The sequence below is a fragment of the Parasteatoda tepidariorum genome, chromosome 1 (genome assembly GCF_982258835.1).
Source record: "Parasteatoda tepidariorum strain Cologne lab strain chromosome 1, Ptep-v5.0, whole genome shotgun sequence".
Classification (NCBI taxonomy): Eukaryota; Metazoa; Arthropoda; class Arachnida; order Araneae; family Theridiidae; genus Parasteatoda; species Parasteatoda tepidariorum.
In genome coordinates, this window is record NC_141755.1 from 11,571,922 (window position 1) to 11,815,714 (window position 243,793).

The window sequence follows — 243,793 nt, forward strand, 5'->3', positions numbered from 1 at the left end:
ATTCTGTTTCAGCTGGTTTAAACGGCACCCGCTTTCCACCAAGTTGACCCAACTTCGAATCCCAGCTATGGCTAGCTGTTAAGATCTTTGTCCCCGTCTAGAACTGACAACATTGCTGATGTAAAATGTAAACGGATATGTAAATATAGATTGATCATGGGTATCCCATGAACCCATGATCCATCTGCCTAACCCATGATCCATCTACTTAACCCATGATCCATCTACCTTACTCTCGAGCTAACCGTGGGAGGTTTTTGTGGAAATTTGCTATTCATTTAACGCAAATGTAGGTTACTGTCATCAAAAAGTCCACCAAGAAGGTTAGTTTTCCTGCTAATGCTTGATCCAGGCATTCCTCTTAGGGTCTTCTGGGTTGGATTCAAAATTACATGGCTAGGGAGTTGAACTTTGATAATAGTTGTAAAAGTAAACAATGAGTCAGCTGTTCAACACCGGTCATGAAATACGAAATAAAATAAAATGAAAATAAAATGATTTAAAATAAAATAAAATAAATTTCTTGTAGAGGCCAGGTAACGATTGAAATGGACATTTAAATCGAAAGTTGGCGATGTAGTAGGGATTTGAGCACCTTCATTAGTCGAGAAAGTGTTCTAAATTTCTATTACAAGATTCTAACCTGAAAAACATGAAAGCTAGTTGGGAAAAAATGCAGTACGAGTAAGTTATAAGGTTAACACAATAGTTTTTTTATCTGTAAAAGAACTTTTATTTTTGAAGGTTACATTAGTATGGCGAAACAGTTTTATAAATTAAAATTAGAAAAACTGAAAACCTAGAGTAAAGTTTAAAATATATTACTGTTTTTAAATAAAAATTAAAATATTAAATTTGTAGTTAAATTAAAAACTTCCACTAGGATTTTTAAAACCAACAATATTTCGACGAAATATTTGTCTGTGTTTATATATAGAAGCACTATGATAACCAGGTATGTTTCTTTATTTTTTCGTTTGCAAAAGCCATTTTTATTGCAAAATACGATAATATAGTCTTAGGGACTGCTATCATCAGGGTAACTGAAGTTATTTAAATAGTGTTTGTTATAAAATTTTTCTGTTAAGTAGCAATAATTTTTTTATGTCAACTAATCCAACTTGATATTAATATACTATCTATGAGATGCAATGCTATGAAACAAAACTAGAAAAATCAACTATTTTAAGACTTAACTATTTTTTTCAAGCTCTATTCCCGATAAAAATTTTTAATTGGGCATCCCTCTTATTTTGGTGATTATTTCCTATGAATATTTGATCGAGATCGAAATAATAAAAAAAAAATGGAGGATGTACAGTCAAAGTTCGAAGGTACTGTACCCAATCCAAGAAGCATCTTCTTCCATGCTCTAATCATATTATATTATTAAAAGCTGGTTTATTTTTTTATCGGCATGGAACTTTTCTTCTTCATAATATTTAATAACTCATAAGAATATGTAATTTATGAAAATATGTAAAAAAAAAATTTTGTGATATATAATAAGGACATATAATACTAATATATAAAAATAATATATAATAATAATTTATAGTAATAATATATAATAACAATATATAATAACAATATATAATAATTATGTATAATAATTATATATATTCTTTTCCCGTATAATTTATAAAAATTAATCCTCATTATCTGGAAAATAAACGTTTGGACAAAATCAAAATTATCAATTTTATTAAAAAGGATAAAATTACGTTTGAACATCATAACTGAGGTCAATTTAAGGTTGGCAGGACAATCAGAAATTAATCTTGGATAGGATTTTCATAAATACGGTACTATGACATTTCTGGCATAAATTAATGAATATATTTTGACAAATAAATTCATAAATTTCATGCATAATGGACAAAACAAAACCACCGAATCACCCTGAGATGTACTTACAAGGTTTATTTTGATCAAAGTGCATGTGCATTGCATTAATTTTCTGGGTCTCAGTTTGAGGGCTAAAATAAATATTTTTCAGCCTCCAAAAAAATGCTGTGATGTTTACATTTGCAAACTATTATTTAGGCTGCCATTACAGATTAATTATATTTTCGAGTTTATCGAGTTATATATTTCGAGTATATTTTCGAGATTTTAGTTTAAATTTAGTATGCCAATATATTTATAATAAGATTTGAAAGTGTTGGTTGTAGAAACATTTGTACCTCAAAATCATTACCTTTGGTTAAGATCTATTCTATTATGTTTTCTTTTTCTAAGTTATATCATTGACTGCTATTATGAAGAAACAACTAAGTTTTCGTTGAAAAGTCAAATCAAAAATAAACTAGTTATTAAATTTGAAAATTTTTTGAAGCTTTTAAATAACATAAAATAATTAATCACTGTAATTTTCATGTGAGAAAAAATTACATTTCTCTTTTAGTACTTGCCTAAAATCCCGTCGACCATTTTCGACAAAATCAAACTTTTGCGCCAAACAATAGAATTTTTTGCCAACACCTGAAGCTCATATGCAAAATATGTGGCTATTCTAATAACGTTTTCAATTAAGAAAGCTTTTATGTTTTTAAAATATAATGAGTTTAAAGTATCACGTTTTTCAGCAAACGAACTGAGCCACAAATATTTTAATCGTAAAAAACATTAACTTCAATATAATTTTTTTTAAAGTTTCTTTTTTTTCGTTTTAGTTCTCTTTAAATATGGACTAGTTATAATATGAAACGATTTGGGGTTAATTTTGACGGAATTAGCGCCAACTTTCCTGGTTAATAAGATTTTACGTCACATATGTACCTCTCTCTCTTTTTTTTCACCTAAAATATCACTAAAATATCTTAAAGCTAAATTTTTATAAAACGTTTTAACTTTTTTTAAAACCTATTTGATTGTAATAAAAATTTGAACATGCTCGTCAAGAGTGGAGACCAATGCTTAATAAATTAAGGTGTAAAGAAAAATGTCCAATTTGCTCCGTTCTGCTTAGGAAACAAGATTTATTGTCACCAAAATATCTAAAATTAGCAACAAAGATCATCAATAGATGACGCTGATCAGCGAAAGAACTATAAAACAACATTTTCTGTCTTATTTTTATATTTTATTTACTTATTTATTTATATTTTTTTTGAAATTATTGTCGCATAAAAAATTAAAAGCTATCGGGAAAAAATAGTTACATTTAATTGCGCCCGGTGACTTTACATTCGTGATATAATCGTGTGCGTCGGCGACATGAAAAAGTACTAAATATTTCTTGCCAAAAAATAACTACAGGCATTCAAATTTCTCAAACACTTATCGAAGTATTACTATTGGATAAAAGTACTCAGACAGCAAAAAGCTTACAATTCAACACGCAAGACGTTTCTATAAAATATTACCTCACATTCATCACGTTAAATAATAAGTCTCATGTCTTTTTGATTATATATTTCTACTAGTTATATTATGTATACTAGTTGTTTGATTTTATCTTCCTAGTATATGGTGCATAAATAAAGCTACTTGAAAAAAGATTTCTCCCTTTGAGAATTGCTTGCATGAAAACATTCATACTTATATTTTATTCAAAAAGGTGAACTTTTCGAAATGAAATATTCTGTTTTAGATTTAAGTATTTGTCTTTAAATTAATGTATAAGTCACATAAAAGGACACCCTAAATAACTTTCAATCTATTGATTGGGTTTTCACTGAGTTGGGACTCAAACCTAGTGGTTAAAAGGTTGACCTTAAATATGCAAATCATTTAACACAGGCGATATTTCAAGTTACGAAATCAGACACAAAAGCGTACTTTCTCTGAATAAACATACCTTATTTCGACGGATTCCGATTCCATATTCTCAAAATATAAGGGGGAGCCGCAATCTGGAAAATAGGGGCACTATAGTTCGGTCAGGACAGCAGTCGAAAGTTTGAATCCTTTAATGTTAATTTTTACATAATTTTAAATAAGGTAATTTTATACTGCAAAATACAAAATTGGAATAAAATTGGTTGTATAGCTCCTGGGAAATCATGTTTCAAATATACGATTTTTGGAAAATTCAATATTCTACGGATTTTGTCCAAACTTCGTATTTTGCCACAAGAAGTTACATTCTTTAAAATAATGCTAGAAATTTTATGCCTTTCAACTAAAATTTTTTTCAACTATTATCACTTAAAAAATAATAAAAAATAAGTATTTTATTTGCATGAAGTTATATTTGGATAAAAGAATTTTATGATAGTGTGCAAAAAGTTTTCAATTGGCTTCAAAAATTCTCATCGATAAGGTGAAATACGCAAAAAGTAGAATTAAATTACATTTAAAATCAAAAAGAATTTACTTTTATTTCATTCTCATGATTAATCAAAAAAGTTTTTTCACATAAGTCGTTCTATTACAAACTAAGAGCCATCTATTCTTTGAGTTTCTTCATTACTACTGCAGTAGATTCTAGTTTGAAAGCGGACAGCTTATTTAAATGGGCCACGGTTATAAATATCAGATTTACATTTGTGACTTTGTCAGACCCTCCCAAATTAAATTGAGACGAAGGAGTGCCAGTATTGCATCGGTCATAGACTACCCTTATTTCAGACAAAAATTATTCATTGCACTTGTGTGGCACTAATGGTGGTACGTAATCGTCACCATTAATATATAATTTAGGATCCTTATAAAAAATGAAGTCAAAAGAGTACACACAAATTATTATTTTAATATGGAAAAACAAAAATAAAATTTAACTAATCGCTTCTAAGGAAAGAGGGATTGAAAACATCAAAACCGGTGTGATTGTCTAACGAAATTTGAAAGAGTTCTGAATAATCAACTTTCAACTCCTTTCTGTTACCTTCAGCATCAGACACGTTTTGATCTTTTAATTTTTCTTCTCCTCAGTAGTGATTCGTGGGATAATATCATTTTTATCTTTCCCTTGCTTGTACATTATCTTGCGACTTTGTGTTCTTTTTTTACATTATTTTTGCCAAGCTTTCTAAATATATATATTAAGAGTTATTTGATACGGAATAAGTTGTATGTATTTCCTTAAATATCTATTCATGTATAACATGTGTTTTTTAGATGCATGTATATCATGAGTTTTTTAGAATCATATATATAACGTTATACGATTTTGCCACCGTTTCTTTAATTCTGATAGTTTTGAGTTTAAAACATCAGCTTATTCAATAGGGTCATTCAGCTTTTGTTACAATTCGTATGCAAGACTTGCAGTAATAGCCCATTTCTGGTGAACTGCATCAATTCGGGTGAAATGCGTATGCATCCGTGAAAATTTATCAGACTTGCGTGAATTAAAATAAAAGATTTTGTAAAAACTCGTAAGTTAAAAACGCTAACGTGCTGGAATATCATCTTAACTTCGACCACAAAACCAAAACAAACATTTACAATGAACTTGGATGTTATGGAAGTTAAACTGTTTCAGAAAAATTTGAAAAATTAAAAAGAAATATATTCTATTTAAATTAGAAATATGTAATTCTGAGAAAAATATTTAATTCCGTATAGAAAAAGTGCAATTAGATAACCATAATTTTAATCTAAGACCAATAATTTCTTTTATTAAATTAACCAATTGTAAAATCACATGATTCATTTTAGCATTTCTGTAATAACGAATTATCATTTTGTGTTGGCGTTCTTCTTGTTTCTTTATCTTCATCATGTCCATACTGTTAATTAAGGTAGGTTTGAACAGAAAACAGCTTTTAACAGCTAAGATTAACGTACTTGTAGCTGTGTAAAGCCATGCCAACAAAACGTACACAAACAAAAGTAGGATCTAGAAAAAAGCTACCTTGTGTAGTTACTTTAAATCTTACCTAGAAGAATATATGGAATCTCAAGTAAATTTGCGAAATATCCCAAATAATGCAACTTATTTCCGACTATTGTTTTGACACAAAAAAAAAATTCTTTCAGAAATGTTTATTTTGAATTTTCCGATACCGCTATTGAAATTGTGTTAAATTACTATTATGTTAAATTATTATGTTGTCAAAATTATTGTGATCTATTAATTGTGCACAGAAGCGTGAACAAACTTACGGCTCCAAGCATTTGCGAATTTTTTTTAAAGAATAAAAGTTTCCTAGTCAAACATTGTTCTTATTTAATATTCATACTCGCAATTTGTTTTCATTGTATCCACTGGAGAAACTAAAAATAAATTCCGCGATAAATATTCTTATCCGAATAATTTCGCGAAAGGTATAATGTCTTCTCTTTACGAGTTAAAATAGATAAAGAAGCATTCTCTTTTGTGTCTTAATTTTAAGATTTCTACAAGTATTTAAATGAGGATAAAACAGTTTTGATTAAAATTTTTCCTCCTCTGGTATAATTAAGATTCCTTGATAATGGTCGGAACGAGCAAAAATAAGTACTTTAATTATTTGTCGACCTATAACAAAAAGGTATCGTCAGTACCTTGGTTTTACTTTATTCTTTTATTCATAAAAAAAGGAAAAAAGTGTTTGATCTGATGTTTTGTCGAGTATAGTAAGACTTATGACATTGATGTTTTTTTTAATTACAAATTTATGAATAGCGATAAAAATTTAAAAAGTAAAATAAACATTTTAAAATTTGCGTTTTCCAAGTAGATTAAAAAGTAGAAAAGGATTCTATTTTTGTCAGTCCTAAAATAGAAAACGTGGGATGCATCAGATTTGGAAAAGGGGTGTGGGGAATTTCTCAGAAAATGATAAAATTATTATGATGAGTAATAAAAGTTGTTTGGAAAGTGATGAGTACTACGTTTTTCTATTAGGTGTTACAAATATTGTCCTCTTAAAAAATATAGGTAGTTTTTGAAAATCTTCCATATAATTATCTTCTTCCCTTTAGTCTTGTATCAATTCGTTTGTTTACGCTCTTAAATTTCGGATTATAAATTTGTATCTATCACTTTGAAAGTATTTGTAAATTGTTTGAGAAAAACAGATCTACTTAAATTTTGATTATTCCAGCTAATAAAAAAGGCATTCGACAATAAATTACATTTGGAGACAAAATGACGACATGAACTCCGTTATTTGGCATTTAGAAGCGATTGAAACTTGAAATGTCATAAAGGCAAAGAGATTCATATGCTATTTACTAAACTAATCCACCCATATGCTATTACCAAACCTATATATATATATATATATATATATATATATATATATATATATATATATATATATATATATATATATATATATATATATATATATATATATATATATATATATATATATATATATATATATATATATATATATATATATATATATATATATATATATATATATATATATATATATATATATATATATATATATATATATATATATATATATATATATATATATATATATATATATATATATATATATATATATAAAATCCCCAAAAAGTAAAGTGAATAAAAGCTCTAAAACTTTTTATATTAATAGAAATATGTAATGGCATTATAAAGAAAGTATATGTCCTATAAATTATACTTAATATTCAAATTAATTAATTTTTTAAATAATTAATTTATAATTAAGTAATTAATTTAATAAATAAATAAATTAATTTAATAAATTAATTTATTAATTTTTTAATCTATTTTTCAAATTAATTAATAAGTAAATTAATTATTTTCACTATTTAAAAAGTGAGGGAATGACACTAATAGTGAAGGAATGATATTTTATTTTAATACATGTTTTTATCTAAGTTACATCTACCTAAAGTTTGAAAATGATAACATACTAAGTATATCTAATATTTATTATAATTTAGTCTTATATATTTAATAGTTTTTACAGGTTTGGGAAATAAAATTGGCTGGCACGATTGAACAAAAAAAAATTTGATAATATACTCATCTTGAATCATTCCCTCACTTCAGCGTCATTCCTTCACTTTATACACTAGTGAGGGAATGACGAATTCAATAAAATTTAAAAATAACAGTTAGGCCTAATTAATTTCTGAAGTCAATCACATACAATTATATTCATACAAGAAAGCAACATATAATTATCCACTTTCTAGATGAAGTTGTATTTTATTTTACTCTAAAAAATGACATGAGGGAATGACAAATGTAAAAAATTTTACCTGGTTTGATTCATTCAAATTTATTCCACAGCAAAGCTTCTTTAAGTTGAAGATGGAAACATACTGCAATTTTGTTCTATGATGCCAGTTGTTAACTTCTGAAGTTTTTATTAAAATATTTTTATTCTAAGAAGATTGCAGGTGATAAGAACATTGTTGTGAGGGAATGACGCGAAACACTGGGGACAAAGTTTAAAATAGTGCTGTGTTAATATTTTTATCAGAAATTAAATTTAAAATTGATTTTCTGAATTCCATATTTCAGTATTCTGAAATAAAAAACACGAATTTGTGAAATTTTTTTATTTATTTCAGAAACAATTTTTTTCTTTTTTTAAATCAGCAGTGGGGACAAGTGAGGGAATGACATATTGGTATATTTTAATTACCTAAAATAAATAAAAAATAAAAATTGATAATTTTATTTTTATTCTTTTGTTAGCTTGCATTCTGAAGGACACTTTCCCTGAATTTTTTTTTTTTCGTAAGCCGTAAAACAAACATAAAATATACTGGGGACATGAAAATGACTGTTTTTGTGAGAATGACCCATATATATATATATATATATATATATATATATATATATATATATATATATATATATATATATATATAGCGCTAGTCCTTCAATTTTAAGCTGCTTCTCAATATGGAAGGAATAGTTGACTTTCTTTTGAAGGTTCAGAAAGATAGGAAATTCATCTTAGTCCCATCACTAATGTTTTTATGATAAAGTACTATGTGCTTGAGTTTCCTTTCTTTGATATTTTTTAGATGTTTAATGGCTTTTGCCCGGTATTCCCCTCATTGATTTAAGAAATTGTAATCACCAAAACTGGAAATACATTTACCTGGTATTCCTTACACTGATGCTCTTTTAGGTGCAAGGGCCATTGCCCGATATTTCTAAAAACTGAAATTTTTTTTTTCTAATCTAAATTGTGTGAAATTAGTAACCAGCTCCGAAGAAAAAATTATTCGAATTATCTAAGAAAAATGAATGACTGCAATAATTTAAAATAAAATTTGATACAGAAAGTACGGAATTTGAAATTGAGTCGAAAATGCACTTTGCTATTAGAAATGTGATATTAATGAAGAAATGTGATAGATTGCTCATTTCCAAAATTCTGTAATCGGAGATAAGTTCAACCTCCTGGATTTATTTCGGGAAACATGCCGACATGCATCACCTATTATTTCCCACTTGCAATAAGTATGGATCAGTCCACTCTTCAAGAGTGGCAACTTGAAATTGAAGCACTAGCGCTGCATGCTTGCTGTTTCGTAATCTTGAATCTCATATGTCTTTTGGAGATTTATGATACATTTTGAAAATTTATGGTCAGAATCTCCTTCAATGCATTGCAATTCCACAAAGTTTACTTGCATGTAACTATCTCGTTTATTTCGTTTGAATCTGTTATCTGTGGATTAGTACAGATCCTTTTATTCGCTAAGCTGCTTTCCTGTTTAAGCTTATCTTTGGTATCTTAAGATAGAGTGATCAGAGGAATAACGATGTCCCGTGAAAAATCATACGTGGATTCTTATTTTGTTTATCTAAATTCGATAAAAATTGCTTTTGTACTAACCGAATTATTGTATTTAAATAAAGAACATAGAATAGAAACAAAACCTTTTTTCACTATACTGCACCGTAAAGAAACAAGTTACTTCCTCCACGTTGTACTAATTGTGGATGCTACCTTTTTATTCAGGGCGACATTGTAGTTAACAGTATATTTAACCGGTTAAGAGATAACTCTATATTTCAAACTTACTGTCATATCTATAAAGAACTTAACCTTCTTTTAAAGAATCGTGATTCACCGTTAAATGTTTTATTTAAAATCTCTTTTAATCCATCATAATTCTAACCATAGATTAAACTATTTTATCAGTATGTTTCCGTTCTAAGAAAGAAGGAAGCATCTCCTTTACACTTTGATTGGAGATACTATCTTCTCTATCCTTCCTTATCATCTTTATATTTTATAATTTACTTTTTTTTCCATGCTTACATTTATTGTAAAACATACCATCATGCATAAACCCCCAATTACTATTCAATATTCACCCATTTGTTTTTTGAGACATTTTGCTAAACTTTGTTTTAAATTCTACTCCTCCAGATGTTAACCAAACAAAGAAAAATTATCTTAACTGCTATACTAAATGTGCTTATGCGTTTACCAAGTTTTTGAATTATATTTTTTTTAACAAGTCTTAGTAATTTTTAACTTTATTACAGCAGATAAAATTGTTTGAAAACGCAAATTGGAGAGGCCGTTTCTAGCTTTTTTTCTTGAGGGCTTTATGCAGTAATTGCTATCGCTAGAATGTTTGCCTTGGGACACAGTTAACCAAGAAACCGAGATCTTTATATGTACATAAGTTATTATGTTAGGCATTCCCAAAATATATTTTCTTCTATCCACGTAGCTAAGAAATTTATCTTTGTCATTATGAATGTTACGAGGGGAAAATAGATTGCCACACCACTGTTACCCGATCCGGAAAATCATTTTCCTAGTTTCGAGTGTTGAGGAAACGCCCGGGGCGACAAGCGCCATAAAAATTAAACAGTCCGTTACGAGCGTTCCAGAAAATACTTTTGGGGAGAAGGGACACTCCAGAAAATATTCCTTTTCCTTCCTTCGATTTCAGAATCTCATAAAAGAGGCGGTTCGATGGGAAGTTGAGTTGTTCCTCCGATAAGAGGGACTCTGTCAGCAGCGCGTAGGAAAGGGAATATATATATTTTTTTCTTTTGTTAAAGAATTCCTGGAATTTTCCTATCTTTGGGATGAAAGCTATCGAATAGAAACAGGAATTTCAAAGTCAAATACAAGACTTATTGCACACTCATTGTGGGAGATGGGTGTAGACTGGGGGTAGACCTTGGAATTCGCTATAGGCTGTAGGTATGGAGTGAGAAATAAAGAAAAAGAATGAGCTCTAAGTATTCAGATTTGAATTTTAGAGCTATCATACTGGGAAAAATGCAATAAAGTAGGAAGAGAAGCGAAATCATCTAGGTTTTTAAAGTGTCGGATTTTTATGAGGAAAGGGTAAAGATATGTGACATTGAAAGCTGTTTTTCGCTCAAGTATATAATTTGCACAATGTATGAGGTAACATTGTCTAAAGGTTTCATTTCCAGAAATTTATATTCATTTTATTTTTCATTTTAAAACAATTGAGATAAGACCACAATTTCCACGGAAGAATGGTTTATGTCTAATATTTTAAGATGGCGCTTTTCGAGTTTTTGGGAGATCTTGGATATAAGTTTTGAAATGCATGACTTTCAACAAAAAAAAATTATTATAGGTGTTAAGAAAATTCGGAATTTGATAAAAAGGATATGCCATGTATTTCAAATAATATTGATAATTTGCTGAAATTTGGATAGGCATGTTGGTCTTTATGTTTTATTTAAATATTCAGAGGCATGCCTGTTGCACAGTATAACACAAACTCAGATAAACAAGTTAGTAGTTTGTCCGAATAAAATACTAAGAAGGATACAAAAAGCCAGATGGTTTACAAGAAACGACACAATACACCACGACCTCAAAATAGATGCAACGGACAAACATATAGCTAAAATAAATATAAAATTCTATGAAAAAGCCACCACTTCTTCTGCAGCAAATTTCAATGAAATATTCTTATATGAAAATTTAACTGAAGAAAATAACATCAGACCAATATCAGCAGACTATTTTAGTGATGCATCATATTTCCGACATCAATATTATTTACATAACCTCATTTTCACCATACCAGCTGAGCTCAAGTTATACCTCCTATTTTTGCATTATAGTTTTATCACCCTTCTGCATATAATTACACATTCAGAACTCAATGATCCACATGAATACTGCTTTACTTCATTTGCATTCCACCACTTCATCAAAATACTACAAGTTTTAAGTTAAAGATGAATATGAAAAGGGTCGCTAGCGGCCTCAGGTGTCCAGATGTTTAATACAGTTCGGTTCAGACTGTTGCACCTGTTCAAGCGATGGCTCATGAGATCTGTCCTGTCCCTGAACTAAACAACCTACTCAGATAAGTAGCAAGGTTTAATCAGGTAATGCAGTACTAAATAAGATTCAAATGTAAGTGGACATCGAATCATTATTATTGATATGCTCACTTATATCATTAAAAGAACAAGTTTATGATTAAAGTTTGAAATATGCTCTAGTATTTAGTTCTTCAACTGCGGGTACTTTATTTTAAGACATTTGTAGTATTGTGTGACATGTTACAAAGAGGGTGAAAGTGTGATACTTAGTGGAAAAATGAAGTAGGGGATCAAAAATATTGAGAAAAAAAAGTGTGGTATCATTTAAGAACAACCACTTAACCAATTTCAGACTACTATTTTTAAAAAGGAAATCTTTTTTAGACATGTTTAAAATACCCTTGTAAATTTTTTTAGTTAATTTAGCCTAATTTGATATTTATTAGTGTAAGTTACCACTTCAGCTATTAATTAATTGAATCACCCAATTAGATACATAATTGAGCCACCAGTCTTTACCATTTTGAAAAATGTTTCTATCAACGTTAGCTCTTGTAGGGAAAATATTAATTGGTAGACAGGAGTGTATTTATTTACCCTAGGCAAATTGAAAAATTGATAAATCACTTTGCAAAGATCGTCACCTTCTTGCAAGGCACCAGGCTATTTGAAAAAGTGTTCATTAATTTTTAATCTGCCTGATATTTTAGCCTATATATGCCTTTGGGTAAAATTTATTTCATAATCGTCGTTGAACAGCCTACCCAATATTGGGTTTACGACTATCAATGTTCAACTTCGTAGCTTTGTAATTTTGAACCCAGTCCAGAAGACAAGGGAACTCTTGGATCAAGTATTAGAAGAAATTTGCCCTCGGGGTGAACTTTTGTTGAAATTAACCCGAATTTGCTTTACGCGGAGAGGAAAACCATGAAAACCTCCCACGATTAGCCTGATGGCAAGAGGACTCCTATGATTCGTCTGCCAGTGAAAATATTTTACGCCAGCACTGTGATCAGTGTAAGCCGAGTGCGGAATTAGAATCTCCCGGTCATCACAGGGATTCGAACCAGGTTCACAATGAAACGTGAGCGCTCTGTCTCCTGAACCACCACGGTTCGTTTGGGTTAATTAAAAAATGTGAGAAGAATTACTCAATCAGACTAAATTTATTAAGACTTATCGAAACAAACCTCTAACTACCGAAAATAAATCATGTCAATTCATAAAAGAATGATGGATATTTTAATTAGATATTTTTTGAAATGGATTTGAAACGTATACACGCAGGACAGTAATTGCGCAACACTCTATTTTTGACAAAATAATTGCATATAATTTAAAATCTGTTACTCGAGCAATAATAAATACATGATAAACCAAAACATGCAGTGTCAAAACTGTTTAGTTCGCGGAGCACTAAATCACTTAGTAAAAAGAAATACAAAATCAATGTGCTTTTCTCAGAACCGTTTTTAACGGATAAATTAGTGTCGTATCTAACCTTAGAACAGAGGACTATTTCCTGGGATTTTCCGTTCTCCGTCGATACTGATAACGAAAAATGACTTTAATCCTGATTGATTATGCGGACGGTGATCTATTAAAAGTAGCGTCTGCAAATCACTTAAAAATGGGTGGTTTAAAAGAGAAGAAAGAGAGTTCTTTTTTAGTTTTATGAGGTTAATAATGCTAAAAATAGCCGATCGTAAAGCAGATTAAAAATGGCGAATCCTTCTGATGTATAGCTTTTAAATGATCGGATGTGTCTGCTTCTTTTGTTGGTTAAGTGTATTGATAGAGAATATTAAACTTTCTCTCGATATTAAGTTATAAAGGATGTAAAGTTATATGCAATACCATTTATCATTCTATTCAGCGATTGATATATTATTTTTGACGAAAAATTTCTGTCCCATTTAATTTGGTTGGTGTATTTTTTATTGGGTAAATGTATTTTTCGAAACACTGTTGATTGCTGTCTAATTTTTCAAATTATAAGACTATTGAATAGATGTTTTTGAGATAGTATAAAAGAGCTTTGAAACTTCATATGAAAGTTTTAAAAAACTTATTATTAACAGCGCGTTTAATATGATGCGCAATTACGTAATACAATATGCATCATTTCAGAGGTCTTACTTAAATCTATTTTCTCATATGCTCGCCAAACTTTTGGGTGCATTTTTGTTGACACTGTGATAGTTTCTGCAAGTCCATCTCATACCAGCTCCCTACTATGTCCTTGAGAAAGTGTTGAACTTCATCTTTTAGTTTGTCAAAAAAAAAAAAAGAATTATTTTCCATCCAAATTTTCTTTCAAATTAAGGCATACGTGATAGTCCAGACTATGAGGTGAGTGTCTGATGACGGTACACTGAAACTGTCTTACACTGTTAAAATTTTCCTTCTAAAATTACGGTAATATAACTGGCAGCTGTCTGTCCATCCGATTTACCATAAAGTTTACGGAAAAGAAAATTTTTTTCCTTTATGGTATTATAACCATTTACAAAAATATCGTTATAAACCCATGAATACAAAACGGTTTTTTAACCAGTTACAACTAGCATTTTTTAAAAACGTAATCATTTTTAAACTAGACATAGAAGCTCGACTTTTCGTAAGTTAATGGTCATTGCCGGACACCGGGAATTCTTCACGTGTTGAACGGAATGGAGAAAATATTGTAGTGTCAACACTAGGACTCGAACTCCAGTTCTGATGGTCATGAGACTGACCGATGAGCCCGCTCGGCTATGAAATGTACGCAGTAGCGAAGAACTAAGTAGCTTCACAAGGTGTTTCTAGTTGGTAGGATTAAATTCTGGTTGTTTAACCGTATTAGGTGAAAGCAGTTAATAAACAGTTTTTCTTAAACTTAACAGTTTGATTACCATTTCATTTATGGTTATTTGACAGTGTTGATTAAATGCGGAAAAATAGCCGTGCAATCAATTGTTATTTAACCATTTCTTCCGAGAAATTTCTAACAGTGTAGGAAAGCAACAGTTTAATTCGTGAAAAGTGGGTGATCGTTGTCCTGGGGAATGCCACTCATTGCCCAGATTTCCCTTGTGTTTTAAAATGTTTACCTGAAACTCCATTGATTTACCAGTGTTTCCCCGTATCTTTCAGCGTTTATAATAGTTCTGGTTACTGCTATATAGCCTATTTCCACTTTGCTGGATTCTTTTTTCTTCTGCTCCGAGGAGGAAAGAAGGAGGGGAAACGTTTTGTCAAGGACATGGGGGAAAGTTAGTATGAGATGAAAAACGTTCAACCTTGATAATTCAATTAATATTATACAAAAAATAAATGGATTTTTGCGTTTCGTACTTTTGGAATTGCCTTCGTACTTATCTATATTCGTGAAGAAGAGGCGTTTTTTGCTTCTCAATCCTGTTTAAATTTGGCAGATTATTTTAACTCATTGTGTTAAAATTATTTAGAAGCTAAAATTATAACTCGCAAGTATAAAACGAAACCTTTCTTTTTTGTAAAACGAGAAATTGCTAATGTTCGCTACAATGTTTTCGTATTTATAGTTCAATTTATGTCTAGTTTTAATAAAATTATCGTCTTCCAAGTTTTAAAGATCTCTTCAAATCCATTCTTAGAAAACCTGGGTACAAATTTGATTCGAAGGAATACAAATATGCTGCTTTCTAAGAATATTTTTGCATAAAATCTTTCTAACCTAATAGTCGATAATTGTATTAAAACTAAATTAAAGCTATTTCACTGTCTTTAAAACTTTTTTTGATTCTTTGAACGAAGTTTTTAAAATATATTATCAGAATTTTCGACCAGCTGCTCTAAAATGCAAAATGAATAGCTAAAAAAAGCTTTTTTTGCATAAAATATTAACTACTTTCCACCACATCTTTTCACTTTTTATCTTTGCCATCCCTTAACTATTTCCACTATGGGGACTAGATAAGCATTTCGAACAAGTTCTTTTACCCAAGTTAAATGGAAACAGTTCCATCACATAGACGAGAGAATTCTTAAGAACTACTTGATTCTCCACATTTTCTTTGGAGTTTACTTTTATCCCATTGAAAAACTTAAACCACGTCTTACGAACGTAAATTCTTTTTTTCTTTTTAAATAAAAAACTTTATCAAGTTCGTCACTTGTAAACCATATTTAGACAGCTTTTTAAGAACAATATTTCTGGAAATTTTTAAAACTTGGTAATCAACAATTAAATGGAAACTAAATTATTATTAATTGTTTTACTAATTAATTATTATTAATTGCTGTAAACTAAATCCAAACTTCTTTTGACTATTGGTACGAATTATTTGAAATACAACCTAAGAATTTTCAACCAACTAATTTAAAATGTTAAAGCGGACTAATTTAAAATCTAAAACGAAGTTTCTACGAAGGATTATTAACTACTTTATGGGACATCATTCCATTTTTAATCTTAGTTTTTCCTAAACTATTCCACGATGCGGATTTGATAAAACATTTCGAACGAGTTCCTTCTCACAAGTTAAATTTAAACAATTCCATCACATAGACAATAGAGTCCTTAAAACCTATTCCATTCTCTTCAGATTTTAGAGTTTATTTTTATTCTATTAAAAAAACTAAGAGCACGCTTTACGAATATGAATTTCTTTTAATCAAAAAGTGATAAAATTCGTCGCTAGTAAAACATATTTATACAGCTTTCTAAGAACACCTCTTTTGGAAATTCTTAAAACTCAGGAATCAACAATGAGATTGAAACTAAATTAAAACTATTTCATTATTTCTAAAATTCTTTTGATTCTTGCTACGAAGTCTTTAAAATATATCATCGGAATTTTCTACCAACTAATTTAAATTGTAAAACGGATAGCTGAAACGAAGTTTCTGAGACAAAAGAATATATTAACTACTTCTACGACATCATTTCATTTTTTTATCTTGGTTTTTCCTAAACTATTTCCACGATGCGGACTCGATAAAACATTTCGAACGAGTTCTTTCTCACAAGTTAAATTGAAACAATTCCATCACATAGACGATAGAGTCCTTAAAAACTACTCCATTCTCTTCATTTCCTTTAGAAAAAGAAAAGGATAAGATTTCCTATTATCTTTCGACACTTTCAGTACTTTTTTTTTCTCTTCTTGCAGCTACACAATTTATTTTCTGAAAATGCGGTTGAAGAACATGAAAGATAGAATAAAATATAATGGGTATAAGACAGGACATAATTTCAAGCATGGCGCCTTACTATCTCATGTTTTGGTAAAATTCCAACTCAGATCTTAGAGATTTATTTCTATCTATTGTAAGGCTTGTTTCAACTTGCCACAATTTTTCAGATACAGAAAGGTATTGATTATGGTGTGACAATTTTGGCGACGAAAAACTTTTTGAACTAGTTTTGTGTTTTAGATTCTAAGACAAACAGACTTGCTTGGTATGCTTCAAATATCAACCATGAAGTACCATTAATTTAAAATAATATATCGTTCTTAAAAGAAAGAATTATAGCTTTCTTTTATAAGAAACTTGTATGTAATATATATTCTTGAACTAGTTTGTTCAAAGAGTTCTAAAAATAAGTTTTAGATAAGTTTCGCTGCAGACAAGTTTTTGAGTTTTAGAATTTTGTAAGTTAGAAGCACACTAACTATCATTATAAGTTTCTTCTAGTCTAGTTATTTCCAGTTGAAAGAAAGCACTTATTTTTTTTTTAGAATTTTAGTTTTCATCCTGCATACACTAATTAAGAATTCATTATTGGTCGATAATTTCTTTATAACACATATTTAAATCTTTTGATGGTTGAATATAATTTGTAATAATGTCTCATAATTTGACACAGCACGTCACATTGGGATAACGTTACATAGGAACCTTACGTTACATAAGTTAGCTATAAAATCGTTTAAAAAGTCTCTGAAATCTTTATATTTTGTCTTTGAAACATAAGAATGTTTAATTTTCCGCATTCAATGCATTATTATTTCCCAAATGCTTCTTATAGGTTTGTTAATTATTTCAAAATATATCAGAATTTTAATGATAATGTCTCAAATAATTTATTAAAAATAAAATTAAAGAAAACTATTTCTGAAATAAAAATTCTAGAAATATGCATAAAATAACATTCCAGAAATATTTCTATAACATTTATGAAATATTTCTAAAACATTTCTGAAATATTTCTGAAATAACATCCCAGAAATACTTCTAAAATTATCATCCTGGAGATATTTCTGAAATAGCATCGCAGAAAATTTGCTATAAAATGAACGTCCAAGAAATATTTCATTGTCAACCAAAATCACGCGATTACTTAACTCATTTATAACATATTTGAGACGTTTTCTTCTGTGTGCAGTATTGTGAAGATTTTGAAGGTATCAAGTTACATTATCTTATATATCATTCTGTTACAGAGTGTCATATTCAAAACCGTCTGCACTCTATCCCAAAAGCAAATATAAGCGAACATAGCCTCCTTTTTTTACTCTAATTTTGATTTTTTAAACCTTGGATAGGAGGGACATATTTCATAGCTTAAAATATTTTCTACATTAATTAATTAACAGATTTTTAGTGGATTCTTTAGACCTAAGAGATTGAGTCTAAACACGTAAAAATTCGAGTGTTTATTTAAAACTTATCAGTTGTTTAAAAAAAGTTGGCTTTAATTGTTTATTCGAAGTATAATTGTTTTTTGTTCCTCACAAAAATATTTTCAACAGTGTAGAAATTCATTTTAAAAGTTTTTCCCGGAATTTATTTAACTGGACAGTTTTTATTTATTTATTTATTTTGGTAATCGTTTGGTTGTTAGTTGCGAAAACAATGCTTGGTGTTACTAATTGAAAGATTCTGGTATTATTATTGTTTAGTAAGAGAGACTACAATTTATATTTCTAATTAAATCTTTAGTATTCTATTGAATTAATTACAATAGTAATTTTTGAAATTTTTGAAACCACAAAAGTTGATCTATGTGGTTTCACTTGCAGGAATAAAAAATTTATTCAACTCGTAATATGTTCGAATTATTAAAGCGCTCACCTTCCAAACAGATGATACAGGTTCGAATACTGCTCCAGACTGACGTAAAATATATCCAGTGGTAGAAATGTCATAGGCATCATGTTATCGTGTTTACCATGAAATGTTTTCCTCTCTATATAAGCCGAATGCGGGTTAGTTTCCGAAAAGCTATTTTTCCCCAATAGTCGATCTCGGAATTATTTCGTCCTAAAATTTGCGTTCAAAACTACAAGGCTACAGAGCTGTACAGTGGATAAAAAATAAAATAAGAACAGAACATCCTGAATCGAATTCGATCAAGTGATAAATCTCTACAGCCGCAATCTGGGAAGTGTGGTCAGGAGATTGGTCCAAAAGGACCTTTTATGGACCCTTATATCGCTACAATTTAACTTTTTGCGTATTTTGCTATATCTCGAGAAATTTTTGATCGAATCGAAAAATTTCCGCATACAATTACAAATTCGTTTATCCAAAACTAATTTGTTACAAAAAATAAATATTTAATGTGCATTTATTATTTTTTATTACATTATTTAATAACAGTCGAAAATGTTCTGAATTGAATATATATATATATATATATATATATATATATATATATATATATATATATATATATATATATATATATATATATATATATATATATATATATATATATATATATATATATATATATATATATATATATATATATATATATATATATATATATATACAGTGTGGCTGGGTGGCGCAGTTGGTTTGTCGTCGGCCTTCTGAGCCCAAGTCTGCGGGTTCGATCCCCGGCCCAGACACCGGATTTTTGGGATGCAGAAAATCCTCAGCGGCCATGTCGTATGATTATGCGGCATGTAAAAGATCCCTGGAGTGCCTTATTGGCTCTTGGCATTTCCGGCAAAATTAAATTCCTAGTGCACTTTAGCATCCAAATAGAGTCTCGGTGCTGCCATCTAGTGTGGCAGAAACTAGACGTCCAAATTAACATGACCAACGGTATCTCATCCATTGTGATGGTCCTGAAAGAGTGGATACCACCTCTGGAGAACGCACTAGGTCTGCTTATCGGCAAGACCGATTGTGCAGCTCATTGGGAAAATATATATATATATATATATATATATATATATATATATATATATATATATATATATATATATATATATACAGGGTTATTCATAATTCCCTCCCGGTTCCGAAGTGTTATAGCAAAAAAAAAAAAAAAAGACGAATATGAAAAAAAGAAACATATGGAATTATTCCGAAACTATTCAAGTTCTACTTACATACGGCATACTCACACGGCATACATCAATGCGATAGTCTAGTTCCTGCCCGGAGGGAATTATGAATAGCCCTGTATATCTCTTACAACATGCGATAGACAAAAAGGTCATTCTATTTTGTTTCGCTTTTTTTTTTTTTTTTTTTTTTTTTTTTCAAATAGCGAAGAGATGACGTTAGTTTATAATAATTGCTCATCCTGTAAAACTAAACAACAGAATCAATAAAATATCAAATAAGTGGATGTCCTAAATGGAATTATTAGTTAAATTGGCTTTAAAACCTAACTTTAACTTTTTGATGATGTAAAAGCTGCGTCTCCATAGCTACTAACATTTGTTGTGCTTTTCACAAAATTTTTGAATGTTTTTTTTTTTTTTTTGCTCTAACGTTTCTGAAACATTTCATCATCGCCTTTTAAACTTGACTAACTCCTGCTTTTAAGTAATTAATTAAGGAAAGGGGGGAAATTGCTTTTTTTAAGTTAAGATTTGGATTTAGTGTGGGTACCTGAAATTTGCCCTTTGCCTTTGTGTGAGTTTCAGCTGCCATCTTGAATTTACTGGGGAGGGGTAGAGGAAGTAAAAAAAAAAGAAACTTGAACTCAAGTATTAATATAAAATTGTTCATATTTTCGTTGATCCTTATGATTATTGTAGTTTCACCGAATTGCAACTTCTTAATTTTTGCTTGTTTTGAATGAAATATAAATGAGTTAATTTCAATTGTTTATATTTTCTTCGATCCTAATGATTATTTTAGTTTCATCGAATTGCAACTTCTTAATTTTTGCTTGTTTTGAATGAAATATAAATGAGTTAATTTCAATGAATTTTTTTACTCCCTCAATTATTGTTACTCAATGAACAAAACATATGTATAAAAATGCACATTATGTGACAAATTCAGCTGTAAAAGTTTGAATTTGTGGGAAATTTTAAGCTTAAAAGCATGAACACGACGCTTTATTTTTCTACTTCTGTACATTACATAAAAATTCACAGTTTTAAAAGGGAACAATGATATAACAAATAACATTTAATACTCATAAATCTAAATAACTTTCCAGAAAAAAAAGGGAAATTTTTTTTCTCACAAAAATGTCTCAGTTTCTAGCTTCAAGAGATTTTAAGTGAAAAATATTTTATACTACATTTATTCTAAACTCAAAAATATATCGACTCACTATACAAACATTTTTACTACAGAATTTATCTTTCTTCAACTGATACTTAGAATACTATTAAAATTCTGAAACAGCACTTTTGACACTTATAAAATTCTGAAACAAACGTTCACGGTTTTGAAAACATCATAACTTATATCGCATTGAAATTCCCAGTAAACCTAGAACAGAAGCATTTTGTTCTTTTTCTGAAACTTTTTTTGAAATATTCAGACTTGATCAAAATGAGCCATCTTTTCCCCCGTTTACAGAGAACACCGAGAGAGGTGCGCTGTTGCCCCGGTAACCGAATCCCGGATACGCCTTCCAACCTTATGACGTCGGAGGCAGACCACGTGCGCAACAGCTCAAACACCCCACTCTTCTTCTCCCGAAAACCCCCGGGAAAAACCTAAAAGGAAATATCACCAGAAAGCCATGTTTACAAGCTCCCGAAAAGATCTCTCTTAAAAACGAGAATACAATCCATTTTTTTTCATGGTTTTTCCACTCAAATCATAACAGAAGTCATTCATCATGTTTGGAGAAAGGGGGCCAGGTCCCCGAACGACATCTTTTCCTGTTTTGGCAATGGCGTGAGGACAAGACAATGCTTGAAAAATAGCAGATGTTTTTCCCCCAAGACGTCCACCGGATCAGGAGAAAGCTGTTGACGTCTACCTTAAATTGGTTAATTCGTTTGCAGGTAAGAAGTCACCTGATTTGCAATTTTATATTTTGAGTGGAACTTTAATCCACTTCAACAAAGTTAGGGACACCTGCACTTGCCAGATGCAACAGTTCTGTGATAAGTTAAATAGGATGTCCTTGTTTTCCGAAAAGTAAACATGGCACTAATTTCTGAAGGTTTCATGTTTTGAAGTAGAAATTAAAGAATAGCATTTTTTTTCCAGATAAGACTATTTCTATATTATTTGCGAAAAGTAAATATGTTAATTTAAAAATACTCCACAATAATTGAAAAGTTGGGATGTTTTAAATGCAAGTTAAATGAAATAAAAAAAAGTATCCCAAATCATTACTGTGTTGGAAATTACAAAATTTTCTTTGAAAATCGATGTTATCACACACTAAAAAAAAGTATAGACAAAACTACCAGAATACGGTAGAATCTACAGTGTTTCTGGCTTTATGGGAACACTTAGAAGCCCTGTACTTTTTGCCAGAACACTTTGGTAATTATTTTGATAAAATAAACACTAAACTATGATTTCATAATATGTGATAAAATATGGTCATTTTCTCCTGAAACCTTGAGGCACTGAACTATCATTGTGAAAAAAAATAGGGTTCGAATCCCAGTGGCGGTTTGTAGCCCATCGGGTTTAGATTGATGGGTGCAAGCTAGTTTGGAGAGAAAAGGCTACTTGCGTGCAGCACTGACCACAAGCATGTCGCAGGTCATGGAATTGTGAAGCTTTAACCTCTATGACCCGGCCCATAACGGGTTGCTGATGTTTTACTTTACTTTAGATAACCGTAAAAACCATTTATTTGGTTAAGTTGTTTTTCAGTTTTGTATTTTTTGCTAAATGTGTGATAGTAAGAAGCCTAATTTAAAAAGCCAAAAATTCTGGTTTACTGTTACCATATGAATGGAAAAATTATTAAATGAATGGTTTAAGTGCCATATATTTTGCTTTTAATAACTAAAAGTATCGTTTGCTTTTACACAAATGTCATTAACATACTGTACGGTAATTTTGCCAGAATTTTTTTTTTCACCGTGATGAAATATTTATCTAATTTCCTTTTAAAATTGTAATACTTTTTTGTAGAATTTTTTCCATAGAAATCCTTGTAACATGCAAAAAGAAAAATTGTATACTTTTTGAACAAATTCTAATCAAAATGAAATTTTTGTTGTTGTTTTATTTGAAAAAAATAGTCTGATTTTTTTAATACCTTAACATTAAAAAATAACATCCTCAAATAATTCAATTTAAGGATATGACAACCTTCAGAATAAGCCTACTTAGGTTTCGATTAATTAAGGTAAACTTATTTTACTATCTGTAAATAAATTTATTATTGTTTACAAAAATTATTACCAGAACAATTTAAATACAACTTAATGTGTCGAAGCGTTTTAAATAAATCGTGAAATTTTTACTGATGATCGAAGAAAATAAAACAAGCGTTAAATAAAGTTATGTGCTGAATGCGCTGCTTTTTAAGTTATTATAATAAATGCTTAATTGTTCTTATTATAGTAAGCATTTAATTGTACTTATTATAGTAAGCATTCAATTGAACTTATTATAGTAACTACTTAATTGTACTCGGAATGAAAAAAGTATAATACGTTTGATTCGCTTTCTTAAATTTGAACTGATTGCAATAATTTGTAACCTAGATTAAAGAATAGTGTAATAGAATTGATATGTTCATGAAAAAGTGCTAAAACAGTAAAATCGTTTAGAAATTTATTCAAATTAACTTAATTATTTTTTCTTGCGAAGAGTGTGTCAAGTCTTTTTTTCAAATTTTTCAAGAAATAAAATCACGTGAATTAAAATGAAACACGAAACTATTTGCTGTGCAAGAAAGCAATTAATTAATATTTTTAGGGGAAATTTCGGAAAAAATCCTCATGAAATATGAATTATTATTTCGTCCGGAACAACTAGTTTTTTGTTTTGTTTCTTTGCCATGTATGTCTTATTTCCCTTTGTCTTCTGCATGTTTGATTTCTACCATGCAAATTTTTTGCTGCAATTACTAGTTGCTTCATAGGTAATCATCAACCATAGAATTGTAAAGGTGTAAAGTATGTAATATTTAAATGGATTCATAATGATATTATGAGTTTATTTAAATACTATAGATTAAAGTGGTTACACATCAAACTTATTTCAAATTATAGCACAAAATTATTCAATTTGAATAGTCTCTGGTTAAATTTTACAGATCACTTGACCTTATTATCGTAATATGAGGCGAGCATTTGAATTGTTGCCATTTGAATCAATTAATTACATGCTTTGTGCAATTGGGTACATTGGGAAAACTCAAAATTTTGCACTACGTACCCAACTGCGCAAAATGCTATGATCCCAAACAACAAAAAGCTTCTAAAAATTAAGATAATGATAAGTTATAATTTTTAAAACTCTATTGCAGTTATAGTGACTCAGTTTAAAGTTAAATTATTCAAATTGAAGAACTGAACATTCGCTATGCCTACTCATAACTTTAGAAAATTACATTCTTAAATTCTAATTTATATAAGCCTTAGAGAAATAAAATCTGAAATTCGCATTTTGGATAAATAAGTAATATTTGGCTAGCAAAAGAAGCTTAAAGTTACTCGTATAATGTAACATTCAGAAATAAATAAGGTTAAGATTTAAAAGTTTTGCAAATCAAAATTTTAGAGGAAAAAAAATATGAAGAAACATTTATAGGGATCATACGAGATTTAAGTTAGAATAAAATTTAAGTGTTATGATATATAAAAAACTTCGAGAAAAAGTATGGATTGTTTTCTGTATTCTGAGCGATTTTATGGGGCAAGAAAAGTCTAACTACTTGTAATCTATATACAAAATCTATATACAAAAGAAATTTAAACATGACTGTCTATTATTTAGTCGAAAAAAATTCACCCGTGATCTAATTCTCAAAAAGGGTATATGATGACAACTCTATGCTGTTAGCTTATTATACTATTTGTACTATTTTGTAAATACTAGAAAAGTAAGATTCGAAATTGCTTGAAAAAATACTTTTATACTACTTGCAAAGGTACTTTAACTGTTGCGGATAAATATGATTGTAATCTTTCAGAAAAAACTCAGAAAAAAAATCCACGGATAAAAAATTTTGATCAAATTACCGTACTGTATACTAATACGATTTTTGGTAAAAAAAACAGTATAATTGTGGTTAATAAAACCGAAATATACGTTATTTAAATCATTCATTTGGTAATGTTTTTGTTCATATTGTAACGGTTTACTGGGCATTCTCCCTTTCAAATTTATAGCTCTTAGTACCATACATTTCTTTTAAAATACAAAGCTAAGAAATAAATTTTCGAATAAATGGTTTTTATGCCATTCTTTAAGGAATCATGATAAAATTTTACAAATTTACAACATTCACCAAATTTTATCACGTATTATAAAGCTACCTTTCATTGTTAATGTTACCAAAAAACCATTACCCGAATGCTTCGGTAAAAATTACAGAGCTTTTTGGTGTCCAGATGGAGCCAGAAACACGTTAAAATTTACCTTATTTTGGTAGTTTTGACCATACTTTTTTTGGTGTAAAGAAATCCAAAGTAAAAGAGTTCCAGGGAGAAATTTATTTTAGTTTTACTTGTAACTCTATAAAAACTGCATTCATGCTCTTTCATAAAAAAAAATATACAGTATTATGATAAAAAAAAACTTTGAGGTTAAAAAATGTTTAACGTTTTAATAACAGTTGTTATGAATAGTTTATATTAAATTGAAGAATTGAATTTAACAAAAAGATAATTTGAAAAGAAGACACATAGTAAAGTTTATTTACTGCTATGTGTAATAAAACATAAACTATAAAAACACATGCGGTGGATAACTTTTAAAATCTGTACCACACTTTTTAATTACTGCAATTTTAACTTTTAATTATTTTAATTTTTAATTTTTCACGACTTTTTTATCTGTGAAAGCTTTCATTCGCTTCAGAGTAGTTAAAATACACTGTTTCCAGCAATGAAGGAAGTATTCACTGAAATAAACTGTTTAATTTATGCAAATATAGGGTTTAGAGGAGATTTGCTTTAATATTTATGGGGGCAGGAAACCTTGAATTCTTTTTTAAATATGCATTCAAATTCACCTAACTAAAAAATCAGAAATATTTGAAAAATATTTAAATTTTTTTAAAAATTTAAAGCCGAAAATTAAAAACAAAAATACTATAGATAAAAAATAAATATTTAAATTCCTATTACACTTTGAAAGAAAAATAAACATATTGCCCTTATTTCAAAATATTTGCAATTCAAGCTTTAAATCATGCATGACAATTGATATAACATTTGCTTTTGATGTTTTAATTACCACCAATTTTTTTTAAATATATATTTTTTGAAAAAAGGGGCGTGTTGTGCACAGAAAATTTTACATAATATTGCAATATACAGATGAATTATTATCTCACCAATGATTTTACTTAAAATTTGACATGCAAGATATTTTATATATGTTTTGTTGATATAAAAAATTTATTTTGGCCTCTCATACAAGTATCGTGTAACATAAATATCGTATAACATAAAATAGAATCGTAAAATATATTTTAAATATCAGAAACAAAGGTACTCATCTTCGAAACTCTAAAACCTGCTTTTTTACAAAAAACATGTTTTAAAGTTTGTGTAAGTCAGCTAATAAGGAATTAAAGATAGTCTTTTTTCCTTACAGTGAATTCAACGAAAATTTGACTTGAAAATATTAAAATTGTTCGAATACTATTTCTAATAAAAAAGAAATTTCAAAGTGTTCCTGTAAATATGAGTTAATATCTTGCCTGTTATCACCCTCAAATTCAAAAATATTTTAATTCCAAAAACACTCTTATACTAATGTTTGCATAAATGGCGCTTCTTTTTCTTTGGTTTACTCTCACAGGAAAAGATGTTAAACAAGAGTGCCATAATTTTTTGTCGCCAAATATTTCCCAAACTAATATAATGTGTGAAAAGTTTGTTCGCGTTTACTTAACTTCGGTTATGCCGATATTTGTTCTTTTAGTGTACCGTTTTCGCATTAAGAACAATGCCAAGCTATGGGAAGCCACTTAGTTTTTGGATTTTAAAGTATTTGAGAGATAACCTGGATTAACTACTAAAGAACATTGTATACTCACGCTTTTGAATGCACAGCAAATAATATGTAAACCTCATTCAGATTTATCATAAATTCAATTATGTTTATCCAGATTTTCCTAAATCACGTATTTAAATTTTTTATTTTGAAATATATACGTATGTATATATATATATATATATATATATATATATATATATATATATATATATATATATATATATATATATATATATATATATATATATATATATATATATATATATATATATATATATATATATATATATATATATATATATATATATATATATATATATATATATATATATATATATATATATATATATATATATATATATATATATATATATATATATATATATATATATATATATATATATATAGATAGATATAGATATATATAGATATATATATATGTATGTATATATATATGTATGTATATATATATGTATGTATATATATATATATATATATATATATATATATATATATATATATATATATATATATATATATATATATATATATATATATATATATATATATATATATATATATATATATATATATATATATATATATATATATATATATATATATATATATATATTTAGCCAGAATGTTATTATCGTACACTGCGGGGAAAATTTATCAAAATTTTCTTTCCCTGTGATTAATTTGAGTTAGCAAAAAAGCATTTGTATATAAAGATGTTATACTTTTATGTTTAAATATAAGCCAAACCATATAGCACGCGTTGTATCATTTAAGAAACGCTAAAAAAATAATTGATTCCCAGTATCTTTAGCTATACAATAGTTTGCAAGGTACAAACTATTTTAATACATCATATTTTTTATTGCAGGAAAATGAATAACGAAACAAATTTACGAGTGTGCACAATCATAATCTCAAAATAATTAACTTTTACTCCTTTTTTAACTCTTAAATACTTTTTTCGGAGTACAAATAACGGACATCTGGGGTAAAAAAGAGTAACCCACATTTTTGTAGTTTACTGGTATACAGATTTAGATTTTTGAGTAAATTCTATGTACAATTAATTTCAAATTTGAAAACTTATCGTTAAATATTTGCTGCTTGTTAATTTCTGAATATTAATTGCACGAGATGAAAGCACTTTTAATTATTTACAGTAAGGAAGGAAAGTTTTGATAAGTTTTATTACTTTTTATTCAAATTCTTAAATTATTTTGTAGTAATTGATTGTAAAATTCAAGTCTTAATACAATCATTAGTAAATGAGTGAATCCTAAGAAATTTGACACAACTCAGATGACGCGGTCAATGTCTAGTCTGGTACTTTCCTAATTTGGTACTTTCCTAGTTTGGTACTTTTTTAGACAGGAAAAGGAAGCATTCTTAACATTAAGAAAAGCCTCTTGTGTACTTATAATTTATAGAAATCGACAGCATTTAGTGTTTAGAAAGTTTCATCAATTAAATTTAAAATTTCAAAATATCAAAATTGATCAAATTTAAATTTCAAGTCCCCCCACATTTTTGATTAAAAATTGTTGTTTAGATATTGAATATAAGTGTTGGTTCATATTTCAATTGATATAAAAACCTTCTGCAATCGTGTAAAAAAGTAAAATTTAATTTTAACAATGAGCAAAAAAAAGTATGGCCAAATCTACCAGAATATGGTTTCTGGCTCCAAGGAAACACTAAAAATTACATTTTGGTGAAATTGGCATACAAATTAAGAATGAAATGTTGTTTTAAAATCTGCGTTAAAATTTGGTAAATGTGGTAAACTTGAAAAATAAATCATACTACCTTAGAGCATGGCATAAACACCTTTATTCGTTTAATATTAAATTTTTTTATGCGAAATGTGTGGTAATAAGAACTATAATTTTGAAAACCTAAATTTCCGGTAAACCCTTACCAAGTAAATGGTTTAAATACCGTATATTTTGATTTTATTACCAGAATTACGTTTTTTTGTCAGAAATGTTCTCTACGATGCAATACGGTAATTTTACCAGAATTTTTGTCTCTTTGAAGATAAGACAAATTAGGGGTAAACAATTATTAGTGCTTCTTTTAGACGTATTTTTTTTCTGACAAACCATACATGTTACCCTTTTCTCTATTTATGTAAATTCTCTCGTTTGAAAAAGTTTTCAAATAATTCATTTTTTTTCTGCATCTTAAGATTAAATGGTCTGTAAGACAATTTCATTGCCGGAAATATTTACACTCTGATTATTCCCGGGCATATTGCCAACATCTATTGTCTTTTAAATGTAGGGTAAGACAATAAGAAAATTCTAAGTGATAAATGGTTTGGAAATTTCTTTGTAGGGCTTGTCATTGTGTTATTGAGCTCATCTTTCTAAAAGTTTCATTGAGGTCGCTTATAAGTATTTACCAGCCAATTTAATAATTTTACTAACTATTCAAAAGGGTTTCGAACTCCAAATAATATATATATTATATATATATATATATATACTTCAGTTCTGTTTTGAACCCTAGCTGTGTTAAATACAGTCTTCAAATTCGTTAGAAAATTAAAGAAATTTTCAATGGGGAAGAAGCATTGAGAGCATTTTAGATGTCATTTCAACTTGAGGGTTCTCATAACCTGTGTGGTCCAGATAAAAAAATCAAAGGTTACCGCTGTCCGAGTTATTTCAGGAGAGCAGTATCATTTTCTCTCCTTTCTTTATAAAGAGCAAGGTGTCTGGAGAAAGATTGATTCTTCAGTAGTGAAATAGCTAAACACTATTTTTAGTTATGAATAAGGCAAAAATTTACATGCTTTAAAAATGGTGAAAAGTTGAAATTTTTCCCCTTGCAATTTAAAGCAGAAAAAGTTTTTTTTTTCTTCAAATTTAGAAAAAGTAGTGTCCTGTTTGAAGAGATAGAAAATAACGTCTCAGGGCCAAAATGACTGTCCCTGTCCGGTTACTAGAGTGTCCGCTTTACGGAGAATGTACATAATGGTCTAGTCATAGAAGATTCCCGGGGAATTAAAAACATGTCAGTATTGAAAGGCGTCCGTTTTGCAGGAAAGTCCTTAACAGAATGTTTCACTGTATATATATATATACTGAAAATAAAAAAAATTATTTCCTATGTTTTACGAGAGATATTTCTCATTGCTTATTTTGGTGCGTGCAATATTAAAAAGCACTCCTTTTGCCGATATAATCGTATGAGCTGATGAAGACATTTTATCTTTTCATTGTTTCTTTTTTGTTTTAACTTATATATATATATATATATATATATATATATATATATATATATACTCTCGCATATACACCCGTGAAAGAGTATGACATAGAATATACTATGTCATACTCTTTCATAATTTCATTTTTTAATTAAAATGAGGCAATATCCCGATAATGTTGTAAGAATTAAATATAAATTGTAAGAAAAATATAGACAGGGAAATTTAATGGGTATTTCTTTTTTCGTATTTGTATTTTCTACATTACATGGATTTAAAGATCGAAAGTGTCTCATAAACTTTGTTTTATTGCATTAGCTGTAATGAAATGTTTATTACTTCAAATCAATATTTTAATTTTTAAGTAAAAGATATTATGTTGAAAGTATTGTAAAATTTAAATTTGTCTTAGAAAGAGATTGGCATGAATAAAGAGATAACGGGTATCCCTTTTTACTTGTTTATGTTTTTACATTAGAAAGAAACAATATCATCACAGGATTCTAAGACTTAAGTTTAAATTGTAAATAACATAGACATGAAAAAGTGGATAACGAATTTTTCTTTTATGTTTGTATTTTTACATTCTATGAACAAAGAGATCAAAATTTTCGAGTATAATTTATTTGTTTTATTGTATTATCTGTATTAAAAGGCTTTTTTTTTCTTCAAATAAATTTTATTGAAAAAAGACGTTAAACCGAAAATGCTGTAAAAATTAAATAGAAATTGTAAAAAAAACAAAACATTGACGTGAAAAAAAAGTGATATTGGGTATAGCTATTGGATTGGGTATGGTTATAGACATTGGATAAAAAAAATAATATTGGGTTTGGGGCTTTTCATACGTGGTTATATTTTTATATTAGAAAGCGACGTTTTCCCTTAAATGATGTAAAACTTATCAATATTCATTTAATAAACTTTTGATAGAAATTGAAATAATGACGAATTTGATTATTATTCATTTTACAAGCAGAGAAATTAAATTCATCAGCATTTTTATGCCACTCACAATTTATTTAATAAAAAATATTATTACACAAAGTATACCAATAATTGATGTTATAAGTAAATTAATTAAATTTAATAAATTTCATATTCTTTTAGTTGCATAGTATTTTTTTTTACTTTCTATAAATAATACTTTTGAAAGAATAAATTGTTTAATATTTTTTTTTTTACTTTAAGAAGATTGCTTTTAATTAGTTTAGTTAATAAAAGACAGTTTCTCAGAGAAAAGAGTGGTTATGAAAGATTATTACAAAACTATTCGATAAATAGGGCAAATATTTTTAATATTTAATTATAAATTCCTTGAGAAATTCGTCAGATCTTTTAAAATTGAAATTGCCTGCTCTTTTTTAATTTTAGTAATACATGATAAAATTTAAGAATATTTGGTGGTATTAAAGCTGATTAACCTTACCTCGTGTGTAAAGTTTAATTAAAATTGAAAAGTTAAACAAAAGTACAGCAGACATTCTTTTAAATTTCTTTTAAAAAAACGCAGCTATTTTTTTATTTCCTAGTTTTACATTTTATTTTTCGACTTCTTGGCGTGTCCAAAAACCAACTCTTAGAAATGTTTTCAAAAACTCCAAATACCTGAAAAGAAATCCCTGATTTTATAAGATGCATTACTATTGTAAAATCTATATTAGATTTAAATTTAAAGACGTTTTTCATACTTCAATATCTATAAATCAATAAAAATATTATCGATTAATAAATTGTTACAAAATAGCTCCAAAACTTTTTAAAAACAGCTGAATCGAATTACCGAAGGATACATTTTAACCGTTTTCAAATTTTCTTAACTTTGTGGCAATGTAAAAAATTTTGTTCAGTTTACACATATTAAAATATAGAAATTCTAAAATAACTACAAATTCCTTTCTCCCTCCCCCCCCCCCCAAAAAAAAAAAACACTAAGAGAGAGAACAAGTGACTGGTGCTTGGAATAAAGAGAGATGGGTAAATGTAATAACGTGCTTACCTTATTTGATGAACATAGTGATCTGAATATATTTGAACATATTTGAAAAAATCCATGATCTGAACATATTTGAAAAAACATGCACATAAATATCATTGTAAATATTTTTAATGATATTTGTGTCGTATTTGACACAACGTATCAACCATTTTACAATAGCAGGAGGAAAATAAATTTAATAAACTTTTAAAATGTAGAAACATTATACTAAGTATAACTATAATTTCTTTTGAATATTAAAGAATTATATGCTATAGTTGGATTCGAATATTGTAAACATTATCATTAAATTAATTAAAACGATTTTGTCTCGACTGCGTATAATGTTAAAGCTCACAACTGTCCTGCTATTCTTGCTAATGATTCGGAAGATTTTGATTGTACTTTCGTCTTTCCTCTCATAAATGTTAATTAGAGCCCCAAATTGTAGTAAAAATTTATCTTACATCTTATAAAGAAAGAGAGCTAGTGTTGTACTTACAATAGACCACCTATATCTTGATCCAGTGTATTAGGGCCACTTCACAGAGACATTTTGCATACAAAATGTGTGTGTCTGCATTTTTCATTTCATTTTTGACAATGATGTTAAAGCTATGCATGAGGGGGGGGGTCACAACAGAATATCCTACAAAATTGAATTCTTTATTATGAATATAAAAGCTTGCCCCTTTTTTTTATTTCCGAGAGAAAGTAAAGTTAAACAATAATATCGGTTAAGTTCTATTTCTTTCCGGTGTTTAAAATATGATGGGATGATTTGATTCTTAATGGCAGAGTCTCTACATTTCTTTAAGATCGATATGCGAATAGTTATATCAGCGGATGTTGAAAAGGTACTCATTTTCAAAGGACGCCGTTCTGCCAAATGGCTTTGCTGCACATTCAAAAACGTATTTTATTTTAGTATGCAGCTGATTTGTTTCATCTAATCATTAAAACACTTGTTCGACTTCAGTAAATAAATTTCAGTGTCGTAAATTTAAAGCAACATAAATTTTTTACAATAATATTATTAGCACCATGACTAAAATAAAATTTAGATGATTATGTTTTGAACAGAGTGGTCTTTATGTGGCTTGAAATTTAATTTATATATAGCCCACGTTTCTCGCTTTTTTGTTGCAAAAATAATTCTCAATATAGTGACAATAAAGAAGGGTTAATATTACTTATTAATATATTTTTTTATCGTAAATATTTTCCTCCACACTATGTTGCGTTTATTTTGTTTGTTTGCTACCAATCATTATAAATGTGTTGCTACTAATCAGAGTAAGTTTTTTACTAGTTCATGAGAATGCATAGTTGAAGAATCTTTATGCCATGAAAATTTTGATTTTGCAATTTTTTTTTCATGAGTGATATAACATAATTAAAAAAAGGATATATATATATACACTACCTTACGAAGACGCAAAATAACCTTCAGTTTTTGACATTTTTTAAAAATTTCTCAAGAAATACTTAAATAATTATTTTGTAACTTTAGAGTTGTTTAGTTCATGCAACGTTTTATACTTAGATATTAGATATAAAACTTCCAGAGGCTTGGGAGACCTACAATAAATTACAACCGAAAACAAGTATTTTTGAACACCCTATGCCCGAAAATTAAGCAATAAGCTTATATCAATTACTTAAAATTTTATTTTCAATAACTGCATAAAATTTCGTGAAACTAGCATAAATATTTCTATGGATATGAACATTTTTATGAAAAACTTATTTCTTTTTCTTTTGTTTTGCTGTATGTACTACGTATTGCTTTTGCTGTAACTTGCAGAATATTTAATGGAATTAAGCAAATTTTTTTTATTTAACTTAAAGTTAATTACACAATGATTGATTAAATATTTTAAAAAAATTCGCTAAAAACTGCACAAGATATGAGTATTTAAAGTAGTTTTTTTTTATCCTGCACAAGAGCAGAAAATTTTCGTCAGAATTATTTTCTTCATAATTTTGTAGTGAATCGTATTTGGCCACTAACGAAAATGCTTGATTTAAATATCTAAAAAATTTAAAAAGTTTCAGGAAATTTTCTAAATAGTTTTTGCACTTTTTAAAAGAAAGCTTAAAACGATAAAGGGCATTCCACAAATTTCATTTTGTACTATTAAACAATATTTATTAAAAATGAGATATGAACAAACGATGCACTCTTAATTCCATAGAGGAACCCTAACTCCATGAGAAAAACTGCACTAAGTTTTAAATAAGACTTCCTACTAGTTTCTCAACAATTAAATAATTTTGATTTTAAAATTAAAATACTTGTTGAAAAGTTAACTATATATTGGTATCATTCTTCCAACTTTGCTTATTTCTTCAACAATCAAGAACTTTTAAGTAAATAAAGAAAAGATGCAAAACAACAATGATTGTTTCATTGTTCTCTATTACAATTTAATTAATTAAGAAAATATATTCGTTATTGTTTTAATTTCCCCATAGTCAGACAGTACAAATTAGTTTTTAGCAGATGTATTAAATCTTTTATGTTATCAGCAAAACTCATGCACGAACGTTAAATGAAAATGGCAGAAAAAAGAAACTTGAATAAATCTTCATCATCTGAAAATTCTGGTGATGAACTGAATCTGACAGATGATAACATCACATCTGAAAAAGATTTCATGGATGCTGTAGCTGTAGGGTTTGATGCAAATGTGCCCGAATTAAGCAGGGAAATTTCTGAAATAATTCATGGTATCATACACGAAACTGAAGTCCAACAAGAGGTTGCTACTAATGAAATTGAAGTTATAGAAATCTCGTCTGCCAGGTTGTACATAATTATTTGAGTTGGTCACTGCACAAATCGATTAAGGCTGTTTTTCGAAGGCTCCGTCGTAATATGAAATGATACTTTTATGAGAATAATATGCTATTTTTATAACAGCTGTTGAGTTTGCAACTGTTACTCATGACTGTTAGGTCAAGTTTAGTCTATCTAAAGCCAGCGCTGTCTACGCTTATTTTGAAAATGGCTCAAAACTTTCGATATGGAGAAAGGCCACATTTTTGTGAAAATGAAAAGCGTTTGTGGTTTAATTTTTTTAAATATTTTAAAACTTACTCCAATGCTCCCTTACTGATTCCAATGCTCCTTTAAAACTGAGAATAAAATAGCAATTTTTTAGTGTGGTGAAAAAATGTCTCCAAATCAGCGCTTTTTAAAACAGTTTAGTAACTTTTGAAATATTTAAGTTATTTGTCTGTTTTAAGCCCAGATAATATGCCAGTGAGAATATTTATATAGTTTAAAATCATCGCATTGCTTCAAGTGTAAGGCACTTAAACTATGGCTTTTTTTTATTTTCCTTGACGACAAAGCTTCGAAAAACAGAATTAACTCCGAATGACAAAATGAGGAGAAATGCAATGAAAAAATATATACTTTTTTCCCCAATTTTATTTTACTATATAAATTCAAATATACATTGTAGAATATGTAAATACAGGCATATCTTTCAGCTAAGGGTTTATAAGCATTTTAATAAATAGCAAATTATTAATCCGCTGTAATGTTACAATTTGTATATGACTGGGGATATTTGCTGATAATTATTCATAAAACTGAATTTTTCCGTTCGGTTGAGACATTATGGCATAGTGGTAAAGACACTGAGCTGTTAATGTAGACGTTTGACGTTCCAGACGATTTAAAATTGTCCCCCAGTGGCTGCTGGAAGATTACTAAGTTTCAGGTCAATGGTACCAGTTAGTCCTGGCAGTAATAGTAGCTAGTGCGCTGACATTTATGTTGCTGGTAATCTTTTTCACCATCTTGCTATTGGTCTCAAAATTGTGGAGTCTCATCTTCCATGATCTTTTCAATCACCAACTGGCTTTTGCGGTGAAACTTAACTTGTTTTTGTCGTCTCTGCAATAACTTTTTATTTGCGATTTATTCATCATTAATGTAAAACCTTTTTTCGTCAATTTAATTTGTTCACAAATTTTTGTAGTAATCGTAAGGTGACCAGGCGTCCTCAAATCTTTTAAACTGCCCTCGAGTTTATTTGATTGCCCTCAAAAACTGATTAAAGTGTAACATCGGGAGCCCCTCTGATATTTGGCGATTTGAAAGCATGCTTACATATATATATATATATATATATATATATATATGAAAATAAACCAAGAACCAATCACATAACGGTAAATAAAAATTGTGGTAACCCGATGCTGACTTCATTAAAAGCAGAGAAAGCAAGAACAGAATATAATGGTAACCAGAAGCTCTGTTACTGCAAAATTTTACAAAAATTTGTCGCCAAACCAAGGGGCCCCGATCCAACACTTTAACTCACAAACTTCTAAGTTCTTAAGAACAGAAAGTGTTCTCTAATTTTAGCAAGTGTCTTCAAATTCCTCGAATTTTACCGAAAGCACGTAATATTTTATTTGATATGCAGTTAAATATATATCTAAAAAATAATTATTAACAAATGTAAATTAATATTTTTCATAAATATATTGATGACCTTAAATCGTTGATTAGTCCTCAAACATGGTTTACAAATCTGGTCACCTTAAGTAATCATGATTAACATAGGGGGAATGGATTTTATAAGGTTTATCATGCACCTGCTTTTTTTCCTTTGTTTTACTTTTAGGACATTTTAAAAGCTGTTCTATATATCTCCAACTTAATCGTCTAAAATTGCTATGGGTTTTCTTATAGTAATTGCGTTATGGTCTGAATTGTCATTGTAATTGCGCTTTAATTAAATGAAGTGGGTTTTGCCTCTTTTTGAACTTTATTCAGTACATTTTAAGCTAATTTACTGGAGACCTTATAATGGTTACTTTTCTGTTTACCACTGAATTTTTTAAAGGTTTGTCTTGAAAGTTTTTTTTTCACTGTAATTAATAGTGATATATTAAATAGTAATTAGTGATATGCGTGATAATAGTAAATAGTGAAATAACATTAAATAGTGATATATTATTTGCATGGATTTTTCTTGAAAGCAACGAAATTCAACATCTCTTTACCACCTATTGCTACTCTGAGTTTAAATTAATTAAATGTTATAATAAAAATGGCTTCAGAAACTAATTATTTATTATTCAATTGCAAAAATATTCCGTTTCGTAGAATTATTCGTTATTATTTATAATATTATTAGGCATATGAAAAGTTTTGTATACATCAAATACTTTTATATTGAAGTTTTAAGTATTTCAAAAAGTGCAACAAATTAATGTATGCAGTTTAAGGCTCATTTACCTAAATTGTTTTATTATTTTCTAAATATTTGTAATTAATCATGAAATAAGAGCATTTAGGGTACTTTGAAAAGAGTCTGATATCTCAGATTAATAAGTACATTAATGTTTTGTTTTAAAATATATTTCTAATGTTATATCGATTTCAACTGCATAATACTACCATAAATATTTCAGCGAGTAGCTCAAAATATGTAGTTATGGTTACAGAAATTTCGAACTGAAATATTTAGGACAAATTTCCATTAATTTCCAATGTTTCATTGATATTTCTATGATACTATATAACTCCCTTTTACGCAGAATTTCAATTAAACATATTTTTTATGCTTTTTCATAATTTGATATTATCTTGGTCGAAATACTAGAAAAATGTTGTATTTAGTGTTTTAATAATTTTTGATTAGGAAATACAGCATGAAACACGTTTTTTTTTTGCGTTAAAGGAAAAATCTACCGATTGTGACTCACTTACAATCAATAATTTTTCATATTTTCACTTACAGTTATTTAGATGCACTTAATCATCATTGAAATTTCTTTTATTTACAAAATCAATTATTCATAAATTCTTGAATAAAAATGAAAAATTATTTTTTTCCAACTATTTTTTGATGATTTTTATATTTTAGTACAAACATAATTCCGATAATCCAACAGATTTTTTAGTAACTATTAAAGTGATTTTTTTAATTAAAAAATACTAAAATTTACTTTTGTTTGTAATTAGAGCTTCAGAAAAAAATATATATAAGGGGCACCGGTGTCTCATTTGCGACGAAGAGATAATTAGTTTCTATTAATAAAATTGAGATTATATATAATTATTTATAAAATGTAAGTTGCTGATAATTATTTCTACAACACATAAATTTTTTTTTTATATGCATCATGCAGGTTTTCGGAAATTTTCTAAGTGTTTTAAAAACTGTACCAATGTATTATTTAATCGCTATCCTTTCACTTTATCGTGTCAAAATTCAAAATGTTTTTTAATTAAAAGGAGGTTATCGTGGTTTGTTTTAAGGTATCAATATAAAATTTATACATTCATTAGTGTTTTTATCAAGCACTGTTTCAGCGTAGACTCAAACTTTTATTTTTGCTTTAGAAAACTGTTCATTTATTAACTATAATATAAAATTTCTTATTAAATTAGATATTAAATAAAATATATTCGTGTTATTTTTTTTTCTTACATCGTGTGTATTTTGGATAGTAAGATTTCAATGTAAAAAAAGGTTTGAAAATAAGCTTTTTTTTTCAATCACGTTTTCATAATAAAAGCAGTTTTAAAAACATATATTTTTGGCTAAACTAAGTTTTCATAGAAAAATATGATTTAAAAGCATATTTAAATATTTATTCATTTTAAAATCAAATTTTATAAACACTGCATTTATCCGTGAGTAGCTAAAATTTCCAAGTAGTATTTTCTTTGTATTGTAATGGAATTAAATAAGATTAACATAATTAAAGAAGGATATCAATCACAATAGAATATGAAATAAAATTTCTTTAATAATGAAACAAAATCTAATTTTTTTTCAAAAATGCTAAATTACAACACTATTTTAAATTTAGAAATTACAACAGAAAATTAATGAATTACAAAATCGTCAAAGAAACTTTTGTCTTTCTAATATTAGCATTTAAAATACAAGAAATTTTATTTTGAATAAAGTATAGTAACAACATACATGGGTTCAATTAATACTTTTATGAGTTGTTTTTCTTCGTTGTTAAATTTTTAACCTATGATAATTTTATAGAATCTACTTGCATAAAAATAGAAAATAAAGCCATTTAGGGAGAAAGTTATTGTGCAAAAAAGCTCTAAAAAATAGGAAGGAAAAACAATTTTTTTGTATAAATATACAAGGTTTTTTAATAAAAAAAAAATGATAAAAAATATTTCATTATAAAACGTAATATTATATTTTATAGCAATTGTGAGTTGCGAACTAGTGCTACTTAAAATAGTGAATGCTAATTAATGCCTGCATAGTCACCATTTTTATGCAAATATCTTCCGTAAAGAAACGTAAAATTTCTAAAGTCAAAATTAAAATCTTTTGAAAGTGACTGAACCATGAAATCATTGTTTTTTTTAAGCATTTCATGAATATCAAAGTTTGCTCCCTCGGGTAAGACATTTTAATTTTTGAAGAAAAAATGTCGAACTCTATGGTCAAGGTGGGATTTAAAGAGAAGTTGTTTAAAAAAAAAATCCTACCTAATTTTGCGCGTCATTTACTTCGTCGCACAAAGTCTTAAATAAATATTTTATAGTGCGAAATTTTTCTCCTTGAAGATGACGATTACACAAAACAAATCAAAATAATTATTGAAACAAATGCATTGATCGTAAAGGATGGATCATTGTAAAAAGGATTTCTAAAAATTGATGAAAAATGTGTCAAAATAGATCCGAAACAAATAATAATCGAATTTGAAAATCCTTTGTTTTCAAAATTGAAGCAGCATATATTCATTTTTGAGCTAAAGTCTTAGTCTCGAAAGTTATAGGAATTTAGAAATGTGTTAGAGAGATGTTCGTTGGCTGCTGGCAAGATTATAACCAAAGACCTTCGGGTTCATACAAGGACGCTATAACCACTGTTATAGTACAACCCAGTCCCGGGAGAGTTAGGAAGATTTATATACTGGACGTCACAATGTCACTTTATGTCATACTAATTTACAATTCCAATGGTATAAGGGTTGCAAATATTTATATACTGGACTCCACAATGTCACTTTATGTCATACTAATTTACAATTTCAATGGTATAAGGGTTGCAAATTGAAAAATAGGGTCCTAATAGCACTAAGCTTGAGATAGATCAAGAGATCTGTAATTTAAACTTAACTTTTTGCTTATTTCGTTATATTTTAGAAGCATTTAAGCAGATGGAATAAATAAAGCTCCCTAACTTTTCCTGGCCTGATTTGTTCAACTATGGTTGCTAGAGCGTCCAACTGCAAACCCGGAGGTCCTTGGCTCGAATCCTGCCAGCAGTCAACGAACATCCTTTTCACACATTTCTCCCTCCACTTCTTTTCTGAGACTATGCACTTTTCTCGAAAATAAATATCACTTTTGAATACATGGAGTTTCCGAATTCGACTATTATTAAATTCAAAGATCTCTTGATTTTTGCTCAATTTTGAAAAACTCTTTTTGACAGTAATTATATCATTCAATGAATTTTTAATTTTTGACTTAAGGTGAACTCTTCTTTTAAGTTAATTACTCCATATGTCATTCATGTCATGGAATTACGACGCGAAATCTTATGTTTTAATTATATGTTGACGTGCGCCTTCCATGTTTTAATTTTGCACTTAACTTTTAAGTAAGTTAAAATTACTTTTAATTAAGTGACACAGAAGCTTTTAAATAAAATATGAGGTGATTTCACATTTAATTTCCCTTTATGAAAATCTCTCAGGATTGATTTGGATGGAATGAGATTTTAACTGCAGTTAATTGTGATTTGTATGATTGTTTAAAATTGTTTTTTATTAATTTATATAAAACAGGTGATGAGATTTAAATCATTCAAAAATAAGTGCGTTTAAAAGTATGGTCTTTTTAAATGTTGGCACTATTATTAGTCCATATATTGTGAAAAAACGGGTTCAAAAATAATTGTAGTATAGTCATATAGTATAAGTGGATACAAAAAAAGATGAGTAATATGATATGTATACCAGTTCCTCAGATCATAGATAAGGTTCTGCGCGTATTGTGTTTGAAACCCTTTTTTTTCCTTTACACATTTGAGCAATAATATATTTAGGAATGCAATAAATCCCACTATAGGATTGCAGAAATCCCGCAATGATTCACAGCATTTCTGCTATTAAAGTAACTGAATTTTCTCGAAAGATTTAAATGAAAAGAAAAATCTTTCTTTAAATCTCATATAATATTTAATATGATTGCTGTGGTCCTATATATTTGCTGTAAGCTAGCAGATCCAAAAAAAGCTATTTAAAGAGAAACATCTAAATTGTTTTCATTTTTACGACACGCACTTGCTGTAGCGCTGCAGCTAACTTATTGTAATTCATTTGTGTCTTTTGAATGATCAGCAATATTTCGTCAACCATTTTTAGTGCTTCTATAAAATATATTTTTTATGATTCAAAATCAATTGTTTCTTAATGAAAGAAGCTATTTTAACCAGAGAGTATTCTTCATCTATCCTAAGAAACAAGCAAACCCTACAGGAAGTCTTGCTGTTTTCTTCTGACGTGATACCAGTACGCGACTATTTTTTTTCTCCAGTCTTACCTCTTTAATACATTATTCCATTGAATTATGCGTGATGGATCCTCAGGGAGTTTAAGTTTAAACATCTTAATTTCAGAATGCAAGTTACTTCTTCCAGTGCAAGTTACTTCTCATAGTGCAGCCAAAAGCCTCCATTTTGCAAACGAATATTTCGACATCGAAAACAAATAATTATATTAAAAAATAAGTCGAAAAATGATATTAAAAATAGAAATCAATATAAGCGAATCTTCTATCGGAAGTTGATACAACTTCTGCAAATACTGTCCCTTATCCCTGAGATCGTGAAACATGGTCGAGACTAAAATCAATATGATTCAATAAGTAAGGTATTTAGTAAGCGATTACGTATTTTGAAGCAAATTGTCATAGCTTAATAGATTAAGCGATCAGACACAAGGCTAAATATACATCGACTAAGTTTTAATATTTAAGATACTTCAATCTATATTAAAGATACTTCATTCTATCGCAGCCCTCAAGATGACAGTGAAGGTACGCCATCAGAAAGTCTTGATAACATAAAGATTATTTATGAGTTTCCGGATGAAGATTGTGAAGCGCAGCCATGTTTAGACTTGCCAGGAAGCAGTGACAGCATTGAACATTCAAGCCACAAGGAGACTGAGCCAAAGGCCACAGAATCAAGAAACTTTTCAAGCCAAGCTGAATGTGACAACGTTTTTGAAAAGGAAGCTAACTTTATTTCGCCCGACTCAAGCTCAAACGGCTCTGAGTTCGATGAACCAGATAGTCAAATGAGTTTAGAAATAATTGTTCATAATCACGCAATGGGTTACGTATCACCTGATGGATCTGTTTGCTGCTGTTCAAGCGGTAATCTAGCGGATGTTGAGGACAATATAGAATGCTCCAGAAGTGTTTCAGAACATCCAAACCTCCTCGCCGAGAACGAAAGAAATCCAGTAATAAACAATACCTCTAGTACTTGCAATATATCAGAATCGAGTGAGCCAGAATTAATGGGATTAGCTGCTAAGAAAGAACAAGAAACTCAAAAGCATTCCAATTCATCGAAAGAAATATATACACCAGTTGTCTTATCAGACAATATTCAAACGCCGGATCCTTCACCAATGCCATCAACAAGTAAGCACGAATGGAACAGGTTTGACAATTCTGTGGACACCAACAACAGAAGAAAAATAAGATCTGATGTTGCAAGAAACAAAAAACGACAATGTCGCGTTTGTAAGAAGAAGCTAGATTTGACAGCAATAACCTGTCGCTGTGGTGGACTGTTTTGTGCCAAACACAGATATGACAGAGAACATGGTTGCACATTTGACTATAAGTCTATGGGAGCAGAGAAAATACGCAAGGAAAACCCTAAAGTAACTGCTGAAAAAGTTACTAAGTTATAAACACGAAGAAGAATAAAATTAAATTTAGTTAGTTTACTTGGCAATGCAAAATACTTTTTAAGGAAAAGGTTTCAAAATGGACTAAAATTTTAAAGAATCTTTATATTTTTACACATCCCTACAGTTGTTTTTAATTTTATGTATGATGTAAAATATTTTGAGAAGTTACTTTCATTATTTTTTTTAACATTATTTTCGTCGAATTTATTTTTAGTTATTTCGCAGAAATTCATATTCTTATGAACCTGATCACTAAGTTCAAGTCACCATAAATTCTCTAATTTTAAAGTTTCGAAAAATATGAGAGGGATTGACGTATTTAAATCTTTCAGGGGGAGCATAGAATTTATATGGAATTATTTTCAGATTGCCCTAGATGATTGGAGAAGTGAAAAATGATCCCAATTCCATTTTATTTCCATAGTGTGAGTGACATTATGAATGGAGGGGATATGCATATCGATTATTGTTAAGATTTGGAGGGGAAAGTAAGGTTAAAAGGAATTTTCGAAATTTCGGGAAAAAGAAATGCATTTGAGTAACAATTTTTCTTCGTGAACTTTTGTACCATTTCTATATATATTCTTTGATTGCTCTCGTTCTTAGCTGGCTGATCGTGGTGAGGTTATCTATCTTCATACAATTTCTTGTGCCAGAAAAAAAACATTAGCTCTTAAGTGGTGTTTTTTTACCATACTGTGCCTATAGCTTTAAAATTGAAAAAGAACTAATTTCTCTTTTGAAGAAAAAATAAATTTAGAAAGCACGGATGAGAAGGTTTTCGTCCTGGCACTACATTGCTCTATCTGTAACTTTATTTTTTTTAAATATTTCTTTTAATTATGCTTTAAAAAAACTTCCAATCGATTCAACTTGTATATTGACGTGACTTTTATTTACACTTTTTGAAGCAAGTTTAGAAATAGAATATTCGATTCTCATCCTAGAAAATTGCATAGATAACAACTGTGGTCAGTTAGTCAAATTTTCATTTTGTGATATAGCCAAGTTAACTGTTAACCGAGCTTATAGTCAAGATGTAAACATTTTCCTCAAAAAAGTCATTTGCTCTGAATATAAACAAAAACCTGCGTGCGAAGAAGTTTTTACTTATCAGGCCTGTAATTAACAAACATTCAAAACCAAACATTTAAAAGGCTCCATCCTATCCCTGTAGCATATTTGCAATATCGTGATCAAAGATCTGTTGATATGGTGCTATTGAATCCTTTCCGCTATTATAAAGAGAAGATAGAAGTTTTCTCTTTTAGACAATAACAATTTTGAATGTGTAGATTTATTCAACTTGTAGTCCTTACCCTAGTATACTTATTTGATATTTAACATCTGAGCATTTAATTACAAAATTTTTCAAAGAAAGTTCAAATAACGTTAGTCATATTCTCTTTACTCCCGCTACCTTTAAAAACTTTCTAGTTCCGAAAAAAAAAATATCTATATGGGTGATTCTTTTAAAACATGACAATTCGGACCAAAAAATTTCTTCAAATTTAAAGTCTTCAAAATAATCTAAATTTTTTTTTGAATACTTCTTTAGTTACATTTATTAATATCTTACAGACAGCAGTGTAATTTATTGACATTTGCTCTAGAAAAAAATATTAAATAGAAATTCACCAAATCTTGAATGCCAGGAAAATGACTTATTAGCTGAGAAGTTTAAAAAACAGCCATTTTAAGTTAATAATGAGTAACCTTAAGCCTTTATGTTAGATGGACCATAAATTGATTAAATTAATTCTTTTTATCCACTGTAGAAAGAATCAATTTTTTTTGTTGTTGCTGATATGTACAGAATAAAATTGTGTATAATAATCAATCATTAAATAAATAAATAACTGATTACATCCAACCATATTACAATCATACATAAACTTGGTATTAGGTTAATATTTGCTTTTCCTCCTTACAGTATTATTTTAATTTTATAATCGTCGTTGAACAGCCGACCAAATTTTGCGTTTACGTCTTCTATTGTTCAGCTCCGTAGCCTTGTGATTTGAAAGCAATCTAGAAGACAAGTGAATTCCTAGATCAAGTATTGGGAGAAATTAGCCTTAGTGGAGGATTTTTTGATGAAAGTATCCTTTATTTGCTTTACATGCAGAGGAAAACCACGAAAACCTTCCATGGTTATCCTACCGGCAAGGGGACTCGATCCCACGATCCGTCTACTACTGAGGATATTTTATGTCAGCACTGTGGTCAGTGCAAGCCGGATGCGGAATTCGTATCCACCAGCAATCACTGGTATTCGAACACGGTTCATCTTATTGGAAGGCGAACTCTCTATCCCCTGAACCATCACAGCTCCGAGCATGCAACTGTCATTTGTTTTAACGGCATGTTTAAATGCAATTAAATTAAATTATTAAATAAAATTTGTCTAAAATATAAACAATCAACGTCCACCCCAGTGGTCTGCGATAAAATTATCAGACGTTGACCGGTGTGTGGCGATCAAAGGGTTGGGGAACACTGGTATAGTGAGTCCACACTTTCCTGCAGGAGAAAAATTAAAAAGAATGAAAGCATGGACAAACACTGCTAAAAGTGAAAATGCTAAAAATAAAAACCCTCCGTACTTTGCATAACCTTATGAATTCTGATTTTTTGAATGTGTGTTCTATTCTCTGCAAAACTATTTTAAAGGGAAAATAACTTTATTTTGAGGAGAAATATCTTTAACTCATTTTTGGACGGAAAAAAATTGCAATTTCTGTAAGAAAAAGTGAACAAACTTTGCGCAAAATACTGATAGAGAGTTACAGAAAATAATATATTTAACTATATTTAAAAAATGCGTAAATGTCTCTTTTTTTAAGAAAATAAGCAGAATAACAGACAATTAGACCACAAAGTGTTACTTTTATTATGTTTTATATAAATTACTAGGAGGCTTCGCCCCCTGCTCGCTGACGCTCGCCAAACCCCCGGAACTGCTTTCGCAGTTCATTTCGGATTGCTTCGCAATCCGATGCTCACTTTGCTCGCTCATTGGATACGTTCTTAACGCTTAGCTTTTGTATACTTTTTTGAACACTGAAGTTCCGAAAACTTTTCACTGTAGAAAATTCTAAACCTGTGCATTTCAATATTAATTTGAAAATGCAAACAGTTCACATATTTTTCTTAATCACACTATTCTAAATATTTCAGTTGCTGAGAAAAGTAACTTTTGTAAGTTTTGTTTTAAAGTCTTTCCCACCAGAGGGCTAAAACCATGTGTTGTAAAACAACATGAAATAGTACTGAACGCCGGATGTAAAGCATCGGCTTCGATGAAGATAATTTTGTGAGAATTTTTTTGATAATTCGGTGAAAATTCACCCGATTAGACATATGATATGCTCACTACGTGCTCTTGCGCGCCGAAGCCAATCAATTAAAAATGAAAACTGTTGCCAACGCGAGAAAAGAAATATCATCGGTTTTATTGATACATACGTATTAGCGTTTTGTATAATATAGATATTAAAAATTTGAACTTATTAAAATATTACTACTGCATCAACACTGTATTCAAATAAAAGCCAAATATTCAAATATTAGTCAACATTGGATATTTTAATTAACGTAAAAAAATTAAAATTTCTACAATAAACAGAGTTTTTCATCTTACAACTAGAATTATTAATATTTTGGATAAGCTCAGTGAAAGAAAGATTAATTTGATGTTTTATTTCGAATTCAGGAAAGAAACTATGTTTGGGTGCAAAAAATAATTAGATTAGCATAATGAATTTATTAAAACACGCTTTTTCGAAAATTAAGTTTAGGCGTGGCGAAAAAAAGCTACAATGAGTAAATTTTTAAATTTATAATCACCAACGAGGCTTTATTTCTGTTAAATAAAGTATTAACGACCAATTATATTGAGTGTTTGCGTTGCAAGTAGAAATTAATGATAGAAATAAAGAGAATTAAATTTTTATCAATGTTTCTCTTGGGATTTCTGAAATAATGGATTTATTGATTTGTGTGTTTACTGTTCGAATCTAGGATTTATTGTTTTGAAAAAAAAATAACGTTGCCTTAAGTAAGAGTGCTTATAAATGTAATTAAATGAAGCTACTGAATAAATCACAAAAATTCCAATTAGAATTTTTATTATTTATTTTAAAATGTATGTGCAGTTAAGATTTATGAATATGGATTGTGTGTTTGGTACACAATTTTCGGAAAAAGCTGTTGTTTATTTCAGAATAATCATCTCAGAACTCTCTTTAGTCAAATTCCTTTCTTTCTTTTTTAAAAGTATTTGCTGTAAACATTTGTGAATAGAGGTTAAATATTTGGGGAAAACTGCTGTTAATTTCAGAACAGCCAATTCAATTCTACAGTAATTCATTTTTTTTCCTTGAGGCCAATCAAGATTAACGGTATGATGCATACAACTTGCACCTCTCTATATTAAAAAATCGTAAAAGCCACCTGTGAAGATATTTCGGGTGTTCAAATTAACATTACATTTTGTTTTATTGCCTAAAATTTTTTAAAGAAATAGATACTTGAAATTAATAAAGCGTGTGAAAAAACGTACAATGTAATTGTAAATTCACTGTTAGAATTTTCACTCTGAAATTACGGTAAAATAACCGACAGCTGTATTTCCATCCAATTAAACAAAATAGAGAACATTTTTTACCATTACGGTTTTGAAACCGTTTACTACTAGTAGGGTTAAAAAATCATGAATGTAAATCCTTTACGGATTCTTAACCATTTACAACGAGCATGGTTTTAAAACCGTAAATAAGAAGATAAACTGGACATTGAAGCCACGATTTTGGATAGGTAATGGACATTGGAGTTAGGCTGTGGTTGAGTTGTGTTTTATCAAATGAGTCGTGGAATTAGGTTTAATTAGCTTACCTGGTTGTTTCACCTATCATGTGAGACGGGAAATACTTCATTTTTTTGTATTAAACAGCTTCACACATAGATAGCGCACATAGATAGCGATGCTGCCATCTATGGTTGATGAGAGTATCGTATTATAATAGTCTAGGGTCACAAATAGGGAAGTGCAAAACAATGGAAACTGTGTGTATTGAAGGGAATGAAATTGAAGGGAACGCTTGTACACGAATCCCGGTTTTGTCGGTCCTCAGAGTGTTAGGTTAGCCTTCTCAGCTATACTACGTACCCAGCTGCATGGAACTAATTGGCTTCATTAGGTGGTCCTAGTTGGTTCAATAAAATTCTGGCTGTTTAACCGTATTCAGTGAAAGTAGTTAATAAACTGTTTTTCACATAGTTAACTTTTTGAATACCATCTTATTAATGGTTATTTGACTTTTGTTTGAATATGGTAAAATAACACTTAATTAAATTGTATTTAACCATTTTTTCTGAGAAATTTCTATCAGTGTTAAACTTGTTGGAAAAAATATCATACCCCGCTCTGGTTACCCGACGACCTGCACGCAAGCTTTAATTTGCAAACATCAGCATGATATTATTTATTAATCGGTTAAATTTTCTTCATCTACATTCTAGTTTTTTCTTCTTCTTTTATACGAAAACAAATATAATTTTGTTCTTATAAGTCTGGTACAATTTTATATAAGAGAGAAATATCGAACTTTGTTTTAAGTATTGTGTGAATTATTTCTTAATAACTTACGTCGCGAATCTAAGTATTGTCGAAATGCCAAACAGTTTTGGACGATGTGGGAGCATATGTTTCTTAAAAAAGAACATTGAACTACAGTAGGGAACCGATTATCTGGAACGATCGGGACCATCTCTATTCCGAATAACTGATTTTTCCGGTTTTCTGAATCGCTACAAAAAGCCGTTTTTTTTATTGTTAATCCAAACTAAAAAAAAATAATAAAAAAAATTGGAAATAATCTTAAAAAGAAGGAAAAACGATGAAGTAATACACTAATGATTATTTCCAAAATGATGGTTAGGTAAACATCTCTCAAAAAAGAAAGAAAAATCCTAAAATCTTATGAGGAAAAAAAAATTTTTTTTTTAAACGACGGGAAAATTTATCGAATTTTGTTCCGGTTTTTTGGTTTTCCGGTTTTCTGATTTCCGGATAACGGGCTCTGTACTGCTATGTTTCAGTACCTGAAGAGCGAGCGCAGCTATCTATAAGGGACTCCGAATACTGTCTCGGGGAGTGAAGAGTTGTGGATGGTGGGCTACATTGAAAATATAAAACATCAGTTTTAATACCTTATATTTATTATTTATTTTTAGGCAAAACTTTCTATTGTAAAATCTGTTGTTTGGTAACTTTAAACTTAATAAATATTGTTATTAACGATTTAATCAATTAAGATATTAATTAAAGCAATAGGATTAAAGACTGGAGTTTTTTTCTTCCTAAAATTGAAACGAAATGCATAAAGTGCTCGATCTTGCGATCTAAATGCATAAACAATGTCGCGATAGTTAAGTGTGGCAACAATTAAATGAAAAAAATATAAAACTATGCACATTTTATTTACAAGATAGTAAGAATTTTAGTAGACAGACATATTGTAATATCAGGCCTTCTTTATTTACGAGATACTATTTGATTTCCTTTTATGGTTAGGTTAGCCTTAAAAATTACATTTCAAAATAAATGTGTCCTCAAACCCAAATATGCTATTTACATTTCACCCTTTTTTTCGAAAAAAATTAATTATAAAGTGTATTTTTTTCGTTACTTCTTTTAATTTCATTACCTTTTTTATGTCACTTTTTTTTTTAATTACGTTGCTTCATTTTCTGCTATTTTTTTTTCTCGTCGGCTGCTTTATTTCGGCATTTTTATTAGATTTGATGCATTATGCTTTGCCTACGAATATAACTTGTGCTAGGGGCTTATGGCCCCTGGCTCACTATCGCTTGTGTCCACCCCCGGTAAAGCTTTAACAGCTCGTTTCGGATCGCTTTGAGCGCTCACCAGGTACTAAAACAAAGTAGTTTAGTACTCTTTTTTAGGCAATATACATAGACTGACATTTAGATAATATTCAGTCAATAAACTTATATGTCCTTAGTTATTGAAAGCAATTATTCACACAATTGTTAAAATAAATATGGAAAATATACTGACGTACACTGCCCTGCAATATAGGAAGAGACACTTTGAGATTTGACAATTTTTTAAAATTTCTTAAGAAATACTTAAAGGATTATTTTACAGTTTAGAGATGTTTAGTTCGTGCAATTTTTCATACTTAGCAATAAGATTTTAAGCTTTTAGTTGTTTGGGAGACCAACAAGAAACTACGAAAGAAAACAAGTATTTTTGAGCACCTTATGCCAGAAAAATTAGCAATAAGCTTGTAACTTGTATCGATTACTTTAATTATTAATTGGAATAATTGTGTAAAATTTCGCAAACCTTGACTACATATTTATAGGTATATGGACATTTTTATAAAAAACTAATTTTTTTACCTTACGTTTTTTTTCCACAGCTTAATAAATAATCAATGGAATTAAACAATATTTTTGGATCAATTTAAACTTAATAATAAAATTATTTATTACAATTTTAAAAAAAATCGTTAAAAACTGCGTAAGATTTAAACTTAAGTTAGCTCTTTTATACTGCGCATGATCAGAAGAAAATTTAAAAATAATTTTTCTTAATTTTGTAGTGAATACTTTAAAATTTAAAATGTTTCAAGAAATTTTTAAATAGTTTTTGTACTTTTTAAAAGAAAGCTCAGTACTATCTGGGGTTTTCTACAAATTCTATTTTGTTTCATTGAACAAAACTTAACAACAAATAATAATAACTTACAATAATCACCGGAAACCAAAATGTGATGGTACGAGGAAAAAAGCATACTTTTATGGGGGATGATCCCTCATAATGCCAGTCCCATATTTAATAAATCTGGTTTAATAGTGCAAAATGAAATTTTGGGAAAACCCCTGATCGTTTGGAGCTTTCTTTAAAAAGCAGAAAAATTACTTAGAAAGTTACTTGAAACTTTTTAAGATATTTATTTCAAAGTTTTTTTTATTAGTCGCCAAATACGATTTACTAAAAATCTTAGACAAATTATTTTGTTTTAACATGACCAGTATAAAAGAATTACCTAAACTACTTATATCTTGCACAGTTTTTAACGATTTTTTTAAAATTTTAAATAAATAATTTTGTAATTAATTTCAAATTGCTCCAAAAATATTGTTTGATTAAATCGAATATTTATAAAGTTATAAAAAAAACGCAAGGGAAAAAAAATTAGTTTCTTAAATAAAAGTCCAGATCTCCATAAATATTTACTCTATATTTACGAAATTTTCTGCAGTTATTAAAAATAACAACTAAAGTAACCGATACAAGGTACAAGCTTATTGCTTAATTTTCTGGCATAGGTTGTTCAAAAATACTTATCTTCTTTTGTAATTTATTGTCAGTCTCCCAATTCTCTCAAAGCTTTAAATTTTATTGCTAAATATCAAAAATCACACGAATTTAACATCTCTAATGTTATGAAATAATCCTTCCAGCATTTCGTGAGAAATTAAAAAAAAATTCAGAAACTCAAGGTGTTTCTTCCGTTGCAGTCGGATAATATACATACTGTCTCACTGAGTAAAAATAAATTCTTTCATAAAATAAATTTAGACCAAAAAAAAAACTTATCTTATTTTTAAATAATATTATGCAACTTATAACTTGCAACTTACAACGGATTCATGGTAGATATCAAAAACTTAAATTTAGCTCAATATTTATATGTTTTTTCCTTTATATATTTTTGTCTCTAAAAAAATAAAAATTGCCTGCAATTGTTTACAATCGGGAGTTCTTCCTGCGTTTGGCTATTTGAAAATGAACCAAGATATATGAAAACACACATATAGCGCTAAACAAAAGTTGGGGTAACACGAAGGTGACGTCATTAAATAACATGGTTAGGCAAAATCATTACACCTAGAGCCCCTGAATTAGACTAGTATAGTAATAATCCTAGTATAGTAGTCTTAATTACAGCAACTAAATCATCATTGGACACTTTGCAATGAAAAATGTCTATGCTGATGCTTAATATCCGTCTGTAGTAACTAACAAACTAAGCGTTAGCATCAGCATATCTTTTCTAATATAGGTTTGTATGATATTATTTGTAAAAAATATATATAAATAGGCAGGCTATACGATAAGCAGAGAGCTCGCCGCACTTAACTATACTCAATACTCAATAAATAGATAGGTTTTGTTTCCATCTTTTTACTACTTTGCTCTTTCAAACTTTATTGCTCAGTTAGTTTTATTAGTTATTTTGGTTGCATTTAAAATTAGTCAAATAAAAATAGTTGATAAAACTTATGACCTGCATTTGTACTATAACATTACAATAAGTAAACGATGTTAACTTCATCGATGCTTTAACATCAAACGATGTTACATAAAATGTGTCATATATATCCCAAATACTTTAATATAACACCCGTTTTATATTCCTTATCAGTTTCTTTCCATAAAAAAATCTATGCTATTTTTAATGGAGCTATGACGCTGTCGGTGCCACTGTTAAAAAATAAATCCAGCCTTTTTTGCGAGGTTACATTAAAAACTTATTAATAGAAATTATAGAAATTTTGATCGTAGCTTTGAATTATATAGTTGATAAATTTTCAGTGCATCATATATTTTTACAAAGCATAGTTACGAATTTCAAAATTCATCAAAATTAAATTTATTTAATCGAATTTCGAAGTTTTGTTTTTTAGAGATCCATGCAGATTTTTATCAATAAAACATTTTAAATTTATTCTACGATTTTTTTTCTTCAAAAAAATATTTTATTATCTTGCAAATTTTTAAACTGTTTTTGAAAAAAAAAATCATTTTAAATCTGAAACATTTAGCCAAGGAAAATTTTTAAGTTTATCACATTTATAATGCATATAGAAGTTAGGATGGAGTGACAACTCCAAACCAAACATATTTCCCGTAACATCTTGAAACATTCATTATGATCGCTCATCATTGATTCATCCCATAGTTTATTGGTTACCACCTACCGTCATGGGAAGAGATAGATAATGTATAAACAAGGAAATTTGTTTCTGTTCCAGCTAAAGTGGACGGTGAAAATGGTTTTATCCATCAAGAGGGCTGGTTTATCGAATTCGGCAGATGTTGTTTGCTTATCAGAAAAGGAGCACTTTACTTTATCGATATTTCATAGACATTTCCAAGAGAAACCTCCTGTCTTTTATTCTTCCTTATAACCATGTGACATTTTCGCTATTCAGTGACAGTCATTGTAGGAAGAGCCAAAGCGATATAAAAAAATAAAAAAAAGGAAACATGTACCAGCAGGATGAGAAAAAAGAAAGAACGTAAACCTAAGTGCCCGTGTCCGTGGTGTGTATTTTATGAGTACATAAAAAAGGGATACAGATACAAATAAAGGAAAATATCTTAGTTTCAAGTCATAGGATAATTTGAAAGATATCATTATCTGAGAAACTAAGGGTAAATGCTTGTTGCTCGCTTCTACATCATTTTTATGGTGTATAATAAACTGCACTGTAAATTTCTGAAACGTGCAAGAACATAATATCGTTAATGGCACTGGTTATCAAATGGTGTACCGCAGACTCCTAAGGTTCCGTAAATTGGGACTTTTTTTAATACTTCGTTTGGGACTTTTTTTTAAAAACTATAATAGGTTGTTTATTTAACATTATGGTTATTTTTTTGAAATTAAATTATTTGTGTAAAATTGCAATAAAAAGAAAGATCAAATTTCAGAATATTATTTTTCATAATAACAATATATTCGATAAATTACAAAGAGGATTGTATTACAAATTATTGTAGGAAATTACAAATGATTGTATCAGTATTTCTTATCAAACTTTGAAATTCAAAATAAAATAAATTCAAGAATAAAAATTATTTTTCTCTGATAAGCATTCTCAGAATTTATAACAATTATTTTTTGGAAGCCATAATTCAGGTAATTCTAATCAATTTCTTTTTTTACTGTAAGAGCTAGTTGACTTAACTTAGACAGCAAAAACATCAGACTTAAATACAGTAGCTGCTGCAGACTTGAGAACTCAAATGCCTAACGTAAAACCTAATTTTGAAGTTGTTGAGTTTTTATTGTTCAATTGTTGAAGCAATTTATTTTTATTGTTTGTAAGGAATTTATAACAATTTATTGTACCTAATTTATTGAAGTAATGAAATAATTTTGTTCACATTAAATATTTCTGAATTAATTTGGAGTTTTTCTTTTAGTTCGATCATTTTCTATGAAAGCTATTGAACGTTTTTTAAAAGTCAGGGTTCGGTCAAAAGAAGTTCGATCATTAAGGGTTCAGCAGCTGACAAAATATGGGAACCGCTGGTTTAAGGTATCCGACTGGATGAAAATCGGAAATTTCGATTTTTTTTCTTCTTCTTATTGCCCATATTTGAAATTTAGTTCGTTTTCTAAAACCTTTTAAAATTTTGATCTCCAGTACTTAGAAAAGAAATTTTTAATCGTATGGTGACAGACGAAATCGAAACCGGAAAACCGGAAATTAACTCCTAAAACCGAAACTAAAACGTTTCAGTCTTCTTCTTCTTTTTTCTTTCTTTCTTTTTTTTTTTTGTCTTGCTTTGAGTAATTTAATCCTTATTTATTTGAAGAAAAATTTTTTTTGACAAATAAAATTCATTTTTATAAGTTAATTTTCGACTTGTTAATTTCTTTTGTCAAAATTCTCTTACAGTTTAGTAGTATTTTCTTGCATTTTAAATGCATTATCCGAGTAACGTGGATTTTGAGAAAATCTCTTTACAGCATAAGATGGAAATAGAATTCTTCGCAAATTTTTTCTTCTTTTTTTTTCGAATTTTTTAAATGTCAGCGATGTTTCGAACTAAAAGCTAAGGCATAAGCGCGAATTCGTTATTTTTTTATCAAGCTTTAAGCAAGAATATTAAGCAAGAGTTATGTAAGCAAGAATCAAAAGTTCAGTATTAAACAATGTATTTAGTTTGATTTTATAGTTCTTTTTAAGATATTTGCGTAAAACACAGGTAATTTCATTACGGATTCAGAAAGAAATATTTTGAAATTTATGAATTTCAATTTATTGTAGAGCTGTTAGTTCGACAGGAAAAATTTGTGGTTTTTAAGCTCAAAATTGCCATTATTTTGATAAGTATTTTATTAATTTTTAATCTTTCATTTATAATTTTAGCAAAACCTGCTTACCAAGCATAAAATTAAAGTTTAAATTCAGCCTTTTTTGAAAAAGAGTTACGTCGAAATCAGTCGAATTCAATATATTGTATTAATATATTTAAGAAATTTAAAATTGTACGATGTTGAAACAAGTTATCGTACAAATCAAACTTGTCACTTATTATACTACGTTATATGGTTCAATTTGAGCAGGAACATATCTTAATTTAACACCTTATTAAACAACAAATTTGTACTATAATATGACTCAAAAGTATAGATATTGAAGCTCAACGTTGACACAGTTCCTTCGACATATTCTTTCTTACAAGCATGAATGAATAATTCGTAATTATAAATTGGGAAACTTCATTTACTTTCAAAGAATCAAATACTTTACTTTTGTTTCCATCTACGCTAATTCATTTATGATTTGTTTTATTCGATAGCCTGATATCATTTCATCTGTTAAAGTAAAGTGTTTTGTTCTTTAGTAAAAAACGTAGTCGCATCGAGGCTGCAGTTGACAAAATCGAATTTAGATTTTGTAGAAACTTAATAAGGCACTTTTAAATGAGTTTTTCACCAGATAATAAGTTATACTAAATACTTCACCGTTCTATTAACTATTTCGAGGCAAAATAAAGATTATCAGAGTTGTTCGAAGTTAAAGGCAGTATTTTTTATGTTTTTAAACTTAGTCTACTGTTCTTTGATATATCTGATTTCTTGATATGTGCTATGATCATTATAGCATAATGTTTCATAACAATCAGATATAAATACTAATTAATACATTATATTTGAAATATTTAATTTTTTTGAACTTTAAAATAAAACGTATACAACTCAAAAAATTCTAAATTTAGCAAAATGTAAAAAAAAAAAAAACATCGCTAAATGTATATACACTCTCTATTAAATATTATATTTTCTTACTATGCATATACTATTTTTATATATTGTATATGTTGCGGTTAAAGTAATAAATAATGTTATAAATGAGGTTATTATTAATACAAACCGGTCAATATTTATAATAACAGGTTCTTTTGGTCATAGTGAGAAATAAAAAGGGGGGATTTCTGGGACGTGATTAATCTGTGGTAGAATAATCGCCAAGTCTTGGCAACTTCCGGGCAGAGAGCCGCGAGAAAATAAAAATAAAAAACATCACAGTCAGGAATCAACTTGAAGGGTATAGCTACCACCAGGCAAACATCTGCAAGTTATTTTTTCAGTTTAAAACCATTTTGGTCCCTTAGCGATAGCAGTTGGTGTGGCAGATCACGATACGGAAATACCACAATAAAAACGCAAAAGAATGACATGGTCTAAACTTCATTGGTTATTTTTTAATAATTACCAGTTAATGGTGATTAATTCACTTAAATTATTCACTTTCACCGGCTTACTAGGTAATTATTAGTATTGACCGGTTAGTATTAATAATAACCGATTATTCACATTGACCGTAACATATACACACTCACATACTCGCTAACATATTTCCCACTAAGTTGACTATTTTTTAAAATTTCTAAAATTTCTAAATTTTTTTGAATTAATTTTTTCAAAAATTGAGAAAGGTAGAAAAGTATTTTTCTTTTCGGCAGGTACTAAACTTCCGTATTTATATATATATATGTATATATATATATATATATAAATAAATTTCTTGCATAAAATACAGTGTTTGAAACAGTTTTTTAAATATTTAATTATTTCTTGAAATTTCATTCTCAAAATTATTGTTTTAAAACAAATACTAATACTATAATTTCTTCTTTTAAGTGAAATTTGTTTAGTATTTCCTTATTTCTCTTTGTAACAAAGGATATAACGTGATATTTTGAAGCAAAACATGAGAAAATTACCGAAAAAGTGCTTAAAATTGCGACGATTTTCGAGTTAGTTGGAATTAAGGGGTAGAAACTCGTATTAAAAGTTCACAAATAAAACGGTTCTTTCAGCACATCAAATTTCTGCTCTGTAGTTGGGTTTCCGTGGGCTTCAGAGTGCCTTGCGTAATATTGTGTACTATAATTTTAACAGTTAATATTTCGAGGAGTAATAATCAAACATACTCTCTTAACATTTTTCTGTATATCCCATGTTTTGAAATGCTTAATTTGTATTGAACTGAGATTTTATCGGATGGGAATTTTTAATAATAATTCTCATTCTTACAGATGACGCTCTGTGCAGTGATGTATTATTATTTAACATTAAGATTCCATTCTGACATTGTAACGTTAACATTATTCTTCGTTACTGTTATTATCTATATTTTCCTTTTATAAAGCACTTTGTTATAACTTATGCAACTCACTCATCTTATATGGATTAACAAAGATACGAATTTACGAATGAATGAATGAATAACCATTGAGATCGTGATTATCGTTTTTCACATCCCATACTCTGCACCTAAGTCTTATAGTTACTTTGCTGCAAAACAAAATTTAAAAGCTTCAAAACACTCTAAGTTGAACACTCTAGCTATAAAACGAACACTCTAGCACAAGTAAAGTTGAACACTCTAACGATTTTTTAATATTGCGAAAAAGCAAACAATATTTAATGGATTCATTTTCAACTTAATAGTGCTGTATGTTGGTTGCGTCACATTTAAGCACTTATGTGATTATTGAAATGCGTAAATTGATTTCCCTTTTTAATAATCTCATTTTAATACGTGAATTGTAAATTTTTCCTTGAAAAAATGAACAAGGTGTTATATATTTCAAAAACGTAGTAAAAATATCTCATTAAATATCTTAATATTCATGAAAAATACAATCAAAATATATTCTCCTAGAAAGGAGCATGTGCCCTTTACTACTTTTTCATTTGATAACTTTAGTGTTTCTAAGGGCGGAGTATTGAAATCGAAATTTTCTTCCCTATTTCCTGACTATCTAGTGAGCTCAAATCTCTACTGGAACTCTGAACCAAAATGTAACGTAATTTATAATCTTTTGCTGATTGCTACAATTGTAATTTATCACCATTTTATGAACAAAAATACTTATCAATAAAATGTCGATTGCTTTCTAACTTATTTTAGAGCTCTAATTTCAACTTCAGTTCTGTGTTTGATGTCAGCATAAATACAGTTCTTTTTAAATGATGCAAGCAAAATTTACTGACGCAAGCAATTTACAAGATAAGCAAAACTAGCAGATATTTAACTGAAAAGCACAAGGAAATAATAAAATAAAATGTAATAAAAAAATACCCGCTTTCAAATGAATTGAAAAGAAGAAAGCAGTTGTATTTTTTTGAAACTAAGTACGAAAAGCGTAGGAAATCAATTTCAATCACTATCGAAAATCATTCGAATGTGATGTGATCGAATAGCCGATATAAAAACACCATTTTAATTTTTTTTTAAATTTGTCCCATTCCCCTTGCTGTCAGGCTCACCGTGGAAGGTTTTCGTGGTCTTCCTCACCATGTAACGCGAATGCGGGTTAGTTCCATCAAAAATTCCTGCACGAAGGCAAATTTCTCCCAATACTTGTTCCCTTGTCTTCTGGATTGGGTTCAAAATTACAAGGCTGCGGAGTTGAACATTAGTAGTCGTAAGCCCAAAAATTGGGTCGGCTGTTCAACGACGGTTATAAAAAAATAAATTGTTCCATTATTTTATCTAGGGATTAAAGAGAAAAACAGATCTGTAAAATATCAGCTTTCTCCAAAAAATAATGTTCTGTTGTATTAAAGATCTATTCAAAATCTCGACTAAATACCCAAATATTTCGCAATTTTCCCGTAAGAATGGATTCTCATAAAGAAGCGTGTGTTTTTTTTATTCTCAATAAATTGCAGCGGTTGGACGAAAGAAAAACAGAAAAGAAAAAGGCTGTAAACCAATTACCCAAGATTGGCATTCAGCCATACAACTCAACCCTTTCTAATCGGGTTACGGCTTGGGGGCCTCCTACTACGCGCAGGGAATTGTTTTCCTTAATTTATTGTCCTAGAGTTGGTGATTGTGAAAATGGCACCTGTATTAGTTGCCTTCTTTGTTTATTGCGATCAGATGAGAAAGGTATGCTAAGGGTTTCTCTGTTGTGAAATCGATATTATCGATAGCATACCTATAATAGAATAAAAGTTTCTTTTGAAACGACCCATTCCTTATTTGTTGGTATATTTTTCTGGTTATTATATATTTGATGCTTTGAAAGAAATGCAATTTATTAACTGTAAAAAAGGTTTGTTTTAATTGTAAGAGTACTGAGCAGAAATAAATAGATTAACCTTAACATAAAAAAAAATAATTTCGAAAAATAAAATGATTGAAAATTTCTATCGAAAATTGATTTTTTAAGCAAGCTAAGAAGCTGAAATATTTATTTAGTTTTACATGTATCAAAAGTTTACAAAAGAAATGACTGAAAACAATTATTTAGAAGAATCAGAAAATATCGGACGCTAACATAGTTTTACGAAGCTCTTTCACCAAGAAAAATAGAAAAGCCACAGCTTAAGTAACCTTACACTTGAAGCAAAGATATAATCTGAGTATTAAAAAGGATATATAACTAAAATGTTTTCAAAATTATTGAACATTTAAAAAATCGCCAATTTGGCTCAAAATTTCCACCTAGATGAAAATAATGGAAAATTGCTGTCCATTTTCAGTTTCATTTTATTTATTTCATTTTATTTTATTGTTTATTTTCAGTTTTAGCAAATTTTTATGAGCTTAAATAATGTAGCATTGGAGCAAGTTTTTTAATATTAAAAATTTTGACCACAAACGCTTTTCCTTCTCTATAATGGCAATTTGGCCAGTTTCAAATTAAATAGATAGGCTAAACTTGACTTAACAGCAATGAGTAACTGTTGCAAACTCACAGCAGTTAGGAAAATAGCCAATCATTTGCTAAAAAGCATAGTTTCATATGACGACGAAATCTTCGAAAAACGCCTTAATAATAAAAAACTTATTAACGCTATTTTTTTTAAAATTTTTGCAGAGAAAATGATTGTTTATAAATTAATTAGCTTGGAAAATGTAAAATATTCAACTGCCATTTCAAAGCTTGATTTGTAGAAACTTTTTCTACCAGATATTAATTATTGGTTTATTTAACACCTTACTTGTCTAATAATTTTGAAGAAAACGTTCATAACGTTTTTAACGTTATGTTTAATTTTTAGCTTGAAATAATGATGAATTCTGACATATAATTTGAAATTTACTATCTCTAAACACATTACTGATAATCTGGTACTGACATCTGATGTATAGATTGAAAAGTAAACATAATGAAGGCATAAGGAATAAATTGTTTTCATATCATTGGTGCGTTACTTTTCGACAATTCAGCCTGGTAATATCAAAGGCACGAGAAATAGGGGGCAAAGCTTTACCACATCATTTTGATGGGAGTGAAAGGGAAGGGGCTAACTAATTATCTTTTCCTGAAAACTTATAGTTTCAAGATAGATATGGTTTTGAAATAACCAAATTATTGTTTATAATTTTCATGAAAGTAGTTATTTTTTCTAATCATTTTTCAAATAAATTAAAAGGCGTTGAATTTCATTTGTGAAAATTATTTAGTCTCACGGATTTATATTCTTCGGGTAAACATGGGTGAAGTTTACGCACTAAAGTGCTTTATTTTGTTTACTTCTTTAAATGCTACTGCCTTGGTTCAGAGCACCATTTTATTTCATTCGGAGCATCAATGGCCCTGGAATTGGCACAGAAGAGCGGATTCTGACACTAGAGATTTAAAATCAAATAATTATTTGTAATTATCCAATTTTTTCCTTTCACAACACTCTTAATATACTTTTATACTAAAAGAAAAAGAAAGTTAAAAGAGAAACAGGATTATAGAATGCAAATAACTAACTTTTATATTTGTCCAAAAAATTTAAGTGGCAATATTTCGGTAGATTATACTTTTTTAATATACTTTAGATGGAGAAATTTTTTTAAATAAAATTACAGTATTGTATGGTAGTAACTTTTCTGTTAAGAAAAATTATTTTAATTAATAAAATTAAAAGTATACATTATTTAAATAATTCATTTCATAATTTTTCCCTTCAAATGGGATCTATTTATTTCAAATTGTAGTCTTTCAAATTAAACTTCTTATTATCATACATATAGTAAAATATTCAAGACTGAAAAGTAAATTCAACTGAATGGATGGATTTCATGCCATGCTCTAAGGTATCGTGACAAAATTATCAAATTTTAATTCGTTTATCTAATATTATCTCATATTATTAAACTATATATTACTGTTAATGTTACCGAAAAACCATTACCCAAATTCCTCGGTAAAAATGAACGAGCTCTTTGGTGTTCAGAGTCAGAAACACGGTAAATTTGGGCCATATTTTGACTTTACTTTTTTCTCTATAATTATGAAATGTTAAAAAAAAAGCTATTAATAAAATATCTTGTTTTGATGATTTATTATTATAATTTTTTAATTTTTTTATTTTTAATGGCGGGCACTTGGAACTATTGTCCATTGGCCACAGAACTGCTAACTCTCTTTTCGTTACCCAGTGGGCACCTGTGGCGAAGCCACGGCGGTGGAGCAGCGTCGCCCACGTCACACTACCACAACCCGTTTATAGGGCGGGTCGCATTTACACACAAAGGAGGAAGGACATAGAACACAGATAAAGAGAAAGAAACATCCATGCCTTGCCCGGGATTGGAACCAAGAACCTTTCTGATGCAAGGACAGTTCCCTGCCCCCTACACAGGCCGGTCGGCCGATTTATTATTAGACTACAGAGTTTTTCTACATATTTTTTTGGAGAAGCATTCTAAAAACTCTGGTTGGTATTTTGATTAGATGCCAATAGAAAAGGAGTTAAGTGATAAGTTTGAGTTATTTAGTTTCAGAGTTTCTTTAAAGTTGGAGTTAGTAGCAAAACTCAAAATATTTTGAATAATTTTTAAATCATTTCTTCTGATATAAATTTTCTTTTTTAGTTAATTTCTATTTCAATGTCATCCCCGCAATTTATTCCTCATTTTTCTCAGGTTTAGATGAATTTTTACGAAAAAAAAAGAAGGATTGAATGTATTGCAGAAAATTTCCTAATTATCTAAAATGTTTTCATTAAATTTATTCATTTTTATACCCCTAATAATATCTTTGAAACTTTAAACTTTTTGAAAAGTGCGCAGAATAATTCTCCGATAAACATCAAGCTTGAGAGGGAAAAAAATGAAAAAACTGACACGAGCGCGTAGAACTGGGACAGGAAAATACTATTTTGAATTGATAAAGGTAAACGCAAAAGAATATAAAATAAAATGACTTTAAATCACGTGTCTGTTCGTGACTAAAAGCAATAAAGTGCGCATGAAAATTTTTACTTCAAAACTCTGCAATGAAAAAAAAAGTCCTCTTTTCAGATTCGAATTGCTTTCTAACTTTTCGAACGGTGAAAAGTATAAAATAGTTTTATTAGCTTGTTTACACCGAGAATCGGGATCAATACAAAGCTAAATAAAATGGGACTAGATTCCTTTTTTTATCACTTCTACTTGTAAACAAACTGCCTTATTATTTGAAACCAATAAATTCATTGTGAAAAAATATATATATAGTGAGTTGTATAACAAGCTTGCCATCACTTGTCGTTTTAGTATTGGAATCAAACAATACTAAGTTTCAGTTTTACATTTTTTATAACAACGGACGCGAGTAAAAAACCCGATAAAAATAGTATCATAAATACAAAATAAAGATTTTCAAAATATTTCTTTTTTTGTAACTGATCAGATTAGTAGATGCAATAGAGCTGAAAATTCATAAAAAATTTATATTTTTCGAAAAGATTGACTTAGTTTAAAATTTACATGAAGTTCAAACACGTTTTATTTCGAACTTCTTTTTAAAAGAAAGGAATATTACTGCCAATAAGAATGCTGCTGTATCTAATATAGAATGTCTCATGCGAGTCTTTCTGTATTAATTCATAGCTTGAAATAGATTATCTTATTAATATTACGACGAAGAAAACGTTCTTTCACAAAAGCCATAAAACCTCAATATTCCAATTAAAATATTGTTTTCTGAAGTATAATGGGTAATAATTCTTGAAAATATTCTCATCAGGAAAATCCTAAAAATTCCCTGCAGTCTTTATAGTGTCATTTATTTTGTTAAAACGAATCGAGATTGGTTGAATTTTTCCCTATTGAATGACGTTCGACTATGTTGGGGAAGATCTTTTCCCTTTCAGAATCTCTAAATTTAAGACAGGAAGTAGGGGAATCCTTTCCATAAAGAATTTTCCTTAAATTGCTAAATAAAACTTAAAGAAACCAATATTTGTGTTGCCTTTTTCAAAAACTTGTCGTTTTCAGAAATAAAATATTTTTTATCTCTTATGTATTTTTAAAATTATATTTTCAAAAAAGAGGGGACGTAAAAATAATTTTTGTGTAGTTGGTCTTTTTATCTAGGACATATAGAATTTAGAAAACTTCTGAAATTATTTTCTAACATACTGAAGAAGTTCTAATTCAAGATCAATTTGATATCATTGATATTGAGATTAACAGAAACCCGAACAGTGAATCACAATGTGATTAGACAATATATTATTTTAAGGTTTAAATGGAAAAAAAAAGCTGTTATTTATATCAAAATTTTAAAAACTACCTTTTTTTTCCAAGAAAACTTAAAAGGACAAAATAATTCTATTTTTGTCTCACCTAAAATGAAAAAAGTAGGAAGCATTACTAAGATATGGGGAAAATTTTCCCTGTTGTTGTTGACGTATGCCTGTTTAGGCAGAGGGGGGTGCGATTGTTCTTGTTTTCCAGTGGCGCCATCTATGGCCAAGAATTCGACTTCTGCCACACCATACGTCGCACTCGTTTATAGGGCGGACCCATTCATTCATCCGCAGATCGTAATTTTGACCTGAATCAGAGAACGATCGATCTCCAATCCAGTATCCCCAGAGGTATTGACTTGTTATGAGAACATGGAGGACTTTTGCGACTCGACAGATTAAACGTGCATCAGTCACTTTACTACACGGGGAGTCTCCGGCCTTCGGGGTTCGAACCCACGAACTCTCGGACGTGTGACCAGTGCCCTACTGACCAGGCTATCCCGGCCTATTTTTCCTTGTTGAAGGATTTTTAATCGGAAGTTGATCCTACGTTTTTCGTTAGCTAGCAAGAAATTTTTAAACGTAGTTTAAAAATTTCTTAGCTTTTTTTTCTTGGTGATTTGGAAGCGATTGAAACATGAAGTGTCCTAATGCGCAGAAACTCGTATTTTGAATGATCTCTCTAGTCGGACAATGGTCAGAAATTTGATTGCAATATTCCGTTGTTTCAAACACGAAAGATATGATAAACACAAATATGAATTTTGACAGTGCTGATTTTAAAAATTAATAATTGATTGAAAAGATTATTATTGCATAAAAATTCTAAAAACTAAATTTTTTCAAGAAAACTTAAAAAGATAAAATAATGCTATCTTTGACACACCTGAAATATAAAACGCAGGGACCATAATTTTACCATATTCTGGTAGTTTTTACTTTACTTTTTTTCTCGGTGTAGAATGGGATAATTTTTTTTCGCAGAATCACAGGAAGATTATTTCAGGATTTTCAAATTGTTTAGGAAATTGCATAGTCATGGAAAAAAGTGGGAAAATCTGGTTTTGAAATCCAACTCGCTTAGTAACGTAAAAAACAGGAGAAAAATGTTTTGTTTTTTCTGGAGAAAAAAAATTAAAAATTTTAATAATATCGTGCACAAAGCTATTCAATTAAACTGTAGAGTAATTCTAGGGAGAAAAAAATATTTAAATCTCTTTAGTTGATTTTAATTATGACTAATCTGCTTAATGGTAGCAAATCGTCATAAAAAAAGATGTATTTTTGTCTCACAAATATACAATTTTCTTAACGCCGCATTGAGTTAAAAATTGGGAAGACTGTTTTTAATCTAATGGTGAGTGGGAATGGGTGAATGAAAAATAAAATGACAGTGATGAATTGCTCCCAAAATGAGAAAAAGACGAAGTAAAAGCGCCTCCTTGAACTTCAAGGATGCTTCTTGGACCCCAGAAAGGAACAATTTTTTTCTCGCCAAGAATAAAATTTTCTGCGTCCCAGAAAACACGCCCAATTCAGAAGCCAAGAGACAGAAATGATCGATGTTCGAATGGCGAAGGAATGGATAAAAAAAAAATTCTTACTTATTTCTTAATATCTGTCGCTTGCTACACATAGAGGAGAGGAGAGCCAAAGAAAAAAGATCTTATGGAGAAGAGAATTCTTATTTCACACTTGATGTATCACGCAATGGGAGAAATATTCGGAATGATCGGCGATCATGATTCACAATTGCAGGATGTCAGCAGTTATGATCCAAATCACATGATTCGTAACTCATGTACAAGATAAAGAGAAAGAACTTGTTAAATGATTGAGTGCTTTGCTCATCGAATTTCAGAAGCAATTTGTTTAAGAGATTTTTTTGTTTGTTTTTGTTTGGAGATGAGTACTAAGAAGGAGGAGTGACAATGGCCACGTGTTCAAAATTCTGAAATATGGCCATACATAATCTTTTAGTCAAAAATTATTTTGCACATTCAATGAACAATAATTTGAATGCTTGTATGAAACAAGTTTTGAAATGACCAGGAAAGTTTTTCCCTCTGAAAACATATTTGCAAATTTTATAAGCCTCTTAATTTACTTAAACCTTATTTTGGCCTTAATTAAACAGAGCTTTAACATATTACATTAACCACAACTAAATAACTAATATTTTGCTCCATAACTTACACACGATCTTTTTTAGCAATGCCAAAGGTTTCTACCAAACATTTCTAATGTGAACAAAATGGGCAAAGTCCAGTTGATTCAAATTTGGAAAGTAAGGAGATGATCATTTTTATCCTATCAGAATGTCACAAAACTGTGCTAAACAACATTCTAGAGAGCCTCTAGCTCTGTTTGTTGGTGTAGATAAAGCTGGAAGATCTATTTATGTTCCAACAAGAGCTTTTTTGACCATAGAAGAAATATTATGTATTACGAAAGAGCGGTGATGGCTCAGGGGATTGAGTTTTTACCTTCCATGATTGGTGAACAGGGTTCGAATCTCAGCGATGGCTGATCGATACGAATTCCTCATCCGGTTTGTACCTACCACAGTGCTGACGTAAAATATCCTCTGTGGTAGATGGATCATGGGTTAGAGTTCCTTTGCCGTCAGGCTATTCGTGGGAGTTTTTCATGGTTTTCCACTCCATGTAACGCAAATGCGGGTTATTTCCATCAAAAAAAGTCCTCCACGAAGCCAAATTTCTTCCAATACTTTAATCAGGAGTTCTGGATTGTCTTCTGATTTGGCTTCAAAATGACAAGGTCATGGCGTTGAACATTAGTAGTCGTTAACTGATAATTCGGTCGGCTGTTCAACGACGGTTATAAAATAAAATTAAATAAAATAGATTACGAAAGAAATATTTAGTTCAAATTATTGGTTAAGCTATTTCTTACTACTCTGTTAATATACTTTTAAATTCTGACAGTAGCAAAACTTATATACATTTAAATTCTGAAAGCCAGCAAAAAAGAAGCTCAGGTGCTTTTTTTATAATTTGATAAAAACTCTGGTCACTCACATGGATTAGATATTTTTCAATGCTCTGACATATTTTTATTTAAATATAAATAGTCTAATGTTTAGTCTTTTCCTAAAATTTTTAGTTATTTACAGAGCATTAGGTAATAATCACCCATAATATACATTTGCCCACAAAAGTCTTAAGTAAAACTAAATATAGTATGTTTTTTATTTAAAATGTAGCAAAATAATGTTCTATTTATAAACTTCCTTAGTATGTTTATCAGGAAGAAACAAAGTCAGCACTTTAAAAAACACTTTAAATCAAATACAATTTTCATATCAGTCCGGTATTAAATGAATGGTATTCAACAATTATAATTTCGTTTTCAGCGGTTTTTGTAAATTAAAGTAGTATTGAATGAATTTATTTATAATTATAATATTTACTTATAATACAATTTTAACTAATCAGTATCGGTTTTGTATATTTAATTACTGAATCCTAATCTTAATTTTATATGCATACCATGAACTTAATGTTAAAATTTTTTTGTAGAATTTTTGCATGGCGTAGAATACGAAAAAAAAAGAGGAATATTTAATTGAACTAGGTGCAAACATTTTATCCAAAGCAGATTATATTTATGATTAAATAGCAAGAAGATTAAAAATTCCAATATCAAGTGAATTATATATGTTGGCTCCATTAAAAACAATGGGAAAAAACTCGACAAAAAAAAGCACGGGAGGTAAAAAAAGCCTCCCATAGGTTAACCAAAACTCTTTGCGCGCTAGTGTATATTTTCAGAACACATGGAAGTCTATTAAGAAAACACATTAGGTGTCTTAAATGTACATTTAAACTAAGAAGAGCCAAAAATGCTATAGAAATCTGACAAATCATAAGAGAGGCAGGTGAGATAGTGTAACATTGATACCTTTCTGATTGCTGATGAAACTTGGAAATTGCAATTCGATAACCGCACAATAAACTAAAGAATTTCATTGCATGCATGCAAATTGTGGTAAATTTCACCAAAAACGCTAGACTGAAGAATTTGATAGTGTGGCTTATCATTATCCATATTAAAGATGGGGATTAAAAACATCAGATACACAATATTTTGTTCTTGTTCACAACCATACATAATTAGAGGAATCTATTTGTAGTATTCTGTTTTATATTCTGGTAATTGGTTTTCTCCGCTATTTTTTTTTTTTTTTATAAAGGGGAAGTATAAGTTAAGTATTGGAGTTATCTTTGAAAACAAATTGAAATGTTTCTACTTTATATTTTGGTAGTTGATTTGACATGCTATTTTTCTATAAAAAAAGATAGAGGGAATTCATGTTATTTTTGTGTAAGTTAAGAATTGGGGTTTTCTTTGAAAACAAATTGAATTATTTCTATTTTATATTCTGGTCTCAGATTTTCCCTGTTATTTTTCTATAAAGCGAAGTATAAGTTAAGTACTGGTGTTCTCTTTGAAAACAAATTGAAATATTTCTTATATTCTGATAGTTGATTTCCCTGTTATTTTTAGATAAAGTTAAGTATAAGTTAAGTATTGGGGTTCTCCTTGAAAACAAATTGAAATATTTCTGTTTTATATTCCGGTAGTTGATTTTTCATGTTATTTTTCTATAAAGAAGAGTATTAGTTAAGCATTTCAATCCCCTTTGAAAACAAATTAAAATATTTTAACATTTAAAATCAAAGGATTATCTAAAACATAACTTTTACCCATCAATGCAACGTACTTTCTAACATATGAATATTTTAGTAAGTACAAAATTTCAATATCTAAAACCTCTAATTGCGCCCTACTCCAGTACACTTAAATTCTTAATTATTCATTAAAATATGCTTATGAATCTCAAGTTACAACTTGAACAGAGAGTTTGAAAATATTCTCTATCATATGGCCAGACATATTAAACTAAATTGTAATCCGTGTGTAAGAAGTTCGATCCGCTACAGTCCTGGTAACTTTTATGGCCTCCATATTTCAAAAGCACCGTCTAAGTTTAGGCGTAAAGAATAAATCTACTTGTACATCTCGCTTGCTTTATGAAACGCTTTTCATTTAATGAACTTTATAAAGCTCTCTTTATTTCGCATTAAAAACATAAATTCTGAATAGGAGTATACGATGTTATAGAATGTATTGTCAAGCAAGCGAAATTGCGGCTAAGCAATAAAATCTTTGTAAAAATTGGAAGTGATTTTTCAATGTTAGTACAAAATGTTAATTTAAAAAGAAAAATTATAGCTATTCATTTTATTAATTGTGGCTAATAATTCGAAATTGAGAGATCTATAATGAAAATTTATTAACATAATTTAACTTATACTTTTTATTGATATACTTTTTATTGATTTAAATTTTTCATACTCTTATACTTTTTATTGATGTACTTTTTTATTGATGTACTTTATATTGATATACTTTTTAATTGATATACCTTATTATTTGATATACTTTTTATTGATATACTTTTTATTGATATACTTTTATTGATATACCTTTTTATTTGATATACTTTTTATTGATATACTTTTAATTGATTTAAATTATTCATACTCTTATACTTTTTACTGATGTACTTTATAATATACTTTTTTATTGACATACCTTTTTATTTGATATACTTTTCATTGATATACTTTTTATTGACACACCATTTTATTTGATATACTTTTTATTGATACACTTTTTATTTGCTGCAGCTTATACTCTTGTGCTAATAAATATTTTTTTATTAAGACGGCGAATTTGCAAGTCATAAGGGAACTAATGAAATACAATTTAGAAATAATGATTTAAAGCATAGAAATGTTCATGCATTAATAAATATTATACTCAAAATTCACAATAACCTGTAGGACTAATTTGTTTGCCCTAAACATCAGAGCATTTTTTTCACGTTGATTTACATTTTGTCTTCAGAGAAAACGGTGTTGAGTTAAATAACATCCTTGAAAAAGCAATCCTTTTAATAACAGACTCCTAATTCTTTTTTTTTTTTTTGTCATAACAAGTAATAAATTTTATTATCTATTGATAATATAAACATGATTAGAGTTGATAAAAATAAATTTCCTATTCCTTCAGTGTTTTAGATATTTAAGCTTAATAAATTTCTTTTCCTTAATTAACGAGAAGACCGTAACAGCTACTTTTAAGTAACATGTTTCGGCTAAATTTGTAAAAAGGAACATCTAGCGCATATATCTGTTCCAGAATAGCATATTGTGTCCGTGGTATATTTTATCAATTTTTGTTCTTTCTCTTGAACTGACGTTGAAGTACCTAATATGTAACATGGAAAAAAGTTGTTTATCCATGTTTTTATTTATTGAAATATCTCAGGTAGACACAGTTATTAACAAGCAATACAGAAAATCTTCGAAAGCCCATAATATATGAGATGAAGAAATTAGTTTGTTTTTTATTATTTTTAAACATATAAAAATATATAAAAATATATAAAAAAATATATAAAATTTTGATATATAAAAAATAGTACAAGTATGAAATTAGAAAAATAAGAACTTTCACCAAATACTTTTTAACAGTTCTTTGAAAGTAACGAGTAACTTACGGAACAGGTGCAGTTGTAAGCAAATGATATAAAATACCTGTAACAAAATATTTTTTTAGTCAACTCTAATCAATTTTCTTTTCCTTTCAGATGTGAGAAGGGTTGGTTGTGATGTTGGGAGGTGCGGCTGATTTGTTCATTTCGGAGAGAGACCCATACCATCAGCTAGATACAGAAGCCAGTTTCGAGCAAGTGGTCGAGGCTGTTGTCATTTTCGTCATCTGCTTTGCCATAGTCGTGACTAACGTCCTCATCATATGGGCAGTAGCATCATCTCCTAGTCCCAAAGAAGCCATAGATTTTTATGTGCTTTCCGTTGCTGTTGCAGACTTATTATGTGGAGTATTCATTGTGCCCCTTTCAATTTACCCTGCACTTGTTAAAGAATGGGTTTGTATAATATGCATCTATATCTTAATGAAAATACAAAGTGGTTTATAAAATGAGTGGAAATTCCAGATGTTCCATTATGATATTAATTTCTATTAGTTCACTTTAACTATTAATCAAAGATCCCATTCTTTTTTCTTAATCTTACAATTAGATTAAGAAATAAGAATGGGTTAATAATTAAGAAATAAGAATGGGTCTTATGTGCTTTCTGTTGATGTTTAAGACTTATTATGAGGAGTATTTATTGTGTCCCTTTCAATTTACCCTGCACTTGTTAAAGAATGGGTTTGTATAATATGCATCTATATCTTAATGAAAATACAAAGTGGTTTATAAAATGAGTGGAAATTCCAGATGTTCCATTATGATATTAATTTCTATTAGTTCATTTTAACTATTAATCAAAGATTCCATTCCTATTTCTTAATCTTACAATCTTATATCATGTAAATAAAATAAGTCTTGAAAATTGAACACTACATTGGCTTCAGTTAATAATTAAGTTACAGGAGTCCACTCTGTGAATAGTTTTTGCATGTGATTTTTATTTAAGTTTTTACTTCGTCGTTTTATTAAACCACTTTGTTAAGTCATTTTGTTACGTACAATACGAAAATGAATATATTTTACAATTAACATTATCATGATTCTAATGAATGATGATTCTTTTGAATGATAATGTGTCTATCATTATGTTGTATTAAAATAAAAGATGTTTTTTTTTCGATAAAATATAAACATTGTCATTTGTAGAACCGGGTAAGTCATATTAAACTAGCTACTGTAAGTCTATTTTAAACCCCAAATTTTAAATTAGAATATGGATTACTTCTTATTCTTTCTGATGGTAGTATTTCACTCTAATGTTTCTTATTAATGATAATGTGTGTGCCTCTCTTTACGTTGTATTAAAGTAAAAGATGTTTTTTTTGGACAAAATATAAACATTTTAAGATGTAGAGCCGGGTAAGTCATATTAAACTAATTACTATTGTTTATTTTTAAACCGAAGCTTTAAATTAGGATGGGGATTATTTCTTACTCTTTTGGATGGTAATATTTCACTATAAGGTTTCTTTTTTAATGATAATGTGTTTTCATTATGTTGTATTAAAATAAAGGATGCTTTTTTTTCTTTTTGACAAAATATAAATATTTTAACATGTAGGGAAGGTGAAGTCAGATTAAACAAGCTCACATTATCTCCTTTTAATCTGAACTTTTAAATTAAGTTAGGGATCACTTTTTTGTTGTTGAAGAACTGGCACCATTGGAGATAGTTCAGCGATATGTTGCTCATGTTCATCATATGATTCACAGTTCTGCGACATGTTGCTCATATTGCATCCATAGTTTAAGCGAGACAACGATTTTTGTTTCATTACTTCTTGTTTAACGGGACTATCTGTAACTCACACTGTAATTGTCTCTACTTAATTAAATAATAAATATCTGATTTCTAAAGTTCATTTTTTCTTTTTCCAGGTATATGGTGATTTAGTATGCCGCTTAACGGGTTTTTTAGGACTAACGCTGTGGTCAGTGTGTCTTTATACATTTATGTGGATATCAGTTGACAGGTACCTTGCAATAAGGAAACCACTGCGTTACGATGTCATACAGACCAGGACCAGATGCCAGTGTTGGATGGTATTCACATGGCTCACGTCGTTATTTCTCTGCAGCCCTCCGCTCCTGGGATTTTCAAAAGGACGCTTCTATGGGGATGGTTACATATGCATGCTGGACCTTGGTAACATGATTCCTTACAGCATTACTCTCGCTGTCCTTGTTCTAGCTCCAAGTATACTTACCATCTCTTATACTTATTTCTATATCTTGAGCACCATGTACAGATTGAGAAAGTGCTTGACCAAAGAGGAACGTGATTATGCGACTGCGGTGAGTGAAAACTTGTCCAACCCTGACCACCTTATGTCCTTCGTTCTGATATTACTGTTCTGGATCACGTGGATGCCATGGTTCATTTTTCGTATAGTTGAGATTGTCCTTTCAACTACAGATGAATACCATGCCTTGCATTTCTGGCTTCTGTGGCTAGGTATCACAGACTGCATCTGGAAGTTTTTCGTATACATTACCATGAGCCCGAAATTCAGGCTCTGTCTCAAACGATTATGTCTCTCCATGTGTTGTCGCGCTCCCACCAGGCAGCCGCTAATTGTTTAAAAATTGTGTTATCTTATTTTAATTACTTGATTTTGGTCGAAACAAAGTTTAAGAAACTGTTGATTTGAAAAAGAAAGTCAAAGATTTTAAAATTTGTTGACAAGTTTTGGGAAAACCTATCTCACAACTTTATTTTTTTTTAAAAGAAATATTCACGGAGAAAACAATTATGGTAAAATTACTGTAGTGTATGATAATAACAAATCTAATGTGTGAAAAAATCTGTTATCTGTAGTGAAAAAAAATCGATTTTGTAGAAACAAAAATATGCGGTACTTAAACAAATCATTTCGTCCATTCATATTATAACAATTTACCGGAAATTCTGATTCTTAAAATTATAGCTCTTATTACCACACATTTAGTAAAAAAATACAAAAATGAAAAGTAAATTTTATGTTATGCTCTAACCATGATAAAATTACCAAACTTTACCACATTTACCAAATTAGAACACATACTATAATGCGTTATTTTATTGTTAATTTTACTAAAATCGCTACCAAAGAGAAAATTACCTAACGTTTTGGTTTCCCTTATAGTGATATAATTTTACCACATTCTGGTAGCTTTTACCATACTTTTTTTCTCTTTGATGATTGTCCAAAGTAAGACATTTACTGCTAACATTTTGCTGGGTTTTTTTGTACATAGCTCTTATGCATACAATTAGTTTGAAATTTACATTATTGTATTAAGTAATACATAAAATTTGTAACAAAAAAAAAACATAATTTCTGACCGAGAAATACTTGTCAACATTTAAATGCAATTAATAAGATTAAAATGATTTGCTAAATAAATTTATCTGTTTCACAAATAAAATCAATTTTAATGAATTCATTTGCTGCCATACATGTTCTACAACACTTTGTTTCGACCAGAAATTATTTAACTAAACCGAGTATTTCTTTTTACACCGTAAATCAACTCTTACCACCTTCTGCAGTAATTATACATTACAGCATCATATAAAACGAGTAGTGTACTTAAAAGTTTAGCTTTCTATTCGCATTTAACTTAAAATATAACAAATAAAATCGCTGTAAACAAAAAATTATAGTTTACTATTAGTTCTCAAGCACAAATCTGGAAAACAAAGACATATGTTCAAATTTTAAATGCAATTCCATTATTTTCTCCTGTTTCATAATGTTTTAAGCCAATCTGATCATAAAAAGATCTTATTTAATTTAATTTTTAAAGTTATTAAGTTCTTATTTAATTTTATGAAAATAAATTTACAAAAACAAATCGAAATTAAAATAATTTAAAATATTTTTTGTTGTGACACACCGTGTTCTTATTTTTCAAGTGAATAATCCTAGTGAAAACTCAGAATAAGTCATGTTTAACAATAAGTCATGTTCTAAATAACGACAACCCATCCATGTTAAACAGATCATTTTTACTTTTTAAAAAAAAATGAGGAAAAAAATGTATAAAAGGGACACCAGTGTCCCATGTGAGTCAAAGGGTGAAAGCTTTATGTTTCCTCAGTATTTATTCTTATTTACTCAAACAATTCACTTAATAAAATATAAAATATTAATTAAAGGTAATTTTCTTTTTCTCTAAATATTTTTTTCAAGGAATATTTTCTAGTAATTTGTAACTAAGCAATAGTTTTTCAAAGATATCTTCTTTTTTATTTTTGTTGTAGTGAAAAATGCATATCTATAATAATTAAAGTATTTAACAAAAGTGCAAAAACATACATCGAATCAAAATGAAACATATCTTACTTAAAAGTAAAAAAAAAAAAGAAAAAAAAAACTGCAGTGTCGCGTGTTGAGAGAAATACTCGGTTGACGATTTCGGCTCAATGCACAGTTGATACCTGTGCCGCCTGGATTGATGTTGTGTACTTGACGTATGGATAGCCTTAGTCACTGCAAAGTATTCAACGATAATTCCAGTTTTATACATTTCGCGATATATAGTTATATTTCTTATTCATTTTTTGACTGAACATTGTATTTTGATACAGTCATATATTGTATGATTTTTCAATTAGATACATGCATAACTTTTTTGAGGACAAATACGTGAGATAAAAGTACTAAGTAATATAGAAATTACAAATTATTTTTCTTCAATTCAAGAAGTAAAATTAATATAGTTAAATTTTATGAGCAGAGTATGGAAAAGAAATTTCCAATATAAATCTATCTTATAAATAAAATAAAATAAATCTTAATCGTTTTATATTGTATAATTTGTATTTGTAAGAAAATTTATTTTATAATAATCCTCATATAAAGAATTGTGTGATTCAATTAAATTTTAAAATGCACTCAGTTTTCTTCATGCCGAACATTGCAAACTGATTTTTATCGATTTTCAATTTTTTTAAACAATGAGTCACTATCACAGTTATATCAAATTTAATTACTTACAAGAGGGCAAAAGCAATAACAGTTGACTATTCCATGAGTGAAATAGCAAAAAAAAGTAATTGAATAAAATTGGAAATATTAAAATCGGAAGTGTTAAAATTAAAATGCAATTTTAGTTTTACCTTTCATGTTTCATCAAAATTTCATACTTAATTTACAAAAATTTATTAACTTCAGTTTTAGAAAGCTTCTATTTCTATGAGTTTTCCAATTGTTATCTAAATGGAACGCAAACTTTTGATATTTAATGAAACTCATCTTTTGCATAATTCTACACAAAAACTACCTATCAAACCATTATTTGATTTGCAGATATTAAAAACTCTACTTAAAGAATTTCGGGGAATATTCTGTTACATAATTTCTTTTAATCTAAAATATAAGTTTTGTATTTAGTTATTATCTCTTAATATATACTTTCATATATATTATTATACACTTATAAGTAATTCATAATTTCATTTGAGTAAAAAACAATAATCCGAAAGTTAATTAATTACAAAAAAATCTAATCGGATTGCTCCGAATTTCATCGGACTTCGGGACTTTACAGGTGTTACCATAGAGTTATACTCCATGGGTGTTACAGTAAAAGCCCGAAGTCTTGTAAATCCTAGGTTTTATCCATAAAATCTAACTTTTACCAAAGTGGTCTGGTACTAGTTCAAATCATACTTTAATATGATTCCAATTCGGCCTCTTAAAAAGCTTTTACGGTAAAACTTAGGAGTTATGTAGGCACTTTGGTTTTACCAGTTTAAACCTAGAATTTACCAGGTTTTTATAGTAAGACATGCTTGACATACGAGATTTTGGATTTAGTTTTATACTTAATTAACTCATCCAAGACAAGACTGGAACAAATAATTATGACGATTTTCTTTTTAAATGGTATTTATCTTTTGTGTTCAAACAGTAATTCAATAAATATTTTTATCAATTAAACTTCTTGAATTGAAGAATAAAAATAAATAAAATTCGAAATCATTTTCAAAACAACATCATCTTAAAAGTAGCTTCATACTCGGTAACGAATTAGAAACTTTTTGGAAAAATTAGAATTTATTTTTTTGCAGACGACTTCTTTTATATTAAATTGGTAATGAAACTCAGAGAAGCTTTGATAAAGCTTAAAACGAAATCTAGAGCTTCGTTAGGGTTAGCTATTTATACGTAAGCCATGCAAAGTACAGAAAACCGAGCTAAGCCAAATTAGGTAGCCACATTTAAACAATCAATTCATCATCTCATTCACGACAATCTTAAGTCATTTTTTATTATTATTCAGGGATTTTTAAATTCCCTCTTAGAAAAACTCTTTACACAAAATGAGAAGCTTTTACATTAGGAAAACAAAATAAATTTTTGTGGCTCTTAAGTAAATTTCCTCTAAAGATAAGCCAAAATGTTCGCTTATTGATAAATCTAGCATCAATATTCCTTTTGCGATAACAAAATAGCTTCAACGTTTGTTTAATAGCAAAATGATTGACGTTTTAAAAGCTTATTGATTTCCTGATTGATAATTTGGCGAGTTTCAAATTTTATGCCAATCAGACGTGTGATTGAACAAAAATATTTTGATTGTAGAATATAACTATGATAATATATAGATAAATTTAAAAATTAATTTAGATATATGAATATTTCAATGAAATGTCCAGAAATGAAAATGAGGAAAAAGCGACACATTAAAATTGAGAAATTTCTTACTGTACAGCAAGGATAGAGTGTCTGAGGCAAAAACGAAAGCTACTTCATTTTCGAATGAATTTCACCTCGTTTTTAACATTCAATGCAGAATTTATTCTAGCAAAAGTCTAGAATAGATCAAATTTAAATAAAAATTCTCTATACTGAACATTTATTTTAACTAAAGTCGAATAATGCTTCTCTTTGTAAACTCAGATGCAATTTTTCTAAACAAATTGATCAGTAAATTATTTTAGCTACTTTCAGCTCTGAATGTATCATAAATCTACTACCAAGTTATTTAAAATGCACCTTTACTCATTAAAGTACGCTAAATAGTATTATTTTTTTAAAGAAATTTATTTTTCATTTAATATATTTACCGTTCAAAAAGAAACGTTTCGTATTAAATAAACTATAGAAGCTTCATTTCTGCAATGATCTCGAATCAGAATCAATAACTAGATAATTATTTAAATTAATACATAAATAAAAATAAGATTAAATAATAAGAGCATTGCCACAAAGGCAATCAGATTCCATGAAACCTAAAGTAAATTTAATGGTGATTGCAATATTCAATATGGGAGAAAGAAAAATCAAATTATGTTTTATAAGAAGAAGAAATAAATGAACAAAAAATGGCAAAATATATTTATAAACCACGTTTTCTTAAGTCTATTTAAAAAGAATCGATTTTCTTTTGTGTGTGTTACACTAACTAATATCATTTAGAAGTATTTGAATTATTAGAATTGAAAACTTTTAATAAATTTAGAACTATTTTTTTCTTTCAATATTGGGAAAATTAACTTTTAATAATGTTTAAGCTAATAAATGTAGTACCATAATAATATAAAATAATAGAGTTACAACAATATTCAAAACTAAATATCAAGTTTAAATATGCATTATTAAGCAACACGTTTAAAAGTGCAATAAATATCTAAGTAACTCTAAGGTAAGTTGGTTTTAAATGTAATTTCTGCTAAAAGTTTGTTTAATATCTTGAATTACTAAACACTTCAGTATAATTTTGTATTAAATTAGTTGATTATTGATTATTATATATATATTGATATTTAATATTATATATCTATTGATATTTGACGTCAGAATTTTTCGCAGCTTTATTTATATTTCTTTAAAAGTGTCTGAGTTATAAAATTTAAATTTCAAATTCAATTTAAATTGAATCATATACTGTTTTGTTCTCAGTTTCATCACAGATATTAATACTTTTTAAAAGAAATACTGACATGACTCAGCTTACTTGCTAACAGAGCTAAGCGAATAAATATGTAATGTTACTTGTTGTTAGAAATGAAATCCTTTCATATTCCATTTAATTAAAAAAAAATTTAAACAGATTTTTTATAGTTTTTAATTTCTTAGAACTCTTGTTGTATAACTCTTCTGTGAGCATTTTTTGTTTGTGAGATAAGAACAATGTGTAGTTTAGTTCCAAAGCTTTGGCCATTTAATTTGAGTAAAAATGTACCAGTCTCACACACCTTGTATATGCTGAATGTGTGTTTTGTGTATATGTGTTGTTCAATGTTGCTTTGGCTTGATAAAAATGGTAACATATTGCGCCAAAATCTCGAAAGTGCAACGAAGCTGTTAAGTTTTGCCTTACTGGAGAGAATTTAATAAAGCGAATGAAGGCATTCTGATATCAAAAGAGAACAATTAACTGATATCGTGCTAAATAAGGAAGTGCTCAAATGAAATTCGCCGCATACTGCTCGCATATGCAGATATGTAACCGAGGTGTGAAATTTGTATTGTTGTTATGTGAATGTTTCAGGTATACAACCCTAGTTATTTGGAAGTAGACTAAGCACCCTCCTATTTTATTTTAAACAAAATTTTTAAAAAATAACTAAATAATTAAAAGATATTTTGACTGGTTTTCAACAGGGCACGCAGAATTTATCGTCCAAAATTGTCTTAAAATGTCAAAAAGTTTCCGATACCGTTTAAAAGTGTATTTAAATGTCTAAAATTCAAAAAATAGCTATCAGACTTATAACTTCAAAATATCATTATGCCCTTATTGCACGTAAAAAATGTATATCTAATTTTATTTTGCATTGATATTTAGTTTTTATTAATTATTTAGCACTAATTAAAGTTTCACAATTCATTCTATTTTCAAAATTATGTTAATGAAGTTTAAAATATATGTTTATACGAAGATATATTGCGTAAATTGAAGTAAAGTTTACAAAAATTAGAACTTTAAAGTTTATTATAGCTTTGGATAACTGGAAAAAAGTAGCAGTTTATTTTTAAATGTATTTCAAGGAAAGCTACCAAATAAAAATTACAATTTAATTATCCTTTTAAGATTTTATTAATTTTATAACTGTTTTATTGTGCAAATAAATTTATATTGCACTATCCAATTGGACAGTTTATGACAGGAAGAACAAAAACATTTTTTTTTTCAATTCTTTTTTACTGTATATATTTAAAAACATGGATCAAAATTTAATAATAGTTAAATCAAAAAGTTGTTAATTTTGTATTATAGTTTGTTACTTTCTCAGTACTTTTGTACAGCTAAAATGAAAATTCTAGAAAGTCTTACTACGAAGAGAAGAATTCTGGACTGTTAGCAAGCAAATTTTGGGCAGCTTTAAGGCAGTTTTGGACATAATTTTTACAGTGGATTTTATCATCGTGATCAAAATTTTGCGAACACTGTTTAAAACGGTTTCATCTAAACTAAATACGTTTCTTAGTTTTCTGGAAATGAAAGAACTATTAAAATAAATTTTAAAATCAATTAAAAATTGTTTTAAATTTATATACATATAACCTTTACAAACACATTTTTAAAAACCATAACAATTACAGTAACCTCGTTCAAGTTTTATTATACACACTGGAAAAATGGAGACAATCGATTTAAACATTTCACATAAATAAAACTCAATCAATATTTGAACAAAACACTCATCAAGAAATTTTTTGTCTAACGCAAAACTAAAACAACATTTCGGTGGATATTATTCTAAGAGCTTTATTGCTGAATAAGTCTTTAAAGTTTAAAGAAAATAAAAATAAAACCTAAAAACAGAAATATTAATCATTATGATATGCTTTAATACATAGTCATTTTAATATTGCAAAAATATATAGAAATTCATAATCTTGACAATTCTTAGAGAATTTGATTTTTAAGTTGAAAAAAAAAGCGAATTTGTTGTCATTTAAATTTTTTTTTTATAGTTAAAAATTAACCCTACAATAATCAATACAAATAGGAGAGTAAGTATAATTATCAGCAATTTCGTTGTAGGGGAGAGAAAATTTTGAAAAACTTCCATATAATGAGTTTTTGATGCAGATGAAAAACGACTTCATACAGAGACAATTTTGTTGACAATGTACGAGATTAGAGTTTCATAAACGATAGATAGCGACTCGAAATAGCTTTGTGTATCAACGTGGGATCGCGCAAACACTTATTTTTGACGAAATAAGATATAAAAAATAGTTTTAAAAAAATGCAGAAAAGTAAGAAAAATTAATAATCCGGAAAAACTAAAGGGGAAAGTAAGAGCTTGAAAATTTTGAAAGCTATTAACGTTTTTTCATCATTAATTAACAGATAAAATTTAAATTTATAAATATCTCCTTTTCTTACGAAAGCTCTAAAATTTCTGTTTCTATTTATTAGTCTATTAGTTTCTTCACTAAAACTTTGTTTTTCATCATTAATTAATAGTTATGATAATTTAATTCAATAAATTTCTCCTTTTTCTCAGAAAAATTCTAAAATTTCTGTTTTTAATCAAGATTAATAGTTTCTTCACTAAAGTTTTGCGTTTTGCGGATAAAATTCTTTAAAAAGAAGAGTTGTTTTCTTAGCTCAGCTTTAGATTTTTACCATTTTTTCTTAAAATTTTGCTTTAAAATTTACTTTTTTTAAATGAATTTTTTTCTTCTTCCCATTATTAAAGAATTTCTAATTCAGGGTCTGTTTAAGTACTGAAATTTAAAACTGAAAATCCTCATTGTTTATTGAACTGAGAAAAATTTGACGAAACTAATCAAAACGAAAAACTGAATGAATAAAAACGAAGAATTTAAATGAACAAATAGTTATAAAAGAGCAACACTCTTTAACAGACAATATTTTAGAATCCACTACCGCTCATAAATTTCAATGCACCCATTTTCTTTCAATATTTCAAATTCACAAAATATTAAACCCTGTCATGGATTTAGCACTTTATTCAAGCAGAGAATCATAATATATATATATATATATATATATATATATATATATATATATATATATATATATATATATATATATATATATATATATATATATATATATATATATATATATATATATATATATATATATGCATATATATATATGCATATATATATATGCATATTATATATATATATATATATATATATATATGCATATATATATATATATATATATATATATATATATATATAATATATATATATATATATATATATATATATATATATATATATATATATATATATATATATATATATATGCATATATATATGCATATATATATATATATATATATATATATATATATATATATATATATATATATATATATATATATATATATATATATATATATATATATATATGCATATATATATGCATATATATATATATATATATATATATATATATATATATATATATATATATATATATATATATATATATATATATATATATATATATATATATATAAATTTCATTTTTCATCAACAATTATGGAAAATTATGTTACGGATATGCAGTTTTGAAAAATTACAATAGTATTTCACACAGCACTTTTCAAATCAAAATAGCTAAATTCTTTATTCAAGAAATTTATTTCCATAATAATCATTTGAAAAGTTTTTTTCTGTTCCTTTTTAAACAGCTACATAAAACAACTAAGGTGGCAAATTAAACTGTCGTACATAAAATCTAATTAAAGATTATTAATGATAAAACGATAAAAGAATTTCATTCGTCTTATTAAATATTTAAAAAAATCAAAATAAAGTAGTCTTATAATGGTTAATAGGTAAACAATTGCTTTAATTTTTTGAGGGGTGTGTTGAAATTAATGAGCATAAGTGTAGAAACATTAGTTTCTGATAAAGATTTTGCACGTGAGATTGAATCCCAAGTAAAAGTAAAATCGAGAATACTAATTTAGATAACAGCTTGTAACACTACTTAAAAATTAAATTTGGAAACTTCATTTTAGGAATTTACCAGAGTTGCTATGATAAATAAGTACAAGGAAATATTCTATTAATTTGAAAAACCATTATGATTATAACATTATGTAACTAATGATAGATAGCTGATATATTAAATCAGACACTTGTCATAAACTATAAAGTTTTGCTGAAGTCAAATTGCTGAATTCTACATTATGTGAAAGAAAGAACCAAAGTTCGAGATTGTGCGTGTCAATCAATTTTTGTACTGTTAATCTGTCTATAAATAATATAACGTGCCTGATATTTTTGTGAGCCAATATTTTATACGTCGAGTATTGTTGTTATACATACTATGTGTTTCCTTCGTTGTACAAATTAGATTGCTTTCCAACTATTCGTTTGATTTGGGGACACCAGATTTCCCATTGTGATTTCTAATTCTATAAATAAGTGTGAGAGTAAGCTGATACTTTAAATTGACTATATTTTTACTCTCATAATTTCAGTACAAAAAGAGAAAATTGTATTGATTTGAACTATTTTTTTAAAATCTGAAAAACATAATTAACTACTGTAAGAATCAATAGTATCTTTACAGATTAATTTATGTTTCGTAAGACTGGTAATTTTAAAAAAGTACTAATTAAAATAATACAAATTCTAATAGTGATTTTAATTCTCGTGCTCTTTTATTTAATTAATTTGTATTTATTAGTTCAAAGAATTTATCAACATTAGTTTGAAGAAAAATTTATAGCATTAAAGTAATCAAATAATAAAGTGACATACACACTGCTTTTCTTTTTAAACAAAAAATATATAACGAACTTAAGCAAATGATGTTTTAAAGAGGAATTTTAGATGTTATACGGTTTATGAGGTAAAGAACACAGCCTCTGATAGTTCATCCTTCTGTTGCTCTGATTATGATAAAAGTAAATTAAAAAAGATTCTTCTCAAGTCTCATGTATGTATACATTATTTTTCATAAAGTTAATTGAAGAATATGTTAAGACTTCATTTAAATAGTTTACCAACACCACTTTCGTTAATTTCTGGATATAAAACCTTAAGATGGTTTTCCGAAGCTCTGTCGTCAAATAAGCTTCAGTTTAAGTGTCTTACACTTCAAACAAAGCGATGATTTTGAACTATATATATCATCTTACTGTGAAGAATTATCTTAGGTTTAGAACAGAGAAATAATTTAAATGTTTTAAAAGTCATTAAACTTTTGCCAATTTGCCAAAAAAATGCCAATTTGGCGACATTTTTCCATCGAGATGAAAATTGGCAAAATAACTGCCTTATTTTCCAGTTCTGAAAATTCTCATGAGCCCAGATAATGCAGCATTGGTAACATAAGTTTTTAAATGCTACAAAACTTAGACATCATACGCTTTTCATTATCAGGGAACTGTTTGCTTTCTTCTACCTTAACTCACAACAGTTATGATAATAGAATATTTTACGCAAAACCAACAGGATTTGATGTAACGACGGAGCTTTCGAAAAACAACCTTAAAAGTCTAATACTGTTCTTCCTATCTCGTCTGATTTCTGGTGTCGTCTGCTAGGCAAAGAAATTAAGCTGTAGTTGTACTAATTCTAATATATGATGCAAATGATTTGAAGGAACACGAAAACTAGGCTAATTCCATATTTTTTTTAATAAGTGGAGTTGCCAAATATTCAAAAGCTTTCACATTTCTGAAGTTATAACTTAATTTCTCACTCGAGTAAGATTTTCAAACATTGACTAATTCTATTTTCAACGTTTTGTAAACGTGGTGCTAAAATACATAGAAGTTTAATCTTCCTTTTCAAATGTTTACAAATAGAAAAATACAAATTAAAATCAACATTGAACAATAAATAAAAATTTAGTTATTAAAATACATAACATTCAAACCTGCATTTTGATTAAGATATTTTATGATAGTGACAATAATTGGGAGGCAATCTTTGATGTTAGTGTTCAGTATATGTCTTAGCTGATACAATAATAAATAGAGGCAGTTCTGAAATAAGAAGCGTGTTTGTTTGTGAACCATTTGCTGTTATATTCAATGATTTTTGACGGCCCAAATTCACAATAAGCTTGTTTCGTAAATAATATGAATGAATATTTTTGTAAGCTTTTTGTTATCCACACATGCATTTTACAGTAAAACAGGAGCTACTTTTATTGATACAAGCGGTCACAGAACCGCTTTATTCCAATGTAAATTGGTTCTTTTAAGTCCCATTTCGTATGATTGAATTCATTTTAAAATTATTTATTAATTCTTGAACAAAAATTATTTTAACTGTGAGAAAAGTGTAAATCATTTATAAATGGTCATTTAAAAATAGTTTAATGGTGATTTGGGTCATAGTATACAGTTCATAAATGAAATGGCATTGTTGTTTGTGAATTTGTGGAAAAATTGATTATTTGTAAATGTTGATAGTGTTATTGGAAAAAGGAGAAATAGTAAGAAAAAAAATATGTTATATAAAATTATCACCAGTTGGATGTGCACTGTTGTAATAAAACTATTGATTATTTATGTTTCTTATATTATTTTTCTATGATTATAATTTTCAGTAAGTTAAAAGTTTTTGTCGCATTCACATTTTCTACAAGAAATATAGCCTTCAAATTTTTAATAACTAACAACTTCTTGCTAAAGAATATAGAATAGCTCAAAAAAAACTTTTATGCATCTTATTCTACTTAAAAAAAAAAAAATCATAGGAAATATATATGTTTTATTACACAAATGGTTCTAAGCCATTTACAAAATCATTCCCTAAATATAAATTTTCGCTTATGAATAAAAAAATTATTCTGCAGCAAAGGTTATAAGTTACGTAAATTTTGAAAGTTAAATATATTTAGTATAGAAAACGTGAAATTATCATGCATCTTAAAATAACTATAACGACGTAAACTCAAGTATAGCCTTTAGGATATTCCGTTTAGAAACCAAATCTATTCCTTATAGATAATGCGATTACAAAATTTTCATACACTTTAAAACAAAGAGATAATCCGTTAAATCAAGGATTTCGCTTGAAAGCTTAACATATTCTATTCCAGAATATGAGATTGAAAATTATGATATACTACTTTTTATGATCTATATTAATGAGTATATGGGAAAGAATATAAAGAATTCAGTTTTACAATTGTTATCAATATAAATTAAATAAATTATAATCTCTTATAAATTAAAGATTGGGTAAAAATAAAATTAAGATATATAGTGAAAACTTCTAAGTTATTTACATAAGTCAATATCTCGAATTTATTCAACAAGTTCCTGAGTATGATCAAGTAAATCTCAAATCCAGTACTAATCTTAATAGTAGTTATAAAACCAATTGGAGGAAAAAAACACAAAATCGTATATTCCACAATAGTAGTTTCCTCTGGCATAACACTGCAGACAATATATTGTTTTTTATGCTTTATGTAAAAAAAAAGATTAATTAGCTTTTAGTTTTCTCATCTTACTCGCAAAAAAGCATACCAAATAGATTTGGCAAATGCCAAATTAGAATATTGCCGAATCTTACATTTTTTTATTCACTCGTACACCTAGTACTTTTTTCTACATATCTTCGTTTCAAGTGTCTAAGTCTTATAGATTTTGCAAACACCACCAAATGTAACGTAAAGAATGAATAAGTGAGAAACATTTGCAAAAATAGCTCATAAAATAGCAACAACTTCCGAACAAATTGGAATTATGAAAAAAACTTTGTGTTAAGTTCATAAACAAATATGGTCCCTTGAACAGGGCAAATTTTAACTCTGTAGTTGCATAGAGCAGCCCTAATGGGTTTTTTCCCATTACAAGTTTAACAGCTATTAATTTTTGAACGTTAATTTCATTTATTCCATTGTACTCTCTGTACATTTTTTAAATACCTTTTTAATTTCAAATTTTCAAATCTTATAGTTTTTGCGCAGCAAAACAAAATGTAATGGATTAATATAGTTTTTACACAATTAAAATAACGACAGATGTAATTCAATAATTGTTACTGACATAATAATTGACTAATAATTGATAATTGAATAATACTGACATAATAGTTAATTGACAGATGTAATTCAATAATTGTTACTTTCTTAATATAATTCCAAGCTCTGATAGTCTGTTACAATGTTCTATTAGACATTCATTTCTCATAACTAATTAAAAACCTAAACTACAATTACTACCGTAATTTTAAATTATAAAATAATTTCTCTGAAAAATTTTCAACTCAAATCAATAATAAAACAAAAATATAAATGACTTAAAATACTTCAAATGAAGTTCAAAATAGCAATAAAGTAGATAAGTACATTAAAAACTAGCAGGCTGAATTCTTAAAGTTCATCAATCTTAATAAAACAAGTTTATGAACTATTATCGTTTGCACTGTTATGAACTATTATCGTTTGGTCTAGGAAAAAAAAAGGTGAAATATTGAGTTAAAAATGAAATGAAAAAAAAAAGGATTGTTCAATTAACAGTTTAAAAAAAGAAAGTATTTTTAAAATTGTCTTCATGTGAATCCTCCCCCTCCACTACCCCCCAAAAAATAAACATATTTTCAAACTATTTATAGAATATTAAGGAGATTTCTTTCAAATTCTGTAGCATACATATATGTAGTAAAAAAAGTTCATACACTATAATTCAAAATCATTGTATAAGTGTCATAATATTAAATATTATTTATATAAAAATAATTTTTAGCAAACGAGTATTATAATGATATGTGACAGTTCTGGTTATGCATGGTTCTGTGAAGAATTAAGTCTGGAGAGTTGCTGCAAAATTTAAAAACGGAAAAATTATATACCACAACAAAAAGTTTGTATGGCTTACTTTTATTAATTTCTTCTTTTTTTCATATTTACAGAATAAATACTTTCAAAGATATTTAAATATATAATATATAAATAGGACACAACCACAATTAAAACAAAATCTATACCAACATTTAATGTATGTAAATAGCATACATAAAAAAGAAAGAAACAAAACTAAAAATGTGTTTTGATTTAGAGAGCTAAATAAAACAAACAAAAACTATATAATTGTAAAACAGATCTAAATAACACATCTTGACCAATACATTGCTATACAAAAACAAAGTTTATTTTCATTTGTATTATAAAATAAGCAATGTAAAGTGAATAAACATGAAAAAAACTAAAGTGCATACACAGAAATATTAACATAATTAAGATAAATGATTTAAACTAAACAAATCTAAAGATGCAATTAAAACAAATTAAAAGCAAATGTTAGAAATCTAAAGTAAAAATGAACTAATGAATAAAGATGAAATAGAATTTAATATAAATAATCTATCATTTTCAAAGGTATTTAAACATATACAATTTTTTTAAAGCAATTAAAGCAAAATATTTAAAGATTGCAATTTACAAACAGATTTTTATAAATTTTAACATCAAGATAGACACTAATTTCTAACATACACACATTCCAAAAATACTTTTGAATTGAAGCTCATGTTTAATTCAATGCTTCATAAAAAAATTTTGTATACACTGCTGCTGAAACTGCTATAGATTATAACATATATAGAACATTAAAATAAAATCTGAATAGAGATAATGACATTGATGTGTGCTGCAGTTGAACTGATTTTTATTGATCAAAGAAATTCATTCAAAAATAAGGTTTTATGTAAGGCCAGCTTTCAGCAACTTTCATAAATGCTTGAAAATATTTCTTTATGATTTACATATACTGAATTATTTTACCTTACATAAACTGAAAAAAGTTTCGCAAAATTTAAATTATTGTCCTACATTCAAAGGAAAAAAAAAAGTTTTTTTTTGAGTAGGAATAAATAACAGATAAAAAGCACACATAAAATTAATCTGACACTGCTTTAAGCTATTTTCATTCGTATTATAAATTACTTCCTTTTATTTGTATTTTTCAAAATCCATTATACACCATTATGAAAAATATTATTTCAGAATTTTTTTTTTTTTTTTAAAGCAGTTTGTAATATCTTTCATCAGTAATAACTACATTAGTCTTGAGGAAAAATATTCATTTGCTTCATTGAAAATACAAAAATTACTAAAAAACTATATACATATATAATTTTCCATACATGAAGACAGTTACTAGCATAAACATATAATTTTAAGTTTGATTGAAAAAGTAGGAGACTAAATTGAAAAGAAAAAAATGCGAACAAGAGTACATTTTTACAACAATATTATAATATTTAAATAATGTCATGCCACATAAATTAAATATTAAGCACATGGACAGTTTTAAACCAATCAAATCAAAGAAGTTTTATAATTTTTTAATTTATTCACTTTTGTTACATAATAGAAGAGTCAAAAAATAAATATTACCAAAAATCTATCAATATTAGAAGTAAAGGTCATTATAATATTGATTTTCCTAATTATTTCATTCTATCATCAAATAATGCAAAAAAACTAACAGGGTGGATAATACTTTCGACATGTTTAGATTAAAAAAAGAGCAACAATTCGACAAATAAGGCGCTTAGTGTAAAAACTAGATAAGTATCAATTTTGCAAAAAACAAAAAAATAATAACAATAATATTAATGTATAATAGCTGCTTTGACTTGTGAAAGAGCCAGACTCAATGGTAAAATCAATCCTCAATTATGTGGCAAAATAATATAGGGACACAACTATATCAACCTATTCTCTATTCTAATTTCAAAAAAGAGAATAGATTGTTCTGTGTACCAAAAATTCCAAATTAAGTCTCGAAAATTAACAGACTAGAAATGGATGTTTATAACATCATTGGATGTAAGTATTTTTATCGAACAAATACTTTTGTATAAAAATACATTATAGTATTTTAACTGTGTGGTTTAACTACGCAAAAACCAGCTCATTAGAAAAATTGTATTTGCCAATTAGAATATATATAATTAAAGTAAAAATATTTTTAATTAATAAGAAACGAGAATTTGATGTTAACATTAAAATTAATTGAATGCATAAAATAAGCTAACTTAACCATAAAAAGAATATAACTGTCATGGAATCCTATAAACATACTACAGAATTCAATACTTGAAGCTCAAATCAAAATTACTATAGGTTTTATATGAAATCAAATGAAGTTAATTTAAAAAACGTATTATAGTAGTTATACTAGATAGCTGGACATATTACTTTAAAATGTATAAAACTGATTATGCACAATATGGCAAGAATTTCTTCAATAGATTCTAAATTAGTAATATTTTTATTTTATTGATATAAGAAATAAAATGTTTCTCAAATTATTTTCATGAGAGTCATAGAAACCAAAAATACAAACAAATAGGTACATATTAAATTCAAATTAACATAAATAAAAATGTATTTACTAAGAGAATACTGAAATAAGATTAAGAGTACTTAGAAAATCTGTTTCAGCCATTAAAAAGCATCAAAATAGCAAAAGTATACATAGGAAACTAAAAACGGATCAGTTTTCAACGTATGTTCAATACATTGTTAACATTGCTATTAATTTTAAAAAGTTAAAGTTAATCCGTTCAAATTTTAATATTTTACTTCACATTATGCATAAATACTGTTTAGCATAAAAATAAATTTAAAAAAGCAAAAGAAAGTTGCTCTACCACAGACAGACAGTAACACATTTCAAGCTCAGACCATTATACTAGATATAATAAATAGTCTAAATATTAAGTATTATTATAAATAAGTTAGCACATTATTATTTAAGTACATTAATTATAAAAATACCATTACTAGTTTAAGCATGATATTTTTTTTTATTTAATTTAATACACGTTCTCTGATTTTTATATAAATTTAAAATAGTTAACTTCAAATAAACAATTTGTCATATAAAAGATACAATTGATTTGCTCATATTTACATGGAAATAGGTAGTAGCAATATTAAGATTTAAAAAGAATTCAGGCACTAACACTTTTGATCTTGTAACTATTTAATAAAATTCAGAAATTTTTTTTGCATGCACAGCAACAAGCATTCATACAACAAATGCTTAGTTACTGAGGCAAATTTATAAGATAACTTTCCTAATGTGCAGAATTTCTCTGTTGATTGACACAAAAAAGTCTGTTATGCATGAAAAAAAACTGAGTTTGTGATTGCTAATTTAACATTTTGCCTTAAAGGCAGCATTCACATAAACCATACATTTTTATAGTTTTCAATTTTGTGTCGTACACCAGCTATCTCAAAAATGATTGATTTGAAAAAAGAATTATTTAAAGAAAAATAATATATATATATATAGAGAGAGAGTGATGACGTTGTTAACTGGAAAAATATGGAACAATATTTTCAATCTATCCCCATTGAAATATATGCAGGAAATCTGTTAATGTTGTCCTCAAACTGTACTACATGGTGTCGATGTTTGAAAACATTGCATAGTTTTTCCTATCAACAAAACCATCTGTTAATGAAATTTGTAACTTATTTTAGAAATGTGTCGAAAGAAATTTCCTAAGCAAAACATCGCAGACCATACATTTACATCTAATTCCATTTCATTTTCCATGATAATGATTTTCCAAACTATTGAACTATTGATTACTTTCAACCAAAAAAAAAATTATACACAGACACGTGTCCCAATCAACCACAGAAAAATAAAATAAAATAATAGAAAAGTAAAAAAGACAGGGAGAGGGAAGCTTATCAGCATAGTTGGCAAGTTGTTGCACCCTCCAAAAATTCAGAAATTTTTTTATGGAAACTAGTTTTTTCTTTTCAAATGTTACTGAACTCAGTAAAAATTATAAAAAATCTCATATGAAGACAGATTTTAAATGACACAGAATAAATTTCTTGAAAACTAATTTTCAACACAAATGGAGTTTTTGACAGAAGCTCCATGCAATACTTAGAAGTTTCTATTCAAGCTACACTCGGACTGTGCAAGTTTTGCACAGAGAAGAAACTTAGACTTATTAAAAATAAATTAATGAAAGTAATTTAATTATTAATTTGCTTTCAGCAACATTTTTATTCCCTGAAGAGAAATAAATATAGCTTCAAAAAAGACCTCTAACTTTAAAATAGTTTAATCTAATACATATAACAATTTAAATATTAACTTTACACAAAAATTTAAACTGAAACAATTATTACATTTATTCTTCACGATTAATTAATATGTATACATTTAAATCAAGAGAGTAATTTTTATTAAAAATGCTTTCCTATAACAAAAAGCTACAGCAAGATAAGGAAGACAGTATCAATAAAGCAATATAAAAAGCTTTGGGAACTATTAAGTAGAAATTTTAATTTTGGCACTCATAAATTTGTTAACTAAAGGACGGGTGTTTCCTTGAGCACAATTTTAATGGTTAACTGGATCAAAAAAGTTCTACTAATATAGAACAATTAAAAATTATGATTGAAAATACAGAAAGAAAAGCATTTATATTGAAACTATGTAATATTTCAATGGGAAAAAAATGCAGAAAATTTAATAGGAAATTATTTTCCTTAGAATCCTTAAAAAGTATTTTAAGAATTTAAATTAATAACATTACACAACACTTATATTTAAATATAAATAAAAAGAAGAAAGTGTGTAAATATATCAGATCAGAGTTACCTGCAACTATATCAGAAAAAGAAATTAAAATAAAAACATGTAAAAGTTCTCACTGAAAAAAAAATAAAAAATACATGTGCGTTTATACAAAATATGTTGAATGAGAATGGTAACTTTTTAAAATATCGATTCAATAAATTAAATCATTACTGTACATTTCTAGTTCTTAGCCTATCTGAGTATACACGGAGGGTTAAAACTTGTTATTAGCTGAAGAGAAAAAAAAAGTTTTTTTTGCAACAATTTAAAAAAAAAAAAAAAAAAAAAAAAAAAAAAGATGATCAAATTAATATTAATGAAAGTATGGATCCATGCATGCCAATTACAAAAGATGAAATTTTTTTTACTGCTATGGAATTAGAATTTGACAGTGAAAGATAGCTAAGACTTTTTTTTTCTGTCAATAAAAAGGTAGAAATAATTTTTTCCCTTTTTATTTGCAATTTTTAGGTAAAATGAGTTTAATAGTAGTGCAGGCATAAAAAGTAAAAGATAATAACTAATGCTATAAATAATTACATACATTTTTCAAATTAATATAAAATTTTCAAGTATTCAACATTGTTTTTAGATCAAAATAAACTGTAGTAATCAAATTAATAACAAAAATCACGATTAAATAAATTGAATATATATGTAAGATAATATACACCAAGTTTGGATTCACACTCAGACGGCATTACATGCATTGATTTAAATAAGCTCAGCAATTTTAGGAATTCTTAATTTACCAATTTTTCCTAGTTAAATAAGTTAATAATTCAGTGCAACTGCTAAATTCAACATGTAATTTTTAACATAAATCAATCAGCTCAAATTTGGAAAGCAACTTGAACAAGCTCAATTTTCAGTAAAAAAAAACTAAACTCAGTGGCACGACAGCCCATAGAGGGCCAGGGCCTACTGTGTCCACCTCAGTTTTCTTCACCTTGGGCTCTGGGGTGCAGGAACAGATGTTCGGGTTAGGTGGTCAACTGAATGCGGAACCCCCAGTGTTTAGTTCCCAAGCATGCTTGGTACTCATTTATCAACCCACTGATGGGATGAAAGGCTGAGTCCACCTTGCCCGGCCCGAGGATCGAACCCAGGACCTGTGACACGGGAGCGTGAAGCGCTACCACTCAGCCACCAGGTGTCTTAATTTTCATTAGCTAAGCTGATAAAAGTCAGCTCAAGTTCTTTTTTTTTTCTTTTTTTTGAATTAGGCAATTGGACTTATTTTACTGGATCTCAGTAATATTTATAAAAAATATATTTCTTTATTAATTTTGCAATTCAAACAGTAAATATTTTTACAAACAGCAACAGAATTTAATACAAACAGCAATTTGGCTAGACCAATATCATTAAAAAATATTTTTTAATCCAAACCCTTATGTAAAATAACTTTAGTTTTGCTAAAATTAATCTAAAATTTGTAGATGATAGTGCTGAAATTTAAATGCTAATATAACATAGAATCCACATTGCTAGCTAAAACACTTTTCACAATACAGTTTCATCAAAAAATGTCGGTCAAAAACGGACAGTTTTAAAAAATATATATGTAGACTGTATATACCAATGTATAAGTAAACCCCTATTTTTGATAGCGAGATAGCAGATCAACTGGTCAACTAAGTCAAGTGTACAGTCGACCTCTGGAAAAAAAAGATGAAAAGTTCTAAAATGAGATATATATTATAATCTGTGCATATATATAGATATATATACATAAGTTTATGTTAAAAACATTAAATTACTCTTTAATAAATTATCTTAATTTTCCATATTCTTAAATTTTTTCTGAGAAAAATTCAAAGTATTGCTCAAAAAAACCTTTGTAAAGAAAATATGAAGAGAGAAAATGCAAAATTAATTGCATATAACATATTAAAAATAGTTTTGAAGGGGATAAACTGATACAGAGTTATTCATATCTATCTCATGGTTTATAATGCATGGGTTTGAAAAGCCAACTGATGCACCGGTATATACGGTAATTGCAGTAATAATTAAGTGAATGAAAATGCATATAACAGTCAATAGAAGAATTTCAAAAAGCAACCAATCAATTTATTGACTAATAATCTATTAGTCTTGTAAACGTGTTCTTTAACACGAGAAATTAATACCAATAAGCGAAACTAATTTATAAGGGTGATTTAACATTGGGCAAAATATAAAAAACAACCTTCTTGTATTAGAGATTTATAAACCATGTAGAGTCTTTTGCAAACCGAAGAGAATTTATAAACTATGAGAAATTTAATATTTCAGAAAAGACTAACGATCTACATTAAAGCAAAACTTTTACGGACATAATAAAATGTTTTGAGTAATGCAAATAGTAGTTATAGCATGTCATTTTACAATGCTTAGTTATTCTTTGATTTAAAAAAAAAACTTTTTTAAAAACTTATTTATATAAATAAATTGGTTAATAATTTCAGTGCAAAAATAATCACATCTAAATGTAGTACTACCAGAACAAGATTTAAATCCTAAACACAGAAAATATAAACCAAACTTTCAAAATACATCAGTTTTCTATAAGTATCTGCTAAAAAAATGATTTTTCGAGACATAAAAAGCCTATTATCAAAACATACCAGATATCATTAAACAGATTACATTATAATAAAATAATTTTTTTAGCTAGATAAAGGCGACTAAAACAATTCATTCCCTGAAACAGTTCAGGCTAGAAAAAAAATTCCTTTTATAGAATTGTACAAACATGACTTTGAATTGGCTTTTCATCTGCCTTGATCACTTCACCTTTTTTCTTGCCAACAATGGCAGCTGAATTGCCATGACATGAATAGGCATAACTTTTCCTGCTTTCACCAAGACTTAAATAATTCAAAGGACGAGATTTGTTTTGTCTTTCTTTGAACAGTACTAAAGCAGTGTCTTCATACCGTTGTCTGATTTCATACAAATTTTCAAAAACCCCAGCACTTTTTGATTTACTCATTGAAGGATTAGATTTATTCATTTATGTAGTGCTAGAAAAGAAAATTACATTAATGTGAAGGAATAAAAGTAAATATAGACAAGCGATAAAAATACAACTGATTGTAAGAAAGATTTAAATATAAAATAAATAGGAATCTTAGCATAATTACAAGGCAAATACTGTACAGTCTCATAAAAGGCATATTTTAATTGTTTCATGAAATGTTGACTAATTAAGTGCATTTTAATGTAAAAATGATAATTTAAAACAATTCTGATTCTGAAACTTTATACAAAATAATTATAAAAATCAAAAATAAATTATTAATAGTCCTCACCCTAAAATAAGAGAATAAATTGCAGATTCAATATTAAAAAAGGCTGAGAATTAGTGACATTCCATTTAATATAATTTCATTCCACAACTGAACCTTTAAATGAAAGATTATACAGAAATGATTCTATAGGAAAAGAAGTCCAAATTTCATTAACCCCTTAACACTCGGTTAATTTTCAAGAAAACGGTCATAAAAGTACTAATTTTTTTTCTGACATCCAAACATCTTGTTGCTGACATCTAGTTTAAAATAAACTAACTATCTACAATTACCTTAAAAATATCCTGGTACTGCCATCTGGTGTGTAAAATGAAAGATAAAATATTTTACGGGCAAAAGAAATGAATTAGTTTTATTCTTATTGGTGTGTTACTACTGAACACTCCAGCCTGGAAATATGACGGGAGCGAGAAATAGAGGACGAAACCTCACCTCGTCATTTTCACGGGAGCGAGAAGGATGGGGTTAATGTACTACCAGTTCTAAAGACAAAATGAAAAAATAAATTAAATGAAGAGCTCATAGGCAAATTTTAACCCTCCCTGGCACAGTGTGTTCAATCTAGTAATACTAGTTCTAAAAATAATACAAACCATTAGAAACATTTAACTAATTGTTTTTAAACCTACAGTTTTTAGCAATCACTATTTTATTAGCAGTACTGAAATTGTAACTTTACTTTAAAGCAATGCTTAACGTCGCACTTGTTAGCATGGTAATTGCCAGTCAAGTATGGGTGGTAATGCATAACATATCATTGAAAAGTGCTAAATGATAAAAATAAATTTCCTTTTTTGGCAACCATTTTATTTTTTAAAATTCTTAATAAGATTTTTAATTAACAAAGTGTTACTGCCAGGAGAGATCAAGGCTACCAACTTATGCATAACATATCATTGCATAACATATGCATAATAATGTATGCAAAACATATCATTGAAAAGTGCTAAATGATAAAAATAAATTTCCTTTTTTGGCAACCATTTTATTTTTTAAAATTCTTAATAAGATTTTTAATTAACAAAGTGTTACTGCCAGGAGAGATCAAGGCTACCAACTTTCTACGGTTTTTGGTAAAGATTTTTTTTAGGGGTTTCAAAGTTTATGTTTTAATTTTCGTTTTGAAAATTTAATTTAAAGTTATTTCTACACCATGACATGTCAATGATTCAAAAGTTTATATGAAACACAGCTTTGTTCCAGTTTTTTTACATGTTTCCTTCCAGCTGATGATTGGTGGTATGCTGTATCTATCATTAAAAAGCGATAATCCATAAAAAATAAAATCAATGCTAAATTATATTTTTTTAGCAACCATTTTAGTTTAGAAAATTCACAGTAAGTTTGCTTCAACAATTAATATGTTATTGTCAAGAGAAAATATTTTATTTTCTGTAAAAATAGTAGGATGATAATATGCATCTTACTACCACTTTATCTGTTTTATCAACCCAAACTACTAGGAAATAATTTCATCACACGTAGGCGCAGGATTGGTAGCGAAAGAGCCAATATGTTGCACGAAAAGAATTTCAAGCAAAATTTGCTGTTTCGGAAATAGTTCATTAATGGTCAATATTGGGATAACCAGAAATGATTCAATTTAAATCTAGTTTTCGAAAAACATTAAAACATTTGATAATTACATTATAATGACAGAGAAGACTGTAGTAGAAGCAATTTTCGAGTATACGGTAGTGTGCAGATTGAGAACTGAACATTCTCGGCAAGCCCAATCAAATTTATAATAAAAATCCAAATTTGTGAAAAATTTGCCAAAATACTGCTATTTATATAAGTCAAGATGGTTTTACATGTACTTGGTCTGATCGGTAGGAGTTGTTAAGAAACCCTAAGTATAAACAGCTATTTGAGGTCAGTTCTGAATTGCTTGAATAGCATTGCTGGTTAAATGAGTAAAAGCTGTACAGCACTTTCATTTCATTTCAACTTCCAGAGGAGGCAGTGCTGTTCCTTAAACAGTACATTTTAAGTGCATTTAAGGATCAAAAGTCAGATTTTCACACAAATGGAACTTCTTAACCCAACATATGACTATATTACCTTGGCTAAAATTAGTGGCAATTTCAGTGTTTTAATCGAAAATTCAAAACTTCGATTCAATACTTCTCTTAGAAGATGTTATTTTATTTGAAAACTTGTTTGTATATGTCATGTCCATTTGGATTGGTCACTTACATTTATATTACGGTTACATTTATAGGGAGGTATTACATTTTGCTTTGAAAAAGGTTGAAAAGCAAAGCACTCTCATGAATAAAGTCAATATTTCAATATTACAAATGTGTAATACTGAAATAAAAGTGTCAAAGATTGTTTTACTTTTCAGTCATGCTAGCAGATTTTAAGAAAACATGAGACAGACTTAGCTATACTGACAACTAATGAAAATGAACTATGTATTCAAAGTAAAGAAATTGCACAGTCTTATAAACTAAACAGATGCAAAAACTGAAAAAAAAGAAGGAAAAAAACAAAATAAGAAAAGGAGGGAACATTAATGAGCCTCCAAGTAGTCAGATTTGTATAAAAATTTTTTAAGGGAATGCTATATAGCAGAATTGCTATAATATCTGTCTTAAACTCAGGGGTGCTAAGTCTTTATCAGATGAAGCCTGAAAGAAAGAAAAATAATTAGCTTTTAGGATTAATTAGTTATAATCCCAATTAACAAATCATTCATCCTAACTGGTACTTCTGTACAGTACTGAAATAATTGTCTATTGTTGTAATTTGGTTTTTGTTGTTTTAATTTATGGTTCATTTTAAACTAACATTTAATGTATTTTGGAATATTTTGCTATTATCACTAATCATTTTTTTAATAAAAATAATGATATAAATTAGATCGTATAGTAATTGGAATAACTACTTACTAAAAGTATAATTTGCATTATGTGTAAATGAAACAAAATTTCTGAAAAAAACTTAATATTGAAATATATTACGCTGTGATTTAACGATAAAAAAAACCCGTTTCATTTCTCACGTTTAATATCAATTACCATTCTCTGACGTGCTCATGCAGGCCAGCCACCTGCCTCAAGATCAATTAACAATATTAATCGGTTTAGCCATGTTGCAATTTGGATTAGAATTAATTATAAATTAATCTGCTCTGCACAATCTAATAAAATGAAGATAGATTTAGAGGAATTATAACTAATCCTTGAGGTTTAGGGTATCAAACTGCACGTGCACTATCGATTATTCATAATTACAAAAAATAGTATGAAACATAGTCAATAATGAAAGACTAATTAATATTTTAAATAACAATGTATTAAAACAGAAAAATCTTGACTACATGTAAAAAATACATACACAAACAAATTCTACTTAAACAATAGTTAGAATACATTAGATATTCATAATTTCGGTGCTGCACCTACTAAAAAATAATTTTAACTATTTTGACAAATTATTTTTTGAAACCATTTAGTATGTGAACAAAATTTGGCTGGGTTAAAAAAAAAGTATCACGCATGTAGTTTTAAATGAATGGAGTAATTATTATTTTATGAACATAGTTCAAGTTATATTATACGATTATAATAATTTTATATATTAATTACTTTAAGGCACATTGCTAAGCAATAAAAAAAAATTTACATTTAAAGTTCGGTTAAACAAAATTGTAGTCATCGGCTGCCCGGATCCAGTAAGGCTGATAGACCATTTTTAGGCCAAAGCGTTCCGACCTAAAAGAGATATTCAGCTATCTGAAATGTAGAAATTCAACTGACTGACCACACGCTTCACGTCGAAAATTCAAAAACAGAGGGGGGGGGGGAATTCATTGAAAGGTTCTCGTACTGATACGTCACTCCTCTTCAGCCATTTACCGCCTGCTAGGAAATTATCATTTGTGAAGGGATTTCTAGAAAGAGAAATTCGCTTACTTAAAAAAGAGAAATTCACTTACATGCGACCCCGCCATCAGCCAATGTTACAAAACAGATTAAAAATATTAAAAGAAATTAAAATACTTATTTACAATTCAAATATTGGTCTGTGATGTCTCTATTTTATTTTTTTTAATGTGCCGAAAATTAATATAAAACACTATTTTATGAATCCATTCATTTGTGCATCAAACTTTAATATTTTTTCTTTGTTTAACGAACTCAATTCCTCTTTAAATTAATAAAAATTATGCAATTTATCTAAAATATTTTTGAACATGATGTAGGGCAATTCAGATATTACAAATTAAAAGTATAATATATCAGAAGTAAAAAAAGCAGATTTTACCCATGTACTGTTTTCCAATAAAATTAAATTATAATTTCTTTAATTCTTCTCTATGTATGTATGTATGTATGAAATGTTTGTTTGTATGAAACATATGTTTATATGTATGAAATATGTTTTTACTGTTCAGAAATTACTTCAATAAATCACTTGAATAATAAAAACTTGAGTTGAACCTTTACATTGTAGTATTTTATATAATATTTCCTATGTTTTTGAATGTTTAGTGAAATTATTTTGAAAAACAATTATAAAATTTACTCTTTTTTTTACTAACTGAGCATTAGAGGTTCAGCCTCTCTAATCTAACATATGTATATTTTTCTCTGCAAAGAGAAAAAAGTAATATCTTAAGTGAAAAAAAAATTAGCCTGTCTATATAGCATCATTAATATTTTTAAAATAAGGGGCAAAATAATACTTCAAGAGAAAAAAATTTATTTTTAATGATTACATTATAAACTATACTTTTTTTGGTGTAAGGTTATTTTGATATAAAATAAATCAATAACAGGGTCATTTATAAATGATGCCCCACATATTTTCAAAATTTTTGACCCCTCCCTCTTTTTCTCACAAAGTGATACACTTCATTAAACCCCCTAAACACATGTTGTAGTATAGATTTCAATTTTTTTTATAAACCTTTATTAATGTATTTTAATTACTTTTGTAAGCGCAACTATATTAATAATAGCATACATACTAATTTTTATTAAAAAAAAGAACAATTTATAAATAAATAATTTGCTAATTTTAAATGCTTTTATTTTAACCAAAATTTCGATTGTCACACCTTTCTTCCGTCTATTACAAGCTCTGTCACAACTTTATCAAGCCCCTTCCTCCCCTCTATATTGTTAGCTGCCAACAGCCCTTAAATATAACATTTTAAACAAATATAAAGGACAAAACAATAAATTTATTAAATGACTCTTATACTTGATTGATTGTGGGCACATGGTGGCTTTACTGATACAGTTTTCAACATGAAGGGAGATTTGCCATTTTAAACCAGATTTTAGAATGTTTAGCTGATGAAATTTTTTTCTTCTTCTTTCAGCCAGTTACCATCAATAACTAAAAAAAGTGGAACACTTGGGCAGGTGGTTCTCTCTAGAAGGTTGAACAGACAAAACCGGGGAGAAATCTTAGTTTGGATAAACTAAGAGAAAGCCTTAAAGCATTTCAATTGAAAAATAAGCGAATAGAGAAGTGGAACTTTTTTTTATTTTTGTTTCATAGCCATTGCAGTTGTATGTTTGTGAAGTTACTTACATAAGTGAGATATGGTTTTAGTTTGGATAAAGTAAATATTGTCTGCAATTCATTTTTAATATTTTAATGCCGATAAATAATTGCTCAACAATAAAAAAGTAAATCTAAATATTTAACAAATAAAATAATATTTAAAAAACATTTAGAGCATAGATTACCTAAAAATAGAATAGCAAACATGAAAAAACTTACAGATTTAATACTTGGATAGAAACATGTGGTAGTTGAGGATACATCAAACTTCAGAAACTCTATCCAGGCTGAAAATAAGGTTATATATGATAAGTAAGTATATGATAATGTTATGAGAAGCAAAACAATTTTTATTCACTAAACAAAATACTGCAAGGCAGAGCTACAAGATTTATAATCATATTATTCCTTCCATGGAAAAAGTTCAATTTTTTGAAAAAAAAATTCAGAAGACAAAGATAAAACAAAATAAGCATAAAATATATATATATATATATATTTCTAAAAATATATTCCCCTAACAATAAACACATCACCCAACTATAGCCAAGCACTTAGTCCTATATTTTCTTGGATCTATCTCTTAATCCCATGGTATGAAAGCCATGTAATTTGGATCGCAGTCAGTTAACATAGGCACTCTTCGCGCTTCTCTTCTAACTTCCTCAACAGATTTAATGAGATTCCTAGTTGTGTACACAAGCCGGTTATTTAGTTGGCTGCGAGGATCAAGATCAAGACCCTAACTCTCAACCAGCAGTGTGAGCGTAACCTAAAGTGATTGTGGCTTCATAGCACTTTCCCACAGGAAGAAACCGCACATGGACTGTGTCGGCTATGAAACAATTTCAGCCATTACATTACATGGGTAGAAATTAAGATAACTTAGTCCTTGATCTTAGGGAAGAGTAACTAAGATATGAACCAGTCCTTGCACATTTTCACGAATTGCCTACTAGATTTTTTTTTAAAATTTAATAAACTGAAGTCAAATGATAAAAAATTACATCAGAGAATGTGTAATACAGTAGAGAACCATTTATCCGGTATCCAGATAACCGGGAAACCAGAAAACCGGGAAAAATTTTGCTCGAATTTCCCGCCATTTTAAACTAGAACGAAAAAAGCGGAAATGTAAGGAAGGGGAAGATTTTTTTCCCCGTTTACCCAGAGAAACGTCATTTCCTCCGTGACCTTGAAGGCAGGCAAGGGAGGAATGTTTTATTTTTTCCTTTAGGCCGTCAATCAAACTCAAGGGTGTGGCATGCTGATTTCGTTTTCTGCTTGATTTAAGAGGGGGGTGGGGAAAATGCATTGCATGCATATCAGTGAACAGAAAAAGAAAAGAGAAAAATATATTTATTTGACATCGACTAATAAAAATAAAATCTTTTTCTTTTGAATAAATTCTTATTCTTTGGAAGTGCGGTATCAATTACAAGTTTTTCTTGGTGTGGAATCACATCTGCTGTAATTAAAAATCTTGTTTTTATCAACAAAAAAATAAAATAAAAGGAGAATTGTTTATTATTTTAAACATAGGATTATTTTATGAAGCAGATTGCAGTTTTGTTTTTCTGATTCCACTACGTTTGATTTTTTTTCTTTTCGCGATAAATTTCGCACTCAATAAATTAATTCTTTTTATTCATAAATTTTATCATTAGGTTTTTTTCTTTTTTTTTTGTTGAATTCCGTTGATCTTGCCTTGTTTCGGGTTTTAATATTTATGCTAGTGCCTTTTTTAATTATCGTTTCGGTTCGATAATTTTCAAGTGTTTTTATTTAGATTAATAAGTTTTCCTTTTATTTTATCGTTTCCCCCGTATAATTAGATATGAAATATATTACGTTATTTAATCATTGGTTTTGTTTATATTATTTAATTTAGGAATTGTAATTATTTTTAAAAAATAAATATGAGAATTTTGTATTTTTTAAACTTGATTTTCAACTTGATTTCAAACTTGATTTCTAATCTTGCAAATTTTTTTTGTTCTTTTAAATGTTATATTTCTACCATTTTTTTTTTCTTTTTAAAGTTAGGAGTACCTTTCTTTTTTCTCTTACTTTATGCATTACACTTTTACCTTGTACTTCGGGTTCGATAAAACATCGATTAACGACACTTTTTGGTCGATCCAGAAAACCGGGAAATTCAGATATCCGGGATAGCGATGGTCCCGAGCATCCCGGATAATTGGTTCTCTACTGTATATACAATTATAATGAAATTTGTTATTTTTTTTAGAAAACCTCAGACTATAACACTAAATCAGAAATAAAAAACACCAGAAACGTATATTGTGCCTTAATGTAAGTTGCTGGTGCAGGGAACTACAGACAATTATTTTATGTTGAACAGGGTTCAATTTCAGTGGTCCCAAAGCTTCTTTACTTTCAAAAACCTGCATTAGAACAGATTGCAAGCAGTCTAATCGACCAGCAATTCTTTAGCATAAGAAATGAAATCCTGTCCCCAGGGCAAAAGCCAAATATCTATTTGATGATCACACAATGAGGGAGTTTTAGAAACTGACACAAAAATGTAAGATATAGCTAATATTTCATATTGTTAAAAAAATATTTGATACTCTTAAAATGAATCACTATCACATTTGCTACTTAGATAAATAATCTATAGAACTTACTTCAGATCGATTTTAAAAAAATATTTACCCAAATAATTACATACTTAATCAGAGTTAATGATGAAATTATTAACACTACTCCTCTCTTTTCATAACATTTAAAGAAAGGTAATGATATTTCAACTGTAGTTGTAAAAGGAAAAGAAATTACAACAGTTTAAATAACACTAGCATTAGAGCAGAAGAATACATTTTAATAAAAGTAAATTGCTGCTAAATATTTCAAATCATTAAAACTTTATTAATTAAAACATAAAAGAACTAAAGATTACCCCATAATAAAGCTGATACCAAACTTAAAGCTTAAAAATAGCTTTAAATATAATATTTAAAGTCATGCATCACTTAATTACAGTTCAAGAGGGTGAAAACAATCATTTTTAAATTAGTTTAAAAATAGATTTCCAATAAATATATGAATCAAACAGTTTACGAATACAATTAAAAATAATTCATATACATGATTCTAGGAAACATACTAATTAAAATAAAAGGATTTAAATTAAAATTATAATAGTTTGTTTACAGAGGAATTGGAAAGGAAACTTGTCGCTAATTTGTTCATGTCAACTTTTTGTTTATATTTAGTGTTTCAGTTGAAGTACAAGTAGATTTCTTTTTATCGAATTAAAAAAAGGAGCACAGCAGCCGACCGATAGACATAGACAAGAAGCGAGACATTCATACGGACCATATTTGTTGCGTTTGTTTTATCATCACGCGCGTGCGAAACATGTGCTTGCGCAAAAGAATTTCAAAGAAACCCTTGAGAACTTGATTGGTGAAATACGAAATGCCCCTGAAAAATTCGCCAATCACGTTCTCGCTTACATCTCTGAACTCGCATTCATGATTTTTTGAATGCAGTGAGAACGGCCCTTTCATTCAGGCTGGGTCATACTCATGTAACAGAGTTAGTGCCATAAGAATACCATTTTCTTTGAATTTTATTTTTAACGTCTGAGATCAGTGTCAACAAAAAAATAAACATGTACTCTGAGCATTACCAAACAATGTTTAAATAAGAAGGAAGCAAAAAAAAAAGGAAAACCTAAAATATTGATACAGAAAACACTTCTTGTAATTCTAATATTTATGGCAATTCATTCCTTTGCTAAAACCGCTAATATTTCATAAAAACACCTTTTATGTCTCATTCAAAAATTAAATCACTTTGACGATTTTAATTCGTGTTTATTAACTGTGATTATAATGACTCACTATATCTTGGTGAGGCTTGCTTCATTCTTTAGAACTTTATACATCATAAACAGGTGGAAAAATAAGAATTTAACAATATTTTTGGATAATACGTTATATTTGAAAGTTTAGAAGTTTTTAAAACAATTAACAGTTTAATCTTCTTATTTAAATTTTCTCAAGAAAATAAATAATTATCATGTGATACATTAAGCATGATAAGCATTCTGACTGATTAAACTTAATTAAACACTTTTACATGGAACTCAACTTTCCTTTTTTGGTTTATAGAAACAAACCACTCTCATTAAATGAAAGTCATTGACGAAAAAACATAATAATAAAATAAATTGAAAGCTTTTCAATTTTTTACAAATATTTCTATTTATTTTAAGCTTTTTATTCCATAAGTGTTCATTTTTTTATGAATGCGTTAATCTATTTATTGAAAAAACTTAATGATATATTTTTATCATTGCAAAGTAGTATTTTTAAATTACAAAATAAAATTTTATTAAGAAAATTGTTCAAAAAGAGTTACACAGACAAAAGATTATGAAAATACAATTCTATTTCGAAGTTTGTCGCTAAAGAAAGTAACCCTGCTCCCCGCAGTTTCAATGTCTTAAACTGGAAACCCAGCTTTAATTTTTAAATATATGCTCTCTTTCAAAGTGTGATTATCTATAAATGTATATAAAGTATATTGTCTATAAAATCTATAGATTTGTTGGACAAACAGCTTAATTATTTAAGAAAAATTACATTTTAGAAAAAATAAAGAATATTACAAAAATTTTCCTCTTAAGAAACTTAATTAAATAAATGATTAACTCTCAATTTTTGCTTAGTTTTTTTCATAGAATTTTCGCACAGTTAGTGAACCCAAGCACTGAGGTGTTTAAGAATTTGATTAAAAACGTACGCTTCTTTTCCGTAAAAAAAAGGAAAGAAACTTTGTAACTATCATTTTGCTCCAATTTGATAATTAACACCCAGTCTGCTGGTGCTGGCATAAGTTGGATAAAACTAAAACATAGCTACTGTCTTGATTAAATGTTATAAACTCATAACAGCTATAAAAACAATATATTATTCACTAATAAGCGTTATTCCATAATGATGTTAGAGCTTTCGAAGAATAGCCTTAATCCTTAGCTTAATAACAGGGAAGAAATATTTTAACCAAAATTTTAGCAAAGAATAGAAGTTAGAATTATGGTCGTCGTATGCACGTCCAAAATGAAGCGATTTGTTTTATCTACAAAGTATGGGTAGTTTAAGAGATGACAAGTATTACATATTTGGTGGAAAATATTATTGTTAAAAAGAGTGAGAGAGTTTTTTTCCTCACCACTTGAAAGGGTTAAAAAGATTTATCAAGACAGCGGACCGAAATTTTTCCCCTACCAAGTTTTTATTTTAACGGAAATCCGACTTTATAAATAAAGTTTACCACCAACTTTGAAAATATGAACCAAAGATTAAGAAACTAATTACATTTCTAAAACATTAAATGGAAAAAGAAGTTCATTTCTTTATCAATAATAGTCTTTAAATTTTGTTTTATATAAGATAGTTTAACTTGTAGCAGGAGCACTAACAGTTTTTTCCCCTGTAGCATGTAGCCAAAGAATTTAATAATAAAAGGACCATTGATTGAACACAAACTCTCAGGAACCCTGTAACCCTTCCACGGAACCCAATGACTCAGCGGAACACCTTTGCCTTTCGGAAACAACTGCCATAAAAACAGTTTATAAATACAAAGTCCTATAATTCGTAAACACAAATATCAAGTGTTATTATTTTATGTTGAAATACATTTCTAATTTATTCTTCGATTTTTTCCTCCCCTCGATTTAGGAGTTAAAAATTCATAGGATAGGTCTCCAGACGGTTAAGGCCAATTTTTCAATTGCACTATCCTGAGATGTTATTTCTTAGAATAATTTAAATAGTGACTCGTTTTCGTGTCTTCAGCCTGAGTAAATTTATAAAATTCTATACAAATATTTTATTCATCTGATATTGATGAAACAAATTACAACTAAATATGTTCTAAAACAATGTTAATATTTTTTCAAAAATGTTTTTTTACTTAAACTTGTGTGGAGCCCAAGGGACTCCGTCTTTAAGAAGGGCATGATAGCAGTTTGGACGTAGGGGGTGATCGTAATTTCAGGTCCATGGTCAGTCTGATCCTGATGTTTAAAACCCCTGGAATTGATCATCGGGTATATGGGGAAGGGTCTCTCGTAGTGTTTATGTTTACATACATTTATTCTAGCTTCTAACCTAAAACCGAAAGACTGAAGTGACAACGAATCTTCTTTTGTAAATGGCACTTCAGAGTTAAGTTACAATAACAATCGAGACCTTCTGATTACATTTGAGGTAAAGTCAATAAGCCAATTGTCATAATTGCACGAAACTATTTCAGTTTTTCTCAAAGGAATATTATTAGCTATTGAATTAGAAAATACTATATTCACGATAAGATACAATTGTTTTGTTATTTATCGAGATAAAACATTTTTGATTAAATTGGAACATGATAGCAAATACGCCCGATGGATTTATAGATTTTATACATTGCTTATCACTGAGCAAATATCTTTCAGAGGTGAGGAATATGTTTCGTCTCCGATATTTAAAACAGTTCTCATTGATATTCACATTAGTCATCGGCACTTTGAAGGCTCAAGGTAAGGGTAACTCTACAGGCACTCTTTTATGAGAAAAAATGAAATAATTTAAAATCCAATTTACTTCTAAAGTGTTGCTTGAATTTTAATAACGCATCTACTGAAATCGAAAACAATTAAGTGTTTTAAAACTTATTAAAGTAGATTAAGATATATTTGATATATTGGAAAGATGTTAAGAAATATGATGTTAATTGAACTATTTAAGTTGATTATGCTTCAAAATTATTGGATATTAAAATTTTCTTATCAATCTGTATTTGAGAGCTGTTTAAATTCGAAAATCTGCAGTTTGAAAAAGTAAATAAATAACTTATCGTTTCACTTAATACCTAAATTGAACTTCGACTATTTTTTAATTTAAGAGTTTGTTATATACATATGCATAACAGAAAAAGGAGATACCCCCCCCCCCTAAATACATTAAAACTACGCCACTGAGATATCTTTTCACAGATAAAAATAATAGTTTTCTCCATTATTTAGCTTTTTAAGCAAAAAAAGTATTTAATTTTTACAAATAGTAGTTATTCTGAGAAGAATTAAAGTTCAATTTTTTGAATGAAATTTTCAGAGATCAATAATTTTTCAATAACATCGGAACGCTTTTAAGCAGATATTTCCTTTTCCTTATTGAAAATAAATAAATAAAGTAATCAACAATAAAAACATCTGTTAAATTTTCAATCATGTTTTTTATTATTTATCTATTTGTTTTATTTATTATTGTTTTTAATTTTTTTATTATCAGTGAAATTAATTGCTTTTCAATTCTCAAAATGTGATTTTTTTTTATTTCGTTACTGAACAACACAGTCTGTAACCAACCAAATCTAAACAAAGAGTTATAGAGAAAATTCATGAATCGAAAAGTTAAAAACTAAACAAATAGTTTAAAAAAAAATTTATATTTAAAAACATGAGTAAAAAAAAACTAAAAAAACCAATATTTATTTCATAAAGATTATGTAAATACATAAATAACAAGCTTAATCATGTTATCTATTTATATACAAACAATATAGATAGTAAATAACAAGCTGTAAATAAATAAGTAACATTGCTTAAATTGATTCGTCATTCATGTAAAACGTATGAAATATAAACAAACAAATAAAAACTTTATAATTGTTAAACTGTGTTTCAGAACATTTTAAAAATTTTAAAATATATGTTACGTGCGAGCAGCTATATGTTGTTTTTTGGCTTCCACTGTCTTCTTCATGTTCTCAGAAACAAGATATTGACCCATGAGGACCCAAGATATTGACCCGTGTTAATTTTTTTCAATCTTCAGTAATACGATTTATTTTATATAATGTGTGAATTATTTCTCGAAACTTAGCAGAAAGAAATCGTAAATTTTTTATCTTTGCTGTAATGTTTATTATTCCATAATGAAACGGCACTAAATAAGGAACCGGTAATTTACAGCATTTATTCTAAAAAAAATAAAATTTCCTATTTTTTCGAATAAAATTTTCGGGTATCAAATTTGCAATACGAAAGTGATATTTTAAAACAAACATTTTCATTTACTCATTGAAAAAAATAAATAAATAATAAAGAAATCTTATATATATATATATATATATATATATATATATATATATATATATATATATATATATATATATATATATATATATATATATTTGAAATTTGTTTTAGAGTCATCAACCATAGGAATAATTCATGAATTAAAAGATTAAATTAACAAAAAATAAAATATTTAAAATTAATGTTTGAAACCTGAGACGAAAACTTTACAAAGTATTAAAGATTTTGTAAGTAAATAAATAAGAGTAAATTAGTCCCTTCATATTTTTTTTAAATACAATTTATTTTTTTATCATATATTTTCATAATAAATGTTTGAAAATTTTTTTTAATAAGGACTTTTTAAGCACTAAGTAAAAGATTTTTCTGTATAATTAGATTGTATTTATGAATTTATGAATATTGCATAAAGTAATTTTCTTTTTCGAGATTTGCAACTGTATAAAAACTGAAATTAAATTAAGAAAATTGAACTGTATAACTGTATAAAAAAAACTGTATAAAAAAAATGTAAATTTGAACTGTATAAAAAAAACGCATGAAATCAAAATTAATAAAATAGAGTAAAATAAAATTAAAAAAAAAATATATGATAGTTTGTTATAAATTATTTTGAGTTCTATATTATTTAAAATATTAAATTAAGGTAAATTGTATTTTATGGAACATTAAAATTTTTAAATTTTTGATACATATTTTGTATAAGCTGTAATATGTCATTTTTTGACTTCCACCATCTTCTTCATTTAACACTTTAGGGTTTAGAAACAAGATAAAAATTATTATCTTGCATTTTCATTAATCTTCAAAAATACCGTTATAACTTCACATAACTCATAAAAAAAAATTAAAAAAAAACGGAGATTTTTTTATCTTTGTTATTTTGTTTCTTATTCTGAATCTTGTTTCTTCGTTTCAGGAGTTGCCAGTTGGAGTGGTATAAAAAAATTGTTTCATTTCAGTCAGTAGGGGGAGAAAAAGAAACTCATCGGAATGCTCGTTCAGGGTGCGAATTTCATATTTGGCGATATAAACTAGCTTGACTGCAAAATAAACTTCGTAGGCTTTCAAATACGTTTACCTAATAACCTCCTTTTTTCCGGTGGTGCATTTCGCTGTGCAGTAGAAAAATCCACGTAAACAACAAAAAATAAAAAATTCAAGTTTTTATATATTTAACATTTTTGTATGTTACGCTATAAAATGTAAATATTTTTCTCTCTCCCAAAAATCAATTGTTTTAAATCAATTTTCTGAAATTCTACTTTAGCATTGATTGTATTAACAAGGAAAAAAAAGCAGCCTTTCTCAAAATCTATTGTAGAAATTTTAATGTTTTATTTATTTATTATACATTATAAATTTAAACAGAACTCCCAATAATAAAATTTTTGGGAATATGAATCCTGATCACACATCGCGCGGAAGCATTACGTAAGCGGGGGGAAACACAGGAAGTTTTCTGAATTTCTTCCGGTTTTAGGAATAAGTTTGTTATGGTTTACATTCAGTCAACCATCCATAACTGAAATTATTTTACCATTAGCTTATAATATTTAGTCGCAACATAACGTCGTCGCTTTTAATATTTGGCTTTCGCTTTTAACATGAACTTATAAAATCATGTTTTAAATGAGTTTTTTTGTTGTTGATAATTTTAGATACTGATCCCCCCAAGCCCAAGTTTCCAGATGTATTTCAAGTCGAAGTTCAGGGAATACTTAGAGACGAAAAAGTGGAAGTGGATGGTTCCTTATATTACGATAGGCTTACTAACAGAGCAGCTTTGCACTATAAACATCAAAATGAATTTTCAATAAGCATCTATAATTTCAATGATAACCAGTTGATGTTTATTAAAGGTAATGTAATATGATATTCCATCACTAATATAACTAACTTTATTATTTTTACAAACATTATTTTTTCTAATTCCTCACGTATAGTGCGGCTTTCAGGAGAACTGCTCCAGACACCCGTCTCGAGTCGTGGCGGGTACTATGGTTACGAGGAAAGGTCACTTCGAATAGGGGTGTGGGATGAATGGTTTTGTCTTAATCTTAGTGCAGGTCATCGTGAGTAAACCAATCGACACCTTCTTTCCTCCATTTCACCCCCATTAGAAATGTGATCTCGCTTGTTACCATAGCAATAGACAGTCCCAGACTTTCAGTCTGGAGGAGTTCTCCTCAAAGCCGCACTATACTGCCTTTGAATTGATTGCCTGTCATGTCATTTGTCTGCTATCTGTTAGCAGAAATTTTTACAAAACGTTTTTTATATTAGATTTCATAATTACCTGTTTTTGAGAGTTCTTCTGAAACTAAAAGATAAATAAAAATTTATATAAAAGCTGAATCTTTTTATTGAAGTCAGTAATTTTGTTCAGAAAATATTGAAATTGAGCTTTATCTTTCCAAAAATGTAAAAAGACGAGGCTTTTGAAACATTTTTCCATTCCCTTCTCTGCATTACGATAGTTCTCCAATTAAAAATTTATTATAAGTTTCCACTCCCTATTAGAAATTCATTTCAAATTGAGATAATTCCAAACTCTAGTCTAATAGGTTTAATATCTTAAATCTCAAGCATGAACAGTCTATACAGAAAGGAAAGACCAATAAACCTCAAGCAATCTACCTTATTAATAAATTTAGTGACATCTGTCTCCTCGAATAACTTAATTCAAAATTGTGTTATACAATTCAAACAGTGATTCATTACATAATGAAGAACCGTGATAACTCAGGAGATAGAGCTATCGCCTTCTAATGAGGTGACCCTGGTTCAAATCCCAGCGATGGCTGGTAAATACGAATTCTGAAATCTGGCTCGCACCAACCACAGCGCTGACTTAAAATATCTTCAGTGGTAGACGAATCATGGGTTAGAGTCCCCTTGCTGTGAGGTTAGTCCCATTAAAAAGTCCTCCTCTGAGGCAAAATTTCTCCCGATACCTGCTCCTGAAGCCCACTTGTCTTCTGGATTGAAAATTACAAGTCTACTGAGTTGAACATTGATCGTAAAATTAAAATTGGGTCGGCTGTTCAACGACGGTTACAAAATGAAAATAAATTGCATCATGAGGATGTTCGAAATTCTAATAATTTTCTTTAGCACAGTGAAACCTCCGGAAAAGACCACCTCTGAATAGCGACCTCTTCTATTTGCGACCACTTTTGGGAGGCACAGAATTTTTTCCTTAGACTAAGTGCTGAAGAAAACCTTTTCGAAGAGAACATCAAAACCTCCCCCATAGACCGGGCAAACTTCTGCACCAAATGAGGAAAAGATCAAATAAGGAAACACGGAAAAATATAAAAATTAAGAAATATTAACAAAATAAATAAGTCGATTCAATTATATTCAAAACATTTGTGAGTGGCTCTTATTAGAGCACTTTCGGACGATCTCTGGAAGAAATCATAAAAAAGAGCTCTCGCTATGACGTTAAATTTCATTCGTCGATCCGGTTTCCATGAGATCAACACAAGTGACATTTCCGTACCAAGAAAATAACATTGAGTAAAATTATAATTGCTTGAAAAAAAAATCATGTACTTTCGATAACATTTTGAAGTCAATGAAGGTAACCTTTATTGACTTCCATTAACGATCATTCTACTGTGGAACAGAGAGCTGCCGCGCACAAGAAGTTTCACTGTATTATTCTATTCTGATGCAATTTACCGTTGTAATCTTTTATAGTCTGGTTAAATCTGGAATAAGCTTGTCAAAGTTAGTATATCAATTTTTTACCTTAGTTATGTAATAACAAAGTTGCAACTTTAATAACCATCTTAAAATTATCACATCCTTTAAAGCAGTCATTTTTTGATTAGTATAGCGCCCATCTATTAGTCAAATTTGAATTATTTTTTCTTTAGTAAAACGAATTTATTTTGCTTCCTGTACACTTTTATGAAACATTATGTCATTCTGACCAGTAGCTCCTTTCTTTTATCTAGCCTTTCGAAAGTGTAATTTTATAATCAACAAATATATATATATATATTTTCTCATTATTTGATCTACCATCTTGAAAGAAGCGTTTCAAACCACATGCAAATATGAAACTCATGACTAAAGTTAAAAATTTGAATTATTTCTATGAAAAACGTAACAACAAGTTTTAATGGTATAAAAACTGAACTCGAAACTAACGTTAATTAGTGTCAACCTTTCAAACTATTAAGATTGGAATTAGGCTCATCGTACAGATATTTAGTCTAAATAATGAAATATTTAGTTTACGGTAATACTATTTGCAGATTTACTCTAATAATAAAATTTCAGAAAACGTAAAATTTAATATTTTGTTCAACGTATTTTGACTTAAAAAAAGCAAACAAAAAACATTAATTTAAGAAATAAAATTAGGAATATTATATTCTAGAATGTTACCACAGAAATAAATTTAGAGGTTTAATGCTATTTGACACGTCTAAATGTATTATGCACAATTGATTTTACCTTAAGTTTTGCTAATTAGTTGACCCATATGTCGCTAAAGGTTGCGTGTGCTTTAATCTTTTTTATTAGGCAGAAATATCTCAAAATTTATTTTTTAAAAATAATCTACTAATTTATTTTCCATTCTAGATTTCACTTGTAATGTTAAAGAAATACCGGCAACTGGGAGCCTTTTTCCCTACTCTACAGATGGACAAAATAAAACCCTTAACCCAGCGGAAGAATTCTTTTACTTTACTACTTCGGTATGCAATGCTCTTATTCAAGTTTTTGTTGCAATTAAGCTTCCGCTGACGATAATACATTGCTCGTCAAAATTGCTACGTCAGAATGATGGCGTCACATAGTCGTTAACCTTGCATGATGGATTTAACATGACGTCATATGCAAATGACTTGGTATTCAGTATATTCATGGAAAGCAGACGACAGTGGTGACAATTATAATGCGTGCAGAAGTGGAGATTCGATAGCGATTATTAAGTTTGCGATTATTCGATTATTATGCTATTATTAGCGATTATTCGATAGCGATTATTTTCTCATATTAAGTTTGCATTTAAATGTTACACTCAGTTTAAAAAGCTGCTATAGCTGCGGAAGAGAAGGATATCCTGGTCTCTGTACATAATGACAGTGCGCAAAAAAGAAAAAAAATAATAATAATAAACGGACCACTCTAAATAACTTTTGATCTAATGTTCGGATCTTCTTGTTCTAGGACTCAATCTTCGGCTGATTTCGCTCAGGTTTTCTTCTTTGAAATGTAAGATTACATTCGTTAAAACTATGTAAAAAATTGCATGCTATACAGCTCAAAGTTTTTTCGATTATTATTAAATAAAGTAATAATTACTATTTACTAAAAAATATTTTTTTTTGTGTATATGCTTTGGAAAAACGAATAATGTGCAAACATTTTTCAACATATCACAATTTTTAACAGTAAATGGTTCAAACCATTGCGGCCTTATTTCCCAGATAGTGGCTTATTTTGGATGTAAGAAATCCAAATTCATTGAAAAAAAGGTATGTTTATTCAGAGAAAGTATATTTTTATCATTGATTTTGTAATTTGAAATTTCGTCTGCAATAATTAATCAGCATCGTTCAAGTCATCCCCTCGATCCCTTAAGATTGAAACTAGGACGTGAAGATCCGATCCTAAAAGTTATTCGAAGTGGTCTGTTTATTTTGTTTGCCCACTGTAAACATATATAAATAGCTTTTAGTGTTTGTCTGTCTTATATTTAACTTAGTTTCGACATTTACTACAGTATTACCGCTATATATTCATACGATTTCATTCGCATTTTTATATCTTACCGCCTTGTATATAGATTTTTATTGTTCTATCTACTCATCTCCCCTTCATGCTTTCATTATCCGACTAATCGGAACTGGATATTTGCTGACTTTTTTCTGTAGAGCTTTGAGGGGACATTTTATCTCTAAATAAATCTACTTTAATCTTTTATAATTCACGACTCATAATTCCGATGAAGAATCAGTTGTTGCCACCTTCGGAGGCAGGTACGGAATTCCTGCATTCCTTGTAAATTGTAAATAGTTGTTGTACTATATCGTGTTAAAAAAATGCCTATCAGTACATGTTTGTATATAATAACTTGCCGGGGTTGCGGTTTATCGTTCTGCATTATTACTGGTTGATACCTCTTAACTGTCCACAGAAGGGAATCGATTGTTTTAGGACGGTCATACGGATTGTTATGCTGGATTTCAGCGATCCTCCGCTACTTAAGCCAAGAAGACAAACCTTTTATCCTCATGGCCATAAGGGGACGCACAATCGCGTTATGAACCCCGAGTGTGTAATTGGAGTCGTCTGCAAAGCAACAAGTTTTTACCCAAACAATTCAACAAAGTTTGCAGCAGTCCTTCCCCATTATTTTTAGAATCAAACACATGTATATGTCCAATAAAAGTAAAATACTTTCTTTCAAGGAAGTGCATTTTTGTATTTCCGTATTTAACCCATTTTCTATAACTGAGATTAATTTGAAGATTTTAAAGTTGCTTTTATAATTTTAAAATTTTATCTTAGTTCTTTGAAACCAAAACATTCGACAAAAATTTATTTTACTGGTGTCAATCTTAGGCTCATTATTGTAATGTATATTCCAGGTGTTTGACCGAGAAGAAGAATCTTTGTTTCCATCTTATGTATTTAAGGACACTATTAATGATACTCGATATGGACTTCTCAACTGCAATGTCTTTCACATTTTTTCCAGTAAGTAATTATCGCTTACCTAAGTGGGTTTGTACATTTTTTTTTTAATTTGATAAGTCAAAAAATTTAATTTTCTTTACTTTTTTATAAAATAATTTATTCTAAATACTTTTTGAAATTATAGTTTAAAAGTAAAATTTTGAAATGCATCCTTAAATTTTATTTAAGCAAGTTACTTTGTATTAATTTGAAATCCGCTTATCAAAATAAAATAGGTTAGGGTTAGGAGAGATGGCACATCTGCAATTTTAAATAAAACAAATAATGCTATTAATTTCTCATTTTTAACGTGTCTTAGCTTATTGGGTAACTAAGGGATATGTTATTGCTGTGTATTGTGGAGTATTTTTAAGGTGGTGTCACTTCGCTTATCTGTAACTTACTAATTATTGATGGATGTCCTCTGGAAATCCATCAATAATTAGTTAGTTACAGATGCACCAATACGTGTACCGTTTCTATTAGAATGGAAATGCGAGGAACGGGGCAAACTACAAGTTGCCATTCACAACCATAAAATTTTGATATTTGATTGATTTATTCCAAAGAGTGATAATGTTCTGCCTCTGGCTTGGACATCTCTATTTTAGTTATGAGTTGTAAATAAATTTATGTGACGAGAAGGATATTTTAAAATCTTGACGCAAACGATTATGTAATATTTTCAATGCACTTTTGTAACTTTATGTAATGTTGCTAAAATAATCACTTTTAATGTTTTGAAGATCCTTACATCGAAACTATTATAAATTAGCCGTTGAGTTAAGCCTAAAAGTCAAAATAAATTGTTTCCTTAAAGTAATTGTTAGTTTGTAAAAATTAAAAAAAGGTGTATATGTTTCGTAAAAAAAAGATATAGGATTCGTCTTTCCATACTTGAATGCTTTTTCTTATCTTCTATGTTTCATTTACAAAAAAAATAGTGCGTGGAGTCCCTCCGCGCGTAAGAAGTTAAACTTCGCAACCTGATTGCTGTATGTCAAATCATGTTGTTGTTGGTTGTAATAAAAGACTAATTTATTCGACCAAGTCATTAATAAATTATATTTTTCAACTGCAAGAGATGTTTAGTTGAGAGCTTTTTGATATTTCTTCCTGTCAGAAACTTCTCCTTGACAAAACTGTCTTGATTTTAGCTTATTTCAAGCACCTCTTATCAAATATGAGTAAGCTTATTAAATATATGAGTCTAAATTAAGATATTAGTCCAATAACTGTCTATTTTATTTTATAAAGTTTTACTTTTTTTCCTGTATAGTAAAAATGAAGGTTTTGTAAGTTTCAATTTGCCATACATTGCTTCAGCATTTTAAAAACTTTTAAATTTCACAAACGAGAAGACGGTATCGTTTGCTGATATTCTATTCTAGTTTAATGTATGGCAAAAATTCTCCTATAATTCATCGTTATTGAATTAAATTCGCTTAGCTTAATTAAAGTCTTTTATTAAATTAAATTAAATTCTTTTATCGAATTATATTCATTTATTAAATTTATAAAAACATTTCTTTTAAATGTCAATTGAATAGAGGTAACGAATTTCTTCAAAGAATGCAAAGATATGGGATGGTATGTATGGATAGTATGGATATTTTTTGTCCATGCAAACACGCACACACTTAAATCACATGAACTACTCAATTCATGAGTCTGTTTGTTACAATATTTGCCTTTAATTTACCCTTCGCTAGCATATATATGTATAGCATTATACTACTTTCATTTCACATTTATTCCATTTGGATCACTGTCAGGCGACGTGTCGCCCTTTTAAGCGTTGCGCATCTTAGCCAGTGAACTGCTCGGCACCCGATATTTTTTCATATCTCTTTTTCCCTGTCACAGGCAAAGAGAAACATTTTGCACCAGTTTTTTTAATCTTTAGCCACCATTTTGTTGAAAAGATTAATATTAATTTCGGAAAAAAGTTTGACTGTCCTTTGAAATTTTGCTCACGGCTGGTACAACATGTGAACCACAGGTAACGGTATGAATGGTGCACCGTAAGCAAGGGGTTAATGTCCTAAAGCTTTACTTTTATGTTACAGAGCCAGAGTTTGAATTACCGGACTGCGACAGTCACACCTGTAAACCGACTATGATTTCCCTCTCATTGAAGTGTCCACCACTGGACCCAGACGAGGAAGAAATGCACCATTCTTACAACTTCTTCAGATTCAGGTCAACTATCATCGATGAAAACGTGTTTCAGCCACCGGTTGGTATCCACTGCAATACAATTTCTCACAAACCATTTCCGGATTTTCCTCCCTATTACAGCTTCTCCTACAATCTCATCAAAGAGCAAAAAGAGCCAGGCAATGAAGGAGGAGGAGTCTACACAACATATAAAAAAGTAAGATTTTCTGATATTGCATTGCAAGACCCAGAACTTTTCAGTAAATTTTAGAAAATCAACTTGTAAAAAAGTCGAATTATACAGTCGAAGGAGAATAGAAATTGAAAACCTGAATAATTAAAGGCCTAATAGATTATTTTCATGTTCAATATACCTTCCTTAAATACAAGGGAATCAAGGGGATATAATTATCGACTATGTAAACCTTCATCTATCAAAAGGTATTTCTGATGGAATCAAGTTGACCTGTCTTATATACTAGTTAGTTGGTATTTAATATTTCTAGTGATAGTTACGCCACAGTATAAAGCATCTCGAAAATTCCTCTTAAAACAATGTTAAGCTTATGATTCTTGCTAATGTTTTAACTTACGTTCCAAAACATAATTCTTTTCGAGCTTTAAAAATACCTGTTAAAATGTTCCTTAACTAATGTTTTCAATTACGGCTATGAAAACTTTCCAAAAAATGTGTTTAAAATTGAATTATAAAAAGAGGCTCTTAATTTCCAGGTCAAATCTAATGCCTGTTTTGAATTACATATCAAATATGTCTCAAAACAGCCCCCACCTGAATTAATGTACTACTTCTGTACTCGGATATAAAAGTTGCAGAAACGACTTTTAAAGCCATCTTTCGGAATGGTTTCTGATAATGTTGTTTTCCTAATAACCTCGAAATCCCTAAACCTTGTTAGTTTCTTATAACCGTCGTTCAACAGCTGATCCAATTTTGGGTTTACGACTACTAATGTTAAACTCCGTAACTCGCATTGGCGTTACATGGAGAGGAAACCTACAAATCTCTCCCACGGTTAGGCTAACAGCAAGAGGACTCTAATCCATGATCCATCTACCACTGAGGATATTTTACGTCAACACTGCAGTCTGTGCGAGTTAGTTGCGGAATTCGTATCGCGACCAGCTATCGCTGGGATTCAAAACTTCGATTCAACTCATTGGAAAGTGAAAGCTCTATCTCTATAGCCACCACGGCGCAACCTTAATTTTTCTTTTTTTTTTTTTGCATCCGTCGTTGAACAGCCGACCAATTTTGAGTTTACGACTACTAATGCTCAACTCCGTAGCCTTGTAAGTTTTGAACCAATCCAGAAGACAATGAAACTCCTGGATCAGTACCTCCAGAGGTATTGGTTTGTTATGGGAGCATGGAGGACTTTGCGACTCGACAGATTTAACGTGCATCAGTCACTATAGCTTGTTAGCGTAGCAAATTCTTGTTTTCGGAGATTGTGGAGAAGAATGCTTCACCATACCCTGCAGACTTTATATTGCAGACTTTTTTATTTATTTTGCAGACCTACTACTTTTTTTATTGCAGACTTTTTGTTTTCGCCGTAGACAAATTAGCTAAGGAGAAAGGTTTAAGGAAATATTAAGAATGACATAATTAAAGAGAGTTTAAAAAGTGGTTCGTGGATCGTCTATAACTGAGTGCAGAAGTACATCCCGGTAAGGTATAGGTCCGGTAGCAGAAATCCTTCAGCACGTTATCGGCATTGGAGCCTCTGCAAATTATTTTTCATCTCAGATTTAAAAATAATAATTATCATACGCCTGAAGATTATATTTCATCTCATATTTAAAAACCAAACCTAAAATACTACTGAGAGGTGAGACAAAAAGAGGTTTTTATTTCCTTAACTTTCTCAATTTGTTTATTACGTAAGCCAGAGAAAAGTTAGCTCATTAATTTCCAAATAATGTTCTTCAATAAAAAAAATTTTGAAAAATAATATTTAATTTTTGAGTTTTAACTGTCCCATTCATTTTAAAATGCGCAATTTCTTTTAACAAAAAATTATTAAATTTTTAAGATAATATATTTATCTACCTCATATGTGCTAAATTTGCTGTAAACGCATTTGATTAAGCCTAACTTTACGATAATAGTCTCTGTCAGACTCAGTTTGCCTTGCAGACAAATTTGAGTTATGAAGATTGCGCTGTCGATTGACTCAGAATATATTCTGCTACCTTTGATGAAGAAAAACATGTTAAATGAATGTGAAACCTTGGAAATGAAACATATCAAATGGATATCTAATTCCCCTCATATTTTCGGGAGTTATGCGATGAGTACTGGGAACTACTACCCATATTTTGTATAATGCACGGACACCTCTCATCTTAACTTACCTATGCGAGCTATCCCAGAATTTATTCGATAGTTGCGCTGGATTATGAACATATATTTCTCTGTTAGCATGGGTAGTTAAAATTCTTTAAATATAATTCTATACATTTTAAATATTGTGTAATTAAATTATAAATATGTGCCAAATTAACTTTATAAATTAATTTATTTAAGGTTTGGCATGATACGAAATTGAAATTAATTCGAGTTGACGGGTTTGATAGCCAAGGACTTTTACAAGATACTAGAATACTCGATTTTTATGGAAGTAAGTATTATAGGGTCAGTTGGATTAATTGAGACCACTTTTCTTGTTTTTATGTTAAACTTTAGTGCGTTTTACAAATAGGTTTGAAAGGTAAATTTTGATTTAATAAGTTGGAAAAAAAAATTCTTTTTTAATAGTTCAGGGTGATATTTTAAATCATTTAGATATTGGAAAAATATAATTAACCTAAGTTGCATGTTTAGGCTCTTAAAGGGGTGGGCACATTTGTACCATTAAAACTCTTAAAAAGGGATCATTTGGGGAAGGCCACTGCGGGGGATTTTTAACCATCAAATGATGTACATTGTAGAGCAATTTTTAGCTCACTGTCAATCCCCTAAAAAATTCATGAAAAAGAGAAAATTTGGTGGTAATTCTGACCACTTGTGGCGGAAATATAACCATCAACTGATATGCACATTCTAGAATTTTTGACTCGCGGTCAGTCCACCCCCCACAAAAAAACATCCACTGAACAATAGATTTTTCTTTCTCATCTATTCCATACTCAAGGGATGAATCATAGAATCCTGATTCATCTGTATTGAAGACAAACCAGGCTATATCTGACGATAGCATTTTTTTCTTTCTTTATAAGTGCTTTAAATTGCTCGTAAAAATTTACTGGGTATTTTTCTCAAAGCCTTTACATGTACTGGCAGAGAAAACACAAGACTTTTTTTAAAAGGTCATGAATAATTTGTTATCATGTTTGAATAAATGAAGAGCTTAAGGTAGTATAAATCCACACTTTATAAGTTGTTTAGATGAACGGTTTTGGTGGATAACTCTGTAATTTCCGTTAGGACAATAAAATTATTCTGTGTTATCTAGTGGATAATCCGAAAACTCGTAATCCTGAAGCAATACCACTAAACTCTTTTTTTTTTCTTTTTTTTTAAAAAATGCCATTTTGGGGAAAAACGTGGCTTACCATTGTATTAAATTCTCAAACTGATCCACTATCCTTCTTCTTAATGTGATATGATCAAACTGTTATATAATTTATAAAATGATATAAAGTTTCAGACATTTCTCTCTTTAAATAATAATCTCTTTAAAAAAGTCCCCTTATCTTTTCATACGTTTTGTAACGGGTGTCCTAAAAGATACAGATGATTTAAAAAAAACATTTAAATTTAAACGGAAAGAGATAGAAATATTATATTTCTGGGGGCTCTGCTTAATGACTCAAGCATTTATTCCCACCAAATTTCAAACTAAATTACGAGACCTGCCAACAGATGGCACTAGTAAGTGATAAAAACTCTAAAAAAATATTTTAAGACTAACCAGCATTTGCAGTTTGAGGACAAAATTAGCAGATGCTCATGCAAATGTTTCAGTTCGAATGGTCCAACATGCAATAGAAAATATTTTTTTTCTCAGAAAGCCGTGCTATCTATCGAAGAATTTTATTTCTAAGTTTGAAATGTGATAAAAAAATAAATAATAAATAAATAAATAAAAATGAAAAAAAAACGAGTGTTTTATTTATTTATTTTTTAAATCAGAATGCAGCGCACCTTACATTTCCGTATCTTTCAGCTTTTTTTAAATTGCAGCAATTTTTCTAATCATCGCTCATTTTGAAAAAATCGATATATCAGATAATTAATATTTATTCATTTATCTAATTTTGAATTCTATTCCGATCGTACTGATTGATAGTAATTATTATTATTCTTAGAGGTTTCATACACTGTTATTGCTAGAATACCAATATGCCAAGCAGACGTTCTAGATGAAGATATTCCCTTTTATGATATCACTTTGCTACCAAAGATTTTTTTCTCTAAGAAACCAGAAGACAGGAAAGATGTCGTATACATTGGAAAAGTAAGAAACTTTATATAAAAACATATGATTATGACATATGACTTTAGAGTCCATTTTGAAAAACTGAGGAAATTTTTGAGATAAACATTACTGTAAAATTCTCAATAGCTTCCTTAAACATTTACAGTAAATTTTATTGGAAAATTTGAATGTAAAAGATAGTAGTTGCTTTTATCTAAACTTAATATGGTAACGATTAGTTAAGATCATTCATTTGCTTTAAAAATTTTCATTGCGGTGCGTCACATGGAGACCTTTTTCAGTTTGCGTAATTTTTCTGCATACAGGTTAAATGGTAAAAATTGAACTTTCAGTAAAAATCCATAGAATTCTGTTTGTCAATATTTTTTTAGGATTTATTGATACAGTTTTATAATTGTTTTCTCACTAACTGAAAAGGGGAAGCTCGTTCTTGCCAATTTGCGTATTTTTACTTCATTGTGTACAGTGTTTTTTAAAAAAAATACAAGCAATTTTCATGTCTTTTTCACTAGCTTTAATTGTTCAACATATTCTTGTAGTTATAATAACTGGTTTTTTTTTCAAATTTTTTTCTCTATGTTTTGCAGAGAAGCGTTCATGGAATGGATTTTGATGTTTGGACACAATCCTATGAAGTTAGAGATGCTCAATCCACAGTTGTTCTAGAATTCTACTTCACAGATGTAATTATTACTTTTTTCTAAGAACTTTATTAGTTCAATGTCATACTTTCATACTAAAAATAGTTTTAATTGACTTTCAGTAGGCTTTAAACGGCATGACTAAACATACAAAAGTGTACGAATACTCAAATGTTTCTTGTTTAAAATTTTATAGAGTCATGATAAACGTTACTATTACAAAAACTTTTTTACGCCTCAATCCTGGATATGGAAATATTTGAGTAAATAAGAATTTTGCGTTTAATAAGAATAAAAAAAAATTCGCGTTCAATAAGAATTAATAAGAATTTGAGTTTAATAAGAATTAATGAGAATTTTGCGTTTAATAAGAATAAATAAAAATTCGTGTTTAATAAGAATTAATAAGAATTTACGTTTAATAGGAATTAATAAGAATTTGCGTTTATGCATAAGAAAAGTTTGTTAATTTCTTTTTACAATAAGTTGGCTAACTTTTGTTGACTAAGCATTAATTTTGAAACTGCTACAGTATACATTACTCAAAGCATTGCATAAACATATTGAATCTATGAGCACCATAAAATTCTTTTTGCTAGTGGCAGGAATTCAGATATTGCAATTTTTAATAAAATCTGTCAAGGAAATTTTTAAAAAAATGCTTGTCACTAAACGAACTACAGTAGTCTCAATAACGAAATACATTAGTTACTGTTAGGAAATTGTTACAGAAGTTACAGAATTTGGCTGTTAAGTAAATGTTGCAAAAATATTAGCCTGTTCAAAAGCTTATAAGTTTGACTTTCAATTGAAAAAGAAGTTAATGTATATCATTACTTTATTAGCATTATAATTTTTTTTGCATGAAAATTACACAAATGTGAAGACAATATAGTAAAAAACATGTTCTAATATATATTTACGCTTACTTTACTTTAAAAAAAATTGGGAATTTTTCATTGCTTTCATTTCTTGATATTAAATTTTAACACACCTAAACTGACAAAAATTGAAAGAATAAACTGAAAAATCGTTACAGAGACATAACCACTTCGTTTTATGGAGAATATTTTGAATTTTATTCTTTGTTCCGATGAAACATTTCTTTACTGAAATTTTTTTTTCTGTTGGTTAACAGTGTATTGGGGAAACTTTTCTAGTTTTAAAAAATGGAAATATATATTAGTTAGATACAAGCCCGCTCACTCAGGATTTGATGTTTTTAATTCCATTTTCCCTATACAGAAAAACATAATGATTTGTCAGCCTTTGGTAGAGTTTCGTTTGTTCTCGCTTATTTATTAATTTGCGGATCCAATAAGTATACTTATTTGTCCTCTTTAAAAGCAAAGATTCTAAAAATAAATTTTAAGAGTGGTCGATTCGGAAGACCCGGTATATGCATTTACAATAGTTAAGATGATATTTTTAAAACTTTCAGAATGCTCCACAGGCTGATGATGAGCAAGACAGTAATTATTTTCAAATATCACACGTTGACGCGTATGCGTACCAAAGGGATGATACCACGGAAATTTCTGAGGTAAGTAATTTTAACATTTATAACGTGAATAATCATTTTTGAAGCATTAATATTGTACCACGGTATAGAATTATTAATTTTAAATAATTCATAACTTATGTATTAATATACATATTATGATAATGGTATGTATGATAATATGTATTTTAATATACATATTATCGAATAATCTGTCAATTTAGTAATAATACTATGAAATATGTTATATTTCGATTGATCGCTTAAGTTTGAAAAAAAAAAGACCTTATAGATTTCAAAGCAAAATTGTTTGAAAACCGACTGTAAGTCATGATCTATTTCTGCTTTGCTGTAATCAGAAAGGGACTTTTTGTGTTGTGTCGTCAATGTAAAAATGCTGTCTTGCATTGCAATGTGTATTACTGCACAATTTTGATCTTAAATTTGATTATTTGTGTAGTGTGGTTGGTTAGCTTATTATTGTGAACAGCACATCTGTCAACTTCCTCTAGCCATCGGGCAAACCATCGGAGGTTTTCGCTTTTTCACTTCATATAATGCAAATGTTCCATCAAAATGCTTCAAAGTTTGTCAAAATGTTTGATCCAGAAGTTACCTTGTCTTTTGGGTTGTGTTCAAAAGGTACGGAGTAAGGATAGTCGTAAACTCACAATTAGATCGACTGTTCAACGCCGACTACAAAGTAACATGAACTATTTTCCAACTGGCGCCGTCGCTGGAAAAGATTATTTTGCAAGGTGGTAGTATAATATTACTTAAGATATTAAGAATTTTCTGAAGATGAAGTTACTTCTCCAACAGTTAAAAGTATAATTGCCTATTTTGAGTATATCTTATATACTTATGTTTGAGCTGTTGTTTTGTCATGGTAGCTAAATCAATTCAAAGTTTAGCTTTTAAAATTGAGACGAACATAATGTTTAGCTAAATGTTGCTACTAGATATTTATAATTTTTTTTTTCAACGTCTTTACAAATTGCTAATTTAGGAAGTGTTGGTTCTTCGTAGATCAGTTAGTATATCAATATGTGATTTTGGGCAATTTTAGAATTAAATAGGGATTTTTTGTACTGTGTGTTGGTATTGTTGTTGGATAGTTTTTAATGTGGTAAATTAGTTTTAATACGGTGGTTTGTAAGGCAATTTGTATTTTGATTATTTAAACAATTTATTTGCTTAACATTGTTTTTTAAAGTTTAGTTCATATTTAGGCAAACATATTTGCGCAAGTCATTTATACTTGCTTATTGTTCTATTTGTGCTTCAGTTGGTTGGACTAACGTATACGTCAATAAGCAATTTCCGGTCAAAACAAAAAGAATGGGAAGCCTTTGATGTGTCCTCATGCTATGATGCTGACAAGAAGAAAGGTTTTCGTTTGAAAGTAGATGGTATGTTGTAATTTTGGTATTTCTTGCTTTTATGAATTTCACTTCATTACATTCTTTCAAACTGATCTGTCCTAGGAAAATTGTAAATTTATAAGTAATGAATATGGTGAATTTTAAATTTAATATTTTTAAAATTTGACGCAATCGCTACATTATTTTCAGGATTTAAGTTATTGTCACTGAACAAGTAATGGGAAATTTTTATAAGTGTATCAATAAAAGCTTCCACGATTACAACTTTTCTCCAACGATTTATGCGTGGCGGTTTTCTGGGTGAAAGCAAGACACGACGATCATGCCACAAAACTTCCACGGATTCAATTGCTTGCCATGAACAGAATGCAAGTTAGGTGGTTATAAAATTATGAAAACCAAACAACTACTAACTTAATCTTTCCTAGATCGCAACCAGAATTGCATCAATAAGCTCTTCAAGAAGGTTGGCCCGTCTTTACTGTCCGAAAATAATACTGTCATAAAAATGAATTTCATTAAAATCAACGTTTAAAAATCACAAATAGTCAAATTTTTATTAAAACTTCAGCTCATTTCGGTGTCATACGCTGTGTAATAATGTAACACTGAAATGCATTTAGGTTTAGTAGAAATTTAACTACTTGTTTTATTACTTATTATTTTTAAACGTTGTTCTTAGTGAAATTCAATTTTAACTGGTCAGCGTGTCACCAAATATATCAATAACCAAGAGTGGGAGTTGGCTAGTAACCAAGCTGTAATGTTTGCAAGTTTATAAACATTGCAATAATGATAAAAATTTTAAAATATTTTTTATTGCTGATTATTTTCAAAATGTAAAGCTTTACACAAGGGATATATTTTTAATATTTGAATATTTTTATTAATTTAATTTTTTCTTTTTTCTTGATATTTTAAAATTTTAGATGATTGCTACAATTGTGTTTTACTTAATTATTTGGTTTAAATAATACTAAATAACGAATGTCAAACCGAAAAAAAAAAGGAATAGAAGGATAAAGTTCCGTTGGCAGGATTTATTTCACCCTTGGCGAACCCTTAGGTATTCTTTGGCCAAGATTTCACCAATAAAATCACGCGAAAAAAATTTGTCAAGCATGGTTAAATTAATTTAAAAATTATGAGCAGAAAACATGTTTAAAAATAAAATACACCAAAAAGCTTTATCATTTTTTTAAAGCATTTATGTTTCCATAAACAGTGTGAGTTTAGACTTTCCTACAGAAGAAAAATTACATACTTTTATTATAGCACATCGTTCAACAAAACTATGTGATAATAATGGAAATAATAATAATAGAATATTTATTTTTATATAAAACATTAAGATAGTAATAAATGCAAGGATGCTATTAGAAAAAAATTTAAACATGACCCGGGTGAGAAATCAGGTTTTCATAAAACTAATTTGGAATTTATAAATCTAGGTCCACCGATGGTTAAAAATAGTTACGAATATGAAGAAGTCTTGGAAAAATTCTACGGAAAAATAATGGATGAAACAGATGCCTCAGTTATTAGGATTAATCAGCTTAAAGTAAGCTATAATTTTTGTATTTATTTATTGTACTTCACTATTTTACGTATTTATTTTCATAAGTGTGAAAAAAGCAATAAAATACAATGTAATTAATTTTTAGGGAAAGTTTGACGGAATTTACCTCACGGAGTTTACTGGTTGGATACTGGAAAAAATAGAAATTGATGGTGAGATAATTTTAGCAATACTAATTAAAATTAAATGTTTATTTAATTGCACCCAAACTCAAACTTATTACACACAAATTTATGAAAAGGTGATATTTTCTTAAGTTAAATAGTTATATAAAGAGAAAAACTAAACTTGCTCCTAATCCAATAAACATTGTGAACATGAACTGGAATATTTTTAAATTATTTGTTCATCTACATTGAGCACACATGCTAAATCTAAGATCTGCAAAAGATCTCTTAACAGAAAGTTTAAATCATCACTAATCATTATATTCAGTAACTAATATTACACATAGGTACTATTAAATACTACTATTAAATAAGAATTGCTAAGCATGACTATAACTTCTTACCAATTAAATTGCCTAATTAGGTTTCAAGAGATTTCAAGGGGCGATTATGAGAAGCAAAAAATCCCGAAATCCCATTAAAACACAAATAGCTGTTAATTTTACCTGATTGAAAATTGAAATTATGAAACCTGATTCAGAAAACTGATTGAAATTCAATTGTGACTGTGGTGCAAATAATTTTAGCATTGTCGAAATTGAATTCAGGTCCAAAGTTCCATCAATGTAAAGCAATGGAAGATTTCTCGAATTGTTGATAACAGACATTTTAGAAATACTTAATTGCCTCACATTTATGAAGTCTTAGGCATAAATTCAATTTTGACAATGCCAAAATTATTTCCACCCAAGTCACATCCACTCATCTTGATACCCTGGAATCTTGCTTTATTCATTTAAATCCTGATTCTCTTGTTAATGTCAGTGGTTCCCCCCAACCCTCTGTAACGTATGGAAATGCGTTTTACCCTGATTTTCATGTCAGCCACTGTTTTATCTTGTTCTGTTATTCATTTTCTTTCTATCTTGGCTTCTGCGGTTCTTATCTAGTTTTTCTCATCTTCTCATATATATATATATATATATATATATATATATATATATATATATATATATATATATATATATATATATATATATATATATATATATATATATATATATATATATATATATATATATATATATATATATATATATATATCATTATTATTAATATTATTATCACTACTCCATTAAAACATTTATAAATTAAATGGTTTTATCACTTAAAAAATTAAATAAAACAATAGATGTGCGTACATGTGCTCTCTTTGTATTTTAAATGCCACTATATTTTGTAGGGACCAAAGTAAATAAAAATGAACCTGGCATGGAAGAAATGTTCAAAATAATAGAAAAAGCTGCAGCTGCTGGAAGGTTTACCATTGTTATTGTAAAAGATAATCAGGTAATAATTGTCTTTCAGTTGATAAAAAAAAATCACATTTTAAATATATTTTGCAAACATATTCCATCAAACTTATACAAAATGAACGTTTTAATTGACTTAAAAATTCCTAACTTGTGTTATATATATATTTACTTAAAACGTTAATATCAACACTGAAGTAAATTTAAATCAATTTAAATTTTTTTAAATTCATTGTACTTCAAATGTACTAGCTTCTAATATACTAAAACTTCACAATATAACTTAAAAAACGATAAAATCTACTGCGTTTTGAGCAAATATGTTCATAACTAGAAATATAATAAAATATCCGATGATTGTAGCGTCAAATACTTTCCTCATGGCCATTATGTTGATGAAGATTACCTCGCGCGTATAATATGGTTGTTGTACAAAATTATAATATGAAGTTACAAAATTTTTTGAATTAAAAGCGTGTGATTTCGCTTGTTAAAGTATATTTTCTTATGCTTTCTTAAATAAATATAAAAGCAATATGAGAAATGGATACATCTAGGAAAAAAATGCGTTGACTGCGACTTTTTTTCATTATCCTATCAGTAAATTTTTTAACTACAGAGTATGCGTCGAAATTTGAAACACCGTACTTAAAAAATTTTTTATTTTAATGTTTGTAATCAATAATCAATAATCAGTTCGGATGCCCCCTGCGCGAACGGGACAGGGTTGAGTAATAAAATACATACTTAACCTTCAATAATGCATTTAAATGAAATATTACTATGTAAAATTTGTAAACTTCCACAAATTTTAAATTTGTTTCACAGGGTCCATTTATCAGGCATGTGTATGATTAATGAATAATATAGGATTCAGAATGCCTAAATCACTGACTTCACGCTATTGTTACTCTCAGTGTTGTAAATTACACAATTTTTAGAAATTAAACCGTTTCTGATTTTATTCTTTAAAAGTTTATTGCGAAAATAAAGGAATCTCATCAATCCTTTCACACTTATTACTTCATATCAGCATCACAACTTTGATCCTTAATTTCTTTTCAGAGTTCTCCAATTCTTTCCCAACTAGCAATATTTCTAAGCAACACAACTTTGATCCTTATCTTCCTTTCAGAGTTCTCTAGCTAACACTTTCACACCTAGCGATGCTTTGAATCAAAACTTTGATCCTTAACTTCCTGAGTTCTCGAATTCTTTAACACCTAGTGATGCTTTCAAGCAACATAACTTTGTCCTTTAATTCCCTTTTTGAGGTCTCTAATTCTTTCCCACCTAGTAATGCCTCTAAGTAAAACAGCTTTGATCTTTAGCTCCTTTCTGAGATCTCTAATTATTTTCCACCTTGTAATGCTTCTAAGCAGCACAACTTTAATCCTTAACTCCCTTTCAGAGTTCTCAAACTAATACTGTCGCTCCTAGTGACGCTTTGAATCAATACAACTTTGATCCTTTACTTCCTGAGTTCTCTAACTAATTCTTTAATGCCTAGTGATGCTTTCAATCAATATAACTTTGTTCTTTAATTCCCTTTCTGTCGTCTCTAGTTCCTTCCTACCTAGTACTACCTCTAAATAAAACAGTTTTGATCCTCAGCATCCTTTCTGACTTTTGGAACTAATAGTTTCACACCAAGTAATTCTTCTAATCAACACAACTTTGCATTCTTAATTTTCTTTCTGAGTTCTCTAACTGTTCTTTTCACATCTAGTGAAGTCTCTATGCAACATAACTTTCATCAACTCTTAATGGCGTTTTGTATTTTCTAATTAACCCTTTCAGAACTTGTTATGCTTCTAAGTTATAAGACTTTAGACTCAACTAAAACTATAGAAATCTAGACCACTTTCAAGTTCTATAATTAACCCTAACACGTTTATTGATGCTTCTGAATAGCGCAACATTAATTAGTCATTTTTCTAATTCTTAAATTAACCCTCTTATACCTATTTAAGCTTCTGAGAAACGCGACTTTGATTATTAATTATTTCTTAAATTCCTTAATTTAAACTTTCACATCTAGTAATGATTCTTAAGAATACAACTTTGATAATTTTTTTATGGATTTTTATATTCAAAAACTCTTTTTAATGCTTTCTTACCTAAACAAACCAAATTTTTTTTCGATTGAAAATCATTTAGCTGTGGTAAGTTACGACCGAACTGCTTTTTACAGAAAATTATTAGTATTTATGCAGATTAAACTCAAGTACCATGTTATGAGATTGCAGCCATAGTGTACTTTTTAATGAAAAAAAAATGAAAAATGTTTATAATTGTCTTAAATATAATTTTAAATATAATCATTATACTAAATCTCAATGAAACTGAATAGTATAAACGCAATGTAACTAAATACTATGTAACAATTAAAAAATATTCTTTATTTATGAAAGATAAAAAATTGAATTAATAGATTAACTCAATATTAATTATTAATGGTGAAATAATTATTTCTTTCAGGAAAAAACATACCAAATTACATCTATGACAAACATAATCCCTGGTAAGTTTAGCTACTTTATTTTTAAAAAAGCTATTTAAACCAGTATTTGAGCAACAACTTGTATACAAAGAGCGCAAGCATTATATATGCGATAGTGAGTAAATATCATTAATTCACACCGGCTACTAACGTACACTACAGTGAAATTTCTTATTTCAATAACTTATTACAAATAAAAAGTTTAACTATTTAAAGAGGAATTCATTTTAAAGATTTTACTAATAGATTTAAATCATTAAGATTTTAGTCTAAATATATTTAACTTAGTATCGAGCAAATCGATATTGATTTTTCAAGCAAACCATATAAGATTGCATAGACGTACTTCAAGGGTTGTTTTACGTCAGTGAGCAAGGAGCAGCCAATTAGTATCAAAATAACATCGATGTTCTTAATCGTAATCTTTATTACGAAATCGCAGACGATTTACCAATAAAATAAATTACACATATATGAGTGTAAGTAGAACACTCAGCTTCCTAGCGACAGGTAACAAAGTACCAAAATAATAGAATAAGCGTGGGCAATAGCTTTGCGTGATTTAATGCTGACCATTTACTGTTTGTTTTAATATTTAACTATATTTTCCTATTTTTTGTGGATTTAGAAAAGCTTGATAGGATTAGTCTGAGAGTAAGAAGAAATGAAAATGTTGCTATTTATCTATTTTAGAGGTCGATCCGCCAAAGCCAACGTTTCCAGACATATTTCAAGTGGAAGTTCAAGGAATATTTCACACTGAGAAACGAGAAATGGATGGTTCTGTATTCTACGATCGACTCAATAATAGAGCTGTGATGTCATATACTTACCAAAATGAAACAACAATCAGCATATTCAAGTTCAATGAAAACAAATTACTGTATATTGAAGGCAAGTAAATTATCTAAACACATTAATGAAAGAAATTTGTATCAACGTTTAATGTATTTACCTAACATGCAGCTGTGATCGACTTAAAAATATTTCTCGTTTAAAAAGTCATAGAAAAAGTTTCCCTTAAAGAATGATTAAAATATATTCCTAGAAATGTATTTTGATAAACTGATTCATTTCAACATAATTTTTTCAGATACTTCATAACACATTCATAATGAGAAAAGGAATGTATTATGAGATATCGGAAAAAATTATAATGATATTACATATTACATGTATAATAATATTACATAATCAGATCCTTCATAATCTTTCGTTTAATATTTTGTTATCTTTGTTGAGTTCACGACTTTTGAGTTTACGACTGCAAATGTTTTCCGTAGTCTTGTAATTTTGAATCCAATCCAGAAGACAAGGGAACTCCTGGATCAAGTATTGGGAAGAATTTGCCTCAGTGGATGAATTTTTAATGGAACTAAGTGCATTTGCGGTACACGGAGAGAAAAAAAAACACACAAACCACTCACAGTTAGCCTAACCATAAGGATACTTTAAACCATGATCCATCTACCATTGAGGGTATTCTTACGTAAGCACTGTGGTCGGTACCAGCCGGGGGCGGAATTCGTAATGAACAGTTATTGCTGGGATTCAAATCTCTATTCTTTGAGCCAATACGGCTCATTTTTTTTATTGTGCATTAAATTTTTAAGCATACAATTTATTACAAACTTTTGTTGCAGATATTGATTGTACTGTATCTGAGATAGATGAAAATTCGCCAACTTTCTTTCCCTTCAGCATTGATGAAGTCACTAGAAAGAAAATCATATCCACACCTGACGAGATTTTTTTCTTCACCAAATCAGTATGTTTTAAGTACGATTTTTTTATTTTTGTTTTGAAAAATGATGAGACAAAAACATTATTTACACAGCTTTAAAAAAAAACGGATGCTGAAATTTTATATCTCCTTTGTGCAAACAGTTCCTTGATAGCATTTCGTTTTGCCCATTTAAATAAAATTTTGATTTGTCGGGTTATTTGAAACTACATTTTAATCACATATACTAATGCACCATGGTACATATGTTAGAGGGTGATAGAACAAAACTAGACAAGCACAAATCACCATGCAATCCATAGTTGGAACACAAGTCGTAAAGCGCTGGAGTATGAAGCGCTAGACACTGCGTCCCGAAATGTTGGGAAACAAGACAGACTGAGGTGGAATGAAACGAAACCGATAAAAAAGCTAACGTTTTATTCAACAAAATGAAATTAACACAACGCTAAGTCGCCAACACAGGAACTGTTCAAAATTGCGGCCGTCAACATAAACACATGCTTCACACCGTCTAAGGAGAGACCACCGTGTATTGGTGAAAACACCATGAATCTTACAGTATCAGCAGCTGTAGATCCGGGTGACAAGGTCTTCAGCAAAATATATGGGATAATCATCGTATATGAGGCTCTTTATATTATCACAGAAGAAAAAGTTCTGAGATGACAAATTGGGTGAGTAGGCCAGCCAGTTTATTGAACCACCAAGACCTATCCATCGCTTCCGGATATATGATAGCTATAGCATTACGCACATCCACTCTGTCATGTGCTGGTGGTGAAACGTTATGTTGGAACCACATGCGTCCTGTAATGTGTGCTGGAAAGCAGTTTAATAGTTCTGGCAACACCTTTCACAAAAACACAAACTACGAATCGCCATCCAGGGGTATTGGCAGTGGTATGGTACAATCGGATGATCGTGCATGATTCTGGCCAAATCTTAAAAGCGAAACAACGCTGGAACGAAACCGGATGTATTGCATAATTTCTTGAAAAACTCTACAACATGCAAAAATAAGTATGTTTGTGCTTTGAAGATGGGACCTGCAATAAATTTTGTCCCGTGGCCTGTAAAACTTTTGTTTAACGTTTGGATGGAAAAACCTTTAAATGTAATTATCTTCTTCCCCTACTGCACTGCACCTTACGTGGGTCCTAATATATAATAATTATATCTAAAGTAACAAAATGATCCTCTAAGTATTTCTAGAGAAATTAAAAAAAAATTAAAAGCTGAAAGTCCATTATAGTATATTAGTGTATAAGCTGTCCCAAAAGTAAAGGGAAAATTTAAATCAAAATAAATATTTAGAAAATCCAGGAAAACAAAATTAAATTTTTGAATATAAAAATCAAACTGATACTAAAAATAATTGTTTATTTTTATCATTGTTATTATTTATGCTAAACAGAAAAAAATTGAGTTAGTGTAAGTCTAATGCAACATTAAATGTTTTGTAAATAATATTATCTATTTTTTTTATTTTTAGAAATTTGACAGGCAGGACTTTACTATGTTTCCATCATATATTTTTACAGCAGTTCTTAATATAACTATGTATGATTTATATAATTGTGACGTTCAGCATGTATTCTCAAGTAAATATTGTTTTGTTTTATTCATTTCAATTTGAAAATATACCAAAGAAATTAATCATTTTTTAAAACTTTTCTTTTGTTAAGTTATCTGAAACCACTTGTTTATTTTATTTATAGTTAGGCTTTTTAAAAGCATTTCTGGAAAAAAAGAGATAAGGTGCAATTTTTTTGAAATACTTAATGAATCCCAAGATGAAAAAGTATGAAATAAAATAATTTAAATTTTTTTAAAAATATCAGCATTTCTATGGGTCTGCACGAATTACCTGTAGCTGTAATTACCAGTAATTGTAACGAACATCAGCAAAACAAGTAGTGTTAACCGTTAATTTAAACAGCCAGCTCATTTCTTTGACAAAAAGAGTACAGAAATTGTAACAAACTTCACAAAGCTAGTAGACTTTATCGTTAATTTATGCGAATTGAAAATAGATTGTATCGAGCTTAAAATTGATTTAAGGTCAATGGCCATATTTAGTATCAAGAACAAAAATTAGGGATAGATCTGTATTTTTATGGTCATGATAACCCTACGGAAATAATTTTATTTCTACGGTCAGAGATAGGAACACTTTTTTTCCTATTCCTGTCACTGACCATAAACTAACAATGAAATTTTTCAAAATGTATGGAATCATTGACAAAGACGAGATTAAAGACACAAAAACCCATTTAATTGCTGGAAAAAATTAGGTACATTTCAGAAAGCAGTTTTGCGTGAGTTAAGTATTTGGAAATACCTTCAGGTCTCATACGGCAATCAGACTGATTTTGAGGCTTTTAATTCCTCTTTTCTGTAAGGTCGCCTACCATATATTGATAACATTTTCTTTACTTCTCGCTTGAATATTAATTATCACCATTCAAATGTCACCGATTTAATTTTTCATCTTCGTGAAAGCGCAAGTATTGGCTTCAAATCTCCTTGGCGATTAAACATGTCTGCACACTATCATAAATAAAACTTTTATTTTCGACGATTCAGCAATCCTTGATCTGTAATTTAATAATTTTAAGAATCATTTCGTCCTGGAATCACTTGATTTGGGACGAAACGCTAACTCTCAAATATATGACAAAAATGTTTTTTAACTTGGAACTTCATCGTGATATATTGTGAGATAATGTTAACTGGATGGGCGAAACTAGAATGAAGACTAGATTATAAAAAATAAAAAAATAAAGAGACCCAAAAATCCGATCGTCTGTATGGTAGTCAAGAAATTGACATCTTTCTTGGAAGGTCCCTGGTTCGGTCTTGCTCCGGACATAGACTTAATTTATCGATCTGTCTTTCTTGTGTTGTTGGGGTAACATTGATCTACCAACATGGCGTCCACGACAAGTTAATAGAAAAGTCAGATGCATTAGGCACTAAGAATTTTTTTTTCGGGGGAGGGAAATAAAAAAATAGAATATCGAAATATTCTTTTTAATTTTGACGAAATACTTTTCCCAGAAGAAGTTATGATGGTTAACTCGTCACTTTAACGAAATTTATACTCGGAGCATATACCAGGAAACAGTTTCGACAAAAACGAAGAAAGTTTCGTGATATTTCAGTACCCATTTTTTACAGGGCATGAAAGTTTATCATTAAATTGACGATAATTCAGAGAAAAATAGTCTGATTTTATTATTGTAAGAATTCATTTTTGTCCCCAAAATATTTCCTTAGCCAGAACATAATACATTAGTTTTCTTTCTCCAATTATTGATTAACATTCTAAACACTGTGCACAAAAAGTAAAGCCTATTGTGGGCAAGGGGTAAGGGTCACGGAGGTTGAGTGTCTGAAATTTCAATGGCCCGAATGTGGATCTGTGTATAAAAGATCATCGTAATTAGTGAATGAACACTTTAGGTTCCTTTCGAGTTTTTCATTATTTGAATTTCTTTCATTTATTTACATGTGGGTTTTTCTTAGAGCCAGAAGTTGAATTACCAGACTGTGACAGCCATACTTGCAAACCTACTCTGGCATCTGTCTCTGTAAAATGTCCACCTCCTGACAGACAACGAAACGAAGTGTTCCACACTTATAACTTCTATCGATTCAGATCTTACATCAAAGACGACAGTGTGTTTCAGCCACCTGTTGGTGTTCACTGCGACGTTCCAAGTGACAAAGCCTTTCCAGACTTTCCTGAATATTACAGCTTCTCTTACGACTCGGTTGAAGAACAAATGGACTCTGGAACGGAATCTACTATTCGATCTAAGCACTTAAGAGTAAGTGCATTACTTCAAAAATTATTATTTAACATTTTGAATGTGAAATTCTGCATTGTTTTTTTTTTATTTACTAATTTTTTTTAGAAAATTGATATCTGCCTACACTTTCAGAAATAAAATCTTACATTTGACTATTCAGCAATCTTTGAGCAGTATTTTGTTAATTCCGAGAATCACTTCGTTACGAAATCACGTGATTTGCGAAGAAACGCGAACTCTCAAATATAAGATGAAAATGTTTCTTCTTTCTATCATGGCATTGAAGGTCAAAGAGTTGGCTTCGTGCCAGGAAGATCAGGGGAACGAATCCCGCTTCAGGCATGGGTGTAATTTATCTCCCTGTCATTAGAAGTTTTTCCTGTGTTGTTTTGGCTGCTGTATGTGTTGTTTGTGTTTTGTCTAGTAGTCTTTCTTGTGTGCCCACAATACAGTGATTGTTAGAAAAGATAGATACATTAAGTGCTACACTTTTTTTTTTTTTAAATTAAAACGAAGAAATATTTCTTTAAATTTTGACGAAATTTGCTTCTTGATGAGGTGACGATATTTATTTTGTCACTTTGACGAAATTTTTGTTCGGAGCATAAACCGGGAAACGGTTTAGTCAAAAACGAAGAGAGTTACGGAAATTTGAGTATTCATTTTTTACAGTGTACTAAGATGAGGACTGTGAAAAAAATATTAGAAACAGAATGTTATAAATAATTGCATGTTATATCCTTTTCTGATTTATAAATTTAACAAAACACTTATTTATATGGAATAAAATAATATATATATATATATGCATTTTAATTCTATATAGAAATTAAGAAATTATTTTTTTACCGCAGATAGAAAAACAGCACTTACACAACAACTTTTGGCTTCACAATTTTTTTGCACTTAGTTAGGCCTAATTAAAATACTTATTTGCACCTGATAAAAAAATAAATTTTTTTTAATCAAAAATAAAAATAACGCAGATTAAAGATCAACGTAATAATCAATGCAGATAGAAAACCAATACCCGTATCAAAAAGATTCAGTACGAATAAAAAAATGTGGCAATTACAGTTACGTTGACTTCGACAAACTTATTTTTGCTGACAATTTACAGCAGATAAATTGCTGAGAATTATCTAACATAGTTAAACTGCTACAGCACAATCAGCCACTTACAGATAGTTATTGACAAGCTCAAATTAGTTAGCTTATATTTTTAGTAATGGTTACAGTAACTATCAATAGGCGAGCTGTCATGGTTTTTCACGATAACTCCAGATTCGAAGTAGTGCGGTGTAAAACACAGGGCATCTTGCTCTTTCATCCTCTTGCATTAATTGACAAGCACGTCACGCCAATTCTAGCAGCCAGTACTTTACCATTTCTGACTAATACCATCCATTTGATTAGTTTTTTTAAAGAAGGAAATGGCTAGACTATATTTGTAAAGTTTTAGGTACTACAGGTAATGAGTAAAATTAAATAAATTAAATTTAGTAAATTTGTAAATGCTCTAAATACTTCATATACTCTTAAAAATTAAAATTTCAAATCTTATATCTGAATCTTATATTCATATGTAAAAAAAGGAGATTTTTAAAATAAAGAAAGCTCGAAAAAAGATGACAGGGCTCTAGAAATATGTATATATTTTCAATTGTTTAACACAATATTGTAGCAAATATTCCACTTTTACTCAATATTTACTCAATTCCCCCCACCTTTTTTTTTAATTTTTAGATTTGGCATGATACCAAATTAAAATTAGTTCGATTGGACGAGTTTGATGACGAAGGTTTCATAGAAGGAACTAGAATATTTGATTTTTATGGCAGTAAATATAAATTTTATAATTTGATATCAACCGTTTCCTTGAACTATTCATTGTTCTTACATTCCCTTTTTTTAAAAATATGCTGCATTTTTGCTTTTTAGGAGTATCTTATACTATTACTGCCATATCGCCCATGTGCAAAGCAATATTTCTTAAAAGAACCACTCCTTTAGATGAGATTACTCCATTGCCAAAAATCTTCTTTGCAAAAACACCTGAAGAGAAGAGTGCTTCGTACGTAGGAAAAGTAAGATAAATAATTATTACTGTAGAAAACGCGTCATACAAAAATTACTATTTTACTATTGGTTTCAAATAAATGTAAAAAATATCATTTACATTTGTATTAAATACAACAAATTTATGAATGAAAACATATTTCTTTTTTACCTTTCGTGGTAGTTCTTAGCAAAGGGTATTTCGTGTTGAAAAAATTTACTAAGTATCTAAACAGTGTCTAATATAGCACCTAATACTAGTACCTGGCATACTAGTACTCGTAGTAGTAGTTGGCATTTCCGGCAAAATTAAATTTCTAGTGCACTTTAGCATCCAAATAAGAATTTCGGTGCTGCCATCTAGTGTGGCAGAAACTAGACGTCCAAATTAACATGGCCAACGGTATCTCACCCATTGTGGTGGTCCTGAAAGAGTGGATACCACTTCTGGAGAACGCACTAGGTCTGCTCATGTGTGCGCACTTGTGCAGCTCATTGGAAATAAAATAAATAAATAAAAATACTAGTACCTAAAGAGTAATATGAATAATCCTACATCGTGAACACAGTATAGAAACAAATTTATTCTTTAATATTTTTAGAAAAATGATGAAATGATTGCATATTAGAATGTTAGGTATAAGAGTTTTTAACAGAATATTCAAAATTAGTGATAAAGCAGAAATTATTTGACTCTGTAAGCTTTAAGAAAGCTTAAAATAAACAAAAATTGCCATCTGATGACGTTCGACGCTGTACAGAACTGTAAAATGAACAAAATATTGTAATTAACGCTGTAGTTACAATATAAATCTCCTCATTAGCGTTCCATACAGAAACATATTGTGTCAATGTTTATGAATCTATGCAGCGAAAAAGCATCTGCTATGCAGCGATCTGCGGATGAATGAGCGAATGTATGAATGGTTCTGCTCTGTAAACGGGTGTGACGTATGAATGTGGAAGAAGTCGAATTCTTGTCCATAGATGGTGCCACTGGAAAACAAGAACAATCGCTCCCCTTAATGGCCTACGAAACTATCGTCGAATATCACTTAAACTATCATCGTACATTCTTTGTTAAAACATCCTGGCAATATTTAATAAGAAATCATTAATAAAAAGTGTACTTTGAAGAGAAGAATTTTTAGAGAAACTAAATTAAAAAATATTAGTTATTTAACGCGGAAACCCAGAAACTAGTTCTTCAAGGAATGTGAAAAATTATTCAAATAGAACAACAAAAAAAATGTTTTTTTTTTTTTGTAAAATTGTGTATTTTAAAAATATCATTTCCTTAATACCCAATATGCTTCATTTCAGAGAACTGTAAATGGCATTGATTATGAAGTATGGACACAAACTCACAATGACGATTTAACCGGAGCCACAGTAATTCAGGAATTCTATTTTATGGAGGTGATATTTCCTTCTTGATTTAAAAGAAATAAAACTAAAATTTTTTTTCAACCTTTTCGTTTATAATTACAAAACCTTATATACAGAGCTTTCGTAAGAGCAAGCAATGGGGCACTTGCCCAGGATCACCCAGAAAGGACTTTTTTTAGCAGTTATACACATGCTAACCTTTTGCTTTCGGCGCTTAAAATGATGAAGCCATTCTGGTCCATTTATTGTACCAGTCAAAAGCGAGGGGTTAAGTTTACTTTTGGTTTTGAATATTTGACATCTTGGCTCCTGAAGAAGATGCTCTCCACATTCCTAATTATAGAAACCAAAATTATAAAATAAGACATACATAAGCATTTTTACATGATTATTTAACAGGCAGCTTTTGAACCCAAAACTCATTGCTCCTTAAGTCTCCGCTCTTGATATATCAGTGATATAATTTAAAAATTAACAAGAATTTGAAAATAAAATTAATAATATAAATAGTAACATAAAAAGAATGTTTTAATTTTCTATTCTTATGAACGGAATTCGAAGGGAAAAAAAACATATTGATTTTAATAAACTAAGCGAATATTTAACGGGATTCTAAGTTATCCAGTTTTCTAGCTGCCTCGCAGAAAGAAAATATTTCAAGAGACAGACCAAGTTTTTCGCCCAAGTCTAGTGATGACTTTGCTTGTACAAAAAACTCTCATGCACTAAATTAAATTCCATTGAATTTCTTAAAGTCTATGGATTTTTTTTTCTTAAATCTGTTCAAACATTTGTCAAACAATAAATTGTTGTTTAGAAGATTCCAAAAGCTTGCTCTCAATTTAATACCAAAGTTAAACAACACAATTTTCATACAAAATATTTATTAAAGAAATATTTATAAAAAATTATAATACTGTATTTTTTAAAATTTTCTATAATTCAATGTTTTAAATAATTATAGTATTTTATTTACAATCTGCAAAAAACGTGCTTTGTTTTTTTTTCAACAAAAAAAAATAATAATAAATAAAGGTCTACAAGGTACGTTTTCTTTTCTTCCACAGAATTATAATTGCTTAAGTTGAATTATTTTGAATGCATGAACGGAGGATATGAACACCTGAGAAGTTAAGATTAAGTGATGATTATTTACACATCGGTACTTGTTCGTTCCAAACTGAAATTATCAAAGCTACATCTCCGAATGAAAGCTAAATAAATTGGATATTTTTAGAATAAGTTAATGAAAAATATTGACTTGCCCGGTGGTGAACTCGAGTTTAACCCTTGGAATTTAGTCATTATTTTATCTATTTTTTATTTTTGATTTTGATTTTTCGTATGCCACTGCCCGGAAGTCACCATAACTTGTCGATTACTGATGCACTTATCTTCCCTTTTTGTGATTACGGTGAATTTCCTCTTTTAAGGATGTTTTTCGAAAGCTCTATAGTCGCATGAAATGATGGTTCTTTTGCAAATAATATTCTTATTTTCATAACTGATATGAAATTGCAACAGTTATTCATGACCGTTAGATCAAGTTTAGCCTATCTTTAGCCAGCGCCCTCTATGTTTATTCTGAAAATGGCGCAAAACGTAAATATGAAGAAAAGCCGCAGTTTGGGGAAAATAAAAAGCGTTTGTTGTCCAATTTTTTAACATTTAGAAACTTACTCTAATGCTGCATTATCTACTGGGCTCATCAAAATATCAAAAAATTGGAATAAGTCAATGACTTTGATAATTTTCATGTCGGTTGTAAAATGTCACCAAATTTGAGATTTTTAAAAAAAATTAATAACTTTTATAATATTTGGGCCAATGATGTAAAGTCAAGTGCTTTTGCAATAAAAAAAACAGACATATTTTAGTTATATGTCTGTTCTAAATCCCAAATAATTCCTTGCAACAAGATGGCATATACAGTTTAAAATTATCGTTTTTCTTCAAGTGTAAGGAGTCTAAATCATGGCTGTTTTTATTTCCCAAAACGAAAGAGCTTAGAAAAAGCTTGTTAATATTTCAAATTTTAAGTCTCTGTTGAGTGTAATATAAAAGAAGACGATGTGTTTTGGATTGATCAAATTGTGGATGTTTTGGTTGGATTTCAAGATTAAGTTCGTTTACGTTGTTTAAGTTTCAGCATTTCAGTATTTGCTTGGATTTAAACTTAACTCGGTTTTCAAATGAGAATGCACCAATATTGATAACATTCGTATTTACAGAAAATGTCACAAATGAATAATCTTCACACTTATTTCTTGACAATATTTGTTGATAGTACTCAGCATGCATTACAAAAAAAAAAAAAAAAAATAATGCAATTGAAATCGGGCCCAGAATTTTTGCAGTCATCTGATATATAGTTTAAATACTTGGTTGGAGCCATGATGGCTCAGAGGATAGAGCGTTCGCTTTCCAATGAGGTGACCCAGGTTCGAATCCAAGCGATGGCTGTTCGAAGTGAATTCTACATCCGTACTGACCACAGTGCTGATGGAAAATATACTCAGTGGTAGACCGATCATGAGTTAAAATCCTCTTGCCGTCAGGTTAACCATGGGAAATTTTCGTGGTTTTCCACACTATGTAGCGCAAATGCGGTTTAGTACCTTTAAAGAGTTTTCCACGAAGGCAAATTTCTCCCAATACTTGACCCAGGATTTCCCTCGTCTTCTGGATCGTGTTCAAAATTTCCTCTGAGGTATATACAACTTATATATTCTATAAAATATTTTTTTCTTAAATATTTTTATGGAACTCCAGTGAAATATAAATATTTCTGTACTTAAATTTCTTGATTATTTCATAATGCACCACAAAATGTCTCCTTTATATTTCAGAAATGTTTTATAATTTCTTAGAAATTTTTTTTTAATTTTGAGAGGTTTTAAAAATTGCTACTGTAGTAAAAGTAAAAAAAAAAATTTAATTCAAAATGAACTTTTCTGAAACGTTTCTTTTTATTAATATAGGTCATTTTGGTGACAAATATGCAATATTTTTGAAATCTATTAACTTAATAAGCAAAAACATTAGAATAAAATTCTTATAATAAATTATGGAAATTCGATTTGCGTGATGGATAAGATTATACTGTCAAATACTGAATATTGAGAATATTCTAAGAGGAACTGAAATTGTCATGTTGAGAAATATCTCTATAAGTAAAATATGCCGTAAGCGTGGTAAATAAAAAACATTTTATAATTTTTTGGTGTAATTTCGCCTGTGTCTACCTTATACTAGTCAAAGCTAATTGTTTTCTGCGTGATAGCTAGCACCTGATACCATTTAAAAACGCGTTGATATTAAACGGTTCCAAAACAGGTACCGAAAAACTCTGAATTTCTTAAAGATAAAATTAACGTTTCTCGTGTTTTTTAGAAGAAACGTTAGAAACGTAGAGAAGAAAATTTAAACAATTATACACATAAAAATTAATCTGTTTGCTTTTTTTTTAATTCAGCTCTAATGCCTTTCAATAAAATTTGCTTTCTTTTCTATTCTGTGAATTCATACACATTTTGTATGAATTCCATTCCATTCTTTATATTGTGCGAAGATTTTTCATTTCTATTCAAGCAAAACCATTTCATTCATTAAAAATATTTTTTTTTTTGCAGATCATTCCGGAAGGTCAGAAAGCTGAAAAGAAATATTTAAGGATCTCACATGTTGATAAATACACCTATCAAACAAATAGTGAAACTGGAAAAGACGAGGTAAAAACTACATATGTAACAAATTAATTCACTTAAAAGCAGAAACGGGCTAAATATGGAACTTAGTATAAGATTCAAAGTGAGATTGAAAAAAAATTTTGGAAAAATATCTAATATAAATATAAAATAACAGTTTACTTTATTAAACCTTTAAATTTCGAAAAGATACTAAAATACTAAGGGAAATTCTTTGAGTGTTTCCAGAATATTTGAAATATATTGCCAATTTTTCTATCCTTATAACCCTTGGTAAAAATTAATTTGTTTATTAGAGTGTATAATCAATTCCAGAAAATCGCTGAAAAGTAACCTCACTCCCCCTCTAAAAAAAAAAAAACTAAATTGGTGAAGTTTTATATCAGCAAAGTTTAGTACCCGCGAAGTTATAGATCGGCAAAGTTTTGTACTCGAGAAGTTATGGAGCGGCGAAGTATTATACTCCTGAAGTTATAAACCGGAGAAGTTTTATACCAGCAAAGTTATGAATCGGCAAAACTTTGTCCAGAGAGGATTTGACAGCGAAGTTTTGATCCCGAAAAAAAATAAGTCACTAATAGTACTAAATAAGATTCATTCGTACGAAAAACTGAAACATACAACATAGTTAAAATAATTTCAATTTTATTTGCTTACTATTTGTTGCCTTTTCCCACGGCTTCAGGCTATTAGTTTGAGCAAAGTACTTTTTTAATAGTTCATCCAATCAAAATACAGATTAACGGTATGTCATATCATTTGGCATGATGATGATGACTCAAGTCAACTCATGACAGTCAAAATTTACGACTATCAGGAAATTTTCTTAGATCCTTATCTCTTTCGAGGAGTCATAGAAAGATATCTTTGCTTTTCCCAATGATCATCACTATTGACAATGATTCACTACTAAATTCACTACTATATCATATTGTATATATATTAGTATGTTTGTTACATACAAAAACTTCACAACTACATAATACCATTACCACAACACCAATAGTGCTTATCAAAAAATTTAATTAAGCATCACTAGCGTTGATAATAGTATGGCGATTGTTTATGTTTCTCCTAAATGAACTACAACTATTTCTCCACTAATTTTGCTTTTCAGTTCATAGATTATTTTTTTAATACGTTTATAATCTAATATTAAAATTAATGAAGCATCTTTGGTGTCAATCATACCACGGTGGTGTTATACTTTCCTCTCAGGCGAACTAGTACCCTTCCTTTATTAATTTTTCTCTCTTTTTCGACCATAACTTATTTGTTTTCATTACAATAACATAGATTTTAAATTATTTGGCTCCATTGAAACACGGTTTAAAAGTATAACTGTAAACGAAATGAACTAGTAATTTCAGATAAATTAAGAAATACTAATTTTGTGACGTAATACGCACATGCTACAGCGTTTACATTTATCATTTAGTTTATATAATATAACGAATGCTGAATAATTAATTGTTAAAGAACGTACAATAAACTTTTTTTTTAAATCAAGAGAGCTATAAATCAGCATACATCAAAGATGTTTAAAATATTTTAAAAATTAAATAGAACCATCTATCTTTTAATTTAAAATAACGGTTTATGCTAAACCAAGCAAGAAATTACTTTTTTTCTTATGTCTTTCCCAAACCATCTATTAGAAAATAACGGATTTTAGGATCTACAGCGAAAATGGCCTTCGCAGCAGCTGTCTAAATTTGAGGACGACAGAACAAACTATTCTGGGGTTATAAGAGACATATATTGATAGACGCACAAACTCTTCAGATTATTGTTATAGACTTAAAAATTGTTTAATGAAAAAAAATTGTAAGATTTCACTAAATGTAGTTTCTTTATTAATATATTTTCCTGCATAAAATCTTCACTTTTTTACATATATAACTTCTCTATAATTGTTGTTACTCGTGTACTTTGTTATATAGCTTTCTAATAAATTTAATGCATGGTTGTTTTGTTCGTTGTCGAAACCATAAAAGAACAAAAGCATTCATTTAAGATCAACCAAATATTTTAAAATTTGTATAAAGCAAAACATGTTATTAATTGGATAATTTTTAACCTCACTTTAATTTTAGGTAAATATATATAAACTGAAATTACATACATGCTTCTCATTGCAGCTTTCCGCTACTGAATATTTATCATTCAGCAATTTCAGAACCGGACCGAAAGAATGGGAGGCATTTGACGTAGCTTCTTGCTTCAATGCCGATCAAAAGAAGGGATTCCGTTTGAAAGTGAAAGGTAAAATAAAATATTTCACGCCTCATCAAATTCATAGAATAATAAATTTCTGAAATACATTTTTGATTTAATTTTAAGTTACATAGTTATTTTTATCAGGAATTCCACTAACTATTTTGCTATTAAAAATGGGTTTTTATAATTTGTAGCTAATATGTATCATAATACTCGTTTACTGTAATTATTCAAATTATTTTATTACTAATTAGAGACTTTGTCGCGCATTTGCTGTAAAAAGTTCTCAGACTTTTTTTCTATATTTTTCTCGTTAGACTGCGCCGTCTGTTAACGAACTCATTGATTTTTAAATTTGGTAAGAATTGTTTTTTTTTTTTTTTTTTTTTAAATAACGGCTGGCACTGAACTTTCGTTCTTCGCCTTAGAAGATGCCGGAAGTGTTGCTCATTTATCGTTACCCAGTGGTTCCAAAGTTACGGAGGCGAGCAACATTACCCATGCCACACTGCCACAAAAACCCGTTCATAGGGTGGGCCACATTCATACATTCACACATCAGAAGACAACAGAGAGAGAGAGAAATATCCATGCCCAGCGTGGGATTCGAACCCGCAGCCATTGGCTTTGCAGTCAGGCTCGCTAACCACCCGACCACCTGGCCGGCTATTTGGTGAGAATCAACTCCCTGGCTTCCTAAGCGACAACAAACCAAATGCTTCTATTTCTTTAAGTTTTACTTTAATTCATTTTTCAAATCATCTATGCTCTTAGCGATTCTCAGTACTGCACATTTATACAGGAGTACAAAAATTTTTCAGGTCCCCCTCTTATTAAAAATAGCTACTCGTATGAAAACGTTTTGGAAAAATTATATATAAGGTTGACAAAACTTACCAACGCTTCTTTGGTTCGAATCAGTGAGCTAAAGGTAAGTTAACTAACTTATTATACTTTCTATTCTTGACAACATGTTAAACGTTTCACCACCCTTAATTTTTAATTTTCGAATTTCGCCTTACATTGTATGAGATATTTTTAGAATATTTGTGAGAAATGAAGTGAAAACAAAGCACAATGGTCGTACATGTAAAATTTGAAGAAAAAAAATAGTAAAAACAACGTTATCCGAATTTAACGAATCACTGTGGAAGTCGATCACAAAAAAGCTTTAAAAAAATCATTAATTTTTATTTATATTTTCATATAATTATATTCAGATTTATTTTCAAATAGTTTCTTCATTTGTTAAGAGCTCCGTTTAGTTTTATTTTGTAAATAAAGTGATATTTATTTATATTTAAATCGTTATTTGATTATATTTCTCTCGATCAGAAATACCCTTGTATTTAATCTGTCTTTCTATCATAGTGAACTCCGTAGATATCCCATAAATTTAAGTTATTACTTTGCAACTCTCATTTTAATAGTTTTTGAATCCTAATATATATTTATTTTAAAAATTCCTTTAAACAAACATTCCAAGTGTTATGAAGCAAAATGAAACAAAACCACAAATAAAATATGTCGATTCATTAATGAAGACAAAACAAACATCAAAACCATTTTGTTTACCTGAGGGAACTTGGAGGAGTTTCTAATCATCGACTTTAAACTCCTCATTAATTCGAATGGCAAACAAACAGGTTTTGACGCTCTCAGTACCACCGTCCACATTTGCGATCCGACAAATTTCGATACAATTTTTCTATTTTCCTTGCTTAAATTCTATGATCCCAAAGTGAATCTTTTTTTTTAATTTCATTTTTTGATAAGACTTTAAATATAGACACTACTCTACAATAATGGAAGAGAAACTTTTGGTCTTTGGTATTTTTTTGTATTTCTCAAAAAATACTTAGAGGACTTCTTTTTAATTTTAGACGTATTTGGTTCATCGATTTTTCATACTTTGTTTAAAGATTTCAAGGGGTTTTGGAATTAACAATAAATTGCAAAAGAAAACAGTATTTTTTAACACCCTATGCAATAAGCTTAACAAGCAATAAGCTTATAGCTTGTATCTATGGGGCCGTTCAAAAAGTACGTACACAAAAATGGAGAAATTTTAAACCCCTCCCCCCCCTTCGTACATTACCGTACATAAGGTCTTACTCCCCCCCCCCTTAGAGTACGTACATTTTATTAGTCTACCCCCCTTTTTCATAAAAATTAAAATAATTATGTTTTAAATAAAATTAAATATTTACTTAAGGAGGGTGTAGGATAAAGTCAAATTTAAATTTGGTGTATGTTTATAAAGTACGTACTTTGTATAATACCTCCCCCCCTCCCCATCGTACAAAACCGTACATAATAGCAAATCCCCTCCCCCCCCCTTCGGGATGTACGTACTTTTTGAACGGCCCCTATTGCTTTGGTTGTTATTTGCATAAAATTGCATAAAATTTCGTAAATTTAGCTTAAATATTTATGGAGATATGAACATTTTTATAAAAAACAAATTTTTTCTCACGTTTTTTTTTTTTGCTATAACTTTAAAAATATTCAGTAAAATGCAACAAAATTTTTGGAGCAATTTAAAACAAATTGTAAAATTATTGATTTAAAATTTGAAAGAAATTGTTAAAAAATGCGCAAGATATGAGTATTTAAAGTAGTTGTTTTGTGCTGCTTTGTCGCAAAAAAATTTAAAATAATTTCTTCATAATTTTATTGTGAATCGTGTTTAACAACTAATTGAAAATTTTTTATTTAATTATCCTAAAAACGTAAAAAGTTTTAAGCAATTTTCTAAGTAGTTTCTGTACTTTTCAAAGGATAGTTCAAAACAATAAATTGTTTTCCACATATTTAATTTTATTCTTGCTGTCCAGTCATTATAAGGTAGCGTAATTTGTGAAAAACCCTGATTATTTTGAGCTTATTTTTAAGAAAGTAAAAAAACTACTTAGAAAATTGCTTGACACTTCGTACATTTTTAAGATACTTAAATCAGATTTTTCCATTAGTTGCCAGATACGATTCACTACAAAATTGTAAAAAAAATATTTTTGGAAATTTTTTCACGCATGCGCAGTATGTTTGCTCATTTTTTAAGCATTTTTCTTTTCCAAATTTTAAAGCAATAATTTTGTAATTTATTTTCAATTGCTAGAAAGTTTTGTTTAATTTTTCTAACTACTTTTAAAGTTATAGCAAAAAAAAATGACAAAAAAATTGTTATTTGTAAAAATGTTCATATCTGCAAAAACATTTAAGCTAGATTAACGAAATTTCATGCAGTCACTGCAAATAGCTACCAAAGTAATCGACACAAGTTAAAAGATTATGGCTTGATTTTGTGTGCACAGTGTGTTCAAAAATACTTGCTTTCTTTCGTAATTTAATGTTGGTCTCTCGAACTCTTGAAAGCTTTAAAGTTTATTGCCAAGTATAATAAAACGCATGAACTAAACATTTCTGAAATTACAAAGTAGTCCACTAAGTATTTATTGAGAAATTTAAAAAAAAATATTAGAAACTTTCTTCCATTATTATAAAACAAAGTATACATGAAACGAATCATCTAAACTTCTTAATTTCAATAGTTAAGTTTTTCTTTGGTTGCTTGTTATATCAACATAAAAGTGTTAGTTGAATGTTCATATGATTATTATATTCCAGGGGACGTTTGAAGGAATATATGTCACAGAATTTACTGGCTGGATTCTAAATAAGCTGCAATTGAACGGTATACGAAAATTTTAATTGCATTTTTTAAAAATAATTTCTATTTTAAATGAGATTTTAGTTCAAATAATCATGTTCAATCTTTTGTTTTAGTGCTAAAACAAATGATGAATGATATGTCAGTAACAGAGTTCGTCAGTAGTCATTTTATTCGTGTGTAAAATAAAAAACGGATTACTCTGAATAGCTTTTGATCTAATGATCGAATTTACACGTGCAAAGATTGAATGGTTTGAGTGGCTTACCATAAATAATTAATAATTAATGGTTCAAGGGGTAACTTTAAAAATGCTAATTAATTAGAGGAGACGATATTTTAAATTATCAAATCAGACGCAAAAAACGTACTTTCTCTGAATAAACATGCATTTTTTTCGGCAGATTTAGATTCTTGACCTATAAAATATGAGTACTGATTGCAATTTGAAAAAAATGGTTCTAATAGTTTCGTCATCGGAGATTTCGAATGTTTGAACCTTTACATGTTTATTCACTTTTTTGGTGTATTTCACCATGTCGCTTAAAGTTAATTAAAAATTGTCTGCATTATTAACAATAAAATTCCATTGCCAGCGTATTGATAATAAAATTCAATTTTCCGAATATAATTTCAGGCAAAATATATGTTTTAAAATAATTTATTATTTTTCATTACTTTTTATTATTTCATCTAAAAATCGTCTAAAATGCTTTCATTGTTTTAATGGTTTCAATTTTTAACGTATTTTTCTCTCGTGCATTTTAAACTATTTATTTTTAAATGACAAAAAAAAAATCTTTGAGCGAAATCACCGAATAATTCTTGCGTCAGAAAATTTTTAAAAAAACATTGTTAAATTTTCATTTCTGATAAACTAATCAGGTGATTCCATTCAAAAATTTTGAATTTTATTGTCTAAAATTACGCAGTTTAAATTAATGTGATTTTCCGATTACAAAATTTAATTATAAAAAATAAAAGAGGAATTTAAAAAAATATTTTTACCTGCAATTATTTTCGGCGAAACGAAGTTTTTGTCTTCCCCCCCCCCTCATTTATGTAAATTTTTTTTTTAATTAGCTTGAATAGTTTGAGAATTATTGCAAAATATGGAACATTAAGAGGGTCAAACTTTCGATCACGTTCAAGATTAATGGATTTGTATTTTCATTTCAGCTGACATCATATTTTGAGGATCATGTATCCTATCCATATTATATTAGTCAAAAATCTTATACATTTATTCTGTCCGTCCGTGAATTAAATTATATTCCTTTCGAATAATTAGCAAATTTAAATTTATCCCATTGAAACATTAAGATCTTCATACGTCATGATACGATCATTAGTTAAAGAAATTTTAAAATTTTTTTACTTTTTTTAACGCACTGCACATAATACGTGTTTTCTCTGTTAACAATAAATCAATAAATTATTATTTCAAATTATCTCATTATCTGTCTCATCTCCATCAATGCCTCAATTTACTTTTCTAAATAAATTTCAAAGTAAAAAGTGTTTTATTTTTCCTCCAAACAAAAATTATTTTTAATTCGTATCATAAAAGTATTGAAAGTAAAAATTTTGCCTCTACTTGTAAATGAGAATGACTATAGTTGAAGAAATTGTAGTTAAATACTTAAAACCCTTAACAATCTGTAATAAATTAAATATTAATTATTTTATTTAAGTATTTTATTTAAATATTTCATTGAAATTAATTATTTTATTTTTACCGTAGCTTTTGTTTTTGAGATGAAAAAACTGTATTTTAGCTAAATAAGCTATTCAATTTATATAAATTAATTCTGACGTTATTTTATTCAATTTTTCAATGATTATCTTTATAAATTTAAAATTTGCTTTTTTACTTTAAAAATATATTGTAGTTTTTAATAATATTTTTTTACTATTGTTATTTTATCATATACATTGTTATTTGTATAAAAATATATTGTTGTATTTTTATTACTCATGTTCTTTTTTTATCAAACAAGATAATTTATCAAACATTGAGCAACGTTAAACATAACGGTTTTATCGAAATATTATCTTAAATCTAACCTTCATAATTTTCAGGAAAATATCTTATGATATAAAAAACGATTTCACTGATAATTCCACTTTTAAGTTACATTTATTTCCTTAACAAAGTAAATTAAACATAAGTATTTTTTTCCTACTATAAATCAGGTTTTATCTAATTACTTCCTTCTGGAGAGGCGAATTATTTTTCATTTAAAAATTTATCATATAAGGTTTCTGTTTTCTATTATGTCTTGTTTTTTTGGTTTTTCTTCAAAGTTTTGATTTCTAATGTTTTTAAGTTTTCTTCTTTTTTTAATTTTACTTTATAGGGACTTGAATTTTATTTGAAATTTGTAATAGGCGTAGTTTAAAAAAAGTGTCATTATGCCACAAATTTTTATAAGCAATTTTTTTTCGGAAATAAACATATTTAATTGCACAAAATGTTTGATACTAGGAAATCTAAATATTAATGTATTATTATTATAAATCAAATGGTTAAAATAAAACCAGGTAAGCAAAGAATGCAATTTATCTCTGAAATAAAAAGAAAAGTATTTTGCCTAATTATGGTCATTTTAAGAATGATGTTCTTTTCCGTTTAAAATTTTATGAAGTTTATTTAAAAAATACTTTATAAATTTACATGAAACTTACTTTTTTTTTAATTCCACTTACAACACGAGGATTTTTATTAAATTTCCTACCTTTAAACCTTTATTTAATGTTTAAAGTCATTTTTCGACAAAGACATATTAAATTTTATATTTCTATTTCAAATTTTACGAAGAGAATTTTTTTTCTTAATAAGTAAGTTTTTAGAATAAAAGATAGCATAAAAATAAATGCATTCATTCGTTTTTCAGCAAAGCTGTATTAATGAGTGTCATAAAATATGAGCTTATACCATGTGAACTTATACAATAACTAATAGATTGACTATCAGAATAAAAGAAAATTAGCTACTCTGAAAAATAAGGGTAATAGAATGAATAATTGACAAATAATAAGAAATAAAAAACATGGTAAAATAAGTACCATATTTTGTGCGGTACGCAGACATACGCAAATTGGAACAATACGCAGACAAAAATATAAAATAGCACAATACACTGTATTTGTACAATAAAAAGAAAAACAGAACCATTTTATTTTTGCTTTTAAAAATGGATTCAGTAGCTCTTCAGACAAACTATATCATTTTTTACTTGAAACAGGAAGCATCATTCCCCATAAGTAAACAATAGGAATTTCATATCCACTTTATTTGTTTTTCATTGATCAGTTTTTATTAGTAATGTATAGATTTTGTACTACAGAATGATTAACGATTTTTTGAATACATTCCGAAATAAACAATTCTTTTGTTTATCTTATTTTTATGAAATGCAATTCTGCTTTCTAATGGAGGAAAAATAAAGTAAACATTTTTTCCGGCACTATTACTACGATTATTTACATTTAATGTCATGGATGATGATTAATACTTAAAACAGAATTTAATTAACAAAAATTCTCACATCTTATTTTCAATACATATTAGTTATAAAACATTATAAATAAATGTTTTAAAATTCTATACACTTTGCGACGCATTTTATATCAGTTCTTAATCTAAAATTTAATTAAGGTTAATTTAAATACTAGTGCTAAAACATGATTATGGACAAAATTTTTGAAGTTGAGATTATTATAAATTTAGAATTTCTGTGGTCGTAGCTTTCTAAAATTACATTACTTTTGCTTGTACTATAATCATTTACAAAGATATAAATGCTTTTTTGTGCAAGATGATACCATTAGATAAACTAGTGATTTTAAGTCTTTAAATACGCTTATCTCAAAATCAGGTTTTTCACATTTTAGAACACCTTAAATATGATGTTTCATATTGTTTTTAAAACAATTGTCTGCAATTTTTAATGAATGCTTATTATTATAATACACATGTTTTGAGCTACAGACTAAGAGAATAGAAATGGATTAAATTTTTTACGCATGTTTCTTTGCAAAGACACGTGATGAAATTTTTTAAAATTTGCTTTGTTAACTATATTGATCCGTAACTGTAGTATATGCATTTACTTTTAAGAAAATAGTTCAAAACAAAGTTTATAACCTTCTAGATAAAATACTCTAAGGATCTTTTGTTTTGGGTGATAGAATATTTTTACATTGTTTTGAGTGCATTTAAAGACGTGCCTCATTTTTACCTAAAAATGACCATTTGAAAAAATAAAATAGGTTAGTAATTGTTTTATGTTCGTTTCATAAGTTTTTACACATAATAAAACACATAAACAAGTTTTTTTAAATTTTTATATTAATATTTTTTAAAAAGTTGTTGAAACTAATCGGATACCTTAAAAAAATAACCTGTTATGTTGAAAAAATATAGATTTAGCAAACATTACTTCACATGGTAAATTCTTGAAATTTTTTTTTTTTTTGCTGCGATCCCTGGTATATAAATCCCATTTTATACATCCAATCATTAAATCAGGTGCTATTCAAACTGCTTTTTATTTTGCCCTCTGCACAACATTATCAATTATTAAATTTTGATCTTTTTATTTCAGAATCTATTGCACTTAACAAAGAGCATGACATGTATAAGACTTACGAATTGATTGAAAAAGCTGCTGCTGAAGGAAAACTCACAATCGAAATTAATAAAGTAATCCCTACCATCTTAGCAGATTTTATATCTCAATTTTTCTAGACTTAACCAGCATAGTTCAAAAGTAAAGCATTTATTGTTAATGTGTTGTTGTTGTGTCAATACTGAAAAGCCTATTTTAAGACAGAGGGGAGCTCTTCTTGTTTTCCAGTGGAACCATCTAGGGCAAAGAATTTGACTTATGCCACGCACATACGTCACAGCCCGTTTTACAATGAGGACATATTCCCATACCATCAATCCATCCGCGAATCGTAATTTTGACCTGAACCAGACTACTATCAATCACCGATTCAGTATCCTCACAGGTATTGATTTCCTATGAAAACTTGGAGGTCTTTGTGATTCCGACTGATTTAGAGTGCACTAGGCTATTCCGGCCTTATTGTTTATGATAATGGTATTTGTTTTATTGATGAAATTCCAGACTGACAAAGTACCTACTATATCTTGAAAACTAATGTTAATAAAGTGAAAAATATTTATTTTAATTTTTAAAAAAACTACAACCAACTACCCTCTCTGGCACATGGTGCCCAGTTTAGCACACTAATCACAGTAACACACACACCAAAAGTATTACTAAACATTCGAAATGTAAAACCATTTGTTACAAAATTCTCACCAATTTTCTAGCAACCATTATTCTAACACATTTTTAGCGCATTCGCATAGAATGCGAGGTTGCATTTGCCAATGTGCTGCCTGATTAAAATTTTCAATCGAAATTTGCTGTTTCGGAAAGGGTTAGTTCATACACTGCTTTTACGCAGGCAGTTTAATTCCTATAGTAGCACTAAACTCCTACAGTCGTTTTGACATGAAATTCATATGCATTATTTCACATATTCTTCATTTCTTCCTCGTAGAGCCAAAATTATACCGTTTTTTTTTTTTCTTTTTTTTTTTGTGCATTTTTTTTTTTACCTTACTTAACGACTCCTAAAAATTCTTCAATAATGCTCACAATCGGATATAAGTTTGTTGTCAAATTTTACGAACTTCATAAATTTTTCAAATCGCCTTAAAAGCTCTCGAGATATGTTTAACATAAAGTAAAATTAACATTATGGGGGCCAATTTTTCGACCTCTTCCCTGACTAAACTATTTGGACTATATTTCCCAGATTAAGGTTGCCCTCTTTTGAGGATTAAAATCAGAATCCGTTAAGAAAAAAGTATGTTTAACCAGAGAAAGTACGTTTTTGCGTCTGATTTCGTTATTTAAAATTATCGTTCATTAACATATTTGAGTTCACTTTCTCAAACCATTAAGATTGATTCTTGGAACATGAAGATCCGATCATTAGATCAAAAGTTATTCAGCATGGTCCATTTCTTTTCATTACTGCACAACGTTGAACTACTCGTATCGTTATATAGTAAAAAATTGCTCCCTTTTTAATAAAATCTTGCTTTGTATCATATTAAATGTTACATATGAAATGTTATGTGAAATGTATCATATGAAATGTTAATTTGTATCATTGTTTCATTAGTTATGAAAACGATTTTCTCCCATGACAATTCAAATAGAATCAAATTGTATCGAACTAAAGTTAGGTCAGATTTGTACACTATTCTAATTGAACATGCAACAATAATTTTACCTGTGAAAAATAATTATTAAATAAACATGAGTTACCTTCTGACGCAGTTTTGTATTGTTCCTAGATAACAAATAAATACTTAGTAATTCTTTATTTAATCAAATTGTCCACTTTCCATGCATTTTCCTTTTTTGACAGATTAATTAAAAAGTTTCCTAACCTAATTTTTTCTTGTGCTTGCATGATTTTTAAGATAGGGAAATTGAACTTTCATTAAATTTCTTTTGTTGCAGGATGAAATTTACAAAGTGACATATATTACAGATATAGTTGGACGTAAGTATTTTTACTGCTTTTATTCTGTAAATGTTAGCTATTAAGCTCTTATCTTTGGGATCTATGTATAGAATTGTACTCTATAATTTTACTGAGTTGAATGGTGAAATTTTTACTGATTTTAGCGCATACGCTATTTAATGTTGATATTTTTCGTGAATTTTATTTTAAATGTTATATGAATTCTAATTTCATGAAACTTGACATTTTGTAAAATTTTGTCACAGCTGACATTTTTTATGGTTCCACTTAAGTCAGAAAAGCTGATTTTAATTCCATATTAACCAATAAAAAATTATCTGAACAATATTTGTTTATTTATTTATTTTTTACTTCTATTTTACATATTATATTTTTATTGTCTTATTTTTTACTTCATTTATTTTATTTTTCATTTAGTTTTCTATTTTATTCATTTATTTATTTCTTTTTTACTTTTTATTTTTTTATTCATTTTTATTTAATTGTTTATTAATATTTTATTTATTTATTTGCATCTTTCATTCATTTTTTAGTTATTTTATTTTTTTATTTATTTGCATTTTGTACTTATTTACATTTTGCATCTATTTATTATTTATTTTCATCTTTTATTTATTTATTTACTTTTATAAATATTTTTTATTTATTATTTTATTTTATTTATTTTTTTTATTTATATGTGTTACCAATGTAGCCAACAAATTTTAGATGTAATGGTTGCAAATATTTTAAAATACTTTCAAATCTATTTTAAGTACAGTGAAAAAGTTATTGTAATAAATATTTTAAGTGTTTTTAATGTATATTTTAACTAGAGCAAATTTAGTAATTCTTAAGTAGTATTTAAAATAACATTTCATGAACTACATGAAAGGTGTGTTTATGTCGAGGAAATTAGCTATATTTTCAAGATTTGTTTTATAAAATGCAATATTTTAAAATAATTTTGCAAATTTTGTTACTTATATTTTATAAATGATTTTTCTATTTTATATAGACCGTGCAAGCTGCACTTCTGGAGGTAAATATTATTCTCTCATATATTTAAAGAACATTATTTTTAAATTTAGTTTGTAGAAAAACATTATAGATTTAGACGATATTGAAAATATTAAATTACTATAAGAAACAACTTATTTCTGGCCAACTTGAGTATGACATCTGAAAATATTATAAGATTTTATAGTTATTCTCCTCCGTCATGGTCACTTAGTTTTTTTTTTTTAAAGTATGAAATGAAAAAATTTTTTTGCTAGAATGATAAAATTTTTCAGAGTGGCTCTCATTTGCCTAAATATCTACTCTGATTATATTTAAAAAAATAATTCTATTATTTAATTAAAAAAATTTAAAATTAGCTGTTTTTAAAAACTAACACGCTCTAAAAAGTGAATGGAATCCTGGAAAAATTTATGCTCTTTATTTTGATATGAGTCTAAAAAAAGGACCCAATTTTCATTTTCATAAAAAAAAGAAGTCGAATTGATTGTAAAGATGATCAAAAAAGAAAGTGTTTGCCTAATTAGAAAAAAAAATTTTAGTAGAAAAATTCATTTGAATTTCTGCAACATTTTACTTTTATCTTGAACAGGATATTCTTTGATCAATTTTTAATTGCATAAATAACGGAATTTTAGCTTGAAAATTTGAGAATTTATTTTTAAATCTGACTTTTTAAAAATCTTTGAAATCTTACTTTTTGAGTATGCGAAATAAATAAACATATTGAAATAAATGAACTTATAAAAATAAATACATCAATAATTAAAATGCATTTCAAACATATATAATAGAATTTTCAAAAAAAAAATAATTAAAAATAAAAATAAAAAACATTTTTGTGAGATTTAATGATTTTGTACAATATCGAAAGTTATCTCAAAAACTAAACAAACTAAACGAAACAATTTTTAAACAACTAAAACTAAACAACTTCTCGCAAGAATTACATATGGAGGGTGTTCGGTAATGATCTCAAGTTATGTATAAATTTTGAATCCCTGCCGAAAATGAAATAAAAAATTATCACACTAAGACTCCCAAATCAATAAACAAAAAAAGGGGTTTGTCAAAAAACATTTAAACCTGTTTGATTGCCGGACAAAACAGAGAGAAAATGAATGCTGATTCGAACAAACACCAAGTTTCATCAGATAGTCGAATTGGTTTTATGTTTTAAGTACAGCCTTCCTCAGTAGTGATTTGTTAGATTTTAATGATGTCTTTGTTTCTCGCTGACTTGAAGATAAAAAAAGATTAAAGATTCGTAAAGTGTATAACTTTTTGAACTTGCTTTCGAAAAGAATTAAGAAGAAATGTAAAAGATGGTAATTACGAAATATTTGTATATAAATAATAAAATGCACTTGCAGTGCTTGTTTTATTTATTTTAATTTGATTTAATTTTCAAATATTTAACTAATATTATGTAAACTTAATTGCGCTTTTATCCTGTTTTATAAGCATGTAATAGAATTATAATTTATTTTGTGATACTAAAAGTCTTTTAAAAAAGGTCCTTTAATATTGTTATTAGTTACTTTTATTCTATGTTGTTAAAAGTAGCAATTTTTATAACATAATTTACGATTATTTGAACACTATGAGGTATTTTTTTAAAATAAATCAGGGTTAAAATTTATTCATTCTACATAAAGAAGTAATTTTTTGGATTGTGCAATATTTGTTCGTTTTTAATAATTTTTTACGGTTAACTTTATTTTTAATGGTTAATTTTAATACTGAAACTTTAAAAAGTATAGAAATTTTGAGGAATAATTATTAAATTTTCTATGGTAATTTTAAAAAGAATAAAAAAGCAAAATAAAGACTTTCTTTCTTCTTCTCTTAAAAAATTAATACTCTTAGTTTCAGTTTCATTAATGTATCACATTTCAGAAAGTTTTTTTCTAAGTTTTGGTTGCAAGTAAAGCACTCACTTTATTAGTTAATTAAATTAATAATTTCTGTGTAACTATGAATGCAATTGAGTAAAACTGAATTAGTTAACTAGAAATGAGTTAATTATATCTAATACAGTTTATAACTGAAACCTTGACTATTTAATATTTTACAGGTACATTGGCTGCTATTGCTATTGTGACATTGCTAATAGGAGTCGTTTTTGGAATCTTGGGATATTATGCATACTTAAGAAACGCCAAAGGGCCACAGGATGCACCCGGAATTATATTACAGACTGTAAACTAAATTACATTATGCCTATCATTTCATAAGTCATGTGAAACAAAAATTCATTTAATTTATAAATAAACATACTTTGTGTCAATTATTTAAATCAACTATTAAATTTTCCTTTTATACGCAAAATCTTAAAATATTCAGTGTGAAAAAAAAAACGTTACACCCAAATATTTTTGACTAATAATCGGAATTTCGCATAATGAGATGCAATATTCGTAGTTCGTAATTAATATGTTATTTTTAATGTGCAATTGTGTCTTTTCAGATCGCAAATATACAATCACAGCTCTAAATATATATTTTTAGAATTTTTTTTCAAAATGAAGTAATGCTGATGGTCCATTAAAAGTTAACATTCAAGTGAGAGGAAAACAAATGCACAAATGGCGTAATCAAAAATAAACATCAAATCATGTTTGACTGCCGCAGGAAATTAAGAAAATGTGAACGAAGTTACCAAAAACACAATATTTGGTTTTGATTTTTTTAGCGCCTTTCATCAGATTTCAATACTATTGTGTTTATTTTGTGATTGTCTAAACATTTATTTGAGATCCTTAATGTAAATATGTTATTTATTTCTACAGCATTTTTGCCATGTAAGATAAAGTTAACATTTTATACATGTGGTTGAAATATACTAAATACGGAAATCCTTTCAAAGATGCATCGATTTCATTTATTTCTGGTTCCTTCCTTAAACGGAACACTCGACCCAGCATTAACCTTATAGCGTGCACTAAATCTAGGAAAGTGCCACAACTATAAAACCTCAGAAATGTAAATGTTCAATCGATTTTATTGCTAGAATGTTCAAAAAATATGTCTGAAAAAATATCTAAATATACAAAAAAAAATACACAAATATATCTGTCTATAATATATAAAAAAATATATCTAAATATATAAAAAAATATACAAAAATATATGTGTCATGGTAGGCGTGTTCAGATCACGTCAGAAAGTCACCAATGTGGGGATCTAGAAAATGTCAACCTTCAGAAGGTCCCCAAGATAGAATCTAGTTAACATGTCCTACACTAGGGAATTGGAATTGTATTATTGCAGTGGTAATTACACTGCACATTTAGATTCGCACATTAGATTCGAACAAATTTATTAATTTCAATAATTTAAATAATATACATATATTCATAAATTTCCTAATATAAAATTCATGGAAGACGATACTCGGGTGTAGACTGCTGGATAACCTGGTTCACCGCATCTCATGTGACCAAATGATAATATTCCTATTTGATACCACCGGCCGCCTTGAGAAACCATCATAGGTCCGCCAGAATCACCCTGAAGAAGAAAAAAACATTAATTTAATAATTAAACATTTATTATTTTAATAAGTCATACAAATATAATTTCTAAGACGAAAATGCGCATTGATTGAAGCGCAAAATATCAATGATTTATCAGATGTTTCATTAACAATGAACTTGATGCGTATTTTTAGTATTCTTAAAATATAAACATTAGTTTAATAACTAAACAAAAAAAATTGCGTTAATACGCTATTAAAATATAATCGTTAAGACAAATGCATATTGATTGATAAGCAAAATTATCAATGATTTACTAGATTTTTCCTTAGCGCTCGTCTTGAGACATATTTTCAGTATATTCTTAAAATCTAAACATTAGTTTAATAACTAAACAAAAGAAAATTGCTTTAATACGCCATTAAAATATAATTGCTAAGACGAATGCATATTGATTGATAAGCAAAATTATCAATGATTTACTAGATTTTTCCTTAGCGCTCGTCTTGAGACATATTTTCAGTATATTCTTAAAATCTAAACATTAGTTTAATAACTAAACAAAAGAAAATTGCTTTAATACGCCATTAAAATATAATTGCTAAGACGAATGCATATTGATTGATAAGCAAAATTATCAATGATTTACTGGATTTTTCCTTAGCGCTCGTCTTGAGACGTATTTTTAGCATTCTTAAAATCTAAGCATTAGTTTAATAATTAAACAGAAAAACATTATTTTTATAAGCCATAAAAATATAATTTCTACGACAAAAATGCATGTTGATTGATATGCAAAATATCGATGACTTACTAGATGTTTCATTAGCAATGATCTTGATGCATATTTTAAGCATTCTTAAAATATAAATATTAGTTTAATAATTAAACAAAAAACATTGTTTTAATAACCCGTGAAAATATAATTTCCAAGACGAAAATTCATATTGATTGATACGCAAAATATCAATAATTTACTAGATGTTTCATTAAATCTGGTATTGATATATATTTTTAGTATTCTTAAAATCTAAACATTAGTTTCAGAATTAAACAATAAAAAACCTTGAAAATATAATTTCTGAGACGAAAATGACTATTGATTGATACGCAAAATAATAATGATTTACTAAATGTTTCATTAGCACCGGTTTTGATACGTATTTTTAGCATCCTTAAAATCTAAATCATAGTAATCATGAAAACTTTAGTGACAATGGTTTTTTTCTTTTAACTGAGGGGAAAAAATATCGCAATATGAAGAATCATTATCAAATAAAGGATAGAATTAAAATAATCAATTCCAGTTTATTTGCTGAATAAAGCTGAAAGTCGATCCTAATGATTATTTTACTTAATTAAAGCAATAACGAATTACCATGAGTTTAATTCGGTAAAGAAACTGTTTTTGAATGTCCTCTTAAGACTAAGTGGCAACGTTGAGGGGGGGAAAGTTACGGTCAAAATATGGTAAAATTGGTATATGGTAATTTTTCTCGCTCTATGGAAACACCAAAAAGCATGATAATTTTGACCCAAACGCTTTGGTATTGATTTTCGCAAAATAAACTATAAAATATAGTTTTATATTATGTGTTTAAATTAAGTTTATTGTAGTAAAATTTTGTAACTATATCATGAAACCTTAGAATGGGGCACAGAAAAAAACATTTATTCGGTTAAATATATTTCAGATGTTATTATTTTCACTTAATGTGTGGCAATAAGAAAATTGTGTGGTGTAAATAAATTTTGAAAACATGAGTTTTTGGTATGCCGTTACCATACGAAGGGAAAAATTACCAAATAAATGGTTTAAATGCTATATATTTTGGTTTTATTAATCAAAATAATGTTTTTCTTTTTTACCAGAAATTGTTATTCATGTACAATACGAAACTGTTACCAGTTACTGTTACTGTTTTCTAGTGGATAACATTTGATAGAATTAATACTTGAAAAACAATATTTTAAGATAATCTGTTTGAATCCCTTTATAAAAATATTGTCTCTTTAAACATAAAAATACTGCCTCTTTAAATATATAACTGTCTCTTTAAACATGTGAAAATATAAGCTCTTTTAACATATAGTATGTGTCTTTTTAAAGATACAATTGTCTCTTTAAGCATATAAAAATATTTTCTCTTTAAGCATATAAAAATATTGTCTCTTTAAACATATAATTGAGTTTAACTTCTTTTCCCGAGTGTTTAATTAAAATGAAAAACTATAAGAAAAGTAAGAAATTCGATTCAAGATAGAAAGTTCTATGACATATACATATCTTTTCATTTGAGTCTAATGGATTTCGTTTCTTGACGAAAATGTAGAGAGGACACTGTAAAAATATCCTATACTATACGAAAAACGCTGAAAATTATCAAATTTATCATTTTTTATGCAAACACCTGGAAGAGACTTCAGGAGAAGACCAGGGTCCATCCAGGGTAACCATGTCAGAAAAAGAAGAAGAAAAAATTTAAAACACGTTAACTAAGCTTAATCGTTAACTCAGATTTTTTTTAAAATATTTAATTGCATTTATGAATTTTTACTCTTCTAAACTTCAAACTCCCCCCCCCCCAATTCCTACCATTATTTATTAAATGTTACACAGGAGAATATTACAATTCTGCCTTTTCCCGTATTTAACTTGTTATAATAATTTATAATATTGCTTCGACAAATTATTGTGAACTCTTAACAATTTATATCTATTGAAGAAAAAAAACTCACTCCGCAACTATCTCTTCCTCTTGCATCTTCTAAGAAGCCCGCACAAATAAAACTAGTATCAATTCCACTAGGAAACTGAGAATTAAAACCAGATATTCCTCTTCCGAAGATTGAGTTACACTGATAGGTAGAAACAACGGACACACCATTTAGCTGCATAAGAATATCTGATGTCGGCCCACCTATCATCAGAAAACACAGAATTTGCGAGCATTAAAAATACAAAAGACACACATAGTTTAAAAATGTTAGCTTATATTAAAGGACAATTAATTAATTATCGTGAATTATTACACAATTAATTTATTATTATTAATTATTAAGCGGTTAATTAAATATACTAATTATAACGTTTAATTATGAAAACTCTATTACAATCATACTATTGATTGATCAAATCTATTACAACCTTACTAGCCGGGATAGCCTGGTTAGTAGGACGGTGGTCTCGTGTTTGTGCCACCATGAGTACGATTATTCTTGCAAAAAATCAGCGTGTATTTAATGGAGACTGATGCTAGTTAAATCTGTCTGGGTCGCAAAGTGCTTTAAGTTCCTATAACAAATCAAAACCTCTGGGGGTACTGAATTGGAGATTAATCGTTCTCTGGCTCAGGTCAAAATTACGATCTGTGGATGAATGAATAGATTATGATTGGGTCCTCGATTAAAACGGGCTGTGACGTATATGTGTGGTAGAAGTCAAATTCTTTGCCATAGATGGCGCCACTAGAAAACAAGATCAATCACACCCCCTCTGCCTTTACGGCAAACGACAACAACGACAGTTAATTTTTAGGATATTAGGGAGATTTCGCGCGTTCATACTTTACATTCCGAACGCTCCCGTATGTAGGATTTGAAGTCATTGTGCATAGAAATGCATGCATCAATTCTATGAAAAAATATTAAGTTGTGGTGAATTAGAAAAGAGATTTCGCAAAATCCCGTTAGTTAAAAACGCTAAAGTAGAGGAATGTCTTAGTAACTCTGATCAGAACAAGCATGTGAATACAATGCATACAATGAATGTGGATACTATAGAAGTTGAATTTCTTCCAACTAAATATTAAGTAAGTATCTAAGTATCTAAGTAACTAAGTATCTAAGTAACTAAGTATCTAAGTAAATATTTGCTATAATTTAAAATAACGAAAAAAGAAATTTTTTTATGTACCTACAATCATGCAACCGTACTTTTAAACTAAAACTGATAAAATTTATATACTTTTTTAATGAAATCAACCAATTGTTGTAACACACAATTCATTTTAACATTTTTGTAATAACGAACCCTCCATCTTAATTTTATACTGGCGCTCTTCTTCAACTATCAGGTAACATGTCCGTGTTGTAAATTTTAAGGTAGGTTTAAATATAAAACGTCATTTAACAGATATGAACAGCATGCTTGTAGCTTTGTAAAACGAGGCCAACAAAACGTAAAGGTACGTAGGATCTAAAAAAAAGAAGAAAAGAAACACTAGCATGCGCAGTTGTTTCAATTCTTACGTACATAAGCGTACAGGATCTAATGTAAGTTTGAAAAATCTCCATATTATATAAAAAAGAACTTCATTTTAACTATGTATAATATGTTTCCATTCCAAGATAAACCTTATAAAGTTTAGAAGAGATACAACTGCAACGATAATATGAATCCCTTTAATGCATTTCTAAGATTGCATCGAATTTATTTTGATTCAGTAGTTACAGTTTGTCGATGGAAAGAACTCCCCTAGTATGAGGTCGTCTGCTACGATGGAAACAACAAGCACATTTCACAAAGAGGGGAGCTTATCTTTCCCCTGATTTCCTTTCTCACTCTGACTAAAGTCAAAACCTGTCTTTATTGACCTAACACCCTTACTTGAAATAGTTAAACCACGTAACCATAGTTACCGCCACTCTACCTGATGAATGGCGATGGGGAGTTCTCTTCATAGACAGACTGTATATTACAATCAATAGTTGTTTACCATGCCTTGTGGAGCCCCAGCCAGCAAGAGTTACACCTCTGTTGGTGAAGTTCCTGAAAGTTGAATCTGGTAAGCATATGGGCATGAAGTCTGGTGAATTGACTGGCCTGTCCAAAGTAATTACTGCAACGTCGCTGTAATATCGTCCATTTCGGTAAGTATTTGGTATCGCCAAATTGCTTATGGTATAACGGTCTCCCAGTCTTTGATCAACATTTCCAATACGTAAAGCATAAATCTTCGTGCTGTGAAGAAAATTAAAGACAGTTTTTTACAGTGATGCTAAGCAAAACGAAAGGAAAATATTATTCATATTTTTCAGTTCTTTCTGTTCTTTATTTTACTAAGGATTGGAAAGATATCTTTCACATGCATCATGAAAATTTGTTAGCAGAATTCAAATTTAAATTGGTCTGCTTATTTAGCAAGAAAATCAATTAATCCTTTCTCTGTCGACGTCGCATCTCATACGCTTCGCGTTAACGTACCTGTATGGTCGACGTCGACGAAGAGAAAAATTGCTTCACTGAAATTGAATTCGTCATTACTTACACGTCTATTTAAATCCCGCATTTATTTTTGTATTTCTGAATATTGCTAAGAGATAGCGCAACTAGTCCCACTTTCTTCACAATTTCCTCAATGAGATTTCCCTCCTTGAATTGAAATCATAATCATTTTGTACTTTCTGTATTTTCGCTTCTCTGCATTTTCCGTATTTTCTCAAATTCTGTACTTTCACTAGTGTTATCGTTGCATGCCGAAATAGTTATTATGTAATTTTAATTATTATTTATAATTATTATTTATAATTATTATTTTATGATATTGTTTATATCATGAAATAATTTTATTTTGAATAATTCCAATTTTTAATTTTAATTATTATTTATAATTATTATTTTAGATATTATAATTAATTTTAATTATTATTTTATGCAGAATTTTAATAATTAAAATAATTATTATTTTAGATATTATAACTAATTTTAATTATTATTTTATGCAGAATTTTAATAATTAAAATAATTATTATAGATATTATAATTAATTTTAATTATTATTTTATGCAGAATTTTAATAATTAATATAATTATTATTTTAGATATTATAATTAATTTTAATTATTATTTTATGCACAATTTTAATAATTAAAATAATTATTATTTAATTATTAAAATTAATTGTTATTTTATTCAGATATTTATGTTAAACACCTAAAAGCAAGACGGTTAATAAATATGTTATCATCACAGTGTCTTTTTTACGATAAAACTTGGGTACATTGCAGGTAAAACTGGAGATAAGTGGACGGGAGATCACATATTTCACCATCAGTAGGTCAAGCAAAGAATTGCTTGCTGAAAAAAATATTTTGCATTTTCGAATTTAGGATAGAACGTATATTAATTTTCAGCAATACATAAAATGTTTTTTTTTCTTTTTGTGTGTGTCTGAAACTCGAAAAAAAAATCCGGCAGAAAAAGGGTTAAGCAAGACTTTTTATTTTCGCGATCTCACAAGCATGTGTCAAAAAATATCTATTTATACCTCATCTCATTTTGCAGTTGCAGGGTCACTTATAAACCCAAGTGAAATAGTCTGTATATGTATCGGGATTAGCTTTATAAGTAAAATTCAAATCTGTATTAATTAAATAGGGTTTATTCCGGACCATCGGGGGGTGGGGGAGATTAGTGTACGAATTCAGTATCTTTGAATGCATCGTTTAAAGATACTTCCTATGTTTATCTTTAGATTTGATCTAAATTGATATTTTTGATCTATATCACACGTTTACTTTTAGATGTTAAATATCTTAGATACTTGATCTCTTAGATTTCCGATATTGATCAAGGTGTACCTGAAACCTAACATCTTTGATCCCGCTAAATTTTATCTATCTTTCGAGATTTTTTGTCACCCCGTATCCGATAAACTATCTTAATGGCTCAGGGGTTACGCCTCTCGTAACCCAATGAGGTGAACCAGGTTCAAATCCCAGCGATGGCAGATGCACTCCGCTCACACCGAGCATAGTGTGACGCAAAATATCCTAGGTGGGGGATGGATTATGGGTTAGAGTCCCCCATCAGTCAGGCTAACCGTTGGAGATTTTCGTGGTTTTCCTCTTCAGTTTGTGCAAACGCGGATTAGTTCCTTCAAAAAAAGTACTCCATGAAGGCAAATTTCTCCCAATACATAATACAGGATTTCCTTTGTTTTCTGAATTCGGTTCAAAATTACAAAGCTACGGAATTGAGCATTGGTAGTCGCAAACTCAAAATTGAGTTGACTGTTCGACGGCGGTTATTCAATGAAATAAAAACTATTTTAATGGGTGTCTTTTTTAGTGAAATTAAGCCCGATATGACACATGGAGAGTAAACCTATAAACTTTCTCAGTGTTAGCCTGACGCCAAGGAGATCGACAACATAATGCCATAAATTTTCTTCGAGTGCTGTAAATTAAACCGATAAATAGAAAAAAACTTTTAAAGTATAAGAAAACAACTAAACCCTATGTTTTAAAAAACGTTTAAACGTGTGTTTACCTACATTACTTTTTTTAATTTATGCAAAAACAAACTTAGCCCATTCAATCAAGAGCAATACTTACTCTATGGGTCCGTTAGTATCGAAACAATGAGCTGCAGTTAGAACGTGCGTACGATCAATGAGAGAAGCTGTGCAAGTTGGAATTCCATCCAAGGTAGTAATTGCAACCTGTACTAAAATATAAAAATATTAAACCACATAAAATTAGCTAAAAATCTGTAATTTTAGGTTAATGATAAATAATGTTTAAGATAAAGAATGAATAATGAAGAAAGTAATGTTTTAAATAGAGAGTAATATTGTATTCTCCTTGTTGTTATTAATAGGTAAGAAAACTGTTTAAATTTTGTAAAAAGATTTAAGTTTCAAAATACTTGGCACATAAATTACCAAATATGATCCAAACAAAATTGTAAATTTTTTTTTAATATATCTATGTACATACAATAAAATAAAGAATTAGGGTTGAAACATTTGTCAAATGTTTGCTAGCTTAAAGCTCTAATCACAAAAATTGCTTATTGCGCCTTCCATAATACTTTGTGTTTATTTTCGTTATACTAGGTTATCTGAATGATCAACATGATCATTGTAGATAGGTGGACTACGTAACAAAATTAGTATTCCTAAGGTTACCTAAAACCATGTGTTTATTTTTAAAACGTATTACTATAAAACTAGATATTTTAAAATCAACTGTAATTGAAATAAAAATAAAATTGAAATTGTGAAATTATTGAATTGAAATGAAATAAATAAAAATAAAATTGAAATAAAATTGAAATTGAGATAAAAAGTTTTATGTTGAAATCTAAAATTAATTGAGAAATTACTAATTTGTTGAGGATAAAAGTTAAAATACGTCAATATTATTATTGACGCCAATGATAATTAATTTTGGCAATCGTTACTATTAAGGTTACTATTATACTAACTACATGTATGTATTAAAAGATAAAATTAATGGAGAAATGGTACTAATTCGTTTAAGAGCGCGTAGAAAAACTTCAAACTATAATTGACGAAAATTATGCTTAATTTATTTTGCTGATAGGTACTAATTAAAAAAATTAAGTTGAGTATTAAAATTCAAAACTAATGAAGAAAATGCACTTATTTGTTTTGAAGAACAGTAGAAAGTCGCCATATACTTATTGACACAAATGATGCCTTAGGTTTGGTTTGGGGGTTATGAATGATGTTTAGGTGTTATAGCGGTCATCCTCCAATGAGGTGAACCAGGTTCGAAACCCAGCAGTGGCTAGTTGATACAAACTTTGCTCCCAACTCGCACCAACCACAGTATTGATGTAAAATATATTCAGTGTTAGACGGTTCGTTGGTCATTGGTCTCTTGTAATCGTGTTAATCAGGGAGGCTTCGAGGTATTCCTCTCCGTGTAACTCAAATGTGAGTTAATTTTATCAAAAAAGTCCTCAACGAAGGGAAATTTCTACCAATATTTGATCCAGAAGCTACCTTGTCTTCTGGATTCGGTTCAAAATTACAAGGCTATGGAGGTGATCATTGGTAGTTGCAAGCTCAAAATTCAATCAGCTGGTGCAGGGACGCTTATTAAATAAAATTTAAGAAAAATTTTAATGCGAGACTTTTTTAGTGAAAATAACCCAGATGTGCCACGTGGAGAGTAAAACCATAAAATTTCTCAGTGCTGACGATGGATCAACAGCATTATTCCATAATTTTTTTTCGATTAATATAGAAAAGTAAACATATAAAAAAATCAACTTTAAAAGTAGAAGAAAGCAACTAAAGACGATTTCTTAGAGAAAAAAAAAGCATTTAAACATGTGTTTACCTATGTTACTTTTTACTCTTAACCTATATTACTTTTTACTCTTTACCTATATTACTTACCTATTTACCTATATAACAACGACGGTTATAAAATAAAATAAAAACATATCACATTTCTTTTTATTTTATATAGTTATATAGCATTTCTGGAATATTTGTCACATAATTAGCTTTTTAAAACAATGATAACTGCACTTGCCAGAGGTCAAGTTATCTTTTCATCATTCGTACTCTATAGTTTATCCTCCAAAATTTTTAGTAACTTATTTATAATGATCTTACCATCCAGGGATAAACATTTTGCCCTGCAGGTGACCCACCAATCATCATACCTGCTATCGCAAGAGATCTCCCACAATCTGAAAAAATTGAAGAAAGAATTTGGTAAAGTACGTGAATGTACAGTGCGCCAAAAAAAATCAACCACCCTGAATAACTTTAATCTAATAATCGAATCATCACGTTCTAGGACTCAATCTTAATGCTCCGAGAGGGTGACTTCGAATAGGCTAATTAGTTAGTGCAGACGATATTTTAAGCTACAAAATCAGAAATAAACACGTTCTTTCTCTGAATAAACATACTTTTTTTTTACTGATATTTGGATTTCCGACCCCCCAAATGTAGAGGGTAGCCGCAATTTGGGAAATAGGGGCCTCATAGTAAGGTCAGGAGAGCGGTCCAAAGTTTGGGCCCTTTAATGTAAATTTTACTTTCTTCGTATTTCGCTATATCTCGAGAACTTTTTGAGCAAATTGAAACATTTTTGGAAACATTTATGAAAGTTGATTATCCAAAGGTAATTCCATGCAAATAATGGATGCTTCGACTGCTAAATAATGGATGCTTCCACAACTAAATAATGGATGCTTCTCCATTGCTAATGGCACATGTTTTACCCACACTCTATCATTAAAATTCATTTGTTAAATCTTGTGGTCTATTTCTTTTAAAAACCAATATAAAATTTTATAAAATTATTGAATTTTTTGAAATGATTTACGTCTTGAAAAGGATATTTTAAGGCCTTAACAAGCCTGTGGCATTTTGTGACACGGGAGTAGGAAAGGGTAACTTAGAAGCGTGACATCTGAGATATTTGTTAAAATAAAAATATTCAAAAAAAAGTACTCATACAGTCATTATTATTATTAAACTAACAAACGTAAGAAATGTAGTAAAAGTTTGAAAATACAATTTAAAAATGATCTACATGTATTTTTTTCTGAACTATTAGCATATGGTTTATAAGCATAAAAAAGCATGACATGCAGCAAGGCGAAATGTTACACTTTGCAACAATGGGGAAAAGGAGGTTAAAAGTACTGAATAAAAGTATTTCAAACTGCTCCATATTGCATCATGACATTAATAATTGATTCATAATCTAGTTTTATATGCACTTTTATTACGTACCAGGGCCATTTGGTGAATTCATTGGAGCTGCCATTGTTGTAGTAGTTGACGTAGTTGTGGAAACGGGAAAACGTGGTATTTCATTTGGAATTTCGCCGCTTAGAGTTCTTCTTCTTTCTTCGACACAGCACACTCCAGGATTCCTTCTGGAATAGCCTTCGTAATAGCAGTCATTTGGGACTCTGGACCGTCTTGATGGTGGACATCTACTCCAGGCTATGCATCTGGATCTTCTTGGACACTGCTCTTGATTATTTTCGAAATAGGGAGGATAGGATCTAGTTCTCGGGTCACGCCCTGGAAAGCGAACTCCTGCGGAAAAAGTCATTTTTTATTTGCTATTAGAAAAGACATGACATACCAAATACATTGAAATGATTCGTTTTAATTATAGAATGGTTCAAAGTACGCGCCGACGTCATCATCTCAACGAATTTTTTCCCAGTATAAAACAAATTCAATTCTTCATTAACTAAATTAGCGTCAGGCACATGCGCAGAAAACGCGACAGGCTAAGACGTCGACGCGCGATACATAGTCGAATTAGATTTATCATGAAATTAAATTAAAAAGAAAATACCTCAAATCAGTGGGGTAGTTTTAATGCATGTTCGAAGGGGGGTTATCTCCTTTCGATTTATATGTTGCCGTTAAAGTGCATAATTCAGTTATATTTCATTGAATAACTAAATACTCGATGAAATAACTAGACAAGTCAGTTAAAGTGTATAACAGATGAAACATTTCATACTTCACCTAGTTATTCTATAAAATAACTGATGATAGACCATTAAAGTTAGAAATAAACAATTAATTGATCATAAACACTCGCCAAGAAATGCATTTTATCTCTATTGTGGATAACCAATTGTTTAATAATGGGGAAAAGTGGATGATATAATTTATTATTTATCATATTAATAACTACCTCTAAAGGCAACGGAATGAAGCGTACAGACATTGCAAAGCACAGCTATTTAGCGGTTCAAAGAACTTTCGAGTGCCTTATTTCATAATTTAATGATCGTTATTCTATGAAATAACAGATTTCACATTTTAACTCACATTTTTAATTCACATTGTAAGTTCGTAGTGTGGTGGCCAGTGCTTCTTGAAAAAGATACAGGAAAATGCAGGAATCATATAATTTTATTAAAGTTAGGGCCGGAGGCCCACAAATGAGAACATTACATGCTGGTGGATATATAGAGAAGAGTCAATTGACCTTGGAAAGAGGGTTTTTATATCGTTCTAGACAATATATTTAAATATTAATAGGTCTTAGTAACGTGGGACTGATCGATTTCCCAAGCTACTAAAGACACATCTTCACATTTTCTGATTTCTAACTGTTTAAAATACCAAAAGTGAATAATGATAAACTTTTTATATCTAGATCCTTCTTACAGTACAATAGCTCATTAATCTATCTTGTAATGTATTATTTCGGAGGATTTTTGTCCCTCTAACCCTCTCCCAAAACTACGGCACTGCTCGTAATAGAAAATGTTGGGCATTTGGTGTAGAATGAAGTAAATGGGGAAAACAAGATCATAATGATAATAAAATTTTTATCCTGTTGCAGGCATGGAGGTGAAAAAAAAAACTAATATTGTTATCCAAGTGGAATTTCTAGTTACGTCATATTATGAATAAGAACAGACCATTGGAGATAAATTCTCCACGACCTGCCTAAGCGATATATTTATTAAACGTTTTTTGGAGTACAGGGGAGATCGAGATCCACTAAATACGACAATACCAAAACACTGCCAGAAGAAAAACCAATTCAACCTCGCGATATTTCATATTCAAAATTTATATAATTTGGCTCTAGATTTAATGCCTCAAAGTTCATTGGAAATTAAAGTAAATCTAATAACGTATATGCTAATGTTTAATATGGTTGGAAAAAAAAAAGATTAAAAATAGATTTTTACGCTTGGTTGTCATAACATTGAATTATAACTATTTATACTTGTACACTGAAAATAAATTAACCGTTTCAGTTATAGAGAATAGAAATATTTGCATACGCTCTTTACAAGATAGAATTAAAATAAATTAACTCACTTATTTGTTAAAAAAGGGATTAGGAATGATTAAATTTATGAAAAGAAGAAACTTTAAAAGTTAGAAAATATGTTATGCATTATCACATACCTTATACTTTGTCTATAAATAGAGTAGGTTAATGCTTTGCTTCTAAAGTTTAATATCAACAGCGTTTTAATTGCCAACTTATGATTCGTTTACTTACTCGGTTTGACTGTGTTCGACAGATAAGGCTGTTTCAACTAGTAAATAAAACTTCGGATATATCAGCATTGTATAAATTAATCGGATATTAGCTTTAATGTTAGTTTCGAGCTGAATTTATTATTAGAGATCGAAATTCATAAGCGTTATTTGCGTTCTAGCTTTTATTGTATTAAAACTGCAAAATGGAAAACAATTTAAAGCTATTAAAACAAAATTTGAACTTTTATTATCTACCAAAAAAATTGGAAATAACCAAATTTCTCGAAAAATATCCATTGGTTATTAATATCTAAAAATACACGTATGAACTCGTTTTAAAGGGTGCATTCTATGATCTAAAACTCGACCCCTTCCCGCCTTCTGGGCCAACGTAGAGCATGTAAAGTAGAATTTGGTTAACATTTTGAGGTTTTTTCATAATATTAAACATGCCTATTTTTTCCCATCTGGTTTGTAATTTTCCCATAAATATGGTATCCCATCTGATCCCTATTTTAACTCTTTCGAGAATTAGGGGACATATATGTTGTTCCATTAGATTTTCCGAGGAAAATGTTGAGTTAAACAGATTCCAAACCAAAACCTATTTGCTAAACAGAAAAACTTAATAAAAAAAAATTAGAAATCAGGCTTGAACGGGTTAAACAATTGTATGACATTTTCCTTTTACGGTCATCACTATCTATGAACCAGAATGTGAAATTTTGTAATTCGAAAATGGGTTGTGGCGTAACTACCACTATAAATATTAAATACCAAATCACTAGTATATAAGACATGTTAACTTGAATCTATCTTGAAGTACCTTTTGATAGATAAAGGTTGACATAGTCGATTTATAATTCCCCTCATGAAAAAATTTTATTATCAAGAATGATATAAATAAATAAACAGCATGAATCAATTAGTGGTAATCGTTCATCGAATTCTGTCACAGGCAAAAGTTCTGGAAGGGGAGTAATGTGAAGTAACTACCACTATAAACATGAAAGACCAATTCACTAGTATATAAGACATGTTAACTTGAATCTACTGTAATGCAAACCTGTATCATCTTATATGATTTTACTCGAGCAATATACTCATTACTAATTCTTTACTTTCAATAGATAACAAGGACCTCAAGAAAACACCTCAAGGATCCGCATCTCATGATGAAGGGATAAAGGGCCGTTCCGGCCTCAGGCACCCCGACCAACCGACAGGACTGGACTGGACTTGAATCCATCTTGAGGTACCTTTTGATAGATGAAGGTAGACATAGTCGATTCATAATTCCCCACAGGGTACTTTTTCTAGAATATCTAAATCTACAAAAATAGGTTATTGCTAAAGAATTTGCGGTTTCCGTTGGCTTCTTCAGTCACGGGGAGAAAGAGGATTCAGGTTGGGTAAAGTTTGCTGAGGTGTCTTTTGAAAATATTTCACATCTGTACGTTTAGACCTTTGATCCAAAGTGTTTTTCTGGAGATATTTGACCTCTTTCATACTCTTAATGGCATTTTATAAATTTTATATGCAATTAAATATTTAATTTTAAGTTAAGTGCTTATCACTTATATTAAGTGCAAACTATCCAGCAAAGTAATTATACGTGAAGCACTGTTGTTAAATGGACCATTTATCGTTAAATAAATCACCTCTTACGTTGAACAATGAAATTTTACCATGACATTTACCTCCTTGATCAATGAAACTGACATCCGATGCCGCTGTATCCATCACTAGGGGAGGTCCAGGGCGAGGAGGAGGAGGAGGTGGAAATGCTGTATTGCTACAACATGCACCAGAAGCCCACCTGTAATACCCTGCATTGTATGAACATTGCGGTGAATTTCGTACTCTTCTTGCGGGCGGACATCTGCTTATAGGCATGCATGTAGAATCTGACTGACACTGATACCTTTGTCCATATTGCGGCCCACGATCCGCAAAACGAATTCCTGAATAAAATAAATGAAGAGCTTAGTGGAAGAAGGGTCTAAGTGACATTTCTGAAGAAGAAAAAATTTAATTTATCTAAGAGAAATCTTATTTTTGTCTTATTGAGTTGTTAAGTATTTATCTACTTGCTTGGCATAATGCGCATCTTTGAATTCGACTCGTCCATGGGCCTGAATCACTACTCTAGTTAAACCCATAATGTTATCATAATAAGGAAAAGGAATTCTTTCTATTTTTTAAAGGTAAATAACAATATCGAATATGAAAAGACGTCTTCTGGAGATAACTCTTCCTTCAGGTAGTTCCTTTAATAATTAATTTATTTTACGAGGCGCATTAAATTTTGAAATGATCATAGGTAATAATTTGATAGGCAGTTTGATTATTTCTGGAGTGGTAGAAGGTTTCAAATAGCCTTGGCTACAAACAAGAGGTGACAGGCTTCGAAAGCCCATTTTTGCTAGAATTTTAGAAAGCCAGGTGTGCGTGCTTTTGAAATTTATAGGTTTCACAAATTTTTAACTAACACACAAAAAATAAAGTCAAAACAAACTCTCTACTTCCTCAAACTTGTTAAGGAGCTAATTTTTTCAACCTTACTAAACTATCACTTAGAACCTTCATCCACACTAACTCTTCAAATAAACTCAAACTTTTTTGTGCGGTGGGCAGAGACCACATAAAAAAACGACTAAAAAAATTCCCATATTTCATGAGTAGCTATAAAAAATAGTTTTCGCAACACAATCAAAAAATCTTTTTTTTAATTCGATAGATAATGGACCGCATAAAAAAAATATCGCGTAGAATAACCAAGAGCTGTGGATCATTCACCTTCTGTTATTCGTTTTAAAATCGTAGTCTTCATTTCTAAGGAAATTATTTTCCTCTTTTTTCGTTTCTGCTCTTACTCATTTTCAGGGATTTTGTCTTAAAATGAAATCAAAATCCTACAAATTTATGTCTCAATAGAAAAAAATATTAAATTTAAATTCAATTGACGCTTCGAAATGAATCTTATTTTAATATTCCAGGAGTGTGAGTAACACTTTGAAGAATGTCAATTTACATTAGATTTAAGAATTAAAGCACGCGCATACATTATTTTTCTTTTAAATCACTTTATTTAGCGGACTTGTCACTTGCGCAGGTCAGAGACGAATAAAAAAAAATTAAACTTTTTTTGCTACTTGTTAAAACGAACAAAACAAAGCATGAGACTAGTCTCCAACTATCTCATTAACAAAAACCCTACTCAGCGACCTAATGAGACACGCAATCCGTTCCAGGAAACCCGAACTAGCACGATGCAAATGTCCTTCAATTTATATTTGCGAATTTTTCCTTTGGTACTCAAGAATTCCATCGCAATATGCTAATTGCACATCTTATTTATTTACATGATAATTCTCGTGCGTTCAATCGCTTGAATTAGGGCCGGGATAGCCTGGTCGGTAGGGCACTGGGCCCATATCCAAGAGGTCGTGGGTTCGATCCTCGCCGGCAGAAGACTCCCCGTGTAGTAAATGGTGACTGATGCACGTTAAATCTGTCGAGTCTCAAAGTCCTCCATGTTCCCACAACAAATCAATACCTCTGGGGGTACTGATCCAGGAGTTTCCTTGTCTTCTGGATTGGTTCAAAATTACAAGGCTACGGAGTTGAACGTAAGTAGTCGTAAACCCATGAAATTGGGTCGGCTGTTCAATGACGGTTATAAAAAATAAAAAAAATAAAATCGCTTGAATTATGCGATCATAGAATTCATTACATGTGTAATGTAATTGAGTGACCCAATACTTATGTTAAGTGATGTAATACAGAAAACGAAAGAACTAAAAGGCCTATAATACCTGCTATTTTTCATTTCTTTTTCTTTCTTTCTTTTTTTTTTTTTTTTTTCGTCATAATTTCGCTCATTGCTTATAATTTCGTCAATTCTGTTGCAATTCGATTGCAATCTTCGTATATCGCATAACGAAATCTCACAGAAAGGTCGAATCAAAGCAGGTTCAACTGTATATTATTTTTAAGGTGGAAGTTTGTTCAAAAGATTAAAAAGAAAATGTAAAAAAAAAAAAATAGTTCAGATTCCTGTGCTATGTATTAAAAATTGCCAATTCTTGTGAAAGACCGTTTATTACCCATTGGCAAGATGGGTCTTGGTTTGAATTTCATGGCTTCCGCACTTTTGAACTACAATAATCAAGAGTAATAGAAAACAGCGCGCGTGCGTTGCTATGGCAACCGCTGCTGCTTGATAATTTTTTTAGAATTCTTTTTTTCACTTGTAATTTTGCTATGCATTAAGTTGGTGAATTTATTTTTGAGATATGGGAACAGAGAGACCCCATAAATACTTCTTGAGTTGTGAATAAAAGAGAATTTCATCATTTGAACGATATTTTTGTTTTTAGTGTTTTAATTAAGAATCAGAAATTCTAACCTAGAGTTCAAACTGGAACGTTTTCAATACTAATTCAGGTGAATATCACAAATAAAGAGGGTCCAAACTGATTGGCACGGTCCCAAAAGTTGGAGTTGAAGCTAGAAAAAAACGATACCAAGGCCTAAACTTACCGAAGCTAAAAAAGTCAAAGTCAAAGAACGTAGGCGGGAATACCTTAAGCGTTTCACACAAAAGGAAAAACGAAAGGATTCTGTTCTCAAACGCAAACATGAATCCTGTCCCTCACAAAAGTACCAAAGTGGTTGAGAGAATTGAACCCTACCGAAAAGCGAATGGTGACTCTTCGAACCCCTTTCACGCAAATACGAGAACTTTGTATTGATCACGAGTTAGGGATAAAAGGATCCATTGTCAACGTACCCAATAATTTGCACAAGACCGTAGACTGTCTTTCACTCAATATAAATGATTCATTCACTATTCATGTAAAATTGAAACAAAAGCCTAGCTTTCAAATTTGTGAATCCGAAACGGGTGTATGATGCAGCTCCATCAAACACCATTGTACCAATCCGAAAATGTTAAGATTGATCTCGATTGGATGTTCAATGTCTATTCAGTCATCGAAAGAATTTACACAGAATGTGTCTGAACTGCTTTTAAATATGTCTGCGAAATTGTGTACCGAGCAGTTCAGGATTAATAGTTAAAGATGTCCAAGATGAAAACACAATAAAGTTTATTTTCCAAAAAAAAGTTAGACATCAGCCATTTTGCCAACGCGTAACCTGTGATCACCTTGCGGTGATCACAATTTCCTTCATTTTGTAATGAATCGAATTTTAAATTTTTGTTATTTTGTTCTTCTTTATATTTATTTTGAGATGCTTTTTGAAAAATTTTCTAAAATGCTATTTGCTCTGTGTCTTATTTAATCCTAGCCTGTAGAATCTATTTTGTATTTATTTGCTTCCCTGAACTCTGAGCCACGGTTTAAAAAAAACAATTTCAGGGAAGGAGAAATGTAATTCTTGCAATTATTAAATTTGTTTAAAAGGTTTAAAAAACGAGCTGTTTAATAAACTACGTTGTATAAAAGGAGTAGAGCAGTGTTTTATCCAGGCCCATATTGGATAGCTAATTTATATATATTCTTTCTGAGAAACTACCGATTCTATTGACTGAAATTTTTGTTTAAGTCTTTTACTCTTCTACACTGTAAAAATTCAGGTTCAAATTTACTGTAAAAAGTACTGGCACTCAGGGGGCCGGAACTTTTTACAGTAATGATTACCGTAAAATCTCTGTATCACTTTCGCAGTAAAAATGGATTTTACGGTAAGATGGACTTTGTGGATGATTACATCCACAGTGCCGGTACTCCATACCGTAATTTGATCCAAAACTTTTTACAGGAAAAAATACTTCAAAATGGTCTATACTTTTTCTTTAAAGTCTTTCTAATTTGAAAAAGAAATCTGCATCTAAAATAACGATCCTTTTTTACTTGATGTGTAGCAACCGTCTTCCTCGAAATCAAACCGAAAGGAGGGAAGTTTATTAAAAATCAGTCACTAAATTAGCTTATTCTGAAAGGGAAAAAAAACGACATAGACTAAACTATTGATACGTTTTTGGCAAAATATCTTGATACTTTTGGCTCTACTTTCTGCACACGCCAAACGTCCGAACAGCTTTCACATTTCTTTTCAGGTGTTTCGCAAATCGAGCTAACTCCATTCGTTCAATGGATGCTTCTGTATTTTAATTTAGCTTCGTGTGTACTCTTATACTCTTTAAATCTCTTTACTTCAAAAATATAGTGCATGTACAATCTATGCAAGATTTGATTTCTAAATATTTCATTCAATTTATCTGCATGACGCTTTGATTCTCATTCATCTCTTCGCTACTTGTAAATTATATGTGGAAGAAATAATTCGTAGAATTTCTCCCCGTATACTCAGTTACTAAGTTAAGTATATAGAGGCATAACTACTCTAAGTTTTTTATTCTAAGATAAACTCGTCGGTAAAGAAGAAAACTGAAAAAAGGGGTAAGTAAGTGGGGGGAAAGCATAGCAATCGATCAGATAAAAGTGGAGGAAACATACTAGAGTGTAGGAAAAAATTAGGTTAAATTAGTAAAAGAAACGTACTTTTTAGAGATCTTAGTTGATACAATGCATCTCTCTCCAATATTTATTATTAAACATGATTATTAAAGTGTAACTATAAATTATGTTTTCTACAAAATTTATTTCATAAAAAATAAAAACAAATATATAGAACAGAATTGTACGTAATAATATATTTTTTATGCCATGCTCTAAGGTATGATGAATTTACCAAGTTGTACCATGCTTACCAAATTTTTATCCTATATTATTAAACCTTATTTTATCATTAATTTTAACAAACTCATTACCAACGAGATTCGGTAAAAATTACCGAGCTTTTTGATGTTCCCTTAGAATCAGTTATTCTTTAATACTAGCTTTGGTTTTCTTGAGAACCCTAAACACAGTAAATTTTACCATATTTTTGTAGTTTTCACCATACTTTTTTCTCAGTGCAAAGTATTAAGTTACAAAATAACACAAACGCTTTATAATTTTATCATACATAGTAATTTAAAGGACCATGTTGCAAATTTTAATGCACCGATAACGCAAACTTATGCTTAAATGTATATAATTTTTTACTAAAAAGGAAAACTATTCCTTGAAATATTTTTTTCCAAAATATAAGGCTACAAAATTATGAAAACATTTAATTTCTTTCATCATATTCCATTATTTAAGACCATGCTTTTATGAATTTTTAACAAATAATTAAAAAAAAAAATTATTTTTGAACACAGGAAATTTTAAGTAAAACATAGTTTCGAGTATTATCTAACACATTACTCCTTTGACGTAGATGGGACACCGGTATTCTTAATTAATAATAAATAATTTTTAATAATAAATTATAAAATATAAATAAATTATAAATTTTTATCATTTATTATAATATTAATAATTTCAATTTTTTTAAATAATTTATATATAAATATCAATATGAATATTAATTATGTATTTATAAATTTTTTATAAATTGGTATAGATTTTTTTTCTGACGCTCTAATTACAAGCAAAAATATATTTAGTACATTTTAATTATAAAAAATAGTTTAATAGCCACTGAAAAAATCTGATAGTTTATCGGAATTATATTTATTCTAAAATATAAAATCCAAAAAAAGCAAACCGAAAAAATAATTTTAATTCTTATTCAAAACTTTTATCAGTAACTCATTTTGTAAATTAACGAAATTTTAAGGATGAATAACTGTTTCTCTTAGATCTAAATAATTGCAAGTATAGATTACAAATACAAATTGGAAATTTGTATTTACACATTGGAATAATTACAATTTGGAATAATTACAAATTGGAAAAATTATTGTTTAAAAGTGAGTCGTGTTTGGAAGAGTTTGTCTTTAACACAGCATGAGACACCTGTGTCTCATGCTGTATTTCATGACAATAAATTATTAAAATAGTAAATATTATATTTTTCACTTACTTTGACCTAAATCATTACAAAATAAGGAAAAATATGTTAAATAAAAATTCTGGGTCAAAGGATTAAACTACAAAATAATGCAATCACTTTATACCTTTATCATACACAGAATTTCTGGGATATATTTCGTGAATTTTTAAACGAAACTCTTGTAGAATTTTTTTCTAAATTTTAAACCAGCTATGAACAAAAGGTAAAAATAATTATAAATATATATTTATAAGATATTAAAATACCAAACTTTTTTTTTGATATACATAGTAATTTTAGTACAACCTTCCTTTAAATTAAACAAAGAAAATTGTATGCAAAACGTCGTTTCAGATATTTAATCTTAAAATCTGAACTTAAAAATTATGCAAAAACATTCACATTTATCCGATTTAGACATTTCTGGTATTGAATTGCAAGTTTTGCGTAACTTCGGTGCTACTTTTTTTCTTGAATAAATTTGAGAATTTTTTTTAAAACAATATTAGTAACTTTAGTGCAACCTTTTATTAAGTTTAACACGAAAAAGTGTATGGAAAACGTTGTTTCAACTATTTATTCCTAATAAATTAAGCTAAAAAATATTGCTAAAACATTTACATTAATCCTATTTAGACCTTTCAGGTATCACCTTGCAAGTTTTGTGTAGCTTCGGTGCAACCTGTTTCTTTTTCTTGAGTAAAATTGCATTTTTTGCCGTTTTTTACAACATTAAGTAACTTTAGTGTAACCTTCCGTTAATTTAACGTAGAATATTATATGCAAAACGTTTCAAAAATTTATTTCTAAGCATTAAGCTAAAGATGTATGCAAAAATCTTTACATTTGTCATATTTAGACCTTAAAGAAAAAAAAGTTGAGCTTAAGTTGCGTAAAACTTGCTAGGTGACCTTAAACTTCTTCTTTCACAAAATACTGATACTACATATAAATGAAATAGGACAAATGAAATTTTACTTAAATCTAAGTTACGACTGCAGAATATTTTATTATTCTAGGCAAATCATAGCTACTTACTTTGAGAAAGTGTTTCAACTACGAGTAATAAAAATATTTGACAGGCAAATAGTTTCAATGAAATAGATAGCATCTTTATTCTTTTTACACTAAGTAGTATATAGTTATGAAAAGAGAAAGTCCTTATGAATAGAAACTTTTAACCTCTTCACTCACAGGATTTCCTATAATTTCGGAAATTTGGCGAAATTCTCTTCGCCTAAGCATCCTTCTTCCTGATACGGAATTCTCTCCATTTTACCGAAGAATTTTCAACTTACTCTGTTATGCCTAATATGTTATGTAACATTTTCCTTCTCTTTCATTGTTCTGCGATTACATATAAATTTGCAAAACGGAACATCTGGCTTTTTTCTGAATATTAAACAAAAAGTTCATGAAACTGAGTTTTTCAGTCGGGTTAAGGAAGAAAAAATAGCTTTGTTTTTGTCATATTCAATATGAAAAACGTAGTACTCATTGCGATCGAAGGGAGTAGGAAATTTTTAGTGGTGATAGAATATTATAAAGGAAGTAATAATATTCCCTTATAGTATAACTTAATTTAACCCTTTGACTCATATGGTTAACCAGTGTCTACTTTTTAATTAATTCTTTCTGACCCTCTAATGAAAAGCAAAAATATATTTCACTATTTTTTAATTATAAAAAATATCTTATAGTTACTAGAAAGGAAGATGACAGATTATGGAAATATATTTACATTAATATAAAATAAATTTTCCTGCAGCATTAATTTTACGTTTATTTACAATTACATTAATTTTTACGTTTAATTACATTAATTTTACGTTTAATTACAATTTTAACGCAAATTTTCATTTCAGGTGAAATTTAAGCATTCAGGCTAATCAAAATTTTAACCCAGAATAAGTGAGTAATCTTCGTCGATAGATCTCTATTTTAGTATTTTGTGGAAAGCGCTTTTTTTCACGAATTTATATATTACGAATTTATTTGACGATATTTGATTTATATCACGAATTATACTATAGCACATTTCTAATAGGTTTAACGAATTACATGTCATTTATTTGAATTCATTAATGACTTAGTATTTGCTAAAAAGATGTAATTTTTTTCTAAAAAAAAAGTTTTTATATGGATTTGAATGATTGTTTTGAAATCTTAGAATTTTGTGCATTTGCAATCTACCTAAGTTAGTAGCGAGCGAAGTGAGCTTAGTTTGCGAAGCAAACCATATAAGATTGCGTAGCAATTTTCGGGGGTTGGCGAGCTTTAGCGAGCAGGGGGCGCAGCCCACTAGTAACATAAAAAATATATAAAAAAAATTAGGTTTTATACACTTTAAAAAATATATTACATTAAAAATATATAACATATATCATTTATATAATATTTAACCATATATTGAATTACTATAATGCATGAAAAATAAAAAAATTTTGTGTGACTACAAAAATGTCTTATATTCTTATTTTATGTTCTTGTCCATATTCTTGCCTATTCCATTAAATGAATGACATAGCATGAAAAATACAAAAAAAATTTGTGGCAACAAAAATATTTTATTTTCTTATTTATTCTATTGAAGGAATATTTTCTTGCATTTCAAAACAAAAATGACATGAATTATTTTTAGACCATCGATATTATCTAGTGTAAATAGTGATTTTTTTAATGTGTTGTTCAAATTCAATTTTATAACTTTATTGCATGATGTTTTAGTTAGGGAATATATCATCGATATTACAAGAAATATGAATTAATTAAAATATTTGTTTCTGCAATTTAACTTTATTGTTTTGTATTTCAACTAATAAAGAAGTATTTATTCATTTTCAGCCCACCAAGATAAAATACCTGAATAACAATTTTTTAACAGTAAAATACAACTGTACTGGTTGCGTTTTAATTAAAGCCCACTAAGATCTTATATTGTAAATACTAAATATATTGTTGTACATTTGTTGATTCATTAAAACTTCGTGTTTTTAATTTTCAATTAAGTAAGGAATATTTGTATTTCTTTCTATTATCAAAGCTATATATAGCGTTAATAATAACTTTTTTTCATATTGATAAAATATTTTATCGGAAAGTATAGTGTTTAAGTTTTACTCAAGAATCATCTTTAGCCTATGAAGTTCATAGGACATAAACATTGAATTTCCTAACGAAGTTGTTTTTAAAATAAATATTTATTGTTTTAATTTTCACTTAAGTATAAAAAATAAGGATGGTTGACTGAATGCGAACAATAACAAGCTTCCTGAAACCGGAAGTAATTTAGAAAACTTCCGGTGTATCCCTCCGCTTATGAGGCGATGTGTGAACAAGCGTAATATTCTAGGAAGTTTTATTATTGTTATTTGAGTTTAACTTTTTGTTTAAATTTTACCATGCTTAAAAGTTTTCTGTAATTTAAAAATTTCAACAGGTCATGAGCCTAAAACAAATTTTAAAAAATTAATAGCACAGCATAAATAAAGTGTAAAGTTAGCCATGTTTTGAGTGCTATCTCTTATTTGGCTATATTTGTGTTAAATAACACGAGTTGTTATTTTTTGGGTAGCATCATAGCAAGTTTGTGGAGTCTTCAAAATTCATTTGTTGTTTGTTTCGTTGAAAATTAGATTAAAAGAATACATTATATTGTAAACACTGCAAGTGTAATAATATTGGATGATGCATTTTTTCAAGCTTAGGCGTAAAAATCAGTCGGAAGTAGTAAGACGGAAGTCTTAAGACGATCCTTAATCCCTAGCTCCACCTTTACACGGTCAACCGTTTCTATACACATTTATCCCATCCAGATTCTTAAGATTTATTAACTATTTTTACAAAAAAAAATTTAAAAATAAAACTTTATTAGAAAGCAGTCTAACTATACATTTTCATGTTTTTCATCGTAAATTGCGCTTTAAGCATAAGTTTGAAAGCCTGATTGACGTATTCTTTATTTTTATATTATAAAAGTTCCAAATATTGTAATTTATCTTCTAACTATTCATAAAAATTCTTTGCTTTAGTCTTTCGTGGCATTAATATCTATTAGTGTGCCCTTAAAACCATTGTCAGACAATTTAGTTTTCTATTCACTATTTTTCATTTTCAGATTCCGCATCTTCACCAGCACTTTCCTGTGCTTCCAATAAAATATCCAGTGCAGAATCAACATCTTCTACTGTTTTAATCGGAGGAACTTTTTCTTCATATTCATACCTTTTATCCTTAGTTTGTTCACGTCCAACTTTATCTGAAGTTTCATCCAATTTCGTATCGTCTGTCTCTGTTTTTAGATCTACTTCTCTATCGGAGACAGTGTCTTCATACACCGTATCTTTGCTCTTAAATACGAATTTTGTTTTAACCAGCTTGGTGTTATCAACTCCGAAATCATCCTCTGATTGTGCTACATCAACCTTCAGTTTCAACTCCTTTTTCGCTTTCTCCCTTTCAGCTCTCAATTCAGTCTCATCAGCTCTGAAATCTTCCACAATCTCAGTTTCAATGACATCAACTTCTTGCCCATCCTCAAAGAAGACCACAGTTTTGGAAGGTGCTCTTGAAAGCACGTCTTTCTCACTTTCATCAGAAATTTCAGACTCGCTGAAACTTGAATCACTCTCAAATGAATCTTCGTACGAACTTCCTGCGTCTTTAGCGACTTCCATTTCTCGTTCTTTGGCCTTTCTTCGAACTTCGGCAGCTATCCTTTTCGTCTCTTCCCTCTCTATTTCTTCCTTTTCCTTTTTAATCCTTTCATTTTCAGCTTTCCATTCTCTCCATTCCTCCAACTCCTTCTTTATTTTTTCTCGCTTTTTCTTTTGTCTCTCTCTTTCGCGCTCTTTGACTTCGGCTAGTTTTCGTTTCTCGTCGGCTTTTTTTTCTTCGGCAAGTCTCAATCTCTCCTCTCTCGCCTTTCTCCATTCTGCCGATGCTTTCTTCCACTCTTCCACTGCCCGCTTTCGCTCTTGTATGGCTTTCAGTCTTTCTGACTTTTCCTTGCTTTCCAATTCTTTCAACTCCTTTATTCGTTTGGCTTCTTTTTCAGCTTTTTCCATTTCAATCGCTTCTTTTTCAATTTCTTTTAATTCCTCTTTGTCTGTTTTGACCTTCTGAGGCTGAAGAGAAAAAAAATCAATTTTTGTTACAAATTAGCTTAACTCTTCTATAGTTGATTCAGCGTTTGCTAAACTCTCTAGACCCAAAAGACCCTCTTCTTTACAGAGAACTTGTAACTTTACTGTTTTTTTTTCTTCTCCCGTTTGTTATAAAATGGCAAATATCATCTCCCGTTTTTAGTTTTAAAGTCATTTTTAGGCCCGTTAAGAAAATTAAATTTAACTCTCTTAAAAATTCTAATAGTGTTGATAATCGCTGGGGCATTTACCACATTCCTTGTCCGTGCGGGCTTGGCTACACGGAACAAACTACATGCTCTGAAAAATTTAGACTTAAGGAACACGATAGATACATCAGTTATCATGAATACGCGAAACCATCACCATTGGATTTCTTGTTCATAAATTCAATTGCAAAAATTCTAAATTTTTTTTCACCCCAGTCACATCAGCTCATCTCGTACCATGAAATCTTGTTTCATTCCTATGAATCCTGATTCCCTTGTTAACTATTTAGTTCCTTACCCCCTCACCATGGCGAATGAAAATGCATCTTACCCTGATTTCCCTTCTCAGCCGCAGTGGTTTTTCTCGTTCTGTTTTTTCATCTTTATTTCTATTCTCTCTCTGCTATTGAGGTTTCTTCAGTTTTACATTCCATTTTTCGTTGCCAACTTCATGTTTGATAGTTCAAATCATTCTGTTTCTTCGTATTCACGTCTAGCAAGTATTGAAAATTGGCGTCTATTTTTGAGCTTTTGAAACATGTCCACTGATATTTCCAATTTATACATTTTTGAAACGAATTTAAGTTTTTTTAATAAAGTAATATCTAACAATTTCAGTTTCTGGGGATTATTTATTTAATAAAGTATCCTCCTTAGGAGGATTTTCAAGGTAAAGAGCCATTGCCCGGAATTCCATACGCTGACATTTCCTTTTAATCTAATCTGAATCCTATGAAATTGAGAGTAACTTTAAAAATTGAAGAAAAAAAACACGTTCCAACGACAAAAAAAACGAATTGATGCATAAAATAATATAAAAACTACATAGTGTGATAAACTTGAAGTCTCGAGAGGCTTTTGTAATTATGAAAGTAATTATTTTTGATTTTCAAATTCTGCTATCGAAAATAAGTTCTATTTGTTATATCAGTTTTTGGTAAATTGCAGACCCTCGCTTTTCTCCCCCTGCTTCAAAATGCATGAATGTGACATCAAGTCACCAGTTTAATTTAATTTCGGCATAATTTCGTTAATTCCTGTTACAAATCCTTATTCCCTGATATAATTCCTCTCGCCCCTTAATCTGTAGTGCAATGGGGACTTTCTCCCCCTGACGTTACGTTTTACATTCCTGAATTTCCTACCCTTTTTCTTAGAAAGACACCTGTTTGTCGGTATCTTTGATGTCAGCGTGCCTTACTAGATCGGAGATGTGTTTCTTAACCGTAGCGCTCGAAAAATAATTGTGGTTACATCTCAACTTGTTAAAAATAAGCAATTTAACTTTAACTTTAAGTAAGGGGATAAAAGGGAGAGCGTGAAAGGCGATCGACGGAGGATTCCGACTCAAGTCTTTGACGAGTGAGGACGTGTTCTTTCTTAGCGACTAATGCCGTATCACAGAACAGCTCGCGGCGGAAAGGTTTACCCTTCCGGCCGCTCACAAATTCCGACCTATGTAGACCAATCATCCTTAGAGGACCTACTATCGAACTGCGGGATTCCCCCGCAATATTTGCCACCTAAAGACGCAACCAAGCCTGAAATTGAAGACTTCTACTCAAGGTTTCCTTTAGAAGATCTGTATAAGGTGGATGAATATTATCATGTTTTCCTCAAAAAACTGGATCACACAGGGCCCTACTGGAAATACTTCGTTTCAAGATCTGAAGTTGCCCACAACCTCATGTTCAATCTTCGAAGAAAGAAACAGAAGGAGGAGGAACTAAAGTTAAGTGAAGCCACGGCTCCCACTCCCGAACCCTCAACTCAAACTACAGTTGTACTGGAAACAACCACAGTCACAGAACCAGACCTGAACTCAGAACCTTGTAAAGAGGCCTCGGCCTCTGATACAGAACCTCAGATCCAAAGCACCAACGAACCACCTGCTAAGAAGAGAAAAAAGAAGAAGAAACAAGTGAATGATGAGAATAAAGAAAAGACTGATAGCTGCCCTTCTACTTCTGAATCTCTTCCTCAGCCGGATACCCCCACCTCAACCCCCATGGATGCTACGGAAGAGAACCCCACTAAAGAGACGGAGCCCACTAATACTGATGTGAAAGTACAATCCAAGTATCTCAAAGTTCTCATACGTGGCCTTCCAAAGGACTTTAACCCTGCAGAAATTTCCCTAGAATTAGGAAAATTGAATTTGGAAATTTACAAGATAGTACAGTTCCAGAAGAGGGTGGGCGGGGCCTATAGGCCCCTCCCACTATTTCTAGTTATCCTGCCTAAGCTAGCCAATCACGAGAAGGTTTACTACACGGAGAAAATCAAGCAGTTCCCGGTTAGCGTAGAGCTTTTCCACGGTGGCCGGCGGCCACAACAGTGCTTCCGATGCCAAGGATTCGGTCACTCTCAGCGTACGTGCACAGAAAAACCACGATGTATGAAATGTGCTCAAGGGCATTTTTCGTATCAGTGTACTAAAAGCAGAGACACACCAGCTACTTGCTGCAATTGCGGAAAGGATCACACTTCAAACTTCTCTGGGTGCGAGGCCCGCCCCAGTAGAAAGAAAATCCACACCAAAGCTCACACTCCTGCAACATCAGCACATCGCCTTGTTTCACTCATGAAAGAATTACAAGAGCTCATGAAAGACCAAGAGGTGCTTTGCCTACTACAAACTCTACTAAAGGGGTTTTCCCCCTCTCAGTGATGTTCCTGATATTCCAACCAAGACTCACTTCTATAAGGACTGGATTCTCTAAACATCCCACAACTTTGAACTATTTTCGACATCCCACATTTCGACTAACACAGTTTCGATGGATCGGTTAGTGGCGCTTCGAGCCAAATGCCGAGATTAAATACATTTCCAGCGTTCCAGCGATCGACGGATTCGATATTTTGATGGTCAAACAATTTGCAGCACTCCGCTTAACGGAGTTTTGATATTTTTTGCTCCCACCTCCCTGAGGTGGAGAACTTTTCTTGGAAGAATGGCTTCCTTGCGCCATCTTTATTTTTTTGTTCTCTATAACCAACTCATGTGCTGCCATGCTATGACGTGGTCTACGAAGTTGTTTATGCTTGATCATGCAGCTCTTTTTAATGTGAAAGAAAAATTTACACTTATCCCTCCTGGCGGCGGACCCGTAATAACTCGGGAATCATTTCTACACGCAAAGCGGCAAGCCCGGAATAACTCGGGTTACCTATCTGCCTCTCTAGCGGCGTGCCCGAGTTTTTGGCTGGTGTTTATTTTCCTTCCCCTACGACCGCCGACTGGGTACTAATTGAGAGGTGGGGATAGCTGTCATCATAAATCACTATAACAGAGGAGTTGTGAGTTTATTTTGCAGTTCATTAGTAGTTAAATTGTACTGATAGCAAACGTTTTTGGTGAAGGAGAAAAATTAATTTAATGTTTTATTTTATTTTATTTATTTATTTTAACTTTTTTTCTTTTGCTAATATCAAATCAAACATTTCGTTCTTACATAGCCGCTTAATTTTTATTATTATTATTTTTTTTTAAATTGAAGTTTATCTTGGTAAAATTAGAAAAGTGTGTGGGGGGATATATTATCGCAAATTACTTTTAACTTTTTTATTATTAATTATTTGTTTATTTTGAATAAATTTTAAAATATCTCTATTAATAATGTTCTGCAGTTTCATTATAAGGACTGTAAATTCGATATTTTGATAATATTCATTAATTGAATTTTAATTTTTGAACTTAATAGGAAGAGATTTTAACTTAGTTTAGATTTTGACTTATTTTATTTCTTTCACATTATTTTAAAAATTTTCTAGCAAAAAAGGAAATGAACAAAAAGAAAATAATAATAACAATAAATAAATAAATAAAGAGTGAATAAATAAAATTATGTTTTTTTTCTTCATGTTTTAAGCATTTTCTTTGAATTATCGCATCTGAAATTTATATAGAAATAAAATTTAAAAAAAAATTTAACAGAATACGAAAGACAGTTATTGAAATTTTAAAAAATAACTTGCACATTCAAAAATTTTTTTGCAAAATGAAAAATCTTATAACCGCAAAGAAACCAACGAGATTAAATATCTTTTTAAATTTAATTTTAATTAAAGTTTAGATAAAATTATATTAGTTTAAATAATATTAGTTTATATAAAAACCATATAATAATACTTTGAAGCAATTTTTCCCAGCTAAACTCTGATTACTTCCTGTGACAATTTTAATATCAAGTGATACTATCAAGTAATTTATTAATAATGAGAGTAAAATTCTTAAAACTAAATAAGATACTTGTTTTATTGCTTCATAATAAATGAATTTAGCGAATTGCAAATTAGCATAGTTATTCGGATTCGGATTCTTATTATTTAACAAGAAATTACTTAGTAGTTTTCTTCTTCCTCAGAAAGTTATCTATTATTTAATAAGCTAATATTGTTTAAAAATGTATCCAAAACTAACTTCATTTTACTACAAAAAACAAGACTAGGTAAAAGAAAGAGTATAAAATAATTTTTATTTTTTAAAAGTTTTTTTTTTTCTATCAAAATTTTTTAATAATACTATTCTTATGTATTTGTTTCAAATTTCTGATTTAATTATAATCAATACATATTAAGGATAATAATCAAAGGAAAGGCAACGCAAAGTTAAGTTTTTTGTATTACACAGTTCTTTACTTTTACTTGACAAAAAAAAAAGGCCAAACAATCTAATATTTATTTAGGAAGGTGTAAAAAAGAATTTTTCAAAAATTAATATTAGAGAAATTACAGAAAATTATTTTTACTAGATAATTTAGCGAAATGAATACATGCTAAGATAGCATTTCGAACAGTTTAAAAAATGTTTAATTTTTTTACTTATGAATTAACTGTTGGAAAAATTTGACAACAAAACATTTGTTTCAAAAATATCAAATATGATGGTCCTGCAATTTTGGTTGTGGTTAAAATTCTAGAAAACATCGTTGAAGGTGTCACAATAAAATTATCTGCGAGATAAAGTATGGATAACTTTTAAAATTATATATCTATATATATATATATATATATATATATATATATATATATATATATATATATATATATATATATATATATATATATATATATATATATATATATATATATATATATATATATATATATATTCTGACAATGGTTGCAATTTTAAACACGAATTCTTCAAGATGAGCCTTAACAATAAATCTAATAGTGTATTATTCAAAAAGGTATATTAGCAGATTCAACTGATAAGATTTATTTCTTATTGCTTTTCTATTACATATAAAGCTGATTTTTAAAGGACATTTTATTTTCAAATTTTATTTTACTGTGAAGGTATTTTATTTTTATGCACAACTTTATAATTTTAGACAATAAATTAAATGTTTGGTTTTAATTTGTTTACTGTTAGTTAAGTTTTGTGCTATCCCTCCTTTTTCAAATTACATATATAAATACGTTTCTCATTGCAATCTATGATGCAATAATTTTTCTCCAGAAATGCTTTCCTGTAAGACGACAGATAGAAAAGAGAAAAATTTAAAGACTAGGTTTAAAAACAGAGTGTCAAGGATTCAGTTAGTGATTTATCTTCTTTCCAGAAATGTGCAAAGCTTGGAATTCCATTCAATTAGCAACTACTGGGCTGCGATACAGGAAATGACCCCTTGCAGAGAAGGAAATATCACTCTTTCAAAACGCCAATCTTCCCCCATGCATTGACTATACCTATTGTAATCTTAGAAAGTGATTATTCAAGAAATTTGTTGCAACATTTGCTTTCATTCTTTGAAAACTAACACTTAGTACACAGTGTTGACCCCAGGATATCTTCAGCTTCCTTCAGTTAGAATGTATTATTGCTTTTAAAGAAAGCGCAAAATGAAATATGCTACCTCTTTTTTTTCACTAATAAGTTCACTAATAAAATAACTAAATTGGTCATATCATCTAGTAAAAGTAGATTTAATATAAAACTTTGAAGTAGTGTAAATAAAGGGAGTATATACTCTCTTTCAAGGCTCCCAAGAGCTGAATATAGACCATTCTCAAAGTCTAAAATAGTTTTGTGACATTGAATTTTTTCACTCTATATTTAATTGGTAAAAAGATTGTCAACTGCAAATATTTTATGTTGCAAAAACTTTTAAACAATTATCTCTTATTGGTGTTGGATTTTCATGAAGTCGTGATTTCTTAAATAATGTTTGTTTTTTCCTTTTTCTAGATCACTGATTCCTAACCAAACTCTATATAATTTGTCCACAGCTTCCCAATCTGATTTCTATTCTTATTTCAGAATACGTAATTACTTTACTAACTTATAAACTTTAAATTTTAATAGGGATATCAGAATCAATACAGTTCATGTTTACTGAGTATATAATTATATTGAATCAATCAGTCATCATAAAATCGTTCTATTTAATGAAAAAAAAATTTGATTTTAGAATCGAAGGATTTTAAACCCGTTTTTATAAAGCTCTTATCAGCAATTTATGAATAGTAGTTTGAACAAAAGATTTTCTTTAATGCGTTATTTCGTATCAAATTAGTTACCACTTTAAAATCATTTCTATTTTTAAAAATTTCTCAAGAGCTAATAAGAAATTTTTTGATAATCTTAACTTTAGACTTTTAATACTAGTTTGAATTTCGTTATTGCTGAATATATTTCAATTAATCAGATTTGAAAAATATTTTGTGAAAGAAAATGCGTGCAAGTTGTTAGAAGATTACTACGATTATGCTCTTACTCTAGTGAGCTTCCAAAAAATGTGAATAGTATATAAAAAAAGGAAATTGAAAATTTTATACAAAAATACACAGAATTTAAACATAAATATAGGAGTCTTAATTAATAGTTTTTTTTTTTTTTTTTTTTAACATTATGAGCAGAAAATTGTTTTATTCTGAGAATACTTTCTTATTAAAAAGTGATTTTTTTAAAAACTAAAGTATATGATTTTCATTAGAGAAGCCAATGTTTAAATTAAATCACGAAATATGAAGTTTGATTGAAATATTTAGTTTTCCTGATTGAAATTCTAAACCTGGTCATATTATTATACTATAACTGAAAAATTAGGTTCAAATTCTGTTTAGTAGGGTTACATATCTTTAAATTGGCGTATGCAAAGGATATATGATTATGCAAGAAATTGAAAAAAAAAAATCTTTTAGTCACAGTTTGGATCAATCTGTGATTTCTTTCAATGACGTTTACTGATATGGATAGAGACTGGATATATAAATAAATATGAAGGAATCACAAAAAATGGAACCATTTCAAGGATATAAGTTCATAAATGTAGATTATGATCTTTGTGATTTTTTAAATTTACGTTTGTTTATTATAGGTCCGTTTTATTTATTACTAAAAAAAATTTTTTTCTTCTTTTTTTGTTCAATTATTGATTTGTTATAAAATAAAAAGTGTATACAATTCAAAATTCCAATAAAAGTAATACTGAGAAAAAATTTTGAAATCAATAGTAAATTTAAGTTTATATTTTTCCTTTATTCTTCTTTACACCGAAAAAGTAGAGATTTTAAACAAAAATAACCACAAGAGGAAATTCTATAAAAATTTTGCAATTAACCGCTACGTTTTTCATTTTAAACTTGTTTCAAGCTATTCTCTTAATCGTTATCTTATAGTTCATACCTAATGTCTACGGCATGCATAATGTGATGAATACTATTGAATATTCATAGATATCATAGACAAAAAAAGATTTTGCCAAAATGTTTCAAATTCCATCGGTTCGAAACAAACTATTTAAAATCAAGCCTACTTTAAATAGTAATTGCTCTCTAGGTATCCACCTTAAAATCAATCTAAAAACTGAAGAAAAAAATCGGAGAACTGTAAAGAAATGAATGTTCTTTGGTTATCTTCTTATGTTAAAGTTAAAAACTAAATTTTTTATTGAGTTATACAATGAATAATTTTTTAGAGTGATTAGGGGATGTGCTCGTTTTTAGCAACACCAACGTTTATTTGGGCTTTAAATAAGAATTTTCACTTATATTTTCTGTACTTTACTTATACATTTTTTTAAATTTAATTTTGAATGTCTGAAAATTTTAATAGATTTAAATCTGTTAAATTCTAAAAAATTCAGAAAAACAAGAAATTCTGAGCAGAAAAAGAAAATGAATAATAGCAAACCATGCTAATAACCATGCAACACACAGTTTGCTTGCATTAAAAAAATTTACGAGTAATTTTTAAAATTTTCATAGGTTAATATTAGCATTGACCCAAGAAATATATCGATTTAAAGGATACGCATTACTATTTTCAAACTAATTTAAATATTCCATAATGTTATTCAGAAATACATAACGTAAAATGAAGATAATGATCATGGTTTAGATTAAATAAAAGAAAAAGATTGCCAGTCTGCAAAATTAAATATTATAGAAAATTAAAGGATCTTAAAAGTAATTATAAACGATATGCATAGTGATGATAAGCTCTAAATCAATATAAGTTTAATAATAAAAAAGAAAGAAACTTAAACTACATAATATTGTTTTCAATGTTTATTTTTTTTATTTCAAGATTCATATTATATTTTTTTATTATTAATTTTTTATTTTAATTTTAAACTGGAATGGAAGAATTTACTCCGACCCGCCCTTATTTAGGGCATACGGGTAAATGTTTATTAAAATAAAAATAAAAAAAATCCAGAGAACTGTACAAACATAAATTACATAAAATACACATCAGACATGGCAACAGCCCATGAACATGGCGAATTTTAAACTGGAATAAAATTTGTCTAACTATCTTCATCAACGAGAAAGGCGAGGGCCATACAGTCATGTCTTTTAAATATAAATTGTAAAAAGATTAAAACATTCTGGAAACAAACACTGAATTGCAGGAGGATTAAAAAAAGATAGTTGAAAAGTGATCTACAAAACGAGTTCCATCCATCAAACTGTCATTCCCTTGGCTGACCCTCCCATCCAAAAGCTGACCACATAGAGCGTAAATAATTCCCTTAACTGCGAACGGAAAAAAAGGGGGGAGGCATTCCTTTTGTCTGACCCTTGCCGTTTCACGGACAACTCTGTTAAATATGCTCGACCTTCTAAGAGAAAAACTATTTTAAGTAAGCGCCACCAAGAGGGTTAATTAAAATTTGAACTTAGATCGCCAAAAAAAATCTTCAAAAGAAACATGAACGTTACCTTCGATTTTTAAAAATTTTATTTTGTGATGGAAAGCCGAGAAAATTCCTAAATTCTGGGGTATGCTCCAACCGTTGTTATTGCTGAAAGACCTCTGATTCCAGTAGCTGCTCAGTTCCCACTAAATGATGGGATAAAATGATCTTTCGCCAACCTACAGTCTTATGGATTTCATCTGGAATTTCCTTTTCCCTGAATACCCTGCCATTCACCCACTACTCCACCATTGGATACTATTTGCCTGTCTTTCAATATGGATCCGCCTAATGAAAAGAACTTTTTGGGTTTTCTAAAGTGACTATCTTTTTTCAGTGATTTATTCATCTAGATCTACTAGAAGATAACTCCAGGTAAATACTTGTTTTTATCCCTGTTTCTCCTTCAGATTGTTATATGGGTTATTCGGACACTATACGTAATTTTATTAATTCGGCCATATTTCTTCTAAGTTCAGTTGTTATTTTTATATATATAACTTTTTATTTCGATACCCAACCGTAAACAGTGCAATGAAACAATCCACTACCATAGGGAAATCGCGTGAAATCTAAGAGCTAATGCTGAACAACTTGTTTTGCAATATTAGCTCCAAAGCCTCATAGCCAAATACAAGGAGTGGCAGAGGATTATGTCTAACTGTTTTATTTACCATTATTTTTTTTTTTTTTTTAATTTTTTTTTTTGCATTCTGTTATGTCGCAACTTCACATCACCACGGTCATTAGTATTAAATACTTACCTTTCCCATGCGTGCACTTATAACTTTCTCTCTTATACGTTTTCTGAGGCATTTCATCTGGTACAAGACTTTTCTCCAATCTTTTGTATACTTCTGTATATTCGCTTTATGCTTCCTCGATAACTGGAGAAAAAAAAAGTGAGCAATCATTATTTTACTCAGATTTACTGCAAGTACTGGTTAATTACAACAGACAGACAAGTAAAAAACAGTACAGGATAAAACTGATTTTATTAACATAATTCATTCACATAATATGATTCACCAACACAAAGATCATTTTGCACAGATTTATTGTAAGTATTTTTACAGCCAGTAAATATTTTATAGCTGATTCCATGAACTAATTAATCATGTAATTCATTAACATAAGATTATTCACTAACTCAATGATCATTTTACACATATTTTTTATAAACAATTATAAAGCCAATAAATATTGCATTATATATCTGGTTCTACAAACTACTTAAACATCGTGTAATTCATTAACACAATATGATTCCCAAAAACAAGGATCACTTTGCATACATTAATAGTAAGCAGTTTTACAGCCAATAAACCATAATATATTTGATTCCATAAACTACTTAAAAATCTTACAATTCATTAACACAATATGATTCCTAAATTCAATGATCATTTTGCATACATTTATTGTAAGCAGTTTTACAACCAATAAGTATTCTATAATAAATCTGATTCCGTAAACTATTTAAAAATTATGCAATTCATTAACACAATATGTTTTACTAACCCTATGATTATTTTGCTTATATTCACTGTATGCAATTTTACAACCAATAAATATTCTATAATATATCTATTTCAATAAACTACTTAATTATGTAATTTATTTATAGAACAAGTTTCATTAACCCGATAATTATTTTACCAATACTTATTGTAAGTAGTTTTACAACCAATAAATAATCTATAATAGATCTGATTTCAAAGTCTATTGAAATATCATATGATCTATTAAAAGTTAATCATTATTTATATTTATAATAATTACTAACTGTTGAACTCAGCATTGTTATAACAGCAAAAAAGCACGTTGAGGTTTAAGTTGCGTGTAGGAACAGTACGTAATTCATTGAAACTAATACATGATTAAATAAAGCTGCAAGGTAGTCGAAATCACAGGATGGTTTCGTTTAAATATTCAAAAATAAAAGTATCCTCAATTGCATCAATACGTAATGCTAATCCTATGAAAAAAATTTTTAACAAACCACCAGATTAGCCATATCGGAGTAGAATTTAGATCCTTCTTGTGATCTTAACTCAAATGCGGGTTAATTCCATCGAAAAGTCCTCCACGAAGGCAAATTTCCCCGAATACTTGATCCAGCAGTTCTCTTGTCATCTGGATTGGGTTAAAAATTACAAAGCTATGTAGTAGAACATTAGTAGTCGTAAACCCTAAATAGGGTCGTCTGTTCAATGACAGCTATAAAATACAATTGTGAGAACATTAATTAACGAAAGACCATCAATTATTTTGAAAATATGCACTGATTTAAATTTTATTAATTTTTTTTAAAATATTTAGGAGATGAATGAGGAATGAAATTTTTTCATCACATTGGTTTATCATTACTAGTCTTAAAATTTGGTTTTATAACAGACAGTTGAATTCACAGGACTGAAGCGACATACAGTCTAGTTCTCTAATTTGGCTTTATAACAGACAGTTGAATTCACAGGTCTGAAGCGACATACAGTCTAGCTCTTAATTTGGTTTTATAGCAGACAGTTGAATTCACAGGTCTGAAGCGACATATAGTCTAATTCTTAATTTGGTTTTACGAGTTCATGCATAAACTGAAAAAGTAATGAGCTGAAATATGGTTCATATTTAAATAAAAATGATAAGAAAAGAAAAGAAAACGTTGAGAAGGATTACCGGAGGAAAAATACTTCTTCATTGTTGAGTTTGATTATTTTAATTATTTGCGAAATACTAAAGGAATTTTTTCATAAATTTATATCTTTTTCATAAATCATGCCCATTAATGTTATTAGTAAAAGCAACGTTTTGCAATTACTTTCTTCATAAACACTTCAATCGAATAATTTTATAAAAATAACTGAAATATTAAATTAATAATGGATTATTGATTAGATGTACATTTAATTACTGGTTTTAAAAAGCAAATCTGGTTCTAAAACTTTCGGAACCCTTATGATAATTCCATGGAATCCTAGAGTTTGGGCAACCACTTGCCTTCGTATATAGTATTAAATATATAAACAATACCTAGACAGGTAATAAAAAGTAATCTAAATACATGAACATAAAAACAATTGGCTTTATTAAGCAAATACTAATTTCAATACATTTAAAAGAATCTTATATGATTGAGCATCTAATTTTATTTTATTTTATAACCGTCGTTGAACAGACGACCCCATTTTGGGCTTAAGACTACCAATATTCAACTCCGTAGCCTTGTTATTTTGAACCCAATCCAGAAGACTATTGAATTTTTGGATCAAGTATTGAGAGAAATTTGCTTTCTTGGAGGACTTTTTGAGAAAACTAACCTACATTTTCGCTACATGGAGAAGAAATACACGAAAACCTTCCAAGGCTAGTCTGACGACCCGGGGACTCTAACCCATCATCCGTCAACCACTGACGATAGTTTACAACATCACTGTGGTCAATGCAAGAAGGGGCGGGAATTCGAATGGACCAGTCTTCGTTGGGATTCGAACCCGATTCACCTCAATGGAAGGCGAACGCTCTATCCCCTGAGCCACCACGACTCATTGAGCAGTTAATGAAGAGATCAGATATTTCATGAAAAAAAATAATTTGCTTTTACTGCTTTGTTCTGTTACTATGAAAATTTAATTTGCATAAACTTTTACCAAGTATTCATCCTCCAGTTTATGGTGGTTGTAATGCGAATGGCAATCGAGTAATCTCATTAACATAGCCTGATTATTGTATGCAAGTTCAATCATTTCTTGTTGTCGTTTCCAGGTATTCATGCTGTGGAAAAGAAATACATCTTAACAAAATAACTGAATCAAACTAAATGAACATCGGACAAAGATCATGCTTAAGTTATGAATATGCTTAAGTGTAGAAATAGCTTAGATATGCTTAAGTGTAGAAATTGTAACGTTAAAATAATTACTTCGTAGCCAATTTAATAATTGCGTAGCTATTTTAATAACTACATAGTCATGCCTATCAAAAGCAGCTTATTTAAAATTGAAACATTCTTAATGATTGACAGATGCTTTTTGATTGGCAATTGAGATAACTTTGTCAAATATTTTCTTTTCAATGTCTGCAGTTCGTCGAATGCTATTGAATGCTTCCTATTAATGAATTTAATACAAGTAATTTATTTAAATGATTTTTTTGTTTTCAAGCAAACCAAAGTAAAATAAATGACAACGAAACTTTCACGCTAAAAAATTTTATTGCTTGTGTTTGCTCTCAAGTTTCTAGCTGTGGCCAATCATTCAAAACGGAATCTCAAAGTTAAAAGTTTTGCAACTGGAGCTTCAGTATGGTAAAGTCACTAAATGGCGTTCGATAATAACTAAGAATACCAATATTTATATTTTATTTTATAACCGTCGTTGGAAAATCAAGCTTTGAAATTTTGAACCCAATCCAGAAGACAAGGAAACTCCTGAATCAAGTATTGGGAGATATGTTGTTTTCGTGAAGGACTTTTCGATAGAACTAAACAGCATTTCCGTTACTTGGTGAGGAAAATCACGAAAACCTCCGCTTGACGGCAATGGGACTCTAACCCATGATCCGTCTATCACAAAGGATGTTTTTACGTCAAGCACTGTGATTGGTGTATACTGGGAGCGGATTTCGTATCGACCAGCCACGGTTGGGATCGAACCCGGGTTATCTCATAGGGAAGCAAGCGATAATTACATTTAACACTTTTCTTTGCAGTAACTAAAACAATTTCTAACTCTTCATTTGAAAATAAGTTTTACTCTTTTTGCATCTTCCTCTTCAGATAAATCTCCCGGCACTACATCTTCATTTATTTTTACTGATTGCTAAGCACGCAAAATTAAATTCTTATGTACACGTACTTGAGGACTGTGCTTTCAAAATAAATGCGTCATTATATTGGATGAATATTATGCTTTGATCAAGATATCTACAATGACGAATTCTACCTTAGTTGAACTTCAATCCTCAAATAATTCATTCGTGATCACAAGTGTTTCATAAAAGTTTATTTAAAAAAAATATAGTATTTTGTTAAGTTTCATATACTTAAGGACAGTTTGTCTAATCATGAGTTATTGAATGACTACAATCAATTTATCGATCAATGTAAGTGTAATTTACTACATTATCTTTGTTTGATACTTTAAAACATTATATTAATATTTTTTTCTTTTTTTAGTACAAATTTCAACATTATTATGAGTAAAGGAAAAAATGTTAGCAATGAACAGAGATGTCGAATAGATACTCTGAGAAAAGAAGGTTTAAGCATTAGAAAAATCGGTAGGCGGTTAAAATGATCAAAAACAGCAGTTTTACAAGCATTGAAATCTATTCAAGTGACCAAAGTATGGAAAAGCTTCCCGAAAACCACGTCCTTGCAAAACTACCGAACGAGAAGATCGAATTATTCATCGAATTTCTGAAGCTGATCGTCACAAAACCGCCCATGACATAAGAAAAGAATTCCCTGAATTAACAGGCAAGCACGTAAGCAATAATACCATCAAACGGCGTTTAAATGAGTTTCGGCTTATGGGTCGCGTATGTAGGAAAAAACCGTTGATGTCAAAGAAGAATATAGCAGCTCGATTAGCTTTTGAAAAAAGACACCGAAACTGGACATCGGCTGACAGGAATCGAGTTATATTTACAGACGAATCGAAGTTAAACAGAATGGGCTCAGGTGGCAAAAGTTATGTGAGGCGTCGAGTCGGTGAAGAATTTAATGTACGGTGTACAAAATCAACTGTAAAAGGTGGAGGCGGCTCGGTGATGGTGTGGGGTTCACGATGTGGTCCAATTCATAAAATCGAAAGCATCATGAATCAGCATGTGTATGTGGACATTATCAAGATTTTTTTTCTGCCTTATTACAGGAAACTTCGTTTAAGAAAACCAAACATGCAAGCCGATAATGATCCAAAGCACACGAGCAAAACTGCGAAGGCCTTCTTGTCAAGCAAGAAAATTGAGGTTTTGCAGTGGCCTTCCCAACCGCCAGTTCTCAACCCGATCGAGATGCTGTGGATAGATGTGGATAAATATGTGAAACAGCAAAAACCAAAAAATTTAGGTGATTTAGGGAAATGTGTCCAAGAAGTCTGGGCAGCTATACCTCCTGAGCGATGTCAAAAATTAGTAGATTCGATGCCTCGTAAATGTGAAGCAGTAATTGCCGCAAAAGGCTTACCGACTAAATACTAGCTCCAAATCTTTATTTTTTTGTTACATTTTTTACATTGTAATTAATTTTATTAACGATTAAGAAATATTTATTTTGTTGTCCTTAAGTATGCGGAATGCATATTTTTTCTAAAATGTTACACAATTCAAGTATAACAGTTAGATAAGTGATTTTCATTGTGAAAATATATTAAAAATAAGTTATTTGCTCCAATACATAATTATCAATTCAATAAACTTATGCGTGAACAATAAATTTTGGATTTTACTTTTCATAAAGACATGTCCTTAAGTACGTAAGCGTCACTGTATAAATAGTTCTATGAGCTTAAGTGTCAAAAAAAAGCATCTTATAAAGTATTATTAATCGAAGCACCGGGAAGAAAAATTCCTTCGTTTTCTTCCCTGAACTGCTTAATGATAATACCGTATGTTATCATTGCTGTTATGGTTGATAAGAGTAAACGGCGATTAATTGCAAACATTTTCCAGGCTGTCAGTGTGCTACACTGTTTCGATTTCCGATACCAACAATAGTCTTTTTTTAACATGGGTCCAACTGATTCTAAGAAAAAATCATCTATCTGATTTAAGCAGCATTTCTGTACATAATCGGCCATGTATACAATTATCAAAAACCACACTGTTTCTTGAACGCAAACAACTATTAATTCAGCAGAAATACTATTATTACCATAAAATATAGTAAGCAACCAAAATATACGTATTGTCATTTTCAATAAGCAACAAAATATAGGGTATGACATAATATTTTCCACTCTTTCAACTGAACTCAAAAGATGTTTTAGCTGATCCCATTCTATTTTTCCTTTTGAGATTTTGAAATTTGTTATTATCAAAAAGCAAAATGCCCAGTACAGAAGTAAAATGGCAAAATATGTACCGTTGTTCCAAACGCGCATTATTAAATCTAAAAGATATGTTACGTATAATGCTTTGGCATCGTTTAAATTAAAATGCCAACAATTACTGGTACGTGGTAAAAGAGAATGATTCAGTTTGCTTATAAGTATAGTAATGTTTGGACAGAGAAATAAAAAGAAACAGCACATAAAAAAAGAGCATCTTTTCTTATGAGAGCTTTTATCACAAAGAAATAATAGTAATTTGTGAATATTCAAACGTTGCATAAGAATATACAACCACAATATTGTAACTAAGATTTCTGCAAAGATCTGAATGACAACAAAATTATTTCGCAGGTATTCGGAATCTTTTAAGCTACAGAATACATATCTTGCAAGTATGATAGCTTTCAATGAACAATAACTGAAAATTATTATCCAAAATTTAAAACTTTTCCTTTGAGTTGTGATTCCTATAGAAAACATTAAAATGGCCAATAATTTTGAATAATTCATTTTTTAATAAGTGAAGAAAAAGAACACTCCGATGAAAAATGTAAAAACCTTTTTCTTTTTTTAAATTAAACTTTATAGAATTTTTATCTAAATTAATAGAATTTTATCTAAAAGAGATTAATTTAGCTCTCTTATATGAGCTGCAGCTCTCCGTCACTATAATTTCTATCCTAATCCATCAAGCTTCTAACAGAAAGATTGAGTGTGCAATTAAAAATGGATCGTACAGCTTAAGCGCGGCGTAAATAAAATACCACTACCAAAAGAAAAATTTTATTTTAAAATAATTATTACATTTAATGCTTTTAAGTCGCAATTTCAAATGTTCTATTTTTAAAGAGTAAGTGATTGCGCATCAAAATGTGTTTACATGAATATCATTTCATTATAATTATTTTAAAAGCGCTAAATTATTTGAACATGAATCAAGATAATAACAAGAGTGTATAGGATGATCAAGGTGGCTACTGCACGTGCTCAGAGCACTAAAGGTAAAACTGAAGCAGCCAAACAACGCACTGGAACTTATTTTCCGAAAGCACTTCGTAATGAAAATATTTTTTATAGCAAAGAGAATATGTATCAATGGTTTTAACCTTTTAATTTCGTGAAAGTTTTTATGATCAATCCAACCTCCTTTTCTCTGAATTGTCGCCAATCGATCCATCAAGTGTTTGTTGTCTCTTTGAATGGCACAAAAACGCTCTTGTTCTAGCTAAAAAGGAAATCAATAAATGAATTACTAGCGGAAAAACTATCGTCTTAGATTTATGAAAGTGCCTTTTACCAAACTTTCGGCATACACTTATCATTTTTTTTAATCATTTATCTTATTTCAGCTAATTTTCTGTCAAGTTCATTTTATTTCATTTATCAAAATTTTGACTTTCGCAAAAAAAAAAAAAAAAAAAAAAAAAATCGAGTACAGTCGGACTTCTATTTAACGTACTTCCGTTTTACGAATTTCTCTATTTTGCGAATTTTTTTGTGGAACCAAGAATATTGTGGAAATTTCTTCGTAAAGTAACTTATCGTAACATAACTTCGTAAACTTTTCCTTTAACTAATTTCTTTTTTTTTTCTTTTTTGAGATCAACTTTCCCCATTTCCCAAAATATTTGAGAAAATTATAAACTTTTTAACGCATTTTATGGGGGAATGTTTATAAGTATGTGGAACTTTTTCAAACGAAAAACTCAGACAAAATTAACGGACTTAACCAATAGCAATTAAAATTAAGAACGCATGTGATAATGTATGTTTAAAATTACTTTTATAATAAATGCAGCAATAATTTCAATATATAAAAATTCAGCTTTTTTATTCAGTGAAAAATATATGTAGAATGACAGTTTAACATTGAATAATATTCTGTTCCATTCTTACTTTCTTTGCAGATTTCTTTTATGGTTACGATTTCTAAAATAAATAATAGATAATAATTAACAAGATAAAGGTGTATCAATTGCAATTTTAATTATTTCCAGTATTTATGAATTTAATACCTGTTTTGTGTTGAGTAAGTATTTCAAATGGTGATTTTCTATTTAATAAATTTGCTATATAACGAACTTTTTTTCGGGATTTAGCGACTTCGTTAAATAGAGGTCCAACTGTATTTGCGTTTTTTATTCCTTTTTAGACACATTTTATACACATTCAGCTCACAGTTGCACCACACACACACTGGTATACTTATTGAGCCACTGAGTGGTAAGGGCAAATTTGCTGCACTACATATTGTAAATAGTTAAATAATTTCGAAAATTTATTATCATTTGGTTAGAAAAGCAACATAAATTAATTAAGAGCTTATGTAATAAATTAATCACCAGTCGAAATTTCGACCATTTTTTACTATAGTTATTAGAGATCTTGAACTGAGTCATTCTACGTAGTCATTATGCAACTATCAGTCCTTTTCTTAACTACTACAAACAGAATCAAATGGTATTGAGTATTTATCATCAACCGAATTTCCCATTCCCCTTTCAATTCTACTGGAGTCTGATGACAATACACGACTAAATTTTGCTAGAACCTGAGTATAGTGCCAATCAAAGTTCCGACTTCAACCGGAACACTGTGCCAGATGACAATGCAAATTTCAATCGTTCCTTGGCCCCTATAGGCAGGTCCTTTAGACTAGCTTCGATGCCGGGAGGGACATTGCACACGTGTAGAAACCGAGCCCGTTAACGGAAAAAATAAAATTTAATCATACATCCAACTTTTAGCATGAGAAATTGAACCCCGGCCGAAGTTTTATGAAACGAAGACTCTGACCACCGCAATGAGCGAGCGACAACTTACTTAAAAACTGAATAGTAACTATCTCTGAAATATTTGAGATTAAGTCCCTTTTGGAAATGCATCCAGTATTTTCCGTTATTCTACTAACGAGAAATTTGTTAATATGTGTTTGATCTAGAATTCTGATCAAGTAACTATCTTTGAAATATTTGAGATTAAGTCCGTTTTTGGAAATGCATCCAGTATTTTCAGTTATTCTATTAACGAGAAATTTGTTAATGTGTGTTTGATCAAGAATTCTGATCAAGTAACTATCTTTGAAATATTTGAGATTAAGTCCCTTTTTGGAAATGTATCCAGTATTTTCAGTTATTCTATTAACGAGAAATTAGTTAACGTGTGTTTGATCAAGAATTCTGATCAAGTAACTATCTTTGAAATATTTGAGATTAAGTCCCTTTTTGGAAATGTATCCAGTATTTTCAGTTATTCTATTAGCGAGAAATTTGTTAATATGTGTTTGATCAAGAATTCTGATCAAGTAACTATCTTTGAAATATTTGAGATTAAGTCCCTTTTTGGAAATGCATCCAGTATTTTCCGTTATTCTATTAGCGAGAAATTTGTTAATATGTGTTTGATCAAGAATTCTGATCAAGTAACTATCTTTGAAATATTTGAGATTCCCTTTTTTGAAGTCCCTTTTTGGAAATGCATCCAGTATTTTCAGTTATTCAATTAACGAGAAATTTGTTAATGTGTGTTTGATCAAGAATTCTGATCAAGTAACTATCTTTGAAATATTTGAGATTAAGTCCCTTTTTGGAAATGTATCCAGTATTTTCAGTTATTCTATTAACGAGAAATTAGTTAATGTGTGTTTGATCAAGAATTCTGATCAAGTAACTATCTTTGAAATATTTGAGATTAAGTCCCTTTTTGGAAATGCATCCAGTATTTTCCGTTATTCTATTAGCGAGAAATTTGTTAATATGTGTTTGATCAAGAATTCTGATCAAGTAACTATCTTTGAAATATTTGAGATTCCCTTTTTTGAAGTCCCTTTTTGGAAATGCATCCAGTATTTTCAGTTATTCAATTAACGAGAAATTTGTTAATGTGTGTTTGATCAAGAATTCTGATCAAGTAACTATCTTTGAAATATTTGAGATTAAGTCCCTTTTTGGAAATGCATCCAGTATTTTCAGTTATTCTATTAACGAGAAATTTGTTAATGCGTGTTTGATCAAGAATTCTGATCAAGTAACTATCTTTGAAATATTTGAGATTAAGTCCCTTTTTGGAAATGTATCCAGTATTTTCAGTTATTCTATTAACGAGAAATTTGTTAATGTGTGTTTGATCAAGAATTCTGATCAAGTAACTATCTTTGAAATATTTGAGATTAAGTCCCTTTTTGGAAATGTATCCAGTATTTTCAGTTATTCTATTAACGAGAAATTTGTTAATATGTGTTTGATCAGGAGTTAGCGTAACAAGAATATCAGTTCGTAACTATAGTAACTAACTGATATTTTTTTGTTTTTCTCTCTGTATTTTTACAGAAATATTACATAGTGTATTAACATTAATATGATATTATAATACAATACCTTCATTCTTCCTAACTAATTATACAGTTAAGTCTTCTTAATGTTTCACCGTAAATATAATTGATCAGCATGAGCGCTAATTAACTTTTTAATAGCTGACAGGGTACATTCTAAACAACGTGTTATTAGTTAGTATTAATTAATTTAATAAACCATACATATAAACGCATCTCAAACGGAAGAAAACGCGAGATTTTATAATACATTATACCTAGATCATTTATTATATTTAAAATCAGTTCATTGTAACTAATCAAAATTTTACAATTTACAATAATTATAAAATCAATTTTGCATAAAAGTCAATATTATAGACTTTTTGGAAGCATAGAAAAGATAAAAAATTAAGTTTTGAAAAAAATGAATGATTGCGTTCAATTCTACTATTAAATGCCTTAAAAATCAGTAATCCAATAATTAATAACTGGAATTTTATACCTTGTAAAATATGAAGTGCGAGTTTAAGACTTAAATTATTTTTCAGAATGTATTAAGAGTATTTCTCAGCTTATTTCAACCTTTTATATGAAACAAAATATGAATCTTCCAAGTAAAAAAAACAAACAATCAGCTTTATTTTATTTGTCTTTGCTTTAAATTAGTTATCTACTTTTCGAGCAAATCACGAAGAACTTCGTGACGACATTGTGTTATTATCGTTCTTCTGAGTTACGAAAGTCAAACAATCATTTTTTTTAACAGGTTATCAGTAAAAAAATGTAAACACGTCATAAAAACAAACTTCATTTTTCTTTGATTGGGACATCCTTACGAAACACACACGCGATGGAAGTTATATTTGTTTACAAGAATTTATCAATGAAAGTTCTGGAAGTTATAAAATATTTTAAGATAGTTTTTTTATGTTAATCAAAAACAAAGAATTTAAAGTAGTAATTTCGAGCATAATAACATGCTACAAATATTTTGTAAAATGCAATGAAATTATATATTTTTTAATAACAATAATTTTAATTTTAATTATATTAAATTATCAGGAAAAGTTTACATGTGAAAAAAAGAAAAATTTTATTAATTAAAAAAAAGTTAAATTTTTTGAGAGAGTGCTTAAACAAGACTAAACATGCTTCAAAAGTTTAATTTATGGATCTATGATGGAAATCGAAAAATTATGTAATCGTATTGGTGAAATAGAGTAGAGAAACGCGGAAAAGTATTTATCTCTCTATATTAAAGAATCGTTCTACGTTAAACTGATCACCCAAGCCGGAACATCTGCATCGTGACCCAAGAATCCAAGATAAAAAAAACTGGATTTGGCTCAGTAGGTCTTGGCCTGGCCCTTCATGTGCTGTCGTGCCACTGAAAAAAAATTTTTTTTTTGTTTTCAATATATTATGAATTTTGGAATAAAAATATAACTGGCCTGGAGTTTCTTTGGTTTGTAATACAGATGTGGATGTGTGCGTGGTGCTTTATCGTCGATTCTGCTTTTAGCTATAAAAAAAATAATAATAATCTGTAATAATGAAACTATCAACAAAAATACTCAAGAAGATTACATTACACCAATTTGAAATAATTATCGAAATATTATTGATAAAATGTACAAGGAGTACAAAACCAGAAAGTTTAACTTCTATTATAGACATAATTATAAAATAACAAAGTTATAAAGAGTTTTTTCAATTATCGTTTCAAGAATATTCTAAAATTCTAGAGAGACAAAAATTAAACGTGTCCTTTTTAACTTTGAATAATACTTAAAATCTTGTTTTATGCTTCAGAGAGATATTAATGTAATCGCATGTAATTAACGAAAAAAAATATAACAGTATATACTCTCTCTCTATATATATATATTTTTTTTAATATTCGAATGCAAAGTGATTCGCAATTACCATTTTTAATAGACATTCTTAGAACGCAATATTACACACACAATAGATCATGCGCTCACTAGAGATCGAGTTTAATATTATACACACACTAGAAGTCGGAAATCAATATTTAAGCAAAGAAAGAACAAAACATTAATTAAAATCTGACAATTCACAATAGAGGATACAGGCGCTTAAAACATAAAAGCCTATTCGATCGCTTAAGGTAATTGAGTTTAAAAAATATATGATTATCTGCGACTTTCAATCCAACAGTCGAGCTTATTTTGATGTTTTAAATTCCTCCATTCTCAGAATCCATTTAGCCTGTAACAGAATTAACTGTGTGGATCTGCATTGATTCAAATTTAACCTAATACAGTCAGACAAAGACTATTAAAGTAAAAGTTAAGCTTAATGTAACAATTGCACATCAAATTAGCACATATAAGTTAGGTTAAAAATTATGTACAAAAAAGTATTGTTAAAAATTTATATTTGCCATTTTAGATTTCAAAAAATGTACACTTTTAAATTAAGAGAATAACTGAAATTCAAAAAAAAATGAAATAAATGACTGCACAGTCAATAAACAAGCAACTTTCAAAAATTAAGAATTTATGTTTAAAATTTTTTGGATCTCTTAAATTCCTCATTCTTAAAAATTCTTAATAATTGAAAAAGATTATTTGGAATTTTTGAAAGTCACCACTTTTCTTTTGCTTATATGCTTCTCGTTGCTTCTGCAGATTGGCAAAAAAATTTTGTTAAAGGGTTGAAATAAATAGCGATTGAGTAAATGAATTTTCTCAAATGAATTTTCTGTTCCTCCTCTCAGTATTATTTTAGGCTTGTTTTTTAAATCAGAGATAAAATAATAATAATAATAATCAAATATAAGAGTCTTTTTTTCTTTTTTAATCTCAGATGGAAAATAGTCTGCATATTCTCAGTCCTCCCCCCCCCCCTTCAATGTCATGATGGGGGATATCTGCTACCATTAGCATGCATTTGTCAAATTTTAATAACTATATTGCTCTTTTCTCGATTGAATATTAATTCTTCTGCTCGTAATGTATGTGTAATGTTTACTTCACTTTCAGAATTCAGAACAAGAATTTTAAAAATATTCATTAAAGGCAGTAAATATAGAACACCTTGTCAATATATTGTTGGGTGGGTTAACGACACATACATCCAGTTAAAGTGGGGTACCCATTTGTGGCCTGCCTCGGCAACCACTGATTTTCCAAAGAATATATAATGTGTAATGTCACTTATATATTCTTTGGATTTTCCTCCAAAAAAACTGAAATGATGAAAACACTGTCGGGTAAACCGGTTAGAAATCCGCTTATTCTCACTTTCCAACTGACTCGCCTAAAGAGATGATGCGTCTTCTAATCTGGAATGTCTTATTTTTACTATGTAAGCCTTTAATTATCTATTTCATTATACATTAAACTTTCTCGACTTTTAAGTTTTTTTCTTCCTTATTTTCTGTAATTTGCTAGATGAATAATTCAATTCCTTTTTACTCATTCAATTTAGAAATATAGCGAGTGACTCTTAACTTTAAATTAAAGCACGCATGTGCTACACCATTTAACCAACCACTAAAGTTTCCAACACTTAAACCCCATTAATATTATTTTTGATTTTTGTCATGAAATCAAATTTTTTGACAGATAAATATTTGGCAAAAGCAAAATATTTTATGTAGAATGATCTGTAATTCTCAAGAAAACTTAATGAAGAAATTGGAGGTTATTAAAAATTGAATAAAGACTTTATACGTTTTCTTTAATAATACCTTACTTTTAATAATATTCTTTACTGAATTTTGTTATACATTTACCTGAAAACGAGTTTGGGTTATAAATTTATCGTGTTTTAAACTCATTTGAAATTTTATATGTATCTGCCTTTCCGATTTTGTTTAATCAAATTGTCTTTTTTATTTATTTATTTTTTTGGTTCCCTCCAATGAATGAGGAAAAAAGTGCAACTTTAAAATCTTAAATAGGAACCCCATTTCCGCTTTAGATTTGGATTCTTTATAAGTAAATTCATTGAACTGATTTTTCATTGATAAAATTTGGGTTTTAAAATTTTCTCAATGACATAACATTTAAAAGATATATGCATATATTAAAAATAAATATTTACTACTTATCCCACAACAGAAAGTGGAAGATTGAGTAGTTTTCCAAAATATTAAACTCGTCTATTTTTAAGTTTTTGTTCTAAGTTTGATATTTTCAAATGCCTCCGTCTTAAATAGTCCAAATTTGCAAAAAATAGAGGTTCTGGTTCTCTTTCGTTAAAGGGGCTGTTGGCGATAGTTTAGGTAAGGTGGCATTGACCGTTATACTTTTACCGAGTGAGTATGCTTACACAGATGATTTTTTAAAGTTAATTACCACACCCGGTATACACTTCTCTGATGTTGTTTTTTTTTAAGATTAATTGTCACTGCCTGGTATACACTCATACGCAATTTAGCCTTATCACACATGTATACGAAAACTTACACTGGATTTTGAGGTTGACAGGTTGTATTTGTATCATTGAAAAGATATTATCGGGAAATATTTCATTCAGATATGTTTAGTTTTAGATCCTAGTATTTTTTGAGATAATGCACCATTTTCATACTTTTCAGAAACCCTGTACAAGAAACTTAAAACTTGCTAATAGAACCACATTTTTCAACTGTAGAGCACACTGTATTACTCTTTCCCTCTTTTCTTATTCTTTAAATTGATGTTTCAGTTTATCGCCATGGCTACTACCAGATAGTTTTCTTTCACACGATACTTCAAAAAACTCATATATAAAATATCAAAATCATTAGAGTGTTAAGACTGGTATACTCTTTGAAATTAAGTATTCGTGCTTAAATGGATTCTGTCTCACTTTACGTTAATTTTAAATAATAAGGTACCAAAAGAAATTAAAACTAGTACCTGTTTCAACATTATATCGGTGATTGTCATAGTTCAGGCAATCCTACTTATACTGAAGATATTAATTTGTGCTGGTTTTCTTAAATTGGTGTCTCAATTTTTCGTCGACGGCAACTGTCAGATAATGCTTTATATACGATACTTCAAAAAGCTCATATATAAAATATCAGAATCATTAGAGCATTAAAATTAGTATATTCTTTGAAATTAGGTATTCTGACTTATTTTGATTCGGTCTAACTTTTCTTGAATTTTAACTAACAAGGTACAAAAAATTATTAAGAGTACCTGTTTTAACATTATATCTGTGATTTTCATAGTTCATGCAATCCCACTTATACTGAAGATATAAATTTGTGCTGGTTCTCCCAAATCCTTTTGTTCTGGAGGCTTCATAAATTTGAAACATTTTATATTTTTTTAAATATTGAGTACATTAAAAATTAAATAGCTTTTCAGAATATTTGAGACGATGAGCTAATAATATTGAGTGGATCAATAAATTTTAAATCTAATAAACAAAGTTGTTTTTTCTTCTTGCTTATCAGATGCTTTAGCTAGCTTTCAATTTAAAATTCATAAATTACTGATCTAGATCAGCGCGGGATAGTCAATGGTGAACTGGATCAGCAACTTAATTGTTTAAATTGGGCCTCGCTAAATTTTATTACAAATGCATGAAACTAGTGAATTTTTTTACTTTTGTGTCAAAGACCACTTTTCATAACCTTCATACAAAGCTGCTGAGTATAAATTTAAAACTTTCCCAGAAAAAAGAACTTTTTACCTAAAGTGTTGTATGGATATTGCTTTTACTTTTAATAGGAGCAAGGGAAATGAAACATTTGAAAAAGCACTCAAAATTCTTTATACTGAAAAGGGGTAAATAAAACACACAAGTACCATTCTTTAATAAAAACAATGTTGTAACATTTAACTAAATATTTTCCAAGAACTCATATTTGCTTAAAAAATATTTTTGAAATTTTCTCGGAATGAAGAGGGATGTTTTAAAATGATCCCGTTGTGCAACTTAAATTATATTGAAATTCTCTAACATTAAACTTCTGAAAATACGGACTTATTTTGTTCATAGAATTTAACATTCATCATATTTTTTTTAATATTCATCTATTTTTCATACTATTATTAAGGAGCAATTTCTACAAAATAGTGAATATTAGCAGTTATCTATCGCGTCCTCTTCCTCTAATGTTCGTGTTCACGTAGGCCAAATATGCGTACGTGAGCAGGGATTTGAAACATTAGAGAGAATTATCAGTACTGTTTTACATCCTCTAGCTTTCATGTGCGTATGTTCTAGAGCAGTGGTTTCCAACTGGCGGCCCGGGGGCCGCATCCGGCCAGCGAAGCCTTTTTTGTGGCCCGCGAACTAAAATATATTAGTTGTCATTTTTTTGCGGACAATTTTCGTAAAAACTCTATATGGGTTAAAAATACTTTTCTCGTTAATAAAAACCTAATTTCTTCGTTTCTGTGAAATTTATCATACCAACGGTGCAAAAAAATTATTTCTCAGGTTTTGCATCCAAGAAAATATTTATTCAAATACAAAAATAATCGTGTATGTTGCTCTTTTTTATTTTATTTTTTTTGTATTTTGTGAATATAATCTAGCATGTGCGTATCAGAAATTTTCTCGAAGAAATTCTCCGATTTAACCTTTTGAAACCACTCATTTTGGACGAAAATATTTACACACACATTTGTAAATTTTTAATTTAAAATGTAAATATCTATTCTCTGGTGGTTGCAGCAGACAAACCTCAATTTTCTCATTGACTATTTTGTGTGCTACTATGTAAGTTTTAGTACCAACCTTTCTAAAGTTTTATATCTTAACAGTTAGATATCTATTGCGCATTAATTGTTTAATACACAGGTGCACATTAAAGTTATTGTAGCCCGAATTTTCATTATTTATTTCATATTTTTAAAAATATTATTAATAACAATAAAATATTTTTAAAAATTTACTTCTTATTTTGATTTGTATTTCAATACTTTTGTTTTGCTCAGCTTGGTAAAAACTGACAGTAATATTTAATGTTCCTTCAAACTTTATATTCCTGTATGTTAGAACTTATGTATGTTAGAGTCCTACATAAAGTTTTGACAAAGTTTCTGCCCGCCATTTGATTTGTTCTTAATTGTGGCCCCCGGCCTCATGTAAGTTGGAAACCCCTGTTCTAGAGAGTAAATTCTCAACCTATTTAGCGTTGCCGCCCCTCTAAGGAGAAGAAAAAATTTCAACCGACCCCTTTGCGAAAATCTAGTTAATTAGAGCATGGGGAAGGAGAGGGTGTGCTGAATTATGGATGGGTGATCGTGTAAAGCTAAGGGTGGTGGCGCTAGTGGTAAAATTGCTCTTTCAAGACTTCCGGGTTACTGCTTCCGATATATTTTTACTCCGCAGATTGAAAAAACGCGCCATTATTGCATCACATCTTTTGCAGTATTTCACATGTTCCGAGTTCTTTCTTTCAGCCTTTAAACTTCAGCATTATCATATTAATATTATAATCATTAGAATATTTTCTAATTAGGCTAACTTAAAAAGATATTTTTAAAGATATTTTTGGCGACATTTTATTCAAATGTAGCCAAATAAGGGATAAAATACAAAACATGGCAAACCTTAAGAATTATTTACAATGAGATATTAACTTTCCAAAATTTTTTTTGGCCTTACGACCTCTGAGAATCAATACATTTCTGAAAGCTGTTATGAATGGTACAATTATGTTTAGATTTGAACCCAAAGTACAATAACAAAACTGCATAGAATATTAGGCTTGTTCACAGATCGCCTCGTAGTCATAACATAAGCGGAGGGATACACCGGAAATTTTCTAAATTTCTTCCGGTTTAAGGACGCTTGTTATTGTTTACATTAGACCACCCATCCATAAGACGCAACATTTTAAGCAATTTTCGTACCCAGTAAATTTGCTTGATTTTTTTTTTCTTCAAATAATGCGCACGTTAACTCGATACTTTTCTACAGTCAGGTAATCGCAGTCTATTTGTTATAATCAAAATAAATATGGTCATGAAAAAAATACCACAAATTTAAATATAGTAAAAAAAAGTAATTTATTCTTAATTGGATAATTAAAAAAACACCCAAAAATAATTTTTCAACTCTAAGAAGTAGTATCAACGAAACAATCAAGTACCTACGTCAGGGGGATGATTGTGCTTGATGGTTCAGAGCATGTTTCTTAACGTTCGGTTCGATATTTTTAGTGAGGTGAAGACGCAAGTCCCCGCGTTTTCTCTTCTTTGTGACTAGATCCGTCAGAGCACTGAATCTTTGTTTGACAAGGTAGGAGGAAGGGAAGGCAATAGTCCACAGTCTAGGGTAGAGATGACAGAAGTCACTTTGAAGACAAACTTCTGTGAGACGATCTCTATTTCATTCATTGAAAGTTCGACCAATTCCTCCTGAATCTAAACCTCTGATGTTTCAATATTCACAAAAGGGTTCATGACCCATTGAGGGACTTCTAGAGACAAAACATCTTTAAAACGGTCAGAAAAGTCAATCTGTAAAGATTCAAGGTGTTGACAATATTCTTGTGTATCACCAGAGAGAATTTCACCATTCTTTTTAATATCCGATAAGATTGGAAATTGGCTGAACTCATTCCGACCAAAATTCTGCTTCTTCAAAATGATTTTTTTTTTAAAAAAAAAGACAGAAATAACTGATTTTGTAGTGATCAAATTGCAAATAAACACCATTAAATTTTGCAAATAAATCCGTTAAGTATGAACATCTCTCTTAAATTCAAGCAATCGGTCTCTCAGAGCTACATCACTGTCTTCGAGCAACTCAAGCACTAAAAAGATTCTAAAACCTATTGAGACAGGCCCCTTTGGAAAGCCAACGAATCTAGGTGAGTAACAGCAAGCGATTGAATTCTTCATCGTTTTTCTTACACAGATGTCTGAATAATCGATCGTTGAGAGTATTAATGCGAATTTTGTTCACGTCAGAGATCAACATATTGCAATGACTGGTGCAAACGGTCGCTGAGATTTTTTCCAACTAAATGCTGTCTATGAATCATTCAATGAACGTCAAAAGTATCTGGTACCTCCTTCTTCAAAAGCTTGATAAACCCACGATGTCGACTCCCTATTGCAGGAGCTCCATCAGTGACAGCAGATATAAATTTCGCAAGAAGAATGTTCTTTTCTTTAAAATAATCTTTGGCAGTATTAAAAATCGATTCACTTTTGGTATCTACAATCAAGCTTCTTGCGAAAAGCATCTTTTGAATAATTTTTCCTTCCTTAACAAATCGGACGTACGCCCACATTAAAGCCTCATTACTTGGCAAGGTTGACTCAAAAACTTGAACAGAAAATGCGTCAGCGTCGTCAGCCATTTCATCAATTCATTCGATGCTTAGTGTGATATTTTTTATTGCATTGGATGCGACTGGATGGTGTAAAACTGTTTCTAAAACTTCCTTGACAGTCAGCAGTGTCAACTCTTTGCCGATGGTATGAAAGATTCCCAGATTTAGCAATTAATTCTTATATATTATAAAAGGCTACCAAATCATAGTCGCATTTTTCTGATGAGGCTGCTAGTAAGCCTGAGATTGAAGGTGCTTTCAGAAACTTGTCCTTGGTGTTTGCGGAAAATGGTAAATCTTCCGCAAACACCGCAAATGGTTTTTTGCAAGATAGTTTTTTCCCGACGATTTTTTACGTTTATCCCGGGGGGGAGGGCAAACGATGCCCGTCAGGAATACAATTGCCCCCTGTCCCCTACTGGCGATGTCCTTGCTCAAAAAATATAAATAGAAAACAAGCGTCCTTAATTGACGACTTGATGCCCCTCTTAAGAGGAAAACTCGATGAACCATTGCGTGACCTTTACCCCTCTGCCAAGGCTGCACTAGATCCGTAACTTAACGATTAAGTTCAGCCTTGCCTCTGCAATACACTGGGAGAAGATATAATGCAAAGTGCTTCCTCTTCTTATGAAGGTATTAAAAATAATTGTTTGATTTATTGAAAGACAGATTTTGCATAGCCAATTCATCAAATAGTAAATAATTCATATTCATGTCATTTCTTAAGACAATATGTGAATAAGTAACAAAGCCAGATGTAATTTTTTAATCATGAAAGTAAGGGGAAAAAGCGAAACCAAATAAAGACTACTATCATTAACTAATAGCTTACTAATAAAACAAGTTTTATTTTTTGAAATGCAATTTCCTCCTTTTGATTTATATTTTATCATTTAATTGTTTTCATCTCACGCAATAGCCTCATTGTTTTTTTATGTCTTATTATGGAGGCGTACTTCATCGTTATGATGGGAATAAACTATAGTTAGGATGTTTTTTCTTTTCCATGATTCTTAATTTATATTTCATTGCAATAACATTTCTGCTGTTATTGAGCTGCCATGGTTACCATAAGGCAAATGGTATGCCAACAAAGTGAAAGTGTAGAAGATAAGTTTAAAAAATAAAAACCATGAGGAAAAAAGATAGGTAAATAGAGCAATGATTTATGTCAGTGATTCCCAAACTTTTTGGACCCCTGTACCCCTTTTTATAGTCAAAACTTGCCCACGGACCCCCAAGTAAAAAAGCTGCATGAATGCATAGCATAAAAATTACAAATTAAAAGAAAAATCGATAAAGAAGTACTGATTGAAATTATAACTATTGTATAAAATAAAATTTTAAAAAAAAATAAATGACTTGGATGAACGTGATGAGATTTTTTTAATGCATTTGTGTCCATCCCGGTTCAATGTTTGTGAGTAGCAAACACGAATCCCCACAAACACTAATTTTTACTCAGTTTTTTTTTTCTTCTTTTTTTGAATGAGATTTACAACGACATTGAATTCACGTTCAACCAGATAAGAAGACAGGTACAGTAACCCGGATTGCAGGATATAAAATTGGGATCTGTATTTGTAACCAGAATTTGTGGCATTCTTGTTCAAACATTAGTTTAAGTTCTTCATTTGTAGAGATTTCTATAAAATGCTCCTGTATTAGTATGGATTCATCTGGGTTTGTCCACGCTCAAAAGGATTCAACACCCGGTAGGGAATATCCAAGTGAAAAATTTCTTCAAATCTTTGGTCCATGTCCGCATAAAGAGCGGTTAAGGGAAACAAGCAAATCTTTATCTCTATTTTGCATTTTCGAAAGATTTGGAAACTGAAAACATTTTCCTCTTCCCAAATTTTGTTTGTACAGAAAATGGCTTGAAACAAACGCAGATATTACACTTTTAGTTTTAATTAAATTTGATTGGTCAACCTTGAAGTTTCAAATTTGTCAAATTTTGCAAAGAAAGAAGTGATATAGGCTATGTAAGCTTTTGAGTTAGTCAAATTGTGTCGCAAATCATCGTCCTTGCTTTCCAGGAATTTCAACATTAAATCAAAGAGAGCATAAAATGGATTTAAACTTGCACTTTTAGATAACCAACGTACATGTGAAGAAGTAAATGGTTATAGTCTTCGTTATTTTCTAAATAAAGTTGAGCAAATAATCTCTCATTGAAGGTATTCCTTTTGATTTTTAAGCTGTTTTAATTATATAATCTAGTGATCCATGCAAGCGTTCACTAAGATTTTTTGAGACTAAATGATGTCGATGAATGACACAATGTAGTAAAAATACATTCGGTACAGCTTGTTTTAAGTATGGCAGAAAGGCTCAGTTATCTTCCTACGATTACCGGAGTACTGTCAGTAGCAACAGAAAAGATAATAGTCAATGGTATAGCTTTTACATTGAAAAATATTTTTAATTCAATAAATAAAGTTTCACCTTTCGTATCAGATTCCGAACATTCAGCAAATAACAATTCTTGGCAGAATTGTTCTTCTACAAATCTTGCATAAATTAAATAGTAAAAGTTGCTTACCTGGTAAAATGGATTCGTCAAGCTGTATAGAAAAGTCAGATGTTTTGAAGTACTCACATGAAGAATTTTCTTCACACTCAGCCATTTATGTTGCTGTTGGAAGCGGGATTCGTCGCTAAAGACTGTACGTCCCCAGTCGGCATCATTCCAGCCATATCTGTTCAAAACGTTCATGCACACGAAATTTCAAAGCAATCGGATGATTGCTTCTTGGTGCGTCGATTTTTTTGTTATATAGAGTGTATATTACAAATTTTATTTATTTATTTGTGGCAGGAATTTTGCCAAAGATATATTTCGTACAAAATGGAAAAGAGAAAATATTACTGTAATCATTTAGAATTAAATTGTTTTTGTTTTGTAAATGTACAGTGCGCCAAAACAATCGGACCACCCTGAATAACTTTTCATCTAATGATCGGATCTTCCTGTTCTGGGACTCAATCTTAATGATCTGAGGGTGACCTAAATTATGCTTTTTCTATCTATTTGGATTTTTGACTCCTAAAATGTATGGTGTAGCAGCAGTCTGGGAGAAATGGTCCCAATAGTTCTGTCAGGAGCGCAGACCGAAGTTTGGACCCTTTAATGTTAATTTTACTTTTTGTGCATTTCCTTTCTTTTATTTCTTATCTTTTTTTTTCTTATTTTTTATATTTTTTTCTTATTTTATTTCTTTTTAAGCACAGGTATCTATGGCAGTGTGGCGTGGGTATTGTTGCTCGCCTCCATGACTTAGGTTCACAGGTGCCCACTGGGTAACGTTAAATGAGTAATACTTCCAGCATCTTCCTAGGCGAAGAACGTAAAAGTTCAGTGAGAAAAAATTAGAGAAAAAATTTCTTTTTAAGCGAATTGGAAAATTTTGACATACAACTATAAAATTCGTTTTTCTAAAGATAATTCATGCAAAATATAACTTTTAGGAATTTTTTTTCTTTTTTTTAATTACTTCATTAAATAATAGTTGAAAAACTTTTGAATTGTAAGGTATGCACATTTATATAATTTTAAATGGCAAAATACAAAATTTGAGCGAAATCAGTCGAATAGCTCCTGAAAAATACATTTTTAAAAAAGTATTTCTTAAATACTTTTTTAAAAATTGATTAAAAGTATTTTTAAAATTTGTCATATGAAAAAATTACTTATAACAGAAAAAAATGCGATTTAGATTTACATTTAATTGAATCTGTGCATTATGGTATCAAATGATGAGAAAAAAAATTATAATTTTTATTTCCAATGCCCACCTGTGTTAGCATTTCGGCGATTCAGGCGTTTACTGGGCAGATTTGCGGGCCACTCTTTCAGGGGAACCATATTAGGTGGACCATCGTTGCCCCTGCAGTAAGATTGTTGTTGTAGTTCATTTACGTCGCACTAGAGCTGCACAATGGGCTATTGGCGACGGTCAGGGAAGCATCCCTGAGGATGATCTGAAGACATGCCATCACAATCCTCTACAGAGGGGATGGCACCCGCACTTCGGTAGCCCGATGACCTGCGCACGAAGTCGAGCACTTCACGGTGGAACAGTTTAACGAGGTCCAATACCGCACACCCTCAGTCCCTACGCAAGCTAATCAAAGTGGTCACCCACCCGCACACTGACCTCGACTTCACGTGCAGGTCGTTATGCTACCGAAGCGGGGGTGCCATCCCCTCTGCAGAGGATCAAAATTGTGATGGCATGTCTTCGGATCATCCTCAGGGATGTTTCCCAGACGGTCGCCAATAGCCCATTGTGCAGCTCTAGTGCGACGTAAATGAACTACAACAGCAACAACAACAAGTATCATTATTGCAGGCATTTGGCATTCTGTTAGTCTGTCCTCGAGAGTATCGAACCTATGACCTTTTTTTTAGTTATAAGCATGACTACTCCATGGTCATATGTCAGAATTTTAAATTCTCGGTCACAGTGAACGCCCATGCAGTTTAACAGCCTGATCTGGGTAGAAGTAGGCAACCGGAAACAAATCATCAATCATCCAAGTAGTCTCTCTAAATAATAAAAATAATTAAACAATTTATACTTTCGAATCGAGTAAGTAATTTAAAATACTATCTTTAACGTGTAAAGTTTGAAAAGTTAGAGAGTTAAACTTTAATATGTCGCTTTATTATTTTAGTTTAGGAAATTTGACTTAAAAATCGTGACTATAGTTATGTAAACACAATAGCAACTTTATGACCTTTAAAACTGCCGCGTAGTTGACGTTACCGCCTCGTGATAAATATAGCTTCCATTCCTTGTTATTTATAAGTTTTTCTCTTAATAAAAATTCATTAATGCGGTGGAAACAAGTCGTACTATTGATTACTGGATCAGTGTTTAGCGCATACATTTTAATGTTTCTGCGGCGTTTGTTGAGTAAGTACGTGTGTGGTAATACTTAAATTTTAAACTTTTTTATTTATGGGAAATAAATGCACAACCAAAGGTAAGTATCTTCATCGGCTTTTTGAAATAAGTTTGTTTACTGAGCGAGAGTTGCGGTTTAGTTTATTTGAAAGTCGCAATTTTTTAAGTTTTGTATTTTCGCGCATTTAATATTTGTGTTGGATGAACGGTGTAAAATCCCTGACCGGTATAATAGTTTTTCTAAATTAGAATTTTTTAAGACGTAATTATTCATTAATGTAAAAAGCGGGACGTTTTTTCCTGTTGTAATTGTGTTTAAAATAGTTGAGTAGTATTTCTAAATTAGGAATAATTCAGATGTAACTATTAATTTGTGTGGGAAATTTATAGTTCTTCCCATTTAAATTTGTTTTTCTAATAGTTGAGTTGAATTTCTAAATTGGATTTAATTCAGACTATTTCTGAGGAAAAACCAGTCTTACCTATTGAAATTTTACTTGTAATAGTTAGTAGAATTTCTAAATAGCAATTTATTCACTTGTTAGTATTGGATTGGCTACTCCTAGTATATGTAATAAGTGTCATTTTTTTATTATTAGAATATTATAAATTAAATTTTTTTATTCTTAATTATTTCTTGTTCAAGAACCTTGTAATTTTTTATAACTATATTCTTTTCCTATATACTCAGATATAACTTTATGAATACTTTAAAACTGCTAAAAAAAATTTAATGAAGTTCACAACTTACTCAAATACTGTTGTACTAAACTGGTTAAGACTAGATTTACAAAATATACTAAAATTCGCTTTTATTTACTTTTTAAAAAATTCTTTAGAACTGAACTGCTGTAATATTTATTACAGATAAAGTTAACTCTTCAAAAGCTTACTACTGTATTAACTTTTTCTTTTCATTTGCTTATCTAATTGTTGCTGTTGTAAAACGAGTAGTACTAGTAGATATACCTTTCCTTATTGAGGATTTCGTGTGTTTCCTTCCAAACTCTCATTTTATATACAGTTGAATCTCTATCTTCGAAAACCACTATATCTCAAAATTTCTGAAATTCTCTACATTTACTGTCTAAAATCAATGTATTTTCCATGTTTATGTTGATTTTTTTTTCAAAGCCTTTTCTCGAATTTCTAATAATAGAGCACAAATGTCAAAACTTTCTTTATCAGTATAACTCGTAGACAGAGATGAATTTCGTGAATCCACAGGAAATAGGGATGAACTGGTTGGGGTGTTTCTTGGAATTTCAATCACTATTCCTGCACTTCCTTAACTTGAAAGGAATACAATGATTATGGCAGTAAGAGAGGGATTAATGAGTAGTGACCATCAGGGGTTAGCTTTTCAACATAGATAAGAAGGCTAAAAATAGAAATTCATTTTGACCTCAAAATTGCAACCAATGGATCAAAGAATAATTAAGAGTTTTAAAGTAAACTGTAGAAAACAGTTGGTGCGCAAACTTGTGGATGCCATCGATGAAAAAAGTTAGATGCTGTCAGAATTACTGTTTTGCTTGGAGAAATGTATCTCTAAAAACTATCCAAAATGGTTATAAGAATAGCTGTGAAGATGATGAATAAGAGGTTAAAGGCATCAGTAAAGAAGAAGAAACTGTTAACGCTGAAAATGCAGTGCCAGATTTTCCAGAATGGAATGCAATAAAATCTGGATTTAATGTTGACATTAATTTTGAAGATTTTTACAAGTGGACAACTGTCTGGCAACTTGCAGAACATTGACAGGTGCGAAAATCAGTGCCAGATTTTCCAGAATGGAATGCAATAAAATCTGGATTTAATGTTGACATTAATTTTTAAGATTTTTACAAGTAGACAACTGTCTGGCAACTTGCAGAACATTGACAGGTGCGAAAATCATAGATAATGTCAAAGGAATATCAAAAAAAAGAGGAAAAAGCTGAAGATCATATTGATGAATCAAAAGTGAATGCAAAAGAAGTCGAAAAAGTTGTAGAATTCTTATAAACTACTCATGAATTCCAGGAAAATGTTGGCTATGAGGAATTCGCGATCTTTCTAACCTCAAAAGAACAATCGAAACAAATAAGGTTATACGTCAAAACTCTTGGACAAAATTATTTTCAGTTCATTTATGTATGGTAAAAAACTGTAATGTAAATAGATGTATGTGGTATAATTAATTTAAAGAAATGTCTATATTTTTCTACTAAAAACAATTAAAGCACTTTTAATAAAATTTCTTAATTAAATTAAATTTTTTTAAAGTACCTGTATAACTCAAAATCTCTTTATCTCGAATTTTTCTCCTTTCCCGTGAGATTCGAGATAAACAGGTTCGACTGTATTTATAAGGTTTGTATGTGCTGTTTTGCAATGTTTAACAGTAACAGTCTATCACTAATACATGGCCAACGGAAAAGTATTTTTCTTGGCATTGTCAGGAGAGATTTTTAGAAGTTAATAGTTCACCTTCCTCCAACTTTAGCATCTGAAAATTCTCAGCCTATATTCGGAAGTACATGGTATTTGGAATTTCTTTATTACTATGATTTACTTCTCAACTGCTTGTTCCATTATGGTTTTATGTATTATGTCTAACACAAAGAGTTATTTGTTTTTATTTGTTAAAATTCAAGGATATTGTATTCTTAATTTTCATTGGTCTCATTTTTTTATTATCCTGATATGAAACTCAAAAATTTATCTTTGTTCTTTTATAGCTTTGTGCATCTTGTCTAATAATAAATATTGTTTTTAGAACTTAAAAAATATTTTATTAGTTTTTGTAGATGCGATTCTGTTTAATGTTTTATGAATTTTGGGCAGTTATTTTAGTAGTATTAACCGCCCAAATTTCATAACACATTCATTTGAGTAATATCTGTGAAAACTAAGAAAATGAAATATTTTTTAAGTTTGCAATGCCAACAAATTTAACTATTTGTTTTTTCATAGTTTTGTCTCATGTCTAACATGAAGTGCTGTTTTTTAGAACTTTTTTCTTAGTTTTCATTCATCTCACTTTCTGATTTTTCTGATAAGAAATACAATATTACTACATTACATTATTCATACATCTTAATACATTAATTGCTTGTTCTTGTCTAATTTTTTCCATTATGTCTGTAACAGGAATTGCTGTTTTTTTGGAAATTAAAAAACTGGTCTTCATTGATCTATATTTTTGAAAAATATAATCTGAAAGTCAAGAAATTATCTAACTGTTTACAAACATGTTCATACTTTATATATTTTAACATGTTTATATTTTCTCATTTTATTTGATATTTTATGTCAGCAATTTCATTAGCTTAAGATTTTGTTTTTATGTTCATTCTTAAGTGTCTGTTACAGATTTCATTATCCTTTTTCTATGTTTGAATCTCTAATGACATTTTATTTTGTAGCTTGGAATACAGAAAATAAAGTTTTGCCATTTACAGCTTCGATGGTGAGTGTTTATTTTAATGAGTGTATAAAAATAATTAGCAAATTTTGTGTTTTTAAAATCCAATATTGCGATTCTTGTAAGAAGTTAAGTTTTTTCTTGAATTAGTTACTAAAAATTTGTAGTGTACTTTATTAGTTGGTAATTTAATTATAAATGTTAGTTCAAAAACTTCTGTTAAATTTAAAACATGTTTGGTATTTTAATTCCCATAAGCAGAATATTTTCAAATGTTCTGCAGCAGGAACTTTACGTTAAAATACTATATTTTTATTTATTGAAATACAGGATCATACACAGATACACTACATTGTTTTTTAAATCAAGGCAAACATTCTTGATTTGTTACTTTTTCAATCAATTTTGAAGTACGAAATTTTGTTAATGCCTATGATGAATTATTAATAAAATGCCTATGATATGAAGGCTCGAACATTAAAATTAGGGCTGCCTTAAAACATTTTCGAGGCGACAACTGCCCAGATGGTGCACCATTTGCAAACACAAACATTCGCTGGTCTGTTGTTCCAACAACTTCTTCATCTCTATCAAAAGCATTTGGACTTTTAGAAACAATTCTGTCAATCGTGGATACCCACGATTCACAAATTGCTTCGGAAATGGGAATGGAAAATATAAACCTCATAAACTTTATGAAATCGGAAATCTCTGAATTTAATTCTTTTACGGCTTGCTTTAGAAGCAATCTTGATAAAAAGGGTGATCAATTTCTCCTCCAGTCTGCTAACAACTGATACAGTCATTTTATAAAAATGTTATAGCCAAAAGCTAACTCATTAATTTCCTCCTCAGAATGGCAAACATATGGGAGAGGGAGATTACTGATAAATGTGCTGAAATTTGTGGTTGGTGTCAAATGCTCCTCTTCTAAAGCAACATCATTCCTGGGAAACAGCAAGTGGTCAAAACTACAGAGAATTTTCATTCGTTTAATAACAATATCAACGTTTTCCTCTTTCTCAAAATATATTTTATAGTGCTTCAACATGGAATCAATGTAGATGATCATTTGCATTGCATCTGAGGAAAATATAGAAAGCTCAAAATTATTTAAGACAGAGCATAGTCTTTTGGAACTAACAGGCAAATCTGGCAGAGGAACTCCTTGAAAAAAAAAAGCCAATGGGAAAGTGCCCTATCCTTATCTATTCATTGTTAGAGAGGAAAGTGGGGGGTGATGAATGAGGTGGGGGGAAATGTTCTGCAAGATTATGAGGGGAAGCTTTTAAACCTTCAGGTCATTATGGTCTACAGAGGAAAGTATGAGGTTAGGGTTGGGGATTGTTCAGCAAGACTACTGGAGGCAGGTGGACGGGGAAGGGGGGTTCGCAGGAAAACGCTGTCACTTATTCAAGATACAAATTGTTCTGCAAGATTTCGTTTGTTCTGCGACATACGTCACCAGGGGTCTTTCCAGACATTTTGTGAAAGGTCCTGTTTTTGCAAAACTGTGAAACAATTACTCGTAATTTGTGAATATAAAATACGTGTTAAGTCACATTCTTTCAACCGGGTTCCTATTTTGTGAATTTATGCAAATAGGGTCCTGTTATTGCAAAAAACCTTTTCAAGGAGTTTTTAAATTGTAAAAGAATACAAGATTATGCTCAACACTGTAAAATTATAATAAAAAAATAATAAATTTTCAAAAATTAACAGCTGTTGCTGCTACTAAATTAGAGATGCAACATAGAAATAAAATATTTGGTATTAAGCCTATACAGCACAACACAGAATATTCATTTCGGATGAATAATCGAAACATAATCACTCACATTTTTAATAATTTCAATTAACATATTTTAAAAAACACAACTTGGTTATGTATCACTTCTAATGTGTTACACATTAAGTAAACTTAATCAATTCTTAAATTTATAATTTTTTTTTTAAAAATTGACATAAGTTATTTTTTATTTACATAATAATTTATCAATTAATTTTATGAACGATATATTGCGCTCAATTATTTATATACAAAAAAAAATCATTTAATATCAATAAGAATATACACGATGTTTATAGAAATCGAAATATTTCTTAGAATACTACATTTGGAATTCATAATTTTTTTTTGACTTCGAAGAGGTTAAGGTACATAATATAAATTAGATCAAACTTAACGTTAGAATTAAAGCAGAAAAACATGATTAACAAAATATTGGAGCAAATATACATTGATTGCCAGTAGATTTGAAAATATCTATTAATAGCTGAACACTCAGCATCAGTCAATTTTTCCCGCCATTTACAATAATAAGCAAATGTCTTTTGAGTGTCTCTTATGAAGGGTTCGATTGAAAGATACATTATATTGTGATGGGTCCATTTTTAAGTTAAAATATTTTGAGAAGGGTCCGTTTTATGAAAAGATATTTTGTGAAGGGTCTGTTAACGGACCCGAATTTCTTCTAAACAGACCCCTGGTCACAGTTTTAGGCACTTTCTGCTTTTGGGTTTTTATTGATATCTTGATATTGATTTTTTGCACATTTTCAGGGTTTTTCACTTTGTGTCACAAACATCCTTGATGTTATTACTTATTTGCTGTATTTTTTCACATTTAGGCAACTGGAAATGCTGACTGGAAGTCTGCAAAGTCCATCTATGACTTTTCAGCTATAGATATTGATGGGAATGAAGTGTCTCTAGAGAAATATAGGTATGAATGAAATTAATCTTCTTGTCCAATGGTATTTGATCTTTATTACCCTTGAATTAATTAAAATGTAGCGCTTTACTCTTTAAAATTGCTAAATTAAGTGCTAATACAATTATAAAGACCTGAGATTACTGATATAATACAAATGATGACAAATATACTAAGGTGTGATAAAATTTAAAACTAAAATTTTCAATTTTTTCATTTCCTGCATAAAAAAAGCTGTATATGAAAATGTCCTGTCTTCTTTTTTTCTTTCCTGTCTTCTTTTTTTCTTTTCTATATTTTTTAGCAGTTTGCTTTATTAATGCCACTATTTGTTAAAAAAAACTTCATATAACTCTATTTTACCTATTCTTTGTTCTACTTTCTTTCAAATATGAATTGACATTTTAATTTGTGTGTTAATTTTTAAACTTCTCATGTTTTTATACTAGGCTGTTAAAAACAGTGCACTGTTTGTTGTATATTAGTATGCCAAAAAAAATAATTGAATTTATTATAAAGAAATAAAAATATAATTTCTGCATGTATGACTTATGGCCCCTTTTTTATAAATCAAATTAAAAAACAAACAATGGATGATGATTAAGTTAATTCTAATATTTATTTTGATTTTTAGGTTTGAATGTGTTTCATAAACATGTTTACCTTAAACATTAAAGTTAACCATATTGCCAGCAGGCATGAAAGTTTTCAGCTTTTTTCAAAGCTTTTTAAGCTCCATACATTTATTAATTTCATAATGTTTGATTGCGTTTATGTAGAATTCAGCTTTTTTTTGCTAACTGGTACTTTCATCCCTGGGCCAGGGTAATATAAACTATTGTCAAGAAACTTGACAAAATTTAAGGCAAATAAATTTAAGATAGTATAAGAAAGTAAATAAAAAAAATTGCATTTAATTTTTTTTAAAAAATTATTTTTATCTTAGTTTTATACAGAATTTTAATATCTATATAACTTATTATAATAATTAATTTTTTATTTGGATTTGATAAATATTGTGCCATTGTTAATTTCAAATAATTCTGAAATGAATGCAATGCCAGCATTAATTTAAAACGAAATTTAGATAGTAATTTTGTTTACAATTAACTTTCTTTTTATTAAGACTAACTGATATTATTTAACAATAAAATATTAAGAGCTAATTTTCAGCCTTAAGTTATAATATTAGAAATCCTAAGCTAAATACTGTAAAGCTATCAAATTAAGAAGGAAAAAAACTTAACTATGAAATTTATATTTGAAAACTTCAGGGGTCTGTTTAGAAGAAATTAGGGTCCATTAACGGACCCTTCACGAAATATCTTTTAATAAAAACGGACCCATCACAAAATATTTTAACTTAAAAACGGACCCTTCACAAAATGATTTTTCTTTTAATCGGACCCTTCACAAATTTGTTCATCTTCATTATTGTTTTGTAAATCGAATAAACACTTCCCAGGAAGAAAGACAGATGTAAACAAACTAAATTTTTTCTTCCGCAGTCGCTTCTTCCTTTATTCGTCCGAAAAGAATATTCTGCGTTCAGCAGTATAGGCTAAATATCAAATATTTATATGTTGCATCGCTAATTTAGTAGCTACAATTGCTCTTTATTTTTTAAAATTTAATTTTTTTAATTATAGTTTTACAGTGTTGAGCATAATATTGTATGCCTTTACAATTTAAAAACTCCTTGAAAAAGTTTTTTTTTTTTTTTTTTGCAATAACGGACCCTATTTGCACAAATTCACAAAAGCGGACCCTGGTTGAAAGAATGTGACTTAACGTTTATTTTATATTCACAAAAATACGAGTAATTTTTTCACAATTTTACAAAAACGGACCTTTCATTAAATGTCTGGACAGACCCCTGAAACTTTCAATGTTTATTTTTAATATATAAAATATAATTGAAAATATATTTCATGAATATTTTTATTATTTTCAATACAAATATTAAAAGAGCTTTAAAGCTGTTTACCACTTTTAAAGTTTTTTAAAATTTTATGTAACTAATCATCAATTTGAAAAATAAAAATTAAACATATTAGGTTTTAGTTTACTTAGGTTTATTTCATAAATTATAATTAATTTTCAATTTCATGCTTTGTCATGTAAAAACGAAATCTGTGTTAAAAATATCTATTGATAAATACCTTTAGCAAACTATATAACAGCATTTGATTATAAAAGTAAGTATGTTGTTTGCACTTGTAATTACAATGTGTGATTCATAGCATAGTAATATCTTTAATTTTATTCCAATATTTAGAAAGTTCTTTGTGTAATTATAAAATAAAGTTCTACTATACTCTTTTAAGCAAAACATGGAAAGAAATTAATTTGTTTTAATTTAAGATAATCATTGCATTTATTTTTTGTTCCAATTTTTTATTTGCATTTATTTTGAAATGATTTATTAAATGACTTAGAAATCAATACTATTAAAAGTGGATTGCAATTAAAGTAGCTTTACTTTTTAATTTGAAGTTTGATATTTCTTTAAAAAAAATTCTATTTCTTCCATTTGAGTGGGAAGAAACCTATTTCTGCTGGGACAGTTTTTCTGTTGTTTTTTTACAGCTGTGAAAAGGAATTTGCCATCCATGACTATTATGTATTCTTTGGTCTTCAAATACCTATTTTATTTAGTTAAATAGACTTCTAAGTTACTAAAAATCCTATTTGGTTATTTACTTACAAAAAGTTTAAACAGTGATTAACAGATGGCACTACTTGTCTGTGAGAGCTAAGTTTTTAACAGAACATATTAAAGTGAAACTGCTATGTTAAATGTTTTATTAAAAATGTAAAAAAAAATTCTAAGCCTTGTAGGACCACAATATTGTCTACCGGATAAATATTTCACTTTTACTAAGAATGAGTAACTAATAATAAATGCCATTATTTAATTACTACAATAATCACTATTTTTAGTGCATCATGCTACATTTTAGAACTGAGGTTTTAATAGCTTTGAACCTTACATAAATGTTGTCAACAAAATATTTTTTTGTTTTTGTAATATTATTTTTTCTTTGGTAACTTTCTTTGTTAATCTCATTGCTTGTACCATTTTAATCCTAATATTTTTAGAGTCTTTTTTTTAAAAAATTTATGACTGTTGTTTTTAACTACAAAATTCATTTTTTTCTCTTTTTTTCTTTTTGTGTACTAAATGTAAGAATGCCTTTTGTCAATCTGTAAAGATTTTAGAAGGAAAAAAAATTATCTCATTGGTAGCTAATATAATTAAGATCAAAAATTTTACATTATTCAATTTGAATAATTTTGTCTTTAAATTCTAAAGAAATTAATTTTGTTCATTTAATTTCCAAAAATAACTGGTATGTAAAATTTTATTAACATTTTATCAAGAATGCCAAAGCATCCATAGCTTTCATCTTTATATTGTGTAACATTATTTATCCATAGATTATGAAAAACACTATACTATGTCTTTTTTTTTTACCACAGAAAAGTATTCAAGTCACTTTTGACTTATAAAGACATTTTTTTATTAATAATATTCAGGGGTGTAGGGTGCAAAAGGGAATGGCCTACCCTCTGATTTTTCCAAATGAGAAAATAATGCCAACTTCGTAATTTTTTGTTAATTGTAAAATTTTTAATTTACTGATCGTCATTTTAACTAAGCTATTTTTTATTTTAGATGTATATTAATTAAAAATGTTTTTCTTGAATTTTCCTAAACATATCCTTGCATTGGATAAAAAATTATAATACATATAAGGTTTTATACATATACATTTACATAGCTGCCAACCCTTCTGCATTTTGCAGAAGCCTTCTGCATTTTTACTTATTTTACCTCTTTTATGAGCAGAAGAGAAGATCTTCTGCATTTTACCCATCCTCCTGATAGCTAGTATTTTCTTTAAGTCAGACGTCGCTGTTCCTCTTGTAACAGCCTTTGGCAGGGCCGTAACTACATTTTTAATCAAGAATTAATAAATGAATATTGTACCATCAAGTAGCTGGTCAAAAGTTTTTTTAAAAAGATATTTCCTTTTTTGTTTAAAAAAAAGATGAGTACTGCTTTTTTATGCTCATATTAAGTGGATTTATAAATAGATAATTAAAATCCGCTTCTTTTATAAATTTATTGGTAATTAGTATGCGCTTGCGAATCTTCTGCATTTTTAGGCATTTCTTCTGCATTTTTTTGTCCATCTTCTGCATTTTTATAACTAGAGGTTGGCAGCTTGCATTTAATTATGTTATGAAATTAAATGGGGAAAAACTTACTCTAAAGTGGTTGCAATACTTTAAGCCAAATAAAGGTTGCAACAAAAGCTTCTGTAGCACTTTGACTTGTTATTTTCTTTTTTTAAAAATTTGCAAAAATGCCGGAATTTTTAGCATTCTCCCGCTGAAAAATTTGTCTCTGCGATATATATAATAATTGGTTGGTTGTCGTGCTATGGACATGGTAAATAAATCAATAAGACACTATATAGGATCAAAGGACCTGCACACAGCCTCAGCTGTATCAAATAATAATCAATGGTAAATTTAATTTACTTTTAATCAGTAGTAAACATAATTTACTTGTAATCAGTTGTAAACATGATAAATTTTTATTCAGTAGTAGCTTGAGAAGCAAATAAAAAAATGTGTAGTCATCTAGTTTTGTTTTTATATAGTTATTTGATAATGTATCAAATTAAAATTATTACTTTCATTTCTGATTTCTCATTTCTTTAATATATACCTCGCATTTTTTTATTTGGTTCCATTTTTTATTTTAATTTATTGATACTTTAGAGCAAACATGTTTCTTACATGACATTTTTAAGAATGTTATTACATTGCTGATATTAATTTGGAAAAAATTTTATTAGGCAATTAAGTAGTTGTTGTTCAGGTAAATAATGATTGTGAAAAAGTTTTATTTAATTTTTGGTTCTTGAAATAAAACTCTTGTATTTTTTAGTAAGCAATACTTACCTAGGTAATCTTCCCCTGATTTGTTTTATTTTTTAACCGTGTCACTCTATCACTCTAAAATAAGATCTCAAGCTAACATAAAACAGATTATAACTTTAAGAGGAGCATTTTTTGCTTTTGGTTGTCAGTTATAGCTAAAAATCTACCAATAATTTACAAATTTATTTACCAAAGCGGTCTGTAAAGAATTATAAATGGTCAGCAAGTTTTTATCAAATAAAGGCTTCACTAATAAAATTATTCTTTATTTATAATGACAATTTATTTTTTTGAATTAATAACTGAATAAAAAATTATTTGCTGGTGATTTGTTGCGTATAATTTTGTCATTAAATAAATCGTATTTAAGGATGAGAAAATTTTTTTTAAACTGATCAGCTTAATAATGTTGCTGCATGTAATTTTAATCACAATGCAATTATAAGTATGCTGAAATAAAGAGTTTAAGTTGAATAGTAATAGTAAATAAATGTTTGAATATTTACTGTGTGCCATGGTATGTGCAATCGCGCTGCGGTATCTTCTTTACATGTCCCGTCGTATCATTGAAGCAATTGGATCGTATTTCAATAAAAACTTTAATTGAAAATAAGATTAAGTATATATATAGAAAATTCCTTTTTCATTTAAATAAGTTTATTTAATTTGTAGAAGAAATTTACAATGCCAAATCGGAGTCTAGTCTACATAAGTTCGAAATGGGTCGGAGTTAATATGAGTAGAGAACAGCACAACATCTTTTTGCTTTTGTGAATTTATGTAAGACTATTATTTTTTAAAGTTGCATTCATCTTAAAATAAAGTGGCTAAAATTTTATTACATACCTGCATAATTTTCAAATGTACCTTTTATTATTTAAAGCAAATACCGAATTTAAATTTTTTCAATTTAGAAATAAAGCAAGTTAAACTTTGCTAAAATTTTGAGTACAAGCTACTATTTTGTAGGTGCCTTGCTGATAGGGATTTTTTATTTATTCCTGTTTTGTTTTTTACAAACCATATACCATATCAACTATACAAAAAGATTTTTCATAATTTGTGCAACTACAATCTATGGATTCATTGGTCTGTTTCTAAGTTGGATGGTTTAACCAGTTTAACAACAGAAGTGAGTTGTAAAACAGTTATCACTGAGTAAAGTGACTTAACATATGATAACAATTATTAAAATCAGCTTACAAGATAGCTTTGTGCTTACAAAGTAAGATCTGGAAGTAAAAATAACATTTTATATTACAGTTAGCGTTAGTATAACTTGAAATATTATAACTAAATTTTTTTTACTGTCCTTCCCATTTAAAAAACTCTGTGAACTATTATAATAATTAACAAAAGCAAAATAAAAATAAGTTAATAAACAAATAAGATAATAGTAACCAAAGAGTTAACAATATTTCCTTATCTGGCAATCTATGCCCAAAAAACTGTCAGTTAGTAGAAATTGACTTACGTGAGAGAGAAAAACACCTGTGGGAAATGAGTTAACATATTCTCTTTTGTCTCTATTCTTTGCCTTTTATTAATATTCCACTTTCATCTCTTGGAATTTAGGACACCATGTACATATATTTTTCTCATATATTGCAAACCAACCTAGTTCTGAATGAGGTTTGTGTTTATCATTAACTGCTAATTTTGTATATAAAAAGTGTTTATTGCTAAATATGTTAAAAGTTCAGAATTCTATAATGTGGTAGATAAAATCAAGCTTTTTAAGATTTGGATAAGAATCCGATTGTAAAGGATATGAAAAAATAAATTATTGTTAAAAAAACAGTTGTTTTTATCTTAAAATCAAAAATTAAAACTAACGCTAAGTTTAACTTTGTATAAGTTAAAATCTTTTTACAGTCTTATCAGATATGAGTTATTGCAAATTGACTGTATTTTCATTTATTTCCTACAGTTACTAAAACGAAATATGATGATTTTCACTTTATATTACTTTGAACAAAAGAAACTCCATTAACAGAAAATTAAGTTATACAATTTATTAGAAAAATGTGTTGATTGGTTTTTTGGTTTTATTATACTAAAATTCAATATTTGAAAATGCAGTGTTGTGAAATTCCTTTTCTCTTGTCTAAAACTTTGATGACTTTTCAGTTCTTTCTTGCGTGTATGAGATTGTGAGGTTTGTTATTTACTAATGTTTTCTTTCTTTTTCAGAGGTCACGTTGCCCTAATTGTGAATGTTGCCTCCAAGTGAGGTTTGACATCCCAAAATTACTCACAGCTGCAGGCTCTCTATGAAAAACATGGAGAATCTAATGGCTTGAGGATTTTGGGATTTCCCTGCAATCAGTTTGGAGGTCAGGTATGTTAAAAGTATTTTTTGATATTTCTTTGTATATCCATAAAGGGTTAATTCCTCGTGAAAAATACAAGGTATGAAAAGAATACCTTTTTAATATTTAATCTCCCCTACAAAAGGTTAAGAACTCTAGGTGATTCTTAGCAGAAAAGGAACATCTGGAAAGCATGTACAATAAGTAAAGCTCCGTCTACCACATCTAAATGTAGCAATCTCAATTCAGTCACTCACCTACTGTAACCCAAAACAATATACTTGTTTTCCTTTGACATTGTTGGTTAAAAAAAAAAAAAATTTGTATAACATTCCTCGAATTTTCTAAAGTAGTTCAGCAATATCATAATACTCTATTATTCTGCTGTACTTTTGAAATTACCGAAACCTTAGAATTCAAAACTTCCATATTTCCAGGTCCAATTTTACTTAAAATATGAATATGTTCATATTTAAAATATGAATTTTCATCTTTTTGTTTATCTATTAACATTCACATTCATATTATTTTATGTATTGATTGGCAAAATAAAGAAGTTCATTATAAAAAAAAAGTTATCTTTGAAGTATCAAGACTTTTAATTCTTCAATGGCACGACAGCCGTGGGTGGACCCTGGCTTTCTCAAGACTTTTATTTCAAGCCTCTTTATTTTTGGTAATGGTCTTCCTATTAATAATTCTTAAATCCTTTTCTAGGCAGTCAACCCATCTGAGGTTGGATCGGCCCCTTGCTCATGTTCCGGTGGGCCTGGCCAATAATATTTTCAGGGATGAGATGTTTCCACTTTTTAGAGGACTTCCGTTTTTTTCCTCACTTTTGTCTCTCGAATTTCATTCTTTTTATTGAAAACTCTGATTATCTAAAAGTTTCACTTTTCATAATCAGCTTTTTCGGAAAATTCAGTCGTTGAAATGAAATAATTATATTTATTTCCGGTTTTCAGAAATGAACAGAAAGTTCAAACTACATATCTGCCAACCCTTCTGCATTTTTATTTATTTTAGCTATTTTTACACTCAAAAGACAAAATTATCCGCATTTTTACCCGCCCGCCAGATAGCTCGTATTTTCGTAATTAAGTGCCTCCACTTTCTTACGTCATGTTTTTTCAAGAAACAATTGCTTTTATAAATTGGAATATTGCAAATTTGTATTTATTTTTCTTTGCAGTAAGTTTATTTTAAAATATCCTGCACTTCTCAGACATTTATCGAAGATTTACCTTAATGAATGATTGAGTAATAGTCATTGACAATGAATGATGATAGTAATTCCATAACTTTATTCTATTCATAAACAGCTTTCATATGGATTCCTTTAAACTTTCCCCATTAATATTTAACTCTCATTCTTCAACTTCTTTCAATTCTTCTCTCATTATTCAAGAAGTATAATCCACATCTTTCAATTTTGCATGGAGTGTTATTGTGTGTGGAGAATGTTAGTTACAAATGGGGTATTTCTTCAGAATGTAACATTTTAAGTTTCATCACTCTTTTAAATGTGTTAAAGATTGATCTTTAAGTGGAGATAATGTGTTTATTTATCTTTTTTGGTATTAAAGGTATCCATTACACAGTTAGGCTTAGTTAATGTATCTGGTATAATTGATTCGCGTAAAGATTTCATGAAATTTGTTCAAAATATTCTCTATTTGCTTTTTTTTTTTTTTTTAATCATAAAAACAGCCTTACTTGCTGTTCAACACTGTTCAATAGACTAGTATTAATTTATTTTTAAAATTAATCTGAGTGCATATATGATTCTTATTCACAAGTAAGGTAAATAATAATCACTTTGTGACTAATTTTTCTAGTTTTTGTACAAAATATTGCTTCTATCTACAATTTATATAGATATAATTTTGGATTGTAAAATTTCCTAGCCTTGATAAATTCTGTTCTTTACAAAATTTAATATTTTGCAAATTTTCTGCAAAAAAGCAAGTCTCATTACTTACAGAATGAAACAAATTATCTCGTTGATGAAATATTGCTCTGTACTAAAAATGCAGTTTGGAACTTTTTCAGGTGAGTCAAGGGAATATTATTTCTGAAATAAAGTTGGGACTCTGCTAGGAATAATAAACATGTGCTTTAATTTATTCAAAGATGTGTTGTATGTGAAAAAAAATTCTTTTTTCTTTGTAGGAACCAGGAACTGAGGCAGATATTAAAGAATTTGTTAAACAGTATAATGTTCAGTTTGACATGTTTAGCAAAATTGATGTGAATGGTAAAAATACCCACCCACTCTTTTCTTTTTTGAAGAAGAAGCAAGGGGGAACCCTAGGAGAGTAAGTGTTATTTATTGGTATATTTTTTTTATTATTTACTGTTACCGTCTTGTTTAGTTTTTATAGATTCTGTTGATTCAATGGTGAAAAAAATTGATTTTGACGTTTTACCCTCATTGTTTGCTATTCCAAGCTCCGGCAAATTGACTTCCTGCATTTGGGGGTTGCAGTAGAGATCGGAAGGCAGAAGGAGTATCAATCGATAGTTGATAGTCGTGCGCGTATTGTCAAGGAGTATATTCTTAATAGTGATTCTATGATTGTTACTCAGTTAGTATTTAGCATTTCATTTCAACCAGGCTAACATTATCCTCTTTTGAAACATTTGGGTAACAAAATTCAGAACCACAGGTTCTGCACTAAATATGAATTTCCGGCCTTAACATTGCGGGAAAATGTTACGCTTGTTAAACATGTAGCTTCAGTGACATTATTTGGATGGAGGAGGCCATTTACCTGACATAATTTTTAGATACAGGTAATGTAAGACAGTGTTGTATTTGTTCATAGGTGGAGATATTTTTTTATATCTTTCTTTGTTTGATTTTGAAATAAGAAAAATCAATTTGCTGGACCCTGTATGCGCAATGCAAGAAACAAGAATACGTAAGAATATATTTAGATCAAGTGGTTGGATTATCATTATTATCATCTGCAATGAAAACGGTTTGATTGTCTAAACTTAAATATGTTAATTAAATTTTTGTTAATTGAAATTTTATGTTTAAAAATTGATCACAATGCTATACTTTCTCTTAGTAAAGATAATTCCTTTTTTTCTAATTTGCTGCTTTTGTGTATTAGCGCTTTTTGGATATTTTGCTATGCAACTGTTTGATTGAATGAATTACATTTTTTGTGTCCAGTTATAAAACTTATTTATCTAAAGATAGTATCATGTGAAGCATAATTTAAAATAATTTATACTTTTTTTATTGTTTAATTTAGTAATATGCAAAAGAAATTGAATTTCAAGGTATTTAATAATTTTGGCCGATTTTAAACTAAGTATTTTTAAATAAAAACTAACTGAATAATTTCTGATTAATTGAATTTTCTGTCTGTTCCTATTCAAGATATGCTAAATTACATGAAAAGGGAAATTAATATTTAATATGAGATTCCTTCTAATTTTTGAAATGCTTCTTAAAAAGAAAATGTTCTTATTCAGAGAAAGTATGATTTTCTATTTGAAAATTGCAAATAAATTCGTGTATTTATGATTAAACTTTTAAATAGTTAAGTTCAAGAACTATCAAAAGTTATCTAGGTGTTCCTTTCTTATTACTGAATTTGTTTAAATCTGTATTATATTGACCTTTTTTTAAAATGTAATTATTTCTTTCAAAAAAATATTTTTGGTTTGTTTTAACTAACTTGGTTATTTTTTTATAGTTTGATTATTATTTTATTTACTCTTTAGCAAGTGAAAAGCAACAAAACTATTTAATATTTTATTGTGAAAAAAATAAAACCTTTTTCTGGCTTAATTTTGCAGGAGGCACCTGCTGATGTTCATGTAATAAAATTCTCATACATATGTTAAAGTATTTAAAAAATTAGACATTTTATTTTGTAAATATTTTAGTGGCTTAATTAATTTAATTTGGAAATTTATAATTTTCGAACTGTTTATTTTTACAAATCGTTATAATGGTAGAATTGTAAATATTTTAATGATTTGTAACATTATAACTTTTCGTGTAATTCTATTCTCTGAGTTTTCTGAATACAGTTATTGAATTCTTTCTGAATTAATCTCTTTAGCAGATGATTACAAATCCTAAGCACTCAGATGCCACAGTGTCTAAAATTCCATAGCTGAACATCAATATTTTAAAAATAATTAGGGTTTTTTTTTTTAAAAAAAGAACCTTACAAATGTTAATGCTTTTAAGGAAAAAGATTTTTAAAAGCTTAACAAACGTAAAAAGCATATAGGAGCTGTTCAATGCTAGTTATAAAATGAAATAAAAAGTGTTAATCTAAATTTTGATAGAATTAATTGTGGTGGCAGCCCAAAACTGTAAAATTTGGTTTCATTGAAGTGTGACTAGTCAGCTGAAGAGGCAAAAGCTTAGACTCCCTCCTTGCATATTTTGCCATATCCTAAATAATTATTTTAGCCTATCAAACAACTTTAACACACATTTTTGAAATTTTAATTTTTGCTAATCGCATCGGACAAAATCCAAAGTCTGAGCAAAATCGGTTAGTGATCAAATAGAACAAGAAAAGAAAATGTTAAAACATGACAGACAATTTTAAACTTTATCGTACCCAGAATTCATGCCCATTGCCTTCATCCAGCAATTTTACATTCTTGGCAAACTTCATATTTGTACTAGTACTTGAAAAATCCATAAAAGAAATCCATTTCTTTTCTGGACAATGGATTAAGTCAAGAAGCTTGCTCACTGGTTCTGAAGCATAGTCTGCGAAGGGCTTACTATGACTTGTCCAATGACTGAAAGTCTGTATTTGCAACTTTTTTATGTATTCTACTGATTCAATCAATCAATAAATATTTTTAATTGTCTCAGTGACATTGATCTCAAGTCACACCTGTCTTTTTTTGCTAGAACTTTGCATTTTGCCATTTAGGATTAAATAATTTAAAATGAGATAAAAAAAATTATACTTTACAATTCAAAACATTTTCTACCATTAATAAGTTGAGTTATAAAATGTAATAAAAGTATTGAATTATATTTTTCATATTATCTTTAGACAGACGATTTTAACATTTAATTTTAAAAGAAAGTTTTATTTTTGCCAAGAGTTTGAGTTATGGGGAAATATACAATAACGGATACTAATATTATACGAGAAGACCTGACTTAGAAATCCAGTGTCTGTTGGCGCATAATTGTTGAGAACCCCATAGGGATCATAACTTCTAACTGAATTCATAAGCTATTTGTTTACAAAATGTTTTTAACGTATATTTTTTTCCAGTGTTTGTTAGCTTGTAATTCTAATAGACAATTTATTAGAAAAGAACCCAAAAAAAGAAAATTATTAGTATATTTTAGGTGTGCTTGAAATAATATTTCCTCTTTTTATCACTTGATTATAATGGCTCTTGGGAACGCAATGCAATTTATTGAATCATTATAATTAGGTTGCTGATTGGAAAAAAAATTATTTTCTCTCTCCCTTCCTGTATAGCACATTTATTCTTAAATTTGTAAATAAGTTTTTTGAACTATTTATAGTTTTTACAACTTTCACTTTATTTTTATATATTATGTAAAATAAATATACTCTACTTTCATATGGATGGAAAACATTTAGTCTAAAACTGTTGTTTCCTGTTAAAAATACAGCTTCCATTGTTAAATTTTAATGAATAATTAAACATGGGGAAACAATTAGACTAGTGGCTTATATTGTAAAATTTTTATGTATTAGTTGTAATATTTTGATGAGCATTAAATTAATTTAAATTACTTCTTGTTTTCTGCAGCTTCATTAAATGGAACTTCTCTAAATTTTTAATTGATAAGAATGGCCAACCAGTTAAAAGATATGCTCCAAATTTTGAACCAAATGTAAGTATTGTTTTTAAATCTAGAACTTCAGTTTAAACTTTTCCATTTATCTTTTCCCATTGTAATTAATTAGATACCCAATTTGAGAATTTATATAATTATTTATGTATATTTATTGTATGTATAATCATGTTGCTTAGAATGTTTATAAATCCTGTGTTAATAAATGTTCCTATTCTAAATAATTTCATTCAAATCTAAGAAATTCTATACTAAAGTGGAATTAACCTCTTTAGTTAATAAATAAAACCTTTATTTCAAATTAAGAATTATGATTAAATTAGTTCTTTTAATTTATGAGTTTAATTTGGTTTTCTAAGTTTGCTTAATTCTCTGCATATCTTCATTAATTCAGTATGATCAATGAAGTGCTTAAAAATATCTTTGGGGTGTTTGAAAAGTGCTTATGTTTTGTAGAAGAATTTGGTTATACACCCTGATTTAGTAAATATCTGTAACATGCATCCTATATGTTGTTATCTTAAGGTTAGTTAAAGAATATGATTAAGTAATTACAGTTGATTTTTATTAAAATATGTAATGATTTTAATTTTTAACAGCTCAAAATCAATTAAACTAATATGCTACTAAATACTTAAGTATTAACTGAATTCTTCATTTTATTTGATTTGAAAGCTCTTTTGAGTTAAGCGTAGAATTTAAGAATCAAAATGTATCGGATTAGTAATTGATTACATGAAGCGCTGATGTTTATTACTGCTGATTAATTAAATGGAATAAACAAATTTTTAGAAAGACCAAAAGGTCTTTCTAAAACTAACAACAAATTAATGGTATTAATATATGGTCGGATATTATCATGAAGGGAAAAAAGCAAAGGAGGTTGTTGAAAATTTTGTCCCTTTAGTATTGATTTTGTTTTTCGTATTCCAGAATGCCTTGAACTTTTTTGACATTCTTGTACGCTATTATAAAATTTATTCATATTAGGATAAGTCTTAAAAAAAAGTAAATTTTTAATAATTTTTATTTTATTTAATTATGCTCTTACAAAATTCTTACTTGTAAGGTATACAAATTTTTGCATCATTTTAACGTACGTAATTTTAAATATATTAGATCCCGTATTTGAAAGGTCAAAATTTCATTAAAGAAAATACATTTTTGTGTCCGATTTTGTTATTTAAAGTAGCGTAGACACTATTTAACTAGCATGGTTAATGTTAGGTCCTCAAACCATTAAGATTGAGGCTTAGTACATAATATTCGCTCATTCGATAAAAGATTTTTCATGGTGTTCACAATTTTTTGCTCATTGTACATAGCAATTGGAGCCATAATGGCTTGGTGTTTTTTTTCTTCTAACGTTTGAAACTTCCTGGTTTATTCTAAGTTTACCTAAATTCATTTTTGTCAAGACTTTTAATTTTAGTATACTAATAGAAATGACGCAAAATATGCAATGGAAAGTTTCTCCCACAGTATGGCGTCCTCTCAAGGCATTGATCTCAAGCAGCGGTTAGCCCATCCAGCTGCCACTAATGGCATGTAGACTGCCTTTACTTCAAGTTGTCTCTGAATCAAAGGTTACCTGTGTGCATTTCTGACCACGTTGCCACAATCATGTCGTTGGTCATAAAATTAGCTTAAGCATAGGACCTTTAATCCCTACAACTACCACAGCCCATATTAGACTACAGTACTTTTGTGTGGCAATCGACATTGAAGCATAATTTTTTCTTCTTTTTTAGGCTATTGAACCTGACCTCTTGAAATACTTTTCTGCCTAAATTTTCCAATGTTTTCATTTCTTCCTTCCTCAAATGAATCGTGTCACACCTACCAGCTAGTGAATGACAGGTGACAACTTTCCTTAAAATCACTCTGTGGATAGGTTTAGTTTGATGGATTTGTTTACTAGTTGGATGGGGGCAACGGTGTGTTTGAGAGAATAGTGTGTGATTTTTTTCCTCCAACTTTTGTAAAATATATACCAATTAAATGAGATTATTTTGTATTGTTGTGAAATTTATTTTAGTTGGGTCTTATTTCTTTTTACTTATTGTAGTAATGCTAAATAACTTGGTTGTTGATTTGAATTCTTTCGTTTATAAATCGTCGTACATTCCCTTAATATACTTTATGTAAATTTTTGTAAAAGAAGGGATTGAGGAGTGGTAAATGAATATTCTGGAGATAAATGAATATTTGGGAGAAACAAAAATATTAAGATCTTCCACTGCAATAGTGAAAAAGATAGATATGTTTCTAATTAAAGCCTTTAGAATTATCTGCGTTTTCTAATGCAATCA

General features: G+C 29.0%; 6 protein-coding genes and 1 long non-coding RNA gene across 13 annotated transcripts; 4 read left to right on the forward strand and 3 right to left on the reverse strand.

The window, feature by feature from the left end:
- The first annotated feature begins 21,935 nt into the window (after nt 1-21,935).
- On the forward strand, nt 21,936-74,004 carry DopEcR (G-protein coupled receptor DopEcR). Its single transcript, XM_016075328.4, has 3 exons — nt 21,936-22,329; nt 71,131-71,430; nt 72,919-74,004. The coding sequence occupies exons 2-3, from the start codon at nt 71,152-71,154 to the stop codon at nt 73,621-73,623; spliced, it is 984 nt and encodes a 327-aa protein (XP_015930814.1). The 5' UTR covers nt 21,936-22,329; nt 71,131-71,151; the 3' UTR covers nt 73,624-74,004.
- Nucleotides 35,239-45,177, forward strand: LOC107457227 (uncharacterized). The gene is made up of 2 exons (XM_071180195.2): nt 35,239-35,491; nt 42,723-45,177. The coding sequence occupies exons 1-2, from the start codon at nt 35,244-35,246 to the stop codon at nt 43,630-43,632; spliced, it is 1,158 nt and encodes a 385-aa protein (XP_071036296.2). The 5' UTR covers nt 35,239-35,243; the 3' UTR covers nt 43,633-45,177.
- Nucleotides 74,005-94,075: 20,071 nt separating the features above from the next.
- Nucleotides 94,076-104,694, reverse strand: LOC139425408 (uncharacterized). 2 transcript variants are annotated; one of them, XR_015432530.1, is made up of 3 exons: nt 104,575-104,694; nt 101,617-101,684; nt 94,076-95,583 (listed from the first exon to the last, which is right to left on the reverse strand). It is a non-coding gene; the product is annotated as an uncharacterized LOC139425408 (long non-coding RNA). The 2 variants fall into 2 exon arrangements; XR_011636662.2 differs by having other exon boundaries at nt 104,321-104,642.
- Nucleotides 104,695-107,815: 3,121 nt separating this feature from the next.
- Nucleotides 107,816-160,353, forward strand: LOC107457224 (uncharacterized). The gene is made up of 29 exons (XM_087159265.1): nt 107,816-107,956; nt 111,178-111,378; nt 114,119-114,234; nt 116,134-116,242; nt 118,291-118,598; nt 120,933-121,026; nt 122,717-122,865; nt 123,435-123,530; nt 124,930-125,031; nt 126,278-126,401; nt 127,826-127,935; nt 128,039-128,105; nt 129,304-129,410; nt 131,855-131,897; nt 132,570-132,770; nt 133,520-133,644; nt 135,116-135,224; nt 137,152-137,456; nt 139,185-139,278; nt 139,380-139,525; nt 140,820-140,915; nt 144,518-144,616; nt 146,734-146,857; nt 147,634-147,743; nt 150,440-150,506; nt 155,093-155,190; nt 157,037-157,079; nt 158,059-158,082; nt 160,138-160,353. The coding sequence occupies exons 1-29, from the start codon at nt 107,884-107,886 to the stop codon at nt 160,269-160,271; spliced, it is 3,474 nt and encodes a 1,157-aa protein (XP_087015391.1). The 5' UTR covers nt 107,816-107,883; the 3' UTR covers nt 160,272-160,353.
- An 858-nt stretch (nt 160,354-161,211) lies between these two features.
- Nucleotides 161,212-183,427, reverse strand: LOC107457228 (venom protease). 2 transcript variants are annotated; one of them, XM_016075336.5, is made up of 8 exons: nt 183,244-183,427; nt 175,992-176,255; nt 172,051-172,362; nt 170,917-170,993; nt 168,878-168,984; nt 166,258-166,502; nt 164,279-164,460; nt 161,212-161,573 (listed from the first exon to the last, which is right to left on the reverse strand). In XM_016075336.5, the coding sequence occupies exons 1-8, from the start codon at nt 183,314-183,316 to the stop codon at nt 161,418-161,420; spliced, it is 1,416 nt and encodes a 471-aa protein (XP_015930822.3). In that variant the 5' UTR covers nt 183,317-183,427; the 3' UTR covers nt 161,212-161,417. The 2 variants fall into 2 exon arrangements, with proteins under 2 accessions (XP_015930822.3, XP_015930823.3); XM_016075337.4 differs by lacking the exon at nt 175,992-176,255 and having other exon boundaries at nt 183,244-183,425.
- A 2,635-nt stretch (nt 183,428-186,062) lies between these two features.
- On the reverse strand, nt 186,063-213,433 carry LOC107457230 (uncharacterized). Its single transcript, XM_071180192.2, has 6 exons — nt 213,237-213,433; nt 209,526-209,596; nt 204,869-204,987; nt 200,358-200,481; nt 197,475-197,597; nt 186,063-187,331 (listed from the first exon to the last, which is right to left on the reverse strand). Exons 1-6 carry the CDS (start codon nt 213,355-213,357, stop codon nt 186,306-186,308), a joined length of 1,584 nt encoding a protein of 527 aa, XP_071036293.2. The 5' UTR covers nt 213,358-213,433; the 3' UTR covers nt 186,063-186,305.
- On the forward strand, nt 211,347-243,498 carry LOC107457231 (phospholipid hydroperoxide glutathione peroxidase-like). Of its 5 annotated transcripts, none has more exons than XM_087159280.1 (7): nt 211,347-211,407; nt 225,669-225,712; nt 228,298-228,392; nt 235,530-235,677; nt 237,821-237,966; nt 241,436-241,520; nt 243,233-243,498. In XM_087159280.1, the coding sequence occupies exons 1-7, from the start codon at nt 211,368-211,370 to the stop codon at nt 243,269-243,271; spliced, it is 597 nt and encodes a 198-aa protein (XP_087015406.1). In that variant the 5' UTR covers nt 211,347-211,367; the 3' UTR covers nt 243,272-243,498. The 5 variants fall into 5 exon arrangements, with proteins under 5 accessions (XP_087015406.1, XP_087015414.1, XP_087015405.1 ...); XM_087159288.1 differs by lacking the exon at nt 211,347-211,407 and adding an exon at nt 221,694-221,940; XM_087159279.1 differs by lacking the exon at nt 211,347-211,407 and adding an exon at nt 221,900-222,267.
- The last annotated feature ends 295 nt before the right edge of the window (nt 243,499-243,793 follow it).

Excerpts from the sequence above, each read along its gene's own strand:
- LOC107457227 (XM_071180195.2), top strand. The coding sequence starts at position 35,244 with ATGGCAGAAAAAAGAAACTTGAATAAATCTTCATCATCTGAAAATTCT. Across the intron at positions 35,492-42,722 it reads ATAGAAATCTCGTCTGCCAG|CCCTCAAGATGACAGTGAAG; the intron begins GTTGTACATAAT and ends ATTCTATCGCAG.
- DopEcR (XM_016075328.4), top strand. The coding sequence starts at position 71,152 with ATGTTGGGAGGTGCGGCTGATTTGTTCATTTCGGAGAGAGACCCATAC. Across the intron at positions 71,431-72,918 it reads CTGCACTTGTTAAAGAATGG|GTATATGGTGATTTAGTATG; the intron begins GTTTGTATAATA and ends TTCTTTTTCCAG.
- LOC107457224 (XM_087159265.1), top strand. The coding sequence starts at position 107,884 with ATGTTTCGTCTCCGATATTTAAAACAGTTCTCATTGATATTCACATTA. Across the intron at positions 111,379-114,118 it reads CCAGTTGATGTTTATTAAAG|ATTTCACTTGTAATGTTAAA; the intron begins GTAATGTAATAT and ends TTTCCATTCTAG. Across the intron at positions 116,243-118,290 it reads TGTCTTTCACATTTTTTCCA|AGCCAGAGTTTGAATTACCG; the intron begins GTAAGTAATTAT and ends TTTATGTTACAG.
- LOC107457228 (XM_016075336.5), bottom strand. The coding sequence starts at position 183,316 with ATGCTATCTATTTCATTGAAACTATTTGCCTGTCAAATATTTTTATTA. Across the intron at positions 176,256-183,243 it reads AGTTGAAACACTTTCTCAAA|GAATTCGTTTTGCGGATCGT; the intron begins GTAAGTAGCTAT and ends TATTTTATTCAG. Across the intron at positions 170,994-172,050 it reads GAATTCACCAAATGGCCCTG|ATTGTGGGAGATCTCTTGCG; the intron begins GTACGTAATAAA and ends CAATTTTTTCAG.
- LOC107457230 (XM_071180192.2), bottom strand. The coding sequence starts at position 213,357 with ATGTTTCAAATTTATGAAGCCTCCAGAACAAAAGGATTTGGGAGAACC. Across the intron at positions 209,597-213,236 it reads CAGATATAATGTTAAAACAG|CTAAAAGCAGAATCGACGAT; the intron begins GTACTCTTAATA and ends TTTTTTTTATAG. Across the intron at positions 200,482-204,868 it reads AACTTTCACGAAATTAAAAG|CATGAATACCTGGAAACGAC; the intron begins GTTAAAACCATT and ends TCTTTTCCACAG.